The sequence below is a fragment of the Morchella sextelata genome (assembly GCF_020137385.1).
Source record: "Morchella sextelata strain SCLS chromosome Unknown scls_26, whole genome shotgun sequence".
Lineage (NCBI taxonomy): Eukaryota > Fungi > Ascomycota > Pezizomycetes > Pezizales > Morchellaceae > Morchella > Morchella sextelata.
The window spans coordinates 900,048-1,164,340 of record NW_025408641.1 but is presented as its reverse complement, the minus strand read 5'-3'; the positions used below and the strand labels follow the sequence as shown (position 1 = coordinate 1,164,340).

At 46.8% G+C, this 264,293-nt stretch overlaps 54 protein-coding genes across 54 annotated transcripts; 28 read left to right on the top strand and 26 right to left on the bottom strand.

The window, feature by feature from the left end:
- Positions 1 to 5,636: 5,636 nt before the first annotated feature.
- Positions 5,637 to 5,876, top strand: H6S33_008564 (uncharacterized protein; the record flags this gene model as incomplete). Its single annotated transcript, XM_044839925.1, has 1 exon — positions 5,637 to 5,876. A coding segment is annotated over one exon (240 nt), but the record flags the coding sequence as incomplete, so codon positions are not given.
- A 1,731-nt stretch (positions 5,877 to 7,607) lies between these two features.
- H6S33_008563 (uncharacterized protein) lies at positions 7,608 to 7,772 on the top strand (the record flags this gene model as incomplete). Its single annotated transcript, XM_044839924.1, has 1 exon — positions 7,608 to 7,772. A coding segment is annotated over one exon (165 nt), but the record flags the coding sequence as incomplete, so codon positions are not given.
- A 9,820-nt stretch (positions 7,773 to 17,592) lies between these two features.
- Positions 17,593 to 18,279, top strand: H6S33_008562 (uncharacterized protein; the record flags this gene model as incomplete). The annotated part of the gene is made up of 1 exon (XM_044839923.1): positions 17,593 to 18,279. A coding segment is annotated over one exon (687 nt), but the record flags the coding sequence as incomplete, so codon positions are not given.
- A 99-nt stretch (positions 18,280 to 18,378) lies between these two features.
- On the top strand, positions 18,379 to 19,418 carry H6S33_008561 (uncharacterized protein; the record flags this gene model as incomplete). Its single annotated transcript, XM_044839922.1, has 1 exon — positions 18,379 to 19,418. A coding segment is annotated over one exon (1,040 nt), but the record flags the coding sequence as incomplete, so codon positions are not given.
- Positions 19,419 to 20,264: 846 nt separating this feature from the next.
- H6S33_008560 (uncharacterized protein) lies at positions 20,265 to 23,780 on the bottom strand (the record flags this gene model as incomplete). Its single annotated transcript, XM_044839921.1, has 1 exon — positions 20,265 to 23,780. One exon carries the CDS (start codon positions 23,778 to 23,780, stop codon positions 20,265 to 20,267), a length of 3,516 nt encoding a protein of 1,171 aa, XP_044688105.1.
- Positions 23,781 to 24,123: 343 nt separating this feature from the next.
- H6S33_008559 (uncharacterized protein) lies at positions 24,124 to 26,292 on the bottom strand (the record flags this gene model as incomplete). Its single annotated transcript, XM_044839920.1, has 1 exon — positions 24,124 to 26,292. One exon carries the CDS (start codon positions 26,290 to 26,292, stop codon positions 24,124 to 24,126), a length of 2,169 nt encoding a protein of 722 aa, XP_044688104.1.
- Positions 26,293 to 27,353: 1,061 nt separating this feature from the next.
- H6S33_008558 (uncharacterized protein) lies at positions 27,354 to 29,300 on the top strand (the record flags this gene model as incomplete). Its single annotated transcript, XM_044839918.1, has 1 exon — positions 27,354 to 29,300. One exon carries the CDS (start codon positions 27,354 to 27,356, stop codon positions 29,298 to 29,300), a length of 1,947 nt encoding a protein of 648 aa, XP_044688103.1.
- A 186-nt stretch (positions 29,301 to 29,486) lies between these two features.
- H6S33_008557 (uncharacterized protein) lies at positions 29,487 to 29,870 on the top strand (the record flags this gene model as incomplete). Its single annotated transcript, XM_044839917.1, has 1 exon — positions 29,487 to 29,870. The coding sequence occupies one exon, from the start codon at positions 29,487 to 29,489 to the stop codon at positions 29,868 to 29,870; it is 384 nt and encodes a 127-aa protein (XP_044688102.1).
- Positions 29,871 to 30,681: 811 nt separating this feature from the next.
- Positions 30,682 to 30,834, top strand: H6S33_008556 (uncharacterized protein; the record flags this gene model as incomplete). Its single annotated transcript, XM_044839916.1, has 1 exon — positions 30,682 to 30,834. A coding segment is annotated over one exon (153 nt), but the record flags the coding sequence as incomplete, so codon positions are not given.
- Positions 30,835 to 30,907: 73 nt separating this feature from the next.
- Positions 30,908 to 31,171, top strand: H6S33_008555 (uncharacterized protein; the record flags this gene model as incomplete). The annotated part of the gene is made up of 2 exons (XM_044839915.1): positions 30,908 to 30,984; positions 31,042 to 31,171. Coding segments are annotated over 2 exons (207 nt in total), but the record flags the coding sequence as incomplete, so codon positions are not given.
- Positions 31,172 to 32,043: 872 nt separating this feature from the next.
- On the bottom strand, positions 32,044 to 35,814 carry H6S33_008554 (uncharacterized protein; the record flags this gene model as incomplete). The annotated part of the gene is made up of 4 exons (XM_044839914.1): positions 32,044 to 32,326; positions 32,428 to 34,504; positions 34,585 to 35,643; positions 35,676 to 35,814. 4 exons carry the CDS (start codon positions 35,812 to 35,814, stop codon positions 32,044 to 32,046), a joined length of 3,558 nt encoding a protein of 1,185 aa, XP_044688099.1.
- Positions 35,815 to 35,838: 24 nt separating this feature from the next.
- H6S33_008553 (uncharacterized protein) lies at positions 35,839 to 39,846 on the bottom strand (the record flags this gene model as incomplete). The annotated part of the gene is made up of 4 exons (XM_044839913.1): positions 35,839 to 36,192; positions 36,273 to 36,821; positions 39,314 to 39,485; positions 39,548 to 39,846. 4 exons carry the CDS (start codon positions 39,844 to 39,846, stop codon positions 35,839 to 35,841), a joined length of 1,374 nt encoding a protein of 457 aa, XP_044688098.1.
- Positions 39,847 to 45,058: 5,212 nt separating this feature from the next.
- On the bottom strand, positions 45,059 to 47,107 carry H6S33_008552 (uncharacterized protein; the record flags this gene model as incomplete). Its single annotated transcript, XM_044839912.1, has 3 exons — positions 45,059 to 45,340; positions 46,678 to 47,023; positions 47,085 to 47,107. 3 exons carry the CDS (start codon positions 47,105 to 47,107, stop codon positions 45,059 to 45,061), a joined length of 651 nt encoding a protein of 216 aa, XP_044688097.1.
- Positions 47,108 to 48,151: 1,044 nt separating this feature from the next.
- H6S33_008551 (uncharacterized protein) lies at positions 48,152 to 49,317 on the top strand (the record flags this gene model as incomplete). The annotated part of the gene is made up of 2 exons (XM_044839911.1): positions 48,152 to 48,953; positions 49,127 to 49,317. 2 exons carry the CDS (start codon positions 48,152 to 48,154, stop codon positions 49,315 to 49,317), a joined length of 993 nt encoding a protein of 330 aa, XP_044688096.1.
- Positions 49,318 to 50,559: 1,242 nt separating this feature from the next.
- On the bottom strand, positions 50,560 to 52,983 carry H6S33_008550 (uncharacterized protein; the record flags this gene model as incomplete). The annotated part of the gene is made up of 6 exons (XM_044839910.1): positions 50,560 to 50,820; positions 50,886 to 50,980; positions 51,086 to 51,311; positions 51,461 to 51,634; positions 51,690 to 52,358; positions 52,411 to 52,983. 6 exons carry the CDS (start codon positions 52,981 to 52,983, stop codon positions 50,560 to 50,562), a joined length of 1,998 nt encoding a protein of 665 aa, XP_044688095.1.
- A 4,875-nt stretch (positions 52,984 to 57,858) lies between these two features.
- H6S33_008549 (uncharacterized protein) lies at positions 57,859 to 58,950 on the top strand (the record flags this gene model as incomplete). Its single annotated transcript, XM_044839909.1, has 1 exon — positions 57,859 to 58,950. One exon carries the CDS (start codon positions 57,859 to 57,861, stop codon positions 58,948 to 58,950), a length of 1,092 nt encoding a protein of 363 aa, XP_044688094.1.
- A 282-nt stretch (positions 58,951 to 59,232) lies between these two features.
- On the bottom strand, positions 59,233 to 63,519 carry H6S33_008548 (uncharacterized protein; the record flags this gene model as incomplete). The annotated part of the gene is made up of 1 exon (XM_044839907.1): positions 59,233 to 63,519. The coding sequence occupies one exon, from the start codon at positions 63,517 to 63,519 to the stop codon at positions 59,233 to 59,235; it is 4,287 nt and encodes a 1,428-aa protein (XP_044688093.1).
- Positions 63,520 to 63,992: 473 nt separating this feature from the next.
- H6S33_008547 (uncharacterized protein) lies at positions 63,993 to 64,937 on the top strand (the record flags this gene model as incomplete). Its single annotated transcript, XM_044839906.1, has 1 exon — positions 63,993 to 64,937. One exon carries the CDS (start codon positions 63,993 to 63,995, stop codon positions 64,935 to 64,937), a length of 945 nt encoding a protein of 314 aa, XP_044688092.1.
- Positions 64,938 to 66,487: 1,550 nt separating this feature from the next.
- On the bottom strand, positions 66,488 to 67,162 carry H6S33_008546 (uncharacterized protein; the record flags this gene model as incomplete). Its single annotated transcript, XM_044839905.1, has 1 exon — positions 66,488 to 67,162. One exon carries the CDS (start codon positions 67,160 to 67,162, stop codon positions 66,488 to 66,490), a length of 675 nt encoding a protein of 224 aa, XP_044688091.1.
- A 336-nt stretch (positions 67,163 to 67,498) lies between these two features.
- Positions 67,499 to 70,289, top strand: H6S33_008545 (uncharacterized protein; the record flags this gene model as incomplete). The annotated part of the gene is made up of 5 exons (XM_044839904.1): positions 67,499 to 67,540; positions 67,844 to 68,090; positions 68,167 to 68,742; positions 68,823 to 69,212; positions 69,271 to 70,289. The coding sequence occupies 5 exons, from the start codon at positions 67,499 to 67,501 to the stop codon at positions 70,287 to 70,289; spliced, it is 2,274 nt and encodes a 757-aa protein (XP_044688090.1).
- Positions 70,290 to 75,526: 5,237 nt separating this feature from the next.
- H6S33_008544 (uncharacterized protein) lies at positions 75,527 to 78,586 on the top strand (the record flags this gene model as incomplete). The annotated part of the gene is made up of 10 exons (XM_044839903.1): positions 75,527 to 76,451; positions 76,529 to 76,877; positions 76,954 to 77,198; positions 77,253 to 77,548; positions 77,613 to 77,990; positions 78,052 to 78,063; positions 78,127 to 78,132; positions 78,202 to 78,231; positions 78,282 to 78,404; positions 78,458 to 78,586. 10 exons carry the CDS (start codon positions 75,527 to 75,529, stop codon positions 78,584 to 78,586), a joined length of 2,493 nt encoding a protein of 830 aa, XP_044688089.1.
- Positions 78,587 to 81,889: 3,303 nt separating this feature from the next.
- Positions 81,890 to 82,368, bottom strand: H6S33_008543 (uncharacterized protein; the record flags this gene model as incomplete). The annotated part of the gene is made up of 2 exons (XM_044839902.1): positions 81,890 to 82,033; positions 82,114 to 82,368. The coding sequence occupies 2 exons, from the start codon at positions 82,366 to 82,368 to the stop codon at positions 81,890 to 81,892; spliced, it is 399 nt and encodes a 132-aa protein (XP_044688088.1).
- Positions 82,369 to 90,621: 8,253 nt separating this feature from the next.
- Positions 90,622 to 90,837, top strand: H6S33_008542 (uncharacterized protein; the record flags this gene model as incomplete). The annotated part of the gene is made up of 1 exon (XM_044839901.1): positions 90,622 to 90,837. One exon carries the CDS (start codon positions 90,622 to 90,624, stop codon positions 90,835 to 90,837), a length of 216 nt encoding a protein of 71 aa, XP_044688087.1.
- Positions 90,838 to 92,828: 1,991 nt separating this feature from the next.
- H6S33_008541 (uncharacterized protein) lies at positions 92,829 to 94,821 on the top strand (the record flags this gene model as incomplete). The annotated part of the gene is made up of 7 exons (XM_044839900.1): positions 92,829 to 93,006; positions 93,080 to 93,215; positions 93,271 to 93,497; positions 93,555 to 93,969; positions 94,029 to 94,406; positions 94,473 to 94,597; positions 94,652 to 94,821. The coding sequence occupies 7 exons, from the start codon at positions 92,829 to 92,831 to the stop codon at positions 94,819 to 94,821; spliced, it is 1,629 nt and encodes a 542-aa protein (XP_044688086.1).
- Positions 94,822 to 100,601: 5,780 nt separating this feature from the next.
- H6S33_008540 (uncharacterized protein) lies at positions 100,602 to 101,512 on the bottom strand (the record flags this gene model as incomplete). Its single annotated transcript, XM_044839899.1, has 3 exons — positions 100,602 to 100,887; positions 100,946 to 101,117; positions 101,173 to 101,512. 3 exons carry the CDS (start codon positions 101,510 to 101,512, stop codon positions 100,602 to 100,604), a joined length of 798 nt encoding a protein of 265 aa, XP_044688085.1.
- A 3,774-nt stretch (positions 101,513 to 105,286) lies between these two features.
- H6S33_008539 (uncharacterized protein) lies at positions 105,287 to 106,504 on the top strand (the record flags this gene model as incomplete). Its single annotated transcript, XM_044839898.1, has 6 exons — positions 105,287 to 105,537; positions 105,596 to 105,807; positions 105,869 to 106,048; positions 106,103 to 106,264; positions 106,320 to 106,418; positions 106,473 to 106,504. The coding sequence occupies 6 exons, from the start codon at positions 105,287 to 105,289 to the stop codon at positions 106,502 to 106,504; spliced, it is 936 nt and encodes a 311-aa protein (XP_044688084.1).
- Positions 106,505 to 106,803: 299 nt separating this feature from the next.
- On the bottom strand, positions 106,804 to 112,598 carry H6S33_008538 (uncharacterized protein; the record flags this gene model as incomplete). The annotated part of the gene is made up of 9 exons (XM_044839896.1): positions 106,804 to 107,896; positions 107,998 to 108,304; positions 108,362 to 108,572; positions 109,400 to 109,525; positions 109,584 to 109,694; positions 109,751 to 110,197; positions 110,262 to 110,572; positions 110,634 to 110,869; positions 110,929 to 112,598. 9 exons carry the CDS (start codon positions 112,596 to 112,598, stop codon positions 106,804 to 106,806), a joined length of 4,512 nt encoding a protein of 1,503 aa, XP_044688083.1.
- Positions 112,599 to 115,545: 2,947 nt separating this feature from the next.
- H6S33_008537 (uncharacterized protein) lies at positions 115,546 to 117,320 on the bottom strand (the record flags this gene model as incomplete). The annotated part of the gene is made up of 5 exons (XM_044839895.1): positions 115,546 to 115,996; positions 116,055 to 116,346; positions 116,401 to 116,761; positions 116,824 to 117,023; positions 117,089 to 117,320. The coding sequence occupies 5 exons, from the start codon at positions 117,318 to 117,320 to the stop codon at positions 115,546 to 115,548; spliced, it is 1,536 nt and encodes a 511-aa protein (XP_044688082.1).
- Positions 117,321 to 120,505: 3,185 nt separating this feature from the next.
- Positions 120,506 to 121,679, bottom strand: H6S33_008536 (uncharacterized protein; the record flags this gene model as incomplete). The annotated part of the gene is made up of 3 exons (XM_044839894.1): positions 120,506 to 120,789; positions 120,848 to 121,437; positions 121,546 to 121,679. 3 exons carry the CDS (start codon positions 121,677 to 121,679, stop codon positions 120,506 to 120,508), a joined length of 1,008 nt encoding a protein of 335 aa, XP_044688081.1.
- Positions 121,680 to 125,563: 3,884 nt separating this feature from the next.
- Positions 125,564 to 125,749, bottom strand: H6S33_008535 (uncharacterized protein; the record flags this gene model as incomplete). Its single annotated transcript, XM_044839893.1, has 1 exon — positions 125,564 to 125,749. One exon carries the CDS (start codon positions 125,747 to 125,749, stop codon positions 125,564 to 125,566), a length of 186 nt encoding a protein of 61 aa, XP_044688080.1.
- A 2,111-nt stretch (positions 125,750 to 127,860) lies between these two features.
- H6S33_008534 (uncharacterized protein) lies at positions 127,861 to 129,996 on the bottom strand (the record flags this gene model as incomplete). The annotated part of the gene is made up of 7 exons (XM_044839892.1): positions 127,861 to 128,259; positions 128,337 to 128,783; positions 128,853 to 129,266; positions 129,347 to 129,636; positions 129,722 to 129,738; positions 129,799 to 129,843; positions 129,983 to 129,996. The coding sequence occupies 7 exons, from the start codon at positions 129,994 to 129,996 to the stop codon at positions 127,861 to 127,863; spliced, it is 1,626 nt and encodes a 541-aa protein (XP_044688079.1).
- A 770-nt stretch (positions 129,997 to 130,766) lies between these two features.
- Positions 130,767 to 131,757, bottom strand: H6S33_008533 (uncharacterized protein; the record flags this gene model as incomplete). The annotated part of the gene is made up of 5 exons (XM_044839891.1): positions 130,767 to 130,839; positions 130,900 to 131,045; positions 131,134 to 131,325; positions 131,390 to 131,499; positions 131,556 to 131,757. The coding sequence occupies 5 exons, from the start codon at positions 131,755 to 131,757 to the stop codon at positions 130,767 to 130,769; spliced, it is 723 nt and encodes a 240-aa protein (XP_044688078.1).
- Positions 131,758 to 133,324: 1,567 nt separating this feature from the next.
- On the bottom strand, positions 133,325 to 134,034 carry H6S33_008532 (uncharacterized protein; the record flags this gene model as incomplete). Its single annotated transcript, XM_044839890.1, has 2 exons — positions 133,325 to 133,389; positions 133,476 to 134,034. 2 exons carry the CDS (start codon positions 134,032 to 134,034, stop codon positions 133,325 to 133,327), a joined length of 624 nt encoding a protein of 207 aa, XP_044688077.1.
- Positions 134,035 to 146,825: 12,791 nt separating this feature from the next.
- Positions 146,826 to 147,254, top strand: H6S33_008531 (uncharacterized protein; the record flags this gene model as incomplete). The annotated part of the gene is made up of 1 exon (XM_044839889.1): positions 146,826 to 147,254. One exon carries the CDS (start codon positions 146,826 to 146,828, stop codon positions 147,252 to 147,254), a length of 429 nt encoding a protein of 142 aa, XP_044688076.1.
- A 9,253-nt stretch (positions 147,255 to 156,507) lies between these two features.
- H6S33_008530 (uncharacterized protein) lies at positions 156,508 to 157,160 on the top strand (the record flags this gene model as incomplete). The annotated part of the gene is made up of 5 exons (XM_044839888.1): positions 156,508 to 156,553; positions 156,652 to 156,741; positions 156,811 to 156,835; positions 156,899 to 157,004; positions 157,056 to 157,160. The coding sequence occupies 5 exons, from the start codon at positions 156,508 to 156,510 to the stop codon at positions 157,158 to 157,160; spliced, it is 372 nt and encodes a 123-aa protein (XP_044688075.1).
- Positions 157,161 to 157,557: 397 nt separating this feature from the next.
- On the top strand, positions 157,558 to 159,321 carry H6S33_008529 (uncharacterized protein; the record flags this gene model as incomplete). The annotated part of the gene is made up of 5 exons (XM_044839887.1): positions 157,558 to 157,674; positions 157,734 to 157,741; positions 157,799 to 158,093; positions 158,149 to 158,428; positions 158,495 to 159,321. 5 exons carry the CDS (start codon positions 157,558 to 157,560, stop codon positions 159,319 to 159,321), a joined length of 1,527 nt encoding a protein of 508 aa, XP_044688074.1.
- A 7,155-nt stretch (positions 159,322 to 166,476) lies between these two features.
- Positions 166,477 to 170,217, top strand: H6S33_008528 (uncharacterized protein; the record flags this gene model as incomplete). The annotated part of the gene is made up of 6 exons (XM_044839885.1): positions 166,477 to 166,785; positions 166,964 to 167,333; positions 167,393 to 167,621; positions 167,685 to 168,253; positions 168,311 to 169,517; positions 169,575 to 170,217. The coding sequence occupies 6 exons, from the start codon at positions 166,477 to 166,479 to the stop codon at positions 170,215 to 170,217; spliced, it is 3,327 nt and encodes a 1,108-aa protein (XP_044688073.1).
- Positions 170,218 to 171,465: 1,248 nt separating this feature from the next.
- Positions 171,466 to 173,355, bottom strand: H6S33_008527 (uncharacterized protein; the record flags this gene model as incomplete). Its single annotated transcript, XM_044839884.1, has 1 exon — positions 171,466 to 173,355. One exon carries the CDS (start codon positions 173,353 to 173,355, stop codon positions 171,466 to 171,468), a length of 1,890 nt encoding a protein of 629 aa, XP_044688072.1.
- A 2,705-nt stretch (positions 173,356 to 176,060) lies between these two features.
- On the top strand, positions 176,061 to 177,263 carry H6S33_008526 (uncharacterized protein; the record flags this gene model as incomplete). Its single annotated transcript, XM_044839883.1, has 4 exons — positions 176,061 to 176,454; positions 176,645 to 176,853; positions 176,929 to 177,087; positions 177,162 to 177,263. 4 exons carry the CDS (start codon positions 176,061 to 176,063, stop codon positions 177,261 to 177,263), a joined length of 864 nt encoding a protein of 287 aa, XP_044688071.1.
- Positions 177,264 to 182,236: 4,973 nt separating this feature from the next.
- H6S33_008525 (uncharacterized protein) lies at positions 182,237 to 185,963 on the bottom strand (the record flags this gene model as incomplete). The annotated part of the gene is made up of 4 exons (XM_044839882.1): positions 182,237 to 184,915; positions 184,971 to 185,122; positions 185,181 to 185,283; positions 185,943 to 185,963. The coding sequence occupies 4 exons, from the start codon at positions 185,961 to 185,963 to the stop codon at positions 182,237 to 182,239; spliced, it is 2,955 nt and encodes a 984-aa protein (XP_044688070.1).
- Positions 185,964 to 192,000: 6,037 nt separating this feature from the next.
- H6S33_008524 (uncharacterized protein) lies at positions 192,001 to 193,750 on the bottom strand (the record flags this gene model as incomplete). Its single annotated transcript, XM_044839881.1, has 4 exons — positions 192,001 to 192,699; positions 192,762 to 193,338; positions 193,406 to 193,576; positions 193,659 to 193,750. The coding sequence occupies 4 exons, from the start codon at positions 193,748 to 193,750 to the stop codon at positions 192,001 to 192,003; spliced, it is 1,539 nt and encodes a 512-aa protein (XP_044688069.1).
- A 3,520-nt stretch (positions 193,751 to 197,270) lies between these two features.
- Positions 197,271 to 198,117, bottom strand: H6S33_008523 (uncharacterized protein; the record flags this gene model as incomplete). Its single annotated transcript, XM_044839880.1, has 2 exons — positions 197,271 to 197,594; positions 197,725 to 198,117. 2 exons carry the CDS (start codon positions 198,115 to 198,117, stop codon positions 197,271 to 197,273), a joined length of 717 nt encoding a protein of 238 aa, XP_044688068.1.
- Positions 198,118 to 200,344: 2,227 nt separating this feature from the next.
- Positions 200,345 to 200,793, bottom strand: H6S33_008522 (uncharacterized protein; the record flags this gene model as incomplete). Its single annotated transcript, XM_044839879.1, has 4 exons — positions 200,345 to 200,388; positions 200,445 to 200,540; positions 200,599 to 200,655; positions 200,784 to 200,793. The coding sequence occupies 4 exons, from the start codon at positions 200,791 to 200,793 to the stop codon at positions 200,345 to 200,347; spliced, it is 207 nt and encodes a 68-aa protein (XP_044688067.1).
- Positions 200,794 to 201,456: 663 nt separating this feature from the next.
- On the bottom strand, positions 201,457 to 202,683 carry H6S33_008521 (uncharacterized protein; the record flags this gene model as incomplete). The annotated part of the gene is made up of 1 exon (XM_044839878.1): positions 201,457 to 202,683. One exon carries the CDS (start codon positions 202,681 to 202,683, stop codon positions 201,457 to 201,459), a length of 1,227 nt encoding a protein of 408 aa, XP_044688066.1.
- A 5,487-nt stretch (positions 202,684 to 208,170) lies between these two features.
- On the top strand, positions 208,171 to 210,283 carry H6S33_008520 (uncharacterized protein; the record flags this gene model as incomplete). The annotated part of the gene is made up of 11 exons (XM_044839877.1): positions 208,171 to 208,425; positions 208,481 to 208,599; positions 208,651 to 208,764; positions 208,826 to 208,918; positions 208,989 to 209,076; positions 209,688 to 209,716; positions 209,793 to 209,798; positions 209,874 to 209,931; positions 209,987 to 210,045; positions 210,094 to 210,108; positions 210,280 to 210,283. 11 exons carry the CDS (start codon positions 208,171 to 208,173, stop codon positions 210,281 to 210,283), a joined length of 840 nt encoding a protein of 279 aa, XP_044688065.1.
- A 10,231-nt stretch (positions 210,284 to 220,514) lies between these two features.
- On the top strand, positions 220,515 to 221,981 carry H6S33_008519 (uncharacterized protein; the record flags this gene model as incomplete). The annotated part of the gene is made up of 9 exons (XM_044839876.1): positions 220,515 to 220,544; positions 221,020 to 221,048; positions 221,100 to 221,157; positions 221,290 to 221,351; positions 221,413 to 221,436; positions 221,562 to 221,640; positions 221,723 to 221,774; positions 221,864 to 221,910; positions 221,967 to 221,981. The coding sequence occupies 9 exons, from the start codon at positions 220,515 to 220,517 to the stop codon at positions 221,979 to 221,981; spliced, it is 396 nt and encodes a 131-aa protein (XP_044688064.1).
- Positions 221,982 to 222,414: 433 nt separating this feature from the next.
- H6S33_008518 (uncharacterized protein) lies at positions 222,415 to 226,157 on the top strand (the record flags this gene model as incomplete). The annotated part of the gene is made up of 3 exons (XM_044839874.1): positions 222,415 to 222,508; positions 222,580 to 226,014; positions 226,066 to 226,157. 3 exons carry the CDS (start codon positions 222,415 to 222,417, stop codon positions 226,155 to 226,157), a joined length of 3,621 nt encoding a protein of 1,206 aa, XP_044688063.1.
- Positions 226,158 to 230,610: 4,453 nt separating this feature from the next.
- Positions 230,611 to 231,732, bottom strand: H6S33_008517 (uncharacterized protein; the record flags this gene model as incomplete). Its single annotated transcript, XM_044839873.1, has 6 exons — positions 230,611 to 230,857; positions 230,921 to 231,020; positions 231,093 to 231,367; positions 231,441 to 231,526; positions 231,595 to 231,628; positions 231,686 to 231,732. The coding sequence occupies 6 exons, from the start codon at positions 231,730 to 231,732 to the stop codon at positions 230,611 to 230,613; spliced, it is 789 nt and encodes a 262-aa protein (XP_044688062.1).
- Positions 231,733 to 232,477: 745 nt separating this feature from the next.
- On the top strand, positions 232,478 to 232,966 carry H6S33_008516 (uncharacterized protein; the record flags this gene model as incomplete). Its single annotated transcript, XM_044839872.1, has 1 exon — positions 232,478 to 232,966. The coding sequence occupies one exon, from the start codon at positions 232,478 to 232,480 to the stop codon at positions 232,964 to 232,966; it is 489 nt and encodes a 162-aa protein (XP_044688061.1).
- An 888-nt stretch (positions 232,967 to 233,854) lies between these two features.
- H6S33_008515 (uncharacterized protein) lies at positions 233,855 to 235,780 on the bottom strand (the record flags this gene model as incomplete). Its single annotated transcript, XM_044839871.1, has 3 exons — positions 233,855 to 234,163; positions 234,248 to 235,313; positions 235,431 to 235,780. The coding sequence occupies 3 exons, from the start codon at positions 235,778 to 235,780 to the stop codon at positions 233,855 to 233,857; spliced, it is 1,725 nt and encodes a 574-aa protein (XP_044688060.1).
- Positions 235,781 to 238,088: 2,308 nt separating this feature from the next.
- On the bottom strand, positions 238,089 to 242,410 carry H6S33_008514 (uncharacterized protein; the record flags this gene model as incomplete). Its single annotated transcript, XM_044839870.1, has 4 exons — positions 238,089 to 238,505; positions 238,568 to 239,270; positions 239,341 to 242,037; positions 242,184 to 242,410. 4 exons carry the CDS (start codon positions 242,408 to 242,410, stop codon positions 238,089 to 238,091), a joined length of 4,044 nt encoding a protein of 1,347 aa, XP_044688059.1.
- A 617-nt stretch (positions 242,411 to 243,027) lies between these two features.
- On the top strand, positions 243,028 to 244,065 carry H6S33_008513 (uncharacterized protein; the record flags this gene model as incomplete). The annotated part of the gene is made up of 4 exons (XM_044839869.1): positions 243,028 to 243,213; positions 243,286 to 243,732; positions 243,794 to 243,901; positions 243,961 to 244,065. The coding sequence occupies 4 exons, from the start codon at positions 243,028 to 243,030 to the stop codon at positions 244,063 to 244,065; spliced, it is 846 nt and encodes a 281-aa protein (XP_044688058.1).
- A 10,103-nt stretch (positions 244,066 to 254,168) lies between these two features.
- Positions 254,169 to 256,425, top strand: H6S33_008512 (uncharacterized protein; the record flags this gene model as incomplete). Its single annotated transcript, XM_044839868.1, has 6 exons — positions 254,169 to 254,829; positions 254,953 to 255,082; positions 255,141 to 255,213; positions 255,319 to 255,779; positions 255,864 to 256,180; positions 256,301 to 256,425. 6 exons carry the CDS (start codon positions 254,169 to 254,171, stop codon positions 256,423 to 256,425), a joined length of 1,767 nt encoding a protein of 588 aa, XP_044688057.1.
- A 7,044-nt stretch (positions 256,426 to 263,469) lies between these two features.
- H6S33_008511 (uncharacterized protein) lies at positions 263,470 to 263,841 on the top strand (the record flags this gene model as incomplete). Its single annotated transcript, XM_044839867.1, has 2 exons — positions 263,470 to 263,555; positions 263,622 to 263,841. The coding sequence occupies 2 exons, from the start codon at positions 263,470 to 263,472 to the stop codon at positions 263,839 to 263,841; spliced, it is 306 nt and encodes a 101-aa protein (XP_044688056.1).
- Positions 263,842 to 264,293: the final 452 nt, after the last annotated feature.

Here is a 264,293-nt window from a genome sequence, read left to right as displayed (position 1 = left end):
CCTAACCCTAACTAACCCTAACTAACCCTAACTAACCCTAACTAACCCTAACTAACCCTAACTAACCCTAACTAACCCTAACTAACCCTAACCCTAACTAACCCTAACTAACCCTAACCTAACCCTAACTAACCCTAACTAACCCTAACCCTAACCCTAACTAACCCTAACTAACCCTAACTAACCCTAACTAACCCTAACTAACCCTAGTTAACCCTAGTTAACCCTAGTTTGAGCTGTAACCCTAGTTAACCCTAGTTTGACCTGTAACCCTAGTTAACCCTAGTTAACCCTAGTTGACACTAGCTAAACCTTGTTTGGCCTATCACCCCAGTTAACCCTATCTACCCCTAACTGGGTTACCCGAGCTAACACTCAACAGCCCCAACCCACTACCTCCGCTCCAGATATCACAATCATGTTGCCTTTTACCCAAATACCTGACGATGCTAATGGATTCTATTCGTTTTGGCCAACGTATAGCAACGGAATCGGGAATTGTACGCCGACGGTTCTCGCCCAACCTCAGAATCCTGTCCTAAATTGCCCTACCAGAATGCGTCCTGTACAATCACCGATCGTTATGATCAAATGATAATGGCCAAAATCACTTCAAGTCTGAAAACTCCCACCGGTGCTTCTGGACAAAATCTGATCTCATTCAGCTTCAGACCCTAAGTAATTCTCCTTGGAGGAGACTATGGATCACACCTTCGGTGAGACAACAATCAAGGAACTTTCACATATATTCCTTCAAGAAATATGGCGACTACATGGACTATCCGAAGTAATCATTTCTGATCGGGACTTCAGATTCGAAAGCAAGTTCTGGCATTCATTGATCAAGCTTCTCGGAGTCAACCTTTGTCTGTCTACGGCATATCGTTCTCAAGCTGACAGGTGAACTGAGAGGGTCAATCAAACGCTAGAGCAATATTTCAGAAACTTTTGGTCCTACCAGTAGGACGATTGGGCAGGGTTACTGCCGCTTGCACAGTACGCCTACAAAACAGCAACCCAATAGTCCACTAAAGTATCTCAGTTCTACGCGAACTATGGGTTCGAGCCTGATTCCGATTGGCATTCGCGCAGAAGGAAGCTGGACAATGCCAATGTTTCCAGCGCCGTACTAAAGGTCAAGTGGAAAGCTCTTTGGAAAACTATGAGGACTGATATTTTTCAGGCACAGGCCCGGCAGAAGAAATGGTATGACCAGAAGCATATGGAAGCTCCAGAACCTAAAGATGTGTATAAGGTGATGATGGACCGACGCGATATGATTGCCGATCGACCCTCAAGCAAGCTTGACTACAAGAAACTATGTCTCTTTGAGGTTGATGAGAAACTTGTTGTTGCGTTCTACAGTCTGAAGCTTCCCTCTCAATGGAACATTCATGATGTCTTCCAAATATTTGTGCTGGAGTTCTATCGGGGACTGAGATACCCTCAACGCACTGAAGTCCCTCCTACTCCAGATGAGGTCGAAGGAGAATACAGTTACGCTCTCCAAGAAATAACTAATAGCCGATGGCAACAGGCTGGGCATTAGGAAATGTTTGTAGAGTATCGCATTGTTTGGGAGGGTTATCGTTCGGAAGACTCCTGGGAACCATACAAAATTCTGCAAGGAAGTGCCGACGAGGCCATGAAAGAATTTCATCAAAAATACCCACAAAAACCTCGGAAAATACGGTGAAACTCTAGGGATCCTCAAAACACGGCGTAAGTAGCTCTGTATCCCAGAAGAAATCCGGGAACAAAAACCAACTCTCCTGTGCCAGGTTTTTCATCGGTCTGACAGAGCCAGGATACAATTTTTTCCTGAAAACAATGCAAGAAACGATAGAAAACCGAAGCGTGAGGAAACCCGCGTAAAAAAGACAAGGGAAAAAGAGAGATTCTTGCTAACATCGAAATCTCCACTAGTGGAACGGAAGTTTCTACGACAAGAGTGGAGAATATGTCATTTGCTTTGTTTTTAAAAGGCATTTCATGTTAGAGTTTTTTTTCTCTGATGGAGATAGAAACAGAGATGTAGTTTATACGTAATCACCAATAGAGCTACAGTTTTTCTTCTATTCCAAATACTAATATTCCAGTAACACTACAGTGGACTCAAAATGAGTCTACAATAGAGGGGAGTAATATAACAAGGCCACTATCAGGCTGTTACAAAAGAACATATTCCATCAGTTAAGCCACCGACTTCAAGTTACAGCAGCTTGTTCTTCATCGACGCGTGACGATAAGGGGAGTTGAGCCACTACCTTTATTGGTATAGAGGACAGTGATCTCAATGAGTAAGAAGTCTTACAAGTCAAAAATAGGGGACTGAGCAAGCCTGGAACAGAATTACAAAAATGGCTGATAGAACAGTGAACCCAGGACGGGAGTTCGCTACTTAGGCAGTCGAATCTTTGGGGTTTCATATCTCTGCAACCGACGCTCAATTACCACGCTTTAGCACGACAGAAATGATTCTGGCGGTGTCTCGGAGCTCATGGAAAATCCAATTCCAAAAACACGTTTTGATTCCCAACAATAACCTCCGCAGTGTCAAACTTCAGGAATGCTCCTGTTCTGCTCCGGAGCATCTTTGGGGAGTAGGAGTGCGACTCAAGCTACTAAAGCAAAACTTCGGTTTACAATCACCCAAATCGGTTCTAATAAAGTTAGAATAAACAATTATTATCTGGTCGGCTGTTTCCAATAGTTCTCAAGATTCCGATCACAACTTTCGGCAAATTGCATGATTTGACTCGGACAGAAGTTCATTCAAGGTGTCGTAGTTACTCTCCTCTTCCTTGATAAAAAATAGTTGCTGTACCCCCGACTATCAACAGGCAGATTATCAGTCGGAAAAAGAACTTGAGCAAACGTGCCGTATTCCTATAAGGGACTCGGTATTGCCCCAGGTTGGCCTCTCATCATCAACGGATCTTTAATAGAGAGAAGACCCCTTAAAGTTATAATTTTCTAGACTTGAGAACGTTCAAACATACAAACTCCCTTTTCTTCTTTCTGAACGAGTATCATCAAAACTCGCTTTCTTTATTTACACTATTAGAAATGCAAATCCCGGTTGTGCCTCATCATAGCACCTCAGTCACATGTTTTTATCGATCGTCACTGACATGGTCGCATATGCTTCCACCATATTGGGTCTGTCCGTTCGATAGGTCATGACGTCTCTAAAGTTGTCAGACAATCTTTCCGCCAATTCGTCAATCTTGACTCCTTTGTTGTAATGCAAGTGGGACACGTTTCTGATGAACTGTGAGGAGTAGGTGGCAAAGTCTCCTTTGCCTTGCCTCAGGGGGACGAATTGGCCGTGGTTGGTACTTGGTGTGTTTAGTTCTCTAAATGAGCCTTCCATGTGGGCGACGAAGAAGGTGACAGAGGAGAAGAAGTCAGCAGGATTGGCATTAACAAGTTGTATTACCTGATCAAGGGCTCTTCCCTCCAAACAGCTGACCGTATGGATAACCTTTGCTGTCCCATTGTGGAACCGATTATGGTTGACTTCATGCTTCATTCAGAGTTGGGTAACGAATCCGGAGATTTTGGTCCGGATGCCATCAAACTTTTCGGGGAAAGTTTCAGACCCAAAGGTGGAGACAGTGGTTGGTGCAGTAGCAGCGAAAATGGGGATAGGAACATTGGGGGCGGAGGCGGTGTGGTCAACATTGAGGTCAAGATTGACCTGTATTACTTGCTCTTCCAGGTAGCCAATGGTTTTGTGGACGGCGGAGAGCAGTGTACGAGCACTATCCCTCTCGTGTCGGATGCTTTAAAACATAGTAGGGAGGTGGTCAAACAGGGCAGCTGTATTCTATTCGTACTGATGGTTAAACTACTCGATTTTGTTAGATGAGACCCATGTAGGTCGGTTGAGGGTGGACATGTCGTATGGTGCGGATTACGACGCAACGTAATCCTAGTGAGTTGGGTAGCGAGTATTCCGCAGGGTACGGGAGATGGTCATAGGGGCTGGTAGGTTAATCAGCGAGAGGGGTTGGAGAAACTTACAGTAGTTTAGGTCTAGCGGTGTTAAGGTCGGAGAAGTGAGATGACCTCCTTATAAAGGAAGAGAAAATAGTACTTGAATAGCAATAGCCAGTGTAGATTACCTAAGCCTTTGCGTACCAAAAGAAAGAGAAGAAAAGAGAGAGAAAAAGAATAGAATCGAGGGCAAAGCCCCTTAATATACATAAAGAAAGCTTAGCAATCACAAATCTCAAGTAACTCATACCCTTAAAATCGACGGAAACTTCTAGAAATCCATAGAAGTTTTCTGATCAATTCGACCATTTGTAACCTACTATATTATTCAATCGATCTATGAAATCGGACAAGGTTTTATGATCTGAATTGGGTTACACTGAGAACGTTCAAGCAATTGAGTGCTATACTGACCGCTAGTCAGCTCAAATATGATATTTTCAATCAAAAGCATTCATAATCCTAATTCTAAAGGCTTGCGGGAATTCGGGCGCATACTGTTAATAGGTAGGTGAGGTGGAACAGATGTTATCTTGCGGACATCGTCAATTTCCTACCAGTTTACAAAAATACAAAATATCAGGATACACGTTATGAAGACTGTTATCAATTAAAACAATGAGTTTTAGAGATAAGTGCTGAATATTGTTCACTCTCAAGTTCAGAATATGATCATAGATTCTATATATTTCCGAATGGATTGGAAAGCCGCAACCTCGTGTTTTGGGAGAAGATATTTTGCAAACCGTAGTGCAGTATTCAATCTATTCAATATTGATCCAGAACATGGTGTACCAATCAAGCCATTAAATACATTGAGTATCAATTTCAGTATTTTACTGTGCCAATAAATTTTCATAGCTTTCAAACCTTCATGAACGATTGTAACAAATGAGAATTTGAATTTCTGATACACTCGCTGTTCTGATACATCCCCATCAAAGGATTGTAAATAATACAAAAGGTTTTGATTGTCAATAACTGTTAAATTTGCTGTTCTGATAAGAACGTATCTAATATGTACTGGAATATAATTCTTCTGAGATTGTTGCAATCTGATTTGTTGACAGCGACAGGGGTGTTTTGTAAGCACGACACATCAAATTCTTGTGTTTGGTGCAGTTACCCTGCCCGATTTTGTTCTGTTACCCTGCCTATTTTGAGATGGTTACCCTACCCGACTAGTGCGGTTGCCCTGCCTGCTCTGAGCCGTTACCCTACCTTTTTTGTGCGTTACCCTACCTTTTTTAGGCGTTACCCTACCTTTTTTAGGCGTTACCCTACCTTTTTTAGGCGTTACCCTGCCTGCTCAGGGCCGTTACCCTGCCTATTTTCCTGCCAAGCCCAAACCCTAACCCTGACCTTACCCATGAGACCAGCCCAACCAACGGAACCCTTTATGATTAAATAATAATTATAGCTATTTAGTAGTCAAGTATGAGCAGAATGGGCGAGAGAGATGAACAGTAGTTGGCGGGGAGTGCGAAGAGGGAGAGGAAAGACCAGTAAGAGGGGGAGAGGAGGTGCCAGTGCGGTGGAGAAACGGTGAAGTGAGCTGGAATATATCAGAGCTGGCACTGGAGCCGGCATTGGAGCTGTCACAGGAGCTGGCATCGAGGCGAACGCCAGAGTAGTCACTCGAGCGGTCACCGGAGTGGACACAAGCGCGGGAACACGAGCAGGAACACGAGCGGGAAGAGGGGTGGGCACAAGAGTGGGCACAGGAGTGTGCGTTAGAGCTGGCACCGGAGCTGCCACCGGAGCGGGCATCAGAGCTGGTACTGGAGCTGGAAGCGAAGCGGGCACTGGAGCTTGCAGAGAAGTGGGCACTGAAGCTTGCAGAGAAGCGGGCACTGGAGCTGGCATGTATCTGAGCTGTCACTGAAGCCGGCATCTAATGGAGCTGGCACTGGAGTGGGCATTAGAGATGGCATTCGGGCGGCTCCGGCTAGAGCTGGCATATATTTGAGCCGAGACCGAAGCTGACACTGGGGCTGACCTTGATTTTAGCTCGTACCGGAGCGGGCATTAGAGCTGGCACTGGACCTGGCATTGAAAATCGGAAATAGATCTCCAGAGCAAGATTTAGGCATTTATGTGACATGGCCGGGAAAACAGAACATGAGACGGCAAAGACAAAATCAACTAATTACTGGAGGTGCCTAGATACTACACATAGGTGGGAGAGAAGGGGACCTCGCGGTCGCGAGGTAGCGTACCTCTAGTAAGTATGAACCAATTATTAATGATATCAACCAAGTTCACTGCTAATTACTGATTCGAATATTTTCCTGACAGGTATCGACTCCTATTTAGTATTCAACCATCATACAGAAAGCTTTTCTTATCGGTATACACTTTACTTGCCATTCCGATTTGTATGCATACGTATCAAGCGATTGTCAAAAATTCTCACAAATCTTATTTAGTATTCCTGATTTACATTCTGTCACAACAAGTGTGCATACAAATCGAATCATAGCAAACCATACCAACAAATCTCAATTGCAAACTCTGATGCAGTTTCTGTTTCGATTGATATTATACCTCTCAAGCTATCACAAACAGTAGTAACCAATTTCACCATTAGTGTTTGCTTTACATATTGTCCTAGTAGACATGCATATCTATCCAGCGATTCAATATTGCTCAGTAGTGTCTAGAACAATAATACGATACAACCCGAAGACTGGTAATTGCAACCTTCATGGTTACGTATCGGAATTACAATGTGTGACAGAATACTGAAGTGACACTTTTCTATCTATTTTTCTTCAGGTCGTTGTTATTCTATTGGTACAAAATTCAATTTTTGGTCAAAATGTAACAGATCAATGTGTATTTGGTGGTGGTTGGAACCTGGATGTGGGTAGTTAGGGTTATCAGCGTTCAAATCTGATTTCGTTACGTGTACATTATACAATTTTCGGTCAAAATGAAATACTTGAATGTGTATTTGGGGTGGTTGGAACCTGGATGTGGGTAGTTAGGGTTACAAGCGTTGAAAGTTGGTTTGGTTACGTGTACAAAATACAATCTTCAGTAAAAATGTAACAGATCAATGTGTATTTGGTGGTGGTTGGAACCTGGATGTGGGTAGTTAGGGTTATGAGCGTTCAAATCTGAATTGGTTACATGTACGAAATACAATGTTCGGTCAAAATGAAATACAATGTGTATTTGGTGGTGGTTGAAACCTGTATTTGGGTAGTTAGGGTTATGAGTGTTGAAAATTAGTAAAGCGGTGACCTGGACTAAAGAATCCGACAGCGTAAGAAGACAGCGGAGACAAATAGTGGGATTCGCCTAATGCGGTAATCCGGAGTTCAGAATCCGAAATTTATATATTCCATCGAAGCAGAGGATGGGGAAACGCGGCATGATTGAATTTCGTATGCTGTCTTGATCGTGGGCTCGAGACGTTGTGTTCGGTACCATGCAGTCATCGATCGTTGTATCCGCCCGGTGAGTGGCGGTGCCGGGAGTGAACCAGGATGGGTCGCCAAGACTCACAGTAAGTTACCCTACTGCATGGCCCCCAACCACCACCTCCGCCCCCACAATCACGACCATGACCCCCTGTATACGTATACCTGATGATAGGAATGGACTCGGATTGTCCTGTTCGACCCATAGCCACGGAGCCCGGAATTGTGGGGCGACGGTTCCCGGGCAACCTGAAAATCCTGTCCGACATTCCAGTACTAGACTGCAACAATACACAATATGGAATGTCGGTCGTGGATCGTCACTCACATATTGGGTTGCAGGTATTGCACATAGCGTTGTTTGAGATTGAAATCCGAATTAGTGTTAGAAAACACACCGGGCGGTAACCTGGAGGTCAGAATCCAAGTTGGCCTAAGAATGTAACGGCAGCTACGTATTTCGGCTAGGTGATGAACTGGGATGAGGGAAGGAGGTATCGTGCAGTGGAATTAGGATTTGTAATGGAGATTTCTGTTATGTTCTTTGGGTTTCTGTTATGCGAAGGTATTAGTCATTGTTGGATTATGGATGGATATATAAGGGGGTGTTGTTTCGTGCTTTTGTTTGTTTTCCTTCTTCTCTTTCTTCCTTACGCAACCTCTGTATTTATTCCACGAATACTATTCTTGTTCGCACTACGTCATAGGGCTCTAATCGGTTTATCATACCAGGTAGAGCCACCCATAGTCTATAGTCAAAGCATACCTTTACGTCTACGTCCACGTCTACGTCACTACCTAGTTTGTATTCCTTGGCACCATAGTCTATCGCCTACGGTCCCCGTGATACGTAGGTTGCGTCCTCTATCGCCAACCAATACAATACCATAGTTTACAATATCGGAACATGCATCTATTGATTATCAACAACTCAGCGATAGTCTCCAAGCCCTTTTTCAAGCGCATCCACAGGTCGATGATACTGTTGGAACTGAAGCCTATGCACTCCTCCAACAGTGCCAACATGGTCTTGCTCAATATGCAACGGATTTACAGGAGGTAGAAGCGGAGGCCGAGAGGGCGAGGAGAAGGTTTGAGCAAGATCTTGCTGCTGCCCGAGCTCAACAGGCTCCTGTTGAGGCTGTCGCCCCTGTGCAAGCACCCAACGAAGACAATGTCCCACCTGCACCCCCAGTACCACCCGTTACAGATACTACCTATCGGTCGGAGAAGCTTCCAGACCCTGAGGTATTCAAGGGGGATCGTGATCGAGAAAGGTTACACCTATTTAAGCAACAAATGAAGATTAAGCTATTGGGAAATGCCGATCGCTATCCTACGCTACAGTCTAAACTATCCTATGCATTCAGCAGATTGGAAGGCGTTGCCGCTAATCAGTTTTTACAATATGTTGGCGAAGAAGGTATTGCTTTACCCTCTATGCTACGATTTTATGAGATTTTGGATACTGCTTTCGGGGATCCCGATCGGATGCGTACGGCTAGGAGGAATCTTAGGAACATCCGTCAACGAAATCGAACGTTCGCCGATTATTTTGCTGAGTTCCAACGATATGCTGCTGAGTCGGGTATGGATGAAGTCTCTCGGATTGAGGCTTTGATGGAAGGTATTAATGCGGAACTCGATGAATCGATGATACACCATGACACTCCTGCAACGGTAAATGCTTGTGCGACACTTCTGCAACGGTTGGATAATCGTCGCCGAGCGGCAGAAGCTAAGCGAGGAGGTAAAAAACCTTGGACTACTACTTCGGCCCCTCGTCCTCCACCAGCAAGTCCTGTTTCTGCTCCCCGCGCTGCCGCCCCAGTCGCCAATGTACCTGTTACTGAAAGTCATCCCTCATCCAGCCCGGGAGGTGATGTACCAATGGATCTATCTGGAGGGCGTCGTCGCCCCTCCCCTACCGAAAGAAATGCCCGCTTAGTTGAGGGCCGATGTTTTTATTGTGGAGGTGTTGGACATATGGTTAGGGATTGCCCCCAAGCGAGGGCAACGGGGAATCAACCAAGAAGGCCTGTGATGAGAGGAGCGGCATTGACAGTGGAAGAAAATGACGGAAGCGATAACGAGTCGGCAAAAGATTTGTCCCTGCACTAAGTGGCTTAGCGCAGGGACCATTTAAGGATTTTTCTAGGATGTGTATTTCTGGTTTTTCGGTATCAGAGGAGGAAATGGACGAAAATCAACTTGTAGTAACTTGTTCGATTTCACAGAATAAAAATTCTTTTATACCTACCTACGCCCTTATTGATACCGGAGCATCAGGATATGCTTTTATTGATGAATCTTTTGCACGCCACAACGATCTTACAATGACCCCCCTCAAAATACCTCACTATGTAGACGTTATAGATGGAAGGCCTATTGAGTCAGGAAAAATTACCCATATTGTCGATGTTTCGCTAGACATTCATGGTCATCGGGAAGTTGCGCCATGTTTTGTAACGAAGTTAGGACATTATCCGATTGTGATGGGAATACCTTGGATGCGACGACATGATGTTACGATTCGACCAAAAGAAAATCTACTTGTTTTTGATTCTCGAAGCTGTTGTCAATACTGTTCACTCAGTGGAACTGCAGTCATTGTTCATGGCATCTCGATTCCCTTACCGGAACACCATACGGTCATCGTTTCAGCAATTGAAAAATCTACGGTCAATATTGAACAATTAGTACCAAAAGAGTTTCACCATCTTCTCCATATGTTTAAAGAATACGATGCTTCACTTCTCCCACCACATCGACCATCCCATGATATTGAGATAGTACTGGAAGAAGGTAAACGACCACCATATGGACCTATATACGGATTGTCTCAAATTGAATTGAAAGCACTACGGGAATATCTTGATGAAAATCTACCTAAAGGATTCATTCGAGCCAGTGAATCACCAGCGGGAGCACCTATATTGTTCGTAAAGAAAAACGATGGAACTCTTCGACTTTGTGTTGACTATCGAGGCCTAAATGCGATTACAATTAAAAATCGATATCCGTTACCATTGTTAAAGGAAACCTTAGCTAAGTTGTCAAGAGCAAAATACTATACAAAGTTGGATTTACGTTGGGGATATAATCAAATCAGGATAGCGGAGGGAGACGAATGGAAAACGGCATTTCGGACTCGATATGGACATTTCGAATATACAGTAATGCCATTTGGATTAGCTAATGCCCCTGCTACATTTCAACATTGGATCAATGATATTTTACGTCCCTATCTCGATCAATTCGTAACGGCATACCTAGACGATATCCTTATCTATTCCGAAACTCTATCAGAACATAGAAAACACATTCAAAAGATTCTAAAGGTACTCGATGAGAATCATGTTCACCTTAAACCTGAAAAATGTGAATTTATAGTTCAGGAAACGAAATATCTCGGTTTAATCCTTACTCCGAATGGGAATAGAATGGATCCAAAAAAAGTTATCGATGTTTTGGAATGGACTACACCGACAAACCTTCGTGATGTTCAAGTATTCCTAGGATTTGCAAACTTCTACCGACGGTTTATTTTGGGATATTCGAAAATTGTTGCTCCGCTTACAGCCTTGACAAAGAAAAACGTTAAATTTGAATGGACGGATGAAAGGGAGGAAGCATTTCAGACTTTGAAAAAGATGTTTACAACGGCACCGATACTAGCTCATTTCAATCCAGATCGAAAAATTGTGATAGAAACCGATGCATCCGACTATGTTTCAGCAGGAATCCTATCTCAACGTGACAACGAAGGAATCCTACATCCAGTTGCTTTCTTTTCTAAGAAACATTCTCCCGCAGAATGCAACTACGAAATCTATGACAAAGAACTTTTAGCAATTATACGATGTTTTGAAGAATGGCGACATCATCTGGAGGGAGCTCAATTTCCAATTGAAGTTCTTAGCGACCATCGGAATCTTGAGTATTTTATGACAACAAAATTGTTAAATCGTCGACAAGCCCGTTGGTCTGAATTTCTTTCACGCTTCGATTTCGTTATACAATTTCGGCCAGGAAAACAAGGAACAAAACCAGATGCATTGACTAGGAGTTCAGGTGACCTACCTAAAGAGGGGGATGAACGGTTGACGCATCAGAGTCAAGTGATTCTGAAGCGAAAAAATTTGGATACTAAGCTAAGTTTGTTCGCGGGTTCTTTGTCAAATGAATCCGCTGAAGGAGCGTCCACTGTAGAGGAGTTATTTTCAAAGGCTTACCAAGTGGATAGTTTCCCAAATAAGGTCCTCAATATGCTTCGGAATGGCATACGTCATTCAAATAAAATTTCACTTGCCGAATGTATGGAAGATAATAACGGTCGGCTGCTTTATCGAGGCATGCTATATGTACCAGACGACGATGACCTTCGACTAAGGCTTTTAAAAGAATACCATGACAAACCATCTGCAGGACATCCGGGTAGAGCGAAGACTCTGGAGCTCCTAAGTCGAGAATATTACTGGCCACAGATGCGGAAGTTCGTCGATCAGTATATTAGGAATTGCAATGTGTGCACCCGTAGTAAGGCATCACACAATGCACCTTATGGAGTACTTCGCCCTATGCCAATTCCCGATGGACCCTGGACAGATGTCTCGATGGATTTTGTGACTGATCTTCCTGAGAGTGATGGGTATAATGCGATTTTGGTCGTGGTGGATAGACTAACCAAAATGCGACATCTGATACCAACGACAAAGGAGGCGGACTCACAGGAAGTAGCAAGGCTATATATTGATAACGTCTGGAAGCTACATGGATTACCCGACACCATGGTATCCGATCGAGGAACACAGTTCGTCGCGAAATTCTGGAGGTCCCTTTGTGATCGATTGGAAATCTCACCAAAGTTCTCTACTGCATTCCACCCTCAAACAGATGGCCAGACAGAAAGAATCAATGCCATAATGGAACAATACCTCCGAAGCTATGTTTCCTATCAACAAGATGACTGGGTCCGATGGCTACCAATGGCTGAATTTGCAACCAATAACCACGTTTCCGAAACAACAAAAGTTTCCCCCTTTTATGCTAATTCGGGAAGGAATCCTAGGATAACATTTGGGCCCTTGGAACATGGTCGAACGACGGCGGAGGATCAAGCGAATCGTATTGCAAGGGAAATGAAGGATGTGGTGGACTTCCTAAGAGAAGAAATGTTCAGGGCGCAAAGGATACAAGAAGAATCAACCAATAGGAATCGAACTCCAGCTCCTCGATATTATTTAGGAGATAAGGTTTTTCTATCGACCCGTCATATTCTAACAAAGCGACCCTCTAAGAAATTCGACTGGAAACGTATTGGGCCTTATAGCGTTAAACGAATCGTTAATCCCTATGCTTACGAGTTGGAACTTCCCCGGTCGATGAAAATTCATCCAGTATTTCATGTTTCGTTATTGTCACCTGAAGCGAATGATCCTTTACCAGGACAACAACGATTACCACCACCTCCGGTTGAAATCGAAGGGGAGGAAGAATGGGAAGTCGAAGATATTTTGGATTCGAGGAAACGAAGAGGAAGATTTGAATATTTGGTACGATATATGGGATATGACGAAACCTCCTGGCAACCACTATCGGACCTTGAGCATTCACCTGAAATTATTAGACGATTCCATGAGCGTTATCCAGAGAAGCCTAAGCCTACCAGGAGGTAGGCCTTAGAGGGGGGCGTGGTCTGTAACGGCAGCTACGTATTTCGGCTAGGTGATGAACTGGGATGAGGGAAGGAGGTATCGTGCAGTGGAATTAGGATTTGTAATGGAGATTTCTGTTATGTTCTTTGGGTTTCTGTTATGCGAAGGTATTAGTCATTGTTGGATTATGGATGGATATATAAGGGGGTGTTGTTTCGTGCTTTTGTTTGTTTTCCTTCTTCTCTTTCTTCCTTACGCAACCTCTGTATTTATTCCACGAATACTATTCTTGTTCGCACTACGTCATAGGGCTCTAATCGGTTTATCATACCAGGTAGAGCCACCCATAGTCTATAGTCAAAGCATACCTTTACGTCTACGTCCACGTCTACGTCACTACCTAGTTTGTATTCCTTGGCACCATAGTCTATCGCCTACGGTCCCCGTGATAAAGAAGACACAGCGGAGCCAAGCAGTGGGATTCGCCTGATGTGGTAACCCGCAGTTCGCAATCCGAAATTTGTGTATACCATCGAAGCAGAGGATGGGGAAACGCGGCATCATTGAATTTCATGGGCCATCATGATCGTGGGCTCGAGACGGTGCATTCGATGCCATGCAGTCATCGATCGTTGTACCCGCTCGGTGAGTGGCGGTGCCGGGAGTGAACCAGCACAGGATGCCAAGACTCACAGTGAGTTACCCTACTCAACGGCCCCCAACCACCACCTCCGCCCCCGCAATCACGACCACGACCCCCTGTACGCGCATACCTGATGATGGGAATGGACTCGGGTCGTCCTTTTCGACCCATAGTCACGGAGCTCGGAATTGTGGGGCGACGGTTCCCGGGCAACCTCAAAATACTGTCTGACATTCCACTACAAGATGAGGTGTCGATAATGAAATGTCACTCACATATCGGGTTGCAAGTATTAAAATCCGAATTAGGAATCGATGCGTATTCGATCGTAGTTTGAACCTGTACGTTGTTGTTTAGGTTTACAAGTGTTGCAATCTGGTTCAGTTGGGTATACAAAATACAATTCTCAGTCAAAACAAAATACATAAATCTCTATTTGGTGGTGGTTTAAACCTGGATGCGGGTGGTTAGGGTTACGTTGTTGAAGTGGGATTTTGGTTAGGGTTAGAGAATACGGTTTTCGGTCAAAATGGAATGCATGAATCTGTATTGCGAGGTGGTTTAAACCTGGCTGTTGGCGGTTAGGATTACGAGCATTGCCATCTGGTTCGGTTAGGTGTGCAAAATAGAATTTTTGGCAGAAATGAAATACATAAATCTGTATTTGGTGGTGGTTTGTACCTGGCTGTTGGCGGTTAGGGTAATGAGCGTCGAAGTGGGATTTGCCCAATGCGGTAACCCGGGGTTCAGAATCCGAAATTCGTGTATTTCATCGAACCACAAGATGGGGAAACACGGCATGATTCAGTTTTGAACGCCGTCATGATTGTAGGATAGAGAAGGCACGCTCGGTACGGTGCAGTTGTCGATTGTTGTGAGTGTCGGTGATGGAGTGAACCAGGACGGGTTGCCAAGACTCACAGTGAATTACCCTACTCAACGGCCCCCAACCACCATCTCCGCCCCCGCAATTACGACCACGACCCCCTGTACGCGCATACCTGATGATGGGAATGGACTCGGGTCGTCCTGTTCGACCCATAGCCACGGAGCCCGGAATTGTGGGGCGAAGGTTCCTGGGCAACCTCAAAATCCTGTCCGACATTCCACTACGAGAATGAATTACCCCCTTCCAAATGGTTTATTGTATGTCAGTTAGTTTCTCCTACCGGTTAGCGTATGGCTAGTACGTATTGTAAATACCTACAATTGCTTGGAGATTCAGTACTTGATTACCTGCAGGGTTTGGCAGTTCTGTAGAATATCCTGGATTGATTTGGCAGGAGAGGATGGTAACCATCAGCAGGTTTCATGCCATATTATTTTTAAATCCCCAAAGATTGGAGGCTTAATTGGAACGTAGAGGACATGTCGAGCTGCTACCTGAATTGTTGCAAAATCGCTCCAGATTTGTTGCAGATTTGGTGGTGATGACAGCACACAATTCACTGCAGAGGGTGGTGCTGGATTTGGTGGTGAATGCTTAGTGGCAGACATTCATGTTGGAGAGCAAATGGTGGGGGTGGTATTGAAGTGGGTTTACGCTCGGTTGCAGATTTGCATGTTCGAGAATTTGTACGGAGGGAGTTGCGAAAGTATGTGGTGAACCAGATTTGTATATGGAGTAGGTGAATTTCAATGGTTTGCACATCTGTAACAAAGATGCCATGATGGGGCACGACTGTGACTTCTATCATGTAAAAAATAAAAAATAGAAACGCACGAGTTATGATAGGACTTGTTCAAGGGGAAGATAGAGTTTGTTTGTTTGATTGTTTTTGTAGTCTAGGAACTTAATAATTTTAAGGAGTCTTCTCGCTAGTAAAGATCCACTAATGATGGGAGGCCAACCTGGAGCTACACCGGTTCTTTATAGAAGTCCGGTACCCTTATTCAGGTTTTTCGTTCTGACTGGCAATTTGCCTGTCAATAGTCGGGGGCACAGCGACTATTTCCTACAGAGCGGAGTTAGGAGTGTTGCTACCACACTTCGGAGTATCTGCTATCCGAGTCAAATCAAGCAATCTCTGCCAGGAGCTGGTCGCCTCCTAAAAACTAACGGAAACAACCGACCAAACAACAATCGCTTATTCAATTGATTTGGGTGTTTATAAAGCAAAGTTTTGCTTTAGTAGCTTGGGTCACACTCTCAATCCCCAAAGGTGCACCGGAGTCAAATAGGAGGGTTCCGGCGGTTTGACGCTCCAGGGGTTATTTTTGGGGTCCAAAACATATTTTTTTTCCAACGTTTTCACAACTCCGCAAATGCTTCTCAAACAGATCGAGATACCAACCGGATACCAACCGGATCACCTCCGTCATGCTGGAGTATATCCTCCGGGCCTTAGCTTGCACCTGTAGATTTGACTTGTAAGATTCCTTACTCGCTAAAATCTCTACCTTCCATACCAACAGAGATAGGGGCTCACCTGCCCTTGCCTTCATCCGTCGATGAATAACAAGCTGCGGTTACCTTAGGGTCTTTTTAGCTTAACTGGTAGAACAGGTACTTTTGTAACAGCCTTATAGCGGCCCTGTTACAACACCCAAGCTTGTCTACAATCCGAATCCAATTCATACATGCAGATAGGTATTATATGGTCATACTAGCACCTGTGGTATTACCAAACTTGAATCAGGTGTTGTACGCTCGATGCACCACCTGGAGCAGTTCCCAATTGGATACTGTACCATGGTTCCAGTACTGGTAGCATTGTTCAGATCGCAACTATGTGGTGGTTACAGAACTTGAAAATACATAATTTGTGTCACTGCTAACCTCAACATTGAGCTCACTTCCCTAAATTTGAAGAGACACACTTGTCAAATGAGTCCTGTACGGGGCGATTTTGCAGAGGCAGAGTTGTCAAATACCTCCCGTACGAGAGGATTATGTAGAGGTAGAGTTGTCAAATACCTCCTGTATGAGAGGACTTTGTAGAGGTAGAGTTGTAAAATACCTCCTGTACGGAGTGATTTTGCAGAGTCAACTGCCTGCACCTACATCCTGCACCTACATCCCGTACGGGGTGATTTTTCAAGGAATTTTCTGCGCACACCTCCCGTACGGGAGGATTTTGCAGAGTCAACTGCGTGCACCTGGCTCTCGTACTGGGCATGCACATGGGTATGCACCTGGCTCTCGTACGGGGCCATTTTGCAGACTCCGAGTTGTGAAATACCTCCCTCACGGGGCGACTGACTGGTCAATGCGTTGAGACCCCTCTGTCCTACGCCACTTTTGCTAAACCAATCATCATCGGTCTCCTCCACATGCTACAATTTGCAAAAAGCTCGCTATCAGTTTCTACTGTATGGGGCTTCTAGAACAAACGCCGCCCTGAACCGATTCCATACGGGGCTGTTGGCAGAGCAAAGCTCTTACAATCTCTAGCGTATGCCATCTTTAGCATGGTCGGTTTCATTGAGTACCTCCTGTATGCCGCCTTCAGCAGAGACAGTGGCCTGGACACTTCACCGTACGGTCCTTTGTAGATATGTAGTGGAATTGAGTTCCTCCCTTACGCCGCCCATAGTAGAGGTTGTACCTTGAGAATCTCCCCGTGCAGGATCTTTTGGCAGAGGTAGTGCCTTGGGAATGTTCCCGTACACTACCTTTTACCACAATCAGCGCTATCGGATACCTCCCATACGGGGATTTTCAGCAGAACCAGTGCCTTCGGATACCTCCCGTACGAGACCTTTTGGCAGAAACAGTGCCATCGCATGCCACCCGTACGGGACTTATTAGCCGGATCAGTGTCATTGGATACCCCTCGTACATAATGCCTTTTACGATTGTTCGAGATTTGACCATTTTAGGCCTAAAATCTAGCCTTAAGCCGAACCCCATACCAACAAGAACGGGTATAATGCCGTCAGTCGCTTGGAAGGAAGGGCCCTTGACCAGGTCATTCCACTCGTTAACGCTAACCTTGCCACCCCCTTCTCCTCCGTCACTGCCTTCGTTGCCCACCTGGAAGCTTTGTTTGGAGACCCAGACCCCCAGGGTACCGCCCGTCCCCAGCTCGTTGCCCTGAAGCAAGGCAAAGGGGACTTCACCACCTATTACTCACAGTTCCTCCGTATCGTGGCATACCTGGACTACAACGAAGGAGCCAAGATCGATGCCCTGGCCGAAGGACTGTCGGACGATCTGAAGGGCACCATGACATACCGGACAGACAGGCCTAACACCGTAGGGGCGTATGCTACCATGTTGATGACAATTGACAACCAAGTTCGGGGCAGTAAAGCTGAACAATGGGCCATTCGGAATACGATAGGACAATTCACCGCTCCCGCTGCTGTCGCACACCCATCTCATACCGCCGGAGGCCTCGCCCCAATGGACCTCTCCGCTCTCCAAAGCCGTCCCACTCAACGCCCTGCTATCGAACAACGATACACTTTTGTCAATGGACAACGCGAAACGTCTGCCGCCGAAAAACAATGGCGAAGGGACAACAATCTCTGTATGTACTGCGCTAACCCCGGTCATGGCTTTGCCAACTGCCCCTCTGCCAATCGCCCGCGCGGTAACCAACCGGTTATGAGAGGCGCCCTCCTCGCACCCAGCTATACGGCCGTCGACCCCGCTGTTCCACTGGTCGCTAGTCCCGCCTCCTCCGAGTCGGGTTTTCAGTAGTCCTGGGCTTGATTAATGGCCCCTGCCCGGGACCTTCCAATGTCTCTCCTTTGTCTGCGTTTTCTATCTCTGGCTTCTCGGTATCGTCTGTGGAGGATAAATTGGATGGTGATCATTTTGTTGCTTCTGGTAAAATTATAAACAATAAAATATCCATTCAAACTCATGCACTGATTGATACCGGTTGCTCCGGATTCGCATTCATTGATGAAACATTCGCGCGCCATAAGAACTTCCCATTTCTTCCCCTTAAATCACCCCGCACTCTTGAAGTCGTTGATGGACGACCAATATCTTCCGGACAAATTACCCACCTCTGCTACCTACCGCTATCAATTGACTCCCACCATGAAACTATCCCCTTCTTCGTTACCAAACTCGGCTCGTACCCACTCGTCCTCGGAATCCCCTGGCTCCAATTGCACGACGTCACATTACGGTTTAAGGACAACAGTATACTGTTCGACTCCGAACACTGCAAACGCAAGTGCAACTCTTCCGAGATACCCGTTCCCATTAGAGGGGTTGCACCACCGCCCCGTTTCCACTTCGTCAGTTCAGCTGCTCTTTGTCGCTTTGCTCGAAGGGACAAACTCCAGATCTTTAGTACAACTAGTGAGGAAATAGATCAAACAATGGGCGAGGCCCCTAAGGAAGACTGGAGAACCCGAGTCCCAACCCAGTATAGGAGGTTTCATGAAATGATGGATGAGAAATTCGCTAATGAGATGCCACCTCGCCACCCCTACAATCATAAGATACCGCTTAAGGAAAGGAAAGAGCCCCCTTTTGGGCCACTTTATGGTATGTCCCGCGAGGAACTCATTGTGCTTAAACGATACATACAGGACAACCTCCAAAAAGGCTTCATTCAGGCCAGCTCTTCGCCTGCCGGTGCCCCTGTCCTATTTGTTAAGAAGGCCAATGGAACACTCCATCTCTGTGTCGATTATCGTGGCCTCAACGAACTCACTGTCAAAAACCGCTACCAGCTGCCACTCATCCGGGAAACTCTCGACCGCCTTTCCAAAGCCAAGTAGTACACCAAACTTGACCTTCGCCAAGGGTACAATCAGATCCGAATGGCTAAGGGTGAAGAATGGAAAACAGCCTTCCGAACGCGTTACGGGCATTCCGAATATACGGTGATGCCCTTCGGCCTTACCAATGCACCAGCCACCTTTCAACATTTCATCAATGATTGCGTCCGCGACTACCTCGTGTTTGGGGAAATGCCAATGCTAAGCAATAGTTCTGTAGCTTTTAAACTTGTAATATTGTAAACCGGATTCCGCTCGCTGAGTGACTGATGATGCCACTAAGACGAGGCGGAACCCTTCCCTATTTATACATATTGGAACCTATGCCAAGGCCCGCTTTCTAATACTAATGAGATAACGATAATAGAATAAGATAATCAACCCGAAGATAACCCCAATAGAAAAGCGCCCCCGCATAGTTCCGTTCCTCCATTCTAATTCCGACACGTAACCATAAACCCCGCAATTGCCAGTAACCGAGCTGTATCATGCTATTGTCCTAGAGCTACTTCCCCAAGTAGAATGGCCTGCAGCCATAAGCCCCGCTTCTATTCCGTTCCGGGTGAGACACCCAATAGTAAGCGTGCCCTCACAACAGCCTAATACTAGTGTGGTTGCACCCGGTGCCCCCACACCCCTCGGTACCTTTCTATGCTTGTTCCCTCGTTACCCGACCGTACTCGCATCACAACCCATCACTCGTATTATCCTTGTTCCTTGACTTAGGAGCAGTGTTCGTGTTTCCTGTAACACTACTCCCCCTTCCTAGACGTCGCCCTCGACCGTTAAAACCTTTCTATGATAAAAACCCTGTGGGAAAAGTCATAGAGTAGGAAAGGTATCGAGCTAGTCTTCCCTAGTCCGTTGTCGTTTCGGAGGCCGACTCGAGTCGATGACTGGCCCTTGACTCCGTGTATGGGGCCGAATATTCGTGGTTGGTTTGAAGTTCTCATCTAAGAGCGCTTCTTGAGGATCGGGTGTTGCGAGTCGTTTTCGTGTGTTCTGTTGCCTGCCAGGATTGGGATCCTCTCGATAAGGTCGCAACAACATCTCGTGGAATACGTCATGAACCTTCCATTCTACCGGAAGATTCAACCTATAAGCCCTGTTTCCCACAGCCGCGACGATCTCGAAGGGGCCTGTAAACTTATCCGACCATTTATTGTAACCACCGAGGTTCCGAGTATCTAGCAAGACCTTTTGACCGATTGTGAACCGCTGAACTGCTGGCCCTGGCCTTGACGCCATCCTGTCAAAAGTCTTCTGCAGTGTGTCTCTCGCTGACTCATGGGCTAGGAGAAGGTCTTCCAGGTAGGTGTTTCCCTTGGCATCTAGCTGTCCGATTTTCGCATCCATTGGCCAATCTGTTCGTGGGTGGAAACCATAGTTACAGTAGAACGGCGATTGTCCTGTCGACGAGTGTTTCGCATTATTATATGCATACTCACAAATCGGTAGTAGGTCCTTCCATTTCTTTCCTGTTCCTGCGGTATAGGCCCGGATGTAGGATTCGAGGTGCTGGTTGGTCTTTTCTGTTTGTCCATCCATCTGTGGGTGGAACGAGGTCGAGAGTCTTCTACGAATCCCTAGTCGTTCTGTGACCGCAGCCCAGAATGCCGATACGAACTGTGTTCCCCTGTCAGAGACAATGCTCCTAGGAAGTCCGTGAAAGCGCCAAATGTCCTTGACAAAGGCATTAGCGGTTTGTTCCGCGTTGATTCCCGTCATTGGGATGAAGTGAGCCATTTTCGTAAAACGGTCCACGACTACCAATACGTTACGGAATCCTGATTTCTCCTTTGGCATTTCTACTACGAAATCCATTGAGATATCAGTCCAAGGTGTGGTGGCTAACTCTAGGGGTTGAGGGAGTGACAAGTGTCTCCGACGTTGCTTGGCTCTCTGGCACACGTCGCAAGTCTTGACGAAGTTGGCTACATCCGTGGACATTCCTGGCCACCAGTAGTTCCTATCGATCAACTCAAGGGTTTTATCCCTTCCTAGATGCCCCGCTACGGGTCTGTCATGATGATCCTCGATGACTTGTCTGACCGCGTATCCTGGCACTACCCAACGACCATCGTGGGTGGCCTCATTCGATCCCGGGGTCCATTCAGTGGCAAGCTCCGTTATTACGGCATCAGCTTCCTCTGTCCCGAAGACTTCAAGGTTTGCGTCAGGGAGAGGTTCATCCCGGAACACTCTCCGAACCCATTGTCTGTCCTGTTCATACCAGTCTTGTAGTGGCTGAGGCAGCTCAGTACCTGGTATGTCGTACCACTGATCCAACGGAGTCCATTCTTCTTCGGGGTTGCCAATAATTTCAGGGCCAGTTTCTACGCTGGTCCGTGATTTTCTGACAAATTGTTCTGCGCTGAGCAACTGTTTTACGGGTTGTTCACGCATTACTCCCCCTTCCATAGCGAACTCTGGGCGCCTTGTGAGTGCGTCTGGCTTGCCATTCTTTTCGCCTGGTCGGTAATGAATCCTGAAGCGAAAAGGTGCTATCTTTTCGGCCCATCTGGCTTGTCTTCTCGACAACTTCTTGGTCGTTGTGAAGTACTGTAGGTTCTGATGATCCGAATGTATCTGGATAGGAATGTCCGTTCCTTCCAGCCAATGTCTCCAAGTCAAGAGAGCAGAAACTATAGCGAGCATCTCCTTGTCATAGATCTCGTAGTTTACCTCTGCCTCGTTGAACTTGCGAGAGTGGTAAGCTACCGGGTGTAGAATACCGTCCTCGAACACCTGAGAGAGTACTGCGGCCTCAGCCCAGTCGCTTGCGTCAGTTTCTATGATCGCTTCGCGGTGCTCGTCATAGTGTCGTAGTATTGGGGCAGACGTAAATCTCTCCTTGAGTTCGTCGAAAGCACTTTGCTGTTCATTGCCCCATCGCCATACGGAACCTTTCTTCAAGAGATCGGTCATTGGTCGGCAAACTTCGGAGTACCTGTGGATGAACCGTCGTAGGAAGTTGGCGAACCCGAGGAAACATTGAAGTTCCTTGACCTTGGTGGGTGGTAACCATTCCGTGATTGCCTTCACCTTTTTAGGCGAGACCTGGTTCCCTTTCCCTGATAGTACGAATCCCAGGAATTCTACCTCCTGTTTGTACCATTCCGTTTTCTCGAGGTTCCCGTATAGATGGTTTTGTTGCAGTCGCTCCAATATCTTCCTCACCAGAGTCGTATGCTCTTCCTTAGTCTTTGAATATATTAGAATATCATCCAAGTAGACTACTACGCCTTGATCTAGAAGATCCTTGAATATGGTATTGACCATGACCTGGAACGACGCCGGTGCATTGGTTAAGCCAAAAGGCATTACCCTATATTCGAAGTGGCCGTACTTCGTTCTGAAAGCTGTTTTCCATTCCTCGCCAGCAGCAATCCTGATCAAGTTATAGCCATTTTTCAGGTCTATCTTGGTAAAGAACTCTGCTCCTTTCGTCGAATCGGCCAACTCTGTCATAAGGGGAAGGGGGTAGCGATTTTTGACTGTGATAGCATTTAAGCCACGAAAGTCTACGCATAACCTCAGTTTTCCATTGGCTTTCTTCACGAACAGGATCGGTGCTGCTGCTGGGCTGGTGGAGGGGACTATTTTGCCAGAGGCTAGCATTTCGTTCAAGTACTCCCGGAGTGCTTTTTGTTCCACTGGGGAGAGCGCATAGATCGGTCCCCATGGAGGCTGCTTTCCTTCCATAAGGGGAATGGTATGGTCCCATTCAGAGTGATCAGGTAGTCGATCGGCTCCCTCCTTCGAGAAGACGTCGACGAAGTCCTGGTACTCCATCGGTATAGCACTAGCGAGAGCCTCGCCTACCAATGCCCTTGCCCAGAAGGGGTGTTGCTCGATCATCATCTGTGTCTCGGGTGACGACTTCAACAGCCTGATGACCAGCTCTTCTGGGTCCTCTTCGTATATATCATACATGGTCCTGAAGCATCCCTTCACTTGACAATTGATGTTGTCGAAGGTGACCTTGTTCTGTCCCCAATGTATGGTAGGTTGATGCTCCTTGAGCCATCGATGTGGTATGACGGGGTCTTCTCCTGCGAATGAGCCAACCTCACAGACGATGTCTCTGTCTAGATGGTTGCCGATGCGGAGGGTAAGGGATTGGGTGATGTGAGTGCCGGAGTTAGGCATAGGGGTACCGTCAGCTTGTCTGATGATGAGGGGCTTGGGTCGAGGTTGAGTTGGGATCTTGAGACGGTGGACACAGTTCCAGGACATAACCCAGTCCTCTGTTCCGCTGTCTAGGAGTGCGTTGACTGTTTCTGCATGTTGGGTACTAGTTGCGGGGTGGCTCCAAGAGATTTCAATCTCAAGGCGGGTTTCTTGGTTGTGTGAAGACATGTTCGTATGTTTTAGGAGTGTAGGGTAAGGTAGATTGTCCTTGGGTATGAGTGGATTGATGTTGATAGTTTTTTTTTTTTGTTCTGAGCGCGGGGCGAGGGAGTTTATATAGAAATTCGAGCGTTGATCAAATCATAGTACAACACTTATGCGCCAGGCGTTTTCGGAATGTGACCCCGCTTTTCGAAATGTGTGTAGAGAGAATTTAAATTGCGCAAAATAACAAAACCGATAGAACATAACATAACCCGATCCCTTAGAAAAGTCCTTCTTCCAAAACAGAATAGAAAAGCCGTAACACAACATAGAATGAAACACCGAAAAATAGAAATACCCAGTCAATTTAGTCCTCCAAATTCGTAATCCTTGCCCTAAATGCCTCATTTTGTGGCCCCAATTTCCGTTTCTTATCACCCTCCCTTCCGTGGTCCTTTCTCCCGGAAGGATATTCTTTTCTCTTTAGGTTCGTCAACCTGACCTTACTCGTCGCCACGCAATCTTTTACGAAGTGGTTATCTCTACCACAACGGAAACACTTTCCTTCTTTCTGCCATTTCTCCTTCTCTTCTTTGGTGACACCTAAGTCATCCGAGGTCTTGGAGTTGTTGGCTGATGCGGGAAAAGTTTTCCGAGGATTTGCGTTGTTGCGCGATTTCCGCCGTTCCGTTTTCTCCTCGCGAGGTTTCACAGAGTCTTTACCTCGCAGGATTTCTTTCCGAGCCTTCACCTCGTGGTCCTTGCGTCCGACTTTTCGTACCCATGCTAACCAGTCCACAAAATCACTAGGTTCCTCAATCGCATTAGAGAGCCGTTGTTCCAGCGAGGAGTTTATTCCTGTTAGGATCATGGATCTCATGACAACTGGTCCAACTCGTGCGTCCCATTCTAGGTTCTGCATCTCATTGATGTAGTCGTCGATTGGGCCAGTTTGCCGGAGTCTGTCCATCTTCTGCTTGGCCTGTTCCTGACTCGTGCGGTTGCCGTATTGGGTACGAAGTTCCTGCTTGAACCGTTCCCAGGTTCCGATACTGCGATCCACAGCTAACCTCTCCGTAAAATTCCGCCAAAAGTTTGCCGCACTACCGGTAAACTCGAGGGATGCCCACATAATCTTAGTGCCATCATCCCATTGGACCTTCTTCTGGAGACTGATTAGAATCTCCATCTGGTCGATCCAGAGTCTTACGTCTTGATCGGCTCTTCCGGAGAAGGGGATATTGGCCTTTTTGGGCGCATCACCTATGGTGTCGCGAGGGTGGTGCGAGAGTTCTTGCTCTCGTTGGCGCCTTCTTTCGTGTCTTCGTTCCTTACGTTCCAGCCGCTTGCGGCGTTCGCCTTCCGAATCTGAGGAATCCGATGGGGATGATCCGGGTGCTTCCGGGGCGTTACCTCCCTTATTGCCATTCCCGTTACCTCCACCTTGTGCTCCTTGGCCTCCTCCCTTGTTGCCATCCCCGTTACCTCCTCCTTGTGCTCCTTGACCTCCTTGCTTCCCTTGTTGGCCTGGGTCTTCGAGGTCTTCACTGGATTCGGAGCCGGCTGGAGGGGCGACTGGTTGTTGGGGAGGTGGTCTAGGAGGTGGGCCTGATCCACCGCCACCCGTCTCTGGGGCCAGTGGTTTTTCCGCAGCCGCTTTACGGGCTGTTTCCTTCATCTGCTCTATCATTTCTTCTAGAGCCGTCCTTGTCCCAGAGAACCCATCTACCAAGGAGACCTGCTGCTGCATGGTCCTCTCCAATTGTGCCAGTGTAGCTGATACGCCGTCTGGGACTTGGGCTGGGCCTTCTTTCGGCAGCCTTTGAATCCAGTCGGCCAGCATAGTTATGTGCTGGGCCTGCTCTTCCTGCCGCTGTTGGTGGGCCCTAGTGGTATTGGCGATCTGTTCCAAGACTTGGCCGAGGTTCGTAGTGGTCGCGGCTGTTTCTGCCCGCACTTGAGCGAGGATGTACCCCTCTCGGCGCTCCCGTTCTTCTTGGTCCTGGGTGAACTTCATCTGCAATTCGCGGATGAGTTTGGTCTGTTCTTCGTGCTGCTGGGTAAGCTGCGCCGCGTGCTGCCGAGTAATTTCCCTGATTGCGGGCAGGTCTTGGACGCTCACAGTGAGGTCTCCAAGTCCGCGACTCAGCTGCTGAACCACTGGGGCTCCTCTCCGTTCGATTTCCTGCCCGATGATTTCTCCAAAGGGGTGCTCGATACGGCGTTCTTCCACGTCCATATTCGTGTCTTCGTCGTCGTCCGTTACCCTGAGGACCGAGGGCCTCGGAATAGAAGATCGTTCTATGATTGGCGTCTTGTACGGGGAATAGTCTCGGTAGTCCCCTTGCCTGCGGGAGCGGGGTTGGCCATAGGATGCGGCCGGCTGAGTCGATCTGAAGAGGTCGCTGATCGGCATGTCCAGATCCCTCCTGTGGCGCTGTCTCGCCTGGGTCTCGACTATACCTCGATCTCTCACGGTGATCGAGCTCTCCATGTTGTAGTCTTCCTCCATTTGTTGCTGATGACCCCTTGACATCGCTAAGCTGCTCGATTCTGAGTTGTGGCTGTCTTCTGCACCAGGGTTGAGCGACGAACCAGGGGACGGAGTGAGCTAATCCGTGGGATTGCTGACTGAGGGTAACTTTAATGGGGAAGAGTTCGGGATAGTTGAGGATTTCCGGGTCGTGTTCTTCGAATGTACAAGTAGTACCTGCTTCGGTAAAAAACCCGGCGTATTCGAGGTATCCGCAATAGAGATGTTCAGCACTGCCTCTGCGAACGATGAAGGAGGTAGTGCAAGTAAAGTTGTTGATAGCTGCTGTTGCTACTCGGGGATGCATACGGTATCAAAGAGTCCTTCTAATAGACTAGTGTCTTATTCTTTTACTTGAGCGCACGGTGACTATCCGCCACAAACAAAATACTCTCAAGTATTGGTCTAAGCAAGTAGTTGTCTTATCGGGACGTTGATAATATGCGATCGATAAAATAATAGCGTAGTGGATAAGGTACAATATAGTGTTTGGGGAAATGCCAATGCTAAGCAATAGTTCTGTAGCTTTTAAACTTGTAATATTGTAAACCGGATTCCGCTCGCTGAGTGACTGATGATGCCACTAAGACGAGGCGGAACCCTTCCATATTTATACATATTGGAACCTATGCCAAGGCCCGCTTTCTAATACTAATGAGATAACGATAATAGAATAAGATAATCAACCCGAAGATAACCCCAATAGAAAAGCGCCCCCGCATAGTTCCGTTCCTCCATTCTAATCCCGACACGTAACCATAAACCCCGCAATTGCCAGTAACCGAGCTGTATCATGCTATTGTCCTAGAGCTACTTCCCCAAGTAGAATGGCCTGCAGCCATAAGCCCCGCTTCTATTCCGTTCCGGGTGAGACACCCAATAGTAAGCGTGCCCTCACAACAGCCTAATACTAGTGTGGTTGCACCCGGTGCCCCCACACCCCTCGGTACCTTTCTATACTTGTTCCCTCGTTACCCGACCGTACTCGCATCACAACCCATCACTCGTATTATCCTTGTTCCTTGACTTAGGAGCAGTGTTCGTGTTTCCTGTAACACCTCGATATGTTCTGCACAGCCTACCTCGACGATATCCTTATTTACAGCGATACCTTCGAGGAACATCAAATACACGTCGAAAAGGTCCTGGAAGCCCTACAAAGAAAAGGAGTACTGTTGAAAACGGAGAAATGCGAATTTCATACACAAAGCACCACTTATCTCGGCCTTATTATCGAACCCAATGGTACTAAAATGGACCCAAGAAAAGTGGAGATAGTGAAGAATTGGACCGTCCCCAAAACAGTTAAGGATGTGCAAGCATTTCTAGGTTTTGCTAACTTTTACCGCCGATTTATACGTGGATTCTCTGAACTGGCTTCTCCCCTTACCAGACTGACGCGTAAGGACATATCATTTGGATGGACACCTGAAGCCCAAACCGCCTTCAACGCTATGAAAGAAGCCTTCACCACGGCTCCCATTCTTACTCATTTTGACCCTGAGAAAGAAATCACCATGGAAACTGATGCATCTGACTATGTCTCTGCCGGTATACTCTCCCAATACGATGACAATAGTACCCTTCGACCTGTCGCATATTTCTCAAAAAAGCACTCCCCCGATGAATGCAACTACGAGATTTACGACAAGGAACTACTGGCAATTATTCGGTCTTTTGAGGAATGGCGACCGGAACTTGAAGGAGCTGCACACCCAATCGCCGTCATATCAGATCATAAGAATCTCGAATACTTTATGAGTACCAAGCAACTCAACCGGAGACAAGCACGGTGGGCAGAATATCTGTCAGGGTTTAATTTTGTCATTAAGTACCGACCAGGGAAACAAGGAGGGAAACCGGACGCGTTGACAAGAAGATCAGGAGATCTCCCTGGAGAGGGGGATGAAAGACAATTGCATCAGAGTCAAGTGGTATTAAAGAAGGAGAACCTTGATGCAAAGCTAAGTTTGTTGGCGGGTTCTCTCTCAAATGAGCCCGCTGAAAAGAACGCCTCACTGCACATACTGTTCGATGAAGGAGATAGCGCTGACCTGTTTCCACAAAAGATACTGGATATGCGGAACCAAGGTGAACGACAATCAAAGGACGTATCACTCGCCGAATGCACCGAGGTTGAAGGCCGATTGCTTTACCGAGGCAGCATATATGTACCCGATTACGACCCTCTCAAGCTCCGAATCCTCCAACTTTACCATGACGCTGCCTCCGCCGGACACTCTGGACGCGAAAAAACATTCGAACTCATCAGTCGAGACTACTACTGTCCCCTTATGCGGAATTATATTGCCCGTTATGTTCGGAACTGCCATACCTGTCAACGAATCAAACCCAACACCCATGGAAAACGCGGCGTACTTCGATCTTTACCGATTCCCGAACAACCATGGCAGGAAGTATCAATGGACTTCTTCACTGGCCTACCGGAGAGCGAAGGGTATGACGTGATTATGGTAGTTGTTGACCGGTTAACGAAGATGCGACATCTCCTGCCCTGTAATACAACTGTCAACTCTGAAGACGTCGCCCAACTATACCTGCGAAATATATGGAAGCTCCACGGGCTACCCACACACGTCACCTCCGACCGCGGTGCGCAATTTACAGCCAAGTTTTGGAAGGCTCTTTGTAAACACCTCGACATCGAAGCGAGAATGTCTACCGCCTTCCACCCGGAGACCGACGGCCAAATCGAAAGGCTGAATGCTGTGATGGAGCAATATCTACGTGGGTATGTTTCTTATCAACAGGACGATTGGGTAAAATGGTTTCCTATGGCAGAATTCTCCGTCAAAAACCAGGTCTCCCTATCAACTAAAGCTAAACCATTCTTCGCGAACTATGGATTCCACCCCCGGTTCACAGTGACGACTAAATCGCTTGACAGGACCCCACCGAGTCTCAATGCTAAGGACTTCGCCTCGAGAATGAAAGAACTCCATGAGTACCTACGTTCCAACATCCGTACGGCCCAAGATCAACAAGAGTAGGCCGTCAACACCAAACGAACGCCGGCTCCAGGGTACGATATCGGCGATATGGTGTTTGTTTTAGCAAAAAACATCTGAACCACGCGTAACTCCCGGAAGCTGGACTGGAAGAAGCTGGGACCGTTCCCCGTTAAAGAAATTATATCGCCATATGCATATCGAATCGACCTGCCTAGGAGTATGAAGATGCACCCCGTCTTCCATGTATCATTGCTAGACCCCGCTGCAAACGATCCCGTACCGGGGCAAATTCAACCACCACCCCCACCTGTTATCGTCGAGCAGGAAGAGGAGTATGCAGTTGAGGAAATCTTCGACTCGCGAGAAACACGGAATGGTGGCCTGCAATATTTTGTTAAGTGGACAGTCTATACCGACCCTACCTGGGAACACGCTGCAGACCACGACAATACCGCCGCCGTCGATATCTTCCATACACATTACCCCAATAAACCTGGACCGTTGGAAGGCAAGATTAAGGTTAAGGCTCGCAGGAGCTCGCGCTTGAAGGGAGGGGCTACTTTCATGGATCGATTAGGGGAGGTACGGGGTTACGAAGAGTTGGATTAGTCAGAAAGGTTCTATTGGGTTCTATCGGGTTCTGTTGATTGTTAATGTATGAGTCATGTTGGATTTGTCATCGCTGCGATTTCCTTGAGTATATTAAGAGGGGTCGTTTGTACTTTTCGTTCTTTTTCTTCTTCTTTCTTTACGCAACGTCTTCTGTATCTACGCTGTTTATTGCTATACAATATTATCGTCCTCTTCTTTCTTTAAGAGGACCACCGCCTCGCTTCCTCCATGTCCCGTCGAACCTTACCAATGCTAGAGTCCCGTAGTACCCCTATTGCGAGTTCCCATACCGCCCCCTATTACACTCTTCGTACCCTGCGGAGTACTCGCTACTCACCCCCTTGAGACCATCGAAGCAGAGGATGGGGAAACGCGGCATCATTGAATTTCATGCACCGTCATGACCGTGGGCTCGAGACGGTGCGTTCGGTGCCATGCAGTCATCGATCGTTGTACCCACCCGGTGAGTGGTGGTGCCGGGAGTGAACCAGTATGGATCGCCAAGACTCACAGTGAATTACCCTACTCAACAGCCCCCAACCACCACCTTCGCCCCTGCAATCACAACCATGACCTCTTGTACGTGCATACCGGATAATGGGAGTAGCCTCAGATCATGCTAGTCAACCCATAGCTACAGAGCCGGGAATTGTGGGGCGAAGGTTCTCGGGCAACCTCAAAATCTTGTCTAACATTGCCGTACTAGAGGGAGTTACTTGAAGCCTAATTATTTTTAATCGTAGAATGAGAGGGTTGTGAGGAAGTATCGCCCGATGCACTAATTGATATGGCAAGTGCTTTGGAAGCAATGGCAGGTACTCCTAGCGCTATATGGGATTGCCAAGCTGGCATCCAAATTTGGGTAGAAGAGTTCAACAGAATATGCAATACTAGGAAGGAGGGAAGTAAACAGAACCAGGAGGCAACTTCGGAGGTAATCAAAGATAACCTTCTAGAAAAGGTATGATACTTCTAGATGCCGGTAATGTGAGTGGTATTCTAAATGCTAATCCTGATAGATATGAGATAAAAAGGGTGTAATTATTGAGATGATACCGGAGGAGGGTTTTTGCGAGGACGATAAAGTGTTGGCTGCAGATCTTGCCGCATTGTGAGATGCTCAGAGATCACCCATGAGTGCTCCAGGAGGTCGGGTTGATTCCGACAGTATGCAGAATGAAGTGATTAATGCCCAACTTTGCGGTATTGACACCGAAGATGAGGAGAAAAAGGAAGAAGAGAAGTCAGAATTACCTGTAGTGGGGGATTACGAAAGGGCGGGGGAGCATGATTTGTAAAACAATCGTCAGTGCTAAGGATGATAGTGGGGTACTTCTCCTTTTCCGTATATTGTATTAGGGTTAGTTAGGGTATTAAATAGTGTATTCCTTAGTGTTAGGTGGAGGATTATGGTGTTAAATAAATCAATTCTAAGAGTGCAGTCACAAGTGCTCTGAAGGCAGTAGAGATCATCATCCGAGCGATATTTTGGTAATCTCATAGGGGAATTGTGAATAACACAGGCAAATACGATGGAGCGGTGTGTGCTTGAAGAGAATAGGGTGCCGACATATAGGAATCAGTATGTCGGGCATGAGCCAGGTTCGAAAGCACCCGTTCCTGCAAAGTCAGGAGGGGTCAGCGCGATTGTTCTATCCCAGGGCCCGCTGGAGCAGTCAGGAGTGCTCCAGAAGTGGTCAGGTCTCAAGGAGGTGAGTAGCGAGTATTCCGCAGGGTACGAAGGGTGTAGTGGGGATCGGTGTGGGAACTCGCAATAGGAGTCCTAAGGGACTCTGGCGTTGGTAAGGGTCAACGGGATAAGGGGAAGCGAGGCGGTGGTCTTCTTGAGTAAAGAAGAGGAAGGTAATATTGTATAGTAATAGACAGTGTAGATACAGAAGACGTTGCATAAAGAAAGAAAGAAAGAAAAGAAAAGAACAAGAAATAAGAACGAACCCCCCTTGATATACCCAAATGAAATCCCAGCGATGAGAGATCCAAAGTGACTCATATACTAACAACCAACAGAACCCGGTAGAACCCAATGGAACCCTTCTGACTAATCCAACTTCTCGTAACCCAGTGTATTCACTAATTGATCCATGAAAGTAACCTCTCCCTTCAAGCTCGAGCTCCTACGAGCCTGAACCTTAATCTTCCCTTCCAACGGTCAAGGTTTGTCGGGGTAATGTGCATGGAAAATATCGACAGTGGCGGTATTATCATGGTAAGTGGCGGGTTCCCAAGTAGGGTCGGTATAGCCTGTATATTTAGCAAAGTATTGCAGGCCGTTGTTCCTCGTTTCCCTTGAATCCAAGATTTCCTCCACTGCATACTCCTCTTCCTGTTCGACGATAATAGGCGGGGGTGGTGATTGAGTTTGCCCCAGGACAGAGTCATTTGCAGCGGGGTCTAATAATGATACGTGGAAGATGGGGTGCACTTTCATACTCCTAGGCAGGTCGAGTCGGTACGCATATAGCGATATGATTTCTTTAACGGAGAACGGTCCCAGTTTCTTCCAGTCCAACTGATGTTTTTTGCTGAAACAAACACCATATCGCCGATATCGTACCGTGGAGCCGGCGTTCGTTTGGTGTTGATGGCCTGCTCTTGTTGATCTTGCGCCGTGCGGATATTGGGACATAGGTGTTCCTGGAGTTCTTTCATCTTCGTGGCGAAGTCTTTAGCATTGAGGCTTGGTGGGGTCCTGTCAAGCGATTTGATCGTCACTGTAAACCGGGGGTAGAAACCATAGTTTGCGAAGAATGGTTTGGCTTTGGTGTATTCGGAGACCTGATTGTTGGCAGAAAATTCTGCCATAGGGAGCCATTTTACCCAATCGTCCTGTTGATAAGAGACATACCCACGTAGATATTGCTCCATTACGGCGTTCAGCCTCTCGGTTTGGCCGTCGGTTTCCCGGTGGAAGGCGGTGGACATTCTGGCTTCGATGTCGAGGTATTTACAGAGAGCCTTCCAGAACTTGGCTGTGAATGGCGTACCGCGGTCGGAGGTGACATGTGTGGGTAGTCCGTGGAGCTTCCATATATTTCGCAGACATAGTTGGGCGACGTCTTCGGAGTTGACGGTGGTATTACAGGGCAGGAGATATCGCATCTTTGTTAACCGGTCAACAACTACCATAATCACGTCATACCCTTCGCTCTCCGGTAGGCCAGTGAAGAAGTCCATTGATACCTCCTGCCATGGTTGTTCGGGAATCGGTAAAGGTCGAAGTACGCCGCGTTTTCCATGGGTGTTGGGTTTGATTCGTTGACAGGTGTGGCAGTTCCGAACATAACGGGCAATATAATTCCGCATAAGGGGACAGTAGTAGTCTCGACTGATGAGTTCGAATGTTTTTTCGCGTCCAGAGTGTCCGGCGGAGGCAGCGTCATGGTAAAGTTGGAGGATTCGGAGCTTGAGAGGGTCGTAATCGGGTACATATATGCTGCTTCGGTAAAGCAACCGGCCTTCCACCTCGGTTAATTCGGCGAGTGATATGTCCTTTGATTGTCGTTCACCTTGGTTCCGCATATCCAGTATCTTTTGTGGAAACAGGTCAGCGCTATCTCCTTCATCGAACAGTATGTGCAGTGAGGCGTTCTTTTCAGCGGGCTCATTTGAGAGAGAACCCGCCAACAAACTTAGCTTTGCGACAAGATTCTCTTTCTTCAATACAACTTGACTCTGATGTAATTGCTTTTCGTCCCCCTCTCCAGGGAGATCTCCCGATCTTCTTGTCAACGCGTCCGGTTTCCCTCCTTGTTTCCCTGGTCGGTACTTAATGACAAAATTAAACCGTGAGAGATATTCTGCCCACCGTGCTTGTCTCCGGTTGAGTTGTTTAGTACTCATAAAGTATTTGAGATTCTTATGATCGAATATGACGGCGATTGGGTGTGCAGCCCCTTCAAGTTCCGGTCGCCATTCCTCAAAATATCGAATAATCACCAGTAATTCCTTGTCATAAATCTCGTATTTGCATTCGGCGGGGGAGTGCTTTTTTGAGAAATATGCGATGGGTCGAAGGGTACCATTATCATCGTATTGGGAGAGTACACCGGCAGAGACATAGTCAGATGCGTCAGTTTCCACAGTAATTTCCTTCTCCGGGTCAAAATGAGTAAAAATGGGAGCCGTTGTGAAGGCTTCTTTCAGGATGTTGAAGGCAGTTTGGGCTTCGAGTGTCCATTCAAATGATATGTCCTTACGTATCAGTCTGGTGAGGGGGGAAGCCAGTTCCGAGGATCCGCGTATGAATTGGCCGTAAAAGTTAGCGAGACCTAGAAATGCTTGCACATCCTTAACTGTTTTGGGGACGGTCCAATACTTTACTGTCTCCACTCTCCTTGGGTCTATTTTAATACCATTGGTTTCGATAATGAGGCCGAGGTAGGTGGTGCTTTGTGTATGAAATTCACATTTCTCTGGTTTCAGCAGTACTCCACTTCTTTGTAGGGCTTTCAGGATCTTTTCGACATGTACTTGACGTTCCTTGAAGGTGTCGCTGTAGATGAGAATATCGTCAAGGTAGGCTGTACAGAACATATCAAGGTAGTCATGGACGCAATCGTTAATGAAGTGTTGGAAGGTGGCCGGCGCATTGGTAAGGCCGAAGGGCATCACTGTATATTCGAAATGTCCGTAACGCGTACGGAAGGCTGTTTTCTATTCTTCACCCTCAGTCATTCGGATCTGATTATACCCTTGGCGAAGATCAAGTTTGGTGTACCACTTGGCTTTGGAGAGGCGGTCGAGAGTTTCCCGGATGAGCGGCAGCGGTTTTTGACCGTGAGTTCATTGAGGCCACCATAATCGACACAGAGGCGGAGTGTTCCATCGACCTTTTTAACAAATAGGACAGGGGCACCGGCAGGTGAAGAGCTGGCCTGAATAAAGCCTTTTTGGAGGTTGTCCTGTATGTATTCCTTAAGCACAATGAGTTCCTCACGGGACATACCATAAAGTGGCCCAAAAGGGGGCTCTTTCCCTTCCTTAAGCGGTATCTTATGGTAATAGGGGCGGCGAGGCGGCATCTCGTTAGAGAAATTTTCGTCCATCATCTCGTGAAACTTCTTATACCAGGTTGGAACTCGGTTCCTCCAGTCATCCTTAGGGGCCTCCCCCATGATTTGGTCTATTTCCTCAATAGTTGTGCTAAAGATTTGGAGCTTGTCCCTTCGAGCAAAGCGGCAAAGAGCCGCTGAACTAACGAGGTGCAAACGGGGTGGTGGTGCAATCCCTCTAATGGGAACGGGTATTGCGGAAGAGTTACACTTGCGCTTGTAGTATTCGGAGTCGAATAGTATGCTATTGTCCTTAAACCGTAAGGTGGCGTCGTATAATTGAAGCCAGGGGATTCCGAGTACGAGTGGGTACGAGCCGAGTTTAGTGACGAAGAAGGGGATGGTTTCGTGGTGGGAGTCAATTGACAGGGGGAGGTAGCACAGGTGGGTAATCTGTCCGGAAGATATGGGCCGTCTATCGATGACTTCAAGAGTGCGGGGTGATTTAAGGGGGAAAAATGGGAGGTTGTTATGGCACGCGAATGTTTCATCAATGAATGCGAATCCGGAGCAACAGGTATCAATCAATGCGTGAGTTTGAATGGATATTTTATTGTTTATAATTTTACAAGAAGCAACAAAATGATCCCCATCCAATTTATCCTCCACAGACGATACCGAGAAGCCATAGATAGAAAACGCAGACAAAGGAGAAACATTGGAAGGTCCCGGGCAGGGGCCATTAATGAAGCCCGGGACTACTGAAAACCCGACTCAGAGGAGGCGGGACTAGCGACCAGTGGAACAGCGGGGTCGACGGCCGTATGACTGGATGCGAGGAGGGCGCCCCTTATAACCGGTTGGTTACTACGCGGGCGATTGGCAGAGGGGCAGTTGGCAAAGACATGGCCGGGGTTAGCGCAGAACATACAGAGATTGTTGTCCCTTCGCCATTATTTTTCAGCAGCGGAGGTCTTGCGTTGTCCATTGAGAAAGATGAATCGTTGTTCGGTGGGAGGGCGTTGAGTGGGACGGGCTTGGAGGGTGGAGAGGTCCATTGAGGCGAGGCCTCCGGCGGTATGAGATGGGTGTGCGACAGTGGCGGGGGCCTTAAATTGTCCCATCGTATTCCGAATGGCCTGTTGTTCAGCTTTACTGACCCGAACCTGGTTGTCAATTGTCATTAACATGGTGGCATACGCCTCTACGGTGTTAGGCCTGTCTGTCCAGTATGTCATGGTGCCCTTCAGATCGTCCGACAGTCCTTCAGCCAGGGCATCGATCTGGGCTCCTTCGTTGTAGTCCAGCTAGGCCACAATACGGAGGAATTGCGAGTAATAGGTGGCGAAGTCCCCTTTGCCTTGCTTCAGGGCGACTAGTTGGTGACGGCGGTACCCCGGGGACCTGGGTCTCCAAACGAGGCTTTCAGGTGGGCAATGAAGGTAGTGATGGAGGAGAATGGGGCAGCAGGGTTAGCGTTAACGAGTGGAACGACCTGGTCAAGGGCCCCTCCTTCCAAGCGACTGACAGCATAGATAACTTTTGCTGCCTCGTTTCGGAACCAATCGTGGTTGACTTCAAGTTTCATTCGAAGTTGGATGGTGAATCCGGGAAGCTTGGTATGGGTGCCGTGCAATTTTTCAGGGTCTGGGAACTTTTCGGACCTGAAGGCAGGGACAGTAGTAGGTGGGGGAGCAGCGGCAACGGGGGCAGAGACGGCAGGGGCGGGGGCAGCGCGAGCGACATTGAGGTCGAGGTTGAGCTGAGTTACCTGCTCCTCAAGGTTGTCAATGGCTTCGTTGGCGGCGGTGAGTTGTGTACTCAAGGTATCCTTCTGGAGGCGGATACGCTGGACCAGGACGGCGATGTTGTTTAATAAGTCGGCAGCGTCGACCCCATACTGCCGCTTGAATTCTTCTACATCGTTGGGTGGGGCCTATGCAGGTGGGTCGGGGGTGAACATGTCGTACGGTGCGGATGACGACGCAATGTAATCTCAAGGGGGCGAGTAGCGAGTATTCCGCAGGGTACGAAGGGTGTAGTGGGGATCGGTGTGGGAACTCGCAATAGGGGTCCTGAGGGGACTCTGGCGTCGGTAAGGGTCAACGAGACAAGGGGAAGTGAGGCGATGGTCTTCTTCAGTAAAGAATAGGAAGGTAATATTGTATAGTAATAGACAGCGTAGATACAGAAGACGTTGCGTAGTAAAAGAAAGAAAAGAAGAAGAACAAGAAATGGAGACAAAACCTCCTTAATATACCCAAGGAAACACTAGCGATGACAAATCCAATGTGACTCACACGCTTACAACCCACAGAACCCGATAGAACCCAATAGAACCCTTCTGACTAATCCAACTCCTCGTAACCCAATGTATTCACCAGTCGATCTATGAAACTCGATAAGCTCATCTACGTCTACAGGGGATAATAGCACGAGAAAGCCTCACAGAGGTCTCGGGTTGGACAGCAAAATCACCGTTTTCACCGATTCTTTTCCACACACACTCGCCACTTGGCTCATTGTTACACTCATTCTACTGGTAAGATCAGTTGTCATACAAACATGTAAATGTTCTGTTCGATTCAGAAGCACTTACAACATAGAAAAAATTCTCAAACTGTCACGCTCAATATTGGACTACGATTGTGCTTTTACAGTATTAGCGGCAGTGATGGTAGCTAGAGCGCTGCCTAAATGCATCACACAAGGAAGTAAATCTCTTGGGTCACGTGGTAATAGCCGATAGGGCTGGACTAGTGGCGGTGATAGAGGCCATCGTCAGGGCCCTGGTACGTGACGGTCATGCCTGTTGTTATCTCGTGATAGTTGTCGAGATGTGAGTGATACCTTATAATGTCGGTGCTGCTGATTAGAGAACTGGGGGGTTATGGCCGGAGAGTGATTGAGGCTCTGGCTTGGTAGTGGCTTGTCGGTGGGTTGGTGGAGGACTGCAGCAGTGAGTGAGAAGTTGTCAGGATTGCTTGTGTTTTCATGGCCGTATAGGTATATTGGCATATTCGCGAATATTATATTACCTATCAATCTCATATTCATGTATATATTGTTTGGTCAGCCTGTAGACAGATATACAATACCAAAAAAAGGGTGGGGGTTAGTACGGTAGTACTACGCCATCCCATCAAATCAGGTAGCACACCGGCTATCGCATGAGTAAGGCCGCCCTTCAGCATATGCTCTATCGATGCCGTATCAATACTGTATTATATAATCTATATATTCCCTGGATTGCACAGTGTGGGTGGTATATATATACTGCCCTAGTACTTCCGCATTTTTTAAAATACGGCATTCTTGTGGTATTTAGGACAATGTCATTCACTTAACCCTGGAATATCATATTTGGTGATGAAGCATTTCAAAATCAAAGATCACCAGATATTGTTTCATCCACCGATCCATGGATTCTTATCATCCTAGAATGGGGTTTAAACAACTAGGATATACTTTTGAAAAATAAATTTTGGGCTCTTAGGCATACATATACACGTCATTTTAATTAGAAGTTGCGTCTACTATTCGATTATGATATGCTCATGTTGGTGATGATGATGATGAAGTCATATAGGTGTGGTCTAGTCTTGTAAAATTGTGTCCGAGCCTACATGTAGGTGTGGTCCTGGTCATGGACCTGGCATACTGGCACGCTGGACCTGGTGCTGGCACACTGGACATGGTTCTGGCGCGCTGGACCTGGTACTGGTCACAATGCTAAAATGTGTCTATATTGCTGTGGTAGTGCTACGGTATTGCTATGGTATTGCTACGGCATTCTATGAAAACATACTCCTTGAAATGCCGAAATGATGCAGCAGTCCCGAAAATACCGCATTGTAGCAAGACTACTGTAGCACTACCATACTAATCCCTGCCCCATTTTTGGTATTGTATTTCATCGGTCCATAGAGCAAGGAGTAAGTGCATCAAGTGTACCGCTGGCTGTGCATTTATTTGGTCAGCGTTGCTTGTGTAGCTGGGACTAAATAAATCAAACAGGACACAATGTCACGAGATTGCGAGTGATAGCGGTTATGATCAAGCAAGATCTGGAGGGAACAAAGATTTATTCAATGCTCAGTTAATGATCACGGGGGACGTAATCGGTTGCCGTCCTTGCCAGATCTACCTATTCTCAAGTACAAGGACGAACTCATGAACAAGACCACCGCTCAAGCTCTGATGCGGCCCGACTGTGTGATCACGAACACTACAAGCTAATGAAGTATGTAAGAGTACAATTAAAAGAAAGGCTGCAGTTGTGCAGGCCATACGTATACATGTACATAGTGTATACGCAGCCCGTCCTAATAGCTCAGGCCAACAATTCCGTCTCGCCTCCTCTACCCCCGCCCCATGCAACCCCAAACCACTTTCCCCCTCTCCGCACGGGTCATCCACTTAGTTCACACTCTTGTAATTAGCGTACCATCTCGCGGCATCAGGATTCAGACGAGCTTTCTCGTTCGGCACCGCCGAGACTGGCAGGAAGATCCTTGGCAAGGGGATGTGTCCACCGACACTCGCGGACAGGTCTGGCCTTGCACAGCTCTGCAATCGGCCCATCATTCGGGGGGGGAATCTGTCCCGTCTGATGTTAGTTGACAAACACAATCCTAGGATATATATGCTGATAATTCCTACATTGGAGGTCCCATCACCTCCTCAAATGTCCACAGCTGCTCCCGGGATGGTGGATCGTCGAGTGGCTTTATGATGATGGTAATCTCTTTAGGGTCGCTATCCTCCTCGCCGAGGGTGAGGGCCATGTCGTCTTTTCCGTCATATGTGAGGGTGAACTCGTTCCGGCTGTTCGGGGAGGCGCGCAGCTGCCAGGGACGGTCCTCGGATAGGGAGGTGACGGCATACCCGTTAAACTCACGCATCCAGGAGCCCTGACCCTGGCCGACGTGGAGAGACAGGAGTCCGTTCATGAGGGCCATCGTGGTGTATTGTCTCGGGGGTGAAGTCTGGGAGAAAGAAGCGTTATGAGGCTGGGTGAGAGGATTGAAGATGGGATGCTATGAACTGGGCGCCAGATCCATTGCCAGAGGGGGGCTGGCTTATATATACAGACACAGCCGTACGATACTCGGCCAGCCTTCTCTCTAGAGTACTCTACCAATTCCAAGAGTAGAGTACCTAGGTGCTCTACTCTACCTACCCACGTCGGTACATATCCAGTGTGTTTAAACTTAACACAGGGTTGGCCATCTGCCGCATGCAGCCCGATTCGCAACCCAACCATGATCTGCTCGTTTCCGTGGTTCTGTTTGACCTCAGCTCCGTCCGTGCCTCCAGCCTCGGCGTCACTTCCTGTTCTTTGCAAGCGTGGAGGTGCACGTGCAGACTGGGCTCTTAGCTTCACGTCGAAAGATGGATGGAGTCGAATCGATCTTACAGGAAAGGTCAGCTGGTGGACATCGTAGGTAAAGTAGGTACCTTCAACCAAGGCACCGCCAAAACTCAAAATATTAGCTATCTCCGGCCAGGGATTCTTGTTCGAGTGATGGCATCGATCTTGCTCAGAGGTTTCCCAGACAAGTAATTTTGATCTCTGGAAGCTAGCCAATTCATCGAGCTATGGCGGTAGTTCGGGAGTGCTCCAGTGTAGGTACAGTCGCAACTCGGTATGCCGGAACTCAATGCTCCGGCGGGTCCTTTCTCTGGGGTTTTAATTCCCTTGCTGCAAATGAATCTGCTATCCCGGAATTCTCGTAAACATTTATCGGGCATATCGAGTTACCACTGCAACGGTGGTGAGAATGGTGCTTGCGAGGTACATACGGTGTTGTGCCAGCTTACATGGCCAGACCATGATCGCGGCATTGGAGAAATACCGATAGTGCAAGTGGGGATTTTCCTGGAATACGATACTGGTCATCTTTTTCTTCTTCCTGTTGGTATGTACGTTCTTTTCTTCGATCCTGATGTTGGTGGTTGATACCGAAGCACTCTAAATTGCAAGTGATCTCAACGTGAGACATGGCGGAGCAATTATAAGCAGCTTCGCACACAGGCCAGTACCTTAGACAGGATGAGATATAACTCTCGGCAAATGCGAAGCCAAAGCGCTCCCCCGGCTCTCCGCTTAAAGTCTTGAAGCTCAATTCTATTTCCTCAACATGAACCACACAAGATATTACTACTAAAGGGCCGTGCTTTAGAAGAATCTATGTATAATATTGATCAATTGATCCACGGTCTCTATTAGTGGAATCATTTGGTTGGAGTAGCGGAGTAGCGAGAGAGTGAAACCAATGTGAGGGTGATTTTTCACGCCAAGACAGCATGCTTACAGGGATCAACCGAGTGATATCTCACGATTCCTAACCTGCATCGTTGAAATGAATAAAATGAATAACACCCGCAAGCACACCACGAGAACCCTTCGGGCCAGATAAGCTCCTAGAATCTAATCTTGCAGTATGTTTGTCAATTCGATAGGTTATTACAGAGATATAAGGTGATTTCGAGCTTTTTTACTTTTTAATATATTTACAAGCACGCCATTGTTGTAGTACCGCCAAAACTCGAAAAATTGGCTATCTCCGCACAGGGTTGCGAAGTAGGCGAAGTGGTGGCGTACTATAGGGTTAGGTTGGGTGTGAGGGTTAGGTGAGTTGAGAGAGTTGGTAGCGGACGCGATGAACTGCAAATCAGTGTTGGTTGACGCGACCAACTGATTGTAGGTTACAAATCATTTTTGGTTGACTCGGGCAACTCATGTTGATTGCAAATCACTGATAGTTGACCGGATGACCCTATAACCCGGGGTTGATTGCGGTTCCAAACCACAAGCACAACCGCCCCTACAAAATGGAAGCTCCTTATGGCTATACAGCGAGTGGTAGGATCAGAAAAAAAACCTATCAAAGGAATTGCCCCTCTAGCAGTTCCTACCCCGCAACCAGTTCCAGTAGATAACCTCCAAAAACCCGAAAAGTTTGTTAGGTGTCCTGTTACCACCTGCAACAAAGACTTTCAACACCGGAAGGATCCCCACAAAGCTGTTTGGCAACATCTCCTGCATCATGCAAATAGCTTTGTAGGAGACCCAGCCCACAAGGCTGCATATGCTGCTATCAAAGAAGAAAGAAAGACAGAAGCCGGTGAGTATGATTTAATGTTCTATTTTTTTATAATATTTACTAATTACTTGTTTTACAATTATAGATGATAAGCAAACCTGGGAGAAAAGAAATTCGGCTAGGTGAAGAGCAAGGAATGCTAGGAAAGCAAAGCGGTCATCAGCTATAGGAACAGCAAAGCGGAAATTTGAAATTCAGTTGAGAAGAGCTGGAGAATTTTCCGAGGAGGCATTGAAGAAATTAGTTGATGATAAGATGACGGAATGGGATTTGAATAATTAGAGTCACGGTTGAAGAAACCATAAGAAATTAGTAACCTGTAAAGAAAACTCTTATTACTTTTCGCGAGCGTTCAAGTTGGTATACAAATATAATCCTATATTTATTCTCCAGATGCTACAAATTCAACAGCCTCATTGTTGTCATGTTCAAATCCAATATCTTCATACGCGCTTGAGGGAGATATTTTCCTATCTAATTCGCCTCCATCACCTCTTTGATACCAATCTTCAACCTCTATTCCATCAAACCCTTTAATATTCAACTGATTATCTTCACTACCGTCTACTGCTAATGACAGTCCTACATTCCGAAATGCTCTCCTAATAATATCTCCCTTTTCCAAAGCAAATTCACACCAAGCTTCGCCGATACACTAAGTTGTAAGTATTCTCCTTTCCCAAACCGTTCATTTATCGATATCTGAAGTAATAATAGCCTCATCCATCAATTCTCTTATTTTATCTTTTAAAGGCTTATTAATTGATATATCTAAAGGTTGAAGTAGGCTTGTGCATCCAGCTGAGATTAAACTCGGAATGACATCATGATTTTTTAGCATTTCTAGTACCGCCGGCATTTTATGTGATGTGCAATGATTCATGGCAAATAGAGTTGGTCGTCCACCGAGAGTAGGTAGTAGGTGTTGTTCAATATATTTGAGCAATAGTTGATCATTCATGTCTGCCTCTTCATTGAATTCAACAATGACACCAGGGTGGTATTCAGATGCTTACCGTAGAACAAGGCTCCCCCTGCCGGTACCGTGAAAGATGATTAATGGTGGTATCCAGTTGATGTCATCTGCAAAGATGCATAGTACTAAACTAGCCTGTCGTTTATCCCAACCGCTCCTAGTCTCCTTAACCCAAACAGTCCTTGCACCGATCGATTCGTATGTCCGGCCATTGAGATATTCAAAAGGCAGTGGTGTTTCATCAAGGTTGCATATATTACTTAATAGAAATCTTCCAAGAGCTCTATTAAGCAAAATTTCCATCCAACTACCACCTGTCATCTGTGAATTGCGGCGGTTGAATTGCATCCAATCTACTACCAGTACTCGATAGTCTTCTGGCACTTTCTGAGCCTTTTTTGTAATGCATCGTAGACTAACACGGAACCGTCTTAAAAACACTTCAAACCATCCATTTGAGAATCGGAATACGGAATGGTTGGCGTTGGTATTGAGGTAAATATCACGGAATATTTGATTGGAATGAATTCGAAACCAGCCTATTCGTATTGGTTGACCATTCTCTCTTATGGATAGGAATAGATGGTAAAGTCTTGTTTCCAACTCGGGCTACTTGCAGATTACTGCAGCTTCGGTCCGCCTACTCTGAATCCCGCTTGCAAACCCTAACTTTTCAATTTACTTCTGTTTCCGAACCCAATTGCTGATTGTTCTCTGTAGGACATCAAATATTTCAGATGCCTCCTGCTGTGTTGGCTGCCGTAGATATGATTCTTTTTCAGTGTTTACAGGTATTCGGTGGTGGAAAAGAAATACTAGGACCCGTATTTTTTGTCCTTGACTCCATGTCCTTTCTGCTCGCTTAATTGCTTTCAAAATGAGGGTACGGTCCTTGATGGCTTTTGGTTTAGGACCCCCTCTAGTGCACCGTGCAATAGCAACCTGAGTGGTAAGAGATTGACAATTGCTATTGACTTTACTGTCAGTCAATCGTTGTAGTACCGTGTTAGGCATTGTAGTCGCATTCCTGATCATTCTTTTACATCGGATCCTCCGAGTCAAACGGAAAAATTAAGCAAACGGCAATGTTCATTTTGTTACCAACACAACAAACCGAGGTCAAACTACATCTTTTTATCCTTGCAATCTGAAACCAACAACTTCTAAATTAAACTCATGTTGGGAGTGCCAACAACCATGAGGAATCACTCGGTTTCGCCCAAAATTAACTCCCAGCATGCAAGGCGTCCCCAGAATCCTGGGGCGGAGATAGCCAATTTTTCGAGTTTTGGCGGTAGTCAAGAGAGAACATATGGAGTGGTAAACACATTTCTCATATACCAAAATGTTGCTTAGAATCTAATGGTGGTGTTTGTTTCAGTGTCCGATTATCCATTAAAGAGATACAAGTGTAGTGCGACCTCCGGCCGCAATATGCATGTAGTGAGTCAATAGGATTCCAGAGTTCACTATCCCATGGTCCGTCAATGCTGACCCCCCTATAATAGAGGAATTAAATTTGTATAGGAGATCTATTATTTGATAAGAGAGATAACAAGATCTGTTAGTAAAGCTACACAAAACTTGCTTTTTTCTGGGGGGTCAGCATTTCACTGTTTCGGAAGCAATCTCTCCGAATCGCTTAGCATGGGGTTCGAGGGTGCCCCTCCCTTTGAAGTTACGATCGATTCGCATTTCATCGGCTTAACCCGGCTGAACGATAGTGATGAGACTTGTGACGTAGCGTAAGCTGATAACTTCGGCCAGTCCTTTGATTCTGTTTACATGCCGCTGATCTCACCCGCAGTCTTATATTTATCACTGGTCTCGCTGATCATGCCTTTGGATCATGGAAAGCGTCAGGAAAGAATACGATGTGGATACGGGATATACTAGTGGAAGATCTCAATCACGATCTCCCACTACCTCCTCCAGTATTCATCTATGGCTACGACTCCAAACTCTTTGATAGTAGGTCAACTGCTGGTTTACTCGAGTTTTCCCGAACTTTCCTAGAAGCAATCCGAAACGCTCGGCGGTTGCCAAATGTTAGTATACCTAGCTAATGCCCAATTATACAGCTCGAAATCAGGTTTCATTAGGCATTAGGAGGACAGAAGGCCCATAATCTTTGTTGCTCATAGCCTCGGTGGCCTTATCGTCAAGATGGTGAGTGCTCATGATGTTGCTTGATCGTTTTTCACTTCCGAAACTTGCAATTGTCAAAGCTAAAGAAGATGGTAATACATATAGGCTCTTGCCGAAGCGTCCAAAGGTAGTGGGGATGATGGGCAGATATTCCGCGCCGTGTATGCTTGCATCTTCCTCGGTGTCCCAAATCGGGGCATGAACATTGACCAGTTGAAACTGCTGGTCAAAGGTCAGCCAAACCAGAAGCTGGTCTACGATCTGAGAGAAGAGTCTCAGTTTCTGTCCTCACTCCATACACGATTCTGCTCGCGTTTTTCTTTCAAAGATTCCCGAATCATCTCAATCTATGAGACTAGACCGTCAAGAACCGTAGAGGTATGCGCGTTTTATAATGAGATACATGCATACTAACAGTTGGCCACCTCGCCAGGGCGAAGTGTGAGCTTGAATTTGATCAAATTTTGGGAAGGGCGGGTGGGTGTGGTGAGTCCGGTTTTTACAGTACCGATGCCAGTGCCAGTGAGCTGAAAGTATGTGTAATTTAATTGAGTTTGCTTTAATATAAACTTCCGGAATTATATTGCATAGCTATTGCTACCTAGTGTAGTGGTTTAAATGTCTGACATATGTCGAAGTGCTTGATCTGGACGATCGACAGCTGTTTGACCTAGAAGTAACTCTGCAACGATTTCCGACCATTTAGAATTCGCTGTAAATGTGATGAAAAGTGAAGGTCTTCCGAAGTGTCTTACGATAGCCATTTAATCCTGGTATAATTGTTGCATATAACGATCACCACTGCTATAGCTGCTGGGAAGTATTATTCTCCGTCCGGTTTGTGCTGGATTGAAGTCTTCTTGAAGTATAGCATCGGCCAGGCCATTATACAAATCGGATTGGAGTCTTGATTGATTCAAACGTATCCAATTTAGTTTGTTCTGATCATATACAGCCCATGCGTCAACCAAATATTGCTGAAAAAGCTTTTGAGATTGAAATTGTGTTAAAGGCTCGGTTGAACGTGAATGAATACGATAGCTTTGTAATAAGTTAGTAATGATTTCTATGATAATATATTAAACATACCGATAAAATTCACGTTGACTTAAACGCAATACTTTCCGATTATTCAACTGATCTCGAAGTTGTAAACTCCAATGCCAACCGGTATCCCCATTTGGAAAAAGCAATACGTAATGCAATGGCATATACGCAGCATGGTTAGGATTGATGATACTGAACATTTGATTTGGCAATGGATTTCTATGAGCCAATACGATATCACGGAATCCAGCTTCTTCATATTCATCGGGAATTATTACCGCCACCTCGTTACTTGTAGGTAAGTTGTTTCATTGTTTATCTGCTCCTGTTTCAACTATCAATTGAAGACGTGGATTAAGTATGACGCGTGCATTCCCATCTTATGTTGAAGCATTATCCAATTTTTCTTTTGCTGTTTTATAAAATTCAATAAACGGATTTATTGAATTTAACTCCATGGTGAGACGTTGAAGTACCATAATATCTAAAGTTGGATGTATTGTATGTCGTACTTGGGCCGAATATTCTGTATCGTAGAAATATAGTTGGGCGAAGGAAGGAGTTGCTCCGATTGCTGGTACCAATGGTGCCTGAAGATGATATAATTCACCATGAATTTGGAAGCAACTTATACCACCGCCATTTGCGCCAACTCTTGTATCCGTATTGTATTTGACTGAGGTAAACGTAAGTGCTGAATTATATTCCCGTATATGTTTCCGGAAGTTTCTTGGGACAGTTTCTAAAGATTCCAACAGGTACTTCAGATAATCAGAAGGGGGTTTAAGAATTTCAAGTACAACATCTCCCTTCTTGCAACAATTCTCAAAGATTGGTGTTTGAATTGAGCTCCCGGTGCTGCTTGAACGTTCATTTAGCCAATGCAAAGCTTTGCATGATTGGCAAATAATTGTCATACGCCCAAGTATTAATAGTGACCATTTTGTTCGGGAAGATAGAAATGCCATTTGAGAGGGGGCTACAACTGGTAAAACCGGACGGAGCTGGATTACTGTTAGAAACCATCCGAAAAAATATTCAATAACCAAAATCGTAATACCTCTATATTATTTTCTTCCTCCATTAATCTTGCGGCTCTACGTGCTGTTCTTCGTTCTCTCTCTAGTTGCTATACAATTTGTTAGAGCAAAGTATAACTGTCACCCGGAAAGATTCAACAATACATACCAAACATGTACGACATGATTTACGTGGTTCTCCTTGATTATCCTGATAGTAATCTTCAAGAGGTTTCTCCCGTTTGCATTTACGGCACGTTATGGAATTCATTGTTGTTTTTTGTTGATCAGAATTGTTTTAAAAGATTGTGGGATGGGGGGGGGGGCAGTCCCTATTTATAGTATTCCAACATTTTGTTTTAATTGAATGGGCTCAGCTGTTGACTGGGTGTTGACCGGCCTAGGTGTTGATCCGGGTGTTTACCGCCCTGGGTGGGGCGGATTGGTTGCCAAAAGAGGTCAGGGTTAGGGTTATGGGCCGGCGTGCCAGCGGGGAACCTCACCAAAGATACATGTACCAAAGTACCCCTTAAAGTGTATTCCAGTAGGTACACTATAGAAGATAGTAGATAGCACATTTATTTATTAAGATATAATTTAATTATTAAGATATAATTTAATTATTAAGATATAATTTAATACTCCTACATTTTGTTTTGATTGACTGGGCATTGGCCGCTGTTGGTTGACCCCGGGCGATTTGGTGGGGCGGATTGGTTGCCACGCAGATATCAGGGTCAGGGTTCAACCGAGCGCGAAACTGCTCTATCGTAGTACATATTAGACTAGCAGTGGCCACTTCGCGACCGCGAAGGAGGGTTCTGGAAACATGCCAGTGGGCGGGTTACTGCTGCAACTTCAAGTTGGGCGGGTTACTGTTGCTCCAATGATGAATAAATAGAGCCAGAAAATTTCTCTTATCCACTTCATTCATCGTCATCAACAAACAATTCACCATCCACAAACAATGTCTACTACTACTACCCCCATCATGTCTACAAAGAGCAATAAAACCGTCAAACATCCTGCCAAGCCTCGTGCCAAGCGCACCCCAGCTGCCAAGCCTCCAGCCAAGCGCACACGGGCTACCAAGGCTTCCAAAACCGCCGAGAGTTCTAAAACCGCAGAACTTTCTGCCAAGTCTTCCGAAACCGCCAAGCCTACCGAAATCGCCGAGCCGGTTCCCAAGCCTTTTGATTCTGGCACCCCTGCCGCCACCGCCAAGCCTACTGCTAAGCCTCCCGCCAAGCGCACCCCAGCTGCCAAGACTTCTAAGAGCGCCGAGAGTTCTAAAACCGCTGAGCTTCCTGCCAAGCCAGCTGCCAAGCAAGCCGATACCGTCGAGCCAGCTGCCGAGCCTTCTGCTTCCGGTACCCCTGCTGCCAAGCAAGCCGATATCGACGAGCCAGCTGCCGAGCTTTCTTCTTCTGGTACCCCTGCTGCCAAGCCTTCCGATACCGCCGAGCCGATTGCCAAGCCTTCCGATTCCGGCACCCCTGCTGCCAAGATTTCCGAATCCGGAAGGCTTGGTGCCAAGCCTTCCGAAACCCGCCCCATTCAGTATCATGAGTCAGCTGCTGAGGCATTAGTAATGGGTGGTGTTACCAATACTGCTACTGCTAAAAAATTGGCTAGTATGGATTGGATTAGACCTGTTATGGTTAAGGAAGACAGGGGTCCTAATATGGCAAGGCCAGTTAATGTTGAGGCTATATCGGGATACAGCAGGGGTGAATTTGCAGAGGCAGTTTGTGACTGTTGTACTGACGGTAAGGGCCCTTTTATTGAATGTGTAACTGTACAGGGTATGTTTGCAGGTAGTTGCACCAATTGCCACTACAATAGCCAAAGCAAATATTGCAATTTTCGTCCTGGTATGTAATCTACAATTCCTACAATGTCTTACAATGTGTTTACAGTGACTTACAAACATATACAACAGAAATTAAACCTCGCGAACGCTCTGCACCCATTGCAAGCTCTTCTACAGTTACTGCGGAGGGTGCAGACAGGCATAGGAGAGTTGCAAAGAGGAAGCGGTCCACTACCAAGGAAAAATGGCGGAGGCTTTTGATAGCGGTGGAGGGAGTGGCTGATGCAATTGAGGATATCATGGACGAAATGGAAGATTAAATGTAATCAGACTCTAAGTTAGTTAGAAACATTTCCAATAGCTTTAACAATAGAAAGTTTGTGTTTGCAACTCTCGCAACTATCTTACAGCTGATTACAATTGATATTTCTTTTCTGCAAGTTTATGCAAGGAGTTGTATGTGATTGTAAGCTTTGATTTGTTCCTGCAACAGTGTAATAAATGCCGTAACTCACTGCAATTGAAAGATATAAGACAGTAAGGGGTATTCTATAATGTGCAACTCTCATCCCCTCAACAGTACCTCCGGATACACTATGTTCTCAGTTTCCCTACCCCTCTCCTCTGTTTGCAAGATTCGTGACTTATTGACGTCTGTTGCCCTTGACAAAGCAACATACAATTGTCCATGGGTAAAAGATGAAGTTCGTAAATCGATCCCTACAATGTCAACTGATTGTCCCTGTGCCTTATTTACTGTCATTGCAAAACACAATCTTACAGGAAATTGTTTTCGAGTTAAGTCTCTGCAATATGGTAAGATCAAGGTTGGGATGTGCCTCATGTCGTACACCAGCTGCATACTCAGGTTCGTAAAAATATAGCTGTGCAAAGCTTGGTGAGGCGTTCTGTTGTGGATGCAATCATCAGCAAACCCGCAACCTCCGCCAGACGCTCTGGACGCTCGAGGCGCCCAGGGCGCTCGGTAGACAAACTGCCTCTCCAGAGAAGCAGCAGAGCGTTCCTGGCGCTCCCTGGCGCTTAGCATTCCGCCCTGGTGCGCACTAGGCTACTCGCGCGCCCTGGCGCGCACTAGCCCTCCCAACGCGCCCCGACAGTGATACGCTTACCCCGACGCAATGCTCTCTCGCCTGACGCTCTCTCGACGGAATGTTCTCTCGCCTGAGACTACTACCTATCTCCTGGACGCTCCTGGAGCTCTCGCGACGCCTCAGGAAGCGTTTTGTCCGCTCCTGAACCTCTCTGACGACTCCTGGGCATATCACTAATGCTTCTGGAGCACTCCCGACTGCTCCAGCGGCGCCCGACGCACCGCATTTTACCTTTCAGCGCCATGTTTTTACCAGGCATACTACTCTTTGCTTTAGTAGGCACTGCTTTGCAGAGCATCCAAAACCGTGATTCTATTACTAAATACTAACACTACAAGCGTCTTGAAATCGCCAATCGAATATAATACAGGTATATAGGTATCTCTCCAAAGCACTCGCCGCTGCTCTCCAAAGCACTCGCCATTGCGCTCCAAAGCACTCGCCGGTGCCCTACAGATCCTTTTCCTCCTCCCCTCCCTCGCGATCCTCATCTTCATCCTCCTCGCCTTCCTCTTCCGCTTCAATGCCCCGAAGTTGAGCCTGAACCACCTCTTCCTGGCCGCCACCGTTGTCGGAGATATCCCCTGGAGCACTCGGGGGTGCTCTCCGAGCATTCCGGAATGCCGCAAGATCCGCCGCTAACGCTTCGTCGTCCTCGCTAAATCCATCTTCCGGTATCACCTCAATAGTGATACCCTTCTTCTCTCGTATCTATCAAGGTTAGCCTCCGTATGCAGAAGAGCGCTCCGCCATTGTAGCACCCATCTATAGCATACCTTCTCCCGGAGGTTATCCTTGATCACCTCCAACGTTGCCTCCTGATTCTGCCTACTCCTCCCCTTCCATGTGTTGCTCATCCTGTTGAACGTTTCTACTCGTGTGCAATGTCAGCGCGCGAATCCACTATAGCTCTGGGAGCATCTGTTACTGCTCTCAAAGCACTCGCTATAGCTGTAAGGGGATCAGGGATGCTTACTGACAACACTCTCATTCTGTGACTGGAAATGGTCAGGCTTCACGTATGTTCCCGTTGACCATGCCCGAATGCCATGCCAAATTGCAGTGGATATCAGGCAAATAAATGTAGGGGTAATCCGCTCTAGGAACTCGGGGTCTTTTACCCCTCGCATCCTGACCCCATCAAAGTATTTATAGTACAATATGTCGATAATCTCTGGCGCAAGAAACCGTAGACGGTAGGTCTAGTATCTGTTAGCAGCGTTCGCGAGTGCTCTCCAAGCATTCCGGGTGTCCGGGTGCTCTCCGAGCATTGACACCCGAGTGCTCTCTGGTCATTGACACCCGAGTGCTCTCTTAGCACCCCCGGGTGCTCTCTAGGGATTGATCATACCTCGTAATGCTGCGCAGGGCTCAAGAAGCGATCATTCTTTAAAAGATACTCTACTTGAGCAGCCCTCGCCTCAGGACTCGAGAGCTTTCCAAGCCCATAGATGGTCGAATCCGCCAGGCGCCCTTTAACCTCGTGCATCAAGTGCGAACGGACTCGGGAGTGTAGACTTCTGACCTATCGTTGTCAATTACGCTTCCAGAGCACTCGTCAACGTTTCAAGGGCATTCACCTGTTTGATAACGACCTCGTCCAGATCTACCGCACATCCCACCCTGCGACTGGCAGCTGCCCACATGTTCACTACCAGTACCGAAAGCCTCGCTGCAGGTGGAAAAGGCTCATGTAGAAGAGTGTGGTCCCCGATTAGCGTGCTGCACTCCTTCTCAATCCTCTGAGCCTGCATTGAGAGAACGTTTGCACTCCTCGAGCTAGGTAACAAGGATCTCTGAGATAGGTTGCTCGCATGAATGTTAACAGTGCTCTCAAAGCGGTCGTCAGTGCTATCGGGAATACTACTAACCTCGCTTTCTGCTATAGGAGCATTTCCTTCCCTAATAGACGACGAAAGCTGTGCAATATCGTAGACTCTTGGTTGCGCTTCTGGTAAATATACCTGAGGGCTTGAGGGAATCCGGGGACTGCTCATAGAGCTCTCGCCAACGCCCTCAAAAGGCGGGGAGGAACGATAGGGGCGGTAAGTAGGTGAGGACTCCCCGTATCGAGAGCGCAATGAGGAAAGATCGATATGGCGCGTCGAAGAGCTGTAATCATGATAATAAACAGGTTCAGAAGGCCTAGACTGTGTGGGTATTGGCGGTGCTCTCTGGGATGCATTCTGGCTGGGTGCCGAAGTGGGAGCTGCTCTCCGTACTACCTTTGCACCCGGACGTGCTCCCCTCTAAATCGTTAGCGTTTTGTCCTTAACATTAATGGGTGGGATGGAGTCGAACCTGTACCACATCCACCGACACGTCGGAGGAAGCAATAACCTCCGCTACCGCTCCGGTTGGTCTCCTCCGAGCATTGCCCAGTGCTCTGGCAGTAGTCGGCTGCACTGTACGAGGCCTCTTCCCCGTACTCTGGGATCTCTGCTGAGTGGAGGCTTGAGGTTCTTCCGACTCCTCCGGGTCGTCCAGGTTCTCCTCAGAGCTCTCCTGGGCGTTCTCTGGGGAGTCATCATACTCCGAGTGGCTGGTATCGGCGGTTTCCTCCACCTCTGGCACATCCTCCTGATGCTCCTGCACTTCAACGCTGTCAGTATTGCCATCGGGGAGATGGAATTCTACCCTTCTAGGGCTGCTTCTTCCAGTGGATGTGTCGGTAGAACACAGAAGCCCTTTACGCGCTATTGGGGCGGTTGTCGACTGACTACTCCGAGTGCGGGCTGGCAGTGGAGTCAATGGTCGGCAAGGTATCTCAGACTCGTCAGTCAGTAAATCTTCATGTTCTTCAGGTCGTCTTGGGAGTCGTGGGCGCTTTGGGGCAAGAGGTGCTGAACCGGAGGAGCGCTTGGTGGGAGCCATTCTGATGGCTAGCAGGAATATCCTCAGTGCTCTAGGAGCACTCGCGGTATCTTTGATTAGAAATCAATTCTTGGCGAGAAAATTTGCGCCGCTAATCAAGAAGAATTTGCACGGCTAATCCTCCTACGGCAGGGATCCGCTCAACCGCATCATTTGTAATCACTCGTTTTACTGCACTTTGCACTTTCTGAAGCAATACCGAGTGCTCTGAGAGCAATCTAGGAGTTTGACTCGACTCTGAAATAAAAGCAATGCAATTACGACACGGAATAATCTAATCTAATCTAATCTCATCTAATCTCATCTAATCTCATCTAATACGACAAAACACATCCATTGATATATGCTCGCAAGACAAAGGAAATCCAAAACATCAAATCGTACAGCACCTCCATCTCAGTAGCACTCGCGAGTGCTCAGAGAGCACTCCATATTGCTATTCAAAAACCCATCAATTCATATATGCTCGCAAGACAAAGGAAATCCAAAACATAAAATCGTACCGCACCTCCTCCATCTCAGTAGCAGTCGCGAGTGCTCAGAGAGCAATCTGTACAGCTTTTCAAAGGTTAGTAGTGAGAAATCCGCAGGAAGAGTGGTGAGAGACTATACCAAAGGAGACTAATGATGCCCACCACCATCACCACCACCACCGCCTCCACCGCCTCCAGCTGGCCCACCACCTCCACCACCACCACCACCACCGCCTCCACCACCGCCTCCAGAAGGTCCACCACCACCACCACCACCACCACCGCCCGGAGGTCCGCCCGGAGGAGGAGGAGGAGGAGGAGGAGGAGGAGGAGGAGGAGGAGGAGGAGGAGGAGGAGGTCCGCCCGGAGGAGGATTACCACCACCACCACCACCACCACCGCCGCCCGGAGGAGGATTACCACCACCACCACCACCACCACCACCACCGCCCGGAGGAGGATTGCCACCACCACCACCACCACCACCACCGCCTCCAGCAGCAGCCGCGAGTGCGTCAGCAGCTCTCTTGGCTGCTATCCCGGCAGGCGTCCAGATTACTCCCTGTGCAAAGTTTGCGTCAGCAACCCCTACACCCAGAGGATACTTCCTCAGGTATTTGGGGTCTAAGTCGTCGATAGCATCCTGCTGTCTATCGCGACGTCTAACAAGAGTCTGGATTAGCCTTTGATTACTGGCATCAGTTCTGGGCAAATATACCCTCAGTCCTTTAGCATTTATGCGGTGATTTCCCTCCTCGTAATCAGAGTCCTCTGCTGGAATATCGATCGTGGTGTAATCGTCTTCCTCGATATGAGGGAATGCTCGTGTCAGCGGCGGTGTTTCAGCACCACCCAAATTAGCACCCGCGCCCGCTCTGTGGAGTACCGCCAGTATCCTCCGAGGTCTGCCAACGCTATTCTTCAACCAACCCTCGACCTCTTCCGAATCAGTGATCTGCACCTCCATCGGCCGAACAGGAGGATTGGATGCCGGTGGAACGTTATCGAGTGCTCCCCAGATACTCCTGATTGCTCTGCCGGGTGGGGTGTGCTTCAGGATCAAATTGCAGAGCCCTGGAAACGTTATCTTGGTCAGAACTCCAATGAACGAATTCTGATTTCGTCGATGGTTCCAGTCATAGATAGGGGGCGGGGCAACCCTGGAGAATGCTCCTAGAGCATCCGGGTCTACCACCGTAACCATTATGGAAGGTCTATCGAGATCTGCGGACACTGGGTCCCGTTTACGCTTCTTAGAGCGTTGGGCGGGCAGACCACCGTCCTCATCATCATCGCTATCGTCAGCAACTTCTTTATACTCGCGATTTCCCTGCCCCCTCGATAGCTTTTCCTTCTGCCCAACATCACCGATGAGCCACTTCAAAGCGTCCGCGAGTGCTCTGCGGGTTGCGGAATCGCCTCCGTTCCACATAGGCAGGAAACCACGGAGAGGGCGTATGTTCAACACATGGAGGCATAGAGCATCGAACGCTGCTGCTCCGGAAACGGTTTTGTTGACCCAACCGGTGTTCTGCATCTCCGCTTTGAGGCTGTTGCGGATGTTAGTGTACAATTTAGGGAGGTTGATCAAACCTAAAGCCATCTTTGCTTTGTTTGCCTCAGTCATTCTGCCGGGGTATCGGGCTTGAGAGATTGGGGATGATGCTTCTGGAGCACTGGCGTATGTTACCTGAGCACGCGAGGGAGTTTCTGGGGCACGATCTCTGCGGCTTTGCCTCTGCTCTGCCGGTGGAGGGGAACTAGGTATTGGTAGCCGACGGCGACGTCGGGATTGAGAGCTCTGTGAAGCACTGGCGACTGCTTCTGGAGCAGGGGCACCAACTGGGAGTACGGTTCTACGGACAGGGGCCGACGGTTGTGGCGGCGAGCTGCCCAATTCTGGGGAAGTGCTGGAGACTCGTTGAAGTGCTCGTCCTCCTTGGGGTTTTGGGCCTGCTGCTGTCCCTGCTGCTGGTCGCTTTGCGGAGTGTGTTGCTGGGCCTGCTGGGCCTGCTGGGCCTGCTGCTGTGCCTGCTGCGGAACGTTCGCTGTCGGACTCGGCTTCAGATTGCACTGATTCCCACTCTTTTGGGAAGAGTCTCGAGTGCCGAGTGGGCGGTGACGAGTGCTGAGGGGGCGGTGACGAGTGCTGTCGGGAGCTTGAAACCACTCGGGGATGCTTCCGGGAAGACGACGACTGCGGCGGGGGTGTCTCTTCTATCTCTTCTGGGATAGGCTGGAGGCTTTTCTGCTCTTTGCGAGACGAGGAAGGGGAGGACTTCTCGTTCTTCTTCTGCTCCTTCTTCTTCTCCTTCTTCTCCTTCTTCTTCTCCTTCTTCTTCTCCTTCCTTTCCTTCCTTCGGCGTTTTTTGCTATCTGATTCGTCGGTGTCTGGATCGCGATCTCGCTTCTTCTGTGAGCGCTCTGGAGTGCCCTGAGGGGAGGATGAAGGCTATAGTGAATATGTGATGAGTATGGTTCTGAAAGCAATAGGATTAAGGAGGATATACCATCTTATATATGATCGCTAGGTGTGCAGCTTGAAAGCTTGAACTTGAAACGAAACTTGAAACTTCAAGTTGAAGCCTAAACTTGAAACGTGAGCTGAATGCGCTTTCAAGAGGTATCTTGAAAGCTTAGATAGCAGGGAGGGGCTTGAAGTGATAGGTAGCGCTGGAAGATGGTTAGGAAGCTCTCACGATCTGGAAGGAGGAGAAGGGTGCTCTTATACCGAATACAATCAGCTATTCCAGGGCTCATCATGCTTCCGAGAGCACCCCCGTGTGCTATACGAGCATCCTCGGGTGCTGTACGAGCATCCTCGGGTGCTGTACGAGCACCCCCGGGTGCTCCCACCAGTGCTGCATATGGTGCTCCAAGCCGTGCTGAATGTTTGCTCCAATACATGACGTAGATCAATGCTCTAGGCGCACTCGAAGATTCTACTCTGGAGGTTTGATTCAATTGAATGACGTAGATGAATGCTCTAGGCGTACTCGGGAATGCTCTGACGGTAGTACCAACAGTGGTGTCGATTGGATTCCTATGTTGGGTTGGTGTTTGTGTTCTTGTTGGTGTCGGGGCTCTGTGCGCTATGAAGCTGAGTCGGAGAGTGTGTATACTCTGAGCGCATATCCGATATTAGTATCGAATTTGGCGGTGAGAATGGTCTCTCCATGATCTGAATAGCATCCGCGAGTGCTCAGAGAGAGAGAGCGAATGCTGAGAGGGTAGAACGGAGCATCGTTGGCGGCATGATTGTGGTGATTGTTGTTTCTTCTCGTTGTATGCTTGTGTTTGTGTTTGCATTATTCCGTTGGAGATGTATGACGTCAAAATCAGCCTCGCTATGGTGGAGGTGCGAGCGCAAGGCTCACAATCACTTGGCGAGCGCTCTGCAGCGAGCACTCTGTAGAGCACTCTGCACAACCGCTTGGCGGCGAGAGCCTCATTGGATGACAAATCGTTCGTAGAGCACTCTGCACCGCCTGCAGGAAAGAGCCTCCGCCTTGGCAGACTGCAAATTCTCGAGTCCAATGAAATCGTCTTGCCCTTTTTGCAGCAAGAGGTACAGCTCCTCCGCGAATTTTGACAGACATCTTCGAACGATCCATCCTTTGGAAGCAGATGAATGGCTGGGAAATCAATATTCACTGCTGGAGCACGATCAACCTGCAGAGACCCCCGACAACACTGACGAGAGCCCAGAGAGCATTCCCGATTACTATTCAGACACGCATTACGATTCAGAGTCGGACATTTTCGACCAAGATTCGGGTAACAATTCGGACCTCGAATCCGAATCATATTTCGTGATGGAAGAGGCAGATGGCGATTCAAATGGGCATAGTAGGGCATCTACGACAGTTTACGAGGGTGCTGGGGAGCCACTTTACCGCTCGGAGGACTACGACGAGTGCTCACAGAGCCTTCTCCAATACCCATGGCACCCATTCCGGTCAGCATACGAGTTCAGAATAGCACGCTATTTCACACTGTCCAAAGCCTCACAGGGGAACATCGACAGCTTCTTTCTACACGCTCCGCCGAGTAGTGGCGAGTGCTCCTACAGCACTGGGCGGGGTTTTATCAAGAGGTTGGAGGAAATGAACGATATACTGGGAAAGGCGAGCTGGAATCATTCGGAGGTGGATATTGGGGGGGAGAAGATCTCTTACTACTACCGGGATCCAATGGTAGTCGTCCGATATCTTCTAGGGCAACGTGCCTTCCGGGAGTGATTGGTGTATTCGCCCGTGGTGGAGCATAATGAATTCGGCGAGGGAATGTACGGGGAAATGCATACAGGAGATTGGTGGTGGGAGATACAGGTCCGTAAACTTCACCCTGTCCACTTGAGGTGCTCTATGAGCAGTCGATGATGCTACAGGAGCAGTCGCTAATGTCTTCTCGACAGAATACGTTACCGGAGGGGTCCACTGTCGTACCAATTATCTGCGCGTCGGATGGCACACATCTGACAAATTTCAGCGGGGACAAGAAAGCCTGGCCAATCTATCTTACCATCGGGAACATCAAGTCATCGGTGCGCAACAAGCCCACAGGGCATTCATTCATTCTCCTAGGGCTGCTACCAGTGCCACCGAAGCTCGGAAAGAATACAACACTCGTTAACTCCGTTTTAAGACGTCAGAGTCAAATGGCACTGTATCGTGCCCTTGGGGAGATCTTTCGAAGCATTCGCGAGTGCTCTCAGGAGGGCGAGCTAATCAAATGCGCCGACGGCTACGAACGACTATGCTTTCCGGTGCTCTCGGGCTGGATCGCCGATCAACCCGAGCATTCAAACTTGCAAAACATTAGCACTAGTGCTTGCCCGACATGCGAGGTGGAGTTTCACAATCTTGGGAGCACTCGTCGAAGCTCTGTGTGCAATCACGAGGACTACAGGGAGAGGGTACAGCTATTTGGCGAGAACCCGGGCAATCTAGAACCGGTAGAATACCTTGTTGCGAGATCCGTCAAAACACTCTTCAATGCTTTCTGGGGTATGCCGAGGGTTAATCCGTACGATCTCAATAAACCGGACATACTGCACAATATTTACCTGGGGATGTTGAAGCACATGATGGAGTGGATTCAGGGTTTCTTGAAGAAGCATCATCGATTGGAGGAATTCGACAAAGCTTGGGCTTCGATTGCGCCTTACCCTGGACTAGCAGTACCAAACAAGGCATATCGTTCTACCACCCAATGGCAAGGGAAAGAGATGCGGAATCTGGGGCGGGTCGTTCTAGGAGCACTCGCGGCTGCTCTGAGAAACCCGGGAGTGGCTGTCAGGAGCGACTTCGCAAAAGCTTTGAAATGCGTTCGAAGCCTAATAGACTTCCACTTAATGGCGCAATATGGGAGTCATACAACGAGCACACTGGAATATATGGAGAGCTATCTCGAGGATTTCCATAAACACAAGGATATCTTTTTAGAATTCAGGGCGTACAAGAAGACGTTAAAGGATGCGAGAGATCTGTGAATTGGAGTGTGGGAGAATAGACGACTTGAGGAGGGTTTGAACACGTGACCTTTGTGAGGAATATGTTTATAGTGCAAAGAAGATACTATTGCGCCGCTGAGTTCCAACGACAACTATGGGAGTTTGTTGCTCCTTATATACAGATAGTTCTTAGTACCACGTGATCCCCTGATTACATAATCCTAGCACTAAGCCTCCTTGTTCCAACTATGAGTCATCCCTTATACATGAGTAATTACCATACATAACCGATGTCGCAATGCCATATTTTTACACTTCCCCTCACTTGCCACATCGTATCAATTCTGACAATTTTTGGTGAGCTGGTTTTGGTAGTCCTTTGGTCATTATGTCTGCGACATTGTCTTCGGTAGGGACGTAGAGGATTTCGAAAGTTCCGGCCTCGAGTTGTTCACGTGTGTAGTGGTAGTGAACGTCGATATGCTTGGACCGGTCGTGGATACGTGGGTTCCGACAGAGTTCAATAGAACCTGTGTTGTCGGCGTGTATGAAGTACTGGTATTGTTGTTGGAGTTCGTGCAAGGCATTACGAATCCATACCAGTTGTCGAGCTGCGAGGGACAGGGCCATGTATTCGGCTTCTGTTGTTGAGACTGCGACTGATTTCTGCTTCCGGCTTCTCCAGCTGATGGCTGACTTCCCTAGTCTGAACACGTATCCTGAGAACGATTTTCTGTCATCTAGGTCTGAAGCATAGGAACTGTCTGAGAATCCGTCGAGTGTTCTAGTATTCCCCTTCGGGTAGAACAGGTTCCAGTCTTTGGTTCCGTTGAGGTATCGGAGAGTTCGCTTGGCTGCTCGTAGGTGGTCCTCGGTTGGACATGAGGAGTACTGGGAGAGAGCGGTAACGGCATGGGTGATATCAGGTCTGGTAGCTATACTTGCGTACATCAGTGATCCTATTATGGATTGGTACTCAGTTGGTTTCTCGATTTGGTCTTCCGGTTCGCCTTTGTGAAGGTTAAGGTTCGGTTCGAGTGGTGTACCAACTGGTTTGCAGTTACTCATTCCAAATTTATCCAGGATCTTATTGATGTATGCGCGTTGTGATAGTGTGATACCGTTGTTGGTTACCGTTATTTCTATTCCCAATATGAACTTCGAGTTACCGAGATCCGTACATTCGAAATCTGCCTTGAGTAGTTGTCTGATTTCTTTTCTGAATGGGGAGTCGGGTCCGAATATCATGATGTCATCTACATACACCGATATGTATAGATGGTGGTTCTTATGTATGAAGACACATGGGTCGAATTTGGCTGGGACGAATCCTTTCCGTTGAAGGGAGTCTGCTAGGCAAGCATACCATTCACGGGGTGATTGCTTTAGTCCGTATATGCATTTTCGAAGTTTACAAACCTTGTTGTCCTGCCTGTAGCCTTCAGGCAGTTCCATGTAGATTTCCTCCTTGAGTACACCATACAGGAAGGCTGACTTGACGTCCATTTGTTGTGGTATCCAACCGTTGTGTGCAGCTAGTGCCAGTAGGAGCCGTAGAGAATCATATCGTGCAACGGGGGCGAAGGTCTCATCGTAGTCTTGGTACTGTACTTGGGTGAAGCCTTTAGCAACGTACCTTGCTTTGTACCGCTCGATTGTTCCGTCCGCGTTGTGTTTCACTTTGAATACCCATTTTCCTTTGACTACTGCTCGGTTGGATGGTCTGTTGACAATATCCCAGGTATGGGCTTTGTCAAGGGCGTCTTTCTCAGTTTGTATCGCCTTTTTCCATAGGTGTTGATCGTCGCTCTGCATAGCTTGATTGAAGGTAGAAGGTTCTGTTACGAGGTGTATATGGTAGTTCGGGGGGAGTTTGGATACGTCTTGATATTCCGTGTCTAACTCAGCCCTATAACGTCTGAAGTCTTCTTTGTATTGATCGATTAATTCTTGTTCAGTGGCTTTGTTTCCTGGGCCATTTTCTTTCACATCTTCGATATAACTTGTAAGTAACTTCTGTTGTTCTACTACCTTTTCGTCATACTCCTTCCTTCGTACTTCTATTTCAATTTCTCTATTTTTTCGCTGGCGTATTCGATCTGATCGTTTTGGAGGTTGTGGTGGTGTACCTTTGGGTGTCGTTGACACAAGTGGTTTTCCTTTGAAGCCTTTGAATGGTACGACTGGTGCTGGAATTTTCTCCCAGTTGTCTCTTGGGTCTCGCGGTTGTCCCATAGGTACGGCAGGTTGTTTTCCCTTGTCTGGTGTAGCCGGTGGTGGTTTTCTAACCAGTTCCGGTGATTCCGGGAACAATCCTGGCATTTCTGTACGGTCCTCTTCGATTGCATTTGACTCGGGTTCTGGATCAGACCTGTCTTCTGATTCGTATCCGTCGTCTGATGGTGCATTTGCCGTTTCTGGTTTCAGGCTGGGGATGAAGTCGAGTTCCACTGAGACTTCCCCTGATTCAGGAGGGGGGAATGTGACGTCCCGACTTTCAATTACCCTATGTTGTGTTCCTATCCAGATACGGTATATTTTATCACTGTCTGAGTATCCAACTATGATTCCTTCATACGCTCGGGGTGCTAGTTTGCTTCCTGCTGTCCTAGAGTTTTCTGGGATGTGGACGTAGCATTTTTTGCCGAATGGTTGAAGGTGTTGTATACTTGGCTTGGTTCCTTTCAGGGCTTCAAAGGGGGTCTTTCCCTTAAGCGTACTGTGAGGTAGCCTGTTTTTGAGGTAGACAGCTGTTGCGTATGCTTCTCCCCATAACGACTTAGGATGGTCCATGATCATGCACCTGACCATTGTGGTTACCGTCCTGTTGAATCGTTCTGCAACTCCATTAGATTCAGGAGTGTATGGGGGAGTCTGTTCATGAACTATTCCTTGTGAATCGAAGTAGTTCGTTATGTCCTTGTTGATGTATTCACCACCACCATCCGTTCTGAATCTCAGTATTGTTGTGCTATACTGTTTTTCGATCCTTGTAACGTAGTCCTTGATGGCCTTCTTTGCGTCTTCTTTCTGTTTCAGGAGATATATCCATGCGAAGCGGGTGTAATCATCGATGAAGGACATATAGTACTGAGCTTTCCCTTGTGACTGTATACTGAACTTTCCAGATAGATCTGAGTGGATTAGTTCGAATGGTCGTTTGGATCTAGTACTAATTGGTGCAGGTTTCTTATGTACGCTTTTTGATAGTGCACATTGACTGCAGTGGAAACTTTCTGGTTTAGGAGGCAGCCTTTGAATGTCGTGATACAAGTTTTCTAGTGTCGCAGGGTGGCCTAACGCTTGATGCCATTCATCGTAAGAGGTCAAACGAACTGTATTGCAAACTACTTGTACATTCCAAAGTCCCTTTTCCAATTTTGCCCAAATTATTCCTTTCTTTTCTTTTGTAACCAACTTGCTTCCTCCTCCTGACTCCGTTCTAAATCCCTTTTTGTCGAGCACGGTTTCGGAGACCAATCCCACATTTCCCAAGGTTGGGACCAACAGCACATCGGTGAGGAGTATGGAAGATCTACTTCCATCGGGAAGGTGGCAGCTGAAACTAGCGCTTCCCATTCCGGTGACAGCGTGGTTGGTTCCATCAGCTGTTCGGACGTTGCCGGTGTGAGGTCGGATGTCGATGAGTTGGTCTTGGAAGGGTGTGACGTGAGAGGTCGCTCCAGAATCAAGGATCCAAGTAAGGGGTTGGGAGTTGTTGTGGCGTACCATACAGATAGTGGTTGTAGAGTCATTTACTACAACCGATGCCGAGTTGTCCTTTCTCCTTCCCTTTCTGTTCTTGTTCTGTTCTTTGAGCTTTCTGCATTCCGTGTACTCGTGGCCTTTGTAAGGCTGTCCCCTTTTCTTGCACCAGGTGCATTCCTTGTCGCTTGTGGTACTCCTGGTATGGAGTACCTTGTTCCCTGTTTGAGGGGCTACCTCATCCAGGTTCTGTAGTCGTTGGCGTACGTCTTCGTAGGTAACATCCTGTTTGGTTTGGATGTTGTCGACGACGTTGCTCATCGATTTGGGTAGCGAACTTAGGAGGAATGCCGCCATGGCTTCGTTGGATTTGGTGAGGGGTAGGAGAGCCTGAGCGAGTTTGTGGTCTGCGCTTTGGCATCTGGACTTGAGAGTATTCCAGTTCGCATCGAAGGTCGCGAGATGCTCGGTCAGTGATCCGCCTTCTTGCATCTTCGTGTCTAGGACGCGGCTGAGGAGGGTGATCGTGGTGTTGGGTGAGACACGATCGTAGAGGTCTTTGAGCGCCTTCCATGCGTAGAATGCATTTTCGGCGGAGACGACTGTTGGTTGTATTTCTTCGCATACAGCAGAGATGAGAAGGCTGTGCATTTGTTTACGAGCCTTCTTTATCTCGGTTTTGCTGAGTTCGGTGTCATTCTCGTCAGGGTTCTCGATGCTCAACGCTTCCCACCAGTCTACAGCGTCGAACGTTATCCTCCAGGCACTCGCCCAAGTTTGATAGTTGGATTGCCCTTGTAGTTTAGGGAGTCCATCAAACTTGAGACGAATGTTACTGGTGGCTGTGGTCTCTGAGGGTTTAGTCTCAGCAGCACTGGATGACGATTCTCCACCTGAAGGCATGATGTTGTATGAAGTGTTGTTGAGTTAAGCGAGGTGGCGATGGTGTAGTGCGGATTCTATTTGGCAGAACCCGGGCTCATAACCTGTGAATTGGAGTGTGGGAGAATAGACGACTTGAGGAGGGTTTGAACACGTGACCTTTGTGAGGAATATGTTTATAGTGCAAAGAAGATACTATTGCGCCGCTGAGTTCCAACGACAACTATGGGAGTTTGTTGCTCCTTATATACAGATAGTTCTTAGTACCACGTGATCCCCTGATTACATAATCCTAGCACTAAGCCTCCTTGTTCCAACTATGAGTCATCCCTTATACATGAGTAATTACCATACATAACCGATGTCGCAATGCCATATTTTTACAAGATCGAACGAAAGCAATTAGTGGCTCCCAGAGCACCCAGCGAGGCTTGGAGGAGATCCGGGAGATTCGGGAAAGATCGCACTTCAACTTCATCAAATTGCACGTCTTAATGCACTACCGGGAGCACGTTGAGCGCTTTGGTAGCATTCCTCAATACTCCACGGACGTCAGCGAGCTTGCCCATGTACGGCAGGTAAAAGAAGCTTACAGAGCGTCCAACAAGGTTGATGCTGCGACGCAGATACTGGACTATGGAGGGAGGCGATTGGCGTTAGAGATTCGAATTCTGAATCTGAAAGACATCGTCGGAGGTTCTGAGAGCACTGACGACATCCTCTGGAGCCATCGGGATAACCTCAAGGAGTTGCTCGACATTTTCAAGATCGAGGACCGCAAGAAAACGCCAAATGAACGCTCAATAGTAGAAAGCGGACTGCCCCTGAAGCGTCTTTGCAACCCCTCCGCGAAATCGGAAAGACTTTTCAACGTGGCAGACGGACTGCAAATGAGCCATCTCACGCTATATCGCCTGATAAAGGAGTATGCCGAGGATGCGGGATGCTCTCAGAGCTTTGCCGGAAGCTCTGAGAGCATGTTGGAGCGCCGGGTGGAGGTTTTCACATGCTTGCAGGTTCCGATACCAATCTTCCAAAGGCCTGACGTATACGAGGTTCACAACATCAGGTGTACGGGAACAGCATCTTTTAGGAAGGGGAAAATAAGAAAGGATTGGGCATGGGTATCGGTAGGTTCCTCAGAGCAGTGGGGAGTGTTTCGGGGACGCTTACCAGGACGTGTGGAGGCTCTGTTCAAGGTGCGGGATAGCACAGGGCGCGCACATAGACTATGTGTAGTTGAGCTGCTTGAGGCGAAGGATCGTGGTATCGCTGATAGCTCACATGGGCTGCTGAAGGTCTGTAGGAGGAGGAGGAAGAGGATGTGGGTCGTGAATATTCGGAGTATATTAGGAATGGCCCATTTGTTCGAGGTGGATGCTGGCAATTGGCTGGTAAATACTAGGATAGATTTGCGTACGTGGAATGAATTCAGTTGAATGCTGTAAAGCATTCCCGAGTGCTATGCAGTGATGTGAGAGGATCACCGAGTGCTATGCAGTGATGTGAGAGGCTTACCGGGTGCTATCCAGTGAGAGCATTACCGAGTGCTATCCAGTGATGTGAGAGGATTACCGAGTGCTATCTAGTGATGTGAGAGGATTACCGAGTGCTATCCAGTGATATGAGAGGAATACCGAGTGCTATCCAGTGATATGAGAGGAATACCGGGTGCTATTCAGTGAATGCTCTGAGGGCAGTGGCGAGTGCTCTACGAGTGGAATGTTAGACCCAATAGGACCGTCTAATTCAAAATTCGTGTCGTTCTGCTAGTACGCATGCGGATTGGAAGAGGGAGGTGAGTATCGGCCGCTCAGTATCTGAGTCTGACTATCCAGCAAGCCAGCTCCAGGAGGGCGCGGTAGGCAGGCATTGGTCTTCCGACCAGTAAAGTCATCCTGCACCTTTTTCCAGTCCATGTTTGCTGCTTATGCATGGACATTGAGCTTTTCAGACGAGCCGTACCATGGCCTCAACCTCAAGGCTTATGCCTTTCACGAATCGACAGATACATACACGTTCGTCAAAGGTTTGGTAGCCATCTCCAGTATACACGACAGTGCTCGTATCAGTATTCCGCGACTGACCGTTCAGCGGCGTGAAGAATACCCACGTGAGATATCGTTTGAGGGACCGGCGATGCCTACCTTGCCTTTGAAGAAAGCGTATCGATTCATATGGGTCTAAGTGGGGGGTGTCCCACCTTGAATAGTATTATTAAAGATGTTTCCGCAGCTCTACGAGCATTGGTCAGTGCTATGGAAGCATTCGTGGTGCTCTCCAGACGTGAGCAATATCTCTTGGCAGTGCCTGGAAAAACTCATTGACGAAGAGTGTCTTGGCGTGGGCGATATGCTCTGGCGGTGCCTGGCGAGCAGCTCGTTGAGAATGCTCTCCTGGCGCAGATAGTACTGACGAGTGCTCTCTAGGCGTGAGCGATATGCTCTGGCAGCGCCTGGCGAGCAGCTCGTTGTGATTTGATCTCCTGGCGCAGATATTACTGACGAGTGCTGTCAGGGCGCTGACGCTGTCTCCTGGTGGGCCCCGACACGTCCGTGATTCGTTGCCAGTCCCTGGGCGGAAACTCATTAGTTGATCGTTCTTCAGACGCAGGAGGCATACCCAGGCGTGTCATGGCGGAGAGAGCATCGCCGGGTGCTCTCAGGACGAGCACCATATCGCCTGGAGGTGCATGACGCGTGAAAGTGCACGACGCGCCTAGAGAAGATTGCGGAGAGAGCATTGCTGGGTGCTCTATGGATGTAGGTGATATCGCTCAGAGTACTCTGTAGACAGTAGCATTAGCGAGTGCAAAGAAGCTCATTAGGGAGTACGAATATGCTGCTCTGACAGCGGACTGCTTGGAGCGAGTGCTCTGCTTGGATCGAGTGCTCTGCTGGAGCGAGTGCTCGAGTTGCAGTCGTGAAAAGCTCTCTTCTCTGACGTGGTCAGATGATTGGCACTGCGCTCTGGCGGAGTGTATAGACGATTATGCGCCCTGGTGCTGCCAGACAGAGAACATACTGCTCTGGGGGCGTCGGGCGCGGATGCTAGGATCGCCTGGCGCGAGCACCCTGCTGTGGCGACGCCTGGCGCGAGCACCCTGCTGTGGCGACGCCTGGCGCGAGCACCCTGCTGTGGCGACGCCTGGCGCGAGCACCCTGCTGTGGCGACGCCTGGCGCGAGCACCCTGCTGTGGCGACGCCTGGCGCGAGCACCCTGCTGTGGCGACGCCTGGCGCGAGCACTCTGCCCTGGCGGCGCCTGGCGTGCCTGGCGCCCAGGGCGTAGGCGCTGCGCCCTGAGGAATAGCAGAGTTTGCTGATGCATGGTCCTTGTATATGGTAAAGCTCTCCATGGATTTGAAAACATTGCAAACCACCACTTTGCGCTGGAGCCCGTTGATCAGCAGTATATTTTACCGATGTAAACGTGAGTGCAGAATTGTATTCACGAATACTGGTCCGAAATCTTCTTGCAACCGGATCAGGAGACTGCAAAAGATATTGTAAGTACGGAGGTGGTGCTTGCAAAGGTAACAGCTGAATATCTCCCTTTTTACAACAGATTTCAAAGCGTGGCTTTATCTTTGAACTTGCTGCAATTCGCTCATCAATCCAATGCAAAGCTGAACAGGACTCGCAAACGATCGTCATTGAGCCCATATTCAATTCTTTCCATTGTAAACGGGAATTGAGAAATGCGCAAGGAAAGGCAGAACGTATTTCTTGTCTTACAGCTCTGGGTGGGGATAGCTATCAACAGAAGTTGTAAGCATTTATAAGATGCAATTCTTAAGTATTATAGTACATACCTCTAATGTTTCTACTGTTTGCCCGGCTCGCAAAGAAGCACGTCTTTGTCTCATCTCCGCTTGTCTTCTCTGCCAATTGTCAAATAATGTGTCTATTGGTTGTTGCAGAGATACATACCAAACAATCTCTACATGATCTCAAAAGAGAACCGCGGCGGTTTCTATCATATTCCGCAATGGCTTTATCATGCTTGCATTGGGAGCATTTGGCAGTAGACATGATTGTGAGGTATGAATGCTTTTTGTTAAGATAATTGAATTGAAAGATGGTGGGGAATGAAATTTGTGGTCAAGAAGGTGTAGTTACCCATCCCTTGAAAACCGGGTTTTTTTTTCTTTGGTTACCCTACCTCCCCAACCTGTTCCCATCCCATAAAAATACTATTGTTACCGCACCTCTGCACCCCTGTCACCAACCCCTGTCCAATTCCGAAAACGGCTTAGCTTCTTATTTTTGAGAAACACTGTATTGTAGTACTATATAGATATAAGCCCCTTGAGGTATGATTACTGTTACTAATCTTTCGTCTAGAGGTCAGAAAACGGCCAATGGCGGAGAACGGGACCTGAGGTCCTCATAGTTAACAGAGAGTCAGCTATATATTCTACCCGTTTGGAAGCAAGATACAACCAGTTGTCGAGAGATGTCGATCATAGGACACTCTCACGATTCACCGGCCGAAGCGACCAAGACTACATTAACCTCCGGGGAAGGATCGAGGACTGTGTCAAAGAAGCACCAGACGTTATAAGAAGAAGATTTACAGAGCTTTCGAAACGTAACATTAACACCGACTGTTTTAGATATCATTTGATCTTCTGCGACTAACCGTGTGTGATTTTTGCAATCCTTAGTGAAAACGGAGGGTAGTCACAGTAATCGATACACTGTACCATTCGAGCTGGAATATCATCGAAATACCAATTTCACGGGAAGGAAGGAGTTACTGCACAAGCTCAAGTCAATGATCGACGAGGAGGAGCCACGTATCATCGTTCTCCAAGGGATGGGGGGTATCGGTAAAACCCAAGTTTTGCTAGAGTACGTATACCAACATCACGCAGAATTCAGTTCTGTTTTCTGGGTAAATGCCACCAGTAAAGAAACAACCACAGCAGGGTTCAGATCGATAGTCCAACGATTGGTTGACCACCATGCAAATCTTATGTCTGCGTCGTCATTACCCGACTATGGACAGATAGCACTGGGGCTGGGTATTTCTGGATTATTGAACCCAGATGGGCAGATTCGCGCCGAGGACGAAGTTAACGAACGCATCGTTGCTGCTGTTAAAAGATGGTGGGCCCAAGAAGAGAATGACAACTGGCTTCTGGTTCTTGACAATATCGATGATCTAGAGTCTTTCAGCATCCGCGACTTTATACCAGCTGCTGCATATAGACGATCCTTGTGTCGAGTAGAAGGACTAGGTGGGCCCGAGTGGCCACTGAACTTGGGGTCGAATTGATGCTAACCTATAACGCGGTACACCTGTTACTGCGTAGTTCAGGTCGTCTGAACGGACACAACATCCACGATACTAATACACTCAAAGATCAAGGCGCAGAGACCTCCGCCGCCGAGGAGGTGGCCAAGAGACTTGGATCCCTCCCTCTAGCAATCGATCAAGCGGGCACCTATATCGCAGCGCGTCAGATAACGTTTCAGAAGTACCTAAGCCTATACGAACGTAATTTTAAAAATATAATGAAGGAAAAGCTTCTAAGTACAGCATGGGCGTATCGAGATAAAACCATCATTACTACCTGGGAGGTCTCATTTGAAGCAATAAAAGCTGAAAATGAAGAAGCCGCCGACCTCCTACTTATATGCGCGTTTATTTCCAATCAAGACATATGGGAAGATAACCTCAACCGAGGGATGGGATGGGACGCACACTGTACTGTCTACATTCAACCCCTAGTACTCTATGTAACCTGACGCTGACTTTCTAAAAGCGGGAAGAAGACTTCTTGACGCACTCAATCTCCTCTTCTCGTATTCACTAGCTCATCGCAAAGCTAACAGGGAGTGCTTTCACATCCATCCAATAGTTCATCGGTGGGCCTTGGAGCGACTTGGAGATAAGGAGCGAGCACAGGAAACAACCGAAGTAAGCGCACTGCTTGGGCGAGCGCTTTCGCGCACCGGTTATAGAACGACCAGTCAGTGGAAGTATGAAGAGCGTATATCTCCACATATCGAACACTTTAGGGAACATATCGAGATTTATTTGACAACACTGCCCCCAGAGACGAAGTATTTGTCTGGGATCCTCTGGATGGTGGAATTCTATCATGATTGGAAGCGCCACCAGAGCGCGGAGGGACTGCTGTTATACATGCTTGAAGGGTGCAAAGAAACCTTGGCAGTTGATGATCCAAACACGCAGCACATCATGAATCTCTTAGGCGTGTCCTATCGATATCGTGGACTGGTGGAAAAGGCGAAAGGTTTACTCACACATGTTCTAGAAACGCGCAAGCGGTTACTGGGGGACGAGCATGTGAATACATTGAATACTGCGCACGAACTATTCATTTTATATAGGGATGAAGGGCAGCTAGATGAGGCAGAGGTAATTGGAATGCAAGTTCTTGAAGCGAGGAAACGAATACTTGGAAACGAAAATAAGGCTACCTTAATGTCTCTAGGCGAATTAGCCATCCTCTACGAGCTCCAAGGACGGTCGGCGGAAGCAGAAACATTACACCTGCAGGCGCTGGACATATCTACCCGAACACTAGGAGAGGAAAATCCGGATACTCTTACAGTTCTACACGACCTTTCCCATCTCTACGTTTCGCAGGGACGTTTGGAGGAGGCAGAAACACTATTGCTGCAGGTGATAGAGGCGGCAAGCCAAACTCTCGGAAAGGAATATCCAAGCACCCTTCACAGTATGCACCTCCTTGCGGAGGTATATAAGAGTCAGAAACGATTAGCAGCGGCAGAGACAGAGACAATACTTCTGTAGGTGTCAGATACGTGGAGTCAAATACTAGGAAAGGAACATCCAGACACCCTTAGCAGTATGCATGCCCTTGCCTCTGTCTATTATAGGCAGGGACGCTTGGAAGAAGCAGTGATATTAATGCTGCAGGTGGTGGATGCGCGGAGTCGAGTATTAGGAAAGGAACATCCAAAAACCCTTCGCAGTATGCGAAACCTCGCGGGTTTATATGGATGCATAAGCGGCAGGGACAGCCGGTTGGCAGAGGCAGAAAAGGTGACCGCAGGTACGACCGAATAAGGTGCGCATGAAATACACACCAGCATGAAATACACTTCCGCCCCCCCACCACAAAATCCTCAACTGCTATATCCCAACCGTTTCAATTCTTAAATAGTACCTACTTCCGTCATAAATGACGAGCGATTTCTTTCTTCTTTTAAGCTTTGTACGGTCCACATTTTCTAGGTTGATGCGCAAGGTTATATCGCTATAGCAGAATAATGTTGTTCGTATATGTACTCTTTAGGCTTTTCTTGGGGGGTGCGATGTCTAGTCGATTGAGCTAGTCTGCGTGCCTTGATACGCCGGGAACGACGCCACCCGAATCGACTGTTGGTCTCGCCGGTACAGTTCTCACTAGGCTGACAATAAGGAGTAGATAGTTGTGGCTTTTGGTTTTGATAGAATCCCAATGGCTACATATGATGTATATATTTGATACTATGATACTCTCGTGATCAGCTATAGCATACAAGTATATATATTGTTTGCATTCTGCCTATTGACGGTTTCTGTCTGCTTGGAATAAGGTATACCTCAACTAGTATCTTAGTACCCGTGTTCTAACTCCTTTCAAAAGTGAAGGCCCGCTAAAAAGATCCCCTCTTAATTGCATCTTTTTCTTTTCTCTCTGGACCTTTAGACCTCCTAGCTTCTGGTGGCCCGCATACCTCGAGTATTTTACATCCGACTACCGACTTTACACCGATTCACTCTGTCCTAACTCAACTTCTTTCATTCAGGACCGGCTCGGCCCATGCATGTCGGTATTTGTCAGGTTAATGATTAATTCCCATCAATGGTGAATTGTGCCAACGAGTGATTTCTCATGAAGACACGGCCACCTAATATATCGTGAACAGCGTTGTTTTAAGTAAACTCGGCTACGATCTTTTATTCATATCCCCCCGCAATTCTACTGAGAACCATTGATTTGATAGTTGCACGTACAAAGTTGAATTTCCGGAGGGTTAAATCATTGAAAATAATCATGTTGGTCAAACTAATCAATCTTTAATTTATCATGGCTACATTTACATTAATGAGCCCATGATTTTTCGGAGTTTAATATGGAAAGTGCAGTAGGAAATTAAAGACTCTAGGCTGTAAAGGTAACGGTCGACCACTGGGAGATGTAGCTCCGCAAAGGTTTTTGCACGCCAGTAATCAAGGTTGAGGATATCAGCTCCACCGGATTTATTTCGCTAATATTTTGTCAGCTAGTCATCGTATTCATAACACACACTCTGCGAAGGATAATCATGTTGATTCATAAAACGCTTTACATAATGGGGAAAGAAAGGATTGAACGAAATAATTCGAAGAAATTGACTCAAAGGAATAAATAGAAAAAGAGAACGTATTTTCAGACGTGTCACTCCACCCACAAGGAAACAGAATAAAGAAAAAGGGAAATCATAAACTCTCAAACAGTTGCAGCCACTTCCTGTTGGGCCTCGTTGTTTTTTTGCCCAACACCATCTTCCGCATATATATCTGAGCTGCCTTGGTACCCTCGACCTCCTCCTGGGCCTCGTTGTTCTTTGCCCAGCACCATCTTCCGCACATCTGAGCTGCATTTTGGTCTCTCGATTCGCGTAGAAATAATGTCACAGCTAAAGATAGCGGGCGTCGCTAAAACCATTACTAAACAAGCTGGGCTTCTGGGACGTAGCTGATTGCTTTGCCATAGTCCTGGCACAGTTTACCCACACTGTCTGAGAACATGTACAGCGAGTATAAAACATAGCGAAACGTAGAAGTTTATTATGTATTATAGCGTGATCAAGATTTCAACTAGATCTCCAGTTTTCATGATACAGTTCAAGCCCGCGTTTAGGAGGTTCCATATGTCGTCTGGACTGGGAGTACCTACGATCAGTGATATATATATATTTATATCCAGCGCACAATGATTACTATCAAATAGACAAGACATTTGGGCCAACAGTTGGGTTTTCCATCCGCACTCCCTTCTACGCAATCTACACAGTCTCACCATGAGTAGAGTAGTTGGTATTGATCGCGATAATCTCATTTTCTAGGCCTGATAGCATACAATTAATGAATTATCAAGCAATCCGAGTGATATTTCGTGCACGCATGACTATGACATGTTGTTCTTATTAACTCAATGATTGTACATAATAGCACTTTTAATCATGCACATAGATGCAATCGGAAGCCCTAATACTGACTCCATAAGTTCTCCGCAAGTGATCCTGCGAGCGTGGTAGTTTGAGTTTGTAGACACACTTGTACAACCTCAGGCAACTGGCCGCTTCAGCTTAGCGGTTGGTGAATAAGCTCGATCTCGCTTGGTATAGTCGTTGACGCGGCGGACGGAGGTCAGAAGAAACGTAGCGGTTTAGATCACATTGGATAGGTGTCGCCAGTCGACTACCTCCAGTTAACAGTGCTTCCTCTCCCTCTTGTTATCACCACAGAATACACACGCTTCTATTGGCTGGCATTACTACGCTATATTCGTATCGTCGGCGGAGAATAGAGAGTGATCACAACAGCCAGCCAGCACCATGCACCGGAACTAGTGACCGTGCATCTAGTACATACACACTTCATATTTACCTCTCTCCTCTAATCCCACATGTACAGGTTGCGACAGGGTGGCCCTTATGAGTTGTGCGGTATAAGCAATTCCTGACTCTTTCGAATTTCGTCAGCTGCCAGTTCTCATAAGGCTTCGAGTGTTGTATCTTCTCGTATGAATAATCGTTCTATCTGCTCAAAATCAAATTGTAGGCACTCGTAGCCAGCATCATAAGCTGTGTTACTCTTCTTTTCTTGACACCGAAAATGCGCCAAGACCCTAGCTTTGCATGGCTTCAAGGAAGTCTTCTAAGTTCAAGCCCATATAGCTTCTCCTATTCTCTTCCAGAAGCCTCTCTTAAGTGATGTATTTCACTGCAAGTCTTTCATCTTTCCGGGTCCTATTGATCATTGATAGCATTAATTGCGTTGTTAGCGGCAATGGTTTGGTTGTCAACAGGTGCACTACAACCCTAGGCAATGTTGCTTATGGCAGAGTTATGATTTCCTTTGTACTATATTTTCTGTCAGATAAAGATTTTTATCTTCTGCCATTGGTCTTAGTCTTGTGTTGCTGTTTTCTAAAGATTACAAATTTTGTGCTAGAGCCTTGTCCCTGTGTATAGCACCCGTAATTTAAAACCGAACATACCTAGCTGAATTGATACAAAAGGGCGTTGGGTCATAATATGGCGAATTAAGAAAAAACACTTCATCTCAGGCGCGCTTGTACCCAGGGTGTTGGAAAGTGATGCACATTTTGGCCTGACAACGCCCAATTTCCCCAAATACATATATTTTGGCACAATGCAACACGCTCCCTAAATTCAAACTTCTAGTGTAGAACATCTCTGTAATGCCTAAGAATACATTTGGTGTTATTTAGATATAAAATAACCATTCCTCAGGCAAGAAGTCGCTATTAGGTAGCCCAAACCAGTAGCAAAAAACCAAAAAAAGTATCAATGACTGACCTTTTTTATTTATTTTTTCATTATGAAAGGAATGTGCACACTTAAATTCACCTCAAGATAGACTTGTGTGAAGACTAGTTCTCTCATGGTTGAGATATCACCCAATGTGCCTCATTTTCCGACACCCTTTAAGCTGGTACTGTTACCCCAGGGTAGCTCGCCTAGATTGCAGTCTTTGCGGGGGGTATATTAATAAATCTTGGTTTCTGAGCCTGCGCTCTTACGTCAATTATTGACAACAAGGGCAAATGGTTACCTCTGGGCTCAGCCTTCACGTGCAGAGGGTGTCCAACGTCCCCTAACCCTACTAAAATCTAACGTCCTCAATTTCAATTCTCTTGTCTCACTCCTACTCGACCACCCTCTAGGTCAATCACAGTAAAGATATGTACGTACATGCATGAGATCGACTAGAACACCGCCGAGAGAACCGGTGATAATGTATTATGAACAAACTGGTCATGTGTTTAGTCGCTTAGGCTCCAGCGGGAGGCTGTGTTTACATACCCATTAAGCCTATATCATTAACGAAGAGATATATGTCAATCATAAATCTTACAAGAGGTGTCAGCCCTCCTGTTGACTATTCACGATGCAAACCCTGTTTGGCAGGGAGTTAAGCTTTCCGCAATCAGTCAACACTTTTTATATTTTGCTCTGGCAACTGTCGGCGATATAAGTAATTGTCATTGAGCGATTCTATTCATTAATTGTATTTGGGCATATCTACCCGGATAAATTGTTCCGTAGATGCTCCAATTGTGGGGAATATTATGGTAGATCCCTAGAGTGCAAATGCTAAGCCCTCTAGCTGAAGGGCTGTGTCATGCATACTGCATGCATTAATATTTGAATTTGTACATATTGTAAGCTTGGAACGTTCGACTGGTTCGTATTTCAGCTGTAAACTTGTAGCCTTTGTGCGAAGGAGCAAAATAGTGTGGTTATGAGCTCATGTGCAACGGGGCTTATTCCACGCTAGTGTATATATACGACCAGCCTAGCTTTGTTGTTTTACCTCGCTCACGTACTGTGATTCTCTGGTTTTCGGGTATTGGTGCTTATCATTCAGTATATGCTATATTCATGAATTGATTCTTTGAGAGCCTTGCTTATCCAAAATTAACCCTCACCGACGCAAAATCAAGAAAGTCAAGGTTTCGAGAGGATATTTCGAAAGTGTAGTTTCTTGCATCAGCGGATTTGCAACCCAAGATATATCATTGAGGCTCTTGTTACCACTGGTAAATAGGCATTTCTACATAATCATGGCGAATAACACTCATGATAAACTAAGCTTCCTAGTGTTGATAGCCCTGTCATACACTCACGACCTCTCCAAGTTATCCGTCCCAATTCTATCACGGCCATAGATTATGTATCTAGCTCCCTCCAGGGAGCCTTGTCGAGAATCAAAACCACCCCCGCGCCTAATTTCCGGTAAACCTCCAAGTGATGCGGCGAGTTATTCGGCAAGCGAGGAGCTTGGCATCGGTAGCAGGGCAAGCAAAACTCAACCGGGCTTTAGTGACGGTGGCGGAGAGGGGGGACAGAGAAGCCGTCGGGCTATATCTTCAAGAAGGGGCAGATATTGAGGCCCGTTACTGGCCACAGCTCGGAGAATTTAATAATGGATCCGTTGTTGTTAAAGTTGAAAGGGGCATTTATAGGTGTGTTACACGCACATCTAACGTGTGCAATCTTGGGAAATATATGTGCTGGGGTAGCCAAGTCCATGGGACAGACCCTCACGACCTTTCTCGAACAGCCTTGCAGCCTGCTGCGGACGGAGGGCACACGAGGGTGGTGGAGTTGTTGTTGGAAGCTGGCGCGGATGTGAATGCACCACCAGCAAGAATATTTGGGAGGACCGCACTACAGTCTGCCGTGGAAGGAAGACATGAAATGACAGTACAGCTACTCTTGAGCGAAGGTGTTGACCCCAATGGACCAGTCCCATCGTATGAAAGGACCGCATTGCAGGCCGCCGTAGAAGAAGGACACAAAACGATCCTGCAGTTGTTTGTATACAAGGGTGCCGATCTCGGTGGAGCTTTGAGAGAAGCTGTTGAAGGACAGAACGAGGACAGTTTGCAGTTACTCTTGGACGTTGGGGCCAATATCAACATCAAATATCCAGACGGAGATACGCTATTGCATATTGCTGTCAAATGTCGGTTCGAACGCATAGTGGAGCTACTTCTGTTCTCCGCATATAACCAGCTGCAGCCCAATACTGACGCCTCCCACGCAACTGGGCTTGGGAATTATCTACGCCTTGGCCCGACCTTGAAACCAATTGATCTCATCGCCGCGATAGACCATCAACAGGGAAACATTCTACATGCAACATGCTCGGATTATAATGAAACTATATTCCGTTTGATCTTGGAGAAATGCGCGCCCAATCATTTCAGTGCTCGAGACACCTTTGGCTCAACCCACGTCACCTTGCAGTCAGGCATGAGAGTCTACCGGCAGTGCAGCTATTGGTTTCCAGGGATATCGATATAGATACTCGTGACCTTGGGGATCAGACTCCGTTACAGATTGCAGTTGATAAGGGACTCGTCGATATCACGCGTCTTCTGCTAAAGAAAGGTGCTACAACTGACCGTCTAACGGTGAAGCATCTGCCAATCTTGATACACGCATATGATGGCAGCAATCCTAGTACTGGCCACGTTGTGTTGTGTCGAACTCCCGGGAAAGGAACCTCTGTTGAGTCTGTCTCTGAGCCAGACTCTATCGTGTCCCTCCGGCGAAGGTTTCTTGATACAAGGTCGTACTCAATTCATTTTGTGGCGTAAGTACCCAACTCTACGATATAACTGGAATCATAAAGATCTCCACAGCTTACATAGAATACATCAATATTGTAGTCTAAGAGTAAAACGAGAACTCAACTCAGACTCTCAAAGCTCTAGGGGCGAAGTATCATTCGTAGACCCTCGAAGTTTATTCAATCATAAACTCGTGCTGCGTCATTATACATGCGATTATTCGAGGATAACGTCTGTGTTCTGGCTCTGGTCAACCGTGGATGACCATGGCTCATTATCCAATCACCAACCACAATTTTCCGCAATTCCCAACAAGGATGTTCTAGCATACAGTGGAGAAAGAGGTAAATATCACTTCGTCTGGCGATCTCTCCCTTATTTTTGACCATTTATTCTAGTAATATTCATCGGTTATGCATACTTCTGCTGTCCAATCCGATGTAAAAACCACGTCTCGCAATCGTTCACATCCGGCGTGAAAGCAGTGGAGATACCTTGGATCATGCTCGCCGCCGATACCGCTTCGAGGACACAAGTTTGCTCTCTACGCACGGTGCAATTCCGGGGCACTTTAAATATGAGAAACATCTCAATACCGCGACATGCAGCCGAGTTTGTGACATGGTTTTTTCAAGATATCTCTGAGAGGTGGAGAGTTATTATTGAAAGTGCAATGTTGCACATCACTGAAATAGTCCGTTTCTCCAGCTTTCTTTTTATATGTCCATTCCTCAGCTAATTCTCCTCGATGTTCATAGCGACAAGTTCAACTAAGTCAAGGGGGGAGAAACCCTTTTGTTATACAATCCTTACTCAAGGATAGCCAGGAGTGGTCAAAACTCCGCAAGAACCACAAAGAGAATCATTTGAAAATGATAGAGCTTTTGGAAGCGTTCAAGGGAAATTATGCGCTCTATTCCGAACTACTCCCCACTCCCGATTCATCCGATGTGTGTCTTGGGCTCGATACCGAAGTACCCAAGTCATGCCATAGCCCGGTAGTTGAGCCACGCACTCAAGATATAGAGGCGCTTCCTCCAATCCGCCGGCTGTCAGAGCAGATAATGGAGTTTGATGAGATATATAAAGCCGCATTATCCGAGCTCGACCGGGAATCGAAGGAGATGATTGAATTGGTGAGAATACGATGTACTCTCCTGTGAGATCGGGAATGGAACTAATCTTCACCTTGGTTAGGAATTTAACTTGGTTTCAATATACGAAGCCCGGCGTTCCATTGAAATGTCCGAAAGCATGCAACGCCTCAGCTAGATTACGGTTAGGCAACACATATATACCGAGGTTGTAAATACAATTGTGGTCATGCGCTTACATTAAATGATCTAGTTCATATTCCTACCACTGATGTTCATCACGGTAGGTGAATCCTCATGAGATTGCTTCGAGTTTTGCTGACCCGTATTTAGAGTTTCTTTGGAATGAATGTGGATATTCTCGCCAAGGACCCAAGCTGGCACCTCTACTTTTTTGTGTCTATACCATTCTTGGCGATCGTGATTGCTGTTTGGGTATTGTGCAAATATCTTCCTGTTCGTCCCAAAGTAGATCATAATACTGTATCATGAGTGCTAACTCCATTTAGCTCTCAGAGTTCTTTGAAAGAGGCGTCGGTAACTACTTGAGTTGGGCCTTTGGAGAAGGAGAGAGACGGCCAAAACCCCTTGCGTTTGAATCTCAGGTTGTGGATATAACTCCAGGATACAAGTGTTAGTACGTCCTATCTCAAGTACTTATTGTGATACACTTATATCAAATCGAAACTGATTGTTTTCTATAGCTTCAATCGGGGGTATAGCTACAGGTTGGTTGTATAACAGAAGGCGATCCTCGCTCCCTATGATCCATGAGCATGTATATGTATGATAGGTATGATACGCTGTAGTCAATTGCAACTGATACCATACATCAGTCTGGTTTCTCGATTTACCACGCCCTTCGAGTAACTTCAGTGGAATGCTTTGGGCTAACTATGAAGATAATAGTTCTAGATAATACTTGAAGTGAGTGGTTTACTTACGCTATCTTTTCTCAGTCCTTGATTGCTCCGGAATTTAGGCTTAAACATCTGATGGTTGTTGGGGTGGGTGAATCCGTTGCTTCAGTAAGTCGGGGTTTTATGGCCATATGGGGGAAAGGTTCTCGTTCAGTATGTATATACATTTCTTACTGCATATTATTTATTGTAATCATCAAATTCATTTCAAGAGCTATAGCGCTCCCATTGACTTTCTCTCTAAGAGTTATAATATCCGGATGAGCAAAAGCGAATAAAGTTCTATCAATTTCTCATTGGCTTTCTTCTCTTCGTATATGATGTATCTGTTTACTCTCTGCGATCGAATAATCCTTCTTACACATATAATTCACCTTAAGCAAGCCTTGACTAAATACAATTAATGAATTAAACAAAAAAAGAAAAAAGAAAAAAAAAATCCTTGAATAAGGGGTCCGATATACAACATATAAGGCTGACCCTCTGTACGATCTTAGCGAGTAGGTATTCTGTCTACCGGTGATATCGAAAGTTATTGGCTAGCCCCAAAATGCGGATAAATTTACGTAACTATTGTAGTGTGTTCCCTGTCTAGTCACACCATATCACTCGTGAGGGTCAATGATCGATATCACAATATCAGACTTCACTGCGGCGATAGGTCAGTGAAATCCCTTGAAGTAGATATTACCTAACGATAGCTTGAAGTAACTATATCTGCTTGTATCTAACAAATTATGCTTACAGTAACGCAGCTGGCATTATTCATATATGCGCATGCCAAATCTTCACAGAGAGATCCACATCTACCCCCTTAAGCCTCCAGACCGGATTATAATGCCAGTTTCTAGTTTGGTTTATTGTTCAGGGTATCGTGAACTCTCAACCCAAATGTTTCCAGTGCAGATTTGCGCACTATAGCTATCTTTGGCATCTGATAATTACTTGTAGCTGGCGTACGTGAGAGCCTGCGCTGCATGCCTAGTATATTGGCAGCATTGATTAAGAACACATACAAGTATACATACCTGATAGTATACTAGACGATTAGAACTGGTATTACGATCCGACTTGACGGCTGAAGTGATACTTGTCCGTCATGCTCAATGCTGGATGTGCATGGTTTGGGGGTAAGAAAAATTGAGTACGTACATGATGTACAGCCGCATTCGAAAAGTACTGGCACCTTACTATATTGAGTCGTTCATGTATTGCAGCCCGCCAACAACCGTAGCACTCGCGCATACTCAACTTGTTGACAGATATGACCGCAATAGAGACATTACAGCTCTCTCTGACAACGGTCTCGAGTATGAGAATTGCAAAGCAGAAAGGACTGCCCCGTGAGCTTGGCCTGGAGGTGCCAAAACTTTTCGAATGCGGCTGTACAAGAGCGCGGTGGTAGAGATTAAGGTGTGCAAGGTTGCTCAAAGGACAGAAGGGTTGGCACAAGAGCCTCACCCGCAGAGCCCCACCCGCAGAGCCCCACCCGCAGAGCCCCAACGATGAAGGTGACGCGATGACACGCAACCTTCCTAACTCTACCATCGTTCGGTTGAAACCGCTCTATCAAGATTTTCCATGTCTTGCTAGCTAGTATTCCATTTAGGTGGGAGAACAGCACAATATTTTCACAGTGGCTAGAAGTACATGCCCCCGGTACTCATAGACTCGGAGATCGGCTCGACACTTTGGCGGTCTCTCGAAACATAACCATCCTCCTGGCTTGTGCTTTCTTCCCCCTTCTCACTGCTTTCATTCCTCTGACTCTCATCTCTCTAGATCTGCTCACCTCACATCTTGGAATACGTAAAACCTATCAGAGAAGACCCCCGCTACACTGCGTCTCACCTCCGAATAAAACTATCATTCCGCAGGTCTTCTCAATATATATATGCTTATAGTGAAAAACAAAACAATCTCAGGTTGACTTGTATGTCCATACCCTTTATGGGGTTTGCGAAGGCTAGGCCCTGCGCAGAGGAGGGTGCAATGTCCAACCTAGGGTTAGATGCGGAAGCCCAAGGTTTGGCTTAGTGTCAGGTTATATCTGGAGGGGAAAACAATATTTATTTCCCGCTCTTATTCCAGCAGAGTTTATGACGTTTTCTTTTACACGGGACACTTCACGCCTGATTCCACCAATTCCCGGTTATCTCGTACCATATTTCCTCATAAGATCATGCAAAACTGAACGAAGATCCCCTCCGAACGATGATGGGTTCATTTTGTATATGTAAGCATAGTTACTCCTGTTTAGTAATTCTCCGTGGCGCAATTGGCTAGCGCGTTCGACTGTTAGATATCCAGGGCTCTTCCCTGGCATATTGTGCAATCGAGAGGTTGACAGTTCAACCCTGTCCGGGGAAGTTATCATCATCACCTTCAAATACTCTTGTCTCAATTTAGCATAAGATTAACTTTTTCTAGTTTATTCTAGTAAACTTAGCTACATTATGCCACTTTTTATTTCCCTCACAAACATAATAGATAACAATCCCTTCAATTCTTACGCCTTACAATGAGTATACATTAGCAATCCTGGATTGCTAGATCTACCATTGCCAAGTCTAGAACTCTGGAATAACAGAGCCGGCGGTTTGCATAGATGCGGTATTATTTAACTCATTTTTATCACTCCTTTACAACACGGGCATACTTTTCCCACTTGTGGGTGGAAACATGTTAGCGACTCCTAATATAAATCATAAATGCCCCAACTAGAGTCTCTTTCTCAGGTCTTCCCCAACTCAATATAGGTTCTCAAATTAGGGTATAAAACAATCACATTCGGGCTCAGGACTCAATCACCAAAGAACTCATTGGTTCAGATAAGGTTTAGACTAAAGTAAGTAATTAATCCTCATCCTAACTACATGTTTTCTCGACATCCTCAATACCACGCCATCAATCACACCTCGTGATAAGCACTCCCTCATTGAACTGTCTTTCTTCCGGTCTCTATATCCAGAAGACCTTATATTGGCCTAATTAAATAGACCTCGCGGCAACGGTCTAAGACTAAGCAGTCACTGTGACCGTGACCGTCGCGGTGGACGCCACACAACCAGAAGTCTGTGCACTGGTGACTGGAGCGACCGTTGTCCCGACCGGTGTCCCGGCTGATGTCGCGACCGAACTATTCGCCGCGACACCAGAGCAAATCTACATACAGGGAACATAGTGTTAGCGACTGCGGGATTTCAATTATTGCTAGCACGGAGGAGGAGGAGGAAAGGTCTTACATAGTAGTTGGCCCACATGTTTGTGCAGTCGGCGGTCAAGAAGGGGTTGTAGGAGGTGAGCTGGGCGAGAGTGATGCCGTACTTGGTGAAGATGTCGTAGCAGGTCGTACCCGCGGCGATGTAGTCCCAGCGGTTGCAGCTCTCGACGGCAGCGCCCTGGGTCGGGCCTGGGGCGGCGACGACATATCTCTTGTGGAGAGATGCAGAGGCGAGAGTCGCGGTGAGAAGGGTGGTGGCGAAGAGAGTGAACTTCATTGTGAGGTTTTGGAGAGGTGGTTATCAGGATGAATTAGGTGAAAATAGTTGAGTATGAGGATGAGGATGTGAGGCGAGGTGAGGTGAGGTGAGGATTGATCAATCACCGGATATCGGGGGGTATTTATGTGAAATTGTGCTCTTCTGCATCTCCTTTCGCGCTCACTTCTTCTCTCCTGAGATTTGGGAATATTCCTGTATGGTCTACCGTCTGCCTGTTCTCTGGTTAAACTCAATCCCTAGCATCACCACATCGAGATAGCCCGTTAGAGCAATTAGAGCAATTCCGATCATTACCCATGTTGTTGCTACCGTGCACTTTCCTAAAGGGGATGCTGGTGATAACGGGTGACTCAACCGCTGCTGTGTGGTACAGGATATTGTAAGCAAGTCGACGTCCTGCAAAGTGCTTAGTGTTCATGAATTCAATCATACGCCTGACCGTGGTTGTGTGCACAGGCCAGTGTGCAGTAACGCGGCGAAGAGCCTCAGGGGGAGAGCGGTAGTTAAGTTAGTTTAATTTACGAGATCTATAGCTGTCTATCAACGTGCGCATACATTCTACCAGAAGAACTCGGGGCGATTGAGTACGTACGAGTATACCGACTCATGTGGCATTGAGTTCTGCCTCGATTTCTGCACTGTCGAGCCATGAGAAGCCAAAGAAAATAGATGGAGAACAAGCTTCGCGATCTCGCAACCACCCCACATCAAAGCTCCCCCCAGCTCGGCAAATCCATGCAAGACGACTACAAATCTAATAAGGTACGTAAGGTACACAAGTACCGAGGTTCGGATAATAAAGCAGGAACCAGCTCAGAACTCTTCACCGATGGAGATTGATTGGCCCAAGGGGCACAGCAGAGCATTAATAATTAATTAATCAAATCAGTCCGTACTAGTGCTGCTACGAGCGAACAGTCAGTCAGTACCCGGTGCCGGGCCTGCAAGATGCAAATGCTTAATACACATATTGCTACTCTATCTGTTGGGGACACCTTATTGCGGCGATCCCCTGTATCTGCCAAACCCGGATCAGGAAATGTGAGTCAGAAACATCAACAAAAACAGCTAGCCCCGCAGAACCCTACCATGATCCATGGACATCAATCTAATAAAGTGGGTACCATGGCTCAGATCCACCGCCCGGTTATATAACATGTAAATAATAGAGGAACATGCTGTGAATTCTTGACATTGGCTAGCATTAGGGCTTCTTATCTTCTCGAATTCTGTAAACGTATAACACGTTCCCTTTTACGACCAAAGCACAATCTACTAGCTCCGGAACCTCCGGAACCGTTGTGACCTGGTAGGTCTACCAGCATCCGGGGAGTAATCATTAATAGACATGGGTATTTAATCTTATTTGTGACACGAACCCCTCAGGGAGATTTGTGAATATAAATTGTTCGTCGTTGCTATTTAGCATGGAATTGAACCCGTTTATCCCTCAAGCTGTTGATGCCGATCCTTTTCGCTCGTGGTGGCTAACAAGCTACAGCGAAGTAATTAAAGCATGTGGTTGGTGAGAGACTCTTTCAAGTGCGAATAATGTGCTAGTGAAGCCACATTTTCAGCCCTAAGAATTCAATATCTTAAGGATAGTATAGTACACAGTACACAATGGGCACACAGTCCTTATCTTGACGGATTTCTGACCTTCTAAACTTAACGCATATACGGTATCTAAGACGGATCCAGAGATGAAAAGATATTCATTTCCGGCCTTGAATCCATCTGATATAATGACCCGTTAAGCCAACTGGGATCAAGGTGTAATACCTTACAGTGCCCTCGCTGCTTTAACTTTTGATACTACTAGCTAGCTGTGAGTCTCAGTTAGCTTAATTGGGTTATACTGCTACTTTGGAGCAAAGACATAGTACCCTGATATGTGACATCATGGGAAGCAGACCACACCTCTTGTACGACTATATATGGACTATTACATGTATGTAAATACAGATGCTCTGTCTTTTACATGTAGTGCACGCCCTTTCGTAGGCCAAAGAAAACAATATTTACCAATTCAGTCAATCGGATCATATTGACGTTACATCCGGCCGGCCGGTTATCGGTAGTAAATAAAGTGGTCTACAATATGTATGCAGTCCTTCGACTAAATTCAAGTTTGCCATACACGCGCTGGTATAAGTTAATTGATCACATCCTCGCTGAATCTGTAGTTAAAACGCGCCCTCTTCAGAATCAAGCTCAAAAAAATGCACGAAAATGTAGCCCATAAAAGATATGATTGTGCTTATTACGATTAGTGGCATAAGAGCCTACCGCTTCACCCAATAACCCCAAACTGGCTCGTACCTAATCGGCGCATCACAGGCCAGTCTATCGATGCTTATAAGTTGACCCATTGAGCTCACCATTTTGCGCCGTCTTGGAGAAATCGTGATATATCCCTGCTGGCTCTACCAGCCATGTTAACGAATTCATTGATTCATTAACCTGGGACGTTCGTGTAAAAGGACACAGAGGATTTATTTGCAGGGCGGAACCCCTTTTATAGGGCTATTTGAACCTATAATCAACCTCGGAGGAAATGTGTTTATTAAAGTAACATATGGAACTGAAGATTCATTTCCGGATCCATTTCCCCATACCAATAAGATTCATTTCCTCATTAAAGATGGTCCATTTAATAAACACATTTACAATAATTCATTTCCTGCCAAGGTTTAACGCGAGAAAAAGATTCAAACCCTATGTAACTAGAGTGTGCTATAAATGAATAACAAACCATCACTTTTTCCAACAGTTAAATCCTAGTCTCGTACCAGAAACTACGGACTTTATACGTTGACAGGGATGTAATAACATTCCCGGGTGGCAACTGGTGTTTTCGGCACAATAATCGGGGTTTTGGCCTAGCAACCGGATTTCTTTGGTAGGGAAATCGGGGTTTTGGCAGAGCCAGTACCGGGATACTTAATCACCCCGGAGGACTTAAGTCGGGGTTCTGGCATAGCAACCACGCTATTTGGGGGCAAGCAGTGCCAAGCACATCAGACTCACCCGGTGTAAAAAATACTCAACCACCACCACCACCAAAAGATTAGCGAATGGGTCTGGGAACGAGACTAGTTAAACCCTATTTACGTATAGCAAAACTCGCGCAGAACTATTGCTGACTCTACAAGGTTTGGAAATGCATTATTCCAGAAAAGAAAGAACAAAAAAGGAAGAAAGTTGCTGGAAGTTGGTCATCTTCCTCGTTGCAGTTAGGAAGCATTATCATTGGTTAATCTTCTTCTACCAGGACTGCTATGTGTATGTACTAGACAAATCGCTGCTCCCGGGTTCTGAAGGGACATAGCTATCATCCACTTTCATAAGTCGGTAGTTTGCGCCGGCTTTTGTTGATATCATGGATAATTCGCTTCGTAGATGGGTTGGGCATTGCGATATCCACTCAGAGGTCGTAAATAGATTAGACAGTATTTTTCACTCTCTTAAGCATTAGCGAATTTGCGACCAGTGGCTGCATTCCACTCGTATTAGTAAAGGTTACTATTTTGGTAGGGTGTAAATTTGGGATGAGGCACGATGGACAACTGAACTTTACCAATCCTAAGCTAGCTTTAGATGCCACAAACGAAGGACAATAAAGGGGGTAGCTCCTAAGGGGAATGATCCCATCGCACCACTTCTAACTTCCTAACTCTTGCTTACTAAACTACTATTTCCTTTTACCCACTCTATAGATCCAAGGGGGTATCGTTAGGAATGTTTTCTGTAATGGAGTCGGGGATAAACGCAAATATCCGCTTCCATCTCTTGAATACACATCTAAACTACTTAGCCATTGCCAAATTTTAAGCCGTTTCAATGAATCACATTTTTTGTCTTCTGGGCCCTTAATTTCCACCCAAACGACATATTCTTTCACTACACTCCACACTACCATTTTTGCGAATATTTGCATATTATACAATAATATCCTCACGGATCGATTAGAACCCTCAGATAACTCTTACCATAAGCAGCGAAGCCGAAATGTCACCATATTTAAAAAACTGCGTAGTCGTGTTGCCTAGGGAATGGAATTGGAGTCACAATCTATCACTCGAGTCTTTTTCCGTTCCCTTGACAACCAATTTCCTCTCTGCCTAGCGTCTCTACCCCCCTGGTCTAGCGTTACAAATTCAACTAAAACAAAAACCAATAGCATCCAGGAAATAAAATAGGTCAACACCCAACGAAACCCACCTCGAGATGTTTGCAGAACTAAGGTGTATTATGCACACAACCAAGTGCACTGATTCTACGCGGGTGCGCCCCATATCCACCTCCATCACCCCCAGATGCAAAAAGATAATTGACAGGCCCTAATCCGGGATTGAACCGGAGACCTCCTGCATTCAAGAGAACCCAAAGCAGGAATCATACCACTAGACCATCAGGGCTTGATATCAACGCTTTCTGGTGATCACTAAATTCAGATTATTACTCAGATACCCTATTATTATCTCTACCTGTTGCTCGTGATAGTCTGGTTTCCCGAAATCCTTGTGTTCAGCTCTTGATTGGGCTTAGCGCTTCGGGAGTCCTCAGAGGTTACAGTCATCAGGGCTAAGGGAGCTGACTATAGCCTTGATACAAAGACGTTAGTTATGACGATAGGCCAAGTTCGTTCTATTAAGATTTACTGACCCAAGACAAATCCAGAACCAACACCTCAAGCAGAAACTGGTGCCTCTATCTAAAAGCTATAACGTATTCAAACAACCATAGACCTCATAGCACCCCTCATCGCCCTTTCCCAAGCTACAACTCAAGTCCTACCATCTTCCCAACCCATAGTCAAAGTCCCTACCTCTCCGTCCGTTGCAATGCGTGTCGACCCATGATCATTGAGCGAGAGACTTCTCGATGACTCACCTCCAAGTGCTTACTCACACTACGCCTATTCTTCATGACAGAAAGGTTCATCTACCGAAGTTACTACAAGGCACGCAGGCTCGACCCTATTCCACTCTCCTGAATTCTTTATCCCTCGCTTTTCAAAGGTGGGATATATACTGCACCAATATCGAGATCTGGGTTAGGGTTATCACCTCCACCGAATATTTCCACACAGTCATGAGCAATAAATACGCATACACAGGGCTATAAGTACCAAAGCCCACTTCCCCATACCTATACTAGCCAGTCGTTCTAACGAAAAAATTATATTTCCACCGTAACCCAATTTCTTTGGAGCGAGTGATGTCCTATGTCTCGTCTAACCGCCACATCTCAAGCCTCACTCCCCTACCCAATGCAATCCCAACCGGCACTTTTTCCGGAGAATACTTCTTGACGGGCGGAAGGACGCCCCGCCCCTTTGGCCGGTAGTACGTAATGCGCTCTACCCAGGGGCGTTTTGGCTTTTATTCCTGATAACGGTGGTGGTGGTGGTGATATGTATGTGCTCTACAGAGATGATATGACGGAGCGGAGCCGGGAACTAAGCGAGTGCACTGTGGGGTGTAGCACATAGAGTATTTGCGACCGTTTGGCGATCAGGAGGGCACTGGGCATGGGCTTGTCTATCGTGGGAATCTAAAGGAACGAAAGCTGGAGCCAAAACGTCGGGGGAATTCAAGCCCAACACCGAGACTGGCGGGGAAATGATACTTGCGTGGGATGCGAGAGCCGTCAAACCGGTCGGGATTAATACTTGCTCGCGGGTGATTTTGTTGAGGAATAAGAAGAGGACAATGCAATTAAACCTGAAAATAGGATTCGTGAGTATGTACATGTATAGCAATAAACAGTAAAATCAAATTCAGAATGATTAATAAACCCGCGCTCGCTACCAGTGCCGAATGAGGGGCGCGCAGCTTCACGCCCTGCATGTTTCCATTCGAATCGCATGACCCAAAGCCTGAACCTGCCCAGGAACGGAGCTTTGCATTGGAGTAGGACCGACATCCTCTTTTCTGTGGTTGGCGGCTGCTACATGGAAACAGGCACGAGTGAGTAGCTGTGCGCCAAGCTATGCACACACGATCCCTATAAATGACAGATACCACTTAGGGGACGACACCAAGACGAAATGACTGCAAAAGCAGCCATTGACAAGTGTATGTAAGTTCATAGCAGTAATAAAAGTACCCCAAGCTCTGTCGCCAATGAGACCTTCTTACTTGGCGAATTTGCTAACATAACGATTGGTATATGTAGCTACGTAGCGTGGGGAACGTACAGGACTCCTTACCTTCTAAACAATTAACCCCCCCTAAACAGGACCTGCATTCGTCAATTGCAATGAAAATTAATCGGGATAATCTAATAAGAAGTTATAATTAATGATCATAACGCCTGGCAGCTGTGACACAACAAATGAAATCCAAAGTAAACATGTACATCTTGCACTCGCAGAATAATAACAAACAGGCAATTGCGAAAGCGCCTTCAATTAAAGACAGTAGGCCGGAAAAGAAACCCAAAAGGCAGAAGGTCGAACCCATCAAAGCATTGTATCCTCCGAGAACCGGTCCCAAGGCCAGGTCATTATTTACAGACACCATATGCTTCCCAACCTCTCCGTAGAGAGCTAGCACAACCTTTCAATTCACTCTCCAATCCGCCCACCGGTACCACTCCCCCCCTCCCTAATCAGACTTCCCGTGCGTGTCGAACTCGGCTCATGACCACTCCAATGCATCCTAGTCCTAATCTTCCGTTATGATATCCCCCCTTCCCGGCGCTCGAGCAGAACGTGCAAAACTCTATAATCCCAGATCCCCGGACCAGAACTTTACTCTCACCGGCGCGGCGGCGGGTGGAAATTAAGATTATGTAGCTATAAGTACTCAAGCGGTAAAACCGGGCGTGCACGCGCGGTTATACCAGCCAGCCAGCAGGTTTTGAGTTTTTGACGATCAATATATATCCCGCCCCGCGCGCGCCTTGCCGTACCGCTGGATCTCACCAGCCGCGGCCCACATATTGGTTTCTCCTCTTTTTGGCAGAGCGCAAGTATACCATGTAACGCGGGCGCGTAGAGAGCTCAAGAGCTCGAAAGTATACACTCGTAGCTCCTCCTCACCGCGTGTGGCTCGAAATCGAATCAATCGGACCGAGGGAAGGAGCATCCATCCAATGCACCACGTCCGACCAAGCGCGAAATGCGCTGCTTCTATAGAAGCACTGCCGCGGAACGTCTAGCGTAATCGCACTTGGGGTTGCCGTTACTCGGATAGGAAGTTGACTGCTGCTGCTACTTGTTCCCATGTCCTCATTTGCAGCAGAGACCCGCGATCTATGTACACTGCACCGCATCTACCCCAAGCCCGGCACTCCCTACTGCCATATCTCTAGACTAAGTGAACAGACGCGGCATCCCCGATCACGATCAGGACATGTAGGTACCCGGCACCTTGCTCTTCTCTGCCTGCACTGCACCCCCACGGCTAGCTAGCTATACCCGCCCTCATATATACCCTCCCCCCCCCCCACCCCCGCCAGCACTTGCCCTCCCCGTCCCCAGCAGCGAGGAGTAAGATTGATCCGTCCGTCAGTCCGCAACCCACGCCTCTGTCTCGCCTCACACCACCCTCGCCCTCACCCTCAGCTCTCCCTCCTTCCTTCACCGGACACACACACACACAAAATAAGGTTATTCCACGCACCCACGTGTGCCCGCCTCCCTCCATGTCCCCCCCCCGGCTAAACACATGCATCCGTCACGCATCACGGTTTACTCATCCGGCCCCCGTCTGCCAATTTTAGTCGCTTGGGGGGCGGTGTAGGTCTGGGTTAGGGTTGCTCTCTTTAATTGCCCCCATACCCACCAGGATAGACTTTGAGCGCTAGACGGAGAATGGAGTGGAATCAACCAATGCAGTGGAATGCTGTTAGCTGGCGCGCTGGCCGCGAGTGACTTGTCCATACCTCTCTACGGATCTGTGGAATTCCGCTAGTGGCTTTCGCCCTGCTCCAATTGTCTGTCAACATTGGCTGACTGGTGACGACGGGAATCTGTACAACAATGTGTGTAATGTGGGCAGAGTGTGTATCGGATAATTATAATGGTTGAAACGGTGCGACAGTACCACAAGGCTGGGTGTGTGGTGTCAGACAGACAGACAGATTATTACAGCAGCTGGAGTAGTACATGGTACCAGGGGTAGAGGGGCAAGTGCTGTACTTGAATTTAGCAACACCTTCCAAGCAGAGCAGAGAAAGCATCGTGAGAACTAGTCACTGTCACTGTCACTGTCACGGCACCTGCCCGATCAGAGTGCAATGCACGGCGCACAGGCTCAAACCAGCACCTTAGGGCTATGCTGCCGATTCGCCGGTGAGGACGTCAACGCTGCATGTTTCTGTTCCAAAGATATCGATGCATCTACAACTAGATGGATGGTGGACAGGATTGATCCCCGCGTGTGGGGCAATAGTCGCCCGCTATATAGGAGATGCAACACTGCACGCCGTTATCATTATGCGATCGCTACCTGAGTCCTACAATGCAATGCCTGCTTTTCTGGGGAGTTTTGCATGTTTCGCTTAATTGGGGCTGCAGATAAACAATACGATCAAATGCAGCCTGCAGAGTAATGGTAATGCTATAGCTGTTCTATCGATATGCCATAAATAACCACTGCCTTCTCGATAGATTCCCGATAAACCCTACCTGCCTGCCTGCCTGCCTGCCTGCCTGCCCCCGCGCAGTCAGCAGGCACGACGGACAGACAGACTACAACGACAGTCAATCCCGTACCCTGCCGGCACTGCTCTACGCAACGAGAAAGTGCAACCCCCCGCGACCTGTCTGTCTTGCCGCCCAAGCCATGTCTACTGTCTATACCTGTGGATAAGGTTCGCTCAGTCGCATGAAACTCGCTGCTCATCTTAGACGAGCGGGAGAGGCGTGGGTGGGCGCTGCACGACGGTTCTAGAGCCTCATCCCGAATGAACCCATCAACTAGTAAATGACATGAATACTCAAAGTGCGTATTTTTAGCACTGCTGGTAATCAAGACTTTCAAGAGCGCCGTCATCAAGCACTTGATCTTGACTCGAAACCCCCCCTGTTTATCCGTGCCTACTCTATATGTGCCATGTCCGTCTTCCCGCGCCGCCGCCGCAGGACAAGTACCCGTCCGCTGCATTGGCACTGTACCCTACGGCCACAGGCATCGTTAGAGTAGATCATCTCAGTGCCACTCTAACTGACTTTCTCTCTCTCTCAAACCAGATTAATCAATCCTCCACAGCGAAACCTAGAAGCACAAAATCCACCACAGCAATCCCAAAGCGGTAGAATGGTCAGATTAACTAGCGGACATCTGGCGTTCTTCCAGAATTCAAAGCCCCCGTGCGGGAGCATATCGCTACCAATGGGTCGATCTTTGACAAAAGTTTCTGATGTGGCTCCTCTGCCCTGTCCTCTACCGTGAAGGCAAAAACAAAAATGTAGAGTAGTGTAGCGCAGCGTATGTGACCTGGCGAGAGTCGGGCTTCTCGGAGTAATCAAGCCACCACCAGCAAAATATCCAGACCAAAGTCTGGGCCGGAATATAGACAACAAAACAATGGTTGAAATTTTTTTTCCACCGCTTTGTCGCAAGTACTATTGGCGTCTGGTGCACCACATACGAACCTACCTACCCAACCTGCATAGAGCGCTCACCTCCGTGCCTCCTTCTCTGCTCTCTATTCTCAGCCGCACAGTCTGATATGGGCATGTTGTCCCGATGCTTTGGTTCTTTGACGGGCCGTTGCTGGTATTTACTCAATCCACTAGTACTGTAGCCAATGTCTACATGTGGCGGTAGGGCAACATGCGTCAAGGCTATCTTTTGGGGTCGTCTTGGCGCCCTTCTGGAAGAAGAGATTCGAGAATTGGGAGTCTCGTTACGTACTAATCCTGAGTGTTTTTATCCGTAGCCAGACCGGAATGGAACGTGATGTGAAGCCAGCGAGATTCGTGGATCGATCTTGCATTCCTATGTCTAGCAGTCCTTCGGCTTGGTCTGGGGTTTGGTTGCTGTTGTGGCTGAATTGATAGACTAGCATCCATGCCAGCGGCACTTACTGTAGAGTACTGCTAGTAGAAACGGCCAGGGCCTGCTGCTACTGCGGGTGCATCTAATATTCGTCCCCGATTTGGGTGTGCAACGGACGTGGGTAATGATGATGGGTGGTCATGGATGGTGCGGTCCACACACCTGCTCTACTATGCCATGTCTTATGCGTCTCCGCCTCCCTCATATCGACCAGGGAAGTCAAGAGGCACATACTATATTGATTGTAGCCATTCTTGTAACTCGCGGGTGTCGTGCCAAGGATAACCACACAGCCAGGCATTTTCCATTATACGTAGAGACGTAGAGCGTACTAGATATAAACCACATCTCTCCACACGCTCTTTTTTTTCTTCTTTAATCAGTCAGTCACCCAACTAGCCAGTCACCCAAACGACACGGATAGAGACTTTACCTGACAAGATGTCTTCATCACCAACACTCAACGTCCCCACTGCAACACCCATTGCCAGTTCCCAAAACTCGCTGTTCAGCAATGACACCACACTCAATGAAGGGCCACAATTGATGCTACCGGCGCTTCAAGAGGAGAAGGCAGTAGACCCAGTACTCTCGCCGAGGAACTGGCCAAATGGCAAGAGTAAGCTATCATCTCTTGGGTTGATGACTATTTCTCTCATCTGAATTCACGCTGATGGAAATGACTTGAAAAGAGATAAAAATTTCGGCCATCATGTCCGTCATGACTTTCATCGTCACAATGAGTGCCTCAGTAGTTTCCCCTGCTATCCCAAACATGGAAGCCTACTTCAAGATCACCAGGGTTGCTGCCATTCTCTCCCTTAGTTTGTAAGTATCGTCCTCTTCCTTCCTTCCCTGGATGGATACTAATGAAAAGTAATAGATATCTTCTCGGTATCGCCTGCGGAACCATCGTCTTTGCCCCTCTGAGTGAGGTTTACGGCCGCAACAGGATCTACCGGCCAACCTGGTTCCTCTTCTTTATCCTCCACATCCCCATCGCGCTCACAGATAGCTTCGCGGCTCACGTCATTGTCCGCTTCATCTGCGGGTTCCTGGCGTCACCTGCATTGACGGTTGCTGCTGGGTCCTTTACTGATATTTATACCAGTAAGTTCTCGACCCTTCTTTCGCCTCAAAGTCAAGTATTAATTCATCATCTTATAGCTGAGGAAGTCGGAATCCCTCTCGGGTTCTTCATTCTTTCTGCCTTCCTTGGTCCTGTCGCTGGCCCCGTTACCGGTGGCTACCTAGCGCAGTACGCTCCCGGTGGTGTCCTCGAATCATGGCGCTGGATCATCTGGTTCATGATGATCTTAGCGGGGATACTCGGGCTTACTCTTTTCTGGTTGCCGGAAACCTTCTACCCTCTGATCTTGGAGCGTGAGTCAAGGAAGGTCAACTTCAAGGACATCAGCATGGAGCCCGGCATGGACGCTGGTATCGAGAAGAAGCAGGCTGTCAAGGCCGTGGCTGGGTGGGGGGAGGTTTTCGGAAGTATGGGCAGGCCGATCATGTTGCTGATCAAGGATCCGATTGTACTTTTGATGAGCATGTACCTGAGTTTGATCTATGGTATCTTGTAAGTCTCCCTCTTCTTCCCGCTTCTCTTTACTATGGCCTGATACTGACGGATCATAGGTTCCTGTACTTTGGTGCCTACCCATACGTCTTCTCAGGCCGTTACGGATGGAAGCAGGGTCCTGCCGGTCTCACCTTCCTTGGCATCGGGCTCGGCGTCCTCCTCTCGCTGCCCACGGCCGCACTTGGCAACAAGCACTTCTACCTCAAGAAGCGCCACGCACGTGAGGCCATGGGAATCATGGGTGCATACCCTGAGGGAAGACTCCCGCTGGCAATTGTAGCGAGTGTTGTGGCACCCATCAGTGCTTTTTGGTTTGCGTGGACTGGATTCAAGGATGTGCACTGGATGTGGCCAGTTGCTTCGGGAGTGCCGTTTGGATGGAGCATGGTCACCATGTTTGTGTGTGTTCTCGGCTATCTGGGAGAGGCGTATTTGTGAGTATCTCTTCATCTTCTGCTTTGATATTGTCTTGGAATTAGGAGACTAACTGTGGGTCTCAGTGATATGTCGGCCTCTTGCATGGCTTCTGCCACTCTCCTCAGGTGTCTGTTTGCATTCGGCTTCCCGCTGTTTATGCCAAAGATGTACGGCAACCTTGGTGCCGAATGGGCCGGTACTATACTAGGTGAGCCCTCATCCCCATCATTCGATATCTTCTTCCTGCTAACAAAACCCTTAGCCTGTCTCCTTGTTGCCTTCGCACCAATCCCACTCCTCTTCTACAAATTCGGTCCCCGAATCCGTGCCAGAAGTAGATACGCCACCTCCTCCGGCACAGAGATCCAGCCAAAGTCCTCCGCCTTCAACTCCGAGACCTACATCCAGTCAGCGGAGGTTTCGCCAGCTTAATGTCACTCCCTTTCTTTTCTCTTTCATTTCCTTTCGCTTTCCTTTGGTTCTGGTGTTGGAGTTGTAAGGGTGTATATATAGAATAACCTAGACGAAAACAACCGTGTTTTCCTTTTCTTTTGTTGTCTTTACTCGGGTCTTTCTCTCTGGAGTTTTCGGTTTCTTCTTGTTTGGGGGGGGAGAGAGAGAGGGTCATCGGCTGGTCGTGATGCTGATGATGATGGTGATGGGGTTTCTCTTATGTTGGATAGATGAATGCTTGTTAGTGAGAGCACAAATAAAACCTAGTTACACACTGATCGAAGAATTAAGAGAGCTGGCGATGTCTGTACTTGTACTCGTGTGACATCTGGTGATGAGAAGTGCGACGACGGTCTGGGGAATTTGCACTTGCCACCTTTCTGCACTGCATCTGCTCGGGCCTATCGAGAGAGGAAAGCTAGCAGTGCGCCCGATAGCACAATCCAACCCCCATGAACCCTCCGTTCCCCACATTAGCAGACGAATTGCGACGCAACAGATGCGCGAGTGATATCCAGTGAACCGAAATAACCCTCATCCTGGAATATATATATATATATATGTCGACCGTTGATGTTTCGCTAAATCCTAATATCGGGCAAGATCTTCAGAGAGGGAATTCTTGCTTACTATATATATAGCCCTCCCTCTCTCTCTCTCTCTCTCCTTCCCTCATTCCGCTCTCTTGTTCTGTTGGGAAAGCCACCACGGCCAGTGAGGTGCGGGCCATAGCGAGCTGACATTCTGTTTATTTTTAGTACCCGACACCGCATATCCTACGTCCCGTCTGAGACAATTTATATCCCAATATCTATGCACGCAGAAAGCCACAAATATTCTAATCTGGTAGAGCACTTTAGAGTAATGGTAACAATTCAACTCTTCTGTTCTCACCAATCCCGCTCAGGTTGCTCGAAGAACCAAGAGAGCAAATGCCCGGTGCGCCAAGAGCCAAGGAATACTCACACGCCATCACTCGCCCTTCATGAAGAATCGGAATTTTCGTTCATCTAAGGAAAGATCCGATTTCGTTTGCCAAAATCCCAGGCTCGCTTACCTACCCCATCGCGTTTGAAATTAAACCGCCAGTTTTTCTCTCTCCCCGAGTATAATTGAAAAGATTAACCCAACCCGAACCCTTCGTTCGAGGTTTGATTTCTTTTGATTTCATCCCTGGCCAGTCTGATCATGGGACTCATCGGCTGATCTGACTTGCTAGATTATCATAGTCCCGCAGATTTAGGGCGGGCGGGCGGGCGGGGTAGTATAGATAACGGTACATCTCTCTCCTCTTCCCCACCCAATATACCCCGCCAGTACTAAGTCGAAAGGGAAGAATCGGTCTTCGCGTAATTCTCCAGGCTAAAGAAATAAACTCGAAAAGCCACTTTGGCCTCCTGCTCATGTCCGGTATAACGCCGCTGATCAGTTCTCTTGCCTACCTCTAGCTCATATATGCTGTTGCTGCATATATATCCATCATTGAGGTGGGTGCGCACGTGTCATCTGCTTTAGAGTTTTTTTTTTGCATAGCAAAAGCCGACACCAGATTTCTTCAGTCTTGAGAATAGGAATTGCCAAGACCCTACAATAATCTTAAAACAGGTTTGGGTGGTCAGTACCAAGAACATTCAACGTTACCACCGCCGCTGGTTAGCGACTATAGAAAATTCCGGATTCGCTGGCCGGCGGTGCATGCCCATTCAATCACTCCTATGCCATGTAGCTCTAGTCCGTGTGTAGCTTTCTAGGATACGTTACACCCTCATTAGAATCGAAGAAAAGATTTTCATATATAGGATCATAGATACTCACTCGGCTTTTCAACCGCCTCACCGAACAGACTTTGTCCATTATTATACGAGAAACTACGAGGCAGCATTTAGCTATAATTCCTTCCTTTATGTGGTATAATTCTATCGGCTGAAGTCCGTTCGGATGCTAGATGGACCATTCAGGCATATTCAAATAGGCAACGTATGAGGCCATGCACGAGAATTGAGTACCACGGATAGATATGAAATAAAGTGCATCGTGAGGGCAGACAGGGTGAGAGATAGGAGCTGTTTCTAGGCTCCTGATGTTAGCTTCTACCCACCATGGAGGTTCGGGTTTGGGACTTGGCCATACATAATAAAACAAAACTCTCTGCAAAATAGAGGACACACTTATGAATTTCTTCAATCTTCTTTCTCATTTTCTTTCTACTCCTACATGAAGCTCAGAATTACTGTCTGGCGATGGAACATGACTTGGAACGGATGTTCGAGGATGGTGTACTTACGCCATGTTCCTGAATTCCCTGGCCATAGCTGGCACGTGTAGATGCGACATTTCACATTTATGTGTGGACAATCTGTCACAATCGCGAAAAGGACACTTGGCGCACAAACGGGCTTTCTAGAACCGCCAGAAGGTTACAATTAAGAGCCCGATTCACAAACCATCACTCGATACCGGCGCTACACGAAATTGTTGATTTTCTGGCTTCCAAATAACCTTGCAAGTGGGACTGGAAATTTCGAGACCTGATCTGGATATCTTATCCAGAGACCTGGAGAAACCAGTTTTTTCACAATGCGAGATATTTTCAGGCCACTTTGGTAAGTCCCGAGTGATAGGAAATGACGCTGACTATTCTAATTTTAACTATAGTGTGGCACGAGACGAGACGAGACGATAGGAAACTCGGTACAATAACTTAGTCTTGTCTCCCTTTTTCTTTTACTAGTACATTGCATGTAGCGTTTAGCCATTCACATTCTCTGCCGCTTGTCATTTTTTTTGTTAGCATCGGACAACCTCCATGTTGTCCAGACGGTACGTGTTCTCTCACCCTCCCTTATCAGAGGATTCTATTCTTCCTTTCCTCCCAACATCCTATCATTCAATGCAATACTTTGTCAGCCTCTAAAGAAAACTTCATTACCGATTTAGTAACTCGATCAAGGGCGGCTATAATAGATATATATTCTATTGATATTCTCACTCCGGACAACGTTACGAACACACTTCAGATTCGGGCCTCGCACAAGAGAGCCCAACCAGGTTCTAGGTCGATCAATTGCACCATGTTTCTAGAGAGAGCTATGGGCACAGGTCCAGTCTATTCGATACCTGAGTGAGGTTTGTCTGTCACTATCACCGTCATGTCAAAGCGTTCTTGTGCCGTTGTATCGAGGCCGCGCAAACCCATCCTCCTCAGAATCCATAAATAATCTAATAACACTTTGCACTTTGCACTTACCAACGTATGCAGCATGGTGGGGGCAATATGCCGTATCCCAATCTTCCGTTAATATTTCTCCAAAGGCACTTCACGGTAAACCCCATGGTGTTACATAGAATGCGGATAAATCCAAAGGTAAACAGGGCCGAAGCACCCCAATGCCGTCCTTCGAACCTGCCGTGGTTTTTCTACCGGACCACACCGAGAAGTGATACAGATATGCTAGTATATTTCCGCTAAATCCATGAGTAGCTCCTGAAGTTGGTGCCGTGTAGACAACTTACAACCACCGAAACCCGGCCACCCCATATGAGAATACGAATTCTACATAAAGCCACCTCTTTCTGCTTCAAGAAGCCGCCGTAGAGCTGCTCCTGTTCTATCGTAGTATTGGCTGGAATATTACTATGATAGAACCACTTGATTCCCCCACACGATCGGCCGGTCCAATGGCGTATTGATACGATATCGATCCTAATTTTAGGTACTTTAGTGATGTGGGGGAGGCACTTTCCCCACAATGCGACTGAAGCTTGTATGGTAACTTTAGACGTATGCTGATACCTACATCTTTCTTGATAAGAATATCCAGGTCATAAACTTATAACGGGAGTGGCTGTGTAGCTGTACAACTGGTGACACGAGATCTCGGTGTCTTGGCGCCATTTTGAGAAGTCGTTCCAAATACTGAAACCACCATGCACGAGGGATTAATGAGAAATAGAGTATAATGACGAATCTTCTTGAGAGCCCCAGTGCTCTACGGTTATTGCTGCCGGTACGCAGCACCTCTTTCTGCACCGAACGCGCTAAGGCCAGGTCTATCCAGTACCATTGGATGCGATTTTTTGCTGTAGCCAGTGATAGTATGGATTCATGATTCTTGGAGGATTGGTTAGTATATTTGTTATCCATAGAAATGAAGGAACTGTATTATCGAGATGAGTCAAAAAAAAATAAAAAAAAATCTAATTCCGGTGGAAAAAAAGTGAATTCACTGCGATTTGAACTTGATAGCAACACCCCGTTTCGATCGGGGGACCTCCGGGTTATGAGCCCGGCGCGCTTCCGCTGCGCCATGTTGCTGTGAAAACAATATTATTTTTTGCTATTTGGCCCACTCAGTAAAGTGAAAGAGATTTTAGTGCGGCTCAACACTTCGTCCCTGGAACTAAGCTCCACGCTAGAACGTCATCCCTGTCTCGAATCGCGTGTTCCCATGGTCACGGTTTCTCTGGCTCGTTAATTCGGATGTTCCTGCAATCTTGACAGGGACGAGGCCTTTGGATGAGGCGGTGGACGTGATAGGTGTGGCCTGTCGCTGGTAATCTAGGATCCCTTTCCAGTTGCAACGGAGTGTTGGGAGACAGGGCCTATCAGATGAAACCCCAGAGCGGCTATCCAACGATCGAGGCCATGGTATCCTCGCTGGGCAGACAGGCAAGGAGAACCAGGAAATATATACACGCTGCAAGGAGTGGCTCATTTTGGTGTAATTGGGGAATAGGCGCGAATCAGAGGCCGTTGCCATCTAAAGGCCATTTCCAGGCTCTTGCGAGATTTGGCATGTTCGACAGTGCAGTACTGCAGGACCAGCATCATCTCAGGAACGAGGCCCAATCACCAGAACAAGCACTACTAACGTCTTAATCCACACTGCCCGTACACCAACCTCAAGTTAATATATCTCCATACCTTTCGGCAATCGCCACCCGGAAGAAGCTCTGCCATACCCCTTATCGATTACAACTACGTATATACATACAGCAACCTCCAAATTCCAATACGGCACGTAGCCCCATAGTTGAGCTCTTTGTAAGCTTAGTGCTCAAGTAAGCCCTAAGGTACACCAGACTGTACTATCCATCCCCGTCTCGGCTGCCAGTTCCGCCGCAACGTGAATTCCGCGCTGCATCTCCCCCATTCTTAAAGAAAGGGAGTATTCAGGGAATAATACGAAGCTTAATCTTAAACGCGCAGATTCGGTCATGATCTGTACCAACAGGAGGGGACATGTGATACCGTGCGAACTACTGTGCAATGAAGACTAGCTATGACCTGGCCCGGTCAATATATCCGTAACCACCCCGGTCGTTCCTGACCGTAGTCTTGGCGTGTTTGGTCGGTGCACCGTGATGCCGTTCCCGACTAGAGAGAGAGATAATCTGATCACCAGGGTTAGGTTTTGAGCCGTTGAGTTCTCTACATTTTGGGGACGCTCAAGAATCATTGGTTGGTTCACAAGTGCAAAAGGATCAAAAGTAATAGAATAATATGTAGTTGATTCATTTTACAGAGATTGCATCGAAGTAGAAATTTAATGAAATAATTTTGTACAGATGCCCCCAGAAATGTAAATTCTAAAAGTACATACAATGACAAAGGAAATGACCCCCCCAAAAAGGAATAACCAAGGGATAATGCGTAATAAAAGTTATCGGCTACATAATAAGCAACCAGTTATAGAAATACAGTCAATGTCCACCACCACCATCCATCACATTCATAACGCCCCCACATCACGCTCCACTTAATAGCCTGAGGGAGAAGCAGTAGCCGTAGGAGATGCGACCACAGAAGCAGCAGCTGTGGTGCTAGATGTTGCGGTGCACTGGGTTGGCATGTCCATATCAGCTGGCTTCAAGGCCGAGATCGCTGTGCACCACTTTGCGGTCCTGTCCTCGGTGATATCGCCTGCCTCGATGCACAGCTCGATGTAGTTCTTGAAACCCTCGTAACCATCGGTGATGAGTCCTGTATAATGCTCACGTTTGCACTGCTTGACCAAATACCATGGTGCAGCTTTGAACGTGAAGCTGGAAAAAGAGATATTAGCATGGATATCCTAAAGCGGCATGGGAGCTAGAGACATACTTGACGGGAAGAACAAGCGCACGGACGGCCTTCATGGTGTCATTGCTGAAAGTAGCGGTCTCGGCTTCGGTGACGTCTCCAGCAGGCTTCCCAACGATAGTGGACATTTCATCCTCAAACCCGCACCAGAGAGCAAATTTGTAGACCCATTTGAACATCAACATCGCCTTGGCTATTCAGTTTGTTAGCAAAAATCCTACGCTCACCGGGAAAAAAGTTATACGAACTTCCTTGTCCAGGCCTTCCAGGGAAATGATTGATATTGTAGACAAAGTCGCCAGACTCAAATGCGATGAGCGATGCTAGCGCCGCCTTTGGGCCCAGCGACCAAACTTTGTATGCCTTGAAGGCTTTGTTAAGTTGCTCCGTTGCAACAGTGGCGTTTGTGCATTCATCAGGGAATGAAGCTTTGGTGCAATCCGCAGAGTTAGGAGCGATTGCGAGCACCTGCTGTTCGGTCAGGGCGTCGATCTTGGTATTAGTTGAGAAGGTCGTCGCCGTGACGCTGTTGACGGCGATCAAAGATACTAGGGAAGCGAACAAGACGTTAGAGCTGGAGAAATACATTGCTGCTGTTGTGTGCGTGTATGTGTTGGGAGGCTGTAGTAGATACTGTCTTTTGACTGGTTGGTGGGTTGAGTGTCGTGTAGATGTTGGAGGGAAGTTGTAGTTTATGTAGTTTTTTTGTAACTGTGTGAGAGGGAGGACCCTTGCAAAGGATCTGCTATGTAGTTATATAGCCACAGCATCCTACAACTTGAATGTGGTCGCCAACCCCCCGCCCCTCCCCTGCCTGGATTGACTCCGAAACTGCACCCACAAAGGCACTATTCTATGTGACAGGCACACCTACACACTTTTTTCTTGCTCTAAACATGGATCCCTATTCACTAGCTACCTAATTGAATTGGCACCCCACTCCACGCTGTGGGTTGTGGTGGTTGGCGGCGGTGGCTCTGTCAGCTAGAATACTGTTGTGAGTTGCCTGTGGGAGGGATCGATTGGACGAGAATGCCGCTCGCAACCAGCTGGCACAAAACGTATGTACCCCTGAGAAAAAGGATTAAACGCATGATGATGATACCTAAAGTTGTTGTCAGTCAATACCCGTGATTGCTTTTCTTTTCTCGCTTCACCTACACAGCCGTTTTACCAATTTTTTTTCTCACTGTGATGTCTCTTACTCCCTTTTGGAGTGGGGAGTCTTCTAAAAGCTGTCGAAGAAAACAGTAACGCTGGTGGCTAGTGCTTAGTTGCGATCGTGGCGCGGTCTTTCCACTTTGAGCCAGATTTAAATTTCTCCCTGCCAAGCCACCCGCGATCTACCCCTCTCAGGGCTGAGGAAAAAAGCGCTCAGGGTATATAAATAAAGTTACCCGATTTTTTATTGGTTTTCGGTAAGGCGCGTGGGTTTGTAAGGGTCTTGCTTGTACTTGTAGAGTACAGCGCCTTTACGGATAGCTGGATTAAATCGGTAGGCGACGCAGCTAGCTGGGGGCGGTGTGCCACACCCCAACTTGCCAATTTGAGAGAGAAAAATTCAGGAACAAGATACAATGCAGGTTTCACATATGGGGACTGCTACAGGCAGGCGGCTCAAAGAAAAACAAGTTTCCGCCGATGCTACTGGTCGAGGGCAGTTTATCCTCAACCCTAACCTGGCCGGGGCAATAATCTGCGTAGCTGAAACGCTCGACCCCGTTTGTCAAATTGCCAGGACCACGCATCACAGTGGATCACTCGGTTCTTTCTATTGGGCTAGCTCACGTGTCTGCCAAGGAGGATGCCATCACAGTAATAAATGTGCAGAATACGGTTAGAAGGGTCAAACAGAGTAATACCGAAAACGGATGCGTACTACAGTATCCGGTAGAATTATTGCGAAAGTCAGAACTAAAAGGGTGGGTTTCTTGGCCCGTGCTCACTGCAAAAATTCCTTTGAGGGCCAATGGGACTATCGGGTCACGGAAAACCCACTTTCGCATTAATTCTACCAGAATCTGTACATGTAATGTGTGGCGTGTCGTCACCGCCCTACATGTGTATATTTGCGCGGTCAGCATCTTTATGACCGCTTTTCTTGTGGATGCCAAAAATTGTGACGGGTGATACTTTGTTTTCATATCGATTGACAGTACATAGAATCCTTAGGCGAGAAAAGTCTCCTTTCGAACAAGATCTTACTGTGCATGAGCCCTTCTGACTAGAACCGAACGTGGAATGCATTAGTCCTAGTAATTACCAATTTGACCTAGCCCCAAGTCCAGTTTAGACTCGTGCCGCAGAAAACCAGGGCAATTAGGAATTTAGGATTTGTAAATGGATGTCCAGGCGAGCAAACCTACATCTGTAGAGGGAGAGAGACATCACAGAGACTCGTGGCAGAGAAACTCCATGTCTCGGGACCACGTCTCGGGCCACGCTAAAAAGAAATTACCATCGAAGCTAAAACTCCGGGGTATGCTAATGAGTCATGCATACACTACGAAAGTTTGCTCAAATAGCAATTCTCAAAGTTGTTCTAACAGCAACATGGCGCAGCGGAAGCGCGCCGGGCTCATAACCCGGAGGTCCCCCGATCGAAACGGGGTGTTGCTATCAAGTTCGAACCGCCTCCAGGCAATTCATTTTTTTCTTTCTCATTGACATTTCCTTGTCCTACGAAAGGAAGACATATGTGTAACGCTAGAACCACGAACGCTAAAAATTTCACTATATATAGCGCGCGCTTCTCCGTTAGGCCCATTCTCTAGCGCCACCGAGCGGGCCATCAATCACAATTTATCACCCGACCCTAAAAGTTGATGTCGCAGATTCATGTCCAGGATATTTGTCGCGCTTATCTAGCAGTTTTACAGGCTCAATTGCCGTGTCCAAATTGATTCGAGATTTCCTCGGACATCACAAGCGCATCAAAAAAGAAAACCCACTGGTCTTTTTTTCGTCTCCATCGCTGCAAGTTGTTCGTATCGGACGGATAAGACACTTGAAGTCTGTAAGCCACGTGCATACAGCCACGTACGTAAAGAGTAGCTTAAATTGTTCGACCGCAGACCACAGTCGAGAGAGCATCACAAAATCGGCCACGGCTCACTGTGCTCTCCATCCCGTCTGACAGCCTTCTTTTTTCTGCGCGTCGTGACTTAAGCTTCCCACATACATATGCTTCTGCAGCAGGCTTAGGTTATATCCACAGAGAATATAGACTAGAGCATCGTGGCTATCGTGGTTCTATATTTATCGTCAGCCCCAGGGTTTAGTACTCGAGAGTACTCAGCAGGCCTGTATCTAAAGTTAGACCCTCTCTGCTGACAAAGCTTCATGTAGTCATGGCCAGCGCTCTCTCTGTCACGAGACCTCGACCACAAGAGGAAATGCAATAATAACAGTAAGTGTCGAAACGGTTTCATGATCTGAAACCCCCCAAAAAGCTTGATTTCCACGCGCGCGGCCTTATTGGATAGGGCAGCTTAAATTTCTACCCCCCCCCTCGGAGTCGCAATCAGGGGTACATATATAGGCAGCAGCGATCAGGGGGGTGGGCCAGTTAATTCTTCTTCTCGGGTACTCGTTATGGCGAGGAGAGTGAGAAGAAATCTGCCACGCGCTTTCACATCACCTTGTATGTATTTACCCGTCCGTTCCGGTCAAAGGTTTGTCCGTTTAGCTGTCTTTTCGGTGTGTCAAGAAGCGCCACGAAATAGTATGAACCCCACCACAACTCCCGACTCTATACTACATAAGAAAGTAAAATGTCTAATTTTCATAACTTATCTATAGATATGTTCTTAAAATCCATGTGAATCGTAGACTGTTAAATAAGCAATTATACATTTAAGGTTAGGGTTACCACAACGACCGGTGTTGTTTCCGGGGCAACGGTTTAGATCCGTTCGGCCCTTTCCCGCTACTGCTACCAAGACATGGCAAACATAGACGTCATACATCCAGGATGTGTAGGTACCTATTTCGCAGCAAAGTGTAAAGCGCAAGTGAAATCGAGCCATGCTGCCGCCCCGCTACTAACTACTATTGTATGTCGTTTGTGGATGCAGGTAATGATCCATTACACAGTTATTAGCCAGGTATGAGGTCACCTGTATAGTAATATCAAAATCATCTAAGCCCTTCGGAAATGTTTCCCAGCCAGCGAGATATGAAATCCGCAGAGGTTGGTTTATAATATAAACAGAGCATATGCGGACAGAGGAGGATCTGATATTTATATAGTTCCTCGCGAGAATAGGAATGCGTTCCCATATCTTTAAACTCACAGCAATTCGTCCAACAGTTGTGCCAAAAAACTTTACTTTGATCCATACCCATACCTTTAAAAACGCAATGGCTTCTTATACATCCTTAGATCCCTCGGCTCACCCTAACACCGGGCTCCTCGCATCGAAGCTCTTCGACGTCAGTGGCTTTAAAGCTGTCGTGACGGGTGGTGGAACTGGTATTGGGTTGATGATAACCCAGGCGCTGGTAGCCAACGGAGCGACAGTTTATATTTCCGGACGTCGTAAGGAGGCACTAGATACGGTTGTAGAGAAGTATTCAGGCAAGGGTGGCCCAAATGCTGGAAAGATTATTGCGTATGTTGTTCCTGTAATTGGGGTGAATATGAAGAAACTGATAGTGGTGAATATTTAGGGCACCAGCGGATATCACGGATAAGGAAGATATCAAACGTCTTGCCCTCGAGATCAAGGAGAAGGAGCCAAACGGTATTCATCTCCTTGTTAACAATGCCGGTGTTGCAAAGGAGAAGCAAACCACGTCATATAAGACTGGAGAGCCAGATTTCTCCAATGCCGACTCCATCACCGAGCATCTGTGGAAAGCAACCCCGGAGTCATGGGCAGGTTAGTATTATCCCCCGATTTCTCTCACTGGCGATTGTGAAATAATCTTATTATTGTATAGAAACTTTCGAGACAAACCTGACGGCCCAGTTCTTCTGCTCGGTTGCATTCCTGCCACTCTTGTCAAAAGGAACTGCAAACACACTAGGTTACTCAGCATCCATCATCAACATCACCTCCATCTCCGGCGTTCTGAAAGGAAGCAGCTCAGGACAGTTCGCATATGCCACTTCTAAAGCCGGTATTTAATCTCTTCCATCGGCATGGTGACGTCCAAGTATTGACATTGATACAGGATTTATCCACCTGACACGGATGTTGGGAACCACATTCGCCGATTGCAAAGTTCGTGTCAACTCCATCGCACCTGGTATCTTCCCGAGTGAGATGACTGCCGACAGCTCGGACGAGAATCAAAAGTCGGAGCTTAAGGGTATGGGACAGAGCCTTCCTGCTAGTGAGTAATCCCCGGGCATTAATATTTCGAGTGATTGTTAATGATCCTTTTGTAGAGCGCACTGGAGGTGATGCAGATATGGCTGCTGCGGTATTGTATCTTGCTGGCCCTGGAGGTGTCTTCCTTAATGGACAAGTGTTATATCCCGATGGAGGTATGTTACTTCATATTGTGTCCCCAAGATATCAGATACTGATTGCTGTTGTAGGAAACGTCTTGACAAGCCCATCATCAACTTAAATACCCATGGGTGTTAGCATTTGCGTCTAATTTTAATTGTGATGAACGAATTCATGTACTTTTACTTGACGAAATTCAATTCTGTTTATTTAAAATAAGAAATCCGTTTAGTAGGGTATAAAACGAAGATGAAATCAACAACGCCTAAACATGCCAGAAATTTCGTTTCTTCGAAACCCAAAGAACCAAATGACGGCCCCCCAAAGTCGGCTCTCTAACGCCCACCCAAAAAAAAACCAAAAACCAAAAGACAGCCCCACAAAACGTGCTACTGCCGTAAAAGAAGATCTGCCCACCTTTCAAATATCGTCTTCTGCTGCCCCCCTCTTTGTTCCTCTATTCACTCCCCATCCGTTCCTCAGCACACTCTCAATCTCCTCCATCCTAAGACCTCTCGTCTCAGGATAAATCCTATAAACCGCCAGCAACCCACCCCCGCACACCAGCGCATAAACGACAAACAGCCCCTCAGCTCCGCCCCACATCCATTCTACAGCAGGAAGGAAGGTCGCCCCAACGACAAAGTTGAGCACCCAATTTGTAGCTGTAGCCATTCCCGTTCCGAGTCCTCTAACACGCATAGGGAAGAACTCGGACTGTACGATCCACGGGATGGCACCGACACCGATCGCATAGGCTGCTACATATGCCATCATAAATATGATAAGCAGTGGGGTCCATATGGAAGGCGAAGGCTCTGAAAGAGCAGTGGTGGTCAGAATTGGCAGATGGTGGAAAGCTATCGCACACAATAATAGCCCCACTATCATACCCGGGATCGACCAAAGTAGGATCCTTCTCCTCCCGATCCGGTCAATCAATGTGAAGGCCAACGCGGTAAAAACCAGATTTGTTCCAGCAACGACCATTGCAGTAGCGGTAGGGTTCTTGAACCCCACTAGGGAAAATATAGTGGCCGAGTAGTACATGAGAGAATTGAACCCGCAGGCCTGTTGGAGGCCCTGAAGCAAGCAACTTATTGCTAGAGCACGCCGATTGCTCCCAACTGCAAAGATCGCTCTGAGCTTGGCCATGAAGGGATCTTTTGACACAGTCTCTATACCCTGTTCGATACTACCAAGGACTTTCTCGACTGATGTTTCAGAGAGGTCGCCATAGATCTTCCGTACAACTCTTGCAGCTTCATCGCGACGAGAGTGCTGTACTAGCCATCGCGGCGTCTCTGGCATGAAAAACATAAACACGAACTGGAAGCAGGCAGGGACACCACCGAGTCCAAGCATAAATCTCCAGCTAAGGTCTTGAGAGAGGGTTGGTGGAGAAAGGATGAGACCAACAGCATAAGCAATTAGCTGGCCGAATGTGATAAACAAAACATTAATTACGACCAGGCGACCTCGGTGTGATGGAGGGGATAGCTCGGAGATGTATCTGTTTTCGTTAGCAAACATCGAACAAGAGCCCGGCCATACATCGCAAACGGGGGGCCGATGGGTGTTTATGTAGGAAGATTCCCATCCGGTTTCACTCACAGCGGCACAATCAGACTTCCAACACCAACACCCAAGCCCACCACAGCACGACCTATTACCATGCTGCCCACACTCCCGGCGAGAGCCTGCCATATGGCACCAAGAATAAACAGGACATCTGCAACCCAGATGACCCCTCTCCGCCCAATGCGATCTGCCAGCAATCCAGCAAACAAACCGCCTACCAACGCACCGAGTGATGTGGAGGACGTTATCAGCGACTTATCCCACGTTGTTACAGGCTTCTCCGGCGTGGAGAGCGACGGGCCAAGGTGTAGTAATGCAGCCGAGATGGAAGCTGTATCATCTGCAGGGCGTCAGTCTTGTCAGTTGCGGTCGAGATAGGGAGCAATTATATACTCACAGCCGAACAGCAGACCACTTATGCCAGCTGTCAAGGTGAGGAGCCATATCCAGCCTGTGATAGCTCCGTCTTCGGGGTTGTCCGCGTTTTCTGTGGGATCGGAAAGAACATCTGGGTTCGCTATCAAAGGCTGAGTACTGAGTGACTGTGGGTCATCTTCGGTATCGAGGCGAGAATATTGAGACATCTTAAACGTGGAGCTATGGGGAAGCTATCGCATCCAGTTAGAAGTCCAGAACGGATGTCCGATGCGCTCTGTTTCCTTGCGAAGTTTGGTTTAAGATCTGGTGGCTCCCTGGAGAAAGCAGATATGATATAAAGTGATGAGATCTCGAGATCGATTAGTACCTTTGTGAGCAGGAATGCTCCCAGGCGAGCGAATGAAATCCGGCGATGTTTTACATGGTGTTTCTCGGACCAAGGGGCTCCGCAGGGTTAGGGCTGTTTCATCCAGGGTTAGGGTCAGGCCTGACATTACGATAGTCTGCTGATGCTAACCTTCACATGACAGTTTTTCCGCGCCTGGGCGTGATCGAGTACAAATGGTAGAATTTACATTCAATCCTTATAAAGAGACAGAGCCCATTAAAGATAGTCCAAAAATATCCATATAATAAACATAGTAAACGGCAATGTCCTTGCCAGTGGTAAAGAAGGAAAAAAAACGCCTGTAGAATCATTACCCCGCCCATTTTTACCATCCCCATCCATTTCATACCCCATCCATTACCAATCATTACTGGTTGATCCGTAAATATATGCCAATTCGTTGTAAGTTTCCATAATTCATTATTGTCGTAAATGCTCGTTCGTCGCTAGGTAAACTTAAACTTAGGGTTCTTAAAATTGAACCCACTTTCAAGATCATCCATGGGACTACTCTTTTCTCGAAGTCTAGGTATAGGAATAGGTGGCAATTTATTCCAAAGCGAAACAAATAGAGATTCACACCACCCACCGACGTTCTGGAAAGTCTGGCCTGTGAGTAATCTCGGAGTAGATCTCGGAAGCTTGGACATCAGGAACGGGAAAACATACGCTAGAATATTTGAAGATAGCCCATCCGGCGAGGACCATTACGAATAGTGAGAAACTTAAAACCACATACCACCACCACTTGACCGGACCAGTTTCCAATATATCCAAGTTCATACCGAACAAACTCTTAATTTAACTATTAGCTTCCACCTTCCCAATAAGTGCTACGGAGTATGATGCTTACAGCTACGAAAAGCAATGGTAGAAAAATAAAAGTGATCCAGGTGAGACGTTTCATGCTCTGGGCAGTTGTGGTTGATATCCGTGCTTCGAAAATAGAAACCAAGTTAAATTCCTGTTACGAATTAGCCAAACCCAACGTGACCATGCTTCATAAAGGTGAGTTCTCACGAGTTCAATCATGTCCTTCGTCCTTTTCTCCAATTTTCTTATATTTTCTCTGCAGTCCTTCTTCATAGCTTCTATCAATTCATCCAAATGTTTCGTCTCGAGATATATTTTATCCCTTTTCGCTTTGGATACTTTCCCCTTTTTGTCCTTCTTCTTCTCCTTCTTCTTCTTCTTTTTATCGCGCTCGGGGCAGTCGGAAAAAATGATTGATGACGCTTCGCTCTCTGTACTGTCCTCGGGGCATTCCTCGGCTAATGTTGCTTTGTCTTCGAAGTGGTTGACTTCATCATAAAGCAGTCGCTTCTCGCGGAAATCTTTCACCAAAGCTCTGGCCTCCTTCACGTGCTGCTTATATAATGTTCTGAAATCCGACCATAGTTGTGCATCTCTTAAAAATGTTCGTATAAGACTAGTGGTTTGCCCCTCTTTGAGCAAGAGGTTTTTTCGCTGGGTGGTGGAAATTAGAATACGTTTACAATACCAGTATCTCGCTGGAATAGTTGATACATACGCTTTGTTTGAGGTGTTCTTCGGCTTTATGAAAGATATCCAGCCACTTATGGTGTAGATCTTCAATGAACAGAGTAAAGAAATCAACCCCATGCCTCGGCACACAGCCATACTCCAAAGTACTCCTGTAATTCATGGAGCGGAAAATCTGCTGGTCCCCAGATCCAGCTTTTCGCATGACCCATGAGATCTGTGTTTTCTGGATCTCAGTATGGAAGCACGATTCCTGTGGGGTTTCATCAGGCTCAAGTTGTGCCTCTTCTGGAGGGATGTGAACAAAGAAGTCAAATGCAACATAGCAGACCAATATTGCTTTTAAATTTTGATCAGCCAAAAGGTCACGACCCTTGGGGTGGATGGGATAGAAACACACCTTTGGTATGGGCAGTTGTTGCGATATTTCCAATGTTTGGGATCCCAAGACCATAGTTCCGTGTAGGGCCGTGTAAGTCTTTTCTTGGGTTCACCAGCGCCCATATCCATTGCACATTGGCACCGCTGGTTTCTGGGCGAACATTACCATGTAAAGCCAAATATTTCGACATGAAGTTCCAGGGATCAACGAGTCTTTTACATTTTGCATCATCCCATTTGAGCCCATTTGCATTACTATTATACAATGGTCAGCATAATTCTTTTCAATTATTTCTTGCCTGTAGTTTACTTACTAAAATTGTTTCAATGGTAACAAATCATCTGTCTCGATCCCAATTTTCGCATTATCGATGTCAACCTTCTTGATATCGTTCGCACCGGACGAACCCTCGCTTATCATAATGATGTCGGTTTCACCTGCATTCAATACTGCTCGCCAACTCTTTACACGGGATTCCCGAATATTGTCACCCCTGCCAAGCATCACCTTCACCAACTCCTCATACTTCTTCTCCAGCGCCAAATGTAATGGCCTTCGAGTTCTGTTATCTTCAATCTCCATATCGGCGCCTGCATCTAGCAGACTGATAAGAAGTTCCTTGCACCCATTCTCAGCAGCATAATGTAGCGGTGTCATTCCATCATAATCCGCATGGTCGATAAAAGCGCCTAGTTTCACCAGCTCCTGCAACATCTCACTACTCATGTTCAATGAGAACAGGCACGTTCTTCCCATGGAGTTTCTAGTGTTTATATTCACACCAGCGTCCAGTAGCATCCTCACAATCTTCATTTGTCCAGCATTTACAGCAGCCTCCAGTGCTTCCGCTCCATACGATTCCGTTTTCGCCGCTCCCGTAGAAATCTCTGCTTCTAGGATGAGCCTTACAATTTCCTCATGGCCACCTCCCGCTGCAGCCTGCAGTGCCGTTTTTCCGGAAAATTCTGATGTTGGAGCATCCGTGTCTGCCCCGGCGTCGATCAACATTTTCACGATTCTCTCATGGCCGGCCTCTGCCGCAGCCTGTAGCGCAGTCCTCCCGGAAGAGTTTGCCGGCGGCGCATTTATATTTGCCTGATATCTTAAAAGCAGAGAAACTATATTTTCTCTCCCCTCCCCCGCTGCAGCCTGCAGCGCAGTTCTTCCAGAAAACTCTGAAGGTGGGGCATCGATGCTCGCGCCAGATTCCAGTAAGATCTCGATAATGTTTTCATACCCTGCCCCAGCTGCAGCCTGTAACGCTGTTCTACCATGGAAATTCGATGGGTATGCATCGACGTACGCCTCGGCCCTGAGAAGCATCAGCACCACATCGTCATGCCCGCCCTCCGCTGCAGCTTGCAAAGCTGTCCTCCCGGACGATTTGGATGGTGGAGCATTAACGTTTGCGCCGCAACTTAGAAGGATTTCGACTACATCCATGTGACCGCTTCCCGCTGCTGCTTGTAGAGCAGTTCTACCAAAATCTCCAGTTGGGGGAGCATCGATTTTCGCCCCAGCGCTTAGAAGCCTTTTCACAATCCCACCATATCCCCTCTCCGCCGCAGCCTGCAATGCCGTCCTCCCAGAGTACTCAGCAGCAGGTGTAACCAAAGACGCCCCAGCATTCAACAGTAGCACCACCATACCCTCGTGGCCGCTCTCCGCTGCCGCCTGTAAAGCGGTCTTCCCGGATATTTCCGCGGCGTTGACATTTGTTCCTGACTCGAGGAGTTTCTTGACTAAACTCTCGTCACCGTCTCGAGCTGCATTTATCAGCGTCTCACGGGCCGCATCTGCTATGAATCTTCCGCTACCGTCCACAACCTCGGAAATATCTGAGACTGAAACTGTGAGGCTGTGTCGCTTGGGAGTTTCTGGGGGAGGGTGGAGAGAGGACAGGGCGTTCGCCCTCATGATGGGTGCTGGAAACGACATTGCCGGTACTCCTGCTCCTGCTGGTGGTTGTGTGTACGATGACATTTCTTACGGGGGTGGGATAAGGGGGGTGTACGTACTCTCTGGCTCGAGGGTACGCACGCTTTTACGGAATGGACAGCTAGATTCGAAGTCGTTCCGACTATCTATCGGGGGGGGTGGCTGGTAGTCCTCCAAACTGTCTATACTCTAGACAGTATAATAATGATTCTGGGTATGTGGGTGGGTATGTGGGTGGTGATGCCGATTACTCAACTTCAACCTATCAGGTCTTAGGTGCTGGCTAGCTGAGCCGTGGTGGGTTAACCTCGTGGGATTCAAAAGGGTGCAGATATCTCCTTCTGCTTCTCCTTCTTCTTCTTCTGGAAAACTGGTACAGATCAGAGAGAGATACACATACCCGTCGTGTTATTTTCCAGCTGACGGTTCGTTGTTGGGAGAAGGATCAGGTCCTGGAAAGCAGGATCTTTTCTTCTTTTCTTTTCTCCTGTGTCTTAGCCTTCCAGGCTGGACGGGCGTCCTTTGCTATTAAGGAATTAGATTTGAGGATTAGATTGAGGTCGTCCTCAGTCTTTACTTTCCTCTCCCTCTCACCAGTGCGTCTTGTACCACAGGCTGGTAGACTGAACCAGCCATACAAGGCTGAAATCGCCATATTGAGTAAGGTAACGGAGCACGAGCACGGCATTGGGTCCAGTTGTCTTAAAGAGCGAAGAGCCGGGGGGGTGAAAAAAACGTATCCACTCGGCCCATCAGCCACCCACCAACCCAACCAGAGACGGCCACAACAATTTTTCCTGACAGAACAATGGGATGCACCCACCGATCCCCAACTCGCTATTGACATTTTCGACCAGTGTCCCTCCCCACCCCGGCCGGCGGGAACGGGTTGGTTGCTGCTTCGCTGTCAGTTGAAATTTGTCTCAGCTGCAGGGACCACTCCTATTAGAGTACACCGTGCGCATTTCAACTTTAGGGCTAGGATCAGCGATGACTCTCTACATATGCTCCCTCTGGGTGGTTGGGGTCTTGGTATGGATTACTAGAACGAGTATGGTATGCGAGTGCGAAAAACCGAAAGAACAAAGGTCGGAGAGAATGATTCGACAGAACTTCAGCACATCTGCTCCAGAAACCGGGTAAATTGCCCGTGATAGAGATCGGGTATGTAATGTATGCAGCAGCACATAAAATGCCCACCTACTGCAGGTGTAGATAGAGTGCTCTACTCTAGAGGACCCAACTTGGGTACATCCATTATCAAGGGATGATATGACGTCTAGAAGACTGCCTATCTCTCCGTCTGCGGGGATGAAGGTTGCGGGGATCCCTTGAAAGTAGAGCAGACTGAGCTGAAAGACACATGGAGTGGGCTAGGCGTGAATCCATGGCCAGCAAAGGAAAAGCAAAGTCAAGGTTAACTACAACCCACCACTCCAACAGCAGCGATGTTTCCGATTGCTGAACACATGCATGTAGATGTTTTTCCTGAGGAGACCAAATTAAAATCTTTGCTAAGTAAGCGTGCACGTCCTATAGGTGGTTTGTAGGAGAGCCAATAGCCGCCGCAGAAGTATCTGTGGGGTATCTATGAAATGATTGTGTATGATAGCTCACGTGCCGCGCGTAAGATGAGAAGAAGTCTCATATTGATGATAGATAATCGAAGTCGATCTTACAAAAGCCAGGTCTTCACTCGCATCTGACCAGCTAGTAATTATCGACGAGTGTAGTTGTCCATTCGAGCCCCAAGGTGTAGGGTAACTACATGTACAAGTAAGCTCTGATAGGCATGTAGTCAGGTTACACTTTCTACACGTGTCGGTGTTACATACATCCGAACGATTGACTGTAGCTGAGTAATCGACCTCCTCCACAACCTCTCACTCGCTGGGTCCAAGCGTTTGTCGGCGGCCAGTGACAACAGCCAGCGAGTCATGCCCACCTGTATTCTATCCTTTCAAATGCCAGTACCTACAAGAACCCAGTCGAAAGATATCCAGCACACCTGAGTCGTCCAGGCTCATTGATTGAACCCCGGGATTTCCCCCTCTTCTATAGGGGAGCTAGCCCATCCATGGTTGAGTATATACTGTACCATACAAATGTAATCTCTTGTTTCCCAAGGTGGCATCCATGGTGGCACCAAGGTTCTAGTTACGACGGGAGTCCATCTTATGCATGGTGACATCGTCCTCGACGATGACTACTTGTATTGCTAGCATGAATTACATGTAGCAACTAGGGGTTGGCTTGATGTTACCACCGCAAAAATTGATTGACCCTACATGTGGATACAAGTACGTTTTTAACCTGGTACCGTGTCAGACTGTAAGAACTGGAAATGGGCCATTGACATACAAATTTGGGTGTGAACAAATTGGTTGTGAACAAATTTGGTTTTGATTAGGCCTAGGTCAAATACGTTACTGGTAACAATGACATTGGATCCGTAACTGAAAGCTTCTCAACGAAACCACCTCATATATCTCATGATCGTGTCAGCAGCAAAGGCAAGAAAAAGAAGCAACTTGCAGCGGATGGTAAGAACGGGAAAGTAGGACGCGAACACTCATGGCGAAGAGGGCCCTAAAAAAAAACACCTATCTTTTTCCTCCCACAAACAAGCTACTTTCACCCCGCAGTTTTAACGGATGACGTTGCTAGAGGCCAGCAGCAGCTTTGATTGTGTCCTCAAATATCGGGACTATTTCGTCCCGGGAAGCAGTCTCGGGCCAGAGCCCGAAGCATACACACCTCTAACTGATACCGAAATATATCCCACTCTAAAATAATCAAAAAAAAAAAAACTTTCCGTTATCATGCAGAATGAACACATATGTGCAGCACTGTGGCCAAAGCAAAAACCGGTACAAACTCTAAACTACCTATGGAGAGTAGAGATCTAAAACGTAAAATTACAAATGACCCGCCTTTTGAACACCAAAAAAAATCAGAATCTATGTAAAGTATATATATACAAACCTCATAATTACACTCGCACCCCAAGGTGTGCCCCCCGCCGTATGGTGAAACCTCTCTCGGTTACTACCTGCGTTCGCGGCACTGGCTCAGGCAGAGGCCACTCTGCTAGGACGTTCCGTGGTTCTTCGGAAGACTGGTCCGACCTCTGGAAGGGCTGCCGCCGCGAAATCTCATAATCACTCAAGGGGTCTCTACTTAGAGACCGACGGATGACTGGCCGCACCTGCTGCTGCTTCTGCTGCTTCTTCTTCTGCTGCTGCTCATCTAGCTGCTGCCCCGAGTCGCGCATTGTGCTTATCGGGTGCAGATAACCCTTCCCAGGCACATAGACCTGTCGAGTTTGTTTATCGTGATATATTGCGCTGTGATTTGGCCCATTTTCTAGATCTCGATCCGGAGATGAACCGGGCCGGTAATCTTCCCTGTCCTTCGTCGTCTCCGTCCGATCTTTCGACCTCCTATTGCCGTTCACACATTAGCCCAAACCTTTATCTCAGGGAGCTGTGGATAACAAACCAATCAATCCCCGTCTCTATCCGCGCTAGCTCTATTGCCACTTTTGCTGCCATTTGAGCATTGTGCATCAGCATGACCTTCTCCGCTGCTACCGTTCTGTCTGTATTATTGAAGCGCCGGATTGTAGACACCATGTTCTCAACCACCTCCTTGTCCTTCTTACTGTGCTTCTTGCGTTCCTTGAAGTATTTCTTCACACTCCTCTCAACTATTTCGAGGTTCAATTGATTTTGGTACGGGATGGGATTACACAGGAGCTGTCCCGTTTCGAGTCCGCATTCGTGACTTGTATCTATCCACTCACTCATTAGCTGATACCGGGATAGACGGAAGGGTATATGCTCACGGATCATCCTCGCCGCCTCTTTCGCGTTCTTCAGCACTAACGGACTCTGAAGCTCTCCCTCGGTACTGTAATGTGCTGGGAGCTTGACCTCCATCGTCCCCTTTCCGAACGTAGCTACTGGCACACCCTTCGTTTCTAGGTACTCTATCGTCCCTTCCGCATCCAGATAAACCTTTGGTCCCGAACATACCACTGCTACATTCCTCCGGCCGAGCTCGTTAACATCAGCGGAGATGTCCATAAGTGTTGTCGCAGATCTATGGACACCGCCGATGGCACCCGTTGCGAGAACCTTGATACCAATCATTGATGCAATCGTCAATGCCGCTGAGACCGTAAGACCACCGCTACGTCGACCTGGCTGTAGTCCGCAAATCCTACAGTTAGCCCGCTTCCGAATAAACCAGAAGGAAGCAACCATACCATCCCAAGCACAAACGGCAACTCCCTCTGCGAGACCTTCATCGCAGCTCTCTGCCCCATCTCGTAATAGAGAGCTGGGTCCTCGATACCAACATGCACCCTTCCAGCCAACACCATCATCGTCGCCGGTATCGCGCCCATCTTCCTGATCTCTCGCTCCACCTTGGTCGCAAATTCCGAGTTGAGCGGCAATGGCAAGGCTAAAAAAACCCCACTTGTCAGTACTCAATTCCCCGCGCAGACAAGAAAGGGGGAACCAACTAACCCCCCACCTCAGCCGGGCAAGTGATGTTCGCCGACTCGAGTGCTACGACGGGCGCCCCGCGCTGCAGCGCAGCTTGGATTTCTGGGGAGATCTTGATGAACTGAAAGGCCTCTGGCAAGGATGCGAGCTTGTGCACGCTACGGCGGTGATGGTGCAGACATGATTTGAGTGTTGGTGGTGAGCGCACATGTAGTTGTCGCGTTACTGTCGTGAGAAGTTTGGTTGACGACATTTTTTGGGTGTTTGAGGACCCTGTTTAATTTTCTGTGGGTGGATTTTGCTTTGGTGGGGTGAACTTCTAGGGGAGGGTAGGGTAACAATCAATGCTAGTGGGGTGGATTTGGGGGGTGGGTTAGGGTGGGTTAGGGCTTGGGGTACGTATGGTGAGAAATGTGAGTATATTCCATAGATGGAATGAATGCGCATACAGAACAATATCCCCATTGTTGAGATGTTTCTTAATCATTGGTATGGACATCTCCGGGCTGTCAATGTACGCCGCGCCGAGTAAGGAACCTAATCCGAGTCAACTATAACCATGGCCAAAAATATGATTTCAACCCAACCAAAGATTTCTTCAAGCATTTCACTAATCTCCAATTAATTAATTACTTATCGGCGGAGATTGTCCAAGAGGGCTTTCGGTAGAGAAACCGGACCACTAAGCCCGAGACCTCTTTTGGTGGAGATTATGATTATACAGTGGGGTTTAATAATTGCAACAAGTCTAACAAGTCGGGGAAGGCTGTTCAAGACTGCAAATCAAACCTACTCTAGATCATCCGCATAAACATAAGCTAAATATAAACATAGGGGACATGTACAGTAGATCTCGTTGTAAAAGCTTGACTCGTTTATCTCTCCTGCACGTGCACATTGCTATCTTTATCCTTAGTTGTAGTCTGGATCAGCAGTTCGAACAAGAGTAGTAAGAACCAATGATAACCTGTCAGGTAAGGGGGAGAGCTTAGTACTCCTGTTTTTTTCCCCCTCTTATCAGTCTGGATAGTAGTGCATCAAGCAACCGTTCATTTACAGAGAAGAAAACGTTCTTCATGTATTGGTAAGACTGCACTTTTGGTATACAGAATCGAAAGATGACTACGTGAAAAAAAAGGTCTCACAGGCAACCAAGGTGGTTAACCGGTAGACTTTGAAAGGTCCTACCCGGAGTCGAACCGGGATTACAAGAATCAGAATCTTGGGTGCTAACCATTACACTATAGAACCTTGTGCTACCGAGTTGATTTGACAATTTTGAAGAGTTTTCAAATTCTACATGTAATTGGTTAGCACCATCTGCTAGTGGTGGTTAGCTCGGCCTTGGCATGGCTACAATTGTCGCCGTTCGGGACAGCGACAAGCAATTACAAGTCGGGGCCTATCAAATTACAATCCCTGAACTATTTAGCAAACAATTATCGGCTGAGTTACGTACGCACGTCCTATGCGGTTGTGCAACAAATTCTGTGAGGTATCTACATGTCGTTGGCAGGTCAATGATAGTAGGTTACGCAATCCCCAGAGCCAAAGAAATTAAAGCCAACGCCGCACGCGTCATGAGCAGAGACTAGAGTGCTTCTACACGCCCACTCTCACTACTGGTACCATTTTTCTATTCCCTCTTAGATTTCCCTTTACCATGGCTACTGACTACATGTTATAACACCACCCGTCAAGATGCAATTACCCAAATAACCAGTTAGCTGTCCGGTCCCCACTGCAGAATTGATTAAATTCCAATCTATTTGCCAGGCCAAACTAGACTAGACGGGTCTGTATGCGCGTGTAATCTGGAAGCCTACTCAAAGTACCTCGCCTGATTAACCTGGGAACATTTAAGATTTGACAATTTACGTGTCGTGGGATGACCTAGGCTGTCTTTCTGTCAAATGCTTCTTTCCCCATTCCCAGAGAATTAAAGAGCGGGACTTGATACGGGACTGATACACCCCACAATTCAGAAGTGTCTTCACCATCCCTTCCTTCCTGCAAGTTCTTGGACCGTTTCAAAAAAGCTTACCATCCCTATCGGTCCTTGAAAGAAAGGAGACAAGATTATATGCATCACCGACTCCTTTACAGGATAGATACAACCATCTTAGGTCCCTTGAGGATGAGTAGGTATCTACATCACGTCCACTACCCTGATCCTCCAGCCACCTCCGCACTGCATCCCTTGAATTCGATTCCCTTCCCTTGAAGTTGTAGGTGCAAGTATCTACTCCCTAGTATACTATATCTACTCCCTGACCTCTCGCGCATCAGAACACTGAAATGGGGAGGTACAATTAGAACACGTCTTGAAATGCCAGTATCTGCTTACATCACAAATGCCTGTACGGATCCTTGATATTGTGAGTGCATAAAAAAAAAGCTACGTTGAACTTTCTTATACACATAACCCTACCCTTATTATACGCATTCATATCATTACCACGTGTTTTATGCAACCAAAAGAGCTGCAAGCCTATCGACGTCAGCAATAAACGACGCCAGGGACGACCCTATCACGACGCGGAATGAAAGGAGGAACTTGCATATCCCATGATAACAAGCTGTCCCCCATCGACTTCTTCTATTTGTTTCCCGTGTGGAAGGAATCGGTAAACATAATAAATACCCTATTACCATTGCCATTGCCATTGCAAACAAACTATATTCCATACCCATACCCCATCCCCATGGCCATGCCGATACCGATACCCCATACCCATACCCATACCAATGACCTCCACAACACAATTCCTCTCCGTGCACGTGTCAAAATGTCATACCAGTGGATGGATCGGGAAGGCAGGATAATTTAAAAATAAGGGTGATGAAACGCGCGGCTCTTTACTCAAAACACTTCCCCACGAATCAGGTCAATCATAACGCGGAAGTGAGTAGTCTCTTTTTTATGTGCAAATGAATGAGTGATGATGCCTCTATTTTGTGCGTGATAACGCACTGACATTGATTTTGATATATATGATGTGAAAAACAAAAATAACAGGGACCCCAAAAAACCCAGACCAGCACCAATAGGGCGATGCAAATACAGGAAACAAACAAAAAATAAAGTACAAATAATACAATGTTCTTTCTTCGTCCTCAAACAAGCCCCCAAGGAATACAGTAGGTAACATGATACCGTGTTTTGAAGGGTATGAAATCTATAATTCGATTCGAATGAGGGAGAGAAGAAAAATAGAAGAGGAATAAATACTACAAATAGAGTACAACCTATGTCGTTCTGTCCGAACAGTAATACTTACAAAAGCTAGGTCATAAACCCAAGACAACCATCAGATCAAACAATAAATTCCACAAACTAACACCACCACCCAAGCTCATCGAGAACAGAGGTATCATAAGACACTAAAAAATTGAGTAAGATGACAAGGAAACCGGTCTATCCAAAATTCTTTATATTTAGGCGAATGGGGCACGCTCGTGCTTCAAGGCCCTCCTGGTGGCCTGCTTCTTGGAGCAGTCGAAAGCGCCACCCCATGGGCAAGAGCCAGAGGAAGTGTAGTCGTAGCAAGCGATGGATCCGTCGGTCTGAGACTTGTACCAGCATGGTGGGCAGGCAGTTCCGACACAAGGCTTGTCAGACATTCCTCCGAGGTATCCAGTGGCGGTAGAGCAGGCAGCAGCTTCGGCATCTTCGTCTTCGTTAACGTAGCTAGAATCATCGGAGTTGTCGTAGGTTGGTCCTGAGATGAGATGTTAGTACATTGAATAAGATGAATTGGATATGTGGGCAGAACATACCAACGAAGTCAGAGTCGACGATCTCAATATCGAAGCAGGTAGAGTAAGAGTTAGCCCATCTGCCGTCATAACCGGTCTCCTCGTTAAGAGCACCGAAACCAGAATCCCAGGCCCAAACCCAGACCATGGAGTGTCTTCCGGCCTCAATGTTCTTCGGGAGTGTCAAGTCGAAGTAGTTGGCCTTCTCGTTCATGGTGTTTCCAGTGATGAGAGTAACGGCATCAGCGCTGAAGTTGGACTGAGCACCTGGGATCCAGTTGGCCTCAGTGAGGTTGGACTTGTATTTGAGCTCGGTTTCCTTCTGTCCAGCCCAGTAGATACGGACGAGACCGGGGTCACGGTGGTTGGGGGAACCGATGTCCCAGCGTGAGTGACCGTTACCCCAGTGACGCATGCGAAGGGTCTGGCCAGGCACAGCAGTGGTCATAGGGTACTCTGAAGGGTATGTCGCTGACTCCTGGCTGCCGGGACGGCAAGCGAGGCCCTCGGTGTTGCTGGCGTTGTTCAAGTTCCATGCGTAGAATGAAGACTCCTTGATCCAGTCGTAATCGTAGATCTTGTTACGCGGGTAACCATTGCAAGTTCTCACTCTGCAGAGAATAGAATATCGTCAGTAAGGTATTCATCATTCCAAGAAATTGCTTTTGAAAAAACAAAAAAAATTGTTTTTATTATGTAAGGGGCAGATGAATACATACGGGTCAAGGTTGGGGTCAGCCATGCATTCGGAGTAGTTGGTGACATCGGTGTCAACACAGGCAAGCCATGAGTGAGCCATGGCAGATCCAGCCATGAGCGCGGAGGCGAAAAGAGAGGTTGCTTGGAACTTCATGTTGATGATTGTTTAATGATTGTGCTGGTTCGAATTAATTGACTAATTGAGGATGCTAAGAAGCTGCAAAAGAGTGCGCAGAAATCAATTCTCAAGAGAGTGTGAGTAATGATGAAAAGAATGAATGTCAAACACAAGTGAGTGAGTGAATGTGTTGGTGGAGAAGGATGAGAGTGAGATCTGTAGGGAAGGAAGTCCCTTGGTTCTTGTAGTCAGAAAGGTTGAGGAGGGAGAAGGGGAGAAGAGAAGAAAGGGACTAGGGCAATGAGAGATATGCCGAGAAAGCGTGTGTGTATGGAAAGGGGAGGGATGTGATGGGTGGGAAAAGAGAGGACGGTGCGGCAATCCCAGTCTCGGGTTCCTTGGATATGCAACTGCAGCATCCTTCCCACTCCAAGCAGGTTGCTAATAATGCACAGGGCCTGGCAGTCTGGGAGCTTTCTGCAGTTTTGCTGTGACTTGCTGCCTTCACAGTCCCTATTTTCTGCCCCTCTCCCATAATGGTTACCAAATGCTGTACCTACATGTAGGTAGTTTTGTGCTTTGCGCTCTGGCGGTGCTTTGATAGGCACCCACCCTCGTTCCCCCTCCCTTCCCCTCCTTGAACCCAGTAGGTAGCTTGTTAACCCCTGAACACGGACGTTTCAGCCATTCATAGGGTTATTTCCACTTCAGGGGAGGCTCTATCTGGATGCAAATGTTTCCTCCGATTGTCGCCCACTCACAGCATGCGCTTAACCTGCGTTTCCTATTAACGGTTTGTTCGTAGTCAATGGAGCCCATTCCCCTTTAGGAATCCTTCTTTCTCAACTCCATACCTCATTTCACTTCCCCACCAATTATTTTCTCGTCCTCCTCCACTCAAGATTCAAGAGAAGCGTCACGTCTCTCTCATCTCGTTTCGTATCAAACTCTTGTACCCGCCGTTACGGGTGATCCGGCACTCGGTTGCTGCCTCGACCACTGAGTTAGAGTATGATGTAGCTTTTAAATTCTGTCTCCTTATCCTCAGCTGTCACGACAGTTTATAACGTTAGCGTATAGTTGGTACCCTACTCTTCAACGGGTCTCCATTAATACCATCGTAATTTACATACACACTTATTTGTCTGCAGCCCAGTCAGGCAATCAGGTAGCCTGTAGACGTTTAGTTGTCGTTGTCCATCACATGTGGTTGTCGAGTGTACCTGAGTGGCACAGTGGCACAGTCGGGGATTTGATTTTCTTCCTTCTTTTTTTCTTTCCTCAGCCAAAAGCCTCACCGTTCCTGCATCTCGGTTGCTCCCTGCCCCTGTTGCTTTGCCCCTGAACCTTACCACTCTCTGCCAACGGGTTGACTTTTTGGTGGCAACCTATTCGGTACGCTAGACCGTTGCTGGCCTCCATCTCTCAATTCTGTTCGGCTGAAGCTTACGTATGGATTCGGTTCCGTTCCTGTTGTCCCCTCTCTCTCGCTCTCTCTCTCCGTCGCGCTCTCTCTTTCCCCGTATGTACTGCGAACCTTTCCCATATCCATGAATCTATGTGCACACCATACATGCATGCTCTACATACACGAGCAAGCCAAAACAAAGCACACGGCTCGGCTCTTTTGTGAATACAGGTATGCAAATACATACATGGACCTTATGTATGCTGTATGCTTTTCTGCAATCCTGTGACAGCATCATTTTCTCTCCATTTATTTGATGTTTTGTTTGATCTCGGATCGGATTCGACGGTTACGGCCTTGACTGCTGCTCCTTAGCGGTCGCTTTTCCGGAAAAAATCGAATTCCGATTCATCCTGTTTGTGTTTAATCGTTCTCCATCTCCATTGGCTGCTGCTCGTTTATTGCCGTTGGTGATCTTTAAAAACAAGGCGACATTTCGTACCTGACTCGGACTGCTCCGTGCTGGCTGGATGGCTGTCTGGTCTCGATTTACGGACAGGCACGTTACAAGATCCAAGTGCAAATGGCGGGCTTGGCCACCGCAGCCTCCTTCTCTACCTGGTGTGTGGGCGAATGGAAAGAAAGTCAAAAAGCAAAGAGAGAGAAAATCACTCTTGGCACAATCTCTTCAAAATAGAGCTTGTTAACTTCTAGAGGGTTCGTCCAACCGTCGAGAATTTCATCCCATCTCACGTCCCAGCCTTTCTATCCTTTCTCAGACTAAATGATATATTCCTAGTCCAAATCAACTTCACCCCCCAGACTTTTACTTCCCTCACTCGGCCGGCAATCCACTCCCGTCACCCTGGATTATTAACCTCCCAGGTCTCCCCCACCTCTCACCCCCGACAAGGGTGTTTGGTGGGTTGATGAACCTGGGCCAGACGAAATATCAGCCCAACGTGGCCACGCGTCCGCTCTCCTTCTCGGTTCACAGGGCAGCTTCGTTTTATCTCCATAGACAATCTCATCTCCCTCCCCCTACTATAGAAAAACCAACACGATTATCAGCAAAGAAGCTTTTCAAGATCCCACATCAATGTTGAATGAGGAAAGGGAAGAATCAAAACTAAGACCTCGGATCGATGACCATGCGAGTCTTGCTTGTTTTTCCCACCATTCAATCGGTTAGCTTCTACACATACCTGTAGATAGGTACTCTAGAGGTACGCAAGGCAAATTTCCCAGGGAATAATACTACGTGTGCAACTCAACCCGAGTAGCCGTAGGGTTAATTCCTAAATAATACAAAGTAGCATTTCCATGATCTCTTGTCCAGAGAATTGACCGCAAAACTGGGAAATTGAAATTAATACGCACCAAGTCTTTTTGTGCCCGGATTGATTTACGTCGCTACCACTGTGATGGCATTTTCGAAAGGGCTTCTTTGAAAAGAAGGTACCCTAGTCCACTCTACATGGCTAGGTGAATGTGGAGATGATGGGCTGCTAGCTTTCTTGAATTCTACAGTCAAAGTCTCTAGCGTCTCGGCGGCATCTCCGATCCTTCTTCATCATCTTCTTCTTCTTTGGCTCTTGTCCCGACCCTCCTTCTATTGCTCTTCTCCTTCTTGTTCTTGTTCCCCTCTCCGCAGAAATTAAACTGGAAAATACTCGGATGTAATCAAAATCACCTGCCTGAGCCGTACACACATATCGACCAATTCTTGAATCCAAACAAATGACGCCAACTATGACCGACCTCCCTAGGTACCATGGGCCCATCCCGACTCCAACACCACCAACCATCAAAAATAAGATACTGATCGACAACCGTTAAAGATTGCCTGCCTAAATCTCTCCCTCTCCCTCCTCTCTCGCACTTTCCCGTTGTGCGGCCGGCCCATACATAGAAAAAGGGATCGTCGTCCTTCCCGAAATACAAAACATACCTATGCCCCCCAAAATGATGGCGGCTATAATTGCAAGCAAGTGTGGGTGAGTGAGGTGTCTTACCGCGCGCGCACACCCAATGAAGTTTTACGGGGGGGAAGCGTTTCTTTTTCTGGGTGACTCTATGCTGGCAGTTGCCGTGGGGAGCGGTGAGTACACACTCTACAAATGGAGAGAAGAGTAGAATTATCGGAGGTGCGAAATGCAGGCCCGCCCGACGGGTGGCAGACGTACACGCGCGCCGACGGGTAGGTTATTTGAAGATGTGCTTTAAACAAACGGCCGACATACATATGCCATGTATTCGCACTGCACTCCACCCATGGCCAGGCCGTAATACAGCGCAATACAATCCAAGTATGAAGTGTCGATATATGGCCCCCAGACAATGAGGTAAGCAAGTTACGTAGATACCAGCCTTGCTCATCCACCCGTGGTTCAGTCCATTGGTACACGTTGTCAGCTACTGCGCCCTCACGGCACAATTGGAGAGATCCGATCTTGTTATGTATGTTTGTGGTTGTGTGTGTGTTTTTGTTTTTTACATTGCGGCACAATCATTAAAAGGGGTGAGACGGGGTGATCAGGTGGAGCTTGTTATTGTGGATTGTGGTGGTTGTGGTTGCGGCGCCGCCCGACCGCTTGTTATCGCGATAAAGGACGTTTTTGACGGGTGGGGGTTTCGGTGGGTTTGGGGACAGGTTGGGGGCGTAGTGGTACAGAGATTGTTCCTGAGGAAACAGCATCGTGGGGAATGGGGAAGCATTCGTGGAGTTGAGTGTTTGGCGGTCAGTTGCAATTGAGGTGTGAGTGCACTGCACTGCACTGCACTTTGCGATCGCTGGAGTTAAGCTTCCTTCACTTTGCTCGCGTACCTGCAGTAGTTTGCGCGAGACGCCCAGTTACGAGAATTTATCCATTCCCGGGTGGAGCACCCATACGTGATGCCCAAGCCAAAATCAAGTGTAACTGTACCTGATGCCCCTGAAGAATTGAACTGAACTGAACCGAACCGGCGAGAGCAGTCAGTACATGCACGCGATATGTGCAAAACGACCAGAGCAGCAAGCCACACGCACCGTACTCGTATCCGTATCATACCCTACATGTTAATATGTAATCCAGGCTCTCGCACAGATATCGAGTCGGGTCCCTCAGAGCGCACGGCACAGCTCGTCTAACGGGCAATCTACATGTACCTACCTACACTCTAACTCTACTTACCGACCGGCGCCTTATTGACTCGCACTCGGCAAGGGCCTCATGCCGACATATGCTCGGATGTCTGGTGCTTGTCCGTGTGTAGGTGGCGATATAGAAGTACAGCGATTCACAGGCATTTGGCGAATACACCCATTTGACGAACAGGGGTCACGGCCAATAAGAATCAGGATATCTTAGTCAAACTCGCAGTTTGACTGGTTGCTGGCTGGTTGCTACATACAAATTCGCCAAATGGGTGTATTCGCCAAATGCCTGTGAATCGCTGTAATCATTTTCGTCTATGAAGCGGGAAAGGAATGGTAAATCGAGTGATCCGCGATGATCCGCGTCTTCATGCCGGTTTGGGGGTTCCGGTATAACGAGGGTGATAGTCCAAGGGGGGGTGGGGTGACCAGATTGGGAAGGAAGGGGGGGAGGGGAATGCGAGTGATTGTGTGTGAATGGGTCGAGGGAATTTTTTGGTTTTGGTTGATTGATTGATTGATTGGTCCTGTGGGAGTAGAGGCGGTAGGTCAGCGGAGTGAAGTCTTTTAGTGTGAGAGGGTTGGCGTGAAGTCGGTCGGTGCTTGGTTGGTCTGGCTGGATCCGGAGGTGCGACTAGCTACTTGTAATTAACGAATTGATTGATTGATTGATTGATTGACTGATTGACTGATTGATCAATCGACCGCGATCGATTTACTGGCTGATCATAGGTGACTGGTTAAAGGTAACTGACTGGGCGACTAGTCGATCAATTGGCCGATTGATCGACTGGCTGACTGACTGAGCGACCAGCTGAGTGATTGACTGATTGACTGATTGACTGATTGACTGATTGACTGATTGACTGATTGACTGATTGACTGATTGACTGATTGACTGATTGACTGACGATCAACTTACCCACCAAGTATACACACAACCTTAATTCCGGTCAGGGCACCACAGGACAGAGCTCTTTATGATACTTTTATGCAATTTTCGAATTTCGCATGGGAATATTTCCAAGCAGGTTGAACCCGTGGACTCATCGAGTTAATTATCACGGGCTAAAGAGCCGTACTCGCTCAAGAACTGAACAAACAATACCGGAGTTGAGCGGAGTATAATTACCATAGTATATAAGATTAAAATGATCCCGTGATTCCGATTTGGAATGGCCGTTTGGGGGTGGACTGAAATGGCCTTAAGACCTCGGTGATGTGGGAAAACGAGTGATATGTCATGAACAAGACATAAACTTAGAATGAATTGGTACAGGCTACAAAACATAAAGATATATTCTTTGCCGAGTTGGAGAGTTTATGCGAAGCTGTATTTATTTTTCGCGGTTGCGGTGGTGTGAATTGTGGGTGATTGCATAGGATGTCACTCGTCCGAGTGATTCCACGTAGCCGCATTTCTGCTGTATTTCTACAGGCCAGATCTAGAGTCAGATAATTTAGAGTGGGTGTTGATATTAGAGGGGGACAGATGTGCTCGAGATTTAAAGAAATCTACCATAATCGCAATATAGGCAACTATTGCTTACCAAAGAAATTGATTTTTTGTAGCACGAATCTATTTCAAGAAAGAATCTATATTACAAACTAAAAAGAAGAAGAAAATATTCTAAACGAAATATACACACACCCAAGCAAGCATCTCCCTATCACGCAGTCGCATCCCAATCCAGCTTCCCCATCAACACATAACTCTCCCAACTCCGGCCCCTCTCCTCCAGCTTCAACTCGCCCACTTCCCCTCCCGCACTCGCCCACCCCTGAAACAGCTTCCTCCAATAGCACACCTCACCCGCGGGCGTCAAGTACCAGTCGCGGAACAGCCGCACCGTGTTATTCGCGATCCGCTCCGCCTCGATGGGGTGATCTAGGTAGTACTGTACCTTCTCCTCGAGGTCGGACCAGTCGGGGGCGACTTCGACGTAGTTTTGATCGGGCCCTTCGGATTGCAGGAGGAAGGACTGGTATTGGCGCCAGGCGAGACGGGGGGTGATGATGATGCTGCGGCAGTGTTGGAAGTAGCGGAGGCGGCCAGAGTAGGTTACGCCCTGTTTACGGATATCGGTGTTAGAATCATCCACATTATAGCACTCGAGCTCCTAGGCAGGTGGAGGGAGAGACAAACCTCGGTATAGATCAAGAACTTGTATTTGCAAAACTCCTCAATCTTGAGCGCATTCGTTTTCCAATCCAGCTCTGCCACATCACTCCACGGCTTCCCTTTCGCCACCTCCAGCAGCTTTCCACGCAGCTCTCCATTCCAATGCACCGTTCCTCGCCATACCGCAAGACCCTCCTTGTCCTCCCAGCTGAGCGGCTTGTCAACCCCCTCGATCTTCTCCTTCGCCTCGGCGTACGACCCAATGTGCGGTTCGGGCCAGGACCAGAACCCGTAGTCGGGCATGATCCATGTGTCTTGGACCTCGCCCTCGTTGCCGCTCCATGCTAGCGACCACGTGCTTGGTGCCGGGTGGTCGTTGACGAGGAATTGGAACTCGATATTGGGGATTTCGGATGGGTTAGGGGCGGTAAGAAGGGAGCGATGAATCTGATGTAGGATTGCGAATTGGCGCTATTTGCTTTTTCCCATTGTTAGCAAAAAAGAGGATTATTTGGTAGGGTGCTAGTTCTAGCCACATACGTGCCAGACATCGTCGCCTTTCGCGACAATGTAGAGCTTTCCCTGGTAAATCCTCGCCTTCACGTATCCCTTGTCGCCATCATGGAACGGAATCTCGCCGATATCGCCGCGCGCCTTCGCAATATCGATCTCCGTGAAGAGGCCGGGGAACTTTGCATCGCATTCCTCCGAATTGTAGAAAAGGTTGTCACCGTCCGTGGCGGGGTCAAAGGGGCGCAATGAGGGCTTGATCCAGCCCTTGGGGTCCTCCGGCGGCTGCCCGTAGTCGGGGTGGTTTGGTGTTTGCTGCACTTGGGGGAGCAGTGGGGGGTATTGGGACTTTGCGAAGTGCGAGAGACTGAAGAGGCATATGAGCAGGAGGGAGGCGGCGATGATGTAGAGCAGCCGCGGAGGCAGCGAGGTAACGAGTGGTATCTGCATTTTAGGAGACCTGCAGCTGGCTAGGGGATGCGGAGAGAAAAGGAAGGGAATGTCCTAGACCAGTAGGCGGGTACTTCTAGGTAGAAGGAGTACAAATAGGTTTCCTGGAAAAGCTCCTCTCGAGCTTCCTCGCCTCGAACCGCGTCTTTAGATATCTCGGGACGTTGATTGACGCTCAGGAGGTCCTTCGTTAATTGTTCTTCTGCACAGGCTGTTTGCGATAAGGTAACCGGTAAGGTAAGCTGGTACCCTTGGCCCTTGGCGAGAAATTCGCCGAGAGACTTGCTCTGGTTCATTACTGGATTTGGAACAGCACGGGACCGATCATTGCCTATGCTGGTGCTGCCATGGTAATTGGCAATTGCTGGTGGTGAGGATCAGCAGCTGTGAGGGCTGCCATTTGTCGCGAGTATAATCCAAGGCTTTGTGCGAAACGCAGGGTCATTTACATATATGGCCCTCACCACTGTATTTCGTTAGAGTAGGGCGTGAGAGGATTTGGAAGAGGAGGAATGGTTGTTTGTACACTGGTAAATACATGTATGTATGTAGTGGATGGCCTACGTGTTGTCTGAAGGGTGAGCTTGTGGTATTTTCTTCGAGTATAGGACAGGAGGAAACATGTGTTGGGTAGAACAAGAACACGCTTGGGACACGCTTTGTGAGATGATGCCAAGCGGAAATGCACGCTTAGAGAGAGGTATAAATACATGTAGTGGATCATGGAGGAGAGCGGCGTCTCTACTCAATAATAAACTTGACTCGCCTAACCAAGGCGTGAAAACTTCTTGATCACTGTGTTTCTTCGATCCCCCACAGACACATTGGCTAATTATATAATCAAAGTGCACGTACGTACATGTAATCAATTGATCTCGGGCAGTTGTGTTTATAGAGTTCGTACCGTCCTGGAGCATTCGAACCTCTCGGACAGCATTGAGAAAGAGCCGCACTGCTCAGGGTTGGATGGACCATGGCCACATCAGGCTAGACACATCCATTTATGCATACCCCCAAAGCGTCGTAAGCGCCAAGTTTAAATATCGGCCTCGGGAACATCCGCCCGGGGCGCCGAACCGGGGATTCAGACACATGCACACTGAGAAAACACAGTTCACAGATCGGCCATGAGATGTCATCAATTATACAACCATCCCACCACCACCACCACCACCACCACCACCACTACCCCCTTTCGACTACAGCATCAATGCGGAACAATCAACCTCTGTTCTACTTGAAACTGGCCGGTCGATCTTTAATATCGAGTTTCGGTCCTTCTGGCCGACGTATCGACACACACATCCGTAACAAGCTCGTGATTGGACACAGGGTTCAATACAACCTTCTATTCACATGAATAGTAATCTAATGTAATATCTGCTTTACTGGAATCTAAGGTAAAGAATTTTGAACTTTTCGTTTTTTCATATACACAAATACATCGTCCCACACACATTCTAGGAGTCCCATGAACAATGAATCTTAGACAATCTAACCAGTCCACTTGGCCGGACCAGGGATGGTGTAGGTGGTCGCGGTCGATGAGTAGATATCGATCGTGATACTAAGGCAGTACTCGTTAGTATTCCGTTCCGTCAACAAGAATCACGGGATGCAAACTCACCCAGGATCACTCGCGGCATAAGCACCCGGGAACGAGGTCAAGTAGTCTCCCGATGGCACCCCCGTTCCACTGCCGGTAACGGTGAGCTGAGCACACTCGGGATAGAACTGAGGAGTGTTTGCTTGATGGAGCGCAATAAGCTCGTGCTATGATTTCCGTCCCATGCATTAGTCTCCAGTACACCAGGAAGAAGAAGAAGAAGAAGAAGCTGTGCGCGAATAGATATATACATACCCTGATCAAGTAGTTCCCTGGAGCAAGGTTTGCTGGAATGGTGGTGGTCCACTCCAAGTTTTTCAGGATCTCCCCGAGACCCCAGGATCCGGCATTGACAGTGCCTGACAGGAGACCTGCTTCGTCGATCTTGAACCACTCTAGTCCATCGCCGTCAGAGTCTGCAAAGGCGTCTCCTACTTTGGCCATGTACTGTGTGTGCACACGCATCTCGTCAGCGGATTGAATACATTGATTGGTGATAATAGTTACTTACGACCAAGACAGGGCCTTCAGCGTGGGTCCATTGCGCCCATTTGGCAACAACGGTACCACCGGCTGCAACAGTAGCGACTAGAGCAGCTGGACCAGTTCCGGGAGTGTTGCCTATGAACCAAAATGTTAATCACTACAAGTCGTTTGAGAGGAACATGTTTACGAACACTTGAGGAAGGCATCAGTAGGCGAGTACAAAGGATCGTAGGAGCTGTACTGTCTCTGTATTGTGGACTGTCCGGTGGCAGGGTTGTAGGGCGACCAGCCGGGGTAGGAGGTGCCGTCGATAACGTATGTGGTGACACCGCCGTGGGCAAGGGCCTGCCCGACGAGGAATGCGGACGTGGAAATGAGGGTGGAGAACTTCATTGTGGTGAATGGTGATGATGGGTGAGGGTGAGTGGTCGGATCATTGGTGAGGCAGATGGTGGGTATTTATACTGATTTTGGTTTTGATTCTGGCTTGCTGGCATATTGGAGAACGTATGCTCACGGGCGTGAGTGAGTGAGTGAAAATTAAGATAAAACTTACATGTATTACCTAGCTACTCTACTCACCAGAACAAAACCCAGTCCATCATCCAGAACACAATAAAAACCAGGTAAGCACCCATATAGACGCTATACCACGGAGACCACAACCGGCCCACACGACCCCCCCAAAAAACAGAAAGAGGAAAGAGCAAGAGCGAAATAAGCATTTACCGGAACAACCGTCAAAAGGTTCCGACAGAGTAACCATGGATCACACACTTTTGGCAGGGGGAAGTGGGGGTGCGGTTGATTACCCCACAATGATGCGCCGATCGCTGTCACTTCTGTAACAAATCTCCGCAAACCACTGGCGGACAGATGGGCTAGTAGGTTAAAATTCCCGTACTCCCGTGATCTTCGCTGGGCAGGGTGCCTGAAGACATGCAACGGGGAAGAGGTTGTTGGGCCGCAGAGAGGAGGAGGATTATTGAGTTGAGCTCTAGATCTGCACAGCTCTAGCTGTCATTTTTTGATACCCTTGAGCCATGGACAGGGAGCTGGAAAATTTTGAGATTCAGGAGTAAAGTCAGCGGTATGTACCGCTCAAGCATCCTGGACGTGAATGGGGGGTTCGGAGCTTAATATCTGGTAGTGACGTAATGACTTTCTGTGCTACAGAAAGCCCTTTCGAAGTTGCGTGCATGGTTGCGCCATCAGGATAATAAGTTTCGTTACTTGGCCTATAGGAGGTGTTGGGCGCCGAGTGAGAAACTATGAACATTGCTAGAAGGGACTAGTTTGCGATATCCTGAAAAGCACATGGTCATGGTCAGGGAAATAACAATGGCTGACCACCCTTTTTTTTCATTTTCTCTCTAGTAGAAGGTTGGGCCGCCGGCAATGCTGCCCGCAATTCCTCAGGCACGAGTAGGTATGTACGGATATTAGAAGCACTCATCGTACTCCCAGCTTCCTTGCGAATAGAGCATAAGCATTTTAATCCCGACAGCATCCAGATCTACAGAAACAAAGCGAAACTCTTTGACAAAGAAGACAAGTTTCGATCCTAGAGCTAATTACTAACCCTCGAATCACTCCTCCATCTATCAGGTGATCGGGATAGGTAGTTACTTTCTAACTATCTTTACCGGAATACGTCAAGCACTTGGTAAATTTCACCCCGTGGATCATTTGATCCGGGTCCGGATGTCAAGCTTTCATGAGAGATATGTTCTTCAATGGGAGGACAGTTAATCTAGCTTCGATTTTGTATGAGGACCAAGCCATTCGGCTCGCTCCTCGATTTTATTTTTCTATCGAAAACATCATCTTTGGTAGTGCTTTGCACTACCATAACTACCTGCCAAACACTCATCTAAATTTCAATACTGCCAAACAAATGCTCTGATCCCCGCCAGCATCGACCATACTTACCGCATTGATCTAAAAACCTTACTTACGCCTACCTGTTATCCTCCTCCTCGCTGGCATCAATGTGTGGCTCTGCAACTACAATGGGTACCAATTCTTAATACAAGTAACCGTTGCTATCCTGACCAACTGAAAAAAGCACGGATTCATCGCCACTGTCTCTTGAAAGACCCCCAACCCACCGAGTGTTTTATTCCCATCGCCCCCTAGAATAGCATACGTCTCTTCCACAAGCGCTGCATCAGTCGAGACCTCTGGAGCAACCCTAGAACTCTGAAGTATAACCTCCTTCATCTCCTCAGTCGCAGCAGCAATCCTCTCCCCCCTATTATTGAAGAAGACAGTAGCCCGCGCCACAGCATCCTCATCCACCTGTGGACGCTCCACCACGCGCCCGGGGCCATGCTTCGCATCACCCTCCAACCCGCTTAGAATGATCCCCATAAGGATCCCCTCTTGCTTATCAATTATCCACTTGTACTCCCACACCATAAACTCATGATCATGCAGCCTCTTCGCAAGCTCCATAATCTTCATCATAACCATGATCTGCCTCCAGGGAGTAAGCACGCGGGTAGCTTCCGAAAGCCGCTTATGCAATAACATCCCCCCATCAGCGCGCCTCAGATGACCAGCCAGCCCAGCGGCTCTGGAGGGCTGCCGTGGGACAAAGTTGCGGACGATGTAGGCTACTGCGGACCGGAAGGTGGCTGCTGGGCTGGGGATGGTGTGGTCAATCATTTTTGGTGGAATTGTGGATTAGTGCTTTGTATTGTGGTAAGTTGTTTTTGTGGTAAGAGTTGCTTTGCTGTGTGTGATGGGGTCTCTTTTGGTGTGATGGAGAAGCGCATTTATACGATCTGGTTGGGTTGGTTCTTGAAATTGGTAATTTTCAAGTGGTGAATTTGGCCTGCCACTTGAAGCAATTTAGTAAGAGATATAAATTGTTTCTTCTTGAATTCATATTTCAAGGTCGAGCCCGCGCCCTTCTGATCTGCCGTTGGAATGAAGAGCCACTGAGGACTCATATATATTCGCTGGACTGAACTAGGAAAATTGAGAGGAGAAAGCTCACACATTATCCCGTTCAATGTTCGACGAGAGAGCGGGCATCAAATATATTATTTATATTCGTGCAAAAAAGACTCCTCGCCCTCGACAAGTGCGGCAAAGGATACGTACGGGCAAGTCAAAATAAGTCAAAAGGTCCTGCCCGGAGTCGAACCGGGATTACAAGAATCAGAATCTTGGGTGCTAACCATTACACTACAGAACCATTACATCATGAGCGTTTTATGTAAATTTGAAATTTTTTATGCGCATTAAGTTAGCGTTTGCATAGAAACGGGAATATGGATCCAGTGTGCCGCGTCATGGACAATCACTCGTTTCGCGGCTAACTGGTAAATTGGTAAGCGTGATCGTGGGTTTTCTGGCCATGGTTTGGTCCAGATAGCATGGAATCTACATGTATTGAAGCATCACTAAAACTGGTTAGTCTAAGAAAGTAACAATAACATTAACAAGTAATTAATTAATACATGCGAATTTCTTTTCTTTGCTCACTACATGTACCGACCTCAACGGTGCTGCGGCCGGCCGGAGGTGATAGAAATCGATAAATATAACAAGACGAAAGGATGATGCATTGGCTGATCATGAGGGCGGTACGTACTCAAAAGAAGTGTCTACATATCATCTCATGCACTACACCATGGTTAAGTAGATACGACCATCTTCCAACAGACGACTTAGCAGACGTTGATTATAGATGGGATGACATGATATGATCCGAACCTAAATATATTTGTGTAAATAAGTTTTCGTGGCTTTGCTACCCTTGATTAAAATATTTGTAAAAGACTACAATTCTGCGGTTTTTTTGTCATATATATCTAGAATGATATGTATGGCAACCAGCACATGTAACAAAGATCTAACTCTAACTAACCTAAACTTATCCTAACTAACTCACTCCAACTAATTCCAGACCGTAGTGACTACGGTCTTCCACATAGTGCTATCGATGAAAATAATACCGTAGAGTCTACGGTGTCCAATACAGTATAAGTATTGGGAGGAGCACTGTAGACTCTACGGTGAACTGTGTAACACAAGCAACAGAAAGAGCACTGTAGAGTCTACGGTCTTCCATACAGTATAAGCAGTGAAAATATCACCGTAGATTCTACGGTCAACTGTGTAACATTATTGAACGGGTTATTGGCAAATGGAGCATGCATTAAAGATCTCACCACTTCACTATCAATAAAAAAATAAAAAATAAAATCAGCTGTAAATTCAATGATCTACATCTGTCAAGGTCATTTGGAAAGCTCTATGATTTTTAACTGGTATTTTAGTGGGTACATTAGGCGGTTTCTACGGCTAGCAGCAGTCAACCTTCCTCCTTGAATACAGCCCCCAAAGGTGGGGTAAAAAAATGGCAGAAGGTTAGAGAAAGAACACCCCAAAGTAGAACTTCTTTTTTCATTTTGTTTCACAGTTTTGGCCATGAAACCTAGGTCCTTGTTGGCATAATTTATGGTATCCTAGATATATATCAAAGAGGTCTATAGTATTGTAGTCTTTTACCGTTAAAACATTGACTTAGCATGTCAATACAGCGAAAGCTTGCTATAACGGTACCTTCTATAAGGGTAATCTCTCTATAACGGTAGTACTTCTCGGTCCTTTTTGCCCGGATTTCAGCACAATCACCTCTTATATAAGGGTAATCTCTCTATAACGGTACCAAATTCCAGTCCCGAGCGTACCGTTATAGCAAGCTTTCGCTGTATTATAACTAACAAATTTGCCTTGCCAGTGGCTGCGTTCTGTGGCCAGTTGCACTGTTTGAGTCTCGGCCCAAAAGGCATTTGAGAAAACAAAGCAAAAACTGAAACGCAAAAGCCGTCCAATTTTTTCTCCAAATACCTCTTGTAAAATAATGCTTATTATATCCCGGTGGTTCGATGATGTATGATACTCCTCCCAATTCCCGTCGTCGACAGAAGTATTCATGTGGCCCAGCAGTCAACGATCAAGAACACCAGAAAAAAACATCTGAGAGAGATTACTACAAACAAAATAAGACATGATAGCAGATGATAAAAGCAATATATCAGACCCAATGCGAATCAAATTCTCCTCCGACAATGCAATTCGCGCTTGGTTTTGTGATTCCATCCCGTCTGCTGTCTCGGGGATCGCGGTACAGGTCGCGCGCGCCAAGAACGTCTAGCTATCGAGCATACCGCGATACCCGAAGTAGCCCTAACACTCAAGGATAAACGCCCGTGCTAGACATGTTGTGGCCTAGTGTAACAAAACCAGCCGACTAATGTCATTCACCGCGCCTAGGATCTCGTGCGAGTGCTCAGCGCAAGCATCGATTTAAGGGACGCAGATAGTAAAAGGCGGTAAATATTGCGACCGACAAGAAGTTGAATGAATCCTTTTGTGTTCTAGTCAAAGAGGAAAAGAAGTCAAATGAGAGGAAATAGGTAGATGAACTGGCCTTAGAAATTGCAGCACTTCTTGATCACGACTAGTAATTACTACGTAAGTTGAAAAGGGGTATCTTAGACTTAATCGACTTCGATTTCGAGTGCACCTGCACTCTAACATGTAGCTGTAGATACAATGCGGTGACATGAATGATCGGGTTCGAGCCAGAAGCAACCAAAACGTGGCTTTTGCCCACGACGCATTAACACCATAAACGTCTGGTGTTATAGGGACAAGTAGATGTATTTATAAGTGCCCAGCGTTGTAAATTTGATAGCGGCGCGACAGTTATTGAAGGAGCTACGTGGCTTAGTACGAGAAGGATTCGTGATTTTGGCCAAGAACCCATATGGCGATACAAACTTGACGTTCTAGTTCACCCACAAAATTCTGTGAAAATCGATATTTTCGGTATATAAGATTATGGAGTTATTCTCCCTATTGAGAAACCTATATTATACGAAGCCTCATGTTGCCGCCTTCAGAGTTCGTGGTGGAGGAGGGGGTTAAAAATGGCCACTTTGGTTAAATCTGATGACCTCTGACCAGGAGCTATACACAGGCATCATGCATACAAGAGTGTGAAACTCAAAAAAAACGAAGTACGTCTATCTATGATGAAGGGCGATAGAGGAGACTAGAATATCTTCTTTCGTATGTGCAAAGTCTTTCGTGCGTGCAAAGCCGTGAACCGGTCGCGATCGATGAACTAAGGTGTACGTGTTCCGAAAGGCCAACGCTCCGAGTAAACTTGAAGATTGGAGCCTAGGGAACTTCAAGTATACTCTGGTCCCAAGGAAAATTTGCGATCCAGGACGAGCTGATAGAAAACAAAAAGGTAGAGTGGACGAAGAGGGAGATCTAGAATGATCCGGTTGTGTCGGAGGTGAGCGAGGCCGAGGCTTGTTCCCGTAGAAGTTGACCCTGTAGCTCGATGTCAACCAAGTCAATGAATGAGAAAGAGAGCCGAGGCTTCTAATCAATACTTCTATCTGCCGAGCCTTCTGCTTCAAGCTTAGTACCGTTAGAGATTCTAGGTAGACGTATGAGAATCGTGACTCTATATTTCTTGTTGGTAGGTAGAATAGGCGGCAAGGAGTGGAGAAAGCAAAGAAAGGAAAATGCGAACCCGCATCGAGGGCGAAGTCAACAAATGAGGTGATTAAACGCAGGGGGTGAGCAAAATTTGGTTAACACAAAGCTTTCTAAGCCCCTCTAGTTGGACATGAGACTCCTCCTCTACCAAATCGAAAAGCAACATCCCACTACCTGCGCGGTAGGTACCAAGAGTGGTGAAAGGTGGGGATTAAAGGTGAGACAGGCCTAGCTAGGAAGGAAGGAAGGAAGGAAGGAAGGTAATCTCATTGATGCTCTCGACGCAAGTTCGGATTGAAACCTAGAATTAACTGGCGAGCTGGTAAGATTGCACTCAGGATTATTATTCTAAGACCACATATTGCTTAAACATCCAAAAACAAACGTAGCATGGAGGGTAAGTCACAGCTTGTACTTACTTTATAGAATTGGTGATATATAGCATGTTAACAGCTGCGATGAACTGCTCATATGGAACCTGAGATATGGCCATCAAAAAGAAAAAAAGATTGCTTAGATACTTGTATGTACACATGTACATCAATGTGATCGAACATGCAAGTACATGTACATGTCTGTAATTCGTCACTAGTGTCAAGCGCGAGCATCATTCTCACGGGGCTTACAGCGCTAACTCTGCATGCGCATAGATGCATACATATGTAGAGTACTTTACAGCCACATATCCCTAAGAGCCGATGTGCCTTATTCTAGGCAGTGCAAAGCCTTGAACATCGGCTAATAAACTGCTCCTTACTTCTCACTGGCTTGGAGAGAACTTAGTGTATGCGCATATGCGCATGTATGAGGCCCAACACTAGTTAACAAGTAATATGAGTGACATTTGATGATGCTTATTCCCATAATTATAACGTATGAATGAGATGCGTGAAAGTGCGTCTTTTTTAAGGAAAATAACTATTCAGTTTGTGAGTACATGTACGTACATGTACCTATATGTGCTTGATATGATACATCATAGAGATCATAGACAATGCTTTTGTGGCCGATCGATCACTCTAGCGGTAATTATAACATGGTTGGTGTGTTGAGCCTGCGCATGCAGGGCGAACCACCAAACTAGAAAGCGCTAAGGCAAAAAGAAATTTAATTTTCAACTTAGCTCCTGGCTGTTCATTTTTATTTAGAGTACAATTGATTTAGCTAGCTAAAAGTCTTTACGACGATGACAATGATTCAGCGCAACACCGGTCTTATAATTACTTTCTGGTCAGCTGCCCCGAGGATCCATTAGTAGTAGATAATACAAGTCAGATCAAAGTGATACCGATCACCTGGTGTCTGGATCCTGCTATTCGAAGGGTGGGTCGCCATGGTGAGGCGGTTTAGTTGGTTAGGGCAAGGTGTTGTCAAGGGGAATAGAAGAAGGAATGGTTAAGAGCTCATGGCTGACTAGTATCGAAAAGCTTTCAAATATTATATTGCCTTTGATTGCGTGCTATATGCTCCCCGCAGACTTCGCCGTACAGTCGCATTGTCGTGCCACGTTCGAATTCATGATTTAAGACTTTAGAAATGCATTAGCTATAGGAACTCTGTCGACACTTTTATCCACATAGCGTAAGTAAAGTACATAGCCATGGTAATATAGCTACATTCAATGTATATTATAAAGTCTTTTACGTTGATCTAAATTGTGGGCCATCATACCCCCCACACATTACTTTAATACCATATGGCCATCCTACATACATAGGTTTTAATGCTTATAGGTCATGCGAGACATAACAGGAAGAGAAAAATATCCACAAATAAATCTGGAATACCAGCTTCCGTCGGATCCTTTACAGCACAGACTCTCCTATTTTGACAGGCGGCATAGGCGCTGCAAATTGTTCGCGCCAAGCCCCCAGCAGAATGTTCTACTCAGATATCATTGGCTGGGATTAGCCGACAGCAACCGCCGAAGTATCCCAAACCGTCCAATGACAAGTCAAAATCCCGCCCATCCAACCTCAACCATCACAAATGCTCTATCTCAATTGGAACAAGGGGTGGTTTTGAGGGGAATTGAGGGGTTAAAGATAAGAGGAGAAAGATGATATAGACGATGGATCATAAAACTTGATTGTGAGGGATGTATAGGCTCTCGATCTGATCATGATAAGTACTCCTTATCGAATAATAGAATTTGATTCCATCCGCCGACCCTAGTAGGCTTGAAAGGGAGGTATTTGATCAAAAAAACAAAACCGTTGCATAAATGTCCATTTTGCGCAGCTTTCTAGTCAAACTTATTTCTATGGTCTCACAACTTCCTAAATATGCATGTGCTTAGGTAGACCGCGCTGGGACATTACCATACATTTAGTCAACTTCTCAATCCAACAAATCTCAGAACCTGCGGTCGAAGGCTTCTGCCGGCTGTGATAAGTAGGATAAATATAGAAAAAATGTTTGAAGGAACTAAAGTTAGTAGATACTGTAGAAACATTAAATTTGTTTGACAACTTGATGGTACATGTTCCGAACATGATTAATCAACCAGCTATATTCGTTAACCCTCAGCAGTTGCGAGTGAATGAAAACCAAACGTAAGAATCTTGATAATCGGAAATTCAACAAAATCACGCCTTGAAAGATTAATTCCTTTGATGGCTTGCCTACCACAGTACATATGCATACGCATCGAAATGGCTACCCAACCAGCGAAGGACTACCTGATTGTAACTGGATTTCCTCTTTCCTTCTTGTTTCAATCCACGCGGCCAAGAGCATCTAGTAGTCTTAACATCTTTCTATTCGTCCAGCTGCCAGGCAACACATATCACATATATAGCTATACCTAGGTACTCTAGTGTATGCACCGTCACCTCACCACGTGCAACGAAGCATAGGCACGCTTGTGCCTGAATTGCCTTATGGGATAGAATACGGCATGCATGCTGAACTCATGTATGGAGAACCTACTGGGCAGCCACACTTTAGGTTAATACGAACAGGTATCATATCACCGTGCAACACCCTGCCATCGGAGAGGATGCAAGTAAGCAAGGTTAAGCACTAAGCGCAGCCACCATCGCCTATAAAGAAGTGCAATGCTGACGCTTATTCATTGTAAGGTTGAATTGAAATCGGTAGTATGATGAGAAGCGTCTATATAGCTATGTAAGTATATACGTACCTTGTACACACAAAACTATTTGGGCCACGGAATGGAGAACCAGAACTAGGTCGATATCCCAGGCAAGCACGAGGAGAGTAAGCTTTGGACTACTGTTTTTTCTTCTTTATTTTTTTGTTTCCTTATGCTTGTGAAACGTACTAGCAATGAATACATAGCTTGGAAAAGTCAGTCCGAAGGAGAATGAAGAAGAGGCGGTGGTGGCCGAGTAAGGAGCGCGCGCCAGGCGTCAAATATTACCATAATGACAAGAGGAGCAACCTATCGGTGAAATCTCCAACTAAGGTTTACCATGATTCCGTTGGATGGAGTGGTCGGGCTTCTTCTAGAAGCGGCGAAAATTGAGATTCGGTGAGTACCGCTCATATATATATAGCTAGCCATATAGCTGCCCATATAACTGTAGTAAAACCTATTTGACTCACTCCATGCTTGATTGTAGAGGCTGTGTTCAGTTAAGGACATTACAACAGAAGGTGAAAGTGTTTGGTTGATGGCATTGGTGTGGCTATCTCGATACATTGTTTCGGTGGATCTATCAATGCAGTACTGCCTTGAAGTTAAGGGCGTATGTGGCGGTAAGCAGGTAAGCGCAAGAAACACTATTGACTTAAGGCACCGAGTTGATAGTGCCAGTGGGAGATGCTTCTTTATTAACTGGAGCGTTTGCCGTTGATACATGGTGGTAGGATCAAATTCAGTATTGGCCTCCTTGGTCCGAATTCTATAGTAGATTTTGACGAATCTATTCATCTTTCCTTCGATTTCACAAAGGTGCAGAAGCGTAAGTAAACGAGACGAAGACCTAGACTTATCTTGATTTTTCAAATTCACTGACATATCAAAAGCCAGCCGCAGTGCCAAAGGTTTTGTCACCAACACACGCACACACACCACAAACTAGTATGCCTCCTGTGCGGCTTAAGTGTCATTCTATCGACGATCTATGATGATTGTCGGCCACAGTTTGATTCGATAAAAATTGGAAAAGTTTGATAAACAGCCCCTGGACCTTTCGTATACGTATCTTTACATCTTTTCCACCACAAAGGAAAGCAAGATAATAGCGCAATAACGACCGGCACCGTCGACGTCTAGACTACGCCTAGCTTTGTTCATCGCAACCATCGAGTTATTGGGAGATACCTATGGTATCGTAATTAAGATTAAGAAGCTGGTAGCGAAGTAGGCTGTTAATTTTCGATATAAAGTTTTATCTCTTGCCCATGATGTAAGTTCAAACTAATATGTGTTCTCTGAGGGGTCCCGGGATCTAGCTACATATGTATACATAAAAGTATACGACCAGTTAATGTACAGGGTACTTTCAGATTTCGTATTCTGTCAACTTCGAATTCAGGACATAATCTTTGAAGCGGTGCCGATCATTGAGTGAATCGACGGCCACAATGACGTTGAACCTTAAACACCCGCATTTTTCTATCTTTCAAGTGTAACTCCTCCGGTTTTCAAGGTACGGATGTTTAGCTATGGTGGGTAGCATTATTACTACATCAAGATTTGATTTGTTGCTAATACTGCTCTAGCTCTGGGTACCAATATCACCTCTCTAGATCTAGCCCTGAAGCGCTGTGTGGTTGATCTGTATCATATCAACTTATTCCAGGAGTTCTGATTTCCTACTTGGGGACGATCGCCAGGCCTAAAAAAACTGTGAGGCTCGGTACAGTTTAAGGGATAAGAAGTAAGATCAATGAAGTGAGTTTTCTTTTGAAGTTTATATAATTACATGTATGCTTATATATATAACGTATGCAGTAAGTACATGTATGCATATGCTGTGTGCTGGTATATTTGATTGATGTACCGGTATGTACTTCTAGGAACAGCACGTCAGCCTGAACATGTGCCGAGAGCTAGAGCCGATCATCCAGCATTATGGATTTTCATATTTGCATTACCTCACTTTTCGAATTTCGCATCTTGTCGCATCACTCGATTATGCTAGAGCATATACATACATGTAACCTCCTCACTCGTCCGTTTTTCATTCTGAAACAACCACACTTTGTCGTGATGCTTACAGAACATACTACTTGCAACAGAGTCACCATTTCTCAAAGCCTCACGCGTGGATCGCCTGAGTCTTGGGTATCATATGAACGTTAACACCATGGTCGATCACCATATATGAAACTTTAACTTAAAGGCCAATGGCTTGTTTCAACTTCCAAGTTACGCTGAAACACACATGTGTTTATTGCGACGTGGAAAAGTATCCCCAAACTCGATGGCCCTCATATAAAGCTTGGACAGTTCACTGCTGATCAATCGTTTCTAGATCTACGAGGCGTCTCTGAAACCTCTGCTTGCATGAAAGCGTGCAGGTACAGAGACAGACGGTGCCCGCTTGCCTAACCAAAGGTTCATAATTTTGCCTCAGAGTGTCTGGGCCCGAGAGCAGATATCAAATCAGCGGAGCTCCATCTTTATTTCATTCGCTCCATCCCCTCATGTACCGGTATATACTCTCTAGGGTCTATGAGATGTGATTTCAGTGGAGAGAGACACCCATCTATACCCGGATATTTCGAACTGACATCAGAAGTAACAAGGTACGACTCGCATAATCAAAGCATGCACTTTAAAATACCGTGGAGAGTTTATCGGGAACTTTTAAAGTCGGATGTTACTCAATCAATCGCGAGGTCTGATCTTGTGTGACATCGCCCTGCAGAAATTCCTCTCGCTTGGTCATGTAGATCCCGGACATGTTTGAGATGTGGTTTTCGCTTATCTCACTCGTCTACGAATTACATACTGTTATAGACCTTTCATTTATGGCCATACCCGGAACGCCATGTAATATTAGCATGAAGGCTTATTAATACTAGCCACAACACCTAACGGGCAAAATCAACAGTCCTCCGAAGAATGCCGCGGTATTACTGCAGCATTTTAACCATTTTCACCGGCATGGACTTTTAAAAAACCAAACTAGGAAGTGAAAGAAGTCCTCAGGCTCTGTAGAGGTCTGGAATTCGAAACAATCATGTTTGAGGACAAAGATATTCAGGGAGAGAAAATAATTACTTCTCCGATTACGAGTTTTCGAAATTTCATATGCCTGACATTCATTTTTTAATGGCGGTCCGGATGGCAGCATCCTCTTATATTGTTATTGATGCGCTCATTCCTTTCAAGAACTTAAAGCCTTGAAAGGAATTTCTTACAAAGGATTAATTACTTGGTATATATATACATTCCTCTTGCAATTGATCTGGGCCTTTGCTGACATATAACTAATAATAGGTACCTGCCGCTACTATCTTATCTGATCTTATCGTTTGGGAGAATGTCTTGCCAAAAGATCCAATACTGTACCGCCAATCTACAAAGCTCTATATCTACGATATTATACCTTCGGGTGTCGGGTAAGGGCCTTTAACTCGCTCCTCGATACTTCCAATCGTTCCCCGCAATCAAGGCGCTTCCATCAAACTCGCTAATATAACGTTCCTGCGCCGCACTAGGACCGCGGCTGCCTATCTGTATCAGCCTTTACAACGAACGAACGAGCTCGCCATTTCACTAAAGTAAGGAACTCAAAGAAATACGAAACGAACATTCCAATATTATTAGGAAGTAACCGCACATTTACCTACACATAAGTATGTTCGTGAAAGTCTTTGCAAGGAACTGTCATGTTTGCATGGACTAATTTCCAGGCAACAATATTAGTGAATCATTGGTTATGTTCAGCTTCCATTCAATTAGATCAAGTACATACAACTCATTAACGTCATAGCGATTTGCCACCGAGATATCATCGAACCCGAGAAATATATTTTCCTAGCTACTAGTGTGAGGCTCTGTCCGCTACAGTCCTGATTGGCTTGCTGTGCCATAAATTTCAGCCAGTGGTAGCAGCTAGCACAATAATGGCGCTGAGAACCATGTGAAAGTATGTTCATGTCTCCTTCGACTTACTGGTATTGTTATTTAGGCAGATATCTCAATAGGTATCTGTGTCTCCTTTTGTGGGGTTTGGAGGCTCAGTCAACCCATGACTAACTGCTTGATAGATGAAATCAACGCTGCACTGGACCGTCAGCCAAACGATCGGCTATTTCCTATCTAATCATCTATCGGTGGCGACAATATTTCACACGTTAATCTGCCATGCAGGTACTTGACTTTAGGTAAATGTTGTTCGACTTTGCTTTGTCTCGTTCTACACGTGGATGTTAACTCGAAATCTTTCTAAGGCAGCAATATTATCTCTTTGAAAGACTACCTTCCTCGTGTTCTCTCCGATCGTTCATCAGATTCCCGACTCGAGACCTTTAATAATGGGGAAATGGGACTAGCTAGCGAGATCTTCCCCTGATCTGAGCGGCTATTTTTGGCGGCCCACATTGTGGGCGCGTATCATGTAGTTCACAAACGTTGGCGCCTGCGCGCCACACACCGCCAGGGCAGGATCCGAGTTTGTTAAGCCTCAGGGGAAAGGTAATAGAGAAAAGATGAGAAGTTGTGGCTTTGGTAAAAATTTTTGGCTTGAACTTGTTTGCTTGCTTATGTATCCATGGCTAACTACATACAAAGTATGTTGAAGTCGAAACAATAACCACCAAGTACTCAACCCCGCCACAAAATAATCGTCTAATTCTAGATCGGAGCTTATGTTAAGAGACTCAACGCATGAATCCCCTTTGTTAGTTGGAGTGCCCGGTATTATCTATCGCCTCGACAACCAAATTTACTACATTCAACTACTCTATACCAACCCAAATTGTTTTACTCGATGTGTTATTACTAAACGAAAGAGGAGGGGAGGTGCATCATGCCTAAATACCTAAAACGTCTACTTCAGTAGTACCCTCCCAGTTCCATGGTTTAAAACGATCTAGAAGTCTAGCCGGTGAGGTCAAAAGCCAGGAAGGAGGAGGCTTGGCACACCAATTGTCACTGCCTACGGTGGCGGGGGTCAAATTTTTACTCCAGTGTTTAGACCACTGGGGGACCTAGCAATTATTGAACTATGGTCAGTAACTTACTGGTACCTTTGTATCCTGGAAGTCAATCCTCGGTTATTCTTACACGTTCTAACGGTTTTCAATGCAGTTGAAACCCATCCAATCCCAACTTTCCTTTCACTCATAACCCCCCGGACGTATGTCACCTGAGGTAGCCTCGCACTGGAGATCAAATTTTAGGGATTATTGCCTTGTGAACTCTCGGAGAATCTCTATAACGCACACATGAACCACAAGCCCAAAGGGTGCGGCGAGGTTCGAAGAAACGGTTTGGAAGCCTCAGATAGACCATATGTCGAAATTTACCTAGCTTCCTGCAAGAATGGACGTCATTAGGGCGAAGCTTGGGCACCATGGTTACATGTAATCTTCCGAGATCACGGTACGCTAGATATCTGTCCGAGATCGGTCGAAAACATTTCTGTGACCTCTATCGAAGTAGAATTTACAACTATGCGGCGGAGGAAATCACTGTGCGCCTTGCGCATTTGATTGAGTATGTTCAAAGCTCGGTCATTCTACTGATGTCGGAAACCGCGTTTAAAGACAGAAGCTTCCCTCCATCTTTCAGTCTCTCTATCCTTCTCATACTCACAGCATCCGATACTTAAACGCGCCTACCGCCCTTCACGCTTCCAACTCCAGTTCTATCATTCTCAAACATCGATTCATTACTACTACTACCCAACTCCCATACCTTGATCTCAATCATATCAATCAATTTCACCATCCCATCAAGATCCTCTTTCAATTAGATCCAAACTTCACTCAAACCTTTCACCATGTGCCATTTCAAAGTTGTCAAATACAGCGGCTGCGGCTGCGAGCTCAAGCTTGTTATGGCTTGCTGCTCACAGGGAGATGGTGCTGGCAACTGCAGCGGAGCATCAAGATACGAGAGGGTACTCCAGGCTGGTGTCTGTGGACGTGCAAATTGCAGCTACTACGAGTACCAACGTCCCAGCGGAAGATGGGCTTCAGGGAACTCGAGCACCACCCCAGATATCAATATCGATTTCAACAACTTTGGCGTCCACCCCAAAGGTCCTAATCCTTCACCTGCTGCTCCCAAACCTACTCCGGAAATACCAATGCCTACCGCTCCCAAACCATACTTGTACGATATGAGTGAGTGCCGCAACTATTCTCAAGGCCCTTACACCTCGATCGATGATAGCGCAGCTTATGACTTCACCTTGGAGCTTGAATAAATATTCGACCTGTCGAGATTTACAGCTTCAGTTCGAGGCCTTGATTGAGTTTGTGTTTTGTTTTATGTACTCTATTTCGTTATTTCTCGATTTCTACCATTCGTGGATATTGTATTACTATCTCATGTACCACCAGTCCTAATTTGGGTGTTTTTCTTTTTTGTTTTTTCTTAGACATACACTTAGACGGGATTTTATGGGGATTCGCTAGATCGAGTCAAACTGCTTTTTTTTACTTAGATTATGGGGGAGGTTGATTGATGGTGTATTTCTATGCAATGCAATATTTATGTCTTGGCACTTTATATGTTTTTTTCTTTTTCTTCCGAATGTGGAACAGCTAGCTTAGCTCAGTTATTTTTTCTCCTTTCAATTGAATCCTGTTACTTTTAAAACCGAAAAGAGCTCTTCCCATTGACTCACATTTGTGCATTGCATGATCTCTAACATACCACCCGGGCCTTCGAAACCGGCCTGGGGCTGAGGAACGGAAAAGAAGGGATCGATTAAAGGGAGAGGTCAAAAAGAGTGGTGAGAGGTCGAGAGAGTTAGATCAGACGTTGAAGCCCGAAACGGGTTACTAACCCGGTCGGGCGAGCGGTCGTTACCTCTAGTGGTACCTACATGAACATGCTTCGATCATTGGCACCCTTTTTTGTTGCCCTTTCCCACTGCACACCCTAGCTAGTAACATATGCGGGCATCATCTGCCACCGCCGTATTTTGAGGCGGTGCACGTGCTCCAGCTGATGTGACTGACTGACTGCACTGACTGCACTGACAGGTCCAGATTGAGAGGGGTAATTTACAGAAGGAAACGCAAGAACAGCCAGATAAAACCGTTTCAAGGGAAAAGGGCATAACTTACGCTTAGGGGGAGGGAGGGTGGGGTGCATTGGGAACGGGCATTGGGGAAAGCTGCGAAGGATTACCTAGATGGGTCCACCGTGTGTGTAGGTAGGTTACCAAGGACATTGGATTGAAAAGGGCGAGGTAGTATGTAGAAACCTACCCCATAGGCAACGTCGTGGCGAGTCCATAGGTTGAAGCGAAGGGGGGGACCGACGTTTGTGACGCTGCCGAGGACCCTCCCTGGGTGGAGAGACGGCGCTAGATTTAGATACGCGAAATTAGGGCTGTGTCGCCGATCTGGAGTGGGGACGTTGGGTGGGTGTAGTGGGGTTCAGATCATCCCCACTCATTCCATCTCAATATCCCAGACACCCCAACTCCCATGGGTAGGATGTGTGGGAGGGAAGGGAAGGGGTGTCAGTGGTGGATGGGTGCAGTGGATGGATGGGTAAGTTAGCCGGCGGATGATGCGTGCATGCTGGTGAGGCTCTTTTTCCCCTTTCCTTTCCTTTCCTTCCCTTTCCTTTTTTTCTTTTTTTTTTTTTGCTGACCTCCTTCAACTGGGGAAACATGGGAGTCGAAAAAAAAACATGTGCGCTTCTTGCGCTTCTACTCCACTCCACCTACCTACCTACCTACCTGTACCTACTACGCCGGTAAAGTAGTACCAGGTTTGACAGATTAGAAGACAAAAACACAAAACCAACAGCATCAAATCAGATTGGATCAGATTCATGCACGGTGCGCAAGCTGGATGCTTCCCATGATATGGCGCAATGGCATGAGGAACAAATCTCTGACATCTGCCTGTCCGTCTGTCTGGTCGGGAGGGAGGGGGAGAGAGAGAGAGCTTCCAGGCCATCGTCATCCGTCGATCGGCCTTGCTACACCATATCCTCTTCCTACATACATGGCCCTCCTTTTCTCACCTCCCCTCCGGACTCGACTTCTCCACCTCCTTCCGCCGCTTATTTTAGCGAACGTCTAATCGAGACCCATTGTGCCTGTAGACGAGATGCCGGGGGTGGGCTGGCTTGGCGGCAACGAGTGATATCAAAAGCACGCTTAGTGGCACGGGAAAGCTCCATGACAGTACTTGCTAGCTACATACGCAGCGATCAACACGCCGGCCGCACCACCGCGAGATGGGGATTGATGGATCGATCATCGCATCAGAAGAGCGCCGGTATGGCTAATACATTGCTACAATCATATCAAGCTAGCTAGCTACCTCCTATGCCTTGCCATACGGGAGTGTTTCCTCGTATGGTCATCGCAGTCAGCGCACCAGTCATTCGCCCGAGGTTTCAGGTTGGAAAGAAAGTAATGCTTCTTCCTTGAAGTTCGGGTCCAATCGAGGCCGGACGGTCTCCGAGGTGGATATGGCTACGGTGACGGTGACGGTGGTAGTGATATCTGTGGCCGCGGCCGGGCATAGGTTACAGGGTCACAGAGTTACAAGGAAGGAACTATACGCGGGTATAGTTGTTTTACTCACCTACTCTTGGCATCGCAGTTGTAACTACTGATTCAGATGGATCAATCATTGCAATTGAGATTGGTCAATTGGCACGTCTGTCTCAGCATGCATGGTGTTATTCTTGTCTGACTGTGAAATATGGCGTAGGTACAGTGCAGACATCCGCGGCCGTTTATTTCTCCTTGTGACTGTCTGACTGCCAATTAGAATGCCAATTGGAGTCGCAGAAGAGGAGTGGAGAAAACGATATTCACAGAACAGTAAACGGAAGACCTCACCTATAATTATCGTATATGTATATGTATGTATCCTAATTAGGTCATTGATTGACATATCATGACTCTAAAACACTTTAATTTCTCAATCGTACTATACAGCATTGAAACCACTTGATATAGTAGTATCGGCATAGGGCTCTGTAGCAAGAAGACTGTACTAGGTGCTCACAGGATCGCGCGACGTCCTCAAGATAGGAACTACATGTAGAAGTACATGTATGACTACATAGACGACGTACTAGTGAGGCTTAAGCGCCGCTTAACGAGTTAATAAATCAATATAATTCCCGCAACAACGACATTTCTTGGAAAACTGCCGACTGCGAAACTCCTCCTCGCCGATCATCGGGCGGAAGAGAGACACGCTAATATTTTTTTATAATATAATTACTTGCGTTGAATATTTGGAAATGACTCAGATGTTACTATCCTTGGGATTATAACCGTCGATCTTGCCCCAAAAGAAAGAAATTTAACCCTAACCCATGTTGGATCCCACCCCTAACCCTTGAGATTGTGATGTATCATGTACATATTTACCTGCAGCTGCCCAAAGGTACCCCACTGCAGAGTCATAACGAGTGGTTTATTCAGCTCGATAGTTCAATTGCCTGAGCAAAGTAAAATAGATATATGACTCGATCTCTGGAATAGATTGATATGATCTTCTCGGCTGCGTTTAAGCTATCTAGATCTCGGAACCTGGGGATCGATAGCAACGTCCCGTTCCGGTTTTTCAGGGTTTGAATAGGCGACAAGATCGCGTTCTGTGGTTACACAAATGGTCCCAGCAAGCACAGTACTAACGTGGGATCTAAATGGGTACAAATTCGGGCCCAGTAACGTAGATCTCGGGACTCTCCCAGAGGTACAATAGACTATACTAGCAATTTATTGTGGCTATGATGCAAATACCTAATCTAAGAGGTCCCACGTTGTCCGCACAAACATCAAAATACATAGCCATTGAGATGTTAAACTACATTCAACAGCGTGTACTTATCTTAGATCAGTAGAAGACAACTACTGATCGGGTCTAATGCAGGTACTGTTCGTGCGGAAATTAGCCACGATCATTACCTTAAAGCTTTCAAGTGGCTTGACTCGTCATAGAATAACTGCTCCCCATGTCTGTCGTACCGGAAGAAGAGCATGAAACTCATCAAAATAAGCGCAAGCGCAAGGCAGGAAAATAGCTTAGTCACGTGGCAGAGATATGCTCTAATTGGTATGTGGGCCGCTCTTGGCAAAACCCCTACCGCGCGCGCGCCACACCAAACACCAAACGTTGATCCTAGCCACGATATTGAAACAGTGACTTATAAAAAGATTAGGGTAAGGGATGTGCTTGCAAAAAAGCGAATTTTTATATCAATCGTGAGCACCAGCCACAGTATAACCCCTGGCTAGTACCCAGATGCGCAAATTTCTGGTAGCGACCCGCTAACATGCCGTTCGTTCCTATGAGATCTCTTATTGATGTGCCTTGATCCAAACATTTTATCAGATTTTTGATTAGTAGATTGAAGGGAGCTAGTCCTCAGAATCAGCATTATGTGCGCAGCTGTAAATACTCCTTCCTCAGAAGATTACAGAGGCTATGCTGAGACGCAGAAGCATTGGTGGTCTCGAACTTTTGGCTCGGGCTCAGATGTATCTTTATTTTATTCTCCAATCGAGGCCGAACACGTTGGGAAGTAAGTCAGAAGATTTGTAGTAAACTGCTTGTTGGGGAAGGTTGATTGGGTTGGTTTATTGTTTTTTGTACCTGACGTGGCGTTAGTTAGTTATTAATATAGATCTACTAGATATCATGAATAGAATATCGAGATCAAAACTTAACCAAATAATCTTTTGACATACAATTGCAATCTGCATTTCTTTTACTGCGCTAGAACTTCAATCGTGGCTCATTCGATCTCTTAAGCTTAGTCTTATCCTCCAGAATTATCGCAGCCGCAGTTTAAGGAGGTAGAACCACAAATAGAGAAGAAGATCTTTGGCATTAAAGCACACCTCGAAAGCAGGTAGATGGAGGGCACGATCCATGCAGCCAAGCTTCCCAGATGTTTGCCTCCCTGCTGTCCTACTTGAGATTTTCGTCCTTGGCGTCCGAAATCCATGGTACGGATTTCCGCCAATCCAGGTTACTAAGACCCGGAAAATTTGATGCACTCTAAGCCCTATCATAGCTTCTTCTTGACATATTTTCTCGACGGTTCGGTCTCCTACGCCACTCTATGAGCCACCGTGACCCACCACAGCCTTGAAGACGTTGGATGAAGTAGGGCCCGAATGTACTGAGCGGTTGAAACTGCAGTAAAAACCAATAACCTATCCCGCATAAACTTGCCCCCCAAACCATCTGCAGGTGAAGATCCCTGAGAGTATCACTTGCAGTAGATGTGCCCGCCACCAGATATTAGGCTTCTGTGTCGGACAAAATTAGTGTATAATGCATGTATATCCTCCAAATAGAATATAAGTTATCCCGGGTCACAGCCTTCATCGGATTATATCTGATAGAGAATTCTCTAACTCATTGGTAGGCACGGATGGGGCGGCGGGCTGCGCGTGAGAATAGATATAAATATATTACCAGACTTCAAAGCAAGTGCTGTTTGTTGGACTAGTAAACTAGATGTTAGTATCCTGTTTTGCTTCGAATATTTTAGTGTTTTATGTGCAGTTACTAGCCTTGACACCTAGGCCTCGATCAATCGTGTGTCAAATGATCTGCAATCGGGATATAGGCATCGTGTCAGCGAAAGCGTCACTACGCACCGAAAAGTCAACGTTCAAACTCGGGCTACAGAGAAACAATTGAAGAGTCTAGGCCATCATATTTCGACATTGCCACACTTCCATTCCGGCCGGCCCGCTTTTGAGGTTCGGGCTGCACTGTGCCATAATAAGTCCCTGAAGCTCGAAAGGACGCCTCTTAGGCCATTTTTTGTTTCCAAAGTGAATGTTTACCGACGGAGAAGGAGATGGGACCAACAATCCCCAATGCGTAGGTGATAGCGTGGTAGATCGAGGGTTGGCAGAGACGGAGGACGAAACAGATTTCAATCACAAGCTCGGCATCCATTTGCTAGTGAAAAGCCCCAAGACTTAACATCCCCTTCGTCTCGCCCAATTTACCCTCTACCTCTCTAGCTCTACGTACGTTATGTACTACGTGAAACGATTCTTATTGTTGACAAGTGGCGGCTATTAGTTTTGAATGTCTATGTAATCATATATATACATTACAGCGGAGAGTGGCACAGAGCCCTTACTTAAAATTCGCGTAGCGTCTATTCTCATTGGCAGAAAGAAATTCCTAAAGGAGATCGATGATTGTGTAGTTGGCAATTGGTGGAATTAATACCTCAACGACCAGCAAGGCTTTAGGCTTTCCACTGTGTAGTAATTGGTTGACAGAGCTAGCTAGAGATGACTGTTAGGTTGATAGAATAGCCTTCAAATCCTCATATGACGACCCTCTTGTGCCCACATGTTCTTTGTAATGTTTCAACCGTGTCTTCCGCGATATAAGTATGTGCTTAGGTTAAGTATATTTAATGTTGCGCCATTTTGCCACGTGGTTCAGTTTTGCAAATTTGGATATTCTGTCTTGCTTAGTCACCTAATATATGGCATATGGTATGGCTACATGTAGCTAGGTACGTACATGCGTAGGCGACATGAACACATCCAGTTAAACCCAAATTTCACAGCGATAACATTTCTTTATCAGTAAGTGCAAATGCACTTATTTGTAGGCATGTTTTGGAACTATTGGGCTTTGTATAGCAGAGAGGCTTCCTGAGTTCTTACAGGATCGGATATTCAGTTTAGACCTGTAACAACCTTTGGTATATCTTTTCGAATCAAAACATACCTCCAGCTCTGCAGCTGCCTAGCTCCTGAGAACAGATTCGATGACTTAAATTCATTTTTTTAGCGACTTCGCTTACTTATGTAATTACTTGCACTCGGCACAGGACAGTTCACCATGTGGAACCATGTCTATAATGCAGCACAAGACACTAGGGATCTATAAGAGCAAAGTTCTAACGTTCTAACTTACTGGCAGATGTCTCAAGTTTAGATGAAGGTGACATGCAGTCCGAATCTAAGTTGCAGGAATTGACTGGTGCAATTACACCCTTGACGAAATATCTTGATAATCCCAGGGGTCTAGATTCTAAAAGTGCTCGATGACAGAGAAAGAGCCAAATTCAGAGTTCGAGGCAGACAACAAATGCCGGACAATGCAAGTTTCTATGTTTCCAGTTGACATGAATAGCTATAATGTTTCATAATATCCAATAGAAATTGGGCTCTAATACTCACATTTCTAATACCTATTATTTATCTCGAGTACGCACGGAAGTTTATATACCGGCCGCGGGGTGCGAATTGACCTACAATGTTTCAAATAGGGCTAACAAGAAATCGCTTCTTATATTTCTCCGGAAGATCTAGATTCTACTAACTATATAGCTATCGAGTGAGTCTTTTCGGTACGTGAGCTATGCTAGAATAAGTGCCTCTAGCTCCTCTGCTTGCATTCATTTAGATATATATTCGTGCTCGAGCTCCCACGTGGCCATTCGGAATTGAATTTATTTCGAAGCCTTGTACCGGAAGGCAGGATCCTAGGAGCGGCGTATGGTACTTCAGGCCAATTAAGCGCGCTAAAGCCAGTGGTGTACAATTGTAAATTGTTCTACTGGTTTAATCTAGTCGAGAATCTTGCCCTGGTTCAGTGCAGTAAAGTTGGCACCTCTACTGTCAGTAATCTTGCACATTGCAAGATGAAGATCGACGCCCTACTTCACGATCACGGATCTAGCCATGGCCACCAGCTGGCCAGCTGGCCAGGCTATGTAGTTACACTCAACAAAACGATGAATTTACACCCTTTCAATTCATTTCTTGTTACCAATGACTCCGAAATTGTAAATAAACCTATGATATCTTCCTTTCCCTAGCCCTATATTTACGCCCTCCTTTAGAGATATATCGTCCGAGGTGCGCGAGAGGCCTATACATGACATATCTCACTAGCCACATGGGGCGCTGCCACACACATGTTCTACAGCTACATGAGACACCAACGAACCATAAATGTAGCCTTGTTTTCTCCACCGCCTCAATGCTTAAATCCCCTGAAGATCTATTTATCGAGAGAGGAAATATATCCCTGAAACGCCAAAGGCGGTTTAGTGGGTAATGTGCTTATGCGCATGCGCGCCAGGGCCGATTCGAGTGATAATCTGTGATACTGTGCTCTTATGACGAGAGAAGCCCTGCAAACTCGCTACGCCGGCCAGTGGATAGAAAACTTTCGCGGTTATAATTATCGATTGGGGGAGTCATATGAAGGTGACGCGGTATTTTGTAAGACCTGTGTCGGAAAATCTCTATTTCTGACTACTCGGCGGGTTCTGAAAGTGCTTATTGAAACGCCCAATCATACATAGCCCAGGAGAAACGAGCTCGGCAACCAGCAGATAGTGTTTATTGACCGATTGGCTGAAACGAAATCTGTGACATCCATCTAGTTTCCATTGGCTTTATTTGTCATTGATTTTGCTAGCCACGTGGAAAGAATGGACTCCGGCTGAGCCGGCTGACGCTAATTGTCGAGTGACTGTACATGATGGAGACTATCATAGGTTATCACTCGTTTCCGTGAAAAGAGAATGAATATATTTATTAAATTACTCAAGAAAGGTCGTCTAGCTCATCGATAGATAATACATGTGATACAGCTTCTTGTTTTTTGATTGTGTTTATGTATGTAGTTTGGCGGCGCTCGCCCATAGCTATAGGCAAAAGACCTCCACCAGCAGCATTTCTCTCTACCACTACATGTAATTTGCTTTTAATTAAGCCCATGGAATTATTTGCCAGGGTAGCCGCACTTTGTCCAAAGCATTCTAAAAGAATGCTGCCACTATCTTCCCCAAAAGCAAACTCTACGTATTTCTAGATCTCTCCTAGATGATCGATCGGGCACGTATGTTAAACATGTCCTAAGCACAGCTAGGTAGTAAAGTCGCGCCTCGTTATGTCGTTAGTGTATTCTGGGAGCCAAACCCCTACGAGATAGAAAATATACGAGACAGCAAATAGTTGTTGGTGGAGAAGGGCAGTAGTACCTGTCCCGCAGATCCGTACGAGACAGCAAGAGATCCAAGATATCGAATTACGAGATAGCGAGGCACGACTGTAAGCTTGAACAGAGTCTTGGTTGACTTCCATACTGGATGATTTTATCCGTCCTTTCGGTTGACTACATGTACATACATGTACCTACATTAGGTTCGACATTCGATGAGCTGCTTGGTGCACGTGGGCTTCGTTATCTGTCAATTTATGGCTGATTCAGGCTAGAGGCACAACGTGCGATCGATAAGAGATTGGAAAAGATCCCGGAAACCTGGTTGACATGTTGATCCGTGCGGTAACACGGGAAGAGTGGTTCCCGACACGGTGACGTTTCTTAACGGTTTAGTGATCATCGCTGGCCGAACATTTCAATTCTACTCCCAACTTCTAGAAGTTTGGAATATCATTTTGCGAATCCTTAACTCTAGGTTTCAATGCCCAATACTGGTCTCGGAGCCGATACCAAGATCTTCCTAGAATGAAGAAAATATGGCCGAATACGGAAAACAATCCGAGATTTAGGCGTGTGTGTCTACAAAGGTGTCCAGGCAGTTCAGGCGATATATAAACCCTCGTCAACCAGCTTTCTTTTAGTCCTTTTCAAACCCTCAAAGGACTCCAGTTCTTTTACAGAAACCCACCAAACCATCAAACCATCAATCCCAAGATGCTTCCGAGATATCCGAACTTGATGCTCATCAAGCCAGTCTAAGTAGGTACGGCTCGCATCCATCTCCACCCACTAAGACTTGAGATATTTACTGAAACTGCGTCTATGAAGGCCCGCAAAGATCCACATCCCTTAGGTACTCGCTCGAGATGAAGCAGGTCCCACCTTCCGGATTAATGGAGATATCTGACATCGACAGGGCACGTAAGGAACGGGATTTCGTGTGCACGTGTGTCTACAAATTGAAAACCAACCTTATCGGTACAAATCATGTCAGTAGAGCATCTAGAGTAACTCTCGGGGACGTACGTCGCTACAAAAAGTGCAGTCGGAGTTACACTGATTGAAGAGGGAAGGTGTGGTCTTGGCATTCTATGACAGACCAATCGGAGTCGCCTACGGAGGCACGCTTCTTTTTCATGTATCACGACTTTGCGCCAGCGGCCGGTGGAACCCTATAAGACACGGAGATTGACTAGAAGAAAGACGAATAAGTTGAATAATAATAAACCTTTTAGAATGCCACGTGCTTCAATTCATGGGATCTCGGGAAATCCTCTTTTTCCCGCTGCCGTTCAGCTAAGGAAATCCGACGAAGTCCGCTCTGTTGGTTCCCGAGACACTGTCATCAAGTTGGCATGGGCGGGTGTATGGCAGTCTTGGCCAATATTTACAATCAAGGAAGCTGGAAGGCAATTTACATGCCTGATAGGAACGTAACCATTCGGCTAAGTACTTTTGGCTCTTTTATAAGCTCTTCCTCGCCCTCCTCCGCCGGAACTCTTTTTCAATCAGTCTTCATTCACTCTTCATTCATTTGTTTAGAGAATCACCGGGTCAATTGAATAACTTGGAACAATGTTGAACGTCAAGAGTCTGTTTTTGATCGCATTGAGCGGCTTTGCAGCTCTCGCTGAAGCCGGAAGGGGTGGAAAGGATGGAAAGGACGGAAGGAAGCCCAAGAATTTCATCATGGTGAGTTACTACCAGTCAATCCTTCTGAAATGATTATTGAAGCTAATTGTGTAATACAGGTCATTCCGTAAGCCTTCATTACTAGCTAACTTGAAGCTTCAACACATGCTGATTACACCTATAGTGACGGTTTCGGTCCTGCATCAGAGACTATGGCTCGTGACTGGATGCACTGGAATAACAATGCTACCGTCGATCTTCCCATCGATAGAATGATGATCGGCCAGGTTCGCACTCGCTCCAGCGACTCTTACGTTCCTGACTCGGCATCCACTGCGACTGCGTACTCCTGCGGTATCAAGGTCTATAACGGAGCAATTGGTATCGATGATGATGTCGAGCCTTGCGGAACTGTTTTGGAGGCTGCAAAGGCCCAGGGATACAAGACTGGACTTATCGCTACTAGCAGAATCACTCACGTATGTGTTTCTCATGAATTGGATTGCGGAGCTTTAACTAAACTAATATGATTAGGCCACTCCTGCCTCTTACGTTGCGCACGTCTATGACCGTGACATTGAGTCCAATATCGCTCTTCAGGAGATTGGTGTGGGCCATCCCCTCGGTAGCGTTGTTGATGTTATCATGGGTGGTGGAAGATGTTTCTTCACTCCCCAGAACACCACCGACTCTTGCCGTGACGATGATATCGATGCCCTTGAGCTTGCCAGGCAGCGTGGCTACACTGTTTTTGGAGACAGGGCCGCATTCGAGGAGGACGTTAAGCTCCCCTACCTCGGTCTCTTCACCCAAGGTATACCGAACCCACCCCCCCCCCCCCCCCCCCAATTTCCACAATAAATTCTTACATTTAATGCAGATCACATGTCCTACGAGATTGACCGCGATCCCGCTGTTGAGCCCTCTCTCACCGAGATGGCTCTGAAGGGTATCAACGACCTTTACAAAGCTACCAAGAAATCCAAGAAGGGTTTCTTCATCATGGTGGAGGCATCCAGAATTGACCATGCTGGTCATGCGAACGACGCAACTGGTCATCTCCACGACATCCTTGAATACAACCGTGCCATGGACGCTATGCGTGAGTGGATCGATGAGCACGATGACTCCGAGACCGTCCTCATCTCCACTGCCGATCACGAGTGTGGTGGTCTTACTCTTGGATACGAGCTCGACGGTGCCCCAGACTACTGGTTTGCGCCAGAGCACTTTGCCTCCTCTCACGGTTCATCCGGCAAGTATGCCACTCTATGGAAGAACTACAAGTCAAACGATACCTCTGATGCAACTCAGTACCTCAAGAAGTCTGTCTACGCCCCCTATGGTATCATGGACCCCTCTGAGGAAGAGATCACCCAAGGTCTTGCCCTTAAGTCTTCCACTTCCAACTTTGGCCGCTTCCTCGCATTGGCGTTTTCCAAGCGTTTGAAGGTCCACTGGGCTACCGGAGGACACACTGGTGTTGATGTTACTCTTTACGGCCACGGATTGAACCACGAGAAGCTTTCAGGACAGAGGGACAACACTGAGATTGCCCACTTTGTTGCTGAGCAGCTGGGATTGGACTTGGAGCCTGTCACCGAGAAATTGAGGGCCGACAGGGACTTTGTGGAGAAGCTCGTGAAGAAGCAGCCTGGTGATGCGGCGAGGTTGAAGGGAAGGGATTTGACACACCACCACCACTAGATGGGTTGATTGGGATATATGTAGAGGGAAATAAAATTTAATGTTTATAGTAGGGTAGCACGGGTTTGTGCGCTTACTGGATTGTAAAATATGGAATGCTATCTATTCTTTTGTACCATCATGAATTTATTGCAATTAAATCATTGGTGTTAATTGTTTGTCTGGCCATTAAATGACTAGCAATATATTGCTCAAGCTAGGGCCATCCCAAGGTGCTAAGATCGTGCAAAATCTTTTAACTCTTTTCTTGACAAAGTGTCAAATAGGAAATACTACTGGCTTATCCTGATCATCGATAGCGGCCAAGATGGTTCTCGTACGTCTTGGTCTTGGCATGTCCTTGCTATAAGCTCATATGTATGTAGTTACCCCGGCCCCATCTCCTTTAAATTAACTCTATCGTGCTGCTTCTGGGCTAGTCGCCAGTCAGGGCTACCCCTCAGCATCACGCCCCCGCTCTTGAGTCCCTGACGCCCCAGTTTTTCTGAACTGGGAACATAGCTCTTTCGCTGGTTTCTCCGTTTCAACTCTCCTTAGACGGTGGCCGGAGAAGCTACGCGTATACGGTTGGAGTAATGTGTTGTGGGTTAGGGTTTCTTTTTTGTAGATTTATTTTTTATACATAAATAGTTTTTCGTCCCTCATTTTTTATAGTTGCGATTAGCTAACTGTTTTGCGTCGGAATTCGACAGAGAAAAAAATTCAACTTTTTTAAAAGCAACTCTAGATAAGTCATACTCAAAAAAAGGAGGAGGGGAAACAAGACTTTGTAATTGACTGTAGCTATTAGTATAATATGCAATAAACAGCTTCGGATGGCTCATGATCATTCAATCAGTTATCATTCTCAGTAGTTTATTCTATTTTTAATGAAATTATCTTGCCAGCGCAATTGAAATGGATTGGCAGGTTAACTTTTGTGAAGCGGGATTGAAAATCGAGTTAATTTCGGCCTAGGATAGGAACTTGTAATCTTTTGTGATCTTTATCTTAAGGAAAATAGGTCGCTGGGAATATTGCTGGTAGAACGGAACTCCTGTACGAATTACTTAATCATGGAATATCACTCGATGCACTTTATCTTGCGTGACGATGTAGTACGAAGATATAGGCAGACATTGTGCGCTTTGTTGGATTCGATGGGCGCTTACTTCCGATCGGAATCCCTGTTAATGATTAAAACTCTAGATGGCTTGGGGTGTAGATTTCTGATGAAGTACGTTGGGTTCCAATATTAATGGATATCAAAAAGTGCCAGGTGGATGTAGTTGATCTCCATAGTCGCGATCGTAGAGTGACCGGAGGGACTCTATTGGCAACTTCATTTTTAAGATGGGGGGAATGTGAACCCGTTACACCTTATTAGATACGGTCTCCGAGGCATAAACAACTTTAGGGGTTTCTGGTTCCGGGTTTTTTTTGACATAAAAGCGACTTGTCTCGAAGTAGCTATATTATAAGCGGCCTATATGGGTTCCTATTATCAACTCAGCTGTGTGACTCTGTAAGGTACATAGTGTTCTGGTCCATCCATAAACGCTGCTCATATACAGACGTTTTGATAAGAATCAAGTTATCGAAACATGCTGTCCCTTTTTCGTGGGAGCCCATAAGCCACAGCCAATTTAAGCCAGTCATTGGTTGGAGATCCACTCAGGTTAAATGTATAAATGATGGAATTTAATAATAAGGGTTTAATTTAAAATCCTTTTGACCCTGTAAAAAGGGTCAGTATTTTTGTTCAGTCGAAGATACAATACCATAATGAGCAGCTACTATGTAGACCACTTGTTTTATTAAAACCTCGTTAAAAAGAATGGTAAAATGATAATAATATGTAGGTGCCCTCAAACTGCCCCCACGCATCACTGTGCAGCTCTGTCACCAGTACCACAACCATTTGTCGTTAAATGGCCCTTGCCTTCTAAATGAGAGTAGAAGGCCCCCAGAAGTCTATGCGCACGCTTAATTAATTAAGCTTCCGTCCGCTCAGGTGTGAAATATTGGTGATAAGCAAGGGTGACTTGCTATGTCAGCATTCCTCTTGTTTACCACTCACGCTTAATACGGTATTCTAGCCTTGCTCTGTGCACCTCGATATCTGCTGTGTTCATTAGATGCATTCGCAAACGGGTAATCTTTCCGTTAGGTGTTTACCCATTCATGGACGTACATGCGATGTACTCATTCGATATTCGTGAACACGCGAAGGCTGCATTGCATTACATGTGTACTCGGACTGGACATGAGTTTATCAGAGAGACAATCACATGCAGAGTTTCTGGCGTGAGCTGATGGTGGAGGAGAGTGCGGTCTATGAGATGATCTTTCACATGATTCTTCGGACGACAGGTTCGTAATGTAGGTAGAGCATATGTGTTGCGTGGATCCGAGTACCTAGTGTTTTAGGGCTGAACAGCTTTATCGCGGTGGTCCAAGCTTAAGAAAGCACTAGCGCAAAATTGAGGGACTCCATAGCCTAGGGCTCCAATCAAGCTAGCTAGCTCTAAATTCTAATATTTGCTGAGCCAATCAACAACAGTAGTACTCTATCCTTCACATCAATTATGTAGCTACATGTAGATACGTACCCGTATTTCTCTGGTGTATCAAAGATGTTATTTATTATGCGTATATATAATAACTATGTGCATACCTATACGTATGCACTTCGAATTCTGTGTACTGCAGCCAGCTCTACGTCCAGACCTACGAGTGGTATTCGGTAACTCCAGTGCACTTCTAACCCCGCAGAATCCGGCCGGCCTACCGTTATATAGCATGACATTCAGCTAAGCTCAAACAAAATACACGTCATAATTATAACTAAGGCAACGTCTTATGTGCAAAACTTGCCCTATTTGCAAATTCTACTACATATCGAGGACTGTGAGAAAATCACTTACAGCTATCTATGATCACTTTAAGGTTAATCAGTGTGCATCGTCTATAATCTCTCGTCTATAAGCGAAAAGCGATTTCACGCTATAGGTATCTCGAACCCCATTGGATTTCTAGGAGGCTACCCCGAGTGGATACAACGGTGACGGAATACCCTTTGTATGACCGGCAGGGTCAACTAAACGTAAAGACCCACCGGTCCGAGAACCATGAAAGATCTACCGAGGAATCAAAACCAGGGAATCAACCAAGATCATAAGGCATCACTCAGATCTCTTATAGGGGATCATCGACGGATGTAGAGTACTGCAAAAAAGAAGAAAGAAAATACGATATGCATCTACATATGTCATACCACATGGCATCTCATAACGCATTGATCACTTTTTACCATGATTGGTGATAACTACAGTTCCTCTAGGCCCAAACGCCAATCTTCCTGTCAGACTAGAGCACCTACCCCTGCTGAACCATGTTTATGCGATACTTGTCATCAAGGCGGTCTAATTTTAATTAGATGTAAAGCAACCTAGAGTCGAGTATATTCTACTAGAGCACTTACTCTAGACACATGTATGTACAGGTACCTACATGTTGTGAATGGCGTGAGACGATGTTGACCGTTTCTGTTTAAGCTTTATTGTCGATATTGTGGAGTTACATACGGTTCATACATACATGATTAGACCCAAAGATTTTGGAAAGAAATAAAGAATCGCATAACGGCCGAGACCATTAGATGCTCATCTTGTCACTGACACATGGACTCTGATATCATTCGTCCTTCTCAACCACTTTTCGGCACAAAGACCCATAAACGGTAAACAAAACCACCAAACAAAATCTTAGGCCGGTAGTCCAAATAAATATGTGGAGTCTAATAGCTCCCGAAAGCGGGCCGCATATTTCTTCTAAGGCCCGGGGAAAGACATCGGCAACGTCACGTAGTGTAGCACACCAGGAAGTTATTAATTCTACAGCACTCGGTTATGCTGGTTCTAGGATCAAGCGAACGATTCCCAACGTTAACATCCAGTTAAAATAGTCCATTGATAGGATTATTTATATAGGTACCCTAGTCGAGCCTTAGGTAAAGATTAGATCTCAATTAACCCCAGAAGCAGACAGTAGTACTAACAGGTCCGGATCCCTCGCGCGGTGATCTACCCTGCAAGTTGCGGCTAAGAAACTTCAGCTGCTTTATCGCAGCAGCCAAGCGTAGATTGAATCTATGCGGTAGAGTACCACCCGTAAGCAGATCAGTAGCTCGGACCGAAGTAATCCACAACTTTATCCCTCTAATTGGTCAAGAGGGTTGTGCGTACGGTGGATGACCTCGTGATATTACGTGGTCGTGATGCATAAATCTTGTGGCTTCGGCTTCATGAGACATCACCCAGCCCACCCACGAAACCCAAACCACCCCGGCTCATAGGAATCTGTGTGGTTTCGCTGGCAATTGATCGATTTTGCAATTCAGAATGGTTAACCACGGGTGAAACTGAAGGCAAACATATGTAGTGCATAGGCAGAGCAGAGTGCTTCCCCTCTCCAAAGGTCCTTTTCCTCAGCGCCTTTCCCCGCATTTCTCATGTAGAGCAGTGGATTTCAATCCCCACTCGATGTAGAGTAGGTTTCCTTCCCGGCACACACACAAGAAGGGAGATACCTACCCGCATATGTAAGAGTAGAAGCAGCAGAGGGGTGCACTAGCTCAGTAATATGGGTAAAAAGTACAAGTAAGAAGGTCTTAATGTAGAGTAGACCGTAGAGTATCGGAAATGCAACACGCATACGCGCTAAAGTACCAACAAATACATGTATTCTAGAGCGTGGCCTCGCATGTACCTCTCACAAATGAGGCAAGAAGCTTAAATATTTGAGTTTAATTAGGGAGGGTAAGTAGAGATGGATGTGCAAAGCACACCCCTTCGCAAATTCGCAAGTCTTGCGCGTCAGAAGGGGCGTGCGCGTGTCCAGCTACGCGAATTGCGTAATTTGGATTGTCAGATAAGCATGTAGGTCGTCTGTTCCTCAATTGCATGTAGGAAGAAGTGCGAGTGGTCGGGGAGCCTTGAGGTAAATGTTACTCTCCTCTACCTAGCAGATCAGTATGATTAGTAATATCAGTGAGGTCATTAGGTCGATGGGTTCTGATTGATATGAGGAGAGACACTACCTACCTGGGTGATTGTCCTACCTAAAATCAACGATCACTGGGACAAGATCTTATGGGCCCTGGCCCGCCTCCTTCGGCCGGGCGGTATTTCCTTTACTCTAAAGTAGTAGTACTGCCGTAGTAAGCGTAGGTCCCCTAGAGTAGTCAAAAAACCTAAGGATCCTTCAGAACCTTGATTTTAATTTGCCGAAAAGACCTTCAGCCTTCAGCTTAGGCGAACCCCAAGGGAGTTCGTGATCCTTGACATTGTGTTTCTCAAATGTGATCTCTGCAAGGCATGCAGGATTCCCAGAGTGGAGTAGAGTAACTACATGTAGTAGCCTGCCCAGGTACCTAGATTGATCGAACAAGAGCTAATCTTTAGTCTATAGTAAAGTAATAGTTTACCAGCGGACAATTGCAAGGCGAGAGAGAGGTAGGGAAGGAGGGGAAACAGAGGGGAAAAAGAAAGGAAACTATATGCAAAGCTCGACTCCGAGTGGCCCGAGAAAGTTGACGATTCGATTGGCGTCGTCGTATCAACCTACAGACATGGACCAGAAAAAGCCTAATCTGAGCCGAGCCGGACCTGATATGGCTAGCCCCGCAGATCAATACAAGGATTGGATTCTTGGACCGGAACAACCAACAACAACTTGTCTAGCCCAGGGTCCCCGCATGGGTGTAGGATAAAGGGAAATCGATGGCTGGATACCTACCGTGGGCCACGATTCGCGATCACGGAAAGTCACTAGCGGAATCCTTGTCTCGCCGATTGGCGAGACTCTCAACGAGGGTAGAGAGGTGTGTGACAGTCAAGGCACTATAGCATGAGTTAGAATGGATGAGACACAGACTGGTTCGGGAATGTAGGTCGATTGAGGGAGGAGAGTTGCCTGCTTTACTCTACCCAGATGCTCTGCTCTACTCACGTACGTAAGGTCACCGTCGAATTGACTTCATGGTAATGGCAATCCTCTGGCTCGCTGGCTCGCTGGCTCGCTGGCTTTCAGAACTCAAACTGACACCGTTCTGACAGGTCTGGTTCCATTCCATTGGATGTTGGAACAGACGGATGACCTCAAGCGGTTGATATTATAAGTGCAACTTCATGTTCTACCTAAATCAAAGGACAGACAACTAACCTAGGTAGCGTATCGTCATAAGACTAGTTGATGCCCCTGGCCTGGTCCTACGTGAATTCCTTTGTGCCTGCTTTCTTCGTCTTGTGAGATTCGTACAACACAACTTACCTTCTTTCACCACCATATCCGCTTGGTGCTAATCACCCGCAAGGGTTCATTGCGCATCGTTTATCTTTTACCTATCCCAGATTTTTACGCTCACCTACCGCCCACTAAAGCAGATACCGCGGGGCACCATTTTTTCAGCTGAGATCGTATCCAAAAAAAAAAACTTCTCACACCCCTCCTGCAGTGAATTCAAACATGAACTGGCTAGGCAAAGTGAGGAAAAATAAAAAGTTACCTTGGATTGGCAAGAATCCCGGGTTCATGGCACCTTAAAGCGCATAGATTGAACTGTTGTTCTGAACTGCAGCAGCGCATATCTGAGGGAGAATAATACCAACCCATATCGTAATACCTGGCATTGCTTCCCATGTAGTGCAGGTCTAACTCTTCCAGCTGATTAGAACTGAAATTTGCCTGTCTTGGTGAATATCTATTGGACACTCCGTTAATATTTGCTCGTCATTCGCCGACCAGAGACTGACCAACCGCGTTCACATGATACAGACACCCTGGAGTATATCATCTTCGTCCTACATTTTCCAGAGTGCTAATTGTTACGGTATCCGGCTAGATGAGGGGAAGCTGGGGGGCTGCTAGGTGTTCAATTGGATTACCTTTGTTTCTGATACGAAAGACCAAATGCAGGATAGGTTTTCAAATGAAGGTGTATATATTGGGCCCTATGCCTCCAACATCATGTGTTCTATCACTTGTACGCCTTCCACGGTCATTTACAAGGAGGCCAAATCTATTCTATTACCATCGAATCTTTCAGTACCATTGTTCGATCTTCCGAGTAACTTTAGCACAAATATCTACCTCCCATAGCAGCCTAACCCCGCAATGGCTTCGAACGGCGTTGGCTCTTCCTCGGCGGGGATTAAACCTCCTCCACCTCTTGCGAAGCAGACGAGAAAAGATGTAGATAGCAGTTTTGACAAATTTTCTGCATTGATCAATGCTTCAAACCGCCCTCTACCCAACCGCTATGGGAACGGCACAGACAGGTCCCCGGAAGCCGAACAGACAGGTATCTGGACAGATATCTCGACCTTGAGGAAAGGTGGCTTCCTTCTAGAGTCCGTTGCAACATTATGGCAGCTTGTGCAACAGAAGAGGCGCGGAGGACCAGTCGACGATAAGACCATGATCGTATGTTAGCATAATTCCCCATTTGTTCTATTATATCTGTGCTTGATATGATAAAACCCTGCTGTTGCCCAATTGAACGGGGAGCGGTGTGGTCCAATCACCAATGCAGATGTTATGCACCAGATGACTTCTCGTGAATAATTTGCTAATGGACTTTTTTTTTTTTTTGTACATGTAGATGGAACGAGTTATTCAACTCACCTCACGATTGCCACCTACCAGTAAAATTCGAGTTTCTCTGACTACCCACCAAGTTGATCAATTGTGGGATTCGCTCCAGCATCCTCCTCTATCATATCTTGGATCACAGTTTCATTACCGCCAACCTGATGGAAGCTACAACAACGTTATGTACCCACAACTTGGGGCGGCCGGGTCACCATATGCGAGATCTGTTAAGCCAATGACGAAGATGCCTGCTGCTCCACCAGATCCATACTTGGTTTTCGATAGCATCTTCAGTAGAGGAAAGAATGATGAGAACTACCGTGAACATGACAATAATGTCAGCAGTATGCTATTTTACACTGCCAGTATTATTATTCATGGTTAGTACTCCTCTTAAACAGCTTTTCCAATGGAAAACCTAAATACTAATTTTGAGTAGACTTGTTCCGAACCAACCGTGATGATCCTAACATTTCTGATGCGTCGTCGTATTTGGATCTCGCCCCTCTTTACGGAAATAACAAAGAAGATTTAGATAGAATGCGTACTTTCGTTGACGGAAAAATTAAGCCAGACTCGTTCTCTGAGAAGAGATTGTTGGCTTTCCCACCAGGAGTGTCAGTTATGGTCATCATGTTTGGGCGTTTCCACAACTATGTTGCTGAGCAGTAAGTTCTTTCTTAAGAAGGATCGGATCGAAGTTGTGGATACTGATCTTAGCCATCGAACAGATTAAAAGCTATCAACGAAGGCGGGAGATTTGATTTGAAGTACCCACGACGACCTGTCCCAGATAAGACCCGAGAGCAGATTCATGCCGAGGCTGTGGCAAACCAAGATTACGAGTTGTTCCAGACAGCCCGTTTAGTTACATGTGGTCTCTACATCAACTTTATTCTCAATGACTATCTCCGGACAATTGTGAATCTCAACCGTGTTGACACCACATGGACGCTTGACCCACGTTTTGACCCCGATAAGATCTACAACCCTGATGGCACACCTGCAGGTGTTGGAAACATGGTATCGGTTGAGTTCAACTTAGTCTACCGCTGGCATTCGTGTATCTCGAAGAGAGATGATGCCTGGACCAAGGAGTTCTACGCGGGTTTATTCCCCGGGAAGAATCCCGATGATGTCGGTATGAGGGAGTTCTTGGTGGGTGTAAATCAGTGGGAATCGAAGATTCCTAGTGATCCTGTCAAGAGAACCTTTGGTGGGTTGTCAAGACAGGGCGACGGAAGCTTCAGAGATGATGACTTGGTCAAGATTCTTACAGAGAGTATCGAGGATGTTGCTGGTAAGTTTCTCTTGATCTTTGTATTTGGCGAGCTTTAATTAATGTGTTATCAAATAGGTGCATTTGGTGCTCGTAATGTTCCGCATGTCCTGCGTTTGGTAGAAGTTCTCGGTATCGAGCAGTGCCGCAAATGGAGAATTGCATCTCTCAACGAGTTCCGTGAATTCTTTGCTCTTCAGCCCCACAAGACTTTTGAGGACATCAATCCCGACCCAAAAATCGCGGATACACTCCGTCAACTCTACGACCACCCTGACTATGTCGAACTATACCCTGGTCTTGTTGCTGAGTCTGACAAGAAGCCTATGGTTCCCGGTGTTGGTATTGGTCCAACCTACACAATCTCAAGAGCTATCTTGTCCGATGCAGTGACATTAGTCAGAGCAGATCGTTTCTACACTGTAGACTACACGGCCGGTGCATTGACGAACTGGGGTCTCGCAGAGGCCTCTTCCGATGCGAACGTCCTGCATGGTTGCGTCGGGTACAAGTTGATTCTGAAGGCCTTCCCGAACCACTTCAAGAGCAACTCAATCTATGCGATGTACCCTCTTACCATTCCGGAAGAAAACAGAAGAATCCAGACTTCATTGAACACGGTCGATCAATTCGACTTCAGCAGACCAAAATTTACCCCAGTCCGTATTCCGATCTCATCATACGCTGCCACTAAGCAGATTCTCAATGATTCGACGAACTTCAAGGTTACTTGGGGCGAAGGATTCGACTTTATTATGAAGGCCGATTTCATGCTCAGCGGTGACACAAGCTCCAACGCTCAACAGAAACAATTTGTGAAGGAACGGTTCTATCTAAAAGATGTGGACTGGAAGGCACAGATTAAGCAGTTCTATACTGAAACAACCAGAGAGCTCCTCAAAAACAAGTCTTATCACATTGGTGGTAGATATATGGTCGACGCTATCCGCGACATTGGTAATATGGCGGTAACGCACTTTGCAGCGACCATTTTCAACCTCCCGATGAAATCTGAGGATCATCCTAAGGGTATCTATACAGAGCAGGAACTGTACATGATTCTTTGTGTCATGTTCATTGTTATCTTCTTTGATGTTGACCCTTCAAAGTCGTTCCCGCTCCGTCAAGCAGGGTACGGAGTGGTTCGTCAATACGGAAGCTTGGTAGAATTGCAAGTTAAGAGCATCAAGAACTGGGGATGGCTTCAGGGTATCTGGGATCCTACAAATGTTCGTGGCAGAAATCACAGCGCCCTTTCCTCGTATGGACATCACATGATCAAACGGTTCGTTCCTTCTTTCCTAATTTCAATGATTTAGTACAGCTAACGATGAATAATTAGACTCCTGGATGGCGGAAAGTCCGCATACGATGTCACCTGGTCTTATATTGTCCCCGTTGCTGGTGCCTCAGCACCCAACCAAGGTCAAATCTTCGCACAAGTACTCGACTTCTACCTTGAAGAAAAGAACGCCCACCATCTTGCAGAAATCCAACGATTGGCAGCCCTCGACACTGATGAAGCCTGGGAGACTATCAAGAAATACGCTCTCGAGGGAGGACGTCTTGCTGGTACCTTCGGACTCTACAGGAGGTGTGCTAGTGATGTCACCATCAATGACTATGACCGAATTCTTCATCTGCAGGACGGTGACCTTGTATTTGTGAACTTTATCACGGCTTCTCGCGACAAGGACATCTTCCCAGACCCTGAGGTCATCAAACTTGACCGTCCGGAATCACTGTACATGCAGTACGGTGTTGGACCACATGAGTGTCTTGGAAAGGCGGCAAACATCATTGGGTTGACAACCATGTTGATGGAGTTTGGTAAGCTGAAGGGCTTGAGACGTGCGGCCGGCAAGCCGGGTATTCTCAAGGCCATTCCTAAGCCTGGTGGTTTCAAGGTGTATATGAAGGAGGACTGGAGTGGTTTCTGGCCTTTCCCTACTTCCATGAAGATTGAGTTTGATGAACTCGATTAGATGAATATCCTTTTTTTTGTTTTTATTTCTTTTGTTATCGTGGGGGTACTTTCTTCTCGACATGATATTTTTTTTCGTGTTTATTTTATGTTAAAACCTACTTAGTATGATGGGATGATATTAGGGTTAGTTATGGGTCAATGGATTATTTCGAAATTCAATTACGATTGGAAAACAAAGTTTCGTTGCATTAAACTCGTGCGTGATATTCAATAACCAGCACCATCAACGAACTTCAATATTAACGTTTTCTTGGATCTCTCAGCACTTACCCGATATATACGAACGCGCAATTCCTATAAAACAAAGCCAGCTTGTCTGTAATTGATTGATAAATGAGTCGTATAATATATAATCCATATATCATTCACGAACTCTTTAAAAGAATGAGCCGTGAAGTCTAAGTTTAGTACATACTTAAAAACGAACGAACGAACTAGGGGCTGCCCACATATATGTGTCAAAGTCCCTGCGTTGCATTGCGCTATTGGAAGCCGTCGGACGAAAGGCTATGAATATGATGTAGGTACACGGATCTAACCACGGGTTGATGCGTCCAGCTACATAGTTAGTCTGGTCCTATATATACGTGCGTGTAAATGTAGGTACATGTAGGTACGCTAATAGCATATTGACCCGTCAATGATCAGAATCCCTACTTATTTAAATATCATTGGATGTGTAGCTAGGAATATGTTTGAGACACGGATCATCACTCGCTCGAACACACGGACGGATATGAAACTCTTTTTTAAGTTATGAGGGGATGGAAAATGGGATATATTGTAATAATCATCATAATGCAAAAAAAGAGTCATAAAGAGAATAAAGAAAGAAAGAAAAAACTAAATACATATCCCCGGTAGAACTCAAGCTCAAGTGTAAGAAGGAAAAGGAAAAAAAAAAACACCTCTCTGTGCTCATGCAGATGCAAGCTAGAAGCATAGGAAGTAAGAAGAATGAATAAATGATGCACCCCAACCGTAACTATGGCAAAAGAGAAAGAAAAAGTTAAATAGAAAAATCAATGAACCCCAATCCTCATCCTAGGTATAAAACCCTCCATCCACTGTACATAAGAAACAATAAAAAAAGCGCGCAAAAATCAGAAACAAGGTCCACATCGCGCCACCACACCACGTTAGTCAGTTTAGTTAGTTATTCCTGTCCCCCTTTTTATTTTAGATTACCCTCTATACATAACGAAAAAAAGAGAAAATTGAAGAAAGAGAAGAAAAGGCACCCGGGTTATCCACCGCCCCAGTCCCGAACTACAGTCTCATTACCACTACTACTAGGCGGCAACTCGACCCTACTGCCATCCCGCTCCGCAATCCCTGCCTCCGCCTCCGCCATTGCCCGTGCTCTCTCCACCGCTCCCCAAGATCCTCGGGCCCCACGAGGAGGGGCAGGAATAATCGTTACTGGGAGCGACGCTGCAGAGGGCGCAGGCATCGACGGTGACGCCGTCGTCTCCTGCCGCCATTTCCGCCACGGCCAGAGCGTTTCTGTAGACTGTGACGGTGCCGGCGGAGTCGGAGGGTGAAGGTTGCTGTGCGTAGTTGTTGCAGTAGTTGTGAATGGCGGACTAGGACTGCGTCTATGATCCTCCCAACCCTCTTCTCTATCCTCGACCACCGGGGCGGGGGTCTCTTCTGCTGACGCAGTTTCTGGTCTTCTTGATAGTGTTAGCAGTGGTAGCGGCGGTGATAAGGCGTCGGCTGCGGCGCTTGCGGCGACTTCTTCGGAGATTGCGGGGGTGGCGTGCCGCCCACTGACGGTGCTGGCACTGCGGACGGTGCCGGGTGTTCCGCGGCCGCGGCCGAGCCCGCCGCCTACTCCGCTGACACTTCCGGCGCCGCCGCCCCCACCGCCGCTGCTACTAGGTGTCCCAAAGCGCCCGATGAACGTGTCTGCGGTGTCGACCCGCCTCACATTGACGGCATACGACGTGCTGGCGCTCGTGACGGTGGTGGCCCTACTGAGCGGAATGCCGTTTGCGCCGCCGCCTCCCCCGCCGCCGTTGTCGTCGTCCCCGCTTCTTCGCCGGGTTCTTCGTCGCCTTGTAGCGTTGGTGAAGCCGTCGTCTTCATCTTCGTCTTCGTCGAAGACCTCGCGTCCTAGGACTCCGCCTTTGCATTCCTCGCGCTCAAGACCTTCGATGCGGTCTACCCACTCCCAGACAACGGCGGATGCGGAGGCGGCACCGACCCAGCGGATGTAGTCGCCCCAGCCGGCGAGATCCTTTTGTGCGATGTCGAGCACGAAGAAGACGATTGGGGTGAGGACACTTGCGATACTAAGGATTGCAACGAGGACGATGCTGCGGCCGCCGTACTGCTTTGAGCCCGGTGGTGCGGGCTTGAAGAAGGAGTGCGGGTACAGGTATGAGTATTTACGCTTGGCGAAGGAGTAGTACATCACGCACGAGGCGTACAGGAGAGATAGCGCGATCTGGAAGAGGTATGATAGTGCCGGTATTGCGTCCAGGAAGCTGTCGGGGTTTGTTGCGAGCGGCGAAACAAAGGTCTGTAGAATGCTGAAAATCGTGTCGAGGAGGATGAGGCAGAAGCCTGCCCATTTGATGATCACCTTTTCACGTTCCCGGGGGAAGAGGCGGATTAGTGTTTGTACTTGGGCGAGCCAGAGGAAGAGGTCCGAGATGATGCGGCCGATTCTGATAACGGTCCCGCCAACGACGCGACGCCGGACTTCACGTGCTTCGTTGGTGAGGGAGTAGAGGGATGAGCCGACGAGTTTGTACTCCTCTTCAAGCACTGTTGTGGTTTCTGCAAAGGCAATGGTGAGGCATACTACCACGGTGAGAGTGGCTACCTTTTGGAGCCATGGTCGTGAGTTGGGCGGGTTAGGGAGAAACAGGAGGAATAGGAGGACATATGCTAGTGTTGTAGTAGCAGATATTGAATATGCCATTGGGATTGTACTGGCATAAAAAGGGTCTCTTAGGTCACTCGCTGCAAGATCTTCTGAGCTGGCACCACCGTCGAGTTCAGGCATCGCCGACGCTGTCCCGGTGGGCGTTGGTGTACTGGTCCAGCATTCAGGGGTGGCTATGGCGCTATCGGAGAGCGTGAGGGTGGACTCGGGAGAAAGATTAATTGTATAGCCTGGGTACATGGTGAAAGGCGAACATGACTCGGGGATCACGTATGCTGTTGTTGTAGGGCGAATCGTTGAAGTTGTAGCCCTCCAGTTTTGACGTGGCATTATAGCTATTGGCATGCACTGGGCGAGTGAGGACTGGTGATGTCGTCGACAAGGGAGTGTGCAGGAGCGGGAGCGTACCGTGTTGCAACGGGACGCATCGAGGGGGGCTGTGGGGTAGATTGCCGAGTCTACCACAGACGGCGAGTCGAGCCTCGGGCGTGGTGAAATTTGGATTTCAAAAACTCAACAAAAAACTGGCGTGGCAGGGAACTGAGAAATATATGTCCGCGTTCGATGATGGCGACAGGATCGAAGGGGGGCAATATAAAGCTACACGCGATGTCGGAACTGTGATCCGAGCTTTGAGGGGGATCAGACTCCTTTTCTTTTTGTCTTTCCTTTCTTCTTTCTGTGATCCACGGTACAGGTACGGTATGTTGAATATCAATATCCCCGACGTACGCCTTTTTGTTCTGTGGGAAAAAACAAGTACCACTCCTGCGTGGTTGGTTTCCTCCGTTCTTCTTCTTCTTCTGTTTCTTCTTCTTCTTCCTTCACCCACTCCCTGACTGTCTAACGTCGGGGGGGGAGGGGACTGGACTCTTGCTGTTTATCTGACAGGGGGCCCGCGTGGTTTGCGTGATCAACGGCTATCTTGCAGGTCTGTGTCTCCCTGACACTGGGGGGTGGGCAGAGAGGTTTCTTCTTCTGTCGGGGGGGAGGGGTCGGTGGTTTCCTCGACTGTCAGTAACTTGTATGTATGTACCTACACTTAAGCAGGAAGGGGGGTCGATGGGCCCAAGGTCTTGGTGAAAAGGCTTGATTCCATGGTGGAGGGCGAGGAGAATTCTCTATTGGCTGTGGCGGGCAGGGGTGTGGTGAAACTCGGAAGCAGCCGAGCCGGATGGGGCAATGTGAGTTGACCGACTCTCGGCGTGTGGTATCCAGCAGTCTAGAAGAGAGGGATTGATTGAGGCACTGTTTCTACAGATGTAGTTCAGAGAGCAAGCGCTCTACGATGTTATATACTAGGCGCGCTTCTAAGCCAGAGTCGGTTGGTACTCAAGAAGCCAAACATCTTGATACGAGACATGCTTTATGTGCCTACAGGTATGAGCAGTGCACCTGTGTTCTTACAACGAGTACCTACCGTTACCTATATCGGTAGATAAATCCTCACCCGTGAGCTCGAGGTACATGCATATACCTACATATAGGTAAGAAGTGGTATAGGTACATGTCGGTGTTGAATAACGTTGAACAAGGAGGAGCGTTAGGTTACAGAGAAGGTTATCTTCATGCAAGCACCCGTCCAGATATGTCCTCAGGCCGTTCTCGTCTTGTCTTCATGTGGTCCATCACGGGAGGAGTGCTGTAAACTGCATTCATGTCCTAGTCTCCATCCTCTCCATGTACTCTACATGTACTTATCCCACTCACGTTCTCGCCTGTCTGGCTGTCTGGCTGACTGTCACTTTTACAACTCCACATCCCTACATCGAGATGTGGGTGTCTCGCGCCAAGCTGGCCTTATCAGCCGCAACATCAGGAAGCGTCCATCTCCCTCCACATCCATTGCACCACTACAAATAAAATGTAATGAATTCAGATGGTCTGGCCATCCCCTTTGTTGACACTACGAACAATTTGAAATGGAATACTGTTCATTCCTCTCTGTGCACCACAGTGACATATGCTGTGATAACCTCGCCCCCTCACACCATCACCGAGGCCCTGAAATGAGCCGACAACGGCAGGCGTCGACAACTGACATCATCAACTTGGGCCGGTTGTCTGTACGCCTAATTGACCCTCTCTTCCGTCCATTGATCTCTGTTGACCATTGAGCTCTCTCTTTCTCTCTCTCTCTACAATACATCTCTCTCTCTTCGCCATTGGTGTCGAAATCATTAAGCTGCTCGTACCTACATTCATCTCAATTGACTCCTCTTGATTGTTGATCTGCTGCCCATCTCTTTAACCTGTGTCACATGTAGTCACCGCTCTTTAATCCTCATATTCCTCATACCTCTAATAATAATAATAAAGCCTTCTCTACTCATCTAAATCACACCCCTACGAGTCGCGCCCCTACATATCTAATCTGTCCCTATCTAATCTGTCCCTATCTAATCTCTCTCTTCATCTATTTTACACATACCTATCTGTTCTCTCGCTCACCTACATTGCCCTCATCTCTCGTGCATCATCTCTCCTCATCTCCAACAAATACATACCAACTAACCGCCCTGCCCTGTCATTGGTGGTTCCATTTTGTAGTTAGGCCTGCCAAAGAGGCTCTGTTTTGTTTCATTCTGTTCCCTCTCTTGATTCGATTGAGTGCCCTTCGAAACACAACCACCTGTCACCGCCCAGAAACGGGGGGTAAGAAAGTGATCAAAGACCGTGTGTACGTACAGTGTGTGATCTTACAACCGCCGCTCGCAACCCACAAAAAAAGAACTCCCCCGTCCATCTCGTCGAAAAATCAATCACGGGAAAGGGAAAAAGAGAAAGGGAAAGCGGGAAAAAAAAGTACACTTGACAACCACTCACAGCCTGCTTTTTCTTCCCCCCTCCCATCTTTGGCCGAATCACCTCCTCTCCCACTAACTCGCTTCACGAACCCTCTCCTGCATCTCCTCCGCCGTCCACCTACACCTCCTCCTATAAAAATGACAACCACTCCTCCACCCCCCGAGAACAACGGCTCTCTCCCTTCCCACATCGACGTAGACGTAGCTGCCACACCGCGACAGGAGCACTACACATCTTCCGACCCGTCGTTAACCTTCTCGCCCCAGGACTCAAACTCGCCCTCGCGCGCAATAGGGGACGAACGAAACTCGGGCACCCCTCCTCTATCTCAGTCACAGCTCTACGGTAACGGCGGTGGGATGAACAACTTTACTTCGGCCGCGGCTGCGGCAGGTGGGCAAGGGGCGGAGGCCAAGCGGAACAGCGTGGTCATCAAGGTGGGGATGGTGGGGGATGCGCAGATTGGAAAGACGAGTCTGATGGTAAAGTACGTAGAGGGTAGTTTCGATGAGGATTATATCCAGACTCTTGGTTTGTCACCCTCCTCCTCCTCTTCCTCCTCACTATCTTCCTATACCCACCTACTCTTGACAGCTTGTCATCTTCTGGGGAACCCACACTTCCCCTATCCTTGACCCCTACTATCTGCTATTCTTGCTCTGCACCTCGAATCTCTCCACCCCCTGTTTGGTGCTAGACTGACGGTCATGCAAAACGGCAGGTGTAAATTTCATGGAGAAGACGATATCCATCCGCAACACGGAGATCACATTCTCAATCTGGGATCTCGGCGGCCAGCGGGAATTCGTCAACATGCTACCACTCGTGTGCAACGACGCCGTCGCGATCCTCTTCATGTTTGACCTGACGCGGAAGAGCACTCTCAACAGCATCAAGGAATGGTACCGGCAGGCTCGGGGATTCAATAAGGTGAGCTATTCTCTTTCGGTGGGTTACTGGGGGGATGTTATGTGGGGGGCCTGGTTGGCTAATTGGGGGTTCTAGACTGCGATCCCGTTCTTGGTGGGGACAAAGTATGACCACTTTGTAAATTTCCCGAGGGAAGACCAGGAGGAGATCTCGAAGCAGGCGAGGAAATTTGCTCGGGCGATGAAGGCGTCCTTGATCTTTTCGAGTACGAGTCATAGCATCAATGTGCAGAAGGTATGCTTTTCTTTTTCCGATCTCTATAATTTTTGCGGGGGGGACTGTGTAGCTGATTGGTACGGCCGGGGTAGATCTTTAAAATCGTACTATCGAAAGCTTTCGACCTGAAATGCACCATACCAGAGATCGAACACGTCGGGGAGCCATTGCTGCTGTATCAGGATGTGATGTAAAAAACACAAGCTTGCAAACGAAACGAAAACCAAAAGTTCGACGCTGTAATAGGAATTGAGCTACGGGAAATGAAAGCATGAGATTGGAATGAATTGGGGGTCGGGGTTGGGTGGGGCAAAACGCGAAAATGAAAGAAGATGATGGGGTCAGGTCAGGAATATAGCACGCATATTTATCTTACCACTTTGAGTTCATTTGATTTTTAGGGGCAGAAATCGGAGTGGATGGGTGCGGCGGTCTGATGTGGCTCCGGGAATGGGCGTATGAAAGGTTTCTCTTTTTTTGTCTCTTTTTTTTCTTTCTGGGTATTAGTTTTTTCTGCTTTTTTTTTATCCTATACTTTTTTTGTCTTTTTTCTTCTTTCTTGTGGAAGTATTAACCTTACTTCCGGGGCGCTCTACCTTGCGGATCTATTGTGTGTGCGTGCGCTGTCTGCGGTTTCTGGTAGTGTGTTAGTAGTAGGTTGGCTGGCTGGTTGAGTAAGGAAAGAAAGAAAGAGGAGGGCGGTCATGTCATGATATCCGAGGTCTTTGAATTTGTTAATTCGTTAGCTAGGATATCCCATTATTTTTTTCTCTTCTTTCCGTTTCCTTCTTACTCATTTTCATCTTCTTTCGGGCTGCATGTTTTTCTATATATCCCTTCACATCATCATCATCTATAGCTACTCCGCCTACTAGCTTTCTATATATTGGCTCCTCACCTACCCTCTCTCTATCTTGTAGTTACTACATAGATAGCAGGGAGAGAGATAGATATAAGGGGCATATAGAGGGGGGCAGGATGAGTATCGTTCTTGCACGTGCTATCATTTTTCTATATCTAGCTTTTTTTATTTTATTTTTTAGGCGCGGGTGCGGTAATGTGGATGGGATCGATAGCTAGCTGAAAGGGAAAGGGGGGGAGAGAGAAAGAAAAAGAGGGAGGGGGGGGGGGCGGCGGGAATGGAATAAAGATATTGTATTGTCGTATTAGATGTGATTTCTTGATTGTGAGAGGAGGTGTGCTTTATGGTTCATGGGATATCACTCGACGTTGACGTTGTTGTGTGGGCTAGCGGAGTGAGAGATAGGGTTTTGCCACTGTTGTAGTAGATATCAATGATCCGGCCTTGCTAGTTTCAACCCACCTATTGAGCTATATATTTGCGGCCGTGTATCGACAAAAGTGAAGAATCAAAAGTCCTCATGCTCATGCTCATTGCAAACGTTACTTTTCCCGCACCCGTATGTTGAATGCCTTGGCCTAACTACGTAACTGGTACATAGGGTAGCCGGTATTATATGAGCCTGTCTGTATGTCCAGGCCGGAGTGGACTGAGCCGGTGTATGAGTATACGTATTATACTATAGACCCATCCGAGTGCAGTGCTACAGTGGATCTTTGGCGCTCTCGGGTGATGTTTCCTTATCGGAATGTTGGTTGTGATGTATTTTTGTACCGGCCCGATCGGATTCGGAGGAGGTATCCATGGAACAGACTAGGCTGCCAATATTGCTAACTCCTGCATGACCCGGTTAGGCACGTCTGTTGAGGCCTCTGTACACACACCCCACGACCAACTTTCTGCCGGCCTGTATGGGTGGGCAAATATATTCGGATTGAAGCAACCACCACAAAGACGTAAAGACGTGACCAGGGCCGGGTTTGTATCGGTACCAGGGACTCATACAGCGTCGAGTGTCGATCTTGGCTTACTCGGCCCGGGTGATATTTAGGGGAGTCGGGTGAGGGTAGGAGCCGAAACCGAGTGATAAGATATGATTACGGTTTAGTTTTGTACTACCCTAGATACTTTTCTATTTGAATAGTTGGGACTTGGTTCCTTTACTGTATGGTTGTATGGTACTTGGAAGAAGAGAGAGGGGAATTCTTTGAAACGAAAAGAGGGGGGGGGGGTATACTCTTTTGCTATTCGCTGGATAGGCGTATATTGGGTTCTCGTAGGTGTTGTTTAGTAGGTGTATATCACAAGTATCACCAAGGTCATCAAGATTACAAAACCGATTGAAAAAGCATCAGTAGACGTATTTCTTGATTTATATATTGTGTCTTATCAACTCACGCCTCGAATATTTGTATGGGAAACAACAAACCATTCGATCATTTACATAGCTAGAAGAATATGTGATCAATTTCTATATTGATATGTATACGTATCGGAGCTTATCCAGGTCGGATCTGAGCTCATCCTCACTCCCTACTATGTATTGGACCTTGAGTACTTGCTCTATTTGTCATCATGAACCATCACTCGTTATCAACAATATCTAGCCGGACGGGTGGGGTTACATGGAAAAATATATAGAAATATTACTTGAAAAGGACTACTATTAGTCGTATATATAACTCCTTCGCGAGTATATGGCCAACACGGGGGTGTGGTCAATTCCAAGGGTATTCGATCAGCTCCCTGCGTATCATATATCACTCCGGCGTATATTTGAGATTGACCATACCCCCGTGTTGACCATAACCCAGTGAAGGAGTCTACAATCTAGATCTGCTGACGCCCTATAATAGAGGAATGGGAGATCTGTTATTTGATAAGATAACAGGATCGGTTGGCAAAAGCCACCAACTTTCGGGGGTCATGTCAGCTGTTTACTGACAGACTAAGGGATGGTGGTCTGTGATGATAATATCATACTGGGCTTGGTTGTGGCGTTCGTTCGATAGGCGTTGATAAGTAATGATCATGAGTCACCCAGTACGCAGATAAGGCCCGGACTTATGCTATGGAAAACACCACACTCATCATACAGGCCTAACTACTAAATACTTCACGCCACGTACATACCAAAGACTCTACTCAAGGTGCCGATGAAGGGGATCAGTCGGCATCTATCTGACGTTTGACCGACTACTCCCGAAGCCTAGAATCATTGATACTAGACGATTCTCTGGCCGCGTTCAAAGGCGACCTGATCAATGATATACGTAATTAACTTCACCAGATAAATTATAAAGATACAATTCGGGGAGGCCTCGCCCCCACGCGTTCGGATAGTCTGGAGTTAGCATCAAATCTAGCCTGCTTAAGTCCTTGCTCCCTTCTAGCTATCCATGATTCATACCGAAATAATATACATCTTAGCTACCTTTATAGAATCAGAAGACAAACTAAAACACTCCGGCAGTCCACGGACTAGACCATCTTTTAAATCATATGCTGACTACACTCAGAACAGCCACGGGATCTAGAAAGCCATTCACAACTCACAATTAACACCTAAACAGCCAAAAGGCCGAAAGCTGAGTAACATGATCGCGGAACGCCCGTGCCAAACGGCCTACGTTAAAGTCCGAAACACCAGCACAAGACTCTAGCTGATCCATGCACACCATACCATGCCATCTAGCTAACTAGCGCCCGCCAGTAAGATCCGAGGTTTGAACTACATACAAGCTGCCAGGGTTTGATCCTGGTCCAATCATAATCACTAATATAATGCTCTGATCTTGGTTATAAACTAACCCCACTTTCGACTAATACTACCGGATCAACCGCAATGTACTCTATTTCCAGGGCCCCTATATACAGCCACTCTGCAAAAGTGTTCGTGATTTAGTTTTAATGTCAGTGCGCAGTGTGGCGCACCCGTGGAGTTGATGTTATTAATGTTGAGATTCAAAACAACGAAAAATATATAATATAGTTCGTGACTATATATAAAAGAAAGTAGGTCATTAATCACCTTCAACATTGATTTCGGGCGCCATTGGTCACTAGGAAAGTCTTCTATTGGGGGGTTTTGATGGTCCACCACGGTTGGACATGAAGAAATGTCTCACTCCGAAATCGGAATCACGAACACTTTTGCAGAGTGGCTGTACATAGCTAGCTATGTCTCTACATGCTTGCCGTGATGTTATGTTATGTTATGTGATGTGATGTGATTCGGATACTGAGCCCGCCCAGATAACTGTGCACCTTGTGGGATCAAAAGTTTACCATGGCCACTGGCGGAAGGAATATATGTAGATGAAATACATACATAATCGAATGCCGGTAAACACTTCCTGCATAGAATCTGTACTCTAGATCTGTCTGTGCAAGCACCCTCTCGCTCGGCCCTCCCTTGGTCATTGAGCGTGATCACCAAACTCCGATTTCAGGTAGAGTGCTTTGCTACAGGCTCTCTCTGATCTCTCTCTCTGCGGCCTGTCATATCCCCTCGTGCGCAATTGGTACGGCGCATGGCGGAACGGATAAACATGCTGTGTCACACATAGAGTAGCTTTTGCATAATGCAGCATAAATTCCGCCATTTTTTCTTTCTTTTTTTCTTACTATGATACAAAAGTCGCAATTGATCGAAGTAGCAAATATTTCTCTTCTTTTTCTTCTCGTCTTTATCAAAGCTAACTAGAGAGCTATAATCGCATCTCTACTAGAGTATAATAACCATCATGCACCTCTACCGCCGTCATCATATACACCCAATCCATCTCTTCTGATACATATATGCACTCACTCCCCTGAGTTTATAACGCCATTATGACCAGTTTAGAAACCGGTATGAGTAGAAATAACGTAAAGGGAGGAAATATACATGACAAAGAAAGTACTGGCCATTACATACTATTAATCGGACTAAAGTATACTTACGAGGAAAGGAAACCCAAAGACCATATGAAATAGATGCAAAATTGAAAAGAAAAGCCAGGTAACAAAGGGGAAAAAAAAGAAGAGAAAAAAAAAAAAAAAAAACGCCTCAAGAAATGATGTGTCGCGAAAACCCCTTGTAAAGTTATGCATATCCTCAATGCTGCCCTCTTTCCCCACCATTCCAGTTCCCAGCTAGCCCCCGCACCCGATATGCCCCAAGTCATGAATTTCAATCTCATGAAGAAGCTAAAAAGAAATGATTTTAAGAAGAAACAAAAAAGAAGAATGAACATGAAGGAACAAACATAAAATACCATAATGCATGAAAGGTTTAGACGTTTTCATTATTTTCGCACCATTTCATTCCTTCCCCTTCCCCTTTCCCATTATAACATCCTTGCCCCAACTAAGGGTGGATCCGCGCGGTGTTAGACCGGCATTCCCTTGCCCTGTTGAATCGGCAGCGGCAGCGGCAGCGGCAGCGGCAGCGGCAGCAGGTTGATCTGCGAACCTGATTCCCGGGCTCTTTGTTGGGCTTGTAGGGGTTCCACGGAATTTACCATCATCATCACTATCAGAGTCGTCTTCAGCGGTGATTCCGAGAGCCGCTTCTCGGCGCTTCCTCTCGGCAGCTGTCTCCTCATCTCTCTCATCACCGAGCTTCTCGGCATTGGCATCGGGGACGCCAGCCTTGAATCCTGAGTTGGAAGTGACGGTCGCGGTGGACGAACCCGAAGGATCCTCTCGTGACATCAATCCTTGGGGTGATGGGACTTGTTGAAGCTCCTGTTGGCCTCCGGTAGCGTTGCTTCTTAAGGCGTTCACAAGTTGCTCCTCCTGGTCGCCTGTCAAATCACTCCTGCTGACCATGGCAGCACGGGCATGGGGATCCATCTTCTGTAATTGGTGAAGGAAGTCTTGTTTGCTCATCTTCCTTCCGCTCTCGTCATGCATACGGAAGTGTATACCGTGACTCCCACGAGACTGCGAGTACACAGTCTTAGCATCAGAGTCGTCATCAACTTCTTCCTCAGCAGCAGATGAAGGACCAGCTTTGGATTTTTTCATCGCAAACATTGTCGCCCAATCTGATAAGGTTTTCTTCTTCTGAGTTCCAGTCGGTTTGGTCTTGTCCTTTGGAATTTTGTATCTCCTGATTACTTCACCGTCTTCATCTTCGACGATAATATTGTCGTCAAATCTATAAGCCCAAGCGGGCTTTCTAGTTCGTCCGTTACTGCTGCTTTCGGCACGAGCTGCATGTAGCGCAGATCTTTCATCGGTGACTGCCATTGTCAGTGGTAGGGATGACTGTGTTTTCTCGGTATCCTCCCGTCGTTTCTCTTTTTTAGCGTCGTGGGGATGCACCAGTTTTTTTCCGGCGGCCTGAAGATGGCTAGTATCAAGAGGATCGACGTCTTCATGTTCGCGTTCTGGAGACCTTCCTTGTCCCACGACATCACCTTCCTTGTTCTCAATAATAATATCATGTCCTTCTTGGAAAGCATTCAGATTACTCTGGCCATCTGTGGGTGATGTTGGTGTTTGTGATAACGGCGATGTTGGCGACGCAAGTTCATATCCATACTGTCTTCCTCTATCTGCTGCTTGTTCTGGAATTGCAACTGTGATGTCCTCGTGTCTTCTCCCTCTAGGCCGAATTGCAGATTCAGAGATCGGCCCACCAGGTCCCATGCCAGACTCCCAGTTCTTTCTGCGCTTAGCCTTGATACTTGCTGGTCTCGAAGCTGGTCGGCTGGCAGCAGGGCTATCAAGAAATTCCTTTGACAACAAAAATCCACCACCACCGCCACCAGAAACACCGCCAGGAGGTGGGAGAGTTCCAGGGGGGAAACCATTTTCCGACTTTTCATTCATCTCGTCTGCGTCGGGTCTTCTGATACTCATAGAAGTCTTTGGGGTTATTCTTGGCATTCTCGCAAGCCAGCTAGGCTCCTCGTTCGCGGTAGTGTAAGACATGGTGATCTTCATTGTATTGATACGTTTACCCAAAGTGAAGACCGCAATGGAGGATCCGTGAACCATGATTGAAGATATGACCAAAAATGTTGTTATAGGCCATATCAACTCGATAATCATATAGTTGTGGCTCCCAGGTGGCGGTAATACTGCAAGTGGCGTTGTATCTCCAGTCTCCAATTCGGCCCTAGCCAAAATAGCAACGAAAATGGCACCTACACCAATAGGTCCAAAGTGGCCAGCAAATAGCGCTTCTCGCCAAGTTTTGATATCAGGTATGATAGGCTTCATTGCAACCATAATCGGAATTCGCCGGAAGAGAATAACCAGTATCGCTATAACGACCAATCGCCAGGGTGTGATACCCCAATCGGGACGGTTATAAGAAGACCACGGGATAATTGAGCCGAAGTACACAAAGTACGCTAAGTTGAGCAGTAGATCGATAACGTTAGAAACGTGGGATTCCTCGGTCTTCTGCGCGAACCAGCCGTCGTTTGAAAATGCAACACCGGCACAGAATCCAACCAAAAGATCGTCAAGCCCCAACATACTACCTGTACCAGCGCACCAGAGCGCGAGGACGAAGTAGAACACGAGGAAAGATTCACGATCAATCAAATTCTTACTCTCAGCCCATTTGATGGCTTGACGACCTGCATACCCAATGCAGACGCCGTAGATAGATCCGAACAAGCATTCATATAAGACTGTCAGACAGAACCAATGCTGGAAAACAGAAGTTGCATCCGGGCGGTAGTGGATCAAGTACAGTGCAAGGTAGATGAACGGGAATGCCATCCCATCGTTACACCCAGATTCGGCAGACAGTACATCTCTCAAATGCTTCGGGATACGCCTTGCAAACTTCCCCTTACCAACGACAGAGGACGCAAGAACGGGATCGGTAGCGGTGACGCAGGCGGCACATGCAAGGGACTCGAGCCAGGTCAACGGCTCAATCATCCACCAGATGAAGAGTGACGTGACAAGCCACCCCCAAGTCATAACGGGGATCAAAAGTACCAAGACGGACTTCCAATGGCGTTCCATATATTTCTGCACAGCACCAACCACGTAAGCTTGTGAAACCAAACTAAGAAAATAGTCATACCTTAGGCAATTCGACGCCTACTGCAAAACACTGGACAACTAAGACGATCCGCGAGGCCTCGAGCGTGATTTGATCAACATTTCCCCATGTACTGGGGTCCAACAACCCTGCACCGTATGGTCCGAATATAATACCACATATCGTCGCCACAGCTAATAAGAAATGATCAGCAAACGCTCAACATAGAAGAATCGAGGGTGGGTAGCATACTAGCTTCGCCAATATACAGCTTCTCCTTGATAAACAGGGATACAAGCATGAAAATACTGGTAAAACCACCGAGAATTGTGTACGCCAGATGTGGCTTATTTATCTATAAGTCGTGAATATTAGCTTAAGACCACAAGTACTGCATAATAAACTGACGCCCTCATGATAGCGAAAACAGAAAAGCAAAACTATATTCGGCCCCCAATCTCAAGTCACCAATCACCACCACTGAGGTTCACGAACCCCACGCCAAGGTCGATGCCAAGGTGTGCCAATGTATGCCAATGTATCCTTGCATAATCACAACCAAAAGTTGAGTAAAGACAAGAAAAAAAAGCGAGGAACTCTATGAAGAGTAAACAAGCAAAGCTCAGCCCACAAGAAAATATCTTGAAGAAATAAGCTCGGTTCTTCCTCGGAGCTCCTCCCAAAACAAATTAAACTGCCGAGAGGACCCCGACAATTTTTCCCGAATTCGGCTCCAGCAGCGGCAATACCTACCAAATCTACCCACTCCTATCATCTCATACGGCGGCTTGGGTCCAAGAAACCCAAGACTCAAGCTGTGATGCGGTGCATACCCCCCTCCCAAATTGCGCGCAAGCTTGCCTTCTGCCAACCGTATTCCTCCGAGATCCCAACAACTGCGACTAAAGGACTAAAGGATAAAAGGAGGGCAGATGGGGAAAAAGAAAGAAAAAGAAAAAAAAAGGCTGGGAGACATAGAGACAGAGGATAGAGAAGAACGATCAAGGTACTTACGTTTAAATGATCCCAAGCCATCTTGGATTGTTCCTCTTTTTGTTTCGATTTTTTGTTGTAGTTCAGGTTCCCCTCAGTGGATGTCGTGAGGTGAGGCGATAATCCGTGATTTAAGAACCAAGAACGGTTAAGAACTAGCGTTCTCTATTTTCGCACTAATGTAGTCGTTCTTTCGTCTCTTGTCCGCGGGATTTTGAAAAGCTTATGTAGTGAGCAAGTCAAACAAGTTAACGATTATTTCCTAGAAACGAGAATCAAACGGCCAAGCTGTCAGTCAAACGGCTACTGTCGAGGAGAAACAAGACCTAATTTTCGTCCTTTCAGACCCGCAGCACAATAAAAGAAAGACAAACCTGTTATGTCGAAGCTCACAGAGGCTATCACGATTCAAAACGACTGAGTCAGTGCGGAGCAGAGAGGCTTCTTTGGTGGCCGCGTCCGATGATGGCAGTGATTGGGCACAAGAAGAGCCGCAGACAGGAAGATTTAGATGACCGCTTCCGTTGATTATCCAATTGTGCACGTCCCAACGTGATGGAATCGTCACCACAAATTGACCTTTGTACGAAGAGAGGTATAGTTGTGAGTGTGGATGAGGAAGTCAAGAGGGACGAGGAAGTCAAGAGGGGAGGAAAGAAATAAGTAAAGAGAGAAGAGAAGGACCAGCAACAGTGGCAGAAATGAAGGACAAATCATTAGATAGTATGGGCAAAAATGAAATAATCCCCCCGGCTCTTTACAGAGTACTAGTTCAACCGCATAACACATAAGCGAGAGTCTTTTGGTATCTGGTCTCTCTAAAATCACACCTATTGCAGCAGGGTTTCTTCCGTACGTCATGCAACTCTGAACCGTCAGCCAGCCAAGACTTCTCCTCCCCACTTCGGGGCACATAACAGATTGTTCCGTTGTCTGGGCATCGAGATCAACCACAACGTTAACCAAGAAATTTTGAATTTTATCACTCATTGAGTCCTACTACTCTAATGTTGGGATCTGAAAGGTTTTGGGACTGTTCCGGTGATGATTACCTACCCATCTCTTATATTCTATGTTGAAGATTAGAGTAAGTGGAATGCCTGTTGTTATGCAGGTTTTTAGAAGCCCCCTTGACATTGCTGTGGCTCCAAGGCTAATGCAGGCATAGATACAATGTATCCTCAAACTAGAGTAGAGCTGCTTGTCGATACTACAGCAGGTACTTTAGTCTGAACAAGCTGGACACTTGATTGGAGTCTGCAGTTAGAGTTACAACGTGGGAGCTAATAAACCCCCACTACCCGCTACCCTACTTTATTAATAGGTGCTCGAAGCAGCAAAGCTTTGAATTAAAATCGCCGAATGCATCGATCAAATACCCCGGCCCCCACTTTTTCGCCATGCTCCCACATCAAACCTCTAAGATCGATAGAGGCCGACATGAGATGAGACAAGCTAAATATCTACTAGAGAGACAACGGGGCTGGGGGGGAAATGATTCTAAATCAAAAAGAAAACTTAGCAAGAATCGTGAAGGAACCCATAATGGAACAAGGCCAGTATATGCTGGAGGAAAAGAAATAAGTACAGCAGCTGAAGTTACACTTCATGAATTCAGTTTACAACCCTGTAGGTACAGAGCATTAACTCCTCGGCGATTTTATTAAGAAGGCTAGAGTAGGACAAGACCGCCATATGGCCATTTATTGTAAGGTACTTGTCTTCTTGAAAACGGTCTATTGTTTGTATGATAACTAAATCCGACAGGAACCTGATATTCTGGAAAAAAATAGCAGTACCAGCGGCGCGCACATCATTGATTATCTGAGGTTCCAGGGAAACACAACCTCAGAGACCACTTCTTTCGATCTATCGTCTGTGTGTTGATATTCAAACCGTATAAAAGATTTCTGGGTTCGTGATGATCAGGCCTGAGTTCATATTCTCAATTTTAAGCAAGTATAGGGCTACTGATACACAGTTTTTGAAGATCCAATAGATATATTAAACTAACCCCGAACCACCAAACTTAATTAAACATGATTCCAAGTTTAGGTTTTACAAGCCAATTCTAGTAGTTACGTCTATTGACCCAAGGTTTAAAAAATAGTTCAGTAGGGGCCTTTCTTTCCTGCCTGTTTGGCTATATAATAGACATAGTTGTCCCGAGGGTGGCAAGAAAACTCTATCGCTGCGGTATCCTGCAGCTAGTCAGAATCCCAACAAAGTGGTTGGAAATCAATGTGCACGAGATTGTTCATAGGATTCATGTACAATTAAGGTTTAGGGACATCTATTCGACTGCTCATCAGTCTGAAAACAGGATAAAACCGCTCGAATAAGTACAAGCCAGCGGGAATCTAATCCGGCGAGAAGTCGCGCGCGTTTGCTAACAACGCTCCACGAGAACACAACCCGTGATCATTTACCGTACATATGAGACGTACTACCACCATAGTACATAGTTAGACATATCAATGTGTGCTACAGTGCCTTGCTACTGCACTTAAGCCACAGAAACTTGCAGCTCTCATACGCTTACCTCATATACCTACTAAAAGTAGGTTAACTAATCATGACCATACATGGGTCCGTGCCCATCACTGGTAATGTTTAAGATTCGATGGTATTGTTTTAACTGATACTCTACATGTAGTTACTCTACATAGATACTCTACTCACATATGTACCCAGGGGTGCCGGAAAGTGATCCAACGTTTGACTTAGCAACGCGGAAAGACACTCAGAATTTCAATTTTTAACACAGCACAGTGCTTGAACAGGATGGATATTTTAGTCATACCCATGATACACGAGTTTCTAGAATAGAGTCTACAGTTTTTCAAGTGATTGATTTGGGGTTTTTAGCCTGCAAAAGGAAAACTTGTGACAAGAGACAGTAATAAAAGGAGAAGCAATAGCTATTCATATTACCTCTTACCATAACAACAATCTCCAGCTTCTAAAGTACCATACATTCGCTCCACATTCTGTTAGCTAGTTTGGTTGTTGAGGAATATGGACTATTTGATCGTTGCATCACTTTCCGGCACCCCCGGGTACATGTCTACTCTACAAGGCGCTACTTTACCTATCCAGTCATTACCTACTTTGTGAGAATTCAATACTCGCATACATACAAGTAGTCAGATCTATGGATACATTAGTACCATATAAGGCAAGCGATTCGGGATAACTTTGAATTCATCGGGCCGATGACAGATAAACAGCGCCAGATTGGACGAATCTCGAGCAGGGAATAATATATATGTCGACAGTGCCTGAGATAATATTCGCTCTTAATCTTAAAGCCATAGTTCGCTCCTTCCCTCGATCGATACTTTTTATGGGTCAATTCTAATGAAATTCTTTGGCGTGGTTCAATTGGAGAGCTCGATCTGTTTTAATTCCTACTAGAAAAGTGTTTTTAACCCCTGGACAGATCATTGGAGAGTTAACTCTGTGATCTAGTGTCAGCACAGTTCAGTAATATATATATGCTAATCCGGATACCCTATAGGGCTTCTACTATGCATCTGACTATTAGAAAGATCTTAAGATCACTGATCCTTGGGATCCTATCTTACTCAAGTACATCATATGTACATATAATAGGCCGAAAGGAATACGAGAACAAGTTGAGAAACACTCTCTGAACCGTTGAGTTGATTAGAAGAGAATGATCTTCAACTACCATGCCGCCGTCCCGGCGGTAGTTGGTTAGGCATTGTGAAACCTTAATTCAAGCCAGTGGATTTGATCATGAAGCGGCGCACAGTTAATTACTGTTTCTTCTTCGCTGATTAATTAGCAAGACTGATAATACGCCATCATTAAAAATCTCCGTGACAATTCTCGAACAAATATAAACAAATCAACACCCAGATATCGCAGCAGCAACACCAATCAACACTGGTTTTTCTGCACTAAGTTTTCATATTACGCATTCAAATTGTTGAGGTAAAAAAAATGCGCCAAGACGCTGGTTTCCTAAATTCCGTGTCTTGCCAAGAATTACGTCCAACCACCCTCAAAAATCCCTAGAGTAGGTACTCTACCTAGAGTACCTATGCAGCTGCATTCATGTACATGATGCAAGCATGTTTGTTTAAAAAGCAGTATGAGTTTATTTCCAGTTTTCTTAATAAGAAGAATAATATCAATGTCATCTCAACTATTTAATATGTTGTGGGTGTGAAGAGGTTGTTTTCCCGGTATGTACCCTGAGTGACCAAAAAAGCGCCGTTCATGAGCAGTCTGATTTCAAATGCCCCCTAGGCCTATCAGCCGGGTTTGGAACCGAACCACCCACCTACGAACCTGGCTGATTCGAAAAAGAACTGCCGGCGCCGTTCCCAGTGCAATGGACCCTGCATGAATGAGCGCGGCTCTGCGGGATCTAAAAAATTGGAGGGCTGGGAAGTGATTCGGTGTAAAAACTGGTTTATGGAGTCATGTGCTATCACTCGGTTGGGAAATGATTTCTCTGGATGATTGATTTATTAAGCATATGTAGCTCGGCACCGCCACACTTGTTCACTAGTTGAGTGTCCGTTTTTTCGTCCGGTTTTGTGCAATACATAGCGCACATGACTGAAACTAATACTGTCTATAAATGGCTGCCTACACAAGATCCGGAGTTTTTGTTGTCTAGGCCTCAAGCTCACCGTATAACTTGATAACTGAAAAATATTTTCCAGGTAGCACACATGTATGAAGAGCCAACATTATCAAAGAAGGCGAAAAAGCTGAGTTATGGATTGGGTGTCTACACCTGTGACCTGTCTCGTGCTTCAACGGTAAGTGTGCACCCGTGAATTAATACCAGAAGAAGAAGTCTAGACACGAGACAAAACGTGTATATACATAAGTTATATTATATGTGTGTTATTATATCTCCAACATCCAAATATTTTGGGCCGGACGGAATCGGCCGGGTCACAGTCAGAGCCTTTGAGTTTTTAGGCGAAGTGCTGTCCTAGCCTTGGATTAAGAATCGCTTCAACATGTTACACAAGCAAACACGGCGGTGCATATGAGTCGGAAGGCCGGGCACAGTGCGCAGTGCGTCCTGCGATGTGTGTGCGCGCGTGCGGCGCCAAGATTTGCCGCGAGGTCAAACGCCGTATAATGAGTTGATATGGACCTGCAGCTGGGCTCAAACTTTGGTAGTTGGGAACCTTGGGATTGGGCTGAGTTCGAGAGCCTCCTAGCTGGTATCTGTAGTCCATGTGGCCATGAGCTTAAGAGTCAAAGGGACTGAAATCATTCCCAGCGTTTTAGGCCTCTTTGAACTAGAGATACCAGAAGTTAGGAATCTTAATCCTAGTCGATTATGAACACCGAGTCATAAACCATGATCTCACCAAAATAGGAGGTGACCTTTTATATTTGGTTTTGAGCGATCATATATCCGCTGATTTTGTGTTGAAGTTGAAAGGTAATGAATGGTGTCGCTCGTAAAGTATTTGAGGCGCCTATTAAACTTACTGCAACATGATGCACGTTGAACTCAAATAGAGTCTTGAAATCCTTTAAACTGTTGCCGCTGTTTTATCTTCGATCTGCCAAGGATCATGGTAAGGAGGACCAAGTCAGATCTTGGTTTTGGGTGAGAGTTAGTATGTATGTGCATAATACTCAGCTATATATACATGTATACATGTATGATCATGAGTCTATGACGATTTGAAACAGAACATTGACCACATATAGGCCTAGAAACGAGGGCATTCTTTCCATCCTAGAAGTCTGTCCTCTGGATAAGTACATATAGTCCGCGCAATAAGAACCATGCTGGCCTCAGTATATGTATACGTATACGCTTGCGCAGTTCTTGAGCATCAATCAATCTGTCACCAAAGCACGTCACATTTATCAAAGGATGCACAAGAAATAGTGGTCTGAACATAATTCGTTACTCCAAAGATTTTATCTTTACAATAAAACCCCCTTGCCCAACTAACTAACGACAGGATATTTACAACTCCGGTGCTCATTTACAGGGTAAACCAGAAAAAACGAAAGAATCCATCACGGATCAGCCAAAACAACAAAACAAAACATAGTCCTCTTTTTTTTAAACGGCAGAATCAGAGTGCTCGGTAACCGGCTTCTCGGTGAATTCGCCACCGGACTTTCCAAGATGCACGGGGCGAGTCTCCTTTGAAACGTGAGTCCTCCACGCTGGGGTCTTGTCCTCAAACATCTCTTCAATCTCCTCCAAACTCTTTCCGGCAGTCTCTGGGAACAAGAAGAAGACGTGGATGGTCATTGCTGCGCAGAATACACCAAAGACGATGTAAACCTTCCACTTGATGTTCTCGAATGCTGGAGGCACAAAGTAACCCAACGCAAAGTTGAAAATCCAGTTGGCGGAGGTACAGATGGCGACGGCACGACCACGAAGACGGAGAGGGAACAACTCCGGAGGGTATGCCCATGAGACAGGGCCCCAGGTAACGGCGTATGAGGCCACGAACAGGTATGAGCAGGCAATGACAGCCTTTGAGGCGTGACCACCGACTTCCCAAGAGGCTGCAGCAACACCGTCAATTCCACCGGGGGGTGCGGCGTGACCGTAAGAGGCGAGGAGACCAGCGTTGGCAAACAGCCAGGTCATCATGAGAGTAGAGCCAAAGAGAAGGGTGGGACGACGTCCGAAGCGATCCATGTAGACCAAGGCCGGGAAGGTCATGGCGACGTTGATAACATACTGGATAGACGAGGAGACGAGGAGGGTGTTACCGGTGAGACCAGCCATGGCGAAGACGTAAGTCTAAATGAGTCCATCGTTAGTACATTGGGTGATATATAGGTGTTTGTGTGAAAGAAGCTTACAATGTAGTACATCATGACGTTCATGCCAGTAAGTTGGGACCAGATCTGGGTGAAAAGACCGATGTGAGTCCTCATAATCATCTTTGGCTTGAACAATTCCAAGAAGGTCGCATCCGCATTGCTCCTTTCAAATTCAACCAAGGCCCTGATGTCCTGAATCTCCTGGACAACATATGGGTTGGTGTGATCACCATGTCCGTGCATCATGGCGATCACATTCTCGCTTTCCTCCCACCTATCCTGCCTGGCTAACCATCTGGGCGATTCTGGCAAGAAGAACAGACCGAAGAACAAGATGACGGCGGGGACCATCTGAAGACCCCATGGAATACGGAAGGATGCTGTTCCCTTGAGGTAGGAGCAGCCGAATGAGATGTAAAACATGATCATGATACCCCAAGTGATGGCCCACTGCTGGCATCCGACAAGACGGCCACGGATATCGGCGCGTGCAATCTCGGTGATGTACACAGGGACCTGGGCTGAACAGATACCAACGGAGAAACCGTTGATAAAACGGCCGGCAACAAGCATTCCAATGTTCTGAGAAGCGCAAATGATGATTGATCCGATACACCTACATACCGATATGTTTGTTAGCTCGTGTTTGCAAATATCGAAGCTTACTGAAGAAAAATACTGACCAGATGATGGCACCGATCTGGATAGTGTATTTACGACCTAGCTTATCTGAAAGCCAACCAGAGCAAAGTGCACCAATGAACGAACCACCGGGCATGGCAGCTGTGATACCACCCTGAGTGTCTGAAGGGATATTCGGGCCGAAGTATTGATTGTATGCATCGGTACCGATACTGGAAGGAAAATGAACATATCAGTGCATGAACTTTACTCAAAGCAGAACGATTGTTCATAATATCGAAGAATAATACTCACATGGCGGACATCGACGAGATGTCAAAACCAAAAAGCGCACCACCTATACAGGCGATGGCCGTAATGAAGTAGATATTACTGATGACATACATCTTGGTAGAAGTATACAAGAACCTCTTCCAAGTTGATTATAAGACAAGAAAGCTGTACTAGCTATTGAGAATGGAAAGGATGAGGAGAAGGAGAAAAAAGCGCGGGGCCGAAGCCGACTTTATATAACCCAGGTACCGCATTTGCAGGTCAAATCCCCCGGGTAGGTTCCGTATTGAGCCCTCATTACCTTGAAGCAGGTCAACGTTGTGCTGCTTGATCTGCTGCTGACCTGACCTGTGTAGTACGCAACTCACGGACAGGGAAGAAAAAGAAAACTGCGATTTTAGGCAGGCAGGAAGGCAGGCAAGTAATACTCACGCACTCATTAAGTCGTCGGTCATATATGTCATTGCAACCAGTTAGACCCCTACATGGAAAAATTCCGAGGGCCTGACGGAGCGCGCGAGTATTACCCAGGGCTGCCGTGCCCCAAACCATTGCAAGCATACAGTAGCAATTAATTGACTCGTGATTCTAACAAGTACATATCACATCAATCCTGCAAACAGCCGAGTCACTGATCATATTGCTATAGCGCTAGCTAGAGTAGCTGGCCATTTGGCACAGAAGTACCGACGCTTTCAAAGCAATTACAATAATGCGTACTTGTTGCGGTAAAGAGCAAATTTCACGCCAATATACCCCACGTGAGTATTTCCCCCACACCCCGGTTTTCACTGGGGTAAATTGAGTTGTAGGTATAGCAAGTTTACCCAGATATCGGCTGCTCTAGAGTACAGTAATTAATTATTTGCGGAGGAACAGGCGGTTGCCTACCTGGGAATCTGGAATCTAACGTTAACCAGATACATGATGCAAGGTAGTTGTTGCTTGACGTACAGGGAGGGCCAGCCAGAGCCAGGACCGACGCGACCCAATGCCGTCGTTTCAGAAGCGAAAGGAGGCTCTGGGGTTGTTTCTGTGGCCTTGGCAACTTGCCGGTTTTTCCGAAGTCCGTTGCTGACGTCACATTCCGACCCCGATGCGGCTCGCCTCTGCTGGAATTGGCAAAAACAGACGTCAATCCCTTTTTGCACCCAGCAACCTTTCCCTCGATGTTGACAGCCAGTTAACTGACGCCCTCCTCTTCCCCACGCACAAAAGTGGAGTAGTGAGCTTCGAGTGGCGCTATTTTCGATTACTGTTTGGTTCCGGGGAAAGAGAGTGAGATTCCTGGAAAAACCGAAAACGATAATTCTGTTAATCGAATCTGTGGGGAGGCTGGGGAAATGGAAGAAAAAAGTGGAGTCGACACTGCAAGGTTAATTCATAGCAAATAACCGCTAAACTCAACAACACCTGAACTCTCGCAAACAGATGCCAAAACACAACCCCCCACAAACAACCTTTTGGTCAGGGCGCGGTTAATTCAGAAATAGTCACGATACGGTTCCGGTGACCTGGATGAATATTCATGGGAGATTTAGATTTAGAATCACTATGTATGTGGTGGCAAAGATACTGGAAAGGTCACGAGTACTATCAACTACTCCTTGCAATTGAGTAGTTACTCACTGCATACCACAACTGAAAACACCCCATTCGTCTGTAGACTAAACCCGGATTATAGATTGTCACCTACATGATTCTAAAATGAAAAAAGAGAAGGGAAAAAACAGATAAAGAAAAAGGACGATGCCTCGGCAGGTATCGTATCGTATCGGTTCATGCTAGCCAAAGCTACACCTAGTGAGCGATATTCAGGCACGTTCCAGTAGATATGACAGATTGGTGTTTATCTATCAATCGAACGATTTATGGGGAACCAGTTCGCAGAAACCTCGGGGAAATTGAGATAAAACAAGCTGTTTCTCCAGGCATCCGGGAGGCTACAGGGAGCTCTGTTAGCGCACGAACTCGGGTTCCATGCCTAGCTCCAACTACATGGATGCTAGCAATTGCAACTATTTCTCGAGCTCGAGGTCTCCTATGTTTCAGGGAATTATATTACACTCTGTCCATCTTGATTCTTAATTCTTCAGCTGGAATTTCCCAGAACCCAATATCACCAAGAAGGAATGTACAGTTTGAGGTCACGATCGAACTTCTTGGTTTTCTTGGTGCAACGTCGTCAAGCAGCAGCCACAACTATCTTGGCTCGCCTTATTTTTCTTGCCAATGCCCGGAACAACCTCTTGCCATGCAATGGCTTCCGAAACATTTACCAAGGGTGAATTTATCCATCTGCATTCATCCTTCCGGATTCCGAAAAGCCACGATCATGCACCTATCCCGTATGTATGTAACCTCCCTACCTAGGTACAAACCTCCATTTAGGCGCCAGAGAGGCCTACGATTTGATGGCTACTCTTTACACAGAGAAATTTTTCTCCCCCATTTCGGGATCTTGATGATCCGTGCGTGCGGCTACACAAGGAAGGGGAAAAGAAAGGGAATCGGCGGTGGATGTTGTGTTACGTATTGGCAGCATGTGTGGCAGCTATGATCAACTCCACCGCCATTTTCACTCTCGTGGACTACCCACAGGGAAGATACATGCTGCTGTCAACCATGTGGAATGGAAGAAACACCGATTCTACGTGCCGTAGTCTAGCTAGCTAGCTAGTCAAGTAGCTGGCCAGGTGGTACTGGAATCTTTTTTATATACGCGTCAACGTCAAAACGCGTGCATACGATATTTCAGTCCCCGTTTGTATACGCACATCTCCACATCAGTCCAACTGTGGAGTACCATAGACCTAGAAAATAGGTACGGTCTTTACGCCGACCCTGGAGATGCGGTGTTTTGGAAAGGAATTCTAGTGGTATCAAATCCTTTGAAATCATGATCATCTCCACAATTTACCACGCAACACCTTAACTAGTTTTTATTTGTCTCTCGGGCTCGACCCCGCCTGTACCCGAATGGTACATACAGTCCATGTATCTCGCTAACCCTCAATTTACTCCACTCGAAGAAAAAAATCGACTGAGGTTTTTTGCGTTTTTTTGTGGGGAAAATTCGAATCTATCCAGCCAGCTAGCTGGCTAGGGTTATGGTTGGATTGGGATCTTTGCTGGGTGAATAATAATCAGAAATAGCTATGCTCTACATACACTCTATTTACGCTCGGTAACTATATGCTGGTATACTAATGGGTTGGAATCGAGGGATTGCTTGCAGAATCGGAGAAGCTCAGGGAATGAATAATGCAAGATATTTTGAGTTTAGATATCTTCTCGGTCTGTCTGTATCTATTGGAATCGCGGCCCGGGGGGAACAGAAAACCTCTTTGCAAATTTACTCTGGAAGGGTTTAATTGCGATTTATCATCAAACAGGCAGTCCTTGTCTTTCTCCATGGCAGCACTCGAATTTCGAACATCAATACGTTTAGGGAGAAGATAATCATTATTATATATGACTCGACTCTTGGAAATAACACAAACCATCACTACTATTAAAACAAACATAAAGGCTGCTCACACAATTATATATGTATATCGCCGTGGGTAGTACAACCCCCCCCCCCCCTCAACTTCACCCACACACACAACACACGTCTCGAGCTCAAATAAATCATGAAACAGCATGCAATACACCCTGCCCACCATCCCTCCTCCTACTACCACTACTACTGATAACAGTTACGTCCCACCCCCTCCTCCGCAGCCCCTCCAGCGCCCTCCTGCGTACGGCCCCCATATTCTCAACGCTCGGAAACTTCCGCGCACGCTTGACCCGCTCCTCTTCTTCTTCCTCATCATCCTCGCATTGGTCTAAAAGCCTCATGAGGGCCTCTAGCGCCTTCTCGCGCGTCGACCGCTTGTGGCCCACTAGGCCCTTGGGCTTCCGCCTCAATATCGGTGGCGCGGGCTGCTGCTGCTGCTGGCTGGATGGCAGCTAGAGAGAGGTTTAGAGATATATCAGCCACGACAGGTTTGGGGGGTATGCTGCTGCATAGACATGCAGCTTATGGTGTGTGGGTGGGTGGAGGAGGGGGGGGAGGGAGGACTAGGGGGGGCATACGAACATGAGGAACACTCTGTACAGTCATGAATCCCGATATCTCCGAGACCTGAGGCTCGGCATCATCTTTCTCCCTCTCGAGCTCTTTGTACAGCTCCTCATAGCTAGGGAGCACCCCTCCCCCTCCGCCGCTGCCTTCCCGTGCTTTTTCGCCCCGTTCTACTACTGCTCGTGCATCTTGCCCGCAGTGGTGGTGCGAGTCGATGATGGAGGATAGCAGGGCCTCGAGCTCAAAGAGAGTGCTTGTTTTGCGCCGCGGAGCGGGGAGGTAAGGTGCCGGTGTTTTCTCGACGACGGCGGCGGTGGTGACGGGGCCCGAGTTCTGCGCTTCTGGGGGTGCTGTTGCTGCTTTGCGGGAGAGGGAGCGAGGGAGGCGGTTCTTGAGGGTTTTGAACATTGGAGGGAATGCAATTGATATTTGTGCAGTTATGATAGTTATAATATCGAGAGGAATATAGTATTATTAACACTATGTAATTACCAGTAGTAACTAGTAGTATAATATAATAGCGAAACTCATATCATTACAGAATTTACGGACTACATATAATGTCCTGGTTGCTGTTTATTTGTTTATTGTTTTTGTTTGGTTGTTTTTACTTTTACATTCCAGGTCATGTAGCTGAGGGCTTTGGGGATTCGGAATGTGGATTCTTGGTTCGTGACCATGAATACAGACGTTGAAACCCGCCCATCACGAACGTACCTCATGGAGTTCTAAAGCCACGATACGATCTGCATACAATTACCATTGTATCGCAAAGCCAATCACATCCCAAAGAATCCCATGCAGCACCTACAAAAGCCACGATACGCAATCCCAAATGAAGCCACAACCACAACCCCCACGCACGCACCCCTTGAGCAGCCCCCATCACTGTAGCTATTCCGGCCGGCCTCCAGGTCACAACTCACGATCTCCACCACACACGTATGTACACGCGCGCGCCGACAACGGAGCGGCCGGAGCTCGAGGAGCACACGTTATTGCGCATCGTGGGGGCTGACTAGCGGTCGGTCGGTGGGTTAGCGAGTATATATGATGTCGCTAAGGAGCCGTGATTTCTACCGGGGGTTATATGTTAGGGTGTATATATATATTGGATCGGCCGAACGTACGGGGGTTACGGTGGCTTCGTCATAGGGTGTCACTCGGGTGTGATGGGGGTCATTGGGGGTTTATTGTTTAGCTCATGGAAGAGGGATGGTGGTATATATTACATAATATTGTGTCGCTGTAGCTAGCTGTTAAGTTTTAGGGCGCGTTTGGCAACGGCCTAAACGGAGTTAAAAAGTCCAAAAGCTCCGTTAAAACTGAAAATCCCGTTATGAGAAAAGTTGATGCCACTTTTAAGTGCAGTTTTGATGATTTTAATGGAGTTTTGAAAAAGTGGGTCTGACTTGCTTTTCCATGTTGCAACGCACATCCTCACCAAAATACATGCGCTAAACCCACCAAACGGTATCCATGTTTGGCAAACCAAACTCCATTTAAGGATTTCTCTGTTTGCCGGTTGCTAACGGGATTGTTGCTTAACGCAGTTTCTAAACTTTACTTCCTCCAAACGGGCCCTTAGATCTAAAACTCTAATGAATCGACTAGTCAAATGTGTCAATCTCAAGCCGAACTCAGTGGAAGCTGTTGTCCTGGCCTTGTGTGATGATTACTGTAGGTGTCGATTCTAACGACCGATATATACATGTATGCTCGATCATGATCATGAGGCTAGCTACCGCAAAAACTGGCCTCAGTGGCCGGTCACACAGGGCGTCGAAGCTGCCTTTGTAGGCCAGTATGGAGGTTAGGGTCGTATTCGAGACAAATAACCAAAGAGAGGAATTCTAATGTCTTGTGCGACCAGCCTGTGAGGCCAGTTTTTGCGGTAGCTTATAAAGCGCATGCTGTCAGTATAGCAATTACACTAGAAGCAGAGCTCCTGTGAACACGCGCGTACCATTGATCACGAGGGCACGCACCTCCGGCCGTCGTTACGTGACGGATCGTACTTAAGGACTTACTAGCCGTGGGACGGCTCGAAGGCATCGATCGGTAGGAATATAATTGAAGGAACGGATTGAAGGATATATGAATACATGTACCAGACAGACAGCTCCCCCGCAACTCAGCAGTGACCATGAGATGAGGTAGGGTTAGGAACTACATGTATCGCGAGCCTACAATATTAGCTGTGTCCCGTGATTCCGCAAATGCACTACCAGCACTACAAGCAGGCGCTAGAAGTACCGGGGGTTAACCATAAATACCGAGAATCTGATAAGATAAACACACCTATTTCACAGCAAGATTCTCTTATCAGATTCTTCGTATTTACCCTCAACGCCCGGTACATGTAGCTAGCTGGCTAGCTAGTTAGGGTTATGTAATACTGACGACGCCCCTAAAAGGGCCCGCGCGCGGTTTAGTCTAGACCGACTCTAACTCTTTCTGTGATTATGTCAGTAGGGTTCTAGAAGTTGGATGCCTAGTGTCAACGATCCCCGCATCACCTTTTTTCAGCCGCATGTGTGATTAAGTAAACCTGCTGCTGCGAGGTCGATTAGAGAGTCCTGAGATATCCTAGGTGGCTCTGAGATTGGCTTGTACTAGATTACTAACCGGCTAGCTAGGTGGTATGGTTTGGGCCTCTGTACCAGTATGAACGTTGTGCTGATCGTGCTTGGTGGTTAGATAGAAGTTGAGCAGAAGTTGATATGTAACTATACTGATCACCGAGATGGTTATCGAGTCAATATACCATATCAAGCCTTCATAAATATACCAGAAATATATATCCGGCCTCTTCGGCCAACCCCAGGTAGCTACAGACAGGTCAACATGGGTTGAAAGACAATAATCATGAAATATCACTCGACATACCAATCACTCGGTATTTTTCAAGAATTGTTTCTGATGTCTCGAGACTCACATAAGATGCTAGAATAAGTTATAGTAGCTGATTTGAGACGTCTGATAAGTGGGCTGGTGGATGTTGTTATCGGTTGTGGCTCGTCGGTATATTGCATGGCTTGGGGATGAGAATGATATTTACATGATGGATTAACGAGTCAGCATATTTGTGGAAGACCTGGATATGCTGGAAACGGGTTGAATACTTAGCAATAATCTCGGGTACTGAGATGGAGGGGGATAGCGTAAGATTTAGTTGTTGTAGTAATTTTCTCTTCGAATTGCAGCTTGCGTAAGAGGATCCTGCAAGGACGAGTATGGTTGATAATTGTATTCAAGGAGAGGTCCTCAGTAGCTCTCTATTTGAGTGATTTCTTAGTGCGTTGTGTCTATAATACAGCACACTTGTCTTTTGACGTGGGGCTCAAACCGTGTCCTCACAGCTAGACTTCTACGTCAACGCATGCGGTTATATATTGAAAAGTGTTAGTGATATGGCAGTACGTGGCCTAATATCATCCTTGGCCATTGAATTAGAAAGAGTTGTCCAAAACGACCAGGGATACGTTTATTTTTTAAAAAAAAACAATGAGGTGTGAGTGGCAGTCTTTCTCCGCAATGTTAGATACCAAAGGCGTTAATTCAGAACTAATCACAAACGCATTGCAGAATGCCTGTACCATTGATCATGATTCATATTCCTAGATATGCTATCGGCATTTAGATCAACTATACTCTTTTAAATTTTTGTATCCGCCGGAGTGAATTCGGCCTAGGCCCCATTCTTACAATTCGGCTCTACATATCTACTGCTCCCATCGTTCTAGATTATAAGCCTTTTTTTTTCTCGGGCTTCTCCTCAACCCCACCAAGCTCCGGCTTTTCTCCCTGATGCTCCAACTCCTCCCTTTCAGAGTTCTCAAACTCTTCAGGTTTCCAATCATCACGCTCACCCCCGAGCTCTGCCTCGAGATCTTCATCATCTTCAAGATCGAATTCCTCATCTTCGGGATCGAACTCTTCCAGTTCATCGTCATCGCCCAACACGTAATCATCATCGTTTTCTGCCCCTTCCTCCAGACCCATATACTCGGACATCATCTTATCTTTCTCCACCTCACTCATTGTATCCCACTCGGGTCCAAACATACCCACCCCAGAGTCTTCCAACTCTTGCAATGCTGAAATTCTCTCTTCTTTGCTCATCGTATCCCACTTGGGACCAAACAGCTGTCGGCCAATATCGAGCTCCTCCCACGCTAGATTTAGCTCTTCCATCGCCTTATCCCTCTCCTCCTCAGTCATCGTGTCGTACTTAGGCCCAATCGTCTCCCGTCTAAATTTCTCATAATCATTCTCGTCAAATAAAACCTCATCTTCCTCCTCCTCCATCTCCAATTTACGACTCGTAGGTATCTCGTCCCACTCTTTCCACTTTTTCTCAATATCGACTTCATCACTCTCTTCCAACGGAAGGTCACTCGGCCATAACCTCACATCATCGCCCGGGTCCGTCACCCACTCCCTCAGCCCCGGCGATCTTTGCCTGTTCTGCCTCACCGTGGCATTAATATGCGCAGCCGGGATCCCGGCCTGTATTCCCTCCTCCAGCAGCTCCGCCCACTCGTAGACCGCTTTCTCAATCTGCTCGTATTCCTGCGATATGGTCCTGGCCGTGATCATATCCATGCGCCGGCACCACTTGGAAGCGCTGGGAGTTTCGCCTTTATTCCAGTCTGCAGTGAAGTCTTTTACGCCCTTTTCTCGGCCCCACTTTCGGGGTGCGGCGGCGGCGTTTTGGGGGCCCTTGTTATCCTTCCTAGAGGGTGGTTTGGCAGGTTTAGAGCCTTTGGAGCTGCCTTTCTTCTTGGCTAGTGGTGGGGTGGTGGTGAAGTTCCTTATGTGGAGCGTCTGGCCGAGTATAATTAGCTGTCGCACTGGTTTGGGCGAAACGATTGTCTGGTATTGTGTTTTGCGGAGAGCGAGGGTCGATCTCAGAGGGAGAATTAAGCTTCCTCTAGACCTAGATATGGCTTTGAGGACTATGGAATTCATTTCTTCGTATGCGTCGAATGGGATTGGAGCTGCGCAACGAAAAGCTTCAGCGGGAATGTGATGTCAAGAAATATGACACCACTAGTAGAGTTCTTAATAGCGGGATTCGCCCTTTTGTAAGTAGAAACAAGTACGGATTGGAAAATTGGGAGTTAGTTGTATCAATTGACTGGTTGTACTGATCTCATCTGAGGATGAAGATTCTAGATGTCGTGAACATAAAATATCTGACTAAGAAGGATCAGCTAACCTAATCTGGATGATTAACTCATTCTCTAACATTTGGTAGCATACGTAGATCACGGACCGCGTCACCCACATGCACTCGGATGCGAACAAACAACTAGCTACGTTCGCAAACATAAACCTTAGGAGTTGACTTCGTACCAAGTACCTTCTCGACCCCCCGCCAAATACCAACCAATCAACATCTACTACGGAGAGGAGTATTACAGTGGAAAGAGAGCGTGTACGTACTGAAGTAACAGTGCGTGTATTTAAAAGATTCTCTAATTAAACGAACGGTCTCACGTTATCACCCGCTGGTTTAAGAAACCAAACTAGTACGTAGTGACTTTCAAAAAATTGCTTATATGATGTTTGACTGACCCCTTCCTTGTTGTTTCGAATCATATACTATCACTCGTTATCCGAATCACCCCGTGTCACATCCGGCAATCAATCCTATAAGATTCCCAGCAATCGCATACCTCATCACCTTGAAGGTCATCTCCTCAGATGCCCATGATCTACCTGAAGCATCAAGTCTGGGGAAAGACCAAGATATACCATCGTGGTACATTGGGGGGACATGATACATTAAGTAATGGTCCCCCAAAAAAGAAAAATCCGTGTCTTAAGATTCTACCTGGGAGTCCACAACGCTCGGGCCATGAGACGGTATATGCTTCAAAAATTGCCTCCCACCTAGCTCGCTACTTTACATACATACTCTACCCCAGGGTTCCAAATTGTCGGGAAAGGGCCACATTCATTTTCTGGTGGCGGAGGCACTTAGCCTCAAGCAATGAGCATGTTGCCTGAGTGAGTGAGTGATACACAGTGATCTCGCTTGTGCCCCGAGCACCAATATTCCTCGCTACCAATGGAAACCTGGTATGGTTAGAGGCCGCTTAGCCGGCCTCTCAACTAGCAAGGAAGGGAAAAAGTGATTCGTCAAGATTTCTGGTTTCTTCTATAAGCCAAAAAAGCCACCAACTTGTGCTGACGAGACAATAAATTTGTGAGCTACCAATCTTACTCATGAGGGTCAGTCATTGCCATTAATATATTCGTGTACATACTGATATGATGATGCAGAACAAAGAGTTTTAGACTTCTGAATATATACATATATAATCAGTTAGAGTCGAGTACGTGGCATGAGATATCTATCGTCTGCGTCAGACATGTACATGTGCGAAGGTGTAAGAATGATGGGATTACAAGATATGAGATTTTAGCGTATATGGACGACATGCTGTAGATATAACACAGCCTAATACCAAAGCATCTTCAGGGTCAGGTTTTGTGAGGCTGAATTACCGGATGGAAAGATCCTGATGCAGATATCCACTGCAGCAGAAGCTAGATTGACCGTCTTGCATAAAAAAATGCCATGATTTTCCTTGCATGGGTCATATGGTTCGTCCCTGACAAAGAAAGAATATTAATTGGGGCCAGAACGAGGCTCAGACACTATCTTGGTCCGCGATTGCCGCCATAAACGTGGTGTTTTGGAACATCAATTTCCTGTTTTGACACCGACCCCAAATATCTCAGAACCCGTATGTATCTTCTGTACCGGCCACCGCCCTCAAGTTTCTAAAAATGGAAGGTATACAGGGTGCCACTCGTATGTTTTGACGGATAGTGAAGAAAATCGGACCCGAACCCCGGATCAAGCTCTAGAGCTGAAGTGTTCGATTCATGCCGTGAATCACAAGGCTAGTGTAACTACAGCTACACAGGATTGTGATACTCTACATACACAATCTGCGGAGGAAATCCTCACGGTCGCAGAACTTTTGGCGAGGCCCGCGACGGTACATACATATGCGAAAGATCCTCGAAGGGATTGACGTTGGAATAAGGCCCGGGCTGATCCAGCGCCGATTATGCGTTTGGCTGGAAGTGTTTGAGCACAGACAGAGAGATAGAGAGACAAGGCTCGCGTGCCGCGGTATCCAGGCGATCAAGCTATTAAGAGAAGCGTATTCAAGCATGTACTCCTCGAGCAGTGTGTGTGTATGTGTGTCTATACAATATGTATTGCAATCTAGCGGCGAGATTCTATTCGCACAATATCCTTGCCAGACTCGAGAGGAATATCACTGCAAAGAAATGATCACCATGAAGCGTTGATTGTAGACATCAAATGTCAGAAGAACTACCTACATATTTGATATACATCAATCACAGTGTTACGATCCAAGTCATGAACCGATTAGTGGAAATCGAAGATCCCTGGGCTATTTCACCGGCTGGCGTCCGTCCCCAGATAAAGCTCCGATGTTAATTAATCCCAGACGCGCGATGCTTCATCTCTCGCAGCCTGTAAAAGTCTTTGGAGGAAGTGTTTGAGGAAAAATCTCGTCTCCAAACTTGGACAAGCCAGCAAATTGGTTAACATTCGATCAGTACAAGGGATATCCTGCAGTAGTGGTGTGTATACTTTTTGCTTTCTTCTTCCTGCAGATGATAGACACCTACACTTTCAGAATCTACGGCCTGTAACTCGTGCTCACCCTCACCTCACACCTTTGGCGTTTTATTCATGGGTCAAGTATGTACCAACGTGCTCTTAGTAGGCGGTTGTACAACATGCTGTCATGTCCAAAAGAACACATCCATCGATCTAGGTAATCAATTAGTATCGGACCCAGCGCTTTCATGCAAGGGATTGCATGTATCCAGCACCAAATCAGGTCTCTCCATGATAACCTCATACCATTTGGTCATATGTCACCACCACCACTGTCCGTACCCACAAGTGGCGAGGGTCTCGAAAAGAAAACTGGAACTCCATCCCGTGGGGATTAACATGTAACCAGAAAAAGCAACACCAAAAAATCAGGAACGCAACTTGCATGGATTGCGGTATTTACAATAGAACCCGCCGTGAACAGTTGATTTTTTTTTCACCTTGGCGTCTAATTGGAATCCAGACGTGCCTTTGTTACGTTCCGCTAGCTAACTAGCTGGGCCTGTTCACGATATCTCACTCGAAAAGTGGCTTAGCGTGGGGTGGGAAGGAAAAATAAAGGATCGTCAATAAGCATGAATCTCTTTTTTTCCCCACGGGGTAAGTTGTCTCTGATGCGGTTGGTACCTAGACACCGCACTACCCGCATGAGGCATATAGAGTAGAGGTCTCACCTTCCCGTAGTTCAAGTCAGGCTGAGCGGCCCAGTCAGTCAGTCAATCAGTCAGTCCTGGGCCAATTTTGAAGAGCTTGAGATTCAGAACAGGATTCACCTCAGCACAAATAAGCGACTTAAAATGCAGAGTCCAGACTTGCCACGATACCCGTTCCGATACGACCGGCCGGCAGTCCTCTCGAGTTACCAGGTTATCGGTACATACAGGAGAAACGGTCCGGCCAGCCACTCACGTCCCGTCAATTAAGAGACCCCATGCTTCCCCACAGTCTAGTTCTTCTTGCTTATGTATCTAGCCAGCCCTGCTCCGTTTGCTTGCCTGCTTGCGCGGCTAGTTGATCTCGAATTCAATCGAAAATCTTTAAAATCTTTACGGGCTCTTGTACGTTTGAATTGCGCCCCCTCCCCCCTCCCCCCCACATATTGACAGCATGTTCAACGTCTTCTTCCACTTACTGATGTCCAACGGCCAGATTTTCAACCATGGTACGTACTATCAGTTCGATCAACTAAGTTTACTCTAGACATTCGGTCCGTTTGACTGAATCCATCAAGCCAACGCTTTAGAACCAGGCCGGACGGGATTGGATCTGTGCGTTTAATTATGGAAAGAGAAATGTTTTCCGCAAAAAAATTTAAGTAATTGGCCAAACGCAATTTGTTTACATATCTGATGCGTTTATATATCTGGGGACCTCTACGGCTGATGCATCATATCCGGGTTATCATAGAGCTTGGTAAGAATGTGCAGATATATAAGGCGTGCCATATGAACGAACGGGGCTGATAGGCTTGATCATTGGCTGGTTGGCTCAGTGGATATGGAAAGAAATGTCTCATCGGCTCCTATTCACAATATCGAATTAACTATAGTTTTTGGTAATCCTACGTATGACCGAGCCCGAGACTAGCTTGAGAGATGTGGTTTATATAAACCTTTCATATCTCGACTTTAATTTATACAATTCCACGTAGTAAGAGTCATTACAATCATCCCCCGAGATGCCAGGGGTAACCAAAACCTAAAGTTGCCAGAGAAAGCAAAAAAAAACTACATATAGTCTGCTTCACAACCCATCACTCGCCCAACAACCAATCCCATCTATGTACCCCCTCGCAGGAAAAACAAACCCGTCGATCCCGTCTTCCAAAAACCCATGTCAATCTAGCCAACACAACTCTTGCCCGCCAGTTTTTTTCATATTTTTTTTTTCGCACCACCCCAGAAAGTAGCTGATGATCCATCGCGACATGCTTCGCAGCCAATGAACAAGACACCCGGCCTGCGGGAGACCTCAAAAAAGCAACGGCCTACAGGGTCCCGTAGATCGTCACCTAGGCAGGAAAAAACGAAGGAAGAGGAATCCAACCGGGGAGACACTGGCGATGCAAGTTTTTACTAAAGACCACAAGCTCACTTTCTCTACTCTAGCTGGTCCAGTACTCGCCGCAGGTAACAAGTACCCGAAAATGCAAGCCCTAATCTGCAATTACCATTGGAGTAGAAGTCAAAAATACACCAAAACCTTGCAGCTATATTTTCGGGTACTTCAGGCCTGTTGCGAGTACGTATTTTACATAGCCCGCTCACTGGCTATCGTCGGGTTGGCTCTAATAAATAGAACCGGCACTGGATTGGGAAGGTTATACATAACTTACCATGAAGGGAGGAAGATATGGTGGTAGGTCAGGTCTACAAATTCAATAGGTACTTGGACGATTCAAATGTTACTCTACCTTAGTCCATCCCTGCCCAGGTCGAGTGGATTTTGGGCGTAAGCGCGGTACAGAAATGTGCCGCCATTTGGATTATGGACAGTAGGGGGTTATGATTCCCCCCCTTCTGTCTGCCCAGCTGTCCATCAGCGAAAAGTGACAAAGTAGCCCCCCTTCCGACTAAGAAATTTACGTGAGTCGGAGGTACCGGTGCCACTGACCATGAGGCTCTGCCCACCGGACCACGTTGGAAGTCCCTGGTGGTCCCCTAGAGCAACGACACAACCACAACGGGGTTAGTGCCTACACAAGGATCCCTTGGCAACGCACGGAACAGCGTCGAAGGAACAACGAGAACACACATACGAGAACACACAAAGATCCATTCTAAATGGCTCAAGCAGATCCTGCCATCATTGCAAGAGCGTTTACCAATCTTGGAGCTCGGATTCCTCTAATCTCCAACCATCCGACGGTTCAAAAGCTAGACCAAGCCCAAAATTTCCAGGAAGAAGTCCGAGGACAGTTCCGTCGACACGATGAGCAGTTCACTCAGTTACAAAGGACTTTGGACGGAGTGGAACGGGGTTTGGAAGAAATGAGACGGGAGTTCCGCCTCAGTCTTAATCAAATATCCAGAGAGTTTGTACCATCTCACACACATATTACTATTGGTATTGGTGGACTTATCAGAAATACAGTCAAACATTGCTTCCATTACGTCTATACAACACATCTTGTGGAAACAAAGCACATCTCCGCTACCCAGTTGGAGTGCAAGCTCAGGCGATCACCCGGGACAACTTACTAACATTCACAGGTAATCTTATCCCACATCTATGCGAGCGTAATCCAAGACTAACAGCCTTAGTGCTCGAATGCCAGCAGCTTGCAGTTGCACTTGGGCTTCCAGCCCTACTTCCGAATGTTACAGTTATGGATCGTCGTCAACAAATTGCGTCGTATCTCGGTGTCTCTATTTGAGGTATGCCTTTTCAGCTGAGTTGAAGTATTCGGAGTGCACCCAAGATTAACATTTTCGATAGGACAGGCCGTTCGGAGGAAGATTTTTTTTTCTTTTCTATGGGTTTTCAGTTGAGTTATCTCTTCGGGGCGGATAGGTGGCTTTGGTTGTCGGCGTTTGCTATCCCGAATACCGTCTTTTCTGGTGTTGTCGCTTTTCTTATAGAGGTTCATTGCATACATTAGGCGAATAACATTATCTTATTGCTTGGGCAGTTCAGAAGCACTCGAAAAAAAAAGGGCTGAACGGAGGAGTCCCGAAAGAGTTCTTTGCGTTTGCACCCAAATTGTTATTTTATTACGGGGGCCCCGCTTGCGGGGGGCTAAGCCCGGTATGAGGTGAAAAGATTATTTTATTTTGTGAGCGAAAGTGAATATTAAGTTGACAGGCGCGAGATGAGTTCGAGTGTGATTTGCGCGAGATGGTCGAGTCCGGCCGGTCCAATGACCGACTGACTTAAGTACCATGCACTCACTCTAGTTACCTTGCCAAGGTGGTGGTAGTGTGGGGTAGGTATGTGGGGTATGTGCCCGAGTGACTTTTTGTGCTTTAGTTTCTAGGACTTGACAACCTGACCTGGCTACATGTGCCTACACACTTCCTCTACCCACTACTCTACCCTACCTTACTCTTTCCCAGGTACAGGTAGATCACTCTCATCTGATACTTACCCCGTATATCTGTACCCATATAAAACCCCGGTCCTAGCTAGACTAGACAGCGAGAGACATCAATGCTCGTTACCTATTGGAAGTCCGTAACCAAGCTGGCTGCTGGCCTGGCTCCATCGGCGTTACCATCGGATCGGTTGTTTCTACCTATATATACACAAGGCGCAGCCCCCCGCACTCTCCTCCCCGGTATCGCTATGTAGAACTCTCCAGGTTAGGGTAGGAGAGGGGTGCGGCGGTAGGTATGGAATCCATATCGATATGCTTTTTTATGTATCTTTCGATGTAGTAATTGAGATGGCGCGCGGTCGGCCTCAGATGCGGGTCAGATGGGAATCCGATTCCGATCCTCAGATAAGATTTGCTGAAGTTGGTTTGGCGATGGTCGATCTGTTTCAGTTGGGGTTGCTTGGGAGATAGAGGTGGTGGTGGAGGTGGTGGTTACGAGACAACGCTGGTAGGGTTTGTTTCTGGATGGTGGTGCCTTGGAGGGAGGGTAACTCTGACTGCAGATATATGTTGATCATATTATAATGATCTTCAACTCTAACTCAGCGGAGCAGAAGACTGAGTGAGCTGGTGAGCTGTGCTGTGTCGAGTTCGTTGGGTTCACAACCAGAAGTCAGATGGACAGGTAGGTAGAGAAAAACAGCATGCCTCCCAGCCAGTGGCTACCGGATGCTTCTCCCTTTCCAATGACGAAGAGGTTGGACCCTTAATCTTACGGTATTACTCCACGGCTAATATAAATTCACCTGTGCCTACATCATCATGCGGCCGCGGCGCCTAGAGTACAAATTCATAGCTAGCTCTATTCTACTAGTTCCCTTTCGTTTATCGTCACGTCGCCAACGAACATTCCACCAAACCCGAATACCTAGCTACAGACTCTAGAGCCAAAGTAACTAATTAACTCTTTCGCCGCCGGCAGAGTGCATGTTCTGTTCCTCTGCGTTGTCCTCAGTTTCCGATATCTTGGTTGCGTGGATCGTGGTCAGATGTGGAATGACGTACATTCTCGGGAAATTAGATAAGAGGAAGAAGAATCAGAAAGTGAAGATTATGAGTGAGTGAGTGAGGGTCTGTAGCTAGTAGAATGTGTAGTTAAGAAAGGGAGAGTTAAGGGTCATGATGGATGGATGGCATGCTGCCTGCAAGCTAGTCATGTGCGAACGTTACACGATATTGTGATTGTGGGGTTTCAGAAGGGAAAACGTGAATAGCACGCTCATGTATTATGATGGAATCGTTCACGGGCAGAGTCGCTCAGGGTTCGCTCTGCATAATCAGCCCATTTTAATCCTTCCCTTTCAGTTAGTTGGAGCAGGCCGTGCGTAATTGATATGTTTTCGCCCGCATCTGATTTGATTTTTCATCTGATCTGATGCACTGGGGGGAAAGGAGTAGCTGGAGCTTGGAGGAGCAGGGGAAAAAAAGTGAGTGTTTCTCCGACCACCAGCCAGCTCTAGCCTCTAGGTGCTCTAACATCACCACCCCTTTCGTTTTATTTCTTTTGCTTTTCTTTTTTTCTCTTATGCTTCAACTTCACGAGATCCTTCCTCGATTTCAATTGGTCCGGTCACAGGCAGTTACAACTTGGTGACAGCACAGCAGCAGGATACCTAGAGTACCGGAAGTACCTACATGTATCTACATCCACTTCACTCACTCACATCTCCCTCCCTCTACTTTCTCTGAGAGATATGTAGGCACAATGACATTGCATCAAAATTCATGAATTGTTTATTTGATTTTTTTTTCTCCCCATCCACTTCGAACAAATCTACCTCAATCACCATGTATCGTCATTTCTCCCGCTGCACAAACTTAATTCCCCGTAATATTTTTAATATTGTCTGCGGGGTTTTGTTATCTCACGATGCTTCCTCCTCTGGTGTTGTAGCAATCGAATTGGCACGGTGACCGCGCATGCATCGGAAAAGAGCTGTCCGTATGCTGTGTCCACCTTGTCCAGCCAGGTCCAGTCACTCGCTGCTAGCATGACACACGACCCATAAGGGCGGCGCAACTCTCTAGGTAGGGACACCTCCCTCAGAACTAACCCGCTAAATCACGAGCCAGGCCCTTTTGCTTTTTCCCAATCACCACTAAGCGAAGGAGATCCTTTTTTTTTTCTCTGCTTCCATCTGTGCTACAACGGCGGCAGCAGAGAAGGAAGGAGGAGGAGGAAAGAGTAAGTGGTCCCTTGATCATCCATCCACCTTACCTACCTCCATCATAATCATCACCGTCATCGTCATAGAATCAATCCACTGCATGGTCTGGATGCGTGTTGGATGTGTTCCTACAGCTCTGCTGGTGATGGTTGGCGGTCACAGAATATGAAAACGATAATAAGTTAACTATTACCTCCTCATCCACCTCCGTGAGCCATCGATCTTTCTCCTCCCTTCACGATGTGTTATATTCTGCTGTGCCTGTGAGGATTAACGGAGAAAAAAATAAATTAATTTTCTAACGAAAAAAAAAGCTAAACTCCCGAATTCAATGAATTGCATCAGTAGGCAGCTCCCCCAGACAAAAGAGAGATCCGCACCCGCGACGATCCATCCAGCTACTTACCGACCCTACATAACGCTATCCCTCACATCCCTCCATCCCAATGGCCTACCATCACAAAAGAAATCATATTCCAAAGGGGGAACATCTCCAAGAAGTATTTCTATATATGCGGCTCAACACACATTTTTTTTTCTTTAAAAAAAATAACCTTCCCATAGTAAAAAAGGAGGGGCAGGTGAGGGGCAATGGAGGGGCTCAGGGTCCGATAGTAAACAGGGCCGAGCCCTATCCTATCGACTATCGATAAAGAGTGTTACGTGGATACAGTCTAGGGTGCCGCGCTAGCTACCGCCAGAAGAAGTATATATGGATTAATACGATAAGCGGAAATGCCAGAATTAAGTAAACAAGGAAATACCCAGACGCAGTACCATGAACGTACCGTAGCTAAGTAAACAGGAACTCAGTGAAGCCAAGTGAAGGAGCCGAAATCCAAGGGTACAAAAATTTATAAACTAGGAACGACGGCATCGTGCTGTACGCGCTGTGCACAGTGCACAGGCATTGTTCTCGTTCGATATCGACGTCATTGAGTTACAGACCGAACAGACACAGAACACGAACACAGACAGAAACAGGACAACCGGCCTTGTCGGACTTTTTTTTTATGAAATCAAATCAAATCGTTGGGCCGAATTACACACGCTAAAGCACACACACATCTATCCTCGCATCGAAAGGTTTGCAATAGGCATGGTTGGCGAAGAGAGAAGACGCAGGGCGGCTCCCGCGGCGGCGGTGGTAGAGCATGTGGTGCGGTTCATCCTTCCTTCCATTTTCCTAAATATGTTTTTATTTCCGGTAAAATACCTAGATACGTGTTGGAAAAGGAAGAATGTGGTTATATTGTCTTTGACTTTGGGGAAAAGTCGAAAAAATCGCCCCTGCAAATAACAATTAGATTGGGCTGGAAACAAAAATCGCGCAAGAAGGCGATTATTCAGGTCAAGATTTGCTTAAACTCCGTTGCAGAAGATCAGAAAGAGGAGGAAGCTCAAGAAGCTCAAGAAGCTCAAGAATCGGTTGGTATGTATCTACCTTTGTTCCTCACCGTATCTTGGGGGGGCCAATGCAAGATGTGATGTGAGCTTCTAGCCTTTCCGTACCTCAAGGTTTAGCTACATACATGCCGCCGTCTCTTCATGCATCTGATTTGGCAGAAGAAGGAAGATCTTGCTGCTTTTCCAGTGCCAACCACCGGCGAGCGAGATGGGTAAATGAAGGCTCGGCAAGAAAACCGTTTTTCTCAGGGTACAGTTCTGCCACACTGGGTTTCCTTCCGTCGTTCTTTCTGTGCCAAAGCTGCCCGGGACGCCACCAGCTGACCTGAAGGTCCTTTTCAAACATCATTTTTTTTTGAAAGATAAAGGCAGCATAAACAAAATGCGACCAAACGCAGAAAGGTCTCTACCATGTGTATATTTGGAGTCTTGATTCCACGGTTCTGACGGGTTCGAAAAGTACATATACATACATGTACATATTTTACATATGCACAAGGAAAAGGTGATATATCAGTCTGGTTGTAATTCAGCCTGATGGTTTCCGAGATCTTCAGCTGTGTAATCATTGGCCGGGGTACTTAGAGGTACAGTTTTTTATGATCAACCGAGAAAGGAATTCGGCTTGCGCCTTTTGGGAATTACACCGGCAGCATACTTTTTTTGCCTCCTGGATGAAGATGGTGGTGGAGATTTAATTTTTTTCTGCCTTCTTTTTTGTTTCCATGGAGCTCATGGATAACAACTACCGACTTGACTTCTGCAAATTACGAGAAGGGAACGGGAACGGGACGAGCAAAAACTAATTGAAGGCGTGCGTCTTGCCCCCAAAGTAGCGCCAAGGCACAAGAAGGCTTGCTACTCTACTGGCTGGCATTGTTAGAAGCTTAGAGCTAGGTCCATATCACTGCATCGATGTGATAGTATCTCTCGCTCAGCCTTGTAATAATGGAAATTCCGCCAATGATTAGAATTTTGGTGGTTCTGGGTCATTTTGCCGTGTCATTTCGCTTGGTGGGTCTCCACGGTCCTCGTTCTGATATGTTTCTCGAATTGTCAATAATGATCTACAGACAACGTGGTAGGGTAGCACGCGCGCAAAGCTACTCTAGAGTACTCCTTACCTGCCTACCTGATGCAAGACATACCTGTTTCTCGTCTGGAAACGTGGATTATGGTCTTACTCTGGAGGTATTACCTACGTCTAGAGTACTTATACGGAGTTGTCTGATATCTCGTATATATTTACATTCCAGCATACCGAAAGGAGTATTCATACTCGTCTATTCATAGCGTTTCCGGACACGACCAATATTGCATGACATACAAAAAGGTGGATTTGGCGCTTTTTTATATGGTATGCAATAGCAGTCGTGTCCGGAAACGTCATGAATTTACGAGTACATACATACATGACTGGTTGAGTACGGAAGGGTACAGCAAACTCGATCATTACCACCCAGATATAGAAATCTGTGTATCCATCTATCCTTTAGGCATAACGCGAGGTATCCGTGCGTCCCAATTCATCCTGCTTACCTGTACCTGGACATGCAACGCTGCAACGCTGCATCTTATCAAACTATCGCCACTTTACCAAACAACCCGCTACTAGGTGCGGGCGCGCCAGGCTAGATACCTACTCTAAGTACCCTTTCAAACACCCGGCGTTTCGACGTTGCCGCCGTATTGGCCCGCCGGGAAGATCCAGAGGTTCATCCGGCACAATCTTGAAAGCTTGAGCGGCTCCTCCCGAGCGAGAGACCGGAAGTAGTAGGCAATGGGCGGGATAGAAACAGATATGTGCTCAAGTCTCTTTGCTACAATTTTGCCCGTGAATGGTATATACAGCTATACACAACTACATACGTACTTAACCTGGTGGTTGTTGTATATTTGCCTCAGGTCAGCGGCATGGCCCATGACCAGCGGTTGTTTAATATCATTTCTCCCGGAAGGTCAAGATGTAAACGTTTGGTTTATTATTATTATTATTATCATTCCTACCAATTATTTTTATTTTCCCCTTCGACAACGGCGGATGCATAAGGAAAATCTATATGTGTACATGTATGTACTGTACATCTGTACATCTTCTCGGATAAAACCCCAATCACAATCATGCGAGCAGCACTCCCAGCTTCACTACCCTGGAATCTGGATGGATGGAGGCTCCTGTTCCTGCTCGCCCGCCGCCGCCTGGTAGTTATTTTATTTTTCTCACGACACATATAATTCCTTTTTGCCCGGCAAAACCACAAGCGAATATCCACCGCCAAGGGCAAGTCGGCGGAAACAATGCCCTTTAGGGATCTCAGGGGCGGTGGTGGTGGTGGTGGTATTGGTGGGTGTTAATTGTTTACCTACTATGTTCAGATGGACCATGGGGGAGTTCAATCAAAATCAAGGAACACAGAAAAGAAAAGAAAGCAGCGGGCATCCTGGATTAAGCGAGTGAAGCCGAGAGAGCAGAAGTAGATACTGAACAGATAGGGAGCGGTACCGGAATTTGTGTAAAAGACCGCCTGAAATAAATAACACCTATATCATACCGGCCGCGCCGGTAGGTACTGTGGAGCTTCGGTCTACCTGCCTGCCAATGAGAGGTTTGGGGGTCCGCTTCAGTAGCCGGCGGTATCATTCAAAAAAAAAAAGTCACGATGCTTGCCAATCATAATTACTACTCTGCCCGCGAGCTCATAAGTCACGTTTTTTTAATTGAGAAAAAAAAAGAGATAAAAGCCTTCGTTATGGGATATGTTAGGGGCGCTACTCTACATCCGCGCAACCATGCATATCAAGACAGTGCTTCGACACTCCTGCCAGCCTAAATTACAATAAAGCTGGACCACCACCGAAGTTGTCGAGAGTCTGACCACAGACAAGACAGGCGTAAGTCAAGGTGTCATGTAAGTAGAATAGAGTAGGAAGCGCAACGCGCGCCACAGGAAGGTAGGTGAACAGAAGAAGAATTAATAACATGGGATAAGAAAAAGCAAAGAAGAGAACAGAGCTTTGATTCTTTCCTGGACCGAGCAAGAGCAAGGAAGTCTGACTAATGCGACGAGACGAGACGAAGCTCACGTTCAAACTTCAAACCATGCCCACCGCGGGATCCCGAGCATCAATTCGTGCGCGAGACATCCCATTTGCTACCGGGAGACTAGGGGAGCGCGGGAGTCGAGTTCGTGGGGGAAGAGGGAAGAAGGATGAACGGACGCCCCCCGGGGGGGGGGGGGGGGAATGAGAGAAGGGACATGAATAATAGGTAATATTGGGATTTAAGACCGTGGGGCTGATGATCAATGTTTCGTGTGGTTGCGCAAGGATTTCTGGCAGGCTTCCTGCTTAGTACGACTTGACTCTGATGACGGACTCAACGGTTCAGCACTGGCTGTAGGTACAGTGCGTATGGCAACTCACTTAACTTCAGATATCGTGAACTTTCCCGCAGAATCCTTCCTCTCGGTATGTACTTACATACGTGCGTACATCATATCTGGCGGTATGCTATGCTAAGGCACTATATCATGAAGGCATGCATAGCTTCCTCGTATATCTCTACAGTAGCTAGAGTATTGGGGGGCGAAGCACCTGGTCCGGCAATAAGGAATTGGGGGTTTATTGATAGAAATGAAATATCTACCATAGGATGGATACCACGATATCACAATAGCAACAACAGTAATGCCAATATCATGAAGAGATGGATGTAACTAGGTTAGGTGTTTTCAGAGCCGGTGGTTGTTCAGTTAGGAAATAAATATTTCATGTAGCTGGCCAACCTTATGCCTTCGACCTCTGCTTCAACCCTAGGCGCGCGAGGCACGACTGTTGTAACACAATCCTCCAATGATCATGTGCCCCCGTGCTTCGTGAATTAAAGTGCAGGAATAGTAAGCGTCTGTATCATCGATGACGGAATTTCAGAAGTCGAGCCATTGCGGGTAGTGGGCACGGTAGAGTAAGGGTACTGTATGTATGTTGTTGTACTCGGGGCAGGCAAGAAGAACCTGAAAATGACTTTTTATGGTAACGACCTCTGATTCGCGGCTGGCGAAAAGCTACACCAAATTGAGCCCCTGCTTGCAGCTTGCATTTTCAGGTTCTTATTGCCTGCCCCGAGTATGTAGGGACAGAGGTAGGGAGATAGGTAGACCGTAGGTTGGGGGGGGGGGGGGGGGGAATTAGAGGTATTCTATCGTGGGATAGGCAGAGCTAGGGAGCTGTATGCTTGTGCTGAATATCTGGCCATTGCATTGAGTTTCTGGTTCCAGGGTAGGGCAGATACCGGTAGGTACGTGCACCGGTGGATGGAATGCCGAAAGGCTACCGTATCTCTACTCTATCTCGTTTTTGATTTTTCTTATGTATATTTATCATGTTTTATTTTTCCTGACACGTTGGTGCACGGGGGTACAGATAGACGTGACAGGTAGAGTAGAAGGGTGGATTCTCATGAGCCGGATTTCCCTTCTCAAAGGGACTGGCTTGGGCGGAGTGGTGGCTAGCTAGCTCAGCTCATGGTAGGCCAGATAGGTGGAATTGAAACAAGTTCACGATACTTTTGCTTGGTGTAGCAAGTTGCAACCCACAAAAGTAATTGCCAAAGGGGCGGGCGTGGGCCGGCGTCGACGGGGTCCTCTTTTTTCTTTCTTGATGGGCTAACTAGAGTTAGAGTGCTTCCTGTACCTAGAGTAGGGGTAGAGGGGAGCACGCAATAGTTTCCATGCAATTATTTCTTGATGGCAGCAGGGGACACTTTTTTTTTTATTATTGCTCGCTGTTTTAATCGTCCATCACTGGCAAGACGTGCGCACAGCCAACTGCACTGGCGGGCTGGATGGACAGTGAAGCGAACGAAACGACATGAAAAGTCAAAGCACTCACAAGCTGTAGTGTGGCTTGCTGACGCACATTTCGATCTTCCGGCCCAATGAGCATTCTGGGCGATGATTTGGGATGGTTTTAAGAAAATCTGGGGTCATGCGGGCAATCGAAGAGGGAAACAGAGTTGTCTTACCTTCAATCCCATCACCATCCATGTCGACTCTTTTGTGAATCGAATCTGTCTCTGGAACTTCTCTCCTGCCAGTTCATCGAGGCAAGAGATGGATGCAGCGGGAGAAATCTAAGGTTATGGATGGGGCCTGTATATTGGTGGTATAGCTGGTATGTATATCATGTGGGCACCTCCGTGATGGAGTGTAATTTGGATATACTGCTGTACTTGGGTCTAATGTGTACACACATGTGAAGTTATAGGTATGTGGTACCTTTGACTTGTATATTCCTGGTGGACAGTGCAAACGTAGTCTATAGAGACACGAGATGGGCAGAAGTATCGGAAATAGATACAGGTGCATACGAGGTGGTATTTTCTACCGGTATTATGAGGATTGAAAGGATAAAATGAAGGATTACGGGCGATTCAGGAAGTACCTACTCTCATTTGAACGAATCCCGAGTTTCAAACATTCGAGTACTTGAGTGTGAACATGACCCAAACAGCAGCTGTGAGTGAGTATATGAGCCTGGGCTAAAAAAGTGACGGCTCGGTTGACATGTCCATCGATCTGTTACTGGGGACGGATGCTGAGGTGTGTGTGAAGGTACTATGCTACCTGGGCCACTATCAATAGAGATCAATCTAACAGCTCTGTGATCCTAGGTCTCTCTATGTAGAGTCTACGAGTGGTAGAAAGTGTTAGGCGTTCAACACCGGGGGACCCGCACTCTGCACGATATTTCGGACGAACAGCCCGCTACAGCTTCAACGGCCGAAGCTCTGTTGTGGTTGATATGTTTGCATTCCCTTTGCACTCTCGAAAGTCAGAAGAAATCCGTGCCTACCCTATATAGAGTTTTTGCACTATCCTGTGGCTATCCTAGGTATGACGGTTCTCCAAGAAAAATAACTTGGGAGCCCTAACTGAAATTATCGGATGAATTAAAGCTCTTTGGATGAGCAAAACATCATATGAGACATGATACGCCATCGTTAGCCAAACGCGACAACAGCTGCTGGTAGAAAATGATATAAAATCAGAGAAAAAGCAACGTCCTGCGCGACCATACTGGATCTGTAAAAGTATGCATTCGAGAGGTTCATGAACGTATCACTTGGCAGGGCTTTGATGTCTGTCCCCTAAAAGTAGGCGCCAGCGCCGCGTGCACTTTACGGTTGCAGTTTGGCTTGATGCCTATCCATACACGCTTCCTGCTACTAATTAACAGTGGTACAGGGCTTCGGGTCCTAATAACGATGCCAGTTAAGGAATTAAAGGATTAAAAGGCGAAACGTTGAAGGAAGGTGGCAGGAGGAATATGCCAATTTTAGCCAACAGTGGAACACCTTGACGCTTAATTATTGAAAGTATTAAGCCAATCCGCAGAAATGATTGGGGCGACTGATTCATGATGGGATTCAAGATCTCCAGTTTCATGGGATAACATTGCTATTCTGGGTGAATAGGTACTCGAGTACTTGACTCGAAGGTATTTCAAGCCGATACGAAAGCTGAGCAGGTACTTCCACTTCCTGTATAAGGCTGTATTTACTCCAGGGAGGTAAGCACCTGAGTTAACAGCAGTTTCTCAAGAAAGCTGTTGTATGCAGGCCGAATGATTATCCGATGAAATATCTTGCTTAAGGAAATGCTGGTTGTCCCGGTAGCCTGCTCTTTCACTCACAATTGACGCGGACTGGGGTTTCGAAATGAGATAGGTCTAAAGAGCTTTGCCAGGCCCTTCTTGTACCTCTACACTGCCTTCTTGCCTTGTCCTCCGTCTTAGCATGTGTGTGAATGTACCATCCAAGCTCCGTCAATGTGATTGCTGGTCACTATCACCCTATCACATACTTGCTATCCGGATCCCTGTGAGGTAAGTATACCATGCTGCTTTAATATCATTATTCACAGACAGTCCTCCTTCCCCAGCTTTTGGTTTTGGATTTGCACATCCTTTTTTTTTCTTTCTTTCTTTTTTTTCTTTCTTTTGCCCACACTCACACACGGTTCAGTGGAGAGTTAGCTGGGGGCACTGACACACTGCGACCCACATTTCTCTGCTGCATGCAAGTCAATTGAACGTCAACGAACCACAGTCCACGATACCGTGACGTACACGAGCGAGACTCGAGGTTTCCTAGCCGTGCCGCCGAGAGAAAGCGAGGCGAGGTGGCTGTTTTCCCTCGGGTCGTTGGTGTTATCCCGGTGTGAACTAACTGGTAGCAGGTTGCCTAGGAGTAGCTTTTTTTTATTTTTCTCTTCTCTTCTCTTCCCTCTTTCGATGTTGACAATCATGCCCTGCGCGATCCGAAAGCAGGATAGTGGGGGGAATTGTTGCGATGATATAAAAATACATATACAATCAGGAAAAAAAAATAAAACACTCGCAACGCCTTGATCAATAGCCAGGTACATAGTACACACCCACAGAGCTCACACAGTTCATGGGTGACAGAGCGGGACGGTCGGTTCTGGTCTGGAAAACGATAGTCAGGCTGAAGGGGCGAGGATGTTGGCTCCTTCCCTTGCCCTGGGCGGGTGTGTGTAATAATATCAGGAACGAATCCCAGCGGAACAGAAAGGAAGAAGATTTGCAGACATCATGTCAAATGAAATAAGAATAAGATAAAACGTGAGGTCCACGCCGGAAGGGGCGCTGGTTGCAGAACCCGAATAAGAAGGGAAGGGAAGGGGAGGTACACACAGTACCGCACATACCACGGTTCAATAAATCAAATCAATTGACTGTAGAGTACGAGATCGTGGAACATCAAAGAAAGAAGAAGTAAACGTGTGAATACCTACCTGCTACAGCTAGTAGGTGTTCTACATAAACTACATGTACTGTACTTACTACAGCCCTCGCCCTCCCACCAGCTGCCTTTTGCACGCTCTGGATTGAGCTCTCTGTGCCGGTACAGCCAGGACACATCCAGGTATCCCAGGTAGACTTCCGGTTGGTTCTTATATACATCCAAGTCAGTTTTATCGGTCCGTTAGACAGTGACCAGTCGTGCTCATAGTCGTAGTCAGCCACTCATTCAGTCACACACATCTGAACGAACCACGGACTCTGACACTGGCTCAGTCTCGAGTCACCTCCCCCTCCAACGCAGCATCCAACCACGCATTTCCTCATAATCCTTCTAACCCTTCCGTTATATCTCTTATTTTTCCTTCTTCCTGACCTGTCTACCCCCCCGGCCAAGGTTGAAGTAGCAGACAGCAGCGGTAAACAACCACGCTTCGCCTTTCAAACGTTCCGTTGTTACTGCTGTTCGGTGAGTTTCATCCAAGAGACTAGGCGACTGTAGTTATCTCAATTCGCCTCGTCGCTTTCAGTTCTACTTCTCTCGGATTCGGCGAGTAAGAGAAGAAAGGGTCGGGATAATACACAAATATCTATCAGACAACCCCCCCCCCCCCCACACACACACACACTATATCCTCTTACGACCCAAAGTTACAGAATAGCGAAACTTCAAACGAAGACAGATCGACAAACACCGGGTGACGCAAAAACTACTTCTAGACGTCCTCCTGCCCGGCCATCGGGAGTTGATCCTGAAAGCATTTCTCTCCTTTTGCCTTTCAAGGATCTATCTCGTCTACCTGTACGATCTTCTGTAGATTGACTTCCTCTCTTGTATAGTCCTGCAGTGACCATCACTATCCTTTCTTAAGAAGAAGCCGCCAGCCACCTTGTGAGTGTTCTGATCGACTCGTTGTGGCAGTAGCCTTGGTGTATGAAATCGTCTGGACTGATTCCCGGATTCTTTTCACGATTGTGAAGTGGCAGTAACATATTTTTTTTTACTGTTCTCAGCCGACAGTTTTGGTGTAGGTATACGAACCACTCACGATTTTCTACTCCTGCATGATCGCTAACTTGATAGATAACTGTCCAGTAAAGATCCTAGTGTTTCGAGCATAGTCCTGTCAGACCCGTTGAACGACACGAAGACCACTACTTTTTGCAGCATCTCAACTTTCAAAATTTTCAACCTGGCCGCGTTATTACCGAAAGTGCTACAGCTTCCTCTTCTTCGTACGTCTCATCTTCCGCCAGCGAGCAGAATCAAAAGGAGCCCTGTCCCAGCTGAGATACTCTTGATTTATCACACTCACGGTCGACCTTGATCACCTTACCCATCCATTCTTCATCTTCTAAGCCTAGAGCTTGGTATAGACGGGTGCTTCAATTGTATACTCTGTGAACTGTGGGTTCATCTTATTCAAATACCTTTGTAGTGCCAAAATCATCCTGACCAGATTCACCTCTTCAAGTCTGGCTCGCTATCACAGCCTTGCCCGACTTCCTCACATAGAGTCATCTGTCGTAGTATGGCAGGAGAAAACGTCGCTCTGCAACCGCCAGTCAGTTCAACATCTCCCACAATGTCTTCCTCTTATCCCAACGGAGTGAATAACGGGAATGGTATGCCATAATTCGCTTGGTCCCATCCAATGTAGAAGCCTTAGCGATAAAGTACTCACAAGTTGTTTCAGCCTCTAAATCACAGCAGCCTCTTCCACCTCCACCAAAGACTGATAAGCCCAGACCGCACGTGTGTGCGACTTGCACACGCTCGTTTGCCCGTTTGGAACATCTGAAGCGTCATGAGCGTTCTCACACAAAGGAGAAGCCATTCGAATGCCCGGAATGCACCCGATGCTTCGCTCGTAGAGACCTTCTTCTCCGCCACCAACAGAAGCTACACATGACAACAACTCCCAGCAGTCGCCCAAGAGCTGGTGGTCGAAGAGAGAGCACTAGTTCTGTTGCGTCCACAACTGGTAGGGTTCGAAAGAATTCAATCTCCACAGCAACTGTTCCGGCCAGTGCTGGTGATGGCGGTGCATCAACAATGAGAGCTAGGCCAAGGGCGAATACCATTGCTCATGTGGATTCTTCGACTTTGGGAATGATTGCCGCTGCAAACGCGAATGTTAACCGCGGAAGAAATGGTGTAGCCGCTCAGGCCAATATGGGAGGTATCGGTTTTGGTTCCCACAATCATGAGGAAACCAGGTATGTCTTTCCAAAGATGAATCCCCGGACATGGGGTGCCTGGGCTCATGAGGGACCTAGGCACGCGATCCCCAAGATCGATACTTCAATCAACTCATTGGACTTGGGTGGAATGATGCCCCGTTCTGCCACAATCCTGCCCTCTGAATTCGACCTTGAAGGACTATTTTTCAGCCACCAAACTGTTAACCCAGCAGCCCTGCACTTCAATATGTCTCCTCTTCAGCAGCCTATCGGAACTCCAACTTCGCCCTTCGGGTCCGATTTCCCTAGCATAAATTCATCGTCCTATTATTCTATTGACGACGAGGATGATTACGAATGGATGAATGTTTTGGGTGGGGGTAGTCTTCTGAACGAACCCGTTGATCAGTCATCTCCGAGCGCTTTTAGCACCACTTCCGCGAGTGGGATAAGCGAGTTGATGCTCAACGACGCTGTGTGGGGGTCTGGCGCAATTGGAATGAACTCTACGGGCAGCTCGATGAACTATTCCCCATCGACTGATTTTACGACTCCGAATTTCAATGATACCCCACCGCCTGGTACCGTTTCTCCAAAAAGCTTGCTAGCCCAACAGATCTCTAACGAAAACTATTATTCTACTCCAGATCCGCTTTCCATCTCCCCATCAGGGATGGCAGCTGGCTTCTCTTCTCATTACAATCAGTTTCCGAACCAAGAAGCCCCGCCAGCTGGCCCGAATTCGATGAGCTCTTGTGGATCATCCCTAATCTCGCTTGCAGCTGAATCCGTTACCGAAGCTACCCGTGCGGCATTGTTGACCACCTTGACGCAGCAGCCGGGATTCAACACCCAAGCAAACCAACAAAATTATCAGAATTCTCGTAACCAACAACAACGTAGGTACTCCACATCTGCACAATCGTCCCCAGTAACCGCTGGATTCACCGCATCGGTAAAGCAAGCGTCTGCGGCCAGTTTACCCAGCACCAAGGAGCTTCAGCGTTATGTTTCCGCCTATATCAAGTACTTCCACCCGCACTTACCATTCCTGCACATCCCTACCTTGAATTTCAATTCTTCTACCTTTACAAGCAGCTACAAGGGTGGGCAACGCAACGGTGGTATGACTGGTGGCGGTGGGTGTCTCGTTTTGTCCATAGCCGCAATCGGAGCCCTTTACGAATTCGAGCCGATAATTGCACGTGAGCTCTTTGAAGCAGCGAAACGCAGCATTCAATTGTTCCTGGAGGACCGACGAAAGGCCGATGTCAGTGCTGCAATTAGTGGGATGCATGGGTCGGGCTCAAATGGAGGTGACTCGAGCAGCAATACCCCCGTTTGGCTTGTTCAGGCAATGCTTCTTAACGTTATCTATGGGTTGCAATGCGGTGACAGAGCAGCTTGTGAAATTGCTGTTACCCACTGCGGGGCATTGGTTTCTTTGGCAAGGTCCGCAGGTTTGACGCGCCCGACAGCTATTCCTGCCATGAATTCTGTTAAGCAAGAAGATGGCGATATTCAAATGGGGGATTTGGATCTGGGGTCATTTGATGGAAGTGTGGGCAGTGACGGATGGGGAGGACTTGGGATCAAAATGGAGGCTGATGAAAATGTTGAATGGACGAGCTGGATCATGGCCGAGGAAAGGAAGAGGACCCTGTATGCGGTGCACTTTCTCTCTAGCTTGCTTGTTGCTGCACACAACTTGTCCCCGACACTTATGAACAACGAGATCCGCCTCGACTTGCCTTGCAACGAGGAGTTGTGGTCTTCGCACGATGCTGCTGAATGGCAGCAAAGAGGCGGCCTCGTTGCTGCCTCCAAGAGCTCGGTTAGTTTCGCGAATGCGCTTAATGGACTTTTGTCCACAGGCCAACAGCAATACGGCCCCCCGGGTAAATTCCAGAACTTCACCAACGGCCAGCAAGGAGGAATCCCCCCCTACCCGCCTTCTGGGATCATTCCCAGTACATTTGGGTGTCTGGTCCTCATATGTGCTCTTCATGTATACATTTGGGAGACACGCCAAAGGCACCACGCCCGTCACTGGACTTCGGCTGAAGCAGAAGCGATGCACGCGCACATTGAGCCTGCCCTGAAAGCATGGCAAGCAGCGTGGTACAGTAGCCCGCACCACAGCATCGAGCGTCCAAATCCATACTCAATGGGCCCTCTATCAGCCGACTGCATTCCTCTCCTCGATCTTGCGTACATTCGTCTCTTTGTAGATCTGGGAAGAGCAAAGGAGTTCTTTTGGGCAAGGGATTACGACGCCATGGCAGAGGAGATTGCTCGCGGATGGGACAATGGCCAGATTACATCTTCCAGTGCATCCTCAACCTCAGCGCAGTCTGATGCATCGTTTTCTGGTGCGATGTCGCCCGCTTCCTCTCCTGCCTCTACTTCACCCTCTCCGAGTCTTCGGCCAATCAAGATGGAGCCTGGAACATCGTTCACAAACAATGGCATGTCCGTTAGTCCCAATGGAGCTTGTTCGAAACGTGAGAAACATCTTAGAAAAGCTGCTTTCTACGCCGCGGACTCACTAGCGATGTCGGATACCCTTGGCGCCTCAACTTCATCTTCTTCTACTACCGCCTGCCGCGAACTCCCCATTCAGTCTGCACTTTGCACATTTGATTGTGCGCAAGTCCTTGCTGAGTGGATTGCCACTGTCCAGGAACGCGTTGCACCATTTGTTGGAACCCTTGGCTGCGGCGATAAGTTCGAATTAGGAGGAATTGAGGGGCTAATGATTCTCGAAGCTGAGGACCGTAAGCTACTCGGAAAGGTTATGGAAATGCTGAGAAACGCGCAAGCGAAGATGGCTATGGATGCTTATGCTACCGCCAACGGGAGCGGGATCATCAACGCAGACATTGGTTTGGGTCCCAAGGTGTTGAGAGTTAGTGCGTATCTTCTGGATAAGGTGGTTGTGTGGCCTGGTACGTATCCTTCCTCAGCCGATCTAAGATTTAATTTCTAACATCAATTAGCTACACGCCTCATGGCGCAAGCTCTCCGCTCGCAAGCAGAGCATATGGAAGTCCGAAACAATACAATGCTCGCTCATCATATGCAACACTAGGCTCATCTCGCCAGAATTTTCCTCGCTATTCTCATGATTTCAATCTATAGATCACGGGGTTTTGGAGGAGTCGCAATCTTCCGTTTCCCTTCGTTTCATTTTCTTTTGTTCACCGTAAATATGGTACCTTTTTCATATGTCTGGGAATTTTATTTTTTTCTCATGTCTATGGGTGGCTTGGGTTTTCATATATTTTGGTTTGGGGCATATTTTTTTCCACCTATTTCTCATATAATTTCCTTCTTCATTATCTGGGGCTTGGTGTTGTTTGATTTTGTACGAAAGTGCCGTTTTTTCTTCATGATTGAGAATGATAGCTGATGATGTACACGATTGTTTGTATGGATGTGTGCATAATTTTTTTTTTCGTTTTTCTTTCGGGCAGATAAACCGTCTCTCAAGTTTTTATGTTTGATATTCAATGTATGGGGGTGGGCGGTGGAGATTCTCGGTGAATGGGGTGTTATTTTTTTTTGTTTCACCCTATTCTTCTCCCCCCCGGTCCCCTTGTATTGTGTATTTTTCTGTTTTTCTAAATATCGACTTGTTCTCGGTTTCTTTTTATTTCATCCTTTTCGGTTTCTCATGGCATTTCTTTGTGGATACTGATCAGCGGTTTGAGTATGTAGAGGACTTGTTTTGTTTTGTAAGGTGTCGCATGTTTCCTTAATCTCGGTGTTTCCTCCTTCTATTTCCTTATTACCTTGTATGTTTTTTTTCTTTATTTTCTTCACCTGCGATGATGTCGATGTTAATGTCGGATGATCGCGGGGCTCGGATGAACGAAAAAAAGAAAAAGAAATAAGTGGTGATGATGACTGAAGAGGAGGATACGAGGAAATATGCGACACCTTTTTTTTTTTCTTTAACGAATGATATGAACTACTTTTCGAGATTCTATTTTCCTTGGGTAACTTCCTTTGTTTGGGTGGTGTGCTGGTTTTTTTTTTTTTTTCTCTTTCCTCGGCTTTTTGCATGTTTCAGGGCGAGATGGGCTTTCTTCTCTGTTCAAATTTTTTTTAACTGGAAAGACCAATGTTTCCATGTTTTTTTCCTCTTTTTTTTTCCTTCGCGGTTCATTATCGGCCAAACAAAAAGGCAGCTTCACTTACCTACCTACTCTACCTACTCTACCTACCCTACCTCCTCCCCCTCCCCCGATTGATTTTTATATACAAATATAGGCTACCTCTGTATGGACTGGCTAGCTAGGTTTTCTTCTTCTTCTAAATATGGTCGACGATGATACCTTTCTTCCCCCTCCCCTTCCCCATCATGTTACAACCCCCCCTCCCCACCCCACTACTGCTACCGATACCCTCATGTCCTCATGTGTTCCTGAAAGTCTTTACCAATCATGTACCCTAAAAAATCAATTCAAATCCGGAATCCGAATCAAAAAAGCAAAAGTGAAAAAAAAAAAGGCCAAAGAAAGTGAAGGAACGCCAAAAGAAAAGAAAAAAACCCTGTCTTGGATTTACGGTGATGATGGAAGGAGGGTAGGTGCTATGCCGGCAACGTGTGCCCCCGGTGATGAATAAATGTGCCGAGAATCGGGAAATTTGGAAACCTTTGAAAGCCGCCGGGGGGCTACCGCTGCCGTGGATTGGGGGGGGGGGGGGGGGGGCGGTTGAGTGCTGTTTTAATACAATTGTTTGCGGAAGGGCAAATTACGCCACCTGCTGTCACTCTTTTTTTTTTTTTTCTCTGCACTTTGGCTCCAAGAGTGGGAGAGCATTTTTGCAAAACCAGGGTCATTGAATCGGTGAAAAAGAATTTCTGCTCCTCCACTCCTCCGCTCCGGCTGGCCGAGCGAGTGATCAGATATGTCGAGCCAGCTAGGCTAGTCTATCCAGGCGGCTTGTTTCAGTTCAAGCAGAGTCGAGCAGAGTAGAGTTGAGGAGCTCCCTCCCCCCCCCCCCCCCCGGGGGGGCCCTCCGCCCCACAAAAATGTACCTACAATGATGTGCATACGTACATGTTGCTACTCTATGTAACTGCGGGAAGGGAAAGGGGAGGCAAGGTAGGCAAGATAGGTAAGGTAGGTAGCCTAAACCGGGAAAATACCTTTTGTATATTTTTTTTTTTTTTTTTGCCCGTGACCCGGTCGGTGCGGTAGATAGATGGATCTAGGGACCTCGATGATGGGCAGAGAGATAGAGCTAGACTGGTGTGGAGTTATCGAGATCATGTTTAGAGAGAGAGCGAGATAGGAGGGGATATTGAGGTGGTACGCAGCTAGATAGGTGCAGGTTTGTATGTATAGTAAGTGTTGCTATTGCTATTGGCGGTGCACGGTGGTACAAGTAAGTAGTAGAGTAGATATCATCAGTACTCGAGATCAGTGGCAGAGGTTCAGTTAGACTATTGGACGGGAGCGATAACGGCATGTATGTACGTACTAGGGTAAACTCAAGTACTGGGATGCCCTTGACGAGTTGAGTTGGCTTGTCTGCGTACCCGCAAAGGTTTAATCCGCTGGAAATTAAACGGTGTTTGTATCCCACATACAAGGAGGTACCGGTGGCTAGTATGCACGTACGTAGGGTATACAATACAATCTAGCTAGCTAGAGGGATATATGCCACGCCCATAAGGATATCCTAACTGTACCGGTGACTTCTTTCGGCGATAAATAAGGGTATATATCCCGTCCATATATGCATAAGAGTGTCTAGTCCTGCAGCTGACGAACAAACTTTATATAAAATCTTTATCTGTAAGATCAAGGGTTAGGTCTTGAATCAGCGAAAAAGGAAAAGATGGACGTAGGACGGACCATAGGATATCACTCACTTTCCAATTCTAGCATGATGCATAGCAGGATTTCTCACCCAGAACGATCTATCCAACTGTACACATACATACCACATAAGTATTGTGGGGTGACAGAAGTTCTCGTGATTTTCGCATAGCAATCAGCAGAAATTACTCAAAAGACTAATCCACAAAGTTGGTAATCGGAATTCATACCTAGGAGGTATGTTCGATCAATCTTAAGCTCTCTAATCACATAACTATATCCTTTATATCTTTTGTGACCGTGGAGTTATACTCGTGTCATGACCCACCCTGGCACAAAAATCACGAGAACTTTTGTCACCCACACAATACCATCCAGACTACCTCCTATCATCGTTTCCAGTAAGCATTTGGGACACGGCCGCCTGGACTTACAGTGTAAGTTAATTAATTCCCAACCCACATGACATCCAGTGGGACGAAACTGAGCCCGGAAAACAAAAAAAGTGGGAAATAAATCGTTGACCAGTAAGCCCGAGTACTGTAAGGCGCTGTGTGTTCCAATGGCTAGAACAAGCTGCAGACCAAGCCATTGCATCGGATGACGAGAGAGAGAGAGATGATGTAATAAAAGGAAAGACTGCCAGAGTTTCTAGCCTTTATTTGTCTTCACAAGCTCCAATTGAATAGCTAGAAAAGTCCTCACGAGCTATGTAGCTAGCACCTGTGCTGTATTTACCGGTCATGATCACTGTCATATCTTACCGCCCACCGGAATCAAATCCAGAGGCGGATTACCCCCCCCCCCCCCCCCCCCCAAATGTAGTATGTAGCTGGAAAATTACATAGACATGAAGTATCACTCGATCCCAATCCAGCTAGCCTCCAGAGCGGGCTAGCCTTACAGCTACATGTACACGATTGAGAATATTACACACCGACGTCACGCGCCAAGGTTAGCGGTGAATTTAATAGATTTTTTCGCCGACCAGCTAGCTAGCTAGTGCAGGCCGATCAGGTTATTAATTAACGTGCCTCTTCTATAAGCAGGGTATGATATAAAAAGGCACATCTCATCACAATTAACCTCCCACCCCGTGATAAACTACATATATATATGCATAGTTTTCCGCGCCATGTCTTCCATGTCTAGTCAAGCTAGCTAGGCTAATGGTTGCAATCTGGCCTGACCGCCAATCAAGGGGATAACCATATCGAAGAGATCATGTCCTAGCCCCTAGGCTGTATTGCTAGGTATATAACGTGTGCTAGAGATCAAGCTAGGGCTCCCTCATCTACCATCTTCCCCTCTTCCTCATCTTTCCTCTTCCTCATCGGGCGAATAGGACCTTGTTATCGATGGCCCGACCCGCGTTTAGGGAGGCTTTGAGTACGCAATCGTGACATATACACGTTGTTACTGAATAAGACCAACAGAGACCAGATATACTCTAGGGAAGGTGCTAAATCTACATCACAACTCTCCCATCTAGAAACCAAATCCATAGTCTAGATCTTCCTTTCTGAGAGTTCCTTACTATCCACGCCACGCAAGCTACACAAGAAAGCCAACAAAAACAGATGTATAAATAATTTTTCTACTCGTCCCTGTCATCACGGTCCTAACAAAAACTCCTTCTTGATAAAGCATACTACATTTTCCCACTCTACAACGTGTCCCCAACCACCCGCTATTACAAATAGTCTATTTCTAGTTATGCGCCGCCAGAAGCCTCTCAATCACGCCATCGAGCACCCACTCATGCTGTCCACCCACGACTTCAAGGTTCTCCGCCTCGGCGAGGAACATCTTGTGCGGGTCCTGGCCAGGCGCAAACATGCCTGCGCCGGCGGCAGGGTTCATGCCGCCCATCTGAGCGGCCATCTGGTCTGCGGCGTTGTCGTTTCCGAGGATGAAGCTGAAGACGGGGCGGAGACCAAAGAGATTAAGGAAGTACCTAGAGGAGAGGTTTAGTTAATTAGTGCGAATGGATGAAATGAGATGAGCACGTGGAGCTTACCAGGAGAGAGACGACACCCATCGAACGTCCATATCCCTCGTCATGACACCCGACTGGAGCATGCTCTTGAAGCGAATAGTCAACGGGAACGGCAATTTCACTAGCACCCACCCAACCCAATCAGCACTGCTCCCACCACAACCACCACCACCACGTCACACGGCAAACTTACTGATCACAAAACCGCTGAAAAACGCATTAATCCAGCCCATAATCAGCGTCTGCGGCACCATCATCGCCATGTTGCCCTTGAGCATATTCATCATCTGGTCCATCCCCGCCGGATCCGTCATTGGGTTCGCCGGCGGCTTTCCCTTGTTCTCCGGGTCCTTGAGGAACTCGCCGCGGTTGTAGGCCGCCACTAGGTAGTTCTTACGCGCCGTGAAGGAGGACAGCGAGAGCTGGTTGAGATTGGTGCGTAGTGCGACGCCGTGGAGGAGGTTGCGCCTGGGGAGTTAAGGTTAGTACCATGTAGGTTTGGTGAGGGCTGGGGAGGGCTGGGGAGGGCTGCGTGGCTTACTGCTCGCGAATCGCCCGGATATCTTGTTTTTGGGGCGCGGACTGCATCAGGACTGTCGCATAGTGACGGAGTACACCAGTGAGGACCTAGATGTCATGTTAGTCCAATTGAAGTAGATAGCAGTAACCTCTGGAGAAGCTGTCTGTACACGTACCATGACAATCGTGATGGGGAACAAGATCCAATAGCTACATAGTAATCTGTCAGCATGGCATCAGACGCTTAGGAGAAACATTAGTGCCTACAATAGCTGGGGATCCCGAAGGATCGTTTGCTCCTGTACTGAAGCCATGGTGGTTGCTGGTGGTTGCTGGTGGTTGAGCTGTGCGTACTGTGGAACTGTGGAGGAAACTCGGGGTGTGGCTCGCTTTGGAGATGTGTTGCTAACTAAGGGAAAGGGGACACGGGCAGGGTAATGTCTTGGCGGTGTTGAGCCGCAACGCTAGCACTGGTCGTGGAGGAGGAAGCTAGGACTGCGGCTGAGGAATATTCGAGTGAGTGGTTGAGGGTGCTGAGCTTTGAGGAATTCCGACTGCACGTGCTATACATACATGTAGATATAACAATCTGCTTAAAGTTGTACTCTTATGATTGTCGGGGGTCAAAGACAAGACACAAGATCTACAGATATCGATAAGAACAGACCGCAAAAGAAGTGATTCAAGTGAAAACACTCTGATACTGGGAGATACGCGACTTAATTAGTCGCGCACTAGCACTATAATGTCTGTGAGCACGGGCTTTCTCTGTCTCTTGTTATCGTCAGTATCAATGATGCCAAGCATCACCACCGATAAACCGCCCGAGTGATAATCCATGAAGATACAACGCCATATTTCAAAGTTTATCAACACCCGTATCTGGAACTCTCTCTCATCACACCCCACCAAGAAGCTGAAGTATTCCCCCGAAACACCCACCTACAAGATCCACTTCTTTGTCCCTAAACAAACACCTTCTTCCCTATACATAAACAGATCCCCCCCTCCCTCTCGCTCCCGCTTCCTCCCAAAACCCCAACCCCAAACACATCAACCATGGAATCCCTCGCCCGCGGCCGCACCAGCCAATTCCACTCCCTCCACACGCGCCAACGCCAAATCGCGCACGCGCGGCACACCCTGCGCCGCGCCCGCCTCACCCACCGGCAGCGCCTCCTCACCCTCTCCACCATCAAACCCCCCACCCAACCCTTCTCCTCCACCCACCCCGCCGCCGCCGCCGCTTACAAAACGGCAATCAAGCGCCTCAAGTCCACGCTCAAGCAAGAGTACAAACAAGCGCGCTCGCAGCACCTGCGCGCGATCCACCTGTGGGAGCGGGAGGTGGGGGAGCTGCTGGTGTTCCTGAGCGGGCCGGGGTATGGGCGCATGGGGTGGGTGTGGGAGGGGGAGGAGCCCGAGGAGGGGGCGGTGGGGGATGGGGAGTATGTGCCCCCGCCGGTGGAGGAGGAGGAGGAGGAGGAGGAGGAGGAGGATGATGACGACGACGAAGAGATAGAGATGGGGGGGGGGGGGGGGGGATGAGGAGGGGGACATATAGTGATGAGTGTTATCCCCCTATAATATAGAAAATTAAATTTGTATGTATCGGAGATCTGTTATTTGATAAGGAGAGATAACGGGATCTGTTAGTAAAGCCACACCGGATTTGCTTTTTCTTGGGGTGCGCAGCATTTTGTCGACAGGCTAAGGGATACTTGGGGGACAGAATATAAATTGTAAAAATTACTTATTTAAAAACAACTCATAAACCGCCTACTACTGCATGTTTGCAATGTGTTTATGGCACTCCAGCACGAAATACCATTCATTGTTATCTCTATGTAGCTACATGTACATGTAGCTAGGGAATTGGCGAATACCGACCTGGAGCATTCTTTGTTCGACACAACCCCCCAAACCACCCCCAAACACCAACCACGCCCCTCCCCCATATTCAACCCATAACTAACCGCATATCTAACCATTCACCGCCACAATGTACCCCCAACTTCCACCTCATATCCGGGTGCTGGCATGTGACGACCAGCCGAGTGATACTTCATGACGCAATTCACCACCCACTTCTATGTACACCACACCACACCACACCTCAACTCACCTGCCTCATCACATCTGAGGGAGCCGGGTACTAGTACGCAGTTCAACTCAACATTATAAATGCACGGTCATGATCTATCTATCCATTGATACTCCAAAGACAGGAAAGAATGAAAATCAAGAAAAAAACAAAGTAAAATTATTCCACCCAAGAACGCCTCCAACCAGCTAGCAAGCGGAGATTAAATTAAATTTCACAGTCCACCACCCCCTTCCCCCTTCCCCCAACCCCCACCCCCACCCCCAAAAAGCCCCAAAGCTCCAAAAAAAAAAGTCCAAGAAATCTAAAAAGCTCTAAACCCCTTCTATCCTCTACTCCACCCTCTCCGCCCTCCATATGCCCGCCCAGTCCCACACATCCTCCAGCTCCACAAACCTCCCCTTCCTCACCCACCTCCCCCGCGCCTCATCCCACACCGGCACCCTATCCGCGCGGTGCCCAAAGTTATGAAACGCAAACACCTCCAGATTGCGCAGGTCCGTCTGCGCCAGGCGAATCTCCATCATGGGCGTGTTCTGGCGCATCTCCGCCATCACGTCTTCGCGCGTGAGCGGCGCCACCGCGAGGATGTGGATGTAGCGCAGGCGCGTGAGGAAGACGATGAGGATGTCCAGTATTTTCTGTATCATTGGCGGTGTTAGCTAGCCCGCCACAAAGGGGGAGAGAGAGAGGGAGAGGAGAGGAAAAAGAGGGGGGGGGGGTACCCATTGACTATGCAGCATCGAAATCGCCAGTTCCTCCAGCCCCGCACAGGACCTAAACAGCCTACTCACATCCAACCTCTCATAGCTCCACCTCGAGCACAGCCTCAGCCTCTTCAGCGTCGCCCCATGATGCCTCTCAATCGCCTCCAAGAACCTCGTCGCGTTCTCCGCCTCGTCGTGCGCAACCACCGGCGGGTCCAGGATATACAGCTCCTCCAGTCCATCAAAGCTGTTCAGCAGCAGCGCCCAGTGCGCCGCACACGAGTTGATGCGCAACGACTTCAGCTTCAGCTGCACGACCCTAATCACCGAGGCCGTCGACCCCGGCGTCGTCCCGGGCGTACTCACCACCGGCGACGCCGCGCCAGGCGACTCCGCGTTCACCGTGAAGCCGCCTCCGCCGCTGAGGAAGCCTGTCGGCTGCTCGGACTCAATGATTGCGCCGTGGGAGCCCGCACCGATGAGTTCCAGCCAGCTTGCGACGTCAATGACCTCGCAGTCGAGGAGGCTGAGCTTCTCCAGCTGGGCCATGTCGAGCCACTCCTTGATGTCGCCAACCATGGGGAAGTCGAAGACGACGTTTCGGAGCTCCAGCTCCTTGAGGCGGAGTTTGCCCGCGGTTTGGGGGTCGCCAGGGCGGCCGGTGCCGACGCCGATGCCGACGCCGCGGGCGGTGGGGGGCTTTTTCTGTTGCAGGATGCGCTGGAGGAAGAGCATGCGGCCGAGGGGGGTGGGGTCGCGCCAGGAGAGGGAGATGCTTTCGAGCGTGGGGGAGAAGAAGATGGCGGGGCTGTAGTCGTCGATGAAGGCGGAGACGCTGGGAAGGTTGGTTAGGCAGAGTCTACGTAGCGTGCGGAAGGGCGGGACGGAGGTGAGGGGAGGCCGGTGTATCGAGGGGTTGTTCGAGAAGCCCTTGTGGGCTAACGACTTGCCGGCACCAGTCTTGCCGTTCGTGGAGGGGTGATATGGCGGAATGACGGGATGGGATATCTTGAGCTCCTTCAGCGTCGGGTTGCGCACCAGCGCTGTGAATAGTAACGGGTGTACATAGTCGTCCGGCTTCCACCTATATCTCAAGCACACATATTCACAGATCAGCACTCGGCCACCGTATCACCGCATTATCATTCTTCCGTCCCGGTGTCAATGATGAATCCGATATAAAAAAAAAGATAAAACCCACCAGAACGTTTCCAACCTCGTACACCCAGCCAGCACCCCAGCCACAGCCACCGCCCACACCGTGTCCTCGTCGCTCCACTGCGCGCGCTCCCACCACTCATCCTCGGCGTCGCGGTCGCGCTCCTCCTCGTCGCCGACGATCTTGAGCACCTTTACGCAGGCCGCAATTCCGGGCTTCATCAGCGCGCTGAGGGCCATGTACTTTCCGCCGGCTTTGGGCCGCCGGCTGGGCCGTCGCAGGGTCACGGTGTGGTAGAGGAGCGGGACGGAGAGGAAGTGGTGGATGCGGGAGGTGCGCGCGACGTTGGCTAGGTCCGAGGGGGATTTGATCTGTGGGGGGGGGAGAGACATGTCAGCTCCAGAGCTATCGCAGTTGCGTCAACCCCCAACACCAAACATCGCAGTAGCAGCAGCAGCAGCAGCAGCAGCAGCAGCAGGCAGAGCAGTCAACAGGTGGTAACTGGCAGGCAACCAACTTAACCAGACCCAGCGTGAGGCGGAAAGAGGTGGGGAGTAGAGCGTGGGCATACGTGAGAAATGATTGAGCTCATGATGTCCAGTGGGAGCTGTATCCGCGCTGGATCGGCCCCCGTCCGGGGCTTGTGCATTGTGGGATCGAGAATCTCGTACATGGCGCTGTTCTCTCTCTCTGTGCGTGTGTTTGTGTATTGTTTCTGTCTGCTGCTGCAGGGTTCGTGGTGTCTTTTGTTGTGTTGTACTGTGTGTCTTGTGTTGTATGTATTGTCTGTATTGTCTGTATTGTGTAGAGTAGTAACTCTGTATGGACGTATCTCTGTCTGTCTTAATTGCTGGACCGTCTCGTTCTGTCACTCGGCACCGATAAGGACCCTCCAGTGGAGTGGAGTAGCAGTATGTAGAGCAACACTAGCACTCTCACAAGCACGAGTATAATCCCCACAGAGTACAGAGTACAGTCTCTCTCCCTAGCTCTTTCTCTCTGCCTTTCTTTCTCTCTGCCTTTCTTTCTTTCTCTCTGCTTCCTCCTCACTCGCTCACAGCCACCCAACAACTCAACTCAACTCGGCTTCTTCCGTTTCCGTTCCCGCACCCGCTCGGTGTCTCTCTCCTTCTTCACTTCGGTCCGGGTAGCAGCAGTCCACCCACCGTCACTCGCTGTCAATCCTGTTGCTGTCGTCGTCACCGCCTGCCCTTCAAGTTCAATCGACAACCTTTTCTTGTCCGCGCACGACCGCAAAAAATAAAAATAGAAATAGAAATAGCAGGACCCAGCGACTAGGTATGTAGGTAGGAAAGGCAAGGAAAGGAAGGGAAGAGAGAAAGAAGAAAAGAAAAAGAAAGAAAAAAAAAGTCTCCTAGCGAGACGAGCGATCGAGTGAGCAAAGTGAGTGAGCGAGGCTCCAAATCCAACTACTTTACTAGCCAGCCTAGTACCCTGTCGACTTTTTCGGGGCCCGTATTCCCGACCGACAGATAGACAGCCCTTACTCTTTCTTACTCTCACTCACTCATTCACTCACCTCTACAGCGCAGCAGAGAACCCGTCTGGATGGATATTAAGAGCACATACATAGATCTCCCAGTGAATGAGTACCAACTACCGAATCGTCAGCATTCCGCTCTCTTCCGCTCTCTTCCACCGAGTACAGTTGCACTCTACTCCACTCTACTCTACCCTACCTTACAATCCCTGAGACCGGGTAGAACCCACCAAACACGTGAAAGAGCAAACAAGCTTCCCAAGAGTGAACGCACTTACTCTAGCCCCTCTCACCTCCAACCCCTCCCCTCCCCCCCCCCCCCCCCCCAAACCCCCCCTGTTCGGGGATAGTGGTGGTGTGGGTGGTTCGACGGAGCAACGGAGCTCCGTGGTGGATACAGTAGATAGAGTGAAGAGCTTGGAGTAGATAGAGGGGGAAGCTCTGCTGGCTATCGGCGTATGCTCTGGAGAGGAGTGTTTACTCTAGCTTAAATACTCTATTACTACATGTACTATTGTGAGCTTAACTGGACTGCCACCTTTATATGTACAAGTATCTATAGTTATAGATAGGCTTTCATCCTCCTTCGTAATAGAATCATCCATCCTAACATCTATGGAGTCTTCCTACATGTACCTACAACTACAGTACCAAAAAAAAGAAGCGGGTGGATCCAGTACCACATCTGGCAGAATACTGCAAGGTTATAGGACTCCGATTTAATTCAGAAGTTTTATACAATTCCGTATTGGTACAGCACCTATTACATCACCTTTTGGGGACTGTACTAAAGTATGCCCTTCGGTGTCAAGGTGGTGTTGAAGATGGTTCGTCATTTAGAACTGTCATTTAGAACTGTCATTTAGAACTGTCATTTAGAACTGTCATTAGAACTGTCATTTAGAACTGTCTTTCGTGAAATACATGTGGAGCTTTGCTGCATAATCGTGAAAAACACTTCCCATGTCATTTCAACTCCTAGAAATAAAGAAATACAGTTTCATCTGCGAAAACAAAGGGGGGTAAACACAATAGAAAACGACTGCAATTAATTCATAGGTACAATCAAAGAACTAAAGGTATTTATGCGCTTTTTGCTTCTTAATCATGTAGCCACAAGAAGATACGCTCAATCAACAAAAACACCGCGTTTGGGCAATAATGGTCACTTCCCCCGGATATGCGCTACTTGGGCACAGTTAAAGGTCTCTATCCTCAGCCTCCAATGCCTGCAATTCGTCAATAAACGCCGTCTTAGCCCACTCCCAGTAAGCCGCCCACTTCTTCTGCCCACCGCTGCCTCCAAACTCGCCGTTCAACGTCAAGGTCGCTCTCATAGTGCTCCTGATACTCTCGTGGTGTTTCTCGATCTCTTGCTTGACCGCATTTTCCTTTGGCTTTGTCGAGAGGGTGGTTCGGAAGCAATCAGAGATGCTGTCCAATCTGCACAGCGTCTCTTCGCGGGCGAGATGAATTAGTTTGGTCAACATGAGGTTACAGAGCGCACGAATGTCATGTTCGTCTTGGAGCCCAACGATGACGCGGTCAAAGTATGTTCGAACGTCGATACCAGAAAAGGAGGTTTCAAGGAGGGCGTAGAGGGTTTCGTAAGCGCTCTTTTTGCAGAGGTTAGTTAAATCATTGACACGCGGAAACGGGAGAGTGGGTAACCACAAACCTTCCTAACTTCCAATCCATCGTCTACCTTGTGCTTGAATGGTCCCATCATCACTTCTCTGACCAACTCTGGCTTAATAAAACTCTCCCTATACACCAGTGGCAGAAGTCTCTCCAAATGGGGCATGATAAGATGGGGCTTGTTATGAGCGGCCGAATTCAGTGCTGTCAGCGCTAGCCTTCTATTCTCCATCTCCTTGTCGTCGACCATGACAGTCAAGAATTCGACGACAATCGGCCTCAAGAGGTCATCGTAAGAGGCCTCGGTATCCGTAAAAGTGTATCTCAGCGCGGAAATGACCATACCACGTATAGCAGGGAACGGTGACTGGAGATGTTTCTGGAGCTCCGGCAAGAAGCTGTACGGATCAATGATCGTAAGTCTTCCGACACATTCTGCACCGACAGCCTTGCTATCATCATTCTTTGCGATCGCAAAGAGGGCATTCCAGATCTGATCGGCATAGGGCTTGATGTCCGCGGTAGTATCATTTGAGTGTTGGATGATCTCTTTCAGCGAGTGCAAGAGCAAGTATTGATCCTTATCGCCACCACCAAGTCTCTGCATGATAACAGGCAAATATCCACTGACATTGCCCGCAGCAGCTAGTCCCAAAGCCACTGCTGCAGCAATCGGAACATCATCACTCTTTGCATGGAATTGATTCAAGAAAACCTCTGGACCAACTGGGAATGATGCTCCCCTAAATCAACGGGTAAGTCAATGATTCAAAAAACAAAAACAAAAAAACAAATGGGGGGTTGAGCGCTTACATCCTCAATCCGATTTCACCAAGAACCATAAGACCCAAGCATTTCCTCTTATCATCAGAGCTGCTCTCGACTTCACCAACAAAGTCACCAACGCCAACAGCAAATCCCCCTTCCTTACCCCCGCCACTAACATGTAATTGTGCTACCAGCCTAGCGACAACTCCAGTGTCCCCGTTGACACCAACATCTCTCAACAGAGAGTTCATCACTCTCTTCTTCCCTTCATCATCGACCTCTCCAATTGTCTTGATGAGTAATAGTAAGTTCTCCACCACAAGACCGGAACCAAGAGAACTCTTGGCCAATCCGCTGATACCATCAATTATTCCTTGAGAAACAAAAACTCCACCATCAAGCATCATCAACTTAATGATTGCGAGCGCTGGAGCAAGTAGGTGCATATCTCCGACCACCAAAAGAGGCGTGAGAACATCAATCAGCTCTTTCTTACTTGTAGAGTCCAACTTTCGTCTACAGATTTCATTTGCAGCAATGCTCTTCAAGGCGTCTAGGCTGGCCCCACGAAGTGATCGATTGGACTTTCTCAATTGAGCACCGCACTCGACAACCACAATCTTGACCCATTCATCGTTGACGTCTTCTGCAGTCTTGGTATTTCTTGCAATACCCTCAATAGCTCTTACTGCAGTGACGCGAGTGGTTTCGTTTCTCAATCTTTCCACGAGCAGATCTAAGGCTCTAGTCCTTCGGTCTTGCCCGATAAGCTCTACCTCGCCAGAGGTCCGGGCCAGTACGACCCCAAGAGCAACAATGGCCTTCTCCCTGACCTCTAAATCCGACTCGCTGCTTTGAACTTTCTCAAGAACAACATCATACAGACCTTGAAGGTATAGGGCATAACTCTGCGCTCCTTGGGTAGTAAGGAGTTTAACGATCGCGACAATTGTGCCAAGAGCTTCAGAAGAGATCTTGTATGCAGATTCTTTGACTGCTACAATTATGGCAGGGATAAGTGAGTCAAAAAACTCTCCAACCACAGTAGCCGAGTGGTTCTCGCAAATCTTGCCAACCAGCTTCAGAACCTCAACTCTTAATGAAGATCCAGTAGCGGTTGCAGCACTTCCAGCTCCTGCAGTGGCCGCAACAACATTACCTGTAGAAGACAGAGTGCTCCCACCCCTAACGGCTTCCACAAGCGGTTCGATGAAGAACCCGAGGACCCCATCAAGTCCGCCGTGGAGAATCGAGACAATTGATGATAGTAGGGTGATGCTTGCTTGTTTAGTTGGCAGCGTTGTGGTCTTCGCCTTAAACAGCTTGCTGAGTGATTTGCTGAGCTCAGGGATGAGTGCTTGTAGACTCTCCTTCACACCAGCTTCATCCGCACTGGGAACCGGCACTTGCAACTGACTCGCACCATCAAGCATGGAGGCATCAGAGCCCCGCCTTCTTTTAGGGGGCGGTCCCATAGCCATATCACCGGGAACATTTGTTGTTACAGAAGCAGAGGAAGGAACAAATGTCCCCTCAGCAACCTCCCCAGTCTTTCTCACCAAAACAGTAGCGGTTGCTAGTACCTCCAAACGCACATTTTCTTCGCGTTCATGGAATCGCTTGACAAGCAGTGGTGCAACATCTGTATAAGCCTTTCCACCTCCCTCCCCCTTTCCTTTAATCAAATCTGCTGCACGTGTAGATATAACAGTTGACAGTAGTTTCGCTGCACAGCGTCTGACTTTCCAGCTGATATCATCCTCATCCGAAAAATCTCCGTCGTCTTCGAACGCTCCTTCGTCATCGCTTCCGCCGAACTCGTCATCCTCATCGTCTTCTCCCTCTTGTTGAGTTCCTCCCATTTCCTCATCACCTTCCTCGTCACCAGGATCGGCATAATTTGGGTCGTACTTTAGGTAGATCATTCCAGCATTCAGTACATCATCTGTAAACCTAATCATTTCGCTGGTACAGAAACTCTGGAAGCTCTCTAAGCTCACAAGGGCAGCTTCGCGAACTTCATCCATTTCCATTTCTGGCTCGTCGCCAAGTTCCCGGTCCTGGATGTCTCTTCCGTCCACGACCGAAAGTATGAATGGACACAGAATTTTCAGGTATGGCCCGAACCGGGCCGGAATGCCTCGAGCAAGGGCACCCGTTACAGAAACAAGCAGGCGAAGACGAGTAGGATTACGGTGCTTATCTTGTGCCCGGAAGGACTCAATGAGGTGATTTATGAAACTAGACAAAAGCTCATCCGGGGAGTACAAGCAAAGTAAGCTCAACGCAATGACAGCCCTTTTCTTGACTACCCCTGTAGTCCGATCGCTTTCAAGAAGGTTCATAACAGCAACTTGTAGTCTCTCGACTTCAGCACCGGTAAGGATTGGACCGAAGCAACGCAGGGTCTCGATGAGCAGATCTATACTATCGAGGGTTGCGCCACCAGCCTTGACAACTTCATTGCCAGGTTTAAGCAAGATCAGTAGCTTTGGGAGTAAAGTCTTCTGAACGGCGTTAACAGAGGCTACAATGGTCTGCTGTACTGGATCTTGCTTTTGGGCCGATCCAGTGCCGGCCTGAAGGGTGTTGTTGGTTGCTGGGCGAGGAAGACTGGATATTATAGTACGGAGAGCTGTAGAAGGAATTGAGGGGTCGGAAGATGACATAGAGAGCGTGGTAAGACGATCAATTAGAGGAGCGATCTGCGAATCTCGAATCTTGAGAACTAGTGGTCCGAGACTATAGTAGGGTTCTCCAAGTTAGCTTGCTGAAGCCTGTAGAGCTTTTGGATAGACCTTGAGTAGATATATAGTCCACGACCGAATAAGAAAGGTAGCCGGCTGGACAAGAAACGAAGCTCCAGAACAGTCTGGCAAATAACGTACCACTTGACAGCCAGATTCTGGACCTCTCCGTTTGCGTCATCGAGAGATTTTACGACGCCGTCGATAACTCTCCCGGCCAAAGCGGTATCAGCTTGAGCCAAGCTGCCGTTGGGGCTGGTCAAGATGGAAAGTAAGTCGTTTAAAGACATAAAACGATAGTCCGAATCTGGAGAGGACATCTTTTCCAGTAGAGACTGGAGAGCAAATGGGGGGTTTGAAGCTGCCATGATTCGTTACTATTCTTTTTTTGTTGTTATCTCCTCTTTTTCCGCAGAGATGAAGCTGGGTTGCGCTTCTAGCACCCGGGAGAGCTAAGATGGATAACGAGGGAGATAAATGTTGATGGATAAGTCGATGGGATGATGGATGGTGATAGGTGGTGGTGTTTTAGTCTATAGCGATGGTGGGAAGGTACCCAGGTTTACTTGTCTAATCCAGAGTTAACACAGCCTTTCACTATTTGGTGAGAGCTGAGAGCTTAGAATGCTGAAAAGATAAAGAGTCAAACCTTCGCGCTCGAGAGTTGAGGAATCACTTAGAATGTGGGGAAACCCTCACACAGAAGGAGGGGTCTGTATTCTCGCTTCCGCCACTTGGCTATTATTGGATTAAGAGTTGTGACCCAAGAGAAGCCTCAACTGTGACGTACCCCGGCATACAGCCAAGCCACGAGCGTTCTTGTCCAAGTGTGAGGTCATCCCCCATAATAACACCCGACCCCATATCATCCGGTGTTCTCGTCTTCTTCCTTTGTACCTCATTTCATCTCATTATCTATTGTATACCATCTCATCTCTCCGATACCACTTCAATTACACCAATTGGCTCTCCCAACATCTTCAAAATGGCATTTCGCTTGACTTCTGCTGCCCCGGCCATCAGGTCCCTTCTGACCCGCCCCTCTACAGCCACTTCGCGCCAATTTATGCGCAGGATGTCAAAATACACTGATGAAAACCCACACATCATAAAGGGTACTAATTCTGATCTTCCATGGATCATCGGTGCCGTTGTAGTCACTATTCCCACCGTAAGTGATTCCGGGAAACATAACCTCGGCATAATTTGAAAGCCCTTGGCTAACAAAATTGGGCTGTTCCAGGGTTTCTACCTACTCTCAGGAAATTCTAAGCCTGATCATCACGCTACCCATGCCTCTACTGGTCATAGTCTTATCTCTAAGCCTCATGGTATGCAGGATGAGGGTCCTCGAGATATCTCCGAGAAGGCCTCGCAAGCAGCCGAGAAAGCCAGCGAAAAGGCTAGCGAGGTCTACAGCGATGTGAAGAGCAAGGTCACATCTTCAGACTCTAGCCCTAGCGACACTGCTTCTGAAGTGGAAGAGAAGGGTAGTGAGAAGGCCCAGAATTTGAAGGAGAAGGCTAGTGAGAAGGCCGAAGACTTGAAGGGAAAGACCAGTGAAAAAGTTGAGGATTTGAAGGAGTTGAAGGAAAAGGGAAGTGAAAAGGTTAATGACTTGAAAGAGAAGGGCAGTGAGAAAGCTGCCGAGTTGAAGAAGAAGGCGGAAAATGAGAGTAACCAAGGAAAGGTAGGTGGAAATTTTAATGCAGGGGATCGGATCAAATGCAAAGTATTAACGGCCTTTGAAGCCACCTTCAGAAACCGATAAGCCGGCTGCGGCAATTAAGCCCCCAAAGAGTATGAACGAACAAAGTGGGAAACAGGAGGGGATTTCAAATAGCGAAACTAACCACGCTGTGAGTTATTTTCACCTCGTTTCACTGGTGTGGAAGAAATTATTGACCCCGGATAATAGGTACTTCACGATGAAAGAGGCCAAGCAATAAGCAAGAAAAGCGAGGGAACTCATGATACGGCGAAGTTGAAAGGGACAGTAGATCCAAACAGAGAGGCCAGATGAGTTTTTAGAAAATGATACAAAAGCTATTGTGCTTAACGAGCGAGTAAGAATTCAGAATGCCATGTTGATGGGTGTAGAATTTACATATTTAGCAGGATACTATTAATACACCATTGGTGTTAAATCCATTTAAACAATTTCCGGGGTTTGCCATCAAACCTATAGCTACATCTTGAGCATTGAATTGAAAACGGCCGATTTTCAACCTGTAAACTAATTGAGACTATCTCCATAATTCTCAGCCAGGCCAAATCCCATTAGAGTACCTACAGCGCGATTCTTGTTACCTTTCCGGGCTCTAAATTCATAAAACTATAATTATTTTAAATAATATGTACTTGGAAAATTTACCTACGTACATGTATGTACCTGCTTAGGGTATTCAAATTTATGGCGGAAGTCTTATATACATACCATGGACCTTAGTACTTTAGGACTTGGATGCCACAAACCTTTGTGATATCCTTTACTATAAGATTCAAATAGGTAGGCAATCAATTTGATGTTTTCTTTACCATATGCCATGCACATGCACTTTAACGATAAATCGCATCACCGGGGAGTGAGCCCTGCCTACAGAGCTTTATATATGTGCAATATCTATATCTTTGGAGTATTTTATACCTCTAGTCCCATATCTCCGGAGTTGGTGTGTGCTCCCGCGAGTGTGTGACAAATACTTGACATGTGAAAGGGGTTTATAGCCCATACTTAACCAGATACTGGAAGTTAATTTTGATAGCAATGGTTGATGCCAGCCCGCGATGTAGAATATGACGGAGTTCCTGTGTGTTGAAAATCTAAGACATCCTCTCAGGCCTAAGGATATGCCATAACTATTATAACTATGTACGTCTACCTAAGTAGCCTCTCCAAAAAGGGCCTTTCTTTCTTTCTTCATGATCAAAGGGACAGCCAATAATATGTAGTTAAGGTACATACTGCCTGTTTTACTATATACAAGTACAGCCACTCTGCAAAAGTGTTCGTGATTCAGATTTCGGAGTGAGACATTTCTCTATATGTAACCGTGCGGACCATCAAAAACCCCCCAAGAGAAAACTTTCCCAGTGACCAATGGAGCCCGGAATCAATGAAGAATTAGATCAATGACCTATCTTCTTTTATATATAGCCACGAACTATATTATATATTTTTCGCTGTTTTGAATCTCTAAACTAATAACATCAACATCACGGGTGCGCCACACTGTGCACTGACATTCAAACTAAATCACGAACACTTTTGCTGAGTGGCTGTATATGTAGTATCAATATGGATCAGTATGAACTACAGTAGTATTCTTACAATACCACGTCACATACATATATACTAGATACGTACGCGTACATATAGTAATATAATGTGAAAACAGTTGAGCAATTGAGTATCACACATATATATACTAGCTCATTAGAGACGATGTGGCCAAATAATCTAATTAAAGGCCAGACGTACTTAAGGCCATGCTAATCACAAACCCGTGAACTGGTCATTGGTCCAGCCAGACCAGATTATGGCGATTGTCTTAATAACACGAATTATAATGAATTATTTAAGTGAATCGATTGCGAAGCGTAGGAATGTTTGTTGACATGTAAGTACAGGTAGCACCACGTGCACCTATAACTAGTATCACTACATGTACTTCTGGCCGGAGTCACTTACAATCCATATTATAGGCTTCTCGGCGGGTTGGAGTACTGAAAATACAGTCGACGAAGCTTAAGGGGTATAAAATTTTCATCCCCAGCCAGGGTAAAATCTGTCAATCTGGCTTGATCAATTGATATTCCACCTGATCTGATAGTACGTTCTGGATAGGTCGATAAGGAATCCGAACGATCCAAGACTATTGCAGGGTTTTAAATGATTGATCTGCCGGTACTCACTAAACTTTAAGGTTTAACTGACTTATCCCTGCATATGCAGGACTACATGTATATACAGGGCAGACCTATCCTATAAGATGACTTATATAAGGGTAAAGAATATTTATAGGCTATCATTTAGTTACATGTAGTAGTATCCTACTAATTTTCCACAGGGGCGTCGATCCAATAGCACGACGTAGAGTAGAGCACTAGAGTACGTTACTTACATGTACATGTATGCACTACGGATCTAGATCCCATGGCCGGGCTCTAGCTAGATCTACTCTTATGTGACGAGTCAATTGTCCGTCCCTACGAATAGTTGCTTGCTTTGGCTGTACAAGGATTACACAATTGGTAAGAAATCGGCAGGATGTCTTTGAATCGCTCAATGTATATAGCTTCTTAACTAACTAGTTGATTATTTCACTTAGATCTCTTATTTCTTATAATTATAGATGGTCTGGTCCCTCTACTATAGATCTATCTATAGATTTGGTTCACAGCTGCCAATGGGCACGTGGCCGGCGGACAGTACGTCGTCCAAAGGTAGATCAGTAAACTACACGTACATACGTACTCTACTCTACATAAAGTCTTAATCGATTTTTAGATGCTTCCAATCCGTATGTATGTATGTATTCTGCAGTTGCGCGTACAAATAAGATATAGTGCTCATGCCATATGCGTATACCAGTAGCGTCATGGCCGGGCGCTATTAGTGTGGTCCATGAGCCAGCTCGAGTCGAGACGGCATATAAGCTCGAGCTGGCTCGGCTCGTGGGAGGCAGAGGCTCGCAAGGCTCGAGCTTTGGTGACAGGCTCGTAAACTGGCTCGAGCCTGTGATCAATGATATAAAAAACAGGTTATCCATACAGCAAATATAGTAAGATGACAAATATAAGCTTCATTTCATAGAGTAATACCGTGAAAAAGATTAATTATTTAAGTGAACACTCTGGTGGGTAGAAGTCACTTTTTTGCTTCCTTTATGGCTTCTAGAGCCTAGTTCAGTGAGCAAACTGAGCTTGAGGTAAGGATCGAGCCAAAGCTCGAGCCTTAGAGAAAACGGCTCAAGCCGGCTCAGGCTCGCTGGAGGGAGAGGCTCACTGGGCTCGAGCCGAAAGTTCGAGCCTAAAGCTCGAGTCGGCTCATGGACCACACTAGGCGCTATGCATGAGCACATACATATATACTCTATCTATGCAACGACAGCTAATATAAAACAAAATACAGTACTGCAGTACATACATTAAGTACTCATTTGAGTCCTAGAGTATATTATCCCATGGTTCGGCGAGACCTGCTTAGAGTCTGGTGCTGTGCAGGCCCAGTACCTTGGCATCAGTTGTTATTGTTGAAAACGAGGTTGAGAGTAAAAGATCAGCTCAATTGTTACCATGTCTGGCCCAGTTTGGTATTACTACGTCCCAGCACTAGATTTTAAGAAGGTCTGATAGATTACTAGGATAAACCAATCATATGTAGAACAATGTATCTCCGCCTTGCAAAGTGGCAGGGGTAGTAATTGGGTTACCATTGTATAAACCAATGGCTGAATGATTTTTTCATCGTACTTGAGAGAAGGGAAATTGGATGGAGTACATGTATAATCACTGAGGTCCGCCGGCCAGAAGATGTATACGTATATATATTTTTTGTCGTTCCCCTAGGCCCGCATGGCATCAAAGCAAATTCCTACGTTTAACAGCTCTCTAACTCCCTAAATTACCTTCGAAACAACAAAATCCCTGTAGGTATATATGTTGCTACATCATATAACACTGTACTAGAAATTAACCCTAGCCTCTCCATATAGCCCAAAATGGCTAGCGCCAAACTCTTATCATGAGTTTGATCCATGAAATACGCTCTATATACAGAAAACGGGTTACCTTTAACATAAAATTATGGTTTTTTTCTCGAAATTGGAGGAAAGCCTACGGTAAGGGTTGGTCGAGTGATATTAGATGATTTTGATCGCAGTGCTTGACGGGAAAGTAATCAGACCAGTCAGGGTAACAGGAGAATCGCCCCATCAATCAGAATCCGTAAGGATTTTAGGGCTCGAACCCCTGTGAAAGTTCACGATCAGATATGATAAGAAACGTTTGAATACCCCCCATATTCACACGTCACCTGCTTTCTTTCTCGATGGGTCGTTACAGCATCCGCCTGACACATCAACTTCTGAACAGATGGGTCGAACTGAATCTGATCGACAACCCTTCCCAACTAGTACAGAGATTTGGCTCTATCTACCACGCCTTTTACTCCTCCGACAATTATACATGTATCCAACACCCGGACTGATGAATACATGTAGTGGTACATACATGTATTCAAGTCCACACTGTGATACAGAAGAAAAGTAATGTGCAGGAAATGCATGGGATTCGGGAGGAGGCACTAAACCTAGTATTTTTTTGTTTAGTTCCATCTCCCAAACCCCTTTCCGCACTCTTGTGAAGCTACCGATGTCTCGATCTCGTCGATATTGTCAGTCACTTATCCTATCTAGAGTATAGGCATTTGATCTATCCCTCCTAAATATAGTTTACTCTACGGTGACGCAGTGCTGCATCGGGTACGAGATCAGGTAACAGGTACCGACCTTACGGGATGCCTACCATCGATTCTACGCTTATTACCTCACAGTCCTGTGTGTTCTCGACTTAATCGCGGATTACAATGCCTCCTGATTCACGCCCCTGAAGTCCTCTTTCACAGCTGTACTCAGTTATCGAAGACCCCCTGCTCCATGTGTACGAAGGAATAATAGTCCCGTCAATAGATATAACACTAGGTGTTGAACTTGACGCCCCCGCTTTAGAGAGATACAGTATGTGTTTACGGCTCCCTTTATCCTGAATTCAGCTCTTAGATCGATGATCTTAACCAACAGGTCGGCTAGGAACAAACCCTCGCAACCGCCCCCCCCCTCCCCTATGGGTCTTGGTCTGGCCTTTGGCAATGTCTTACAGATGGATACTTCAAATATTTTGTCCACTCATCCCCTGAACGACTCCGGTCGGGATCAGACCGCCCCGTGAATGTTGGAGAGTCGGAAGGATTTTCTTGAGCCAAAAGCTGCCCCACATAATCCAATGTATGTATGTATGGACACCTGATTACGAACCCGATTTCCTTCACCCCCACATAATTAACGCAAAAAGCATCAAAAAATCCTTCCTGATATTCTATTAGTGGGTAGCGAATCCGGTGAGAAATGAGATAGGTTTAGAACACAAGTCATACGTCAGTACTCTTCCGCCCAGGACCGACTTCCTACCCGTGTCATTGGTGTGCAGATGTACTAATACTCTTGCCCAGTCGCCTCGACCGGTATTATTTAGTAACGCGGATAACATCCAATAACAGCCATGCGGCTACCTAGAGTTAGATGATAGATCTCTAGGTCTATGTTCTTTATCCAATACCCTTCCCCGCTTTCTTCGTATCTCCCTTCTTGGTTGCTACCTTTCTTTCCGATTGGCTGGAAAGAACTTCCAACGAAGTGGCATTGAATCTACGTGGAAGTTGTCTTCCTAAGCTGAAGACGGACTTGGCTATATCGAGGTGTCAGAATCTTATCAACATATAAACCAAACTCCATCCCGTTCATGACTTACCAATTACAAACTACACAGTTGTCAAATTCCTTTCCATAGACTTCTTCAACACTCTAGGAAAGTATGCATCCAGCTAGTCAAGTTCAAGGCGTAGACTGACCAAAGGTGATAGATTTAAACTTTCTTTTTCTTTCGGTGCCATATTCGAAAGGAAAATCTGCGTGGCCTATAGGTATTCGATATTCCTGTTGCACTTGATGCAGTATATATCGGCAGTCTCTTGGAAAATGCTGTCCGAGTGAGAACACATGACTGCGTTCACCCCGCAGATACATGACCGACACCACTACGAAGAGGGTATCGAGCCAAGGCCGAAACCACCATTTTTTGTCATGAGGAGTCCAAGGCATACCCTGCCTCAGCAAAGCCGTGATCATAAGCAATCACAACAAGACCATAAACGCAAATTATAGTGAATCACATCGAACTAACTCGTGGTTGTATTAGGTTGTGAATCTTGATCTGGTTTTCTTTGCTGGGCCTCATGGTATTCGCTCGACGGGATTTCCCACATAGCTTGTGAGATTGTATTATTCTACGATCTAAATTAGCCACCACTGTTCTGCGCGGGCTCGTCGGGGACTTAACTTGGACAAGCTTGTCGCTCAATGTTCCAACATGTCTAACAGAGCCGTGGCCGGGACTGTGAGATACGTCTCAATACCAGCATTTTTGAGGCACCCAGTAAAACAATCTCTTTGTTCATGCTACAAAACTTTTTGATCCATCTAATGTGAGCCCCCCGGGAACTTCCACCGGGTTGTCGACCACCTAAAGGTATGTTATTAGTCAAGTGGCTTATTGTAAAAAGAACTTCCCGAAGTCGTGACCCCCAATATAAACCAGAGAGAATGATACCTGCCAGCCCTTAGGTAAGGGACCATCCGTTAGCCGGAAATTCAGGGTCTGTCAGTGCAGATCTTTCCAAGTTTCCAACTTTTCGTGCATGAGGTGCAGTAAGATACAAGATATCGATACATACGCTCCAGATTTTCTTCCTCAGCTTTCAGCAGCTTTGGATGATGATATATATGCCGCCGAGCCAGAACACTTCCACGTGACATATTAAGAACCAATAAACAATCACGTGAAATTAGTGATATACAAGATTGCTGGCGGTTTCTCTGATTCTTATTGTAAGTCATTGTGAGCCAAGAAAGAATTACTCAACAACGCTCAACCCGAAGGACCCGTAAACACACCCCATGCCCCCCCCAAAAACCAAGTATGTCAACTAAACTGCTTAACTACCGGTACTCGCGGCAGGCCAAAAGAACCAGAAAATTGGCTTTTCTGGTAAGTGTACCTGGTTGGTCGGAACGGGCCACACCACCGAACTGGTTCGTCAACACTGAACCCCTGTCCTCCGGTTCCTCTTGCCATCGTCATATCCCTGGGTTTCAAAATTCCGGGATCGCCGCACGACAAAATAGGCACTATAGATTTACGATGTCCTATTCATTTTTCGAGCAAAATGATGCGATCCCGTACATGTAGAACGCCTCTACGGGAGTGTTCACCGCCAGTAGAAGTGCAGGTCTTAGGGTTCGGCGGATAGGCTATCGATATCCGCTTAAGTTCAAAGGGCCAAGGTTAGGACGTTCAAATAAGATGTGGCGAGCCCACGATACAATATCTACCCCACAGTTTTTTTCTTCTTTCTTTTATCCGTATGGTACACAGGAGCTTTTCGTTCTCGACTCTAAGGGGTTCACAAAGTTCTGTATGTTGTTTTGTCCCACACACACTCCCTCAACGTTGCAACGTTGCGCATGCACCATGGATGTCATCATATCTATATTAATGAGGGTCCTATTAATATCAATCCGCTCATAGATGAAGAGGAAAACATAAAAAAAAACATATATGAAAGCCACTCTGGGGTTCTCAATTCGTCTAAAGAATCCCCATAGAAACGTCATCATGACCGAGCTCTGTACTACAGGCATGCAACCGACTAGAGGCCGTATGTTTTTTTTTTTCATTCCTTTTCTTACAAACTTCTTGTAACTCTTTACAAAGCTCAAGTCGGCCAGTTCAGTTAGTTGTTGCGTGGGGCACCAAAAAGACCCCATCATGACCAGGGTCCCCCTTTATAACGGAGGGGGGGATTGATCTCTGATCTCCGATCTTTTGCTTCATACGAGTAGCCTTGCATGCCACTAGTTAGGCATTCACCTTCCGCCTCATGATCATATTTATATTGGAAAACTACCCAACCCTGTACGCTACCGTGCATTGTAGTGGCGTGGCGCAGGTGCTGATCATCAATGTGTTGACCCGGAAAGGTAGAAGATGCTTCTCAACAACAGAAAGTCTCCTATTCAACAACAAATGAGGTGGTCCCTAAGGCAGTTTGTGTGTGTTTACTTTCGAACTCTCGACACCATCCGCGCTGGCTCTTTAGGCAGGAACTGCCATTTTTAAGTATACACCATCTAAATCAACGCAAAGTGATATATTGGGAGGGGGGCTAGGGGAGGGGGGGTTGGCTCTGAGTTTTGATCAAAATCTGACATTTGTTTCTTCGAGAAAAGGGAGTGTCTTATATGGTCGGTTGGATATTCCGGTGCTAGTACTAGCTATTGCCTACTAGCTGTACACCCATACATGGGCCCAATATCAAGTAGGGCTCGAGTGATCATTTATGATCTCTAACCTTTATATCCAAGAGGACCAACGTGCTCTACTTGTCAATACCGCCGGTGCCAGGGCTAACATGTGAATAACTCCGATATTCTGACGGCAATCAACGGATATAACCCTGCACTCCATGCGGGCCTGGAGTCGGCGATGAAGTCGCAGACAAGCGCAGAGCCAAAGAGAAGGATCCCAGTATATACGTATGTAGAGAGAAAAATAAAATAAAAAAAGCTATGATACACATGTACCATACCGCGACCCACAGACTGAGCAGTTTTAGATACATGTAACGTATATAAGAGACTTCAATTATTATGAAAACGTGGCACCCCCTACAAGAGAAAGTATGTGAAATCAAAGTCAAGCCTCTGGTTAGCACTATCAATGTCTCATCATGTAGATCTAGTAGCAGTAGCTGTCGAGGTAACCAGCTAGGAAAGCACCCATGGGCCAGACCACGCAGGCAGAAAGAATGAATACATAGGCAAAAAAAAAAAGACTGTTCTCATGGTTGTCAATATGAAACGGAGTTTCCCGTCTGTCTGCGGATTCCTGTCAGCCGTCAAATATAAAAGGCTGCCAAGAATTAAGGGTTCACTCTTAAAAGTATTGATCAGCGGGAGTCACGCTTGATCGCCAATCACAGATCCCATCAAGAACCCTCGCATAAGCATAAGCGCAACCTTTATCCACGTTTCCTGGGGAGCTCGGGGGTCAAAGCTCCCAGGTCCCTAGCAACTCACGAAAGGTCACCGGCACAGACAAGGCCCAATTAATCTGTGCGCGCGCCCGTACATTTGTTTGAGATCGCGAGGCAGACTGCGATGCTGTACACATAAGCAATTGATCTCGTCTCCATAGAAACAACTCTACCACGTCGTATCTCCGTAGTGGAGTCACCACCTATCACTCAGGGCGAAGCTTGCTGTGTTGTAAGTTTGTTGATAAGATGGGATCGGGCATCATCATCAGGATTCTGATCTGTTAACATGTGTTGTTTCTTTGCCTAGTTTTCTACCTTTATGCAATTTTCAACGAATTTTATTACAGTTACTACTATTGCCCTTGATCGATGGGTCCGGGCTCGGGGGCGAAAGTTACAAAACATGGTTCCGTTTTCACGTTCCAGTTAATTAGACATGATGACAGCTAGGTTGAAAGAAAGAAAAAAACAGGACCTGCGTGGAGTGAATCCGCAGGAGGGAGAGCGCTCATACTGCTGCCTGCTCGGGCATGATCATGTTGAGTAAGACATGAATACTTTGGAAGAAAGAAGAAAGAAGAAAGGAAAGAAAGAAAGAAAGAAAGAAAGAAAGAAAGAGAAATCCAAACGGAAAAAAGAAAAAGAAAAAGAAAGAACAATTCATAGAGTTTAATGACATACATTTTACTATGATATATCATGTATTAGTTGACTAGATCAAATATAGAACGACATCTTGCCTTGGTCTTGGTATCATGACATGACAGCCATGGGAGAATTCGAACTGGAGAAGCACGTTGTTGAATGGAGCCAGAAGTTTGGGAACGGAATTACGAACTGTATGTCTTTGTATCTCGGCATACTATCTGCCTACCAGAATCCATACCAATACATTCAACACCCCACATCCATACATGCCATACATGTGTATCAGCAGCAGAATATCTGTATGTCTTCATGTATGTGTATGACCCGTCGCCTGGATTACCTCCCGGATCCGCCAAAGACGTCATAAAAAATGACGATCTAAACCCTGCCTGCTAATACCGACCGGCGAAACAAAACGATGAATTATAACCTGGAAGTACGCGTAGTTTCTGGCGAATACCTTTATAAGTTAGGATTGCTAGAAATCTTAGAAATCCTAGAAAACCAGCTCTTCGCGCCAAATTTTGTCACCATCTCAGGGGGGGAAAAAAATAGAGAGAGTCCAGTCGCTACTTCTCATATCATCATCACAATATTTCATCATGTCAATATTCGCGTCTAAACAGAATGGGCAGTCCTCCGACAACGGTAGCAGCAGTAATGGTAGTAGTTGTTGCGATGTTTGTGGTTCTGGTGCTCAGTCTACACCTACTTGGCCACCACCTCCAACGTTCGCACAGTATCTCAATGGTGGCGCTGGGAGCCTCGACATTCGAACGGAATCTTCAGAATTCTCACTCTCCAGGTCATTAAATGCCCTTTTACCACAGGATATCAGACTTGAGTCTATTGAAGACTTCAAGTCAAGCACCGAATCCGTAATCTCGTCTATCAGGATATTCTCAAGGGACTCTTTGCCACCCTACCCAGTAACTGCTAAAGCAATAGACAAGTTCTATCTATCTACCGGACAGCTCTTCTACATTCTTGAAGAACATGAAGCTCGTGAACTTCTTAAGATCGCATACACAGAACCTCAAAAGACAACTTTGCCGATGTTTTGTCAATTGTTTGCGATCGCGGCTGTCGGATCACTTTACGACGACCTAGTGCCGTTTGCCGTGAACCAATCCTTTTTTCAGACAGCAAGATTCTACTTGGACGACTGCTTGGAGGCAGATGATTTCCAAACTATGAGAGTCTTGCTTCTACTCGCCATTTACTGTATCCTTGAAAAAAGGGTTGCCTGTTGGAAATATATAGGTGCGTTTTTAATTTCGTCTTTTCTTCCCTCCTTCCCTACACCATGGCCTAAACAGTCGTACAGCAAGCTTTGTATAATTAGTTTCGTCCGAGAAACATTCCATTGATATCTCACCAATCTAGGTCAAGGTCTTCAAAGCGCGCATTCGCGGGGGATTCATCTAAGCAGCGAGCCACCCGCAGGCGGAATCTTCTCCAAGATTGAATGGGTTGGATGGAGGAAGACATGGAGAAGTTTAGTCTTTTTGGACAGGTTTGTGGCATCACTATTTGAAATTATACGCAAAAAAATATACTAAAGGACCACCCAGCTGGCTTGCTGGTACTTTAGGGGTATTGCCGAACGTTGACCCAGCAATCTCTCAAAGCTGCTATGATGAAAAGGTAAGATACAGATAACCTTTTTTTCCTGCTCCTATCCCGTGATTCATAACACCAACTGCAGTGTATTTTATAGATCATTATGGTAACGAAATCTCAACTGATCAGGAATATCACGACACCAACAACTCCATCACTTCTGGGCTACAGCTCAATCTCATCAAGCTTGGCATTTTGCTTGGGAAAATTCTATGCAACGTGTTTAGGGATTCTGGGGCAGATCTCCAGATCATCTCGGAGCACATGGTGCAATTGGAGCACTGGCATGAGAGACTACCCCAGTTCTTACAGCTGCAGGCACTTGTTTCGACAGAAATCGAGCCCATGAAAAAGGCTATGGTTTACTTGATGCATTGCACATATCTGACGGCGATAATTCTCCTGACGCGACGGGTGATGGTTCCGTTAGTATCAGGGGAGGGTGTCATCAACGATTGGTTAGCTGCCGGCAAAATCAAGGAAGCTATTGCGTACGCCGAGATTTGCGTTTATGCGTCAAAACAAGTTGCAAAAATTGTTGGGTTACTGCATTCGGAGAGGTTATTGGTCAGAAAATGCTGGATGGCCATGTAAGCCCCCATATTGCGTTGAAGATCACTATGTTTGCTGTTCTGTTTGTTGTGTTAATGCTTACCTTCTTCCTCTTAAAACAGACACCCCGCTTTCAACGCAGGCCTGATCCTGCTGTTTCACGTGTCCCAGCAAGCTCTGAAGGGTCATTATTCTGAACAGTTCTCGGAAGACGTTGCCGACGCGAGAAAATGCATTTCGGCGCTGGAGTACTCGGCACAGGACAATGAGGTTTCCCGTTGCTACCTAATCATTCTCCGTCCCTTCCGAGAGCTATTGAGCCGGAATCCTGGAGAAGCCCGAGACATGCTGCAGCCACCCGAACCACCACAGCCACCACCAACCAGCCCGCAAAGTCATTGGGGCAGCATGTCTTCGGTGCAGCTTGCGGACATTGACGGTATCGGTTCCCCGTCCCCATCAACGTCTCCGGATTCGGCGCTTACGCCGGCATCTGCGTCATCAACGAAGCGTTTACAGTCTAACAATTACGCGGTGGGCAAATATCCGAAATGGACAGAGATTTTTTCACCAGCGCCGAAGATTTTTGTACAACACGCTGGTATGGAACAGCAAGATAATAAGAGAAGGTATTCCGAGAAAGACATGAAGGATCTAGAAGCGCTCCTCAAGAGAGTGGCATGATTTACGAGAATTATATATACGATATTAAGGGTAGGATAGTATTATCTTTCAAAGGTGTTTGGGGGAGTTGGAGTTGGCGGCTATTTCATTCCTTAGATTTTAAAAAGTCGGTGAAATATTCATTGTTTACTGTTCCGTTTTGCTGTTTTGCCTTTTTGTTTTTTTCACTTTTATGTTCTTATTTGAAGGTTGCAGGCTATTAGATCCCTGAGGCATTGAGTTTTATATACAAGGGCTTCGAACGAATTTTATTACTTGTTTCTTTATCGGGTTAGGGGTCTGGGAGCTGAATTTGGGGTTTGCTTTTTTTTGAATATTTGTCACTGGCTTTTTTGGGATTATTTCTTTTGGCCGTCAACTTTGGAAGGAAGTTGTTTTTTGTTTTTTTGTTTTTACACGTAGATACTATGACTTTGCTGGTCTGAGCCGTAGGATCAAATGTTATTTTGTGCGTGATTTCCGTAAAACCTTCATGCGATCATCGTATTATCACAAAACTGCTCATAAGGTATAGAGCTTCAGCCGTCCACTTTCTGAGCCAAATACAAGCTGAACCCTCAATTAAAGCTCGTAATATGAGTATGAACGCCATTGCACTAGTGGCCGTGTGCCATTAATGGCTGGGGAGCAACTATAGTGAAAAGGGTGGCGATCTGCATAATGACATGACTTTTCCAGAACGCCATCTGAAAACATATCGAATTCTTCTTTTTAGAAACCTCAGCCCAATGGAGTATTCTAGTATAGGTTACTGCATAAATTATCACTTATGCGGGATGTTGGGGTAAGTCATGTAGAGGGTGTAGGGGGGGCTTACTACCAGAAATATAACATATCGCAAAGCTGGGAGTATGAACTGACGTCTGAACAAGCTTTCTGCCATCTCAAGCAGTCGCGCAAGGGTTCCCGAAAATCCCTCCTCTCCGGTACTGCTTGACCCGCAGGTCCAGAGCTTCGGCCGATCTTGGAGGGAAGTCTAGGGATGACGACATGACACCCTTTCCTCGTTCCGAACTCACAAAACCAGTGAAGACGAGTCACAAACTGGGGAAAAGGCACGACCTACATCCTACCTGACCAGACTAAATAAAAATGGAAAGATTTACCGAATCTCCTCTCCATACCCCTTCCTTCCTCAAATGCGAAGTGAGATGGTGTACCAGGAGAATGAAGGAAAACAAAAAAAAAAAAAAAAAAAAAAAAAGGAGAGGAAGAGGAAGAAGGATCCCGGGCGCAAGAATTACCTTGACGATCTTCCACTTGTCCCCCTGAAGATCACATCCCCACTTGACGACCACTTGTTTTCTCCCTTCTCTCTAAAAATCTTGCCTGGCGTACCGAACGAGCGTTGAGCCTTCCCACACCTCCACCGCCAACTAAGATTCGAAACAGTAGGCCACTAAGAGCTAGCTACTAGCAATTGGTTTAGACCTATCGCTACTGGTTCTCAGATAGCCAAATATAGCAGGCTTCTAGTTCAATAGCTCAGTGGTGTGCTTCTCGCTTCTTGATTGGCGTAGGTTGGGTCAGCACGTCCGGATGGCTTTTTAGGCTTGGAACATTGTAAAGCCTTGAGAGAACACCTGAATTCGGTTGTTAGTAGTTACTTCGCCTAAATACCTCATGTAAAACCCGGGTCCTGTATGTCTTCTCTTCTTCTATATGCTATCATGGTACAGCCATCTCTGTTGCTGTACTGCTGCATCTAAGTCATCCACCGTTTGAAGCATCAATATGTGCACTACTACTAATCTGAACTGATCAACTTTCAAGCGCCCAATTAGTTAGCGCTTGCCCGAGAGAAAAAAAGTACCGGGGGTCTAACGTAGGATTGTCTAGCTTTGGTATGGGGGCTTTGTCATTATAACCGAGTGATTAAGGATGACAAAGATCATGGTCGAATCAGCGTCATAACAAGCCAGGCTTGTCTGCCTCTCAGTTCTGCGAAGTCGGAGTTCTCAGAGGGACAGGACAGCGATCAGGGGAGGAGATATCGAGGAGGTCTTGCTCATACTAAGATAGTGTTCGGTGCTTCATATCAAAGCTCCCTTGTGGTATTCCACAGTGTCCTACTGACGCGTCAATCGCATGCTCAAAAATACTTAGTCAGGTTCGTCATCGCGCTGAGTGCAATATTAAGGCTCTTGTTAAAGTAGTTAAATGACAACCACAATCGGCCGCGCGCATTTGAAGATAACGAGAGATGTCACTGTTACAGCGTTACTTGTATCCATTTGCCAAGAAATTGGTTTATGTAGCGCATCAAGTATCAGGGCGATCCTCACCGGATCCCTACTGATGGTAAAAACATCCAGCCAGCACCTACAATAGTAGTTTCTTAATTATTGACATAAAACTATGACGTTTTCAGTGTTGACGTCGCAATAAAGTATCCATTACTGCAAGCCACAAATTTCTTCGGCGATTTCTTATTCGACAGGAGGCTTAGCAGGGGATCTGGTGGCTTTTCCCCACCCACGATTCCTATATCCTAGCTTTGGGTTAGCAAATCGCGGGGTTCACGTGACAACATCGTGTACGTCACAATTTGTTGTTATTCACACGATGCTAAATTTATAATGGCACAGACAAAACCATATGGCAGGGCTTAGTTGAACGAAATTTGCGATGAGATTACCCTGGTAACTGTACTATGTACATGTATGTATATTGTGCTAGATGGCCCCGCCCACCGGAACCACCCCCTTTCCACACAACGGGAACGAATATTGATTGGTTGGTATATACGATGAGAGAAGCTTATCTTAATGGCCAGATATCACGTCGATATTTTCCTTTTTTGGTATAGTTGTTTTGGTGATAGTGAGGAGAGTTCTGATAGCCAACTACTGGTAAGTGTAAGTGCATACATTCTAGCTAGTTGATATCTCGCGACAATTTTATCTATCAGATTTCTTTCTGAACAATGGCTTCTGTAGCAATTAATTATGGGACATCGCTTTCGTATTTTCGCAAGACGTAGGATCTCGATAAGTGTTGGAAACGGATATTATAGTTCTATATAACGACAAATCAGCTAGAATTTCACCAAGTATAGTATTTCTGGGTTAGTGGCGGGCCTGAATTAATGGCAAAGGTAGAGGAGCCAACACGGTTCTATAGGATTGATTGGTCAGTAAGTGCACATTCTCCAGTGAACTAGGTTAGAGCGGACGATACCTTAATTACGTTCATTGGATCGTAGAACAATTTGAGTCTTGTCCGTCACGTAAATACTGTAGCTCAACGTATAAAAGATGGCCGGTCACACAAGACGTTGAAGTTGCCTTTTACAGCGAGCTAGTATGAAGGAAGGTCAGGAGGCGTTTTTAAGGCAAATGACCACATAATTATATAAGGGAATTACAACGTCCTGTGTGATCGTCCTCTGAGACGAATCACTACGCTACAAACTTCCGATAAGTACGATATATATAAGTATATGTTAATATCTCCATAAGAAAAACCTGGAAAAGAACGGATCTATGTTCCTAAAAGGCCTGTACGAAGCCCTGTTCTGACCAAGAGCTCGAGTCTGCATAAAAGCTCCCTATCGATACAAACCATTTTTTCCTGGATTAATGGTATAGTTCCTCATTCATAATTGCGAATGGTAAGACTCAGCGAGGCCCCCTCCATTGTTCCGTGTCCATAGTGCTTGGTGTTTATTGTTCTTAGTTCAAAAACGGGAATAAATTCTTAGGAAAGTCAAACTTTGAGAATGGGTCAAGGCATATGGGAGCTATGATCTTTGAACACGCATAGCTGTAGTGGAAATTGCAGATCAGAGAGTTCTAGCTTCTCCATTTAGATAAATGGATATATAGTTCATCATGAACAGATTCCCGCAACGTGTCCAATCCGCATAGTCAACACTGTTGTACTAATGACCTACTTCAACGATGTGGAATTATCACTTCGTGTGTTTTCACGACCGGGAGCTAGTAGGCAACTTTTACTCAGTAGTAAACCTAACCCTCACTCCAGGAACCTCTTTTGCTGTGAAGTCACCTTCTGCGGCCCCTCCTATACATATTCTGGTTTCTCCACAGTCTGTAGGTAGCTATATTTCCTGAATATCACTACGCCGTCGTGGGCCTAATATGTCTCTGTTTTTTGCTGCAACGAACGAAGGGGTAGAATCACTCGAAGTTTGAAAAATATTAGACGAGTTGTATATTCCAATCAGATATGTAGATTCGGTCGTAGTGTGTATACAGCCATACAAGTGGTTTCCGGCCTTCAGCCGGTACTATATGTATATCAATCAGTCCAATATACAGGCAAGCAGCCTTGCGGCTTATTTTCTCTATTTGCCTGTCAGTCGGGGCTCTCAGGCCGCTGCGCGGCCCTCGACCCCTCCTGGCAGGCAAAGTCCATCACTATATCTGCTCTGGTCGATATGTGCCTTTTCTGATCGGTGATACCCTCCATATATCAGTGGATAGATCGCAGTTCAAGCTGCAAGTATCCCTTTAACAGCCACCAAGCCGCTAAAACTGAACTACTAATCGATTCCCAGAACCAGTTGAAAACCTATTAACAATCTAACACCACTCAGCACAATACCCTATGTTGATATCCAACACATGTTTCAAGTGAAACAAAAGCCTCTCTCAATGAGCCAATCAAGAGCTTTTAAATGTACATTGCATATGCAGGTTATAATTATATACTTATTAGATGTATTACGTGCTGTTCGCATCTATCAGCACCCAAGCTGATCATCAGCTTGGTTTTTCTGGATAGCCTAATTGAAAAGCCGAATTCGCTCTAGTACTTTTTAAAGATCATATACAATTCAGTTATTAAACTAGAAAGCTGCTTAAATAAGTTCATGACTTTCTTAAGTTCGAAATATATCGAAAAAAATATTGATGCTTGTTGTGACCGAGTGATATGTCATGATTGCATACTATAATTTGATAAACTTGTGAATATTTACTAAACGTTCTTACGGCCTTTCTTCTCTATCGGCCCCCTAGATGTTATATAGGCTATTCACAACTCTAGATCTTCTTTTGTCAACTTTCTTGAGTACCGCACGTGATTCACAGAGATTTTGATGATCCAACCGATACAGAGATCTGTCCAAATCAGAGCTTGGTGGCACGAAGTACATACGGGCTTTATTGGCCTGTACTGGCCCGTGCTTAACTGGCGCTTTGTCTTCCCTTGGTCTATACGTATATTCTAACTATAGCAAGGGTAGCACACGAGTAGGAATCTAATAATATTGGGTAACGGATATACTCAAACATGGTACAGTCATACTGCAATTACACTCTCATCACTTGATAATCATACTGCAATCTCTCCTCATCACACTGTAATCACCTTGGCTTGGGTCAATGATTGAAACATACTTTGTTTTTACCACTTAGTAGTATTCTTTTCGGATCTAGTATTTCATATCAGAATTAAGGTTAAAACACCTTAACCCATGTCCCATGTGCTTTACATGGAGGGGGCAAGAAACATGTGCACACGGACTAGTCTGGGCTGGCCCGGGGTAAGTACATGTATGTACGTGTGGACTGGACTGGTACTCTAAGTCTGTCTCCAGCCCGAAACCGGCCATCAAAGCTCCGATCATGAAGCTGTGCGCATGTGTTCCAGAACTAGAGCACATCCTATACATGTATCTGAGCGTTCTTGAATCCCTTCATAATTTTCCACTTCTTGGATGTTTTGAAGATTTAGAAGTCCCATTCGCTTCCCAAAACCTACCAGCCCCCAAACCTCTTGACTCAGGAGATACCCTAGTCTCACAAAAAGCGCCATAGTTACATCGTGTAGATCCAGGGGGACCACAGTTACCAACACAAGGGAGATGACTAGCTCTATAGCGCCTAACAGCTTCAGGAGGTTGAACAGCCCTGGAAGACTCGCCGACTTCATTTCGATGCACCTCCAACCTCATCCCTCTAGATCTACGTTTCTCGTCTGAGTTTCTTATCTGTTTCCGCCTGGTCTTTATTATCCGACCCCTGTTTGTTTCCACATCTAGTGTTTCTTGTCCACTGGGATTGTTCTCTCCATTATACATATTCCCATCCTCGATAAAGGACCTCCTTAACTCTTCATTTCTCGCCAGTTCAGTGGCCTTTTTCCGCTTCTGTCTTTTATATTCCTTGACAGGGCCTATCAGAAACAGCGTGGTGCCCTTAGTGACCTTGTAAGACTTTATAGCTATGCGCTTCAACTTTTTTGAGAGTTTAAAGAGGTGGTGTTTTATGGAGGGTTGGTTGAAGTGGATTTCAAGCATTTTAAAGCTTAAGGTTGTTTTCGGGAGATAACCTTACGTGGTTTGTGTGGTTAGTGCCTTTTTGGTCTAGGTTATTCGACTTTTCAACTGGATTACTTATTGTAACAATAAATTACTGTAAAAAGCTATAAATTCAAAGTGTTAGAATGAAGAAGATCTTCTCGTTCGCTTTGCTAGTTTGATTCCGCGGGTATGCTTACCCCCAGATGTGTGTACGTGAGAGTAAAGATGGAAGTGGGGATAAATTGGACGCAGATTTCCCCCTCTTTTCATCCGTGCCTATCGATAAAGAAAAAAGTATGTCCTACTTGTTACAAGAATAATTTCTCCGGATAAAGAACGCATGTACAAATCTCTTTGGGATATATATAAGAAGAGAAGGCAATGCCTTTTATGTTGTATTCTAGTAGTAACCACTAGGATCGAGCTACCACAAGAACTTTCGATCTTGAAGGTGCTAGGTAATCGTCCAATAATTCATCTGGGGTAAGCTGTATTGGCGTTTCAAAACATCATTATACATACAAATGAGAGAACAGAAATAACTCATAAAACCAAAAACCTCAAACATTATTCTAAGCCCATTAATCCAAAACACCAATCCGTGGCGTAGCGTTACCCAATCATGCTGACTGATCCCAAGCTTATCCGCACCGCATGGCCCGTGCAGCAATCTCTTGGCAACAGCTAAGCTTCCTCGCGCGCGCGCGACAACCCTCGAACTTCGCGAAAACATCCTCTCTCTCTCCTTTCGGAAATATAAGGAAACCAGTACAATGTCGTCCCCAACTGTATCCGCCCAAGATCCTGTTCTCCGCGCTGAGATAAATCGTCGCCTCCTTGACTCAGGAGAGCTCGAACGGTACCCTGATTCCCTATCCTAAAATTCTAAGGAAGAGCGCGGATAGCTAATATAAGGGCGAGGTAGACTGGAAACGCTATTACTTGATTTACTCCGCGAGTCGGGATGGTACGAGGAGACGAAAAAACTCTGCCACGAGCGACTACGCGCACAAGATGCCAAAATCGGGAACTTTAATGCTTTAGTTGCAGATGTGGAGGGTCGAGTGAAGGAGACAGTACCGGAAGCAGTCAAGGTGGAGGTCGTTAAGGCCATCAAGAAGGTTCTAGAGAGTATGATTGAGTAAAGGATACTCAGTGAAGGCTACGGGAGCTTGATGGAGTGTCTGGCGTTTTCTGGCTTTTTTTTTCTTTTTTCTTTTTTTCACAGGAAGTAATTGGAACCATTTACCGTCATGTTGTACTTGTGAACATTTCCACCACTGTAATAGTGTAGCTTGTTCATTTACAACCACGCGTTTCCCCTTTATCCTTCAATTTACCTTTCCAGACTCAAATGCGACAGGCATATGTACCTGCAGCACAGTAACCATGGAAATTGCTTTTCCGCCACGCCGGCACGGATCTTGAATGGTTTATTTTTACAAATCACGAGAACAACAGTCCATAACTTGCATCGAACCCAAAGGCTCATACTTTCCATACCAGCACCTGTAAATTCCCGCCCCGGAGGCCACAAGTTATTCAGGCCGTTTCGGGCGTCCATGACTTAGTTCCCGGGCGGGTTCCGGCTCGCTCA